Below are 288,358 nucleotides of genomic sequence, written 5' to 3'. Positions count from 1 at the left end.
TTATTAATTATGAAACCTCAAGCTGTAACTTAGGCTTGTTATTAACTGGCTCTTACAACTTAAATTAACCCATTTCTATTTAATCTACATTTTGCCATTTGGTTTTTTAACCTTTCTTTTAATCTGTATGCCTGACTCCCTCCATGTCTTGTTGGTGTCTCCTCTGTGCCTTGATTGTTTCCTCCTACTTCCTCTCTCTGCCTGGAAGTTCCGCCTATATTTTCTGCCTAGCTATTGGCTGTTCAGCTTTTTATTGAACACAGTCACAGCAATATATTTTCACACAGTATACAAATATTCCACAACAATTAATGAGTACTCCAATGACTCAATTATACTGAAGAAATTGTCAGTCTCCATCATGTACCAAGAATGACCAGCAGTCAACAAGCAAAGCATCTCGATCTAAAGACAGATATTTGAGCCTAACACCATGGTGCATACCTGAGATCCTATTACTAGGAAAGCTGAGGCAGAAGAGTCAAAAGTCTGAGGTGAGACTGGACAATGCACCAAGACCCTGCCTGAGAAAAAGGAGGCTATTTCTTAGCATAGAAACAACATAGGACCAATGAGCAAGAGAAAAAGGGGCTTAACTGTATACATACTCATGTATCTGTTGGCAATCAGGTACCATCAGAGAGGTGCCTTTTAAACCACCATATCAGCAAAAGCATTTAAAAGTATGATAGCACCAAGCATGACAAGGACTTGGGACAGTGGGAGCTCCTGCATGCTGCTGATGGAGTGTAAGCTGGTACAGCCTTCTGTCTTTACTTAGCATAGCTGAGTATCTCATACTAGTGACCCCCACAGAGAAACATCCATACCCAGATGTACCCTTCTATCGATTGCCAGGAAGACGTGAATAAGGGTGTGCTTAGTAGCATGGTAGCTAATGGCAAAAGTTAGAAACCACATGATGTCACGGTCAGACAAGAGCCAGTTGACTTTTGATGTATTCACACATGAACCACAATGCAACACTGAAAGCACATGACCTATAGCTGTGTCTATCAGCAGGCATGAGGGTAGACACATGTGAAGGAGAAAAATGCACATAGAAAAATAACGTGTCGAATTATTCCATTTATATGGTGTTCTAGCATGTATAAAACTTAACACCGAGGGTTAAAAGTGTTTTAAAGCATAGCATTCAAGTAAGTGGCTACCTCTTACCTGAAAACAGACTGCAAAAGGCCAAGGCCACTAGAGGTGTGACACAGCTCTGGGAGCAAAGACCTGTATTTTGGTCAAGCCATCTTAGTCATAAATCAAGTAAGCTATTCACCTCTCTAGGGCAAGTTCCGGGCCCAGGAATAACCCAGTAAATTCTTATCTCTCCCTGTGAGTTAAGAGTGCCTACAGGCCTGCAGACCTGTGGGCTCCAGAAGTAATTAGCATTTCCCCCTAAACATTTACAGACCCTTGTCATTTCCTTATCTCTTCCTATCAGCTCCAGACCTGACATTCCAGCATCCTACCCTGCCCCCCTTTTTGCTATATAAAGTTCCTGAGAAAAAAATAAAGTTGGCAGCTTGATCAGAATACAGACTTGCTGCCTGTTTCTTGTGTCTCTTGTCCCTTTTATTCCTCACCTTCAAGGTTCATGCTGTACTCTCGATTCATATCCCGCTGGTCAGGACAACACATACTGGCCACCTTTATTTATGACAGGGTTTCTCTGTGTAACCCTGGCTGTTCTGGGACTCACTCTGTAGACCAGGCTGGCCTCAAACTCACGGAGATCCTCCTGCCTCTGTCTCCCGAGTGCAGGATTGAAGGTGTGTGCCACCACTGCCTGGATATTAATCACCTTCTTAAGTTTGGACAGTCAGTAATTGAGTGTTCATTAGGATTTTCCTCTTATTGCTTTTTCTTCAAAAGTTCTTACACATTTTACTACTCTTTAAAGTATGATATAATTAATAGCAAAATACTTTTGAAAAGTTGGAGTCTATGGTCAAATCCCCACACTTGAATCCCAGCTCTGTCACCCCTGAATTCTGCAGCCTTGTGTGAATTGACTAACTTCGCTTTGGGTCCATTTCCTCATATGTGAAACAGGTAAAGTGAAACCATAGGGTAGTGAGTGCTGTGAGCTAACCCAGCAAGACTGTACTATGCCTGGTACTCAGTAAGTACTCAATAAATAGCAGCTATGTACGTGCCTGGTATTCAGTAAGGGCTCAATAAATAGCAGCTATAATGTTTGATGATTATATCCCCAAACCTCAGGGGCCTTAGGTCCTTCATGGGTGAGGACACTAAGGCCCAGAGACTATCAACTGACAGATCACAGCCCCATGAGTTGACAAATCCAGATCCTCTTGCTCTTCCTACTAACTCCATTTAGAGGTTGGTCACTGTGGTCAATGCACAGGTAAAGACCCCTGAGTATCACCGTGAGGGGTTTACTGTTTCATGTGACAATCACTAGTTATCTCTGCGATTCACAGTGGCCTTCTTAGCCCCAAACTGTGCAGCTAGCCAAAGTTCCTGATTTTGTAGCGTTCACATCCGGTTAGGAATGGGTCAGAGACAGTAGTTGTAGAAAGAAATAAGATCAAGGTAGGCGAGTGGTCAGTGCAAAGAATAAAGTGAACTGAGAAAAGGGACTTGGTAACTGGGTTGTGGAGTCCAGCATGACAGAATGTATCTGTGTTACCGTTTTAAAATAAACAGTCCCTCTGAAAAAGAAAGTCGACTGGAGAAGGATGCGCAGTGTTACACTAATCAATGTTTGACGTTGCAAAGTCTTACAGGAGTGATGACCTTTCCTGGGGCCTGCTGCCATCTGTCCACCTGCGTGGAAGCTCTGAGCCAGGCTGTTTGTGGTGTGGGTTAGCAAACAGCTGAGAACAGAACAGTCACAGTTCACAGAAGCAGAGCGCGGCAGAGAGCTCCACCAGCAAGTGGTTTCTAACGGATGCTGGACTAAAGGAAGGAAATAACTAGAACTCAGGATCGAGATAGGGCACGGAGTGGCCACCACGAAGTGATGCTGAGCACGGGCAGTTGGCAGCAGCGAGGCCACGGCTCTCCAGAGTTCACCCCTGAAAGCAGCTGGGTGTGCTCACCCTTGGGGCAGCGCTGTTAGAAACAGCAGGGCACCTCAAATTTCTGGAACTTTCACGAGGAATTGCGGAATGAAACAGAGAGTGGTTCAAGTGCACCACTGCCTTTAACTCTAGGGCAGCTGTTGCTCGGTAGATTTGGACTGACGGTTTTCAGAGAGCCTTGAATTTGTATCTGTACACCTGTACTTAGTTCTTCAGCTACATCCTGTATCTCACCTCTGTGCTTCCCTCCTCCTCTCATTGTTCCTCTTCACAACCAGGTACCCACCTCAGACATCTGAGACGGCAGATGCTGACCGCCCTTGTGTGTGTGTGTGCGTGCATGTGAGTGTTGTGTGTGCACACGCACACTACAGTATCTGTTTGTTTAGTTTCTGCATATATGCCCCCTGTGTGAAGGTCAGAGGACAACTTTTGGAAGCCATTTTTGCTTTCTCCCTTGCTTGAGGCGGGATCTCTGTGTACTCCAAGTTAGCTGACCCCGGGTTTCTAGGAGATTCTCCTACCTCTGTCTCCTATCTTGCTGTAGGAGCCCTGGGATTACATAAGCACACTATAGTATCTGACATTTTTGTTGTTGTTGTTTTGAGATAGGGTTTCTCTGTGTAACAGCCCCAATTGTCCTGGAACACGTTCCGTAGACCAGGCTCGCCTCGAACTCACAGAGATCCGTCTATCTCTGCCTTCCAAGTGCTGGGATTAAAGGCTGGCACCACCACCGCCCAGCTGCATCTGAATTTTTTAATGGAGTTCAAGGGATTCCATCTCAGGTTGTCAGGCTTTTATCCACTGAGCAATCTCCCCCGCCCTACAGCCTGTTTAAGAGAATAGGCCCTTGTTATCCTGGTCTCTCCACACTGACTCCTACGATGCTCTTGGATGTTTTTAGAATGCATCTCCATGTCTTATTTTAGTGACTGTGGGACTGGCCAACTCTCTAGGCACACCACTGTCTCATGTGACCTCACCATGGCACTGCTGTGAGTCTCCGTGTGTCATTTAGCAGCCAAAGCAGTCAAGGCTGAGGCGGTTTGGATGACTCATCTTTGTTGTAACTCAGATGGATAGAACCAGAGTTCGTGCTTATTCCTCTCGACTCCGACTCCCCTCCTCCACTTTCCTCCAGGGCACAAGGATTTTTGTCTCAGGATGCCCTGGAGATGAGGCATCACAACATGACCAAGTGGGACACGTCGTTCTTGACTGGACATGAGGAGTGCTAGCTAGTGTCAGGTGGGGGAGGGGACCCTCACTTGAGGAGTTCTTACAGCACATGGGCTTGTGGGAATATCTGTGGGACATTTTCTTGATTGTTGATTGATGTGGTAGGGTCTTGCCCGCTGTGGGAGGTGCCACCCCTGGCAGGCAGCCCTGGGCAGTATAGGAAGATGGCTGAACGGAAATCTCAGAGTAAGCCGGTAAGCAGCATTCTTCAGAGATCTCTGCTCTAGTTCCGGCCTCCAGGTTCCTGCCGTGAGCTTTCGCTGGCTTCCCTCAGTGATGGACTGTAACCCTTAAGCTGACACAAACCTCTTCTTCCCCCCGTTAGTGTTTTAGCACAGCAACAGAAAGCTATGACGTGAGGTCTCCCATTCCAACCTCGACTTTATCCTTATACTGGGAATTCACTTTTGAATTGGATCCACAACCCTTCTGCTAAGCACCTTTTGTGCTTTTGCACACCCTCCTGCCATCCCAGACCCCTTTTCACAGTTTAGATTATGATGGGGTCATCTAGCGGATGGAGCCTCTAGGAGGTGAACAGGACTAGGATTCTTATAAATTAGAGTAGTTGTTCACCATGTGAGGATATGCAGCAAGAAGACACATCCAGGCACTACCTAGGGGCAGAGTGCGGTCTGGCTTTGATTCCAACCACAGAAGGCTTAAAAAAAAGCCATCTCAGAGTTCACTAAATCTGTAGGTCCTTAGCCTTTTTCAGCCTTTAGTACAACAAGAAATACATTTTTATTGACTCTATATCACCGAGTCTGAAATATCTTGTTTCATCAGTCTGTCAGTTGATTTTGATAGCTCTTATTAGGTAAGTTAGATACAGGTCATATTTGTACCCAAAAATGTTAAAAAAAAATCCAAAGGTATAAAATTATCTTAAAGGTAGGACCCAAATAAACTTGGTCTTAATTCTCTGGATACTGCAGGCAAACCATTCTTGCTTTCTCACTCCTGTGGGCGTAGATACTTCTACCGAGGGTTTATGGTCCAAAGTAGCCTGGCCAGGGCATTCCATTCTGCTTCCCCATTATTTGCCAGACTGTCACTCTTGAAAAGGAAGGGACTTCAGACAGGATTTAGTCCTGGAGGTCTCTTACCCTTCTTGGATGCCTCTCTGCCTTTCTACCTTCCACTCTGGATCTTTGGACTCTGAACTGTTTTTGATTCAGTCTTGATATAAGGAATTTAGAGGTTTATCATTTGCTTAATGATTTTTTTCATGTGTCTGTGTGCTTGCATGTGGACACAAGTATACATGTTGCTGGGAAGTGTACACACGCTTATGCACGCATGCACAGGCTCAGGGATGATGTTGGGAGTTTTTCTTGACGGCTTTCCACCTTATTTATCAAGGCAGGGTCTTGTAGTTGTACTTTCCTGTCGGGGGCCATCGGTCCACAAATAATGATGTGGAGACGTCTTAGTAACTATACATGTTTGAAGTTATCTTAGGCTTGTTCCTAAATAGTTCTTATAACTTAAACTAATCCATTTGTATTAATCTACATTCTGCCATGAGGCTCAGTTACCTCATCTCAGTACTGCCCATCCTGCTCCCTCCGCATCTAGCTGGTGACTCCGCCTTTCTTCTTCCCAGAGTCCTCTCTGTTCCCGGAAGTCTCACCTAACCTCTTCCTGATTAGTTATTGGTCATTCTGCTCTTTATGACACCAATCACAGCAGCACATCTTCACACCAGGGTCTCTCAGTTGAACACAGAGCTTGGTGACCCAGCTAGACTGTCTTGCCAGCTTGCTGTACCTTCTGAGTGCTGGAATTGCAGGCCGGTCATTCATGTCCACCTGACATGCGAATGTCCTATTGGTGCCGGGATCCAGCCTCGGGTCCTGTGTTTTTCTTGCCCCACACTGCTCCCTGCTTCAGCTTCTCTGCCCTTTCAATGGGAGGGCACTCTAGCTGGAAAGCAGTTAGTCAGATTCCTTTGGTCTTCAGAGGAGACTTAAGCCCTCAAGCAAACAGCGAGGAACAAGCTCCCCTAAGCTTTGTTGACCTCAGAGTAAAACTGTGGCGGCTAGGTCAGAGCCCCTGACTCCATCTTGCCAGACTTCCTCCCAGGAAGGGTTGGGAGGGGGTCTGGGGAGGAAGGAAAGGAGGGGGCCTGGGGCAAAGAAAACCCCCATCCTGCCACAACACAGAGGCTCTGCTTTGATGCCGATGTCTTTGATTCTCGCTGGTTGTTTTCAAGTTGGGGTGGGGTAGGGAGAGCTTGTGAGTGCTTGTGAGGTGAGGAAACTTGGACCTACATACAAGAACTATTGTACGGACCGATCAGTTCCATATAGGAATATATATGTGTGCACACATATGCTTGGAATAACAACGAATGAAAAACAAGGTTGGCCATAACTTTGAAGGGGAGGAGGGCAGAATAATTGGGAGGGTTTGGAGAGAGGGAAGGCAAGGGAGAGATGCTATTGTGCCATAATCTCAAAAGAAAAAAAAAGACTCAGCTGCTCACGGACAGAGAAGTTTGTCTTTTCCAGTGGTCTGTGATCAGCTGGTTAGCCTGTAATGGTGAAGGACCATTCTTCTTTTTAAATTTCCAGCCATTGCAGATGATTGCTGTTGAAAAGCACATGGAATTCTAAAAGAAGAAATAGACAACAGCAACAACAAACATCCCCCAAAGAATTAATACAAAAATGTGAAATTGAAAAAACAAAAACAAGGATGAGGGAAAAAAAACCCAAATCCATTTTCAAAGACTATTGTTAGATTCAATAGACACTGTCCAGTTGGAATTAATCATTCCAAATGTGTTGGATTCTGCACACTCTTCTCCACAATCCCCGTTTGCAGGCGGTTGTCCAGGGCTATCATCCTTTGCCAAACTGGCACCGTCCTCAGGAGTCTAGTTAGACCTGTTCACCAAAGATTGTCACAGATGGGCTTGTTGACTATTGAGCTTCCTCTTGGAAGGAAGCATTCTCTCTCTCTCTCTCTCTCTCTCTCTCTCTCTCTCTGTGTGTGTGTGTTTGTGTGTGTGTGTGTGTGTGTATCCCAAGACCCTTACCTGAGTATCAAGCCATCCCTCCCAACTAGTTTGGGGGTACATACACAATGAAACCAACTGTGTCCTCAAAGAGAACGTCTAGGGAGAATTCCCTTATGCCTATAAATAACTGGGCATGCATAGAATTAAGATTGGATATGTATGGGAAGGGGCATTCACAGTAGAGAAATGGTTATAGAACTTAGCACATCAATCAAAACAGAATCCCCCAAACCACACCCCTAGTAACCAAACTCTTCCTTCCCTTTGACCCCTCAAAAGATGCCCCAGGCAAATAAACTGGAGCCCGAGTTCCTAATCTCTACTATAGCTTCTCTTTGCTTTCTCTGATGCTTTGCAACCTCTGTGTGCCTTTATTTCATGTCTGATAAGAGGCTGAGAACCTGGAAACACTGGCTGGGACTGCTGTGGGCAGGATGGTGCCGGAGCAGTGCTGGTTGGTCAAGGTAGGCCTTACCTGTAGTCGGCCCATCAATGATTCAGTGCCTACAAGGTTGTCAGGCTGTGTGAACTCTTTCCAAGAGACAACCAGGGCCTCAGCATGGAACTCTGGGGGGATTCCAACTCCTTGGGGTCCATTGCGTTCATCATCTGAGAGCGAAAAGGAGGGACACAGACATTGTCTTAGTAAATCTTTGCTCCGGCCACAGGCCTGATTTTCTCTGCCTTGAGGGATTGTTATGGCATTGTATTGTATGTTATGATGACATAATGAAATGGCAATTAATCAAATGAGATAGTCACTGTAATAACATTGATAAGAAAACTTGCCCCAGTATGAGTCTGGGAGATCCCCTGTTTTGAGTGTAATGTAATTAATAACCTCCTTCTGGGAAGAAAGCCTGTGCTGCTGATGGAAGGCCTAGCTGTTTCCAGACAAAGGGCAGCGGGAGGAAGCCTTGTTCTGGGAAGCCCATCACCTGAGAAGGTAAGACCACAGTCTGCTTGAAATTTGAACCCTTTCTGTGTGTTGCTTGCCTGACCTTCTCCTCTCTCATAATAGGCTCTTGCAAAGTACAAATCTTTGAACTGGGTTCCCAGAGGCCCTTCCCCTAGAGAATGACCGCAACACAGTGGTGGGCACTGATGGGCTGGGAGAGCGAGTGAGCCAGGGGCCCTTAGCTAGCTTTGTAATATCTGTGACTCAGTTTCCCCACCAATGCTATGGAGACAATAAAATCTTGAGAAGCATCAGGCATGGTGGCACATGCCTTTAATCGTAGCACTTGGGAGGCAGAAACAAGAAGATCTCTGTGAGTTTAAGACTAGCCTAGTCTATGTAGTGAGTTCCAGGTCAGTCAGGGCTACAAAGACTCCATCTAAAAATCAAATCAAATCAAATCAATAACAGCAACCCAAATCCAAAAACCACAGGAAGCTGCTGTGAATTAAATGTTGGATGAGAAGGACTTGGCACTGTGCTCAGTGACCATCTGTGCACCGTGGATGGTTGCCATGACAACAAGATGACTAAGGGCACCTGGACTCTGGAGGAGTCTCAGAATCTGCCGCTCTTGGTATCTTGACAGTTTAAGCAAAGGGTTCCTGGAAACAGCGGTTGTATGAGAACAGTTCTTCCCTGCGCTGCTGTTTCTAAAAGCAGCGGATAGGATAAAGATGGAAGATGCAAGATCCCAATCTAGAGATGGGAAGTCAGGACCAAAGGAGTGCTGTGTGGGTTTTGTTTTGTTGTTGTGATTTTTCCTTCTCCCATAATCAGTTTCTTCATGGCTTACTCTTATGATTTTTAGCCCAGTGCAGTGGATCCATGACTAAAGTGACCTGCTAACAGTAGCATCACGTGCTGATGATAAACCTGCATTTGCAGGCCTTTCTTCTAGAAACCTGCTTAGGTACTTAGTTCCAGGGCTCAGCTGGGACCCCAAGGGCATGGAATTGGAGGCACGCCACCCTGCATTTTCTTGCCGAGGAGAGTCTGGAAGTCCTAGGCTGGCAGTTCTCTTTCCCTCGAGCTCTGGGCCTGTCTACTGTCAGTCAGGCCCGCAGAAGGAACATCCTGTGGTGCGGGGGAGGGAAGGAAGGGGGAAGATATCTACAGCTTCAGGTACTCATTCATTCCTTGGGGTAACAATGGGGTTCCCTCCCCCCAGCTCCAGGCTTGATGAGGAGGTAGCATTCACATTTGTACAGCTTTCAAAGTTGCTCCTTAGGACTTACGTGGAGGGATAGCTGAGTTAAGAGACCAGGCTACAGCAGGTATGTGTTCTAGAGGCCGCTAAGCCTGCTCCCTCCCACACCCCCCCCTTCCATGCTATGGAGAAGGCAGAACCCACCAGTGGTCTTGACTCAGCAGCTGTGACTCAGGTCCATTTCTGGGCTAACCTTTGAGCTCGAGGCTAAGGTTGAAGGGGGAAGGAGGCGTGTAGCTGCCTGAAGCTGTCTCTTCTTTTTCCTTTGGGTAGAAGCACACTTGTCCTGCACACACTTATAGAGCAGGTAAGTGTGTTAGAGGCTCTCAGGAAGTCATGAAGGGAGGGGATGCAGGAGGTGGCACGTTTCTCAGCTGTGTCCTCCTGCGGTGAAAGGAATGAGAAGGGGGAAAGAGAAGAGGAGGAGGAGGAGGAGGAGGAGGAGGAGGAGGAGGAGGAGGAAAAGGCGGCAGCGGCATCAGGCCTAAAGTAGAGCATTGCTAGCCTGCAGTGTACCTTCGTAAGGATTAGAAAACCTCACCGGCTCTGGGTACCTTGGCCGGTGAAAGCCCCCAGAGCATGGCAAGCTCAGCACAGGCAAGGTTCAGTGAAGCGCCTGCATAGCTGTGGCTAGCGGTCCTGATGGCTGGTCCCCAAAGGCTGAGGAAGACAGAGGCATAGTCGAGGAACTAAGATAAGCGAAGGGGAACGTCTCCTCTTATTTATGGCTACAGTGCCCAGTGGATACAAAGGTGTAGGTAACTCCAGAAAGCTCTGTTGCTAGGCAACTGCTCTTGCACTGTGCCTTCTTCACTGAAGCTGCTGGACCTGAGTGACATTTGTCTTCCTCTGTCCTTTCTCACCCAAACTGTCATTTCCTGTTCTGGGTATTTCTGGAAGAGAACAAGGATTTCTAGATTCCAGAGCGAACTTCTGCCTTCATCCTTTCTGTTTCCTGGACCAGGCAAGCGCTGGTACCCAGTGATGCTGACATCACCTCTCCCATTCTTACAGATGACGTCTATTTCAGACAGAAGTAGATGGGGTAAGAGAACCAGAGTACAATTTCTTGCTTTAATTCACTTTTTTTCCCTATGGAGGAGAGTCTTATCTAAAGCTTTTATTGAATTCTTGAGAGTCCATGACCCCAGCATTTAAAAACTCTTCTTGAAAAAAGGTTCATGAAATCCCCTAAGAAAGGGCAAAGAAAGTTCAGGGAGGGTTTATCCAATTCATTGTATCCCAATGGCTCAATTTTAGCGGGCTGTCTAAGTTCTTATAAATCATGGGCATGATGATCATTGTTGCTTATTTTCTGCTGCTTCAGCGATTCTGCTGGAATCACACTACCCTAATGCCAATTAGCAGGCGTACCATTTTCCAGCTCTGTCCCTCCAAGGACCCTCACTGTGCCACCAGAGTCATCAGGGACTTCTGCATGACTCCACCCCCTCCAAGTGACTTTCTTGCTGGGACTAAATTCCCCATCTACTTCTGTCCGATGTTATGTTCTCTTACCAGCCACTCCTCCATGCTACCCTGCCCAATCCAGGCACTGCCCACCTTGTCTTAGTTAGATTTTTGTTGATGTGAAGATACACCATGACCACAGAAAAGTTATAAAGAAAACATTAATGGGGATAGCTTGTTTACGGTTTCAGGGGTTCAGTCCATTATCATCATGGTAGGGAGCATGGCGGCGTGTAGGTGGACGTGGTGCTGGAACTGAGAGTGCTACATCCTGACTCAAAGACAACAGGAAGTCAACTAACTATCACGCTGAAGGAAGCTTGAGCAGAAGAGAGCTGAAAGCCTACCCCTACAGTGACATACTTCCTCTAACAAGGCCACACCTTCTATATACTACTTCCTTAGGGGGCCATTTTCCTTCAAACCAGCACATACCTCTTGGATATAAGGACCATCTGCCTCCAGGCTGTCATTCATAATGTCCTCATCACCCTTTCTCCTTGACTTTCCAGATCCTTTTTATCATGGGAGGCTAGCTCTGATGAGCAAGGAACCCTTCCTCTGTGGCTAAGAGCACCCTACTCCCTCCACAGCAGACCGATCATTGTACACTCAAGTTCTTGCCCTCTTGGTCTATCTCTCCAACTGTTACTTGAGTTTCATCAGGACCAGGGTTCATCTCTCCCATTGGTATGTAAGTTTCATCAGGATCAGGACTGAGTCTTATTCCCTGGCATGTACCCAATATTTTCAGTGACGTCTAAAACAAACCTCAGAGAACCCTACAGTGGGGGATTCTGAATATTCAAAACTATTCAGAAAACAACATATTGTATCTATGCTGAATGTATACAGACTTTTTTTTATCATCCCCTAAACTATACAGTAGAACAATGGTTTACAAAGCATGTATATTATATGGGGCATTGTAAATTATCTTCAGAGGACTTAAAATATATGAGGGATACATATGCATACACATACACACATACAGCTATACTACACACACACATACACATATCATACACACACACACATATATACTCATATACTCATGCATATGCATAGGTTACATACAAATACCAAGCCATCTTCTATAAGGCGCTTGAGAGGTCTCATACTCTGGAAGTTAATCCTTCATGAATATCAAAGGACAACTGTGCACTTGAAACCTTCTCTGGCAACTGAAGTGCATTTTGATTCTCTATATCCCCCAAATCTCATTTGACTTACTGTTTCTACCTCTTTATAAACATGAATTCTCAGAGCTCTGTCCCAGCTCCAGAGCTACAATACTCTGCATTTCTGCTTCTGCTGAGATCCCCCCTGTGAGTCTGGTAACCTAGTTTACCATTCTTAAACTTTTTGGTATTGGGACTCCTTTATATTATTAAAAATTATTGTGGGCCTGGAAAGATGGCTCAGCAGTTAAGCACCCTGACTGCTTGTCCAGAGGACCCGGGTTCTATTCCTAGAACCCATATGGCAGCCCACAGCTGTCTGTAATCTCAGTTCTAGAGGATCGGCGACCTCTTCTGGGTTTTGTGGACACCTGGAAGGCACATGGTACATCGCTGTACCTCAGGCAAAATACCCATATGCCTGATAAGAATAATAAAACATTAAAAATCATTGTTGAGAAAAGCTGCTTCTTTCCTCTTGCATGAATGTGTGCATCTGTGCAAAGACTGGAGGGACAGCTTGTCTTCAGCTCTGTAGATGTCTTGGCTGCAGCCACCTTGAATGTGAGCAAAGGAACTTCTCTCTGCTGTGATGAGCCTAGAGCGTGGTTGGGCTGAGAATCTTCCTGCAGAGCTCAGCGAAGCAGGCAGCCCAGCAGGCAGACAGAACTTGTTAATAACCAACAGTGTGGTTACTGGAGACGTGGAGACAGGCAGAGGAAGAAAGGGACTGAGAGCTAGCTAGGCGAGGCCTGCAAAGTCAGGGAGGCACCAGCCCTCCACGAGGCCTCACCACCGCCTGTCTTCATTTACAGAAGAGGTGACTAGTCTCTAGGTCAGTGACAGTCCCTCCTGGTGCTGAGCCGGTGCTAATGACTGCTAGCCCCATGCACTTGGAGCAATTTAAAAATAACTTCATTGTTATTAGGAGAATGTTCACAAAGTGAGCTCATTTTGGAAGGCAGCTATGCTCACCACTATACCACCAACGCCACTAGTGAGCTCATTTTGGAACCAGGATAGCATGCAAAAGTTATAGTAGATAACAGTCCTTTCTTGCCATGACTGTCTGAGGAATCTCTAGCTTTCCTGCGTGGTTAGCAAGTGTCCTGATGCTATTTTACAGGATTGGATCAGGGCACGCGGAATGAAGAGAAACTCTAGACTTGACCTTCTCAGAAGGAGCAAAGGTTCAGTTCTCTCCTGGCTGGGCCTTAGTTCTGTGATTGAAGGCAAAGTCCATATTTTCTCAGCCACAAAATGGGAACAACTCCAATACTCTTCTTGATTGTATGGTGCTTAAGTGGGATAAATGAATATCAAGAGCTTAGGTGTGGGCCCAGGACAGCTTCTGTCGTCTGACCACCACCTGGCGAGAACGAGGAAAGAGCAAACCAAACCAACCGAAATAGGAGTTTTCTGGTTTTCCTTCTATTGCTTTGATAAACACCATGACCAAAGGCAGCTTGGGGGAGGAAAGGGTTTTTTGTCTGGCTTACAGGGTCTAGTCTATCACTAGACTGCCAACTCCCCAGTAGTGACACAGAGGCCTATTATTAACTATGAAAGCTTGGCCCTTAGCTTAGGCTTGTTCCCAACTAGCTCTTGTAGCTTAAAATTTTCCCATTTCTATTAATCTATGTTCTGCCACGTGGCTGTTCACCTCTCTTCTGTTCTGTTTGTCCTATTCTCTCCGTGTCTGGCTGGAGTCTCTCGCGTGCCTAGGTTCATCCCGACAGTTTTCCTCTCTCCCTGGAAGTCCCACCTATTCTTTCCTGCCCAGCTCTTGACTGTTCAACATTTTATAAACCAATCATAGTGATACAACTTCACACAGTGTAAACAGATGTCCTGCCACACCAAGGCAGGAAGCTGGAGGCAGGAGCTGACACAGAGGCCACGGAAAAACACTGCTCACTGGCTGCCTTCTCATGATTTGTTCAGCTTGCTTTCTTATACCACCAGGACCACCTGCTGGGGGTGGCACCACCACTAAGGGGCTCCCCCCCCCACCGCACATCAATCATTAATCAAGAAAACACCCTACAGACTCGCCTCTGGCAATCTGATGGAGGCGTTTTCTATTGAGGTTCCTCTCCCCAGCTACTCCACCTTGTGTCCTGTTGAGAAAACCTAACCAGGACACCTGGTAAGATACAAGTGGACAACACACCTAGCTCATCAATGAAGAGATCTCTGTATATTAATCATCTTTGTTGATATAAAAGTAATGCACATCTAAGTGCATCCTTGCCTCTCTTCTTTGGAGGAGTGATGGGTGAGGGAACTTCTCTACCCAGTGGTAGCATCTAGGTAGTCCTTTCCCAGAGCTGTGCTGCACACACACAGAGGTGTGATGTTCTCCTGGGCAATAGGAGCTGGGGTGCAGACCCAGAGAGAGCTCGAGTTGTACTGTTCCGGAAGGTTGGCTGAGCACAGTGTCCTCCCGTCACTGAAGGGCACTTGACCAGAACAGTCTGCTTATTTCCCCTGGCACACTCTGATCTGCAGCTGGAGAGGTTGAAATTTTATTCTGTCCTGTTTGGCTTTTAAGCAGAAGGAGGGATGAGTGTGGGTGTGGGGATAGAGGTGAGGGAGAATGAGTGTAAGCTTCCAAATTGCAGGCTTTAAAAGAACAGCCCGTTCTCATGCCTCCTACTAAAACATACCAATTTTCTAAATCAAATGTATTGATAAATGTCAGTGAAATAATATTTTACAATACACTTTAACCCTTCCCTGAAAATGCTTAAGATTTTAAGGTAATAATCTGTATTTTCCAAATTTTAAATCATAAAGTTTTATTAAAATCTTATAAACTTTTCATAATGATGGTCATTTATATTGTTATTTCTCTTCTGATTATTTAAATATATACATATCTTATGTATTATATATATCATTCCCATTAACATACTGTGTTGTATACATATTTCTTTCAACTTAGCATTACTTTTGAACATTTCAAATGTTTTCCCACGGTGATACTTATTTTATGGTTGAATATTTCATTGCTTTAATGGACACTATAAATGACATGCTTTGTTTCTCTGTTTCCGAGTGTCATCACAAAATGTCTTTACTTTGACCAGAAGGCATAAATGTTTTATAATTCTCAAAAAAGTTATTTTAAACTAAAAGATAATTGACTTTGTTTTGATTTTTAAGTATGGGTTCTTAACGTATTACTAAAATAAAAAGTCTTGTTTCTTCTGTTTGTTCTTTGAGACGGGATCTCCATATGTAGCCTTGGCTGATGCAGAACTTGGTACATAGCCCAGGCTGGCCTCAGACTCACACAGCTCCACCTGCCTCTGCCTCCTGAGTGCTGAAATTAAAAGCATGCTCCATGAGCAGTTGAAATAAGAATGTTGTTTAAATTAGCGTTGATTGTTGATCCCTTCCTGGAGAGGTACAAGGATGAAAAAGAATGCTTACAGGGGAAAAGGGCTGAGGAACAATTTTGATAAACATCTGTGTGTTAGGGCAGGTGTGGTGTAGAAGTTTAGCTAGCAGATGACAGCTCTGGGGTGTAAACACTGGTGCTCAGGCCTCTGAGTTACACCCTAAACCATTATGTCATTCTGTCAGACCTAACTTGGTTCTTAAAGACTCCTTCAACACGTGTGTATTTAACCCCATTCTACAGAGAAAACTGAGGCCGAGAGGGATTGAAACAAGAGCTAAATCTACGTGGAGCTAGGAGATCACTCTTGGAGTATGGCTTCCCCTTCCCATTTTTCTTAGATTATGCAGTTCTCTCCATCACTGTAGGCATGCAAGCCTTGACAGCATGCTTATTAGGTCATTTGAATTTACTCTTAATCCAATGATGAGAAACAAGAGTCCAAAAATGATAATTAGCAGCAACTGTCACTCCACTGCTGTGTCTGAAGGGCAATACAGAATGCAAGGATAGTGGGGGGCGGGGGTTGCCAACTTCAGGCCTCATCTCGAGTCTCAACCGAGTTAAGTGCTGCCTGATGTGGTCAGATGTGCCAGTGAGCTGTGGTTGTATAACAAATGACTCTGAAACGCTGTAGCTTAAAACAACTGTTTGATATTGTTCATAGTGTATGTGGATATGATGTTAATAACGTATGTGGATATGGTGGATGCTTCCCCAGTCTTGACAGGGTACTTTAGTGGCTGGATGCTCTTACACACACTTGGCCAGTGGGTACTTTAGTGGCTGGATGCTCTTACACACAGTTGGTCAGTGGGTTGACTCTGCTGAGATGAACTGGGCTCTTTTGTGTCATGGGGGTATCAGTTCTCCCTTTCTACCATGTGGGTTCCAGGAATCAATCTCAGGCGGCATGCCCTACATGGCAGCAAGCACCTTTGCCCACTGGACTTTCTTGCCAACTCCAGATCTCCAAATTTGTAAGGCGCCGTTTGATCAGTCCAGATTAGGCCTCAGTCAGGTGTGGTCTCTGGGGGCATCAGTTTACAGCTCGTAGGTAGAGGATTTGTGTGGTCTGGGGGCATTGGTTTACAGCACCTAGGTAGAAGATTTGTGTGGTCTGGGGGCATCGGTTTACAGCACCTAGGAAGAGGGCCATCTTAACAAGCCCAACAAGCAATTTCATCCGTCCTCAGTCTCCCGTAAGAATATAAAATGTTTCTACCTTCCACAGTGCTGCAGCCAGGATGAATAGAAACCGAATCAAACGTAAGGGACTTTATTTCTAACAGTTTGACAAGATAATCCTGAGAAGGAAGCCCGATCAAAAAGAGTGCCTGCTGTCACCCCTAGGTGACCACTGTGCACGGGTCAGCTCGAGTCAAGGCTGCCTTTCCACAGGAGAGCTTCCCACTCACAGAGGTACCTGTGGCCACACGTAAGGTGCATCAAGACACGGTACAATTGTAACGCCATCTCACGTAGACAAGGAAAACTTGCCTAACTGTCACTCAAAAGATCTAGACCCATTGAGTGACCAGAGCACAGAATCTAAGCAAATAAAAGCTGTAGGTCCAGAAGCCCTAAATATAAAACCTTGGTGATCTTTAGCGAGTTGTCAAACTTCTGTTTGGCTTTGTTTTGAGAAAGGGCCTTGTATGCAGCTGAGGCTAGCCTTGAGCTTCAAGTGATCCTCTTGCCTTGGTCTCCAGGCATGTGTCGGAGGTACAGGCATGTGTCATTTTGCCTGTTTTTAAGCATTCTGTGTTTTTATTTTATTGATTTATTTATGCCGGTGTCTTAACCCAGGCAAACACTCTACCGTGAGCGACAGCCCAACCTCTAGTTGTTAAATGTCACTTTTCTGTTCTGTAAAAATCACATTTCTTAATCAGGTGAGATAACGAAATAACTTGCCTCATATGGCTGTGAGGTTTAAGCGAGCAAATACCTGTAAGAAACAAGTCAGCAAAGGAAAATCAAAGAACAGCCTCATTTCAACCCCAAAAGGCGAGAGGAGACTTTCGTGGCCTGAGATGGTGGAGCTTCCAGATCCTGGGCTCTGTTTCCAGTGGACCTGGCAGAGTCTGAGAATCATTTGGCAGTTGAGAGTAGGGTATGGACCCGGTGCCAGGCTCAGAAATTGTTTTTCTGGATAAACTTTTGGTTGCTGTTTTGTTTTTTAAATGGAACTTCGAGGTGAGGAATAAATTAGATTACCTGCTTTACTGACCCCAAAGCAGACCCCAGGGACAACAGGCTGTTTTTGAAGCTTTGGGCCCATTTCATGGTGGGGGGTTTTCCTTTATCATGTGTGATGTACTTAGCTGGGCCAAAGGAGATCTTACTAAGTTCATCTGTCACTCCAGATGTCTTCAGTCAGGGGACAATGAGTCACTCTATCTAAAGTGAGAATTCCAGTCACAGAAACACCTGGTCCCCTAGGTGCTAGGTGTGTCTAACCCAGGGAGGTCTCTGTGAGTGGGAGAAGACCTTTGCTACAGCACTGGCTTCTCTTCTCACACCAGAGACAGCAGCAGGAGGTAGGGCTCCTAGTGTCCCAACACACCTGGCTGAAGCAGGAAGCAGGCATGGTTAGGATACCTGAGGCTAAAACACCCACCAGAAACAGATAATGATGTGTGTGGGGGGGGAGGCCTTGGTTTTTGTGTTCTGGAAGAAGTCGTTCAAGAGACACAGGCAGATCAAAAAGTTAATTAATAAAGAAAAAAAAAGTTGTCCAAAAAGAGATTTGGATGGGTGGTCCCAAGAAGGATAGTCACACAGTGGGTTCTGTGTTGTGGGTTTTAGAGAAATTTTTACAAATATGTATGAGGTAGTTACATATTCATGAAAGATTATTATTTTTCCCTCTCATGGTGGACCAGATTTCATTTTGTTTGTTTGTTTTGTTGGATTTTTTTTGGGGGGGGGGGTGGTTTCGAGACAGGGTTTTTCTGTGAAGCCTCACTCTGTAGACCAGGCTGGCCTCTAACTCAGAGATTCGCCTGCCTCTGCCTCCACAGTGCTGGGATTAAAGGCGTGTGACACCATGCCCGGCTGCCAGATTTCCTTTTTAAGGCCCTTCTTCTCATGGTCCAGAAGAGCCCACAAAGGGATGGGTGCATCAACTGAGGTATACACGTAGGAAAATGCCCGGGGGCTTTCAGGAAGAACCGACCTGCTCCTGACCTCCGACCACAAAGGGGCCTTCTGACTGTCTGCAGACACAACTCAGCTCTTTGGTTGTCTTGAGTTCAGTTGCCTGTTGAGAGTGTTCAAAGTCCCATGAGTGATTTCCTGACTGTTAAGATATTTTTGTTGTCTTAAAAAACGTACCTTTCAAACCAGGCACAGCGCTGCATGCTTTTAATACCAGCAAAGGCAGGTGGGTTTGAGTTTGAGACCAGAAAAAAGAAAAAAAAATCCTGAAGCTTCCTCAGGTGGCACAAACTGGAACAGGGCTCAGGCGGGGTGTAGGGCTCCTTTGCCCCACCTCCACTGCTCATGCCCATCTGACTCCTGGGGGGGGGGGAGGCGCCAAGGTCAAGTTGTCCGTGAATGTGTCACAGTGGACGGAAACTGAATGGATAGAAACATGGAAGAGGCCTGCCTTCACCCGCACCAGCCTTCACGCTCACCTGCTCTCACCCTCACCTGCCCTCACCCGCACCAGCCTTCACCCGCACCTGCCTTCACCCGCACCTGCCTTCACCCGCACCTGCCTTCACCCTCACCTGCCCTCACCCGCACCTGCCTTCACCCTCACCTGCCCTCACCCGCACCTGCCTTCACCCGCACCAGCCTTCACCCTCACCTGCCCTCACCCTCACCAGCCTTCACGCTCACCTGCCTCACCCGCACCTGCCTTCACCCGCACCAGCCTTCACCCTCACCTGCCCTCACCCGCACCAGCCTTCACCCTCACCTGCCCTCACCCGCACCAGCCTTCACCCTCACCTGCCTTCACCCGCACCTGCCTTCACCCGCACCTGCCTTCACCCGCACCTGCCTTCACCCGCACCAGCCTTCACCCGCACCTGCCTTCACCCGCACCTGCCTTCACCCACACCAGCCCTCACCCGCACCTGCCTTCACCCTCACCTGCCTTCACCCTCACCTGACTTCACCCGCACCTGCCCTCACCCTCACCTGCCCTCACCCTCACCTGCCCTCACCCACACCTGCCTTTACCCTCACCTCCTCTCTCCAGTCTCTTCCCTGAGGGAATCAGAGGCGGGACTGGTTAAGGCTGGAGAATATATCGAAAGTCTGATCCCCTAAGAAGCAACCCTCAGCCTGGGTGGTAGCGCACCCCTTTAATCCCAGCACTCAGGATTCAAGAATCCCTGAGTCTGAGGCCAGCCTGGTCTACAGAGTGAGTTTCAGGACAGCCAAGACTACACAGAGAAACCCTGGCTAGAAAAACCGAAAAAAAAAAAATCAGCCCTCATCTACCTCTGCCTCAAGAGGACAGGCCTCCAAGGGCGGGAAAGGGCTCTCTGAAGCACCTACTTCACAGGACTGAGCTCCAGCAGGTTGGCAGAAAGCCTGAGGGAGTGTGGGGGCTTTTAGCGCTGGGGGATGCAGGAGGATGCTGTCACAGCCTCTTGGAGAGAAAGAGCACCTCTCCTTCCCCGGTTGATTTAGGCTCATTTTCACAATTGGTCTCTTTAATATAAGCCCCGGGAATGGGTTGCCATGGTTACGCTGGTTTTAGCAGTGAGGGTAAGTGGCTTCCCTTAGGCCACGAAGCTTTTAGCTACTGATTTTGAATTTAACTTTTCCTCCGTGGAGATTGCCCTGCAGAGGGGAAAGAAACACGGATGGGTGAGGACTATGAGGGGGTGAATTTAATTAAAATAATTCATACTTTATCCACAGATAAAGGCAGGAAGAGGGTCCTGGGGAAGTGGAGAGGCTTAGAGGAGCCGCACTTTTACATACAGTTCCAGCATTCGGGAGATGGAGGCAGGGGCGTCCCGAGTCGATGTTGGAAAGGGAGGGTGGGCTTGGATCCATACCACTTAGTCTGAATCTTGGCTTTATTCATTCAGTTGTGTGACCTCAAGTAGATTCTTTGTTTCCTCACAGAAATGGAGACCCTAACAGTGTAGTCCAGAAGATGTCATGTGACGTGGGGTGTCAGCCAATGAGAGACAGCCACGTCCTCCCTCTGCTTGGAGGGGTGTCTACCTAGTTTTTTGCCGTCTCATCCTCACTCAAACTTGAGCCAGGCTTTTCCCTGTCCTATAGGCCACAAGGTACAGGCCCTGAGATAATTTGGCCCAACATTTTCTATCCTTGCTGTTGTCCAAGAGGCCGGGAACCAGAAAGGTCCCATCGCTCATGCTATCTCTCCTCTGAAATACACAATTGTAGAGGGAGAGGGAAGGCAGGCATATAGCCAAGCAGACCCTGGTTCCCCACTTTCCTGGCTGCTTTGGCCCCGGGGGCTACTTCAATTGTCCGGCCCTCTCAGACCCAGACTGAAGTGAATGGTCCCTCCATTCTGCATCCTGTACAAAGGCCAGGTGCTCATCAAGGTTTCTGCCAACCACCCTTGTCCCAGGTGGGCTGCTATTGTTATGGAGTTCCTGCCTCTGCGGGGCTAGCTGCCTCCTGGTTCTTCCTACACACACCCTCCTGTCCCCCTAGTATGTGTGGTTTCTTCCATTGATTTCCACAAGGCTTTCAGTGGTGCAGGCTTTACCTTTAAAACAGAGTTCACCGCAAGGTGGAAGATGGGGTTCACCATGCCGCTAAAGCAAAATTGAAAACCCTGTAGGACTTATCTTTATTTTCCAAAATGCCCACCAGAGTTCCTCCATCATGTCATTGAAGGGCTAAGATAAGCTGCTGAAACAACAGTGTTTTCATATTCAACATCCACACCCCCCAAACAGACACCATGGTGCTATCTCTCTTTCAGGCCAGAAGTGAGCAGGCCTGACTGTGTGGCAGCTCTATCCCAGAGTCGCCCAGACATGGCCCTGCCTCTCTGCTTTGCCATCTGGGGGTCATGGCTTTGTCATGGTCAAACCGTAGCACAAGGCACCCTTCAGGGAAAGGAGGCAGGGGAGGGCCCGCTTTCCTTCTCCACAGATAGATGGCTTCTGTTCTCATCCGTGGCTGAAATGGAGCCTGGGAAGTGTAGTCTCTAACCAGACAGCCATGTGCCAGGGTGGATGCTATTACCATGCAAGAGGCAGGGGTGAGACTTGGGGAGATGATAAATTGTTGCTTTAACCACCGGGAGCCGGCCTTTGCTTCATCTGTAGACTCTGTCCAGCTTCCTTTATCTCAGCTCCATACCTTGGCCCACCCTCACCCCCACTTCCACCCCCTCCCTGACCCCTACTCCTACCCCCATCGTTATTTCTAAGCAGAATAGTTGAGCCATTTTTCACGATCCTCATTCTTCCGTGTCCTGGGGTCTCACTTTCCATCTCAAATGACCCATAAAGCTATTGTCCTAATAAAGAAACTCCATCCTTAAATTGGAAGTCTGGTACCAGCTGTTGAAAAAAATTTTTTTTGTCTTGCTATATGATAAAAACAAAGCACCATGTCATTCTAAAACACTTTCCCTAAAAACCACCGAGCGGAGATTCAAAGAAATCCATTGATCTGTAACATAAACACCCTAACTCACAAGCACTATAGCAAACCCCCAAGCAGCCCAGGCTGCTCGCTGTCAGCAACAAACCAATTTCACAGTACAGGAGAGTGTAAAATCTGCATTTCCAAGAAGAATTCTTCTCAAGGGGCAGCTGCTACTCTCAGGTCTTGAATAGTAGAAAGGGCTCCGTGGGAGCGTTCTCCACACTTGCCAGGGGCCACCTGCTCTCAGCTCAGAGCCCCAGAAGCATTTAGAGTCCCAGCCAAGATAGATGAATGCCTGCTTGGTTCCGAGTTATTGGACAAAGCAAGTTATGTGGACTAGTCCCCAAATCAATGGAGCAGGCATCAATACTCCCTTCTTGGGGGTGCCATGCAAGTCACAGGCAGGATGTACACATATGATCTTATCATGGGGAGAGAGTAAAGGTTGTAGGAGAGTGATCCATTTGACAGAGGTCAGAAACAGAGCCTGAATGGAGGGCACACAGATCTCAAAAGGCCAGGCTATGTCATTGGGGAAGGAAACGTTGGAGCAGAATGGTGATGTCATCATCAGAGCTAGGCTTCAGGAACTCCAATTACAATCACCACCTACTCTGCTTCCTGATCCACCCAATACAGAGGAAGCCATTTTCACCGCCCCCCCTTCCTTATTCTTCCATCTATCCTTTCTCCTATCTATCCATGTGGGCAATGGAGCGAGCCTCCACATCAGTGTTCTCTAGGGTAGCAGAGCCAGTGGGCTAGTTCTGTGCCCATCCATCCATCCACCCACCCACATCCACCCACCCACTCATCCATCCATCGGTCCATACACCCATCCACCCTCCCACCCATCCACTCATACATCCATCCACCCAACACCCACCCACCCATCTATCAATGCATGCATCCATTTATCCACCAACCCATCCATTCATCCATCATCTATTCATCCACCAACCTACCTACCCATCCACCCACCCACCCATCCATCCATCCATCCATCTACCAACCTACCTACCCATCCACCCATCCATCCATCCATCTGCCCTTATGTAGCTACCTACTCATCTACCCACCTCTCTAGCCAGAGGGATTTATTCTGAGGAATTGGCCACATGGCTGGGGAAGTCAATATTTGCAGGGTGGACTGAAAGACTGGAGATCCCAGGAAGGACTGCTGTTGCAGAGTGAGGCAGAGGCATCTGCAGACAAAATTCCCCTCTTCCCCAGGGAGTTATTTTTAACTAGAGACTGCTGGTTCATTTTCTGGCTGCCCAGATCTGAATAATCACACAGAAACTATACTAATTATAGTACCATTTGGTCAATAGCTTAGGTGTATTCCTACCTAGGTCTTATTTCTTAAACTAACCCATTTCTATTAATCTGTGTATTGCCATGAGGCTGTGGCTTACTGGAAAGATTCTGGGGGCATCTTTCTTCTTTAGCAGCTACTCTGCCTACTCTCTCTCTTCCAGCCTGGCTATATTCTGCCCTGTCGTAGGCCAAAACACCTTTATTCCAATAAAGGCAACACATATACAGAAGGACATCCCACATCAGTTGTTCTTTTTCTCTAAGACCTTCTGCAGACTGAGGTCCAACCCATATGGTACAGGCTCATCCCTGTACTCAGAGAGCACTGATGTAAAAGCCAGTTGCATCATTTCTTTAAAAAATTGTCTTTCACAACTGGGCGGGTGAGTTGTGAGTTTGAGGCAGGAGGATTGTTCCTACATGCACCTATCATTTCTATCTCGGATCCTTGTTTTCTATCTCTGGGAATGCCTCCCTTTCTATCCTTGGGATTCACTCACGCTTTGCTGTGGACTGAATGTGTATTCCCCAAATCCATATATCAAATCTCTAATCCCCAGTGAGATGGTATTAGGAGCCAGGCTGCTGAGAGGCAGTTAGGTCGTGAGGGTGGAGCCCCATGATGGGATCCTTAGAAGGAGAGGAGGAAACCTTAGAGTTCTCTCCCCACCATCTCCACCCCGCACCTGTCGTGGGAATACAGGATGGTGGATGCTGGAGCTCCTGGCCGCTTCATCGTAGACCTCCAGCTTCCAGAACCATAAGGGAGGCGTGTCCACTGTTACCTGGCCCATGGCAAATTTGTTATAGGAGCAGGAGAGAAGTCATTTTCCAAGAACTTCTACTTCCTGCAAGCCAAGATGCTGTGCTCTCCATAGGGTACTGGAGCAGATGGAAGAGTACATGTTTAGATGGGGGCTTTTTCCATTAGATAATCACAGGGATAGTTTCTTATCCCTGTCATACATAGCTGGTGTAGTTGGAGCTTAAGGCTTTCCCTTGCTCAGTGTCTCTGTCTCTGTCTCTGTCTCTCTCTCTCTCTCTCTCCTCTCTCTCTGTCTCTCTCTCTCTCCTCTCTCTCTGTCTCTCTCTGTCTCTGTCTCTCTCTCTCTCTCTCTCTCTCTCTCTCTCTCTCTCTCTCTGTATGTATGTACATGGATGAATGATTGGAACCAGTCTTTGGAAAAAGACCACATCTCCCCATAACTACCTTCAGCACCAGCCCCTCCAGGAAGCCCACCATAACTGCCTTGTCCTCACCCACCTCCAGCTCTAGAGTTCATGGACCCCCAGGCATGTAGCACGTCACATGGCTGAACATTAATCTATTTTCCAAACTTCCTTGGAACTCAAATTACTACCACATTTAAAGTACTTAAAAAGTTATTCATAATCTTGTCTTTGCAGTGACCACTTAATCTGTTGAGTAGTTACAGAGCCCATTTTTTTTTTAATCAGTGAAAGAAATATAGGCTCATTATAGGGCTATTTGAAAGTGTACAATATAAATGGAAAAAATGAAAATCTATAACCCCACGACCCAGAGATACTACAGTAACTCTCTGGCATCATTTCTTTTTGTTGTTTTATGCCCGAGTATGTGTGTGTGAACTGTTGTGCTCACTAGCCTTCACTGAGTGAATATGCCCAGATGCCTAAACACCCTCACCACATCTTCATTCCCACAGTTCTTTAAGGAAACAGTTGCTATTATCTCCACTTTGGAGATGAGAAAATTGAGACACATTTTAAAAAATTATTTATTCAACACCATTTGCAGGCTAGGAGAGCCCCTTGCACGTGTGTGTTTATGTGTTTGTACGTATGTGAACGTGTCCACCACTCATTTGTGCAGTTGCTAAGGACCACGGCTCTCCACATCCACACCACAAACGTGAGGATGTGATCAGCTCCCACAGGAAGCACTTGGCAGCTGGCAGATGTTTCATAGACCTGAGTTTGTGCTTTGTTAATTTATAATCTGCGTGCTGGAACAGGCAGGGATCAAGGCTCTGTCTCTCTCTGAGCTCAGTCCTGCTTCCCAGAGATCTTTGAGGGTAGATAATGAATCATCCCCATAGGTGACGACTTAGAGGTCTGAATTACACTTCTCAGGCTTTGGGAAACTACGTGAAGAGACTTGTATTTCTAACACTAGTATGGTGTTATTTTTGAATAAATTAATAAAAAGTGATTATTCTGATTCCTAAAAATATCTGGTGAGATTTTGACAAAAATTATATCTCCTGAAAATAAGTGTCAGATTACTGGTTCTAAATAATCAGAAGTCAGCCAGACATAGTGGCACACACCTTTGATCATAGTGCTCAGGAGACAGAGGCAGATGGACCCCTGTGAGTTTGAGGCCAGCCTGGTCTACAGAGCGAGTTCCAGGAGAGCTAGGCCCACACAGAGAAACCCTGTCTCAAAGAAACAAAAACAAACAAGGGAACAAACCCGTAAACATACAGCTCATAGTAACCAACAATGTCCCTGAAGTGGGGTGGCGGTGAAATGTACCCCAGCGCTCTATTGTATAGTGTATTCAATGTCATAGTGATGCATTGTTGTGTACAACTCCTTACTGGAGGCAAAAACGCAGCCTTCAATTTTACTTGACTGGGCTCAGGGATCACTGGTGCCAGGTGTCTCTCACGATGTTAGTCAGTTGTGACTAAAGCTGGGGTCATTCTCAGACACTGGGCTTTTCCCACCGTCAGTGAGAACGGAAGAGCAGCCAACTCTCTTTTGTAATGTGCTTCGGGAGTCTAACAGTCTTATAAGTTTATCTCACAATGGCGGGTAAGGAAATTAGCCTCTTTTTCCTTTAGTTTAAATACTGTTTTAAACTAAAGAAAGAAAATGGGCTGGAAAGATGGCTCAGCGGTTGAGAGGAGTGGAGTTCAGATCCCAGAACCTGAATTGGGTAGCTAACAACCACCTATACACAACACACACACACACACACACAACACACACACACACACACACACACACACACCACACATAACACACACCATACACACACATACACGCCACACACACATACGCATACACATCCCACATGCACACCACACACAGCACACACATACATACACACCACACACACATATACACCACACACACCACACACACACATACACACCACACACACATGCGCACACACATCCCACATGCACACCACACACAGCACACACATACATACAGACCACACACACCACACACACACATACACACCATGCACACCACACTACACACTGCGCACACCACACACACACACATATCAGACACATCACACACACATACACACATCACACACACACACCCAACATTTACCCACAGTGACTGTGTGACTTGTCCAAAGTCACATACCCACCAGCAGTCAGAGGCTGGATTTGAACTCAGGTATGTCTGACCCCAAAGCTTGCATTTGTGGGTTTGAATGTGGGGCTCTGGTCACTTCCGTTAGGTGATCTTTGACCTTTTTCTCAGTCTCACGTATGCTAGGCAAGTGCTTGACCAGCAAACTATATCATCAGCCCTTCTTCTTCTTTTTTTTTTATTTCAAGGCAGGGCTTTGTTAAATTGTCCAAGCTGGGCCAGACCTTGTAATCCTCCTGCCCCAGCCTCCCAAACAGTAGGATTACAGGGCTGTGCCAGCCAGTAAGGCAGTTAGCATTCAGCCAGTGTTGATTGTTCCTCCTCTTCTGCTTGTGTGTGACGGAGATGCTGATTTACTCAGAAGAATAAATGGAGAGAAACTGCCAGAAACTCAGGTCCAAGGAGGTGTGGGTTGAGAAATCTGCTAGCTGCCCACGTTTGGCCACTTGGAGCTGCTGTCTGCAAAGAGGGGACAGGACTGGCACTCAGTGCCGATGAACGAGGCCCTGAAACACTTCACTTCTGTCCTTCCTCTTTGCCCGGGACCAGATACAGTTGGCGGTCTTTCACCAAACCAAATATAAACGATACAGCATGGAAACTGAGTCAGGAACCCTGAGGCAGTAGGGGGATGGTGACAACTGTGCTCCATCTTCTGCCCAGAGAAGGTCTGGTGAAGTGGCTCACTGGGTTCACTTGATCTACAAGCTTGATTACCAGAACCCATGTAAAGATTGAAAAGACACTCCGTAGAGTTGTTCTATGACCTACATACACATGTCATGGCATGTGCCTGCCTTGCCCTCTCACGCAAGTGTGAACACATACATGCATCCTAAAATAAGTAAATAAACAAACAAACAAATTTAAATACTGGTCAGCATAGAGGGGGGGCAGACTGGGATTGGTCTTGTCTTTGGGGTGATTTATTCCATGGATGGTAGAGGTACAGTTCACTTTCTGGTATGTATTTCTCTTGCATCTAAGCTACGTCATCAGCTGCAGCAAGATTTTAGAAAGTAGCCTGGCAGGAGGGTCGACATATGCTAATCCATCCCGGTCACTCAGCCCTGCCCAGTGCTAGCCTCTGCGCCAAAAGAGACTGGCGGGTTTTGAGAAAGGCCCTGCTGCACTGATGTGTGTGGTTGAGCCCCCCCCCCCCCCCAAGGGCTGGTTTGTGAATGTGCCGAGCCCTGCTCACTTAACCACAGAGCTGTGTTTTGTTTCTTCACCGGATACACCTGCCTGAAGGCAGGGTTCACTGGGGCTGCAGGCTTTGCTTGGTTTTACTTGTAAAAAGATCGTACCCTCCAGATAAACCAGCCCATGTTATGGTACATTGAGCCCTGCAAGACCGAAAAGGAGCAAAGCTAGTTTTCTTTAATTTTCTCTTGGGGGTGCAGGATGGTCACATACACCTTCCCCCATTTGAAAGGACGTTCTTCACTCTTGTGTAAGTTCCTGTTTTCTAAGGGGTCCCATTCAGGAGTAGCTTAGAGACATGTGGACACAGTGCGGAACATCCTTGAGGAAGTTTGAACCTCTTCTATGTTTTTCCATCTTGTTGGTTTTTGGTGCTAGTACATCTTTAATAGTGACTGCTTGCTAACATCCCTTTCTTTAATTTGAAACATACATTTATTTTATGTGTATGTGTGTCTATGTATCGTGTGCCCATGGAGGCCAGAAGTCATCAAGTCTTCGAGGACTGGGGTTATGGAAGGTATGAGCTACCTTGCATGTGCTGGGAGTTGAACCCCGGTCATCTGGAAGGGTAGCCAGTACTCACGGGCTCATAGCTGCTGAGCCCTCTCTCCAGCCCCTAATCTCCCTTTCTGTTAGAAAAACAAAACAAGGGGCCGTAGGTGAATCTCAGTGATAGAAGAGGTGCTTAGTTTCTGCACAGCTCTAAGTTTGGTCCCCGGTTGTCAAAGCATGTGGAAAAACCAGCATTTCTTCAGATCTGTCTACACGTATCATTGTGTAAATAAAATCAGGCTTCAGATTTGGACTCTTGTCAGATATGATCGTCTATTTAAATGTTACCCTACTGACTTGTACGTGATGGTACACACCTATAATCCCAATACTCAGGAGGAAGAAATGGGAAGATCAGGAATTCAAGGCTAGCCTTGGCTATGTAGTGAGTGTGAGGCTAGCCTAGGCCACAAAGGACTGTGCCTCAAAATAAAACAAAGCAAAAGTGGCAAAAGTTATAATATTCTTGTCAAATATCATAGTTATCAAATAAGCTTTGATACTAGTGTTTTTATTACAAGTACTTTTGCCTTTAATTCATGGTGAGGGATAAAAGCCCACCATTTATTTTTTAAGGATATCTTGCTTCTTTTTAAAATTAAACATATTTAAAAATTTAAATGTCAGTTTATTTGCCTCCTTTTTTCTCTCTCTGGTCCACTATATTAGCTAAGCTATAGTCCTGCTGCTGCTCCCCATCTTCACCACGGTGCCAAAGGATGACAAAAGGACCAGAGAGCTGGCCAAGAAAGACAAAGGCCTAAGACACAAGATGCTAGCAGGCCCCAGAGGAAGTGGTCCAAAGGCAAAGTTCGGGATAAGCTCCCCAGCCTTGTCCCGTTTGACAGACTTGGTTAGACATTCTGTAAGCATCTCACCCCAGCTGTGGTCTGCAAAGGGAGGCTGAAGATTCAGCGGAGGTCTAGCAAACCAGGTCACCCCAGAAAAACGAAGAGTGAAGTTGTCCCAGCTGCCGGAGAAGATGCATGGGCAGGTTCAAACCAACTGTGCTATGTAGATGTGGAGAGTTTAAAATGAAAATAAACCCCAAACAAAACAGTTCTTTTAAGTTGGGTGTGGTGACTCCTGTTCGCAATCCCAGGACTAGAAAAGCAGAGGCAGTAGGATCACTGTTAGTTCAAAGCCAGCCCGGGCCACAAAGTCAACCCTGTCCCAAGGAAGCAAACGGCAACAACAAACCCACAAGAATCAGCTGACTGAAGCGAATGACTGCCCCAGTGCTGTTCCCGAATGGAGTCAGGAAGACAGCATGTAGTGACATTTTAATATAGCAGAATTGGAAGGGAGTACACAAATATTTGGTGAAGAGCAGCTGAGCATTGGAGCTGAACACATTTGGATTTGAATCGTTGCCCACCACCTCTTGGATGATGGTTTTGGATAAACTTGTTCCATACACACAAAATCTGGAGGACTATGTGTTACCTGCCTTGAGGGCTGTACGGCTGTGACATGTGGTCCTTGGACATAGTATGTGATCAATAAAATTAGGCATTTGTTACTGTCACATGGGGGATCAATTTATACGCGTGCATGCTATGGGTATTTAGTGCCTACTCATCCTCATTATCGTTCCTGTTATGTTGGCTAAGGACTGCCAAGAAGTATACGTCAAGATGGCATTAGATGTGTGAAAGAAGGGGAGGAAGGACAGAGAGGAGGAAGAGGCAGGAGGATATGGTTTAAAAAGCTCTGACATCTGTGCCTGGAGTGGATCAGGAAGGAGGCTGAGGGAAGTCTCAGGTTTACAGGAAATGTTTGGCCCTGGCTGGAAGGAGGACATACGTGTTCTCTCTTTCGTCTCTTGTTGGCCAAGAAATGTGGCTGTGTCAGTGGGTTAGAAGGGCAGCATCGGGGGCAGTTAAGCCTCCAACAGCATGAGACAAAGGGATAGATACCTTTACGTGACTGACACAGGACCTTCTGTGTCTGTTTCCTTTATTTAATTCATGCATCCTTAGTGAGCTACTTGACCATTTTGATCCATTCACACCTGAAAGTGAGGTTTACTATCTGAAGGATAGAATCTTGCCTAACTTCTGGTTTTCTTTTGTTCCAGTGCCAGGCTCACGAGCCAGGCAAATGACCTGTTATGAAAGGGTCACAGGTCTTTGCTCACCGTGTATGCCTTGTAACTCTAATTTTGTAGTTCAGAAACTTTGCATTTCAGGCAGAGATTTAAGCATATTTGGCACATCCGTGCAAATCAGATCTAATATGGGGCCCCAAGGGGGAACCATTGGGCCGCATCCAGTCCACAGATACTAACTTTCACAGCGCTCTCAAAAAATATTTTTAAACCAATGTTTTAAAATTAGGGGATCTCATCTGGTAAAAGGCTGGGGTTTTTTGCTTTGTTTTTCTTTACTTATTTTGAACCTCAGCAGATGTAGACACTAAACCTCAACTTTTGCATCATAGTATTATGTAGGCTAAAAGAGAGATCCCTTAAAATGGGGTTTCTGGCTTAGTGGGTAAAGGAACTTACTGTCACGTGAGATGTCCTGAATTTGAGTCCCATGTCCCATACGGTGGAAGAAAAACACCAGCTCTCACAAGTTGTCCCCTGACCTACACATACGCCATGACATCTATATGCTCCCACAACACACATATGCAATAAATAAATAAGCATAATTCTAAAATAGGGGTCTCCCATCCTTTATGGCTTACCACTATCTAGGGCATACCTATGTCCTCATACTTGGTGGGATTCTCTGACTTACTGCTTTGTCTAGGCTTTTGGGCAGAGAATGTTACCTGCCCTCTAAAAGTACATTCTTTCCTTCTATTAATACAACACTATTCTAGATAGACTTGTGACTGTCCAACTAGGGCATTTCCCAGACTCTCTTGCAGCTAGGTGTGGTCATGTGACTAATTTTTGGCCAGTGGAGTCGATATGTGGAACTTGTAGATAATGTTTTTTTAAAGAAAGGTTTGATGGTATTTCCTGCTCCTTTTCTTCTCCTTGCCGCTGGGATATAGAAGCAATAGTGGGAGCTGGAGCAGACTATCACAAGATAAAAGCCGTATATTGAAACCCACAGAGCCAAACGATAAACAGAAACTGGATCTTTGTTATTCTGGATCACCATCTCCATCACCAGATCTATGATAAAATTTGCTAGATTCTGACATCAGAAAAATAAACTCTGGAGTTGGGGCGGTGTTTTAGTTGGCAGAGTGCTTGTCTAACGTGTATGAAGGCCTTGGGTTTGATCCCCAGGACCGTGAAAACCAAGCAGAGTGGCACACCTCTGGAGTTCCAGTATGGGGGAGGTGAGACAGGAAGTCATCCTCAGCCATGTAGTGAGTTTGAAGTCAGCCTCAGAAGCTTAAGACCCTGTCTCAAGAAAAAGAGAAAGACACCACTTATTAATTTATATTAAAATATTACCTCCATTACATCTATTTTGAAGATTCATTTTTATTTGCACATGTGTGTGTGTGTGTGTGTGTGTGTGTGTGTCTGCCACATGTATCCTGGTACCTGCAGAGGCCAGAAAAGGGCATCAGATCCCCTAAGTTGGAGACAGTTGGGAGTTGCTTGACATGGTTGTTGGAAACCAAACTTGAGTCATCTAGAAGAGCAGTAAACGGTCTCAAACACTGATCTGTCTCTTCACTTCTTTCCATTCTATCTTAACTAATACATTCCTGTTTGCTGTGGAATCGTGGTCCATGGGTTGGACCGAGAAACTTGAGAACTGGTTTACAAAGGAAAAGACACTTCCTGATACTTCAAACCATTTCTGCTCATAAATGAGGCCTGTGTGGGCAGCATCAAATCAAACCGCACTGGGAGCTGAGGTGAGCGCCATTTTCAGCATGGGAAATGCAAAATCAGAACACTCCGTCTCGAAGGCTCCGCTTGTTGCCAGCCCATGACAGCTGGCTGTAGATCGGTTTGTGCGGACGGCTCTCAGGGACTGCCGTTCCTCGCAGCCACTTGTTGAGGTTCACAGAGCGCTGGACCACATTTTCTCATTTATTTTTCTCCCCCGAGCTAGTCTTTAGAGGCCACACTTGACCAGGCAGCGCTCCTACTTCTCAGAAGTGGAAGTGAAGTAGAAAGTTCTTGCTTGGTACTTTTCTGATCCCCAAGGGACTGAAACACGAACCCCTGAAGACTCTGATGGCTTCAAGCTGAGAGGACCTTGTTGTGTTACGTGAGGACGAAGAGCCGGTTATAAAAATGGCCTGTGCAGAAGGGTGTTACTGTGTCCCCAGAGGCAAGTACTCAAAGTGATGTGTTCATGGTCCTTCTGAGTAATGAGCAGAAGTAACCAATGAAATTCAAGCTACCTTACTAACATCTGACTATTAAGTATAGTCCAAGGGCCTTCCAAGTCAGGACTATTTGGGGGAAAGTGCCATGGAATTTATGTACATTGTCCTACTGAGTCGTGTCAAAAACCCTATGGGGTAGGACATTGTAAATGTCCTTTAAATTACCTTTATTTGTGTTTTTATTTCTTTATTCACTCCTCTTCAGAAGGGTGGAAGTAGCTGGCTGAAGAGAGTTTGTAATGGGAGCGGGAGATGAAGGCAGAAAGTGAGACAGGGACCTTGAGAACCTCAGACACCTGCGCGAAGCCATCCTAAGCCCCACAGTGCCCAGAGGAAAGTCCGCGTGCAGCTGCGAGCTCTGAGGGGGAAGCGATGGTGCCCCGGCAGATGGGCACAGGCAGGCTCACCGACGGCAAGCTAAGCCAAAGCAGTACATTGGCCACACTCTCACGGAAGGCTTTGCTGAGTGACTGTAGATGCCACCCGGTGCAGAGAAGGGTTGCAATTTAAGAGTGAGGGAGAATAGTTAGCAGTCCTGCACATTTAGGCAAGTGTGTCTCACTGGTTCCTGGCAAAGTCATTTTGAATCACCCAGCTTTTTTTTTTTTCTATAAACAGATTCTACGTCCATCTCTGTCATGCCAAAAAAGGGGAGAAAACAATTTCCAATGCAGGGTTTAGAGACACTGAGTGCCACCAACTACCAAGAGGAACTCGGTCAATTTCTCTTTTTAATTAGTACTGCTGTTATTATCTCTTATCTTTTACCTCTTTATTTTTGTTTAGTGATAAAATAGTTCCTAAGTGAAGTCAGCACAATTCCATTCCAAACCAACGACCAGCTCTTCAGACGAGATAAACACCAGCTCCGTTAGCCCCAGGGTACCGTTAACCTAGCATTTGGCATCGTTTCTTCCTCTCTCTGCCACAGACGGGCATCTCTCGGCTCTAGACATCAGTACTCTAAGGAGCTAGGCCGATACGACTTTCATAAACGGAGCAGTAGTATGAGATGTGGCTGCTGACGAGGCAGCCTGGCTGGGGTGAGCCGGAGGACCCACGTGTCTGCATCTGGGTGGCAGCCCAGCAACACTCCACTCCAGTCTACAGAAGGAGTCTGGGAAGACTGGACTCTCTGGACAGGAGCCGGGAAGGTATCAGATGGGAACCAATGGAGCAAGTACTCCAGAGGCTCCTGGGACAATAAGGGAGCCTGACCTTCTGTTTGAGGTACAGAAGATAGCCCTGGAGACCAGGAGGGCATTACAGAAGATGGTAGTGGCTATGACGATATGTGATGTCTGGTTTTCTTTTTTCTTCCTTTCTTTAAAAAATTATTTATCTGAGTGTTTCGCCTGCATGTATATCTATGGACACGTGTGTGCCTGGTGCTCATGGAGGCCAGAAAAAGGCATCCGATCCCCTGGAGCTGGAGTTACAGATGGTTGGAAGCCTGCACATGGATGCTGGGAATTGAATCTGGAACCTCTGGAAACGCTGCCAGTGCTCCTAACCACGGAGCCATCTCTCCAGCTCAATACCCGGTATTCAGGTTTCTTCGAGCTGATTGCGTTGCACACAAGTTCCCGGAACTGGCCCTTGGCTCATGATGTTTTCTGTTGCTCCCCACTGCTTACTCCATAGCCAACCATCTTGTGGGGTCCTATGGTAGGCCTTCATGGCTGTGTCTCCGATTGGGACTTGGGAAAATGATGAGGTACTCTCACACGAGGCCAGGAAATGAAGTAGAAGATCCGAGGCTCCTTGAGTGTCTGACTGGAGTGGATGAAGGCAGAAGTGTAGCTCTCAGTGTCGTGGCCAACAGCTCTCTAGTGCTGTGACCCTGTGATGCTTGGGAGGAAAAAAAATTAATTTAAACCAAGAGCATCCTTCTCTCCTGCTTGCTTTTTCTGTGAGCCCTGGAACTCTTGTGGATATTAGGGAAAGAGAAGCAGAGAGAAGCAGGGTCTGAAGTTGGAGTTTGAGACAGGGATAAGTCAGTTCAGCATTTTTTTTTTTTTATTGCCTTTGGAATCAATCTTTGACCTTATCTCTTTTTTTCCCCTTTCAGGTAAAATCTGCGAGTAGAAAAGACAGTATTTGCCAACTATTGCAATTTACCTGAAGTTGACTGGATTCTTAACATGAAAGTCCTTTTGGCTTTTACAGTAGTTTATAAAATAGTGGTGCTGGGGGAGATGGCTCAGAGGTTAAGAGCACAGACTGCTTTTGCAGAGGACCTGAGTTCAGTTCCCAGCACCAACATTAGGTGGCTCAGAATTCCAGGTGATTCAATGGCTCTACCATTGTGACATCTACACACACACACACACACACACACACACACACACACACACCCCTGCTGTGGGAGAATGTTCTTGTACCCTGTAAAGATTTGTTACTCATATTGGCTTAATAAAACACTGATTGGCCAGTAGCCAGGCAGGAAGTATAGGCAGGGTGACCAGACTAGGAGAATTCTGGGAAGAGGAAAGGCTCAGTCTGCAGTTGTCGCCCAGACATAGAGGAAGCAAGATGAGAATGAATGCTGCACTCAGAAAAGGTACCCAGCCACGTGACTAAATATAGACCAGAATTTTGGGTTAATTTAAGCTGTAAGAGCTAGTTAATAATAAGTCTGAGCTAATAGACCAAATAGTTTATAATTAATATAGGCCTCTGTGTGTTTCTTTGGGACTGACGGCTGAGGGTGGGACAGAAACTTCCGTCTACATTCCCCCATCACATATTTTTTTTAAAGTACGTTTTACACTAGTTTTTGGCTTCTTTATTAATTGTCATGATAAACCTCTGCAACAAGAATTGCTATCCTCCCACAGATGAGGAAATTGGGACTGGAGAAATGGCTTGCCCAAGGTCACACAGCCAGCAAGTGGTAGAGTTTAGGGTTTCTCTTCCTGCTCCACCTGTCACCATTATTCTCGGGGATGAGAAGTCACCTCGACACATAGTGCAGGAACCAGTTTAGGTTGTGGGTCGTCCTCTGGCCTGTTTCAGACAGCTGCATTGTGACCCTCTGAGGAATATTCAGCTCCTTAACTTTGCCAGTGTGGCCAGGACAGACAGCAACCTCCTCCTCCTCACCTAAATGAAGATAACCTTTCCCCCAAATTGACTTTCATTTCTGTTAGAGAATTGGCACCCTTGACTCATAAGGAATGCATTCTGGAGTGTTCTGGTTTAGTGAGAAAGTCCGTCTTCTTTGGAGACAAAAGAGGAAGAAGAAAAAGGAGGAAGCAGAGAGAGCCTAGATGAGGAGAGAGAGCCCAGAGGAGGAAAGAGAGCCCAGCTGTAGGTGAGGGATGTTCCAGCAGGAGTGGGGGTCAGCCCCACTTTCCCCTGACCCTGACAAGCAGGTGGTTTCTCTGTCTCCTGTCTTGAGTCATAGGGGCCTCTTCAAGTCAAACAGTTGAAATATCAAGTTGCTTAAAATACCAGCTTTTGTGAAAATTCTCGTGAAATCTGTCTCACTTGTTTGCATCTCAGCTTCCTGTCTGGAAGATGGAGATTGTAATGTCACCTTCTGCATTGGATTGAGGGGGAAGTAATAGATTAGTTAACTGGTTGCAGCAATTTGACTTTCGGCTGAGAGGCGCTATCAATGTGATAATTTATATACATATTATATCAGTTATTATTTCAAAGCCTTTAATAGCACAAGGAAGAGGACTTGAAGAAAACATTGAACATGAAGTAGCAGTGGCAAGAATTGTACTGAAGAGAAAGAAAGGCCTTGGCCAGCACATAAAAACGGTGGACCCAGCCTTCTCTGCTCTGGCAAGAATTGGACTGAAGGGAAAGAATGACCTTGGCCAGCACATATAAACATGGACCCAGCTTTCTCTGCTCAGGAAGTGACTCTATCGGACAGTCTTGGCAAAATGACTTTGGCCATAGAAACGCAGGAGACACAAGTCTACACTAAGACTTGAAGCCATGTGCCTATGAAGAGCCCTAGACGGTCATCTCCTACTGCCCCCTGCTGGTCAAGTGCAGGTTCTTGCATCCCGAGAACAGATTAGAGAGTCTGGTATACATACTATGCTTCATGGCCCCCTCACCTCTCCTTCCCTGTCTCCAGTGGTCCCACTGAAGCTTGGCCTATAGCCTTCCTAGTGCCACTTCTTTCTGCAGCACATCCAAAGCCACCCACTCCCACTTCTCCCTAAGTTCTTGTAAGCCTGCAGAGGATGCTGGGATGCTTGGGAGTGTTTTCCAGGAAAGCACTAGTTTTAAAGAGTTTAAAGACTTTAACGAAGCAAATGAAGCTGGTTTTGGCAGTACATGCCCGTAATCCCTGTATATGGAAGACTGAGGCAGAAGGATCGCTCTGAGTTTAAGGCCATTGAGTTACATAAAGAGTTCTAGGCCAGCCTGAACTAAAGGGAGACCATGAGACTATGTTAATAAACAAAAACCACATGAACTCAAGTCAGTAGGAGGTGAAATGGATTCTGTGTGTGTGTGAGCGTATCACATGAAACTGGAAGCCAGCTTCTCTGTATTTTATATGTAGGGAATCTGGTTTTCAATTGTATCAATAGAATAAATCTCTCTCTCTCCTCTCATTGTCTCTCTCTCTCTCTCTCTCTTTCTCTCTCTCTCTCTCTCTCTCTCTCTCTCTCTCTCTGTGTGTGTGTGTATGTGTGTATATTTTGGTTTTTTTAAGACAGCTTCGGCTGTCCTAGAACTTTCTGTGTAGACTAGATTGGCCTTGAACTCACAGAGATCCACCCACCTCTGCCTTCTGAGTGCAGGGATTAAAAGCGTGTGCCGCCAAGCCCGGTGACCCTCTTCTTTAAGTTGGACTCAAGCTCTTGGGGATGGAATCTTCCTATTTCTTGCCAGGTAATTCTGAAAGAAAATTTCAAAAGAAAGCTTTATTTTTAGCATTAGATTGATTTTTACACCACTTGAAAATGAAAAGCTGGAATTACTGGGTTTCTAAAAAGAAGAAAAAAATTAGGTTTCTAACTTGCAGATCCAGGTGGTTGTACCAACTCTAGAGTTTGAGTCAGCATTCCAGTCCCCAGTCAGGAAGGAAGGTCCCAAGAAGTGTACTCTCTAGTCCTTTAAATGTGAAACCTCAGTAAGTTTTCTCTCACTGAGAAGGACTTGGGCAGGATTCACTGTAAGACATATTGAAATTTTATTCCCAGGCAGCTACGCGCACTTCTCACAGTTGACATTTATTGGTAAGAGTGAACGGGTAGATTTGGGGATGAGTGATATCTTGCAAGTCTGTTGCTGAGACTGTGAGAAACATTTAGCTTCATGTAGGACCAGACTGAAAGTGGGCTGCTGCTTTCTCCTCTGCCCTTGTGGAAGTACAGCTGGACCTGGTGGGGTGGTGGAGTCAAGGCTCCCAGAGGGACAACTCACTGCTAACGGGTCACTTCCTGCTCCCACTTCACAGTACAGTTGGCGTTGAAAAGTCTCCCAGTGCCTCTCGCAGGGAAGCATGTTCAGAGAGGAGTCTAACCAGACCATGTGGTGGAAAACTGATTAACACACATTGTGACTTTATATAGTACTGTCTTGCCATCGTGAATCAAGCAGTCAAACAGAAGACGAGTGTACCACAGTCCCTGATCTAGAGTTTGTTTTTTGTGGCTTGTGTTACCTGCAGTTGGCTGTAGCCCAGAGATATTAAATGGTGGTACAGGACAGAGAGTCAAATTGGACCTGTCCTGAAAGCTTCCTCCCAATGGCTGGCTTTCACCTGAGGCTGCTGGAGGAGAAAAGTCATCTGTGGTATTATCCAGCAACAAACTACGGATGCTGCAATACTGACCTGCCAGGCGAGATCTGCCCACTGGTACAATGGTGGCCTGCAGGTCAGAAGGGGTGAGCAATTACTTTCTGATGGGAATCAAGGCCTGCAGCACAGGAGGGAATCCATGTGTGATACTGCAAATCTGGCCCCAAGTCCATGACTGGTGATATTACAGATCCTATGGGGGAACCTGCTACTGCTGTTTTGCTAAATGGACATGTTGTCAAACCGCCTTCTAAATATGTATGCTTATATTCATAGGTCAGTGCTACTCCCGATCCTGGCTGGAGGAACTTCTGCAACAGGCAGCATTTACTTCTGCAGAGGCTCATGAAGAGCGAAAGTGCTGAGGATAAGTGACTTTGGGATGCTCAGCCTTAAATAGGACGTCTGTATCCATCCCTCTAAGGCTCTAACATCATAGAAGAGAGGGTGGAAAGAGTGTCAGAGCTGAAGGCCGGGAGGGGATGCTGCGAGGTGTCGTCTTCTGGGTACTACATAGTCATGGCCCTCATAAACTGACTGCGCTTACGGTTGTGTGCATAAAGTCAAGCCAGCAGTGTGCTGGCAGGCAGCACCAATCGGAATAGTGGGCTTGAAAAATTAGAAAAGAGAAAACATGAAGGGAGAGAGGAGGATATGCTGGGCTGCCTGGGGGTCGGAGTGGAAGGGGAGAGCTGGGGGTAGGGATGGGCGATGTATGTTTGGACATATGTAAAACTGTCAAGAATAAATGAAAGATGAAAAACATATCAAATTAAAAAATTAGAGATTAATTCATAAATTTCAAACAGACTTTGTTCTTAGTAGCATAGTAAAATCTTGTGCGGCCCTGCCACCCAGGAGGGGACTCACCCCTCTGTCCAGGGTATCCCTGCTGTGTATGCTCCCTGCCCATGTGTCAAACAGTAGCCAGCACAGTTGTCAGATCAGCTGTCCCAGTACCAAGGAGCATACATTTAAGTACCTCTTACACATTGATGCTAATCCCAGCACTTAGGCATTGCAGAATCTCACAGTGCTGGAAGAAGAGCAAATACAAAATATATTCAGGAATTTGGGCTTGGTATCTCACCTCTGTAATCGCAATACTCAGGAGGCTAAGGCAGGGGGATCCTTCTGAGTTGAGGCTGTAGGGTGAAACCTTGTCACAGAATGACAAGAACTGTTTGTTTTGCTTTGTTTCCAGAAAGAAACTTCATTTATATAACTTTTATTGTGGTGCATTGTTACAAAGTGTTCTATTTTATTAATGTTAATTTTGTCTGTGCTTAATTATAAATTAATTACTCTTTTATAAAAAAATGCTTATGTTTATCATTCTAATTATTTGGGCACACATGAGTATGTGCACGTGTGTGCAGGGACCGCAGAGTCCAGAAGAGGGCAGCAGTCTTACAGGCAGTTGTGAACCTGTATGTGGGTACTGGGAACCAGGTTCTGTGGAAGAACTACTCATGTTTCAGAGTTGCCCTGGAGGTCTTTCTGTCTCCTCCACAGGTAGGAGGGACTGATGTGTCTGTTCTCCTTCTCCCATGAGCGTTAGAGGCTGTAGATACTTAGGACAGATGAAGGCCTTTTAACTTAAGTGCCTTCCATAGCACGCATCACCTTCCTGCAGGAGCTGCCTAGACATGGGCTCCTTGGCCAGGACATCCTCTTTGTTTTACCATAGGCCTTTGCAAATGGACAGTGTAGAGCAACCGATGAAACCCTCCTGGTTGCAACGTCTCTGTTTATATCCGGTGGCAGCGTCTGTGGTCATCTATTTCAAACCACGGCGGGGCAGGAAGCTTCTGCAACCAGTTGATAAGGAGGGTACCTGCCACGATAATCTTGAGGAACTGGGGAGCCCAGAGCACCTGGATTAACCACACAGTGAGGCAACCTTTTAGAACTCTTTCAGTTGCTCAGTTACTCAGACTTGTTGTGTTTGGGAAAACATCTCCTGTCCCACCCAAGGAGAAAAACTTTATCTGCTGGAAGTTGTTTGACTTCCTGAAACACAACTGCTGGTCCCAGCAGCTAGACTTTTAAGAAATGGCTAGCCTGCACATAAAGCCTTGCTGATTGCTTCTTGAGGCCAGAGCATGCACCTGTGTGCTGGCTGGTTGCTGGGGCTACGAGATCCTGCCTTTGTGTTCTGTTCCTCCCTCTAGCTTCTTCTTTTCCTTGTACACCATCCCCCATGACATAGCAATACATGCATCTTTCAAACCTTACTTCGCCTTGGTCGGGACTGACCCACTGCCCATCTTGACCCCACCTCCTTAGACTCTAAACTCCACACCAAGCCTGTCCTGTTTCTTTCCAGGCACAAGCTTTGGGAAACTGGGCAGCCAGTCCAGGGCTTGTTGAATGAAGAGTCAGTATGGTGGACAGCATGGACTCGGGAACCCTAGGGCTACATATGTGACGTAGTGAACGAGCTGGGTGGTGATAGGACATCCTGTGACAAGAATGTCAGCCTCTTCTAGGTAGACAGAGCTGGATGACATTTTCCTTTCAGTAGGCTGTGCCTTGGGGTCAGGAAGATCAAACCTGGAAAGGGAAAGAGTCCAGAAAGTTCTGGAACAAGGCCGAATGTATCAGGAAGGCTGGTAAAAATCTGTCTGGCTTCAGTCAAGCAACAGGAGTTTCCATTCTAGGGCATTTGACCTCCTGTTTGACAGCTGGTTTGGATCCTCCATGTCAGTCAGTGTTAACAATTGCTCTCCCTTGGCCCGAACCATCTGACACACCTCTTCATTTTCAGATGGTCAATTTGACTGTTGGTGTGTGCTGGGGTTCACTAGGTGTCAGGCACTGTTCTCATAGGCTTTATCCTCTCTTATTATTTTATGTAATTGTGTCTTAGTTTGGGTTACTATTGCTATGATGAAACACCACGACCAAAATCCACTTGGGGAGGAAAGGGTTCATTTCACTCACAGTTCCATACAACAGCTCATCATCCAAAGCAGCGAGGGTCGGAACCCAAGCAGGGCAGGAACCCAGAGGCAGGAGCTGATGCCGAGGCCGTGGAGGGGTGCTGCTTACTGACTTGCTCTCCATGGCTCTCCATGGCTTACTCTGCTTGCTTCCTTATAGGCCAGGGATGACACCACCTACAATGATTGGACCCTCCTGATCAATTACTAATTAAGAAATGCTTTACACATGGCTCTTTTGAAGGCATTTCCTCAGTGGAGGATCCCTCCTTTCAGATAACTCTAACTTGTGTCAATTGACATAAAACTGGCCAGGACACATTGTGTGACAGGGATGTCACCACTGTACCACATCCCAGCTTTTCGCTTTTTGAGGCAGAGTGTTGTTATGTAGCCCAGGCTGTTCTCAAACTCATGATACTTCTATCTGATACTCAATGTGTTTTTAAAAAATTTAATCTCATGATTATGATTACTCCCACTTTACAGATCAGGCAACTGAGCCAGAATCTCAGTTGTAATAGGAGGCCGCTTGTTTGTTCTCAGCTGCTCAGCCCCAAAATAACCACACAGAAACTGTATTATTTAAATCACTGCTTGGCCAATCACTTAATCATATTGTTAGTTAGCTCTTATATCGAGAATTAACCCATTTTTATTCTTTTATATTTTACCTTGAGGCTTGTGGCCTACCAGCTGGTATATTGGTCTGTCTTCAGCGGAGGCTCCATGTCTTTCCTTCACTCCACCTTCTTTCTCCCAGCATTCAGTTTAGTTTTCCCCACCTAGCTCTACTCTACCCTATCACAGGCCAAGACAGATTCTTTATTCATTAACACATATACAGAAGGACTTCCCACCCCACATGGCCAGGTCATGGCACAGCCCATTGCTGCCTGAAGCCTGGTGCCCTATGGTTCCCGAGTCCATGCTGTCCACCATACTGACTCTTCATTCAACATGCCCTAGAAAGACTACCCAGTTTCCCAATGCTTGTGCCTAGAAAAAATCAGGACAGCAACTCCTCACCAAGCCTGTCCTGATTCTTTCTAGGCACAAGCCAGTGGGTCAGTCCCGACCAAGATGAAGTAAGGTTTGAAAGATGCATCTGTAGTGAAATGCTGTCGCTATGTCATGGGGGATGATGTACAAGGAAAAGAGGAAGCTAGAGGGGAGAACACAAAGGCAGAGCAGAAAGCAGAGCATCCAGAAGCATTCGTAAAATAAATGAAATGCTGCCTGCATGACCAGGGCCACTGGGCGGGCTCACTGAGTGTCTGGCAGTGGGGTAAATGCTCTCTCTACCTGTACGAACTCATTCAGTCATTCCATGCAGTCAGATGGCAGCACCGCCAGTATCCTCAGCATATAGACGAGGAAGTAAGACAAGCTACTTCAGGTAACACACCTGTGAGCCAGAAGAGCTGGGTTCTGATGCAGAGAGTGGGGCTGGGAGTCTGCGCTCTGGGTCACTGCTTTGTGTGGTGCTCATTCGCCTTTGACCCGGGGGCTCCGGCTCTCTCTTCCTCGGTACTGAGGCCCAGTGCACAGGCTGGCCCTCAAGCAGAGCCCAGAATTGAATCAGCACATACACAAGAGCCGTGTTCTCCACTTACAGCCTCCTCATGAGAGATTCCCAGCCTGCCCTTTCTCATCTCCAAAGTCAGCGTGCTAATGCTTCCAGAGAGTTCCCAGCAGCTATTGCTAAAAATGGGCCCTTCGTTTGGGTAGCGGGTGAGGATCGGAGCTTTAGAACAATTTAAAGCAAGTTTTCAAAAACCATTGTGAGAGGCTTACCAGCCAAACATAGCGCAGTTTGGGCACCCAAACACTCGAGGACAGCAGTGGATTAGGAACTGTTCCAACACAGAGCCCACGTGTGTGTACGGACTGCAATGGTGTAAGGGGATGGGAGGGCTCCTGATTGCAGTAGAATGTGGAGTGCTAATTGGCAAACGTGCTAGGATTGAGAAACCACCATCTGCAATCATCCGAATGAAAACCAGCTCAGGCAAGACTCAGTTATTACTGCGTCTGAGCAGACTTTTGTTCGTGGTGGTGATGGAACCTATGGCCTGAGCAAGTCGTACCACTGAGCTACAGCCCAGCCTTATGTGTTGTAAGGTCCAGAGAACGCTCTATGGTAGCCATACTTCAGGGTTTTGTTTTTCTTTTTTTAAAAAAAATATTTATTTATTATGTATACAATATTCTGTCTGTGTGTATGCCTGTAGGCCAGAAGAGGGCACCAGACCCTGTTACAGATGGCTATGAGCCACCATGTGGTTGCTGGGAATTGAACTCAGGACCTTTGGAAGAGCAGGCAATGCTCTTAACCTCTGAGCCATCTCTCCAGCCCTTTTTTTTTGTATGCTTTGTTTTTTTGTTTTTCTTATTTTAGTGTGTGTGTGTGTGTGTGTGTGTGTGTGTGTGATGTGTATGAGGTTCTCCAAGGAATCCCCAAGAGTGTGTTGGATCTCCTGGAACTGGAATTACAGGTGGTTGTAAGTTGTCTGATAAGAGTGTTAGGAAGTAAACTCAGGTCCTCTGGAAGAGCAGTAAGAGATCTGTCTCTCCAGCCCCATTGTTGCGAATGAATGAGTTTATTAATTTATACAACAAGCCAGTGTACAAGAATAAATAGCAAGTAGCACATGGATACAGAACAGCGCATTATCAAATAAGCATCCAGCGGGAGCCAACTGAGGAAGCCTTGTCAAGGCAGCTAGCGGGACTTCCCCGCTGAGGGTTCAGGGTCGAGCAGTATGTCCTCTCCCTCCAAAGAGGCTCTCAAGAACCAAGAGCCGCAGACAGACGACATCATCCAGCAGAAACCAACTGGGGAAGTTAGAGCAGTCATCTCGCGTTCCCGCTTTGCCATGGCAGGGGTTTTTGTATCATGAGGGGACAACAATCAGCTCTTTGGGGACTGGTTCACCTTCTAGCTGTTCCTCAGGAGAACATGTATTCACGTTTTAGCTTCTTTCTGTGCCCTCCCCAGCCCAGCAGAGGTAGAGGCCTATTCCATCCACAGGTAAGGGAGGACACAATGGGCCTGAAATGGGGGAACCAATCCCACTTTCAGAGCCTGCTTCTTAGTGAGTTCAGAAACCACGTGACAATTTACTAATATACATTGCACCTCACTAAGCGGGAAATTGTGTGCACATGTGTGCATGCATGTGCTCGGGAGTGTGCAGAAGCCATGGGTTAACCGTGGGGTGTCCTTCTCCACTTCTCTACTTTACATTTTGAGACAGGGTTTTTCACGGAAGCCAGAGCTCACCGGTACAGCCATGTTCAGTCGCTCCAGGCAGCTTATGCTGGGGAGCTGCTCCTAGGTCCACAAGCTTACCCAGCAAACATTTCACCCGTCAATCATCCCCCGGCCCCGTACTTTCGGGAGTGACGATGTATTTGTACAGCCTTAACGTGCCACCAACCAAAATGATTTTGCTTGCAAGGCAGAGATAACTATGCTGTGGGGAGTCAAAGGACATCTTGGCCAAGCGATCAAACTTGTGCTGCCACTAAGTGGGGGAAGGACCTTGTGTGTCTCCAGCCATGATAGGCCCTAAAGGGCATAGTGTTGCTTGTGTGACTTCCTGGCTAGGAATGTATAAGCCGAATCTAATAACATGGAAACACCGGGAAAAAACTCTTAAATGAGAAAAATTCTAATTAAAAACAGAGGAGGGGGTGGGTGGAGAGATAACTCCGAAAGAAAAGTTCTTGCTACTCAGCCATAAGGACTTGAGTTTGATCTCCAGACATCATGCAGGAATGGTGGTGTGCTCTTATAATCCCAGTGCTGGGGAGGTAGAGACAGGCCAGCCAGCCTAGCCTACTTGTGACTTAGTAAGGAACTGTTAGTTGGTGTTATATCACTGTGAAGAGACACTCTGACCATGGCGACTCTTATAAAAGAAAGCATTTAACTGTGGCTGGCTTATGGTTTCAGAGGTTTGTTCATTATCATTACAGTGGGAAGTATGGACACACACAGGCAGACATGATCCTGGAGACATAGTTGAAAGTTCCATGTCAGCAGGAAGAAGAGTGAGACACTGGGCCTGGCTTGAGCATCTGAGACTTCAAAGCCCAGCCCCAGTGACACACTTCTTCCATCAAGGCCACACCTCCTAGTCCCTTTCAAGCAGTGCCACTCCCTGATGACCAAATATTCAAATATATGTGCCCACGGGGGCCATTCTTATTGAAACCACCACAGAAACTCTGTCTCATAAAAAGACGCCAAGGCTGAGCTCTGGCCTCCACACACATGCACACATACATGCACATACACTTGCATACATGAACAAGCACACAGAGGAGAGAAGGAATTAGCGTTGTCCAAAAAGACTAGTATCCGAAAAAATAAATAACAATGGTATAGGATGTTTTAAATCAACAGACACCAAAGTTGTGGCAACTAAATCCCATATCAGGTTCTGATCCTAGACTTGCTTCTGTACTAAAAACAATCAAATGACACATAGGGCATTAATAGGACAACTGGAAATCCAGAAACAACAAGCGTTAGGCAGCTACTCTATCGGCATTCCATCTAGTAAGACTGGTGGCTATAGTAGGGGTATGCAAGAAAGTAAGGCTGTTCTTAGAAAAGACACACTGAGGGAGTTCTGAGAAAAGGCAGAGATGCAGACAGTAAGTGGGCAGACAGACAGACAGATAGACAGACGATAGATGTATGTGTAAATAGAGAGGTAGGTAGATAATAGAGGAGAGAAACATGAACTACTGTTGTTCCTTTAAATCTGAATTACACTTCTGTGCATTCGACAAACCACAAATCAAAATGCTGATGGGGAAACCTTTGTCTTTCCGATACTGATATTTTTGGAGAACACTAATTTTTCCCTGTTTTACACTGAACACACACAAGACCTTTCTCTTGTCACGACTTCCTAAACAACCCAGAATGATGGCTATTTGCATAGCATTTACATTTATTAGGTATTATAAGCAAAGCAGCGATGACACAGTACGCGGGAGGATTTGTGCACTGTGTAGTCTCTCTACCGTGTAATGCCAGAGACTTGTGCATCCTCAGATTTTGATACACATGGTGATATCATCTGGTCCCCCACAGATACCAGAGGACAACTGCCTAGGTGGATATGTGGTGCTGGGACAGGCGTTCTGTTACTGTTCTTACTCTTGCTGTTGTTCTAAACATTTGAATTTCTTCCAAACAAAAGTGCTTGAAGGTACAAATGCCTGAGAGCTCCCCCATGCTGCAGGGATGCCAAGGCTGTGGAGTGTAAATGTCAGGGAACACAGTCAGGCTGTCCCTAGAACAGTGTAGACCAAAGGCGATGATGGCTTAGACCAGGGGACAAGATTTCAGACAGGATGTCATGGGGGTCTGTGGATGTCCTGCAGGTAAGCTGATGGGACTTGTTCATGAATTCCATATGGAACCCAAGAAACAGTCAAGGAGACATGGGTGGGAGACACTCACAGAGTTGGTAAAGCCTAGATGGAGAGGTGGGAGCGACAGGTCGGGTGGACGACTGTGAGTCAGGATTTGCACATGGGAGTCAGGATTGGACTCACGGAACACAGTGTCTGATTTAATTAAGCTAAAGCCCATAATGTGTATAATTAGCTTTAAAAGATTCCTGCAGAGCACCAGAAGGTTGCCACTTTTATGGATGGGACTCTGAACGTGGTTTAGAACACTCTTCTCTGCTAATAGCTCCTTGGCTAGGTTTGGGGACTCAGTAGCAACTCTGTCATTTTAACTGGCTTGATCTTGTGTGTGTCTTGTGTGGGTGTCCAAGCTGCTACTCATGTGTGTTCAACAGCTTTTCCTGTCTAGGGGGACAGCGTCTCACCTCACCCCTCCTCTTCCTCCAGCTTCCTTTCTGCCTGCTTTTCTTTGCTGCTCCTGGAGTCTGGGCAGAGAGGGAGTCAGGTTTTGATAGAGATGCCTGTCATACAGCAAAGTCAATCAAGTGTTTGTCTTTAAAGAGCTAAAAATTACTATTGCTATTCTTAGTGTTGTGTTTTATATAATGTATTAGCATAGAAATAAATTATTTTAATGTCATTCATTTTATCTTTAATTCTGTTCATTAAGATGTCTTTTTGGGTTTTGTTGCTTTGAAACAAGATTTTCTTATGCAGCCCAGGGTGGTCTGGAACTCACAATTTTCTTGCTTCAGATTCTAAAGTGCTGGGGTTACAGGAATATTCTACCATGGCTGGTGATTGTGTCTATTTTTGTGCTTTTTCTGTCATGAAGATAATAATATATTTATAAAATTATATGTTGTAGGGAGCGGTGGGCTAAGCATGGCTAGCTTAGCCCTGGAAATAACAACACACAAATTGTATTCTTTTAAACACTGCCTGGCCCATTAGTTCCAGCCTCTTATTGGCTAACTCTCACATCTTGATTAACCCATTTCTAATAATATGTGTAGCACCAGGAGGTGGTAGCTTACCAGGAAAGATCCTAATCTGCATCCATCTCGGAGAGGAGAGCTATGACCACTGACTGATTCAGTTTCTTTCTCCCAGCATTCTGTTCTGTCTACTCCGCCTACCTAATTTTCTGTCCTATTAAAGGCCAAGGCAGTGTCTTTATTAACCAATAGACATATGACCCTCCTCCATCAATTATAGATGAATATAATTTACACATAAAAATACACATACCTGGAAGTACTTGATGAAAATTTTAATTGAGAACACAGAGAAAGACTCTCTTGAGAAGCCCACAACTTGTGTGTGTATGTGTACGTGTGTATGTATGTGTACATATGTGAGTGTATGTGTATTTGTGTGCATGTGTGTATGTCTGTATGTCTGTATATGTGTGTATATGTGTGTGTGTTTATGTGTATGTGTTAATCTTTCTCTGATAACTCATGTGCCTGAATCTATGTTTAAAAAAATCTCTCCTTAATAAACTCCAACTGTCAACTCTGTTATTACAAAAAAAAAAAAAAAGTACACCTAGTTCAGAAAAAACGCTGAAGACCGCTGGGTTAGGCCATAATACTAACTCCAACCAGGCTTTTGGTTTCCTTTGCCACACTCTGTGCCTCAGCAAGGAAGAAACAAAGTAAAACCATCTCTACAAGTGTAACCCTCCCACTGAAAGAGGATCCTGTGCCCATCTAGAGCAAACAAATGGCGGATGTCATCCGAAGGAATGTTCCAGCACTTCTCCTTGGGAAGATGTCTGAGACGTAGCAAGTAAAATAAAAACAAGATGGAAGCAGGTATATTGTCAAACAAAGGAAACCTGTGAGGGCAGTGGCCATCTCAAGGGAGCTGTGCTATCCTTGCTTTTTAATGTACTTGAGACGCCATGCGGCTGGAGAGCTGGCTCAGTGGGTAAAGCACTAGCTACGCAAATGGGAGCACCAGGGTTAGGTCTCCAGAAACCACAGAGCAGGAGTAGTATCCCATCATGCATCTGTGATCCCCGCGATTCTACTGTGAGACGGGAACTGGAGACCAAAGAATGTCTGGGAACTTGGCAGCCAACCAGCTGTTTGCAGGATGAGTCCTTTTCTCAAACAACACGAACTAGGTGGGCCGACTCCTGAGGGTCTCCTCTGATCTTCGCACACACGTTATAACACGTAAGTCCTTGTGCTCACGTATGTGAGGTCAGGCTCGTGAGAGCTCAGCAGGTAAAGGCCTTGCTGCAAGCCTGGCGTTCTGAGGTCGGTGCCCAGGACTACATGGTGAAGGGAGAGACTGACTCCCACCAGCTGACCTCTGCCCTCCACAGCTGTGCCATGACGACGCATATACAATAAATAAGCAAACGCAGGAGAACTCTCACTGTTACACATAAATAGGATATGAAGAAAAGCATCCGAAGGCCGGATATACAGCTTGGTGGTTTGAGTTTGAGGTGTGGTTTTTATCTCCAGTGCTCCTCCCTCTCAATACGTAGAGTCACAAACACATATTAGTTTAATATTTTAAAATGGCTATAAAATGTTCAGGATCTCTGAAACTCCTCTTGCTTTTTGCTAGTCAGGCATAGTAGCAAAACGTGAACTTCTAGTACTAGGGAGGTTGGGGCAGGAAGATGGCAAGTTCAAGACCAGCCTGGGCTACTACATAGAAAACTATCTCAAAAACAAAACAAAACAAAACAAAACCAATAGCAATGAAAATGTATTAAAATGACCCAGACATCACTTTAAATGGTAATACATTAGAAACAACCAAATGTTTAGCATTCAGAGATCAGTTAAGCAAATAAAGAAAAATGGTTTGCTTTATGATGTAGATTTTAAAAAACAGTTGGAAAATTTAATTTTAATGCAGATGCCAGAATTATTTTCAATGATGTTTAACATTTGGAGGCTGTCTCACCTGAGAGTGCCCAGAGGCTCTGGACAAAGACAGAAGGAGAAAAGCAACTCTTCGGATGTGTCGTCTCCCCTCCGTGTGATAGCTGCGGCACACTCCTCTCTCCCCGCCTCCACCACATCACACGCAATAGTAAGTAGGTAAAGACATGTTTAAAAGAAAGTAGCCCCAAAGGGCTGTGATGGCTCAGCAGCTCAGAGCACTGGCTGTTTTTGTGGAGTATCAGGGTTGGTTTCCAGCACCCACTGATGGCTCTCGTCTGTCTAGAACTTGCTCACAGGGGATCCAGAGTCCTCTTTTGGCCTCTGAGGGCACCAGGAGCACATGTGGTTTGTATACATGCATGCAGGCAAAACACAAGCAAATAAGAAAATTAAAAATAAAGAGAAAATATCCCCAAGAGACAACAGTGTTTGTCTCTGATAACGAGATTATACGAGACTCTTTTGGTTCGTGCCTTCTAGACCTTTCTTCTGTTTTCATATTCCTCTCATTTTTTTTTTCCTGGAATAGGTATGCATTATTTTGTGATGTGAAAGAAAATAAAAAGCAAAACGCTGAGGAAGCCATGCCATGCATGGCTGGCCTGAGTCACGGGCTGAATTCTCATGTTTAAATTAGTTTCAGAAACAAGGAGTGGTTCCTAGGCAACAGGCTTGGGAAATCATGGTCATTTCCATCGTTGCTACAGTGTGTGCGTGCCTGTCTGCGGGAGACTTCAGAGATAAAGGCTTGTGCAAGCAGACTCCTGCTAAGGAGAAATGAGTTTTGCCACCCAGTTTTGGTCACGGGGACTTGAGTTACTGTGACCCCAGAGGCAGACAGGAGCCAGAGAGTTCTTTTTTTATTTTTTTACTGATGGATGACTGAGTTAATGAGAATTACCATAGGTCAGAATAGTCTAAGTCGTTTCTGAAGGTGTGGGAAACTGAGGGGCCAGAAGGGAGCCAAAGCCAACGCCCCCACGCACACCGCAATGGTTTTGCTGTGAACTCAGACACTATGGGGCTGAGTGAGAGAGATTGCATCTGAAGATGTGAAAAGATTGCCACAGTCTCTGGAGCCATTTACTATCATTACAGACAATCCCGAGCAGCCAAAGGGCTTTTAATCAGGAGGAACATGGAAAACCGGAATCAGGGCAAAGAAAGCCTTGGCCCTGCCGACTGGCTTTGGAGGAGGGGCTGAGCCAAGGGAGCCTTCCAGCCTCCTGGGAGATGTGTTCTTCCCCAAGTGCCTGCAGAAGGCATTGCTCAGCCCAGGAGGCATATCTTCAACAAGAAAAGGCAATTTCTTGAAAAATACAGTGTCGGAGCATGGCCCTCTTATGGCTATTGTTTTGTTTTGTGACAGACTCTCACGAGGTTGGGTTGGCCTGGACTTCTCCGTGTAGCTGAGAATGATCTTGGATCAGTCTCTTGCTTCCATGGACATCTCTGATTCATATTCTTTCTCTCACTGTGTGATGCCATCTGTCGAGTTATGATGCAACACGAGCCTCTCATGAGATGCGGCTGCTTAAGAACTGTGAGATACACCAGCCTCCTGTCTTTGTCATTTATCCAGCCCTAAGTATTTGGCTGGAGTAGAGCAAAATAGATTTAGTCTCCACTGCTCTTCCTTAAGTGGGAATTCTGCAGACAGGTGTTTCCTCTCTCTACTCCAGAAGCCCTTATTAGAAGCAGGCCCTACATATGCTTGTGCTCATATATCCTCTCTCTCTCTCTCTCTCTCTTCTCTGACAGTGATGGGAATTGAGCCCAGATCTTTCTTATTCAGGGCAAATACTCTACCACTGAGCCACATCCCCAGGTTTCATGGTCTTGAGTGATATATGGAGCCTGTTACAGTGAATGTTCCCCAAAGGTTTATGTTGGAAGCTTGGCCCCCAGTGGGGCAGTAAAAGATGGCATAGAACCATTGAGAGTGGGTGAGTGGGTGGCTGAGCCGTTGAGTTATGTGGGTGCTTCACTTGGAAGAAATTAAGGTCACTCTTAAGGAACTCTTCAGTGGTTTGTGGTAAAAGCTGAGTCCTGGCTCCTAAGTCTCTTTCTGGATTCCTGTGTGCCAGAGTGATTGCTCTCTGTAGAATCCTTCCATGGGGTCTCTCTAGAACCCGACAGACACCGACACACGCCCTTGGATCTTCAGAACTGGAGAACTAGCTAGGTTTGGTGGTCACGCCTTTAATCCCAGCACTTGGGAGGCGGAGGCAGGTGGATCTCTGTGAGTACAAGAGCTTATTCCAGGACAGCTCCAAAGCTGCAGAGAAAACATGTCCTAAAAAAACAAACAAACAAAAAAATAAAATAAAAGAGAGAGAGAGAGAGAGAGAGAGAGAGAGAGAGAAGCAGAACTGGAGAACCCATTAGCTCTGCCACCTTGACAGCCCAGCCTGTTACCCTTTTCCTAACCTCCAGGTGAGACATACACACACACACACACACACACACACACACACACACCCCACATGCACACACACATATACCCACTACATGCACATACTCCCCATGCGCGCGCACATGCACACCACGTGCACACATGTACACACATACACACACCACATACACACACATGCACACACACACACCCACGCACACACAGACACACGGCATATTCGTTTAGCTCATCCGTGATTACTCAGGCCAGAAGTGAGTCTTGTTCTCCACTCAGTCCGTAAGCACCGTGACAAGGCAAGGATGCTCATGGGTTCTGTGTTCTGCTTTCAATAAATGTTTTCAGTATTAATTTTTGTTTTTGTTTCCATAGACAGTTTCTTACCATGTAGCCCAGGTGGGTCAAGGACTCACAATCTTCCTGCCTCAGTGTCTTAAATGCTGTGGTTACAGGCCTCTTCCACAAAGTCTGGGTTAGCTTCAGAACTTTCTTCCTAGTGTCTGCTAACACTTGTCAACAGCTCTAATCACCCCTCCTGTGCCAGACACTTATTCTATTAAAAAAGATCACCCCAATCCTTGATTCCCTGCAGTGCTGCAGCCCACGAGAAGGTAAATTTGGGGGTCTTCTGTCTCATAGCTTATAGTCTGCTGCTTTGGGTCAAGGGTGGAGTACAAATTTGCTTAGCTTCTTTCATTCTAACTGGACCTGTCAGCTCCAGAGCCAAACAGGGATCTGCTCTGACAAGCTATGACACTGTTGAGAACAAGTAGCTGATGTCTCTACCAGGGCCTTTACTTGTTGTGGGCCTGGTCTCTCAAGGCTGCCCTTTAGGGAGCCATGTTCACCACAGATACAAGTGCAATAAAGCTTAAGTCTCAAAAGGCAGCTACTGTGACCCCCATGGTAGACACAGGGCAGCCCCGCTGCTCAAGGGAGACCAACCAGGACTGCTTGAGGAGGTGTGTCATGGGAGAGGCTATGTCGGTACTCAGGAAGGCCCTGGCAATCCTGGCTCTAGAAATGACTGCCCTATATATCAGGAGCGTTTATTGGGTGCCTCTTGTATTCCGATCATGGAGCTAGGAAGACAAACAGCATTTGAAGTGGGTCAGCCTGGGTCGGGGGAGAGAAGTCAGACAACAAAAGGACGTAAAGTTGAATGTGTAGAGAAGAGAAGGTTGGATCTGGGAGGATTGGGAGAGAAGTAGTGAATACAATCAAAATCCACTGCACACACAGAATACATTCCTGAAGATGAGGGATGAAAGAGACAACACAGAAATAGAGGGTGATGTTAGAGAGCGAGGGAAGAGACCAGTGGAAGGGAACAGAAGAAAGTAACAACAGGGGTGGATGGGATCGAAAATATTCCATTCATGAATAAAATTGCTTCAATAGAAACTGTCACCCTATAGAGTTAGTATGAGTGTCTATGGTCTGGAGTGTCCCCCACAGGCTCATGTGTCTGAGTGCCTGGTCTTCAGCTGGTGATGTTGTTTGGGAGGTTGTGGTACCTTTGGGGACCAGGTTTTGCTGGTGTACGATATCTGATTCCTTTCTGTCTGGCTCTCTGCTTCCTAGTCCTGCTACTGTATTAAAAATGCCACACACAGCCAGTGCTCCAGGGCCTTAGTCTTCCTCGCCAGTGATGGACTTTATTCTCCAAAACCATAAACTAAAGTAAATCGTTCTCAATTGATTCAGGAAACTTTGTCATAGCAATGGGAAGGGTAATCAATAAATATGCTAACAACAACAACAGGAGATGGCCTTTGGAGATGTAGAAATCTACCTCACAGTTCCCAATAATGTCTCCTTGTGATAGAGCAGCTGGTCAAATAACATATTCACTTTCGTATAGTATTGGAAATGGGCAGCCTATCATATCAACCCCAGGATGGGTGTTCCAGATGGTGTCCTGGTGGAACTATAAGACTTCCCTTCCCCATCTGAAAGATGCCATTGCAACAGACAAAGAGGTCCCTTTCAAAGACCTGATGTGACTGTCCTTGTGGGCTCCATGCCAAGAAGAGAAGGCATAGAGAGGAAAAGCCTACTAAAAAGCAAATGTGAAAATCTTCAAAGTTCAGGGTGCAGTCTTGGAGAGCTATGCCCAGAAATCAGCTAAGGTCATTGTAGCGGGAAACCCATTCAACACCAATTGTCCAACAGCCTCCAAGTCAACCCCATCGATCTCCAAGGAGAGCTTCAGTTGCCTGAGTCGCTTGGACCACAACCTAGCAAAAATCTCAAATTGCTCTTAAATGTGGTGTAACTGGTGATGACACAAAGAAGGTCATTATCTGGGGAAGAGCATTCATCAACTCCGTATCCGAATGTCAACCATGCTAGGGTGAAATTGCGAGGAGAGGAAGCTGGTGGGTGTGACGCCCTAAGAGACGACACCTGGCTCAGGGGTGAGTTCATCACCACTGTAACAGCATGGTACTGCTCTCTGCAAGACTCAGAAACTGCCGTCCAGTGCAACGTCTGCCCTGAAAGCCATCTCTGGCCACATCAGAGGGAGAGCTTGTGTCCATGGGCACTGTCTCTATTGGCAACTTCAAGAATAGGTCCTGGAAGCTTGTTGAAGCCTCCCTATTAACGATTTCTCATGTGAGAAAATGGATCTTACTGCAAAGGACCTGGCAGAAGAAAAAGATACTGCTTTTGACTTTCTTTCCTATGCATGACCAGACAACCATGTTGATGTCAATAAGTATCCCAAAGCTGGGGACTCGAAATGATGTCTTTGAGCCTAGTACCAAACAGTAATAATGCTACACTCAAATTGTGAACAGCAACATACTGTACTTCGTGGTTCAGATTTGCGAGAGCCAATCAAGCTGTGAGTACTGCAATCTAAATAAAAATACAAGCCGGGCGGTCGTGGCGCACACCTTTAATCCCAGCACTCGGGAGGCAGAGAAAGGCGGATCTCTGTGAGTTTGAGACCAGCCTGGTCTACAAAGGGAGTTCCAGGACAGGCTCCAAAGCTACAGAGAAACCCTGTCTCGAAAAAAAAAAAAAATACAGTTGAGTGAGAAAAACAACAGCAGCAGCAGCAGCAGCAGAGAAATCTATGCCACGAGGCTGGGAAGTAGAGATTAGAAAAATAACATACAGAAAAGCTGTCAGTTCCATGGCAATGCCTCCAAGTCAGGGACACACCATCCTCATCATCACTGAAGATGAGGGCTTCGGTAGACGGTCAAGGAAGTCTGGTGACGCATTGATGGGAATGTGGTGGTAAGATGGGAGTGGGAATGAGGCGGCTCTCAGGTTCTGTCCTGGATAATGGTGACTCCGTTCATGAAAATCAGAAACACGGGGCAGGAGAAGATCGAGACTATGGTGAGCTAAATTTTGGCCATATCTAAGGTGGGACATCCAAGTACAGCTGTGTCGTCAGTGGTAGGTCTGTGGGTGTCGGAGTTTGGGAAGGACCCTGACTTCTGATAGAGAAAGGCTGGGTCGAGCTGCTCTCTTCACAGACATTCAACCAACCTTGTTTTGAGCCACTAATGAACGATTCCAGGGCACTGGGGAAAGAGAGGGGTGCCGCCTGCCAGTGCGGACGCTCTTAGAGTAATGGGCTGATGGCTGCAGAAAAACTCAAGCCAAATAACACTAATTTTTCAGCTATAAATAAACCTGCCTCTGCAGTCAGGGCTTTCAGTAACTCAGAGGAGAGGAAATGTAGCCATGGAAACGGGAAAGAGGGCTCTGTGGAGGCCACATCATGCCCGCAGGGTGAACATGTCAGCGAGTTCCAGCCAAGAGCAGCAGAGTGGTGGGTGGTCTGGCCGGTGGGAAAGAGGCTAGCCTGATGTCTTGGGTTCAAGTTCAAGCTGGGTGTCTGTAATAGGTTATCGGATACACGTGAATGAGCCTTTGTTCCTGTTTGGAGACATTGTCCCTGTTTGAGATCTTAATATGTATTCCTGAATTCAGTCCTCATAACTACCTCACAGTGTGGCTTTTGTCTTGAGTCCTTTAGAGACAAGTAAACTGATCCTGGCAGAACGTGACAGTTCCGAGATTTGAACCCAGGTAGTGTTCATCCAGATTCCTCTCAGGGTCTCTTCACCACTGTTACTGGGTTTACTTCCAGAGGCTTTTGCATTCTTAGCAGCCTACAGATTTCATGATGGGCAAGCAGCATTATTTATATTGAGGCCTCGATTATAGGTGTATATTTACCCCTCTCATTCCTCTCAAAATTGGTCCTCCAAGGAGACAGCGAGGAAATACGTGTCCCAACTCTTCTTAGTTCTGAGAGTCCCTGTCCCGCAGAGTGCAACAGAGGGCCCGAGCCAGCAGTGATGTCATCAACGTGGGAGATGACAGCTCATGGAACTCCGTGCTACTGCCCTTGTGGGCTCACAAAAAGAGATGCCTTTCTCCTGCTCTTGCCCTGTGGTGCGGACGGGTTACTTACAGGCTTTCCACGCCTGCTTCTTGCAACTGCCCAAACCTTGGAAACTCCACAGAGGTAAAATGATTATGGTGGACAATAGCCTTGCTGTCATGGAAGTCACCAAGTCAGAGCACATAGCTTGGAGTTGGCATCAGAGATTGGGGGAAGTGCATTCTAGGAAAAGAGAACTTAAATTTTGAAACGGCAGGAAATGATGTATCTGCCACAAGATCAACATGACTTTCTCATAAACTTATTAAGCAATTGCATTTTTCTAAGAAGTATTTTTCCACCTACATTGTACACATATAACTAGTAAAGTGAAATTAAGGATTTAAAAAATAATGACTTTTATGGTAAGCAGAAGATACTGCTTATCATAATTGTGAAAGTATGGTTTTGAACGTGCTACTCTCATGGGTTGAAGATCATGCCATTGGTCTGTCACCTTGGAGCCAGCTCTTACTCCCTTGCCTTACTGCATGTCCGTCAGAACTACTAAGAATTCCTATAGCACACACATAGAGAGGAGGGCCTGGGACCTAACCTGAGAAACTCAACATCGAAGGGATGTGTAGACAGGGGAGATTTGCCTGAGAAGTTAGGGTGAAAACCCAGAGAAATGGCCACACAAGGACAGTTTCTAGCATGTTCTCTTCATAGGCTTATGAAGCCATTGCAGGTACTCTGTACCAAGACCAGCCATTGTTTCTGTGGTTCCTTTGGAACAGAAATTCCTAAAGGAAGAAGGGCATTGGCTTGGGCAAGCTGGAGAAGCAGAAGGAATATGGTCACTGCCAAAGGTTCCCAAGAACCGTTGCAGGAAGGGTTGTCTTACTTACTCTTCTATTGCTATAAAGAGACACCACGACCGAGGTAACTAATACAAGAAAGAACTTGACTGGGGCTCTCAGCTCCAAAAGGGAGTTGAGTTCATGACCGTGCGGGGAGCACAGCAGCAGTCACAGCACCAGAGCAGTAGCTGAGAACTCACGTCTTGATCCACACATAAAAGGAAAAGAGAGAGATAGACACTGGGAATGACGGCATCTTTTGGAACCTCCAAGTCTCCTGCCATTCCCAGTGACAACATCTCCTCCACCAAAGCCACACCTCCTAATTTGCTGGAGGCTGCAGCACGCTCATCTGAGTCTATTCACCCCACAAATGGAATCCATGGCAGACTAACATACCGTCTAGCTTGGTGAACCAATGTTTTGGTGAACTATGAGTTTTTCCAGGGTTTGTTCACAGGCATGTGGGTGAGGGTTACCAGAAGTAACAGAGAAGACTCCAAAATGCAGCTGCCTCTCTGAAAAGCCCACCCTGACAGTTGATGACTCATAAAGCTGCAGGCTTGGACACTGCACAGCTCGCAGGCAGCTTGACAGGTCTGAGAAATCCCTCTGCAGCTTGGGTGGCTAGCATCTTCTCCCCAAGCCGTTGTTGGCTAGTCTGTAAAGCTGTGGAGGGGCCTTCCAGAATCTCCCAAGTTTCTACTTGACCTAATGTGTGACGTTTGTTTACCTCTGGAGTCTCACGAGCCTCCTCTCTCTTCCTAAGGGAATATTTCAATCTGCTAAACCTAAGAAGTATACACACACACACACACACACACACACACACACACACACAGAGAGAGAGAGAGAGAGAGAGAGAGAGAGAGAGAGAGAGAGAGAGAGAGAATTTAAATCCCACCCTTAAGAAGTGATTGAGATTCAGTCCTCCAAAGCAGGGGGAATAACTGCTCCTCTGAGACTGCTCTGGAATATTCTGTTCTCATCTAACAGAATTGTGTTTGGGTAAACATTAATCTGGCTGAGGATGAAGAAAGAGAAAGTGGGAATATTCTAGAAAAATAAATTGCTTAGGACAAATAGAGTCCAATCTATTTCTTGGCTTAAATCAGTTGATAGATTTTATTGTCATAAGCCTTTGACTATTAGCCAGAAATCCTAGATGAATGGGTGGATTGCTGTAGATGTGGTATTTCAAGTGATTGTTGGTCAGGCTGGTTTTTTGGAGCCATTTCTTAGGTGGGTTTAAAACAGCGGGTTTCCCTGCTGACAATGTGCCCTGTGCAGAGTTCTGCAGGGAGTGTACAGCGACACCTGGTGGCCAGCAAGGCAAAGTACCTTGGCTTTGTTAGACCATCATGAATTTGAAATTACTTCTCAAATTTGATTTGTTGGTTGAGAATTGCATCCTTTGTTCCAATTCTTATAGTAGGATTGTTGTTCTATATTTAAAACAAATAGACTTTGATTCTGGTAGATTATTTCTAGAGTGTCCCAACTTTTTAAAAAGATCATTCATTAGGTGAGTTAGCCAGGTCTGTATTGAATTAAATCTTACTGGGGTCAGGACCACGGGGAGACAAGAGAGGCATTTAGCATTTAGTGAAAAATCTAAAGGGTGCAAAAACAATCTTAGTAATGAATAGAGATGAGGATGATGGTGGTGGTGGTGATGATGGTGATAATGATGATGACTGGTCAGGGTTTTGCTAGTTAACCCTAGCTGGCCTGAAACTTACTATGTAGGACAGAGTGGCCTCCAATTCCCGGCAAACTTTCTGCCTCTGTCTCCCAAGTGCTGGGATTGCAGGTGTGCCACCATACATAGCTTTACATGGAATTTCTCCCTTCTTCCTCTTTCCTTTTCTACACTAGTGTTACTTGGTGGGGGGTCTGGAATTTGTGGCCTAAACCAATCCTCCTGCCTCAGTCTCCCAAGTAGCTGGAACTAACTGTGCCTGGCTTAAGGCACTATTTTTAAAAGCCAAATTCAATGCAACGTTTCAGTATAAGAACTATAGACATTTTTATGTGTATGAGTGTCTTAGTCACTCTTCTGTTGCCATGACAAAACCCCCTGGCCAAAGCAACTTACAGCAGAAAGAGTTTATAGGGGCTTACAGTTCCAGAGGGCTATAGTCTGTGACCGTCAGGGCAGAGAGCATCGCGGCAGGCAGCTTACATCTATTTATTTATTTATTGTGTATACAATATTCTGTCTGTGTGTATGTCTGCAGGCCAGAAGAGGGCACCAGACCTCATTACAGATGGTTGTGAGCCACCATGTGGTTGCTGGGAATTGAACTCAGGACCTTTGGAAGAACAGGCAATGCTCTTAACCTCTGAGCCATCTTTCCAGCCCCTGAGAGCTTACATCTTGAAGCAACAACCACAAGGCAGAAAGAGCCAACTGGGAATGGCATGGCCTTTTGAAACCTCAAAACCTACCCCCTGTGACACACCTACCCCAATAACACCACACCTCCTAATTCTTTCCAAATAGTTCCACCATTGAGGACCAAATGCTCAAATATATGGGCCTCTGGGGACCGTTCTCATTCAAATCCCCACAATGAGAGTCGACCGGTGCCCAGGGAGGTGAGAAGAGGTATCAGACCCCTTAGAACTGGAGTTACAGGTGGTTGGGTGCTGGGAACAGAACCATGGTCTTCTGCAAGGGCAGCCAGGGCTCTGAACTGCTGAGCCATCTCTCCAGCTCTGAGATACCAACGTTTTAATCACAGAATCAGTGTTGCTGATTTTCTCTTTCAGCTTAGGCATGAACAAGGCTCTGTTAGGCAGTGAGAAGAGTGAGCACACAGAGGGCCTGGCCTCCAGCCTGCTTCATCCTCATTCCCGTTGCCCCTGCCGTGCAGCTGCCCCTTCCTTGCTGTAGCCTTTCTGGTCTCCTCTCTCTCAGCTCAGGTGTGCACAGCCTGCATCAATGCAATGACAGGAGAGACTAAAGGGAGAACGGAATGTTACAAAGTGGCCAGAAGGGGGGAAAAATCCAGAATGAGGTCTCCCAGTTCTGCTTATTTTCAGGACGCCACCCCCACTTGCTTACCCAAGGGCACACCTTCTTCCTGCCCCTTCCTCCCTAGAAGCTTCTGCCTAAGTGCTTTTGGTTTTAATGTGTGCCAAAGCCTTGTGTGTTGGAAACCTAATTCTCTCTATGTTGAACTAAATTTTATTTATCCGTGTTGTCTGTATGGGTTGGGCGAGGGACACACACAAGCTGTAGGGCATTTGAGTAGGTTAGAGTGCTCCATGGGGTCAGTTCCCTCCTTCTGCTTTACATGGGTTCCAAGGATTGTACTGAGGTCATCGAGCTTGCCTAGAAAACGGCTTACCCACTGAGCCATCTCAATGGGCCTTAATGTTCGCGCGCGTGTGTATGTGTGTGTGTGTGTGTGTGTGTGAGAGAGAGAGAGAGAGAGAGAGAGTGAGAGAGAGAGAGAGAGAGAGAGAGAGAGGAAAGAGGGGAGAGAGAGGAGAGAGAGGAGAGAGAGAGAGAGAGAGTGAGAGAGAGAGAGAGAGAGGGAGAGGGAGAGAGAGAGAGAGAGAGAGAGAGAGAGTGTGTGTGTGTTTGTGTGTGAGAGAGAGAGAGAGAGAGAGAGGAAAGGGGAGAGAGAGGAGAGAGAGTGTGTGTGTGTGTGAGAGAGAGAGGAGGGGGGTTAGAAAGGAGAGAGAGAGAGTGTGTGTGTGTTTGAGAGAGAGAGGAGAGAGAGAGAGAGAGAGAGAGAGAGAGAGAGAACCACTTCAGGTGTTATTCCTTTCTCAGGCAGCCTCAGCCACTGCTTTTGAGAGTTACTCTCTGGCCTGGAGCTCTCTCTCAGACTAGACTGGCTGACCAAAAACTCCTATGAATCTGTCTCCTCAGGGCCAGGATTACAAGTGTACACCACAGCATCTGCTGTGTGTGTGTGTGTGTGTGTGTGTGTGTGTGTGTGTTTAAAAATGAGTTCTGGGGAATCTCAGGTTCTCACGCTTGTGAAGCAAACACTTTACCAACCAACCTGAAACATACCTCAAGAATTCACAGGCTAATGGTGTCAGGAGGAGGGCCTTTGTGGTTGGATGAGGTCTCTTAGTGGGGAGTGGTGGATTACTGTCTTTACAAGAGGAACTGAGAGGAGCTAACCAACAAACTTCTCCTTTCTTCTCAGAAGACACTCTGTGTCACGCTGTAGTGTAGTAACAGGCCCAGAAGCCAGCACCAGGCTTTTGGGATTCCTAGGCTCTTAAGTGTGAGAATTGGCTGGATTGGTCGTGAGTCATGCAGGCTGATCTACAGCAGCAGCACAGAACGTGTCACTTCTTGGGTGCCTTCGGGCTGTGTTGCTGTGAGAGACACCGTGACCATGGCAACTGTAAGAAAGAAAAGCATTTCACTGGGGCTTGATTACAGTTTCAGAGGCTTAGTTTGTCATCATGGCAGGGAGCATGGCAGCACGCGGGCAGACATGGTGCTGGAGAAGGAGCTGAGGGTTCCTCTGTAGGCAGCAGGAAGAGATCTCAAAGGCCACTCCCAGTGACCCACTTCCTCCAACAAGACCACACCTACCCCAACAAAATACACCTCGTAGTCCTTTTTCTTTTCCTTCCTTCCTTCTTTCTTTCTTTCTTTCTTTCTTTCTTTATTTCTTTCTTTCTTTTTTACAGGATTTTACTTTATTTTTCCTTTTTTCCTTTATTTTACATTCCAACCACAGTTCTCCTCCTGCCTCCCTCTCCCCTCCCCCCATCCACTCCTTCCAATGGATAAGGGCTCCCATGGGGAGTCAACAAATTCTGATGCATTTAGTTGGGGCAGGACCCAGCCCTTCCCCTCTGCATTAAGGCTGAGCAAGGCATCCCACCATAGGGAATGGGCTCCAACAAGCTGGCTCCTGCACCAGGGAGAGATCCTGGTCCTACTGTCAGGGGCCCCTCAGACAATCCAAGCTTCACCACTGTCTCCCACACATGGGGGGCCTAATTCGGTCCCCTGGAAGCGCCACAGCTGTGGGTCTAGAGTTCCTGAGTTTCCTTGAGCTTGGTTCAGCTGTCTCTGTAGATTTCTCTGTCATGATCGTGACCTTCCTCTCCTAGTCCGTCTAAGTTATGCTACTCCCTGATGACTAAGCATTCAAATATATGAGCCTCTGGGGGGGCCAATCTTATTCAAGCGGCCACAGCCACACTAGAGAACACACAGAGAGGGATTGGGAGCTAGTCACACAATATCCTGGGAGCAGGTCAGTTTGGTTTGCCTGGCACTGTCTTGAGTTTCCTTATTTTTCCTCCCTGGGATTAACAACTTTGCAGTAGACTGGTCCTGTGACAAGACAGGAGGATCTGTCTACCCCCAGACACGTCATCCTCCCAGCTGTCACCAGGAAGATGGTAATGGCAAACAATGGGGCCACACCGTGTAACTGTGACCACGCTGTCTGCTGTGAAAAGAGGAAGTAGAAGCCGTGGGCTAAGAAAGGATTGGATACTCAAGAACACCTAGAATGTTCCCGAGGAGAAGTGCTTCTCAGCCTGCAGTGAGGAGAGACCCCAGACTGTACAGGGAGCCACGGACACTCACCTTGCTCAGCTCTGTCCCCTGAGGGGACTTCCGGGTGAACAGTGAGTGTCTTGACAAAACACAGACATCAGAGCCTGGTGTGCTCCCTCAGCTCACTCACCTGGCCAGGGCAGGCACCCGGGGTCATGTTTCCATCATCCTCCTGACCCAGAAACGGCCCGGCCCTTAGCGCCAGCTCACATCGCTTCATGAACTTGGCTCTTTTGTTGGCGACTAAATGAAGTTTTTACTGACTCCTGGAGCCGCCTGTGTGGCTTAACGGGGGACATCTTTGTCAATAGCTTGCCACGTGTCAGGTATACGCTTGGCAGTTCATCTGTTTTCTCTTGAATCCTTACAATAACCCCTTTAAGTGAGTGTCATGGCTCACTCTCAGAAATGTGAAAATGAGTCTCGGGACTTATTACTCAACGATTAATAGATGATGGGCCTCCGCCTTGATCTTGGGCCACGGGACTCTGCTGTGTCCTTTCTGCTGCATCAGAGTCAGCAGAGAGAAGGGGGAGCTGCCTCTGGGCCCAGCTCTGCACCGAAGGCATTGACCTTGGCGGTGGCTCCCCCTGAGGAAGGACTGTCTACAATACATGGCTGCAGAAGAAGAGTAAAATCTATGTTCATGTTCTCAGGAAAATTTGCCTGCTACAGGCCAAAATATTACAAAGCTGAATGTAAGGCTAAATAAATACCTACCTCAGTGTAAGTGAGAAGCGGGGATGAGGAAGAGGAAGAGAAGGAGGACATGAAGAAGTTGGCGTCTTCTCGTAATCTTAGAGATCATAAGAAAGGTATCTGCTGTTTTCCATCTGTTCCCCCAGCTTTTTATTCCTTAGCTCCCCTTTCTTATTCCACGCATGACTCATTTGTATAATCCATAGATATCCTATCAGCATAGAACACGGCATGGTCACGTCTGTCCTGGAACCGAGTTTCCAGTAGGGAGGCAGACGATAAATAAGCAAGGGCATAGACATGGCACGCATCTTGGTTGCTCTTGGGTATGAGGGAAAGGAAAGCAGGAAAAAGGAGGAGGAGGGTTGGGGTGCTGTGTAGTACAGGGACCTCAGGAAGAGGCTTCCTACATGAAGGCATAGCCGCTGACCCAAGAAGGCAGAGAGGGAGCCAGCCAAGGTGATGTGGCTAAGGAAACCCCTGATAGCGGGGACAGAAAGAGCCAAAGACTGGAATAGGAGGGGCATAGTGTGTCTGTGGGGCATGAAGAAGGCCATCGAGATGAGTGGGATGCGTGAGGGAGAGTGTTGCAATGGAGGTGTTGTGAGGGCAGGGCTCCTCTCTCAGATGAAAACCCATTGAGCTAGCTCAGTGGATGGTGGTGGAAAAGACCACCCATGGCACCATGGTGGCTGTTAGAGGCAGGCATGGAGGTGATGGAGGAAGGTCATTGGTTAAATAAAAAGAAACTGCTTGGCCCTCATTGGTTAGAAGATAGGTGGGAGGAATAAACAGAACAGAACGCTGGGAGGAAGAGGAAGTGAGCTCAGACTCCACAGCTCTCCTCTCGGGAGCAGATGCCTCAGAGAGATGCCATGCTCCCAGCTCCCAGGCAGACGCAATGAAGCTCCGACCCAGGATGGACATAGGCTAGAATCTTCCCTGTAAGCACACTTAGGGGCGCTACACAGATGATTAGAAATGGGCTAAATTAATATGTGAGAATTAGCCTAGAAGAGGCTAGATAGAAATGCTCCAAGCAGTGATTAAATGAATACAGTTTGTGTGTTGTTATTTCGGGCATAAGCTAGCCAGGCAGCCGGGGTGCTGGGGACGCAGCCCCGCCGCCCTTATTACTACATGGAGGGGCTGGTGAGAATTAGTGGACAACGGCTTGGACCAGGATGAGCGGTGAAGAGCAGGAGAGGTGGCTAGATTCTAGACATGTTATAAAGGCAGGACCACTAGAATCTGTTGACGGTTGGATATGAGCATTAGGTGTTGAACTGTGTACTCCAAAATGCATGTTTGAGGTCCTAACAGTCCCCCAGAATATAACTTTATTGGAGACTGTCTTTAAAGAGAAAATTAAGGTTAATGAAGCCAGGTGTGGTTGCATGCAACTATGATCCCAACATTTGGGAGGTAGAGACGGAAGATCAAGAGTTTGAGGTATCCTCTGCGATAGGGGAGACCAGCCTAGGCTACTTGAGATTCAGTACAAGATTTAAAAAAATACTTTAAAGTGTGGGAGCAAGGAAGTCTGAACCAGGCAGGAGGGCACAGGCCAGGCATTTCGAATCTAATCCAAACTTCTTAGTGACCCAAAAGAAGCAGTTATGACCCCCGCACACAGGAGGAAGGCTGTGGGAACCCAGGGAGAAGACAGCCATCTATAAATCAAAGTGAGAGAGGGAGATTACAGAAGAAACCATCCATGCTGACATTTACAAAAAATTAGTGTGTGTGGACATTTTGCCTGCATATGTGTCTGTGCACAACGTGTGTGTCTGCTGCCCAAGGAGGACAGATATGAGGATTCTGTGGAACTGGAGTTACAGATGACTGTCAGCTGTCGTGTGGGTGCTGGGAGTCAAACCCAGGTCCCCTGTGAAAGCAGTAAGTGCTCTTAACCACTGAGCCGTCTCCCCAGCATCGCCCCCTTTCAACTTGACCACAAACCTCTAGCTCCATACATAAAGTTTGGCATAGTTGCTGTTTCTAGTGTTTTGTGGTGGTAGGCACAGCATGGAGCAGGAGAAAAAGAACAGAAGCCTGGCAGTTTCACCAAGGTTATTTTGGGCCATGAGGCTTTCCCTTCACGATGCTCAGAAGCCCCAGGCAAGCCAGGCTTGCTGGGTTTCAGAAGAATGGGGTGCCCAGTCCACTGGACACCTCCAACATCATCAGGCACTGTGGGAAGAGTATTATTTAGATACCTGGAGCTATAAAGGTGGACTCGACTCTACAGCCAGTGAGGATGCTTTCTGTCCAGTGCAATGCAATATGCACCCATGTTTCCGTGTTCCAGGCTACCCTCCTCATTCCCTTTGGTTCTGCTCTACCTGGAAGTCCCCCCAAGACAATGGATTGGGGTATAACTGGGGGACATCTGGAGGGGAATTACAATCCTGGGAACAAAAGAGCACCCTGGGACTCTTTATCTCTCAGTAAAGCTGTGCCCATTCCCTCCTCCCAGCTTTGGGCTCTGATTCCTGGGGTCCCAGAGAGACTCCCACTTCCGGAACACTTAAATTTTCTCAGCAGCTGCCTATGCTTGGACCAGTTGTACACAGTTCCTAACATCACTGGGTATATAACCAATATTGGAGTAATCTAGTTCCTTGCCTGGCTCTCTAATGACAAGGACACGTTTGTACAGCCTCTCACATCACAAGGGGCAGGGGCTACCGTGTGCTAGTTGGTCCCATGGATTTCTAACTCTTCAGTAGAAAGCTTACTATATTTGGAGCCTGTATGGAAGATGGTGTGAGGTGCTGTCTCCCCTGGCTCAGCCTTGCACCTTACCATGCCAGGGTGGGCACTGTAACTCTCTTCTACCTGCCGGCAATGCCCCTTCTTCACGGGGCACGGAACCCCAGCACATTGCCCAAGTATAGTTATGTGGATTTGTGAATTCAGTGACCTGTACCAGGGGTCATGAACCATGACCCACTGCCTGTTTTTGTAAATAAGATTTGTTTTCCTCCTTTCCTTCTTGTCTGTTTATCGGTTTGTTTTGAAACATGTCTGTCCTGGTACCTGCTGCAATGCAGAAATCCTCCTACCTCAGCTTCCCGAATGCTGAGATCGCAGGCCTATGAGCCCCTGTGCCTGGCTGCCAATACGATTTTCTCAGGCACGGGCACACTCGTTCATTTTGCCACTCATCTGCTTTCACAGTGTAACCTTCAGGAAGAGTGCTTGTTACAGAGACCAGATGGTGTGAAACTGAAAATATTTGCCTTTCGGTTTTTGTTTTTTTACAGTAAGGGTTTGCTCATCTCTGTGATAGGTTTAGACTGGGTAACCCACAATGTACAGGGGACTACCACTAGGCTTGCTGGCTCATACCTGTAATACTTTGTCTACAAAAGAGTTCAGGGTTGACCTGGAGCTACATAACACCCTGTCTCAACACCTCCTATACACTGTACATATTATTACAAAAACAAACAACTCTACTGTGGACTGATAATAATATTTACATCACTGTAAAATAAAGGACAACCAGGAACTGGAAAGATGGCTTCTTAGGTAAGAGCACTTGTTGCTCTTCAGGGACCAGTCTTTGATTTTAGCACCCCAGCCAGATGGGGTTCACAACTACCTGGAGCACCCTCTTCTGGCCTTGGGGGGAACTATACACACGCACGCACACACATACACACACACTCACATAAACAAAAAGCAGTCTTTAAAAAAGACAACAAGAAAACAGCAGGAAAGAAATTCTCCCACCTAAAGTACAAACTATTTGTCAAATAAAGCAATTGTTCTCTAACGTGGTCTGTTGAGACATTTAAGGTAGGAAAAAGACACACAGAGAGACCCAGAGAAGGAGAGGAGAGAAGGGGAAGTCTTATTGGAGAAGAAAGAATTATAAATAATTAACAAAATAAATTTTAGCTATAGCTTATATGTATGTATCTATCTAGATATAGATGATATAAATATAATGTGCTTTTCCCAGTAAAGTTTACTTATTTAACAGTTTTATAATAAGTATTATTTTCAGAGTTTACCATGAAGTCACTCATTTGCTTCTCAAAACAGCTCTAGGAGGTAGCCATTATTATAATCATTCCCATTTTATTAATGAAGCAACTGAGGCATGGAGACAAAGTAATCTGCTCCAGAGTGCTGAGATTAAAGGCATGCACCACCACCACCCGGGGAGAAAAGATCATTTTAAAAAATTAATTAATTAATTTTAAAAAGAGAAGAAACTTAAGAAAAATAAATATAGAAAAAAATAAAAAAAAAGTTTTCTTCGTATTCTTTTTTTTTTACTTAAAAATTTCCACCTCCTCCCATCCCCCTCCCCTTCCTTCTCCAGTCTAAAGAGCAGTCAGGGTTCCTTGCCCTGTGGGAAGTCCAAGGTCCTCCCCACTCCATCCAGGTCTAGGAAGGTGAGCATCCAAACAGACTAGGCTCCCACAAAGCCAGTACATGCAGTAGAATCAAAACCCAGTGCCATTGTCCTTGGTTTCTCATTCAGCCCTCATTGTCAGTCACATTCAGAGAGTCCGGTTTGATCATATGCTCCATCAGTCCCAGTCCATCTTGCTTTGGTGAGCTCCCATTAGATAAGCCCCACCGTCTCGGTGGACGCACCCCTCGCGGTCCTGACTTCCTTGCTCATGTTCTCCCTCCTTCTGCTCCTCATTTGGACCTTGGGAGCTCAGTCCAGTGCTCCAATGTGGGTCTCTGTCTCTAGCTTCATCCATTGCCAGATGAAGGTTCTATGGTGATATGCAAGATATTCATCAATATGGCTATAGGATAGGGCCATTTCAGGCTCCCAAGGATTTAGCCGGGGACATCTCCATGGTCATCTGGGGACACCTCTAGAGTCAATACTCTTGCCAATCCTAAAATGGCTCCCTTAATTAAGATATATACTTTCCTGCTCCCATATCCACCCTTCCTCCATCCCAACCGTCCCATTATCCCAAGCTCTCCCCATCCCCCTTCTCACTTTTTTCTCCCCATCTCTCCTTACCCCCACCCCACCCCCACCCTCAAGTTTTCAATTTTTGCCTGGCAATCTTGTCTCCTTCCAATATCTAGGAGGATAACACATCCAAAAAATTATACATTATGATCAAGTAGGCTTCATCCCAGAGAGGCAGGGCTGGTTTACTTCGTATTCTTTAGCAGCCTGGCCTCAAGGAACATCTCACTCCCACCAAAAAAACAATTAATTAACTAATTAGTTAAGTGTTGGCTTAATTGGCACATTGTTAGCATTAAGAGGTGACCATCAGCTTTCTTCATCATTATTATTAGTAGTAGTATTAATTCTAGGGGACCCACTGAATGAACAGAGTGGTGCATGAGTAACCAGAATCAGCTACTAGGGCAGCTGGTACCCAGTGTTCCCTGAGCATCAGTTCCCAGAGCCTTCTCAGAGGACTGTGGGGAGTAAAAAAAACAGGAGGTCAGGCAGAAAGAGTGTTAGCCCGCAAGCAAAATATCACTTCCTTGCATCCAAAGTCATACTGTTAAAAACCAGGGCAGGCACGTTCATGTTGTGAGCATAATAATTCAGGTAGGTGGCCTGGATCCCATCGCTGGCCAGTAGGTGCTAGAAGCAAGCCCACGTGCATCTTGGGATCTTGGCTTCCCCATAGGATAATTCAGGGTTAAACAAAACTGCCTTGGACACTGGAGAGCAGTGGTTTGTTGAAGGAAGCGTGGTCCCAGGGTCTAGGACTTGTGTCACTGGATGACTGAGACTGGGCTGAGGGGGAGATAATGTCTTCTCAAAGAGTAGAGGTGGGTGGACAATTAGAAAACCTCTCAGCTGGCGGCTTGGGTGTCTGTTCCATATGGGAGGTGTATTCCTGAACAGGGATGGGGTGACTCATCAGCTACCTGTAACCTGATCGAATAGAGCTATCTCATTTCCTTGCTTTGACCCTAGGCAGCCAAATTATTGTAATTTGGTTTCCAATACAGCTTCCTTAGACAAGAGAACAGCCGTGAGCTCCCAGACTACAGATGCAATTGGAAATTGGTGTGTGTGTGTGTGTGTGTACAAAATTAGTTATGTGAAAAGTGAATGAAATGATATAAAATAGCGTTTTAATGAATCATTTTCATTGAAAAGTGTGGTGCTAGCATATGGTTAGAAGCTAGTCTCGCGGGATCTGGTTAGCCTTTGAACCCTTTGTTGTAAGTGCTGGCAAAGCCTGATTGACTCCGTAAATGGAGACATTCTGAATCTGCGAAGCTGAGCTGAGCTGTAAATCATTAGCGCGTCCTCGATGCTGTCCTGGCTACATAGCTGGGGACTGGTAGCTTTGGGGACAGGGCTTGTTTTCCTTGTCAGTTTACTCAGGAACACTCCAGGAATGACCAGGAAACTTGTCCAGACTGGGGGTGGGGCCAGTAAAAGTTGGAGTTAGTCGCTACAGCCAGGTGTCCGACTCCAGCTCGAATTGGAAACCGTGCAGCTCTCCTAGGGTCAGGTGTCCTCTCCCATTCAGCAGACCGTCACACGTGTACTCTTGCCCATTTTCTCCGTAAGGTCTGTGCCCAGTGGGACAGTGGGAGAAGTGGCCAGAAACAGGGAGCGAAGGAACTCAAACATCTACTCGTTCTAGAGACCAGGCAGCTGCGTCTCCTTCAAAGGCTGCTGGTCTCTGGATGTCAGCTCTGTGTCTGTAGTCACTCAGCCTCCCTTAGACTCTGCACCCAAACTGAATCCGCTGTGGCAGGTGTAGCAAGCCCCCATTTTGCTAACATGGGGTCTCTAGGCATCAAGTGTGCCCTTAGTTCCTGCTTCTACCTTTTCTTCTTTGGTCTGGATGGAGGGTAGCTGTGTGCTAAGAGGGTTCTGTGCCCCAAGAGCAGCACTGCCTAAACCCCACCCCACCCCCAGCTCCTGCCATCACAGTTACCAGAGCTGCAGTCTCAGCTTACATGGCGGGGAGGGGGCAGGAGCAGGGGCAGGCAGTCTCCATCTCCATCTGTGGCAGTGAGGGCTCTTTGTGCCCTTCATAGATGGAAGTGAAAGTCCTCATTATCTCACTGGGGCGTTCTAGAGGGTGGAAAAAGATGAACTGGCCCCATTCCTACCTCTCCTTTTGCTGGATGTATTTCGCTGCTTCTGGACTCAGAGGTGAGAGTCTAGTACCGTGCTCCCCATGGGCTCCTCTAGAGCCTTTTCTTTGGTAGAAGATGGGGTAGGGTTGGAAAGACAGGAGCGCTGATGTGCGTACACGGGTATGTCCGTACCCCTTTCTGACTCACGATGATCAGAGTAGGCAGGACCAGCTAGAGAAAGAACTCATCCACCCGAATGAAGTTGTCCCTAGCTGATGTGGAGCCCTCCCCCCATTGCTATCCTAGCGATGTTCTTGTTTTGAAATGCTGATCCGGGTCCTTTCTTTGAGCAGCTGGAGAAGCAGCAGATGGAAAATATGCTCAGAAACTGTTTAATGATCTTTTTGAAGATTACTCCAATGCCCTGCGTCCAGTAGAAGATACGGACACGGTTCTGAATGTCACCCTGCAGATCACGCTTTCTCAGATCAAGGACATGGTGAGCGGCATGGGAGGGTGACATTCTGGAAGGAGCGTTTGCTTCTAAAGGGGAGGGACCACGGGAGAGACATGGGTAGTGCTGGGTACGGCTTGCGGGAGGAGAGAGAGCCAGGAAAAGGAAGCTTTCTACTAAATGAATCATTTCGCCAAATGCTTTCCAATGTCACGAATGCCGCTGTCCCCTACAGCTCTGGCCAGGAGCACTAGCAGTCTAGAGCCATCAAGAGAAACAGCGTTGCATGTGGTATGATTCTATTCATGAAGTGTTCAACATAGGTCTGTCCATTCAGACAGAAAACAGTGTTGGTTGCCAGGGACTGGTGGAGGGACCAACGATTGCTTAATGGCTATGTTGTTTCTCTTAGGTGTGATGAAAATGTCCCTGAGTTAGATAATTGAGATGATTATACAGTATGGTAAATTACCGGGAGCCACTGACAATTATAAAATGGCTAAAATGGAGCTTTTTAATATCTTATTTTAACTACTTGTATATGGGTGCCTGTGTGTTCTCTTGTGTATATTATTGCAGTGACTGCAGAGGCCAGAAGACGGCATTAGATCCCTTGGTGCTAGAATTATAGGCAGTTGGGAGCTTCCTAGCATGGGTTCTGGGCACTGCACTTAGGTCCCCTGTATACACATTGAACTCCAGTTTCCTAACATAGTACTTAGATGTTATGTGGATTTAATCACAATTATAAAAAACATGACATGGCTGATTTCCTGCATATAAATATTTAATTACACACTGTTATGAGATTTGAATGATGTTTCTTTTGCATGCAGTAGATATTTCCCAACTCCTGGCTTAAATGTATTGGTAGTTGATCCATTTTCAGAGAAAATTGAGCAGTTGATTCATAGAAAGATATAAAGTCTTAAATACCTGTCTCTTTTACCTTCTGCACACCCATCAAGGAGGCATTAGGTGTAGCCTTGGTAATCCATCAACCAGATAGAATTTTGAAAGGTCTCATTTGTGGGTGGAAAGAGATGGGCTTCCTTGAGATTCCTGCTATCAAGAATAAGTGTCCCGCAGCTGAAAATCTATACAGGATAAAGTAACATCTGGCTTCATTGCTTAGGATGAGAGAAATCAGATTCTGACGGCCTATCTGTGGATCCGCCGAACATGGCATGACGCATACCTCACATGGGATCGAGACCAGTATGATGGGCTAGACTCCATCAGGATCCCCAGCGACCTCGTGTGGAGACCCGACATTGTCTTGTACAACAAGTAAGTACACCTTGGACCAGATGATTCCCTGCCACGAACCTACAGATTTAGTAGAAACTTCAACATGACATCAAGGGGACATCTAAATTACACATGGAATATGAATCTGTGTTCCTAGTCCAACTCTCAGATGATAAGAGTATCAGCTCTGGAAAGCCTAGAGTTGGAAGGAGACTATCAAATTCTATACTCCCCCTTTCAGGTGCAAAATCGGAGGCCGTGCCGGGCGGTGGTGGCGCATGCCTTTAATCCCAGCACTCGGGAGGCAGAGGCAGGCAGATCTCTGTGAGTTCGAGACCAGCCTGGTCTACAAGAGCTAGTTCCAGGACAGGCTCCAAAACCACAGAGAAACCCTGTCTCGAAAAAAAAAAATAAAACAAAAAAAAAATCGGAGGCCGTGTTAGTTTCCTAAGAAACAAGCTCTAAGCACAGACTGGGGACTTGAAGGAGAGACACTTGTCAGCTCACGCTTTTGGAGCCAGAGAAGAAAGTGTTAGTGGACTCCCTACAGGAGCCTATTCCGTGCCTCTGCCCCAGCTTCTAGCATTTGCTATTCGCTTGAGGTGTAGAAGCAGCACTTTGATCTTTGCCTTCATCTTCACAGGGTGGGCCAGGGAGCATCTCCCTCTGTGTGTCCCATGCCTGAATCCCCTCTCTTGGACACCCTGTTCCAGCCTGATCTGCATCTTAACTGGGCACCTGCCGTAACCATTCCTCCTCCCCTCTCCTTCTTCTCTTCCTCTTAGGAGGTTTGTATGTTGATGGTCCTTTGTTTTTAAAGACAGGATCTTGCTGTTTTGCTTGAGCTATCCTGGATCTGGCAATCCTTCTGCCTCAACCTCCCAAGTTTACCACCATTCCAACTGAGCTCTGTTCTTCCACAAGCTCGCATTCTGAGGTGCTGAAAAGCTAGGACTTCAACATAAGGATTTCTGGAGAAACGATTTAACCTGCTCATGGTCCAAAGATTATGTGGCAGAAATGCTACCAAGATTCAACAGGATGGGCCACCTAGAATTGTCCAGTGGGTTTCAGATTATAGAGTCAGGGGAGGATGGAATCTTGGGACTGTTTTGACTCTTTTCTCAGAGCAAGGGCCTGCGTACATAGGTATGGTTCGTGTTTCTCAGACTGTAAAGTATACTTGAAATTACCCACAGTTCCTGATAAAACCCAAACATGAATTCAGTAGCTGCAGAGTGGACCTGTGGTCCATTCCTCATTTTAAGGGAGCAGGAAAATGTCTCACATGCCTTCCAAACAAGCTAACATTTAAGAACTGAGACTTTATTACCCTGCTCTACCCTCTCTCCTCCTTCTCCCTCATTCCCTACCCTCTTTCCATGATGAGTCACGGGATCCATCACCGCTTTCATCCACAAAGTAAGATCTGAGAATTCCGTTGATATAAATGATCTTTCAGTGTTTTCTGGAGGTTCTACCAGTTCTCCCCGGGGAACAAGCAGAACAAACAGGGCTCTCCCTACCCTCTTGGCTCTACTGGGCGCCGCAGTGCACAACTTTGTTGAAATTCTTCTTTGCACGCATACACAGCCGCTAAGTTAAACCTGCGCTAGCGACTCTGTACTAGAGCAGCAAGCTATGCGCTCACGAGCTCATACCAACAGTACCTCTGCCTTATAGTGACAGTGGAGGAAGACCAACTCCCTAAAGGAAGTAGAGTTCTCATACCTAGAAGCAGTAGGGGCCGATGTTGACAGAGTAAGAGAAAATACCCTGGGAAATAGTGAACATCTGTAATATTACAGATGAGTTACTTTTTCTTCTGTGTTTTCAAATGAACACACTCACCTCTGAGGACAGAGAATCAGATCTTAGCCCTGAGAGACTGCCTTCTTTTCTGGAGGTTTAGATCATGGGCAGCAATGACATGGGATGGAAGGAACCTAGCAGAGATGCTTTATGGAAGATGGTAAGGGAAGTAGTCCAGATTGGTTGCAGGAGGTGGAGGAGAAGGTGCCTTGGAAGTGACTCCAAACTCAGTTGCTAGAGGGACAGAGAAAGGGGACCCACTGCCAAAGATGCTGAAGTCATAGACACGGGGTGATGAACTGTTCAGAGGTAAGTCGGTAAGGCTCCTTAGCAAGCACCTGTCATTGTTTCCCCATCTGCTCTCCAGGGCTGACGATGAGTCTTCAGAACCCGTGAACACCAATGTGGTCCTGCGGTACGACGGCCTCATCACCTGGGATTCACCAGCCATCACCAAAAGCTCCTGCGTGGTCGATGTCACCTACTTCCCCTTCGACAGCCAGCAGTGTAACCTGACCTTTGGTTCCTGGACCTACAACGGCAACCAGGTGGACATATTCACTGCCCTGGACAGCGGTGACCTCTCTGACTTCATTGAGGATGTGGAATGGGAGGTCCATGGCATGCCAGCTGTGAAGAACGTCATTTCCTATGGCTGCTGCTCGGAGCCGTACCCAGACGTGACCTTCACCCTGCTCCTGAAGAGGAGGTCCTCCTTCTACATCGTCAACCTCCTCATCCCCTGTGTCCTCATATCATTCCTCGCACCCTTGAGCTTTTATCTCCCAGCAGCCTCTGGGGAGAAGGTCTCCCTGGGAGTGACCATCCTCTTGGCTATGACTGTGTTTCAGCTAATGGTGGCAGAGATCATGCCAGCCTCAGAAAACGTGCCTCTGATAGGTGAGTGTATATGTTTAGCTTTGTAGTGGCTGGGAAGGTGTGCATGCTTCAAATCGAAGCAGTTGGTCGAAAGTTTCCACAAAGTCCACTCTGCGCCTGCAGATGGCATCTTTGCCTATAGGTATGGCTGTTGGCATCAAATGGTTCTTGTGATCTCCGGGTTTACAAAGGAACAATTGTTTATTTTAGGGTTATCTAACTTTGGATTTTGAGACAGAGTTTTATAGTGTAGCCCAGGCTGGCCTCAAACTTGTTATTTACCCAGGAAGAAACTGAATCTTTTGATCCTCACTCCCTCCACCTCTTGAGTGTTGGGATTGCAGATCTGTTCCACCAAACCCAGTTTACTTGGTACCTTGATGTGGAGATTAAATCCTGGGCTTCATACATGCTGTTCATAGTTCATAGTTCAGGAGGCATGGCAGCTGTAACAGGAAGACGAGCCGGAGACTAAAGTCAGACATCCACCCTGCATAACAGAGACCACCCCGCCTCACACACTTATTAGAACAGAGGTTCTAATAAGGATTTGCTTTGTCGATCTTTTTAAATATTAAATGTTTTATTTTTAAAATATAAAAAAATGTATTAGCAACAATGGCCAGGATTTGGGAATCTGGTCATCCTGAAGCAGAATACATTTTCTTATATTTTGGTTGTGACAGCCTTTGATAGCTGAGCCTTCTCTCCAGCCTGCAGAACACGTTGACAGTCTGCAGTAATGTAACCTTCAGCCAAGGGTTAAAGTGGAGGCTGAGGCTGCCATGCCTGCTACTCCATCTACTTTGTTCTGAGACCCCTCCATCATCTTTGACACCTCCTGCCACTGCCACCAAGGAGGCCCCTCCAAGCTAATGCCTCAACTGGCTGCTATAATAGATGCTTACTGGAACCCAAATTAAACCTCATTTCAGTTTCTTAAGATAAGACACAGGAGAAGTACAGGACTCAGGGACATAGAGAACACTAGTCACTGGGTGCTGTGTGACCCTTTGTTCACTACAGAATCCACTTATCCAACATTCAGACAGTGATGTATATCAGTCTCTATGAAAACATCTTCCCTTTTTATTTTTGTTTTTTGGGGAACAAGGTCTCATATGGCTCAGGATGACTTGGAATTGGTTCTGTAGCCAAGGTTGTCCTTGAATTTCTGATCCTTCTGCCTCCACCTCCCAAGTGCTGGGATTACAGATGGCGTTGCCACTGTAAAAGGCTTTTCCCTTTTATGTCTCTTTGAGAAAACACAGACACACATAGACACACAGACACACACAGAGACAGACACATACAGACAGATACATACACAGGCACACACAGACACAGATACACACAAGACACAGACACACACAGAGATACACAAAAACACAGATACACAGAGACATAGACACACACAGATATACACAAACACAGATACACAGAGACATAGACACACACAGACACACACAGATACACACAGAGACATACATAGATACACACAAGACACAGGAGACACGCACAGGCACAAGATACACACACAATTTTTCCCCTAAAATAAACACAGGTTTTCTTCTCCACTAGTAAAGGAAAGGTATAGGTATCTGGTACCTTAATTACTTCTCTGAAGACAGAAATGAGTGTCATGGTGACAGACACCTGTCACCTGGCACTCAGGGGTAGAAGAGAGACTGGGAGCTCAAGGCCTGCCTTAACTACACAATGCAACAGTGACACGCGCCCCTGGCAATGCTGAAGCATGCATGGGCTACACGTTTATGTTGGGTGTCATGGTCTGAGTCGACGAGGATGACTGACCAGGTCTCTTCCTCAAGGAAGAGGTTCCAGCAAGATGTGAACTCGGTTCGCTGGATTCGGGCTCCAGAGTGTTAACCATTACACCACGGGAGCTGGTGCCAACTACGCAATACCCTTACTCAAAAAAAAAAAAAAAAAAAACCAAACCAAGCCAGAAATGATAACTCTATCTGCAGTGAGATCACTGACAGGTCCCTCTCTTTCTTAGCCGTGACATTCAATCCCAATTGACGCATTTCTAAAGAGAGATGACTCACAAGCATTTGGGGAGCATTAACCCGTTTCTATGGTAATGTGGGACTTGTCCTTCTAGAAGGTGTATACACGGATCTTGAGAACATTTGTTAAAAATGCCAGCATTCTATTTGTAGCACCTGTGAAATGGGCTCCCTGCCTTTGGTTGTCATTGTTATTGGGGACAGCATCCCCCATGCAACCAGGCTGGCCTTGCACTTGGATTTTCATTTCTCAGCTTCGCGAGTGCTGCAACTTTGAACTCCCAATCTCTCCCTCCCCGGCTCTGTATCTCCTCCACCTCACCCTGTGCTTGCAGATTGAACCCAGGACCTTGTGCGTGTTAGGTAAGAGCTACAGTCCCAGCCTTTTTGCTCTCACAGTACACACACGTGTTTACACTTTCTGAATGACAAGTAGCATTTCTTGCATGTTCCTGGCCCGTGTTAATCTGGAATTTTTAATAAATAATAAGTGGATGGTAAACATTATTATGAATGCCGTTCTGGGATGGCTAGCTGTGCTGAGCTATCCTAGCCTTAGAACAAGACTGTGTTTGCTTCAGATCAGGCTGGACCGAGATCAAGGCCGCTGATGCCTCAGAACACCAGCAAGAATTAATCATAGCGAGTCAAGACTGTAAATTCTGAGCCTGGTTTAGCGTTTAGAATAGGAGGTCACAAGGAGCCATTCCTGACTTGTGGCAAGGCCAGAACTGCCTCCAGGCCAGGCTATTGCTAACCACAATAAACCTGGAACTCCATGACACTAAAACATGCCTGCCTGTCCCCGCAACTCCCCACCACACAGAAGCTGCCCCTGGCCAACGTCTGTGAACCTTCTCTCTCTGTCTGGTCAGCTGCAGCTGCAGATCCGTATCATCTAACAAGCTCTACTCTGCCTTCTGTCATTAGCAAACTTATTCACAGGCCTGCCAATGCTGTCTGAGGCAAGGCCTTATCAAGCCTCCTGTCAGCATTTATAAGACAGCTGTGTGAGTTTTCTCTTTTACCCATTAACACAGTGAATTACACCAATAGGCTTTCCCGTATCGAATTTTGGATTCCTCAACCAGAACCTCTTTATCATGATTATTTCAAGACACTCTGGGGAGTGGGAATATGTGTCAATGGAGGAGCACTTGTCCAACACACAGAAAGCCCTAAATTCAATCCTAAATACTGAAAAATTAATAATTAAAAAGACACCACGGCCGGGCAGTGGTGGCGCACGCCTTTAATCCCAGCACTCAGGAGGCAGAGGCAGGGGGATCTCTGTGAGTTCGAGGCCAGCCTGGTTCCAGGACAGGAACCAAAAGCTACAGAGAAACCCTGTCTCAAAAATCCAAAATAATAATAATAATAATAATAAAATAAAATAAAAAGACACCACGGCGATGAGGGTATAGCTTGGTTGGTAGGGTACTTACCTAACATGAATGAGCACCTCATGGATCCAGGCAGGGTGATGCCTGCCCATGATAATCCAGGCAGGGCAATGCCTGCCCATGATAATCCAAGCAGGGTGATGCATGCGCGTGTTAATCTAGCCTAGGTGATGCATGCCCATGATAATCCATGCAGGGTGATGCATGCCCATGATAATCCAGGCAGGGTGATGCATGGCCATGATAATCCAGGCAGGGTGATGCATGCCCATGATAATCTAGGTCAGATGATGCATGCCCATGATAATCTAGGTCAGATGATGCATGCCGGTGATCCTCAGCACTTAGGAGGTGGAGGCTTGAGAATTCGAAGCTCATGATCAACCTAGGCTGCCTGACAAATCCAAAGTCAATCTGGGCTAACGTGAGACTCTAGCTGAAAATAAATAAATAAATAAAAAGATATTTAAAAAATTCTATTAAAAAGAACTTTTCCAAATTCGTCTGAAAAAAGGATGAGCTGCTATTTCTTTTCCTACTATTTTTTCTAATGAAAGCTCCTGCTCTCTTCCTCTCCTCTCCCCATGAGTGCCTTATTTTACTCTGTTCCTTTTTGGAGAAGGCCTCTTTCTACGTTGCGCAGGCTGACCTTTGCCTCCTGGGCACAAGCATCCACCTCCACCTCCCGAAGCTGGGATTACAGGTGCGATCACTGTGCTCATCTTATTCCTCACTTCAAAAAGCTTCCCTTGGTTTTATTTGTGGAGGATGAGGGTGAGGGTGGGCCTGGGGGTGGGGTGGGGCTCGTGTCCATACACTCACACTCTAGGTCATGCTGAGGCAAGAGCAGGCCCTCCCCGCCATTCTGCTCTCTATCCTTCTGCACTGAGGCAGGGGGTCTCCCTTAAATGAAGCTGTCCATTTCAGCTAGACTGGCTGGACAGTGAGGTTTGGGGCTCTACCTGCCCCTGCCCACCAATGCTGGGATTATAGGCAAAAAGAGCCTTAGGCGCCTTTTTACAAGGATACTGAGGACTCAAATCAGGTCCCCATGCTTGTAGAGCAGGTTATCCTACCGCTGAGTCGTCGCCCACCCTTGGGCTCTCCTTTGTTTGTTTGTTTCTGCTCTTCATGAATCTGTGCCCTTCCCGTGCCTTTCCATCACCTCCCCTTTTCATGAACATTTAAATGCCTTATGGAATCAGATCTCATCTAAAGCCAGTGGCACAGCGTCCCCTTTCTTAGACAATCTTAATTGTGTCTCATAACAATGAGGTCTGGAGGTGTTCTAAGAACAGGTCAAAGGCTACACTTGCTGATTTGCTGAGATTGAGTGTGTTTTCACATCCTGGTAAACATCTGTAAACCTTTTATATTAGAGTCAAGGATGGTACTGAATACTTTACAAGGACATTTATGCTCTACCTCACCAAACTGTAAGTTGGACGCTATTATTACACTTGTTTTATAGAGTAGGAAACTGGAGTTCATCACAGTTTCATGTTTAGTTCTGAGTTTAGTGGGTGACAATGCTGGACTTCAGATTTAAAAGGCACCACTAGCGTGGACCAACTTCTTAGGAAAGGTGTCTGTTTCTTTTTCAATCAGAATGAAGAGAGTATGAAAATGAACTTAGCCAATGCCACTGTCATTCCAGGTAAATACTACATTGCCACCATGGCCCTGATCACGGCCTCCACGGCCCTTACCATCATGGTGATGAACATCCACTTCTGCGGGGCTGAGGCCCGGCCAGTGCCACGTTGGGCCAAGGTGGTCATCCTGAAATACATGTCCAGGATCTTGTTTGTCTACGATGTGGGTGAGAGCTGCCTTGGCCCCCACAACAGCCAGGAGGCTGAATCACTCACGAAGGTTTACAGCACACTCCCAGGGGCCAACCTGAAAACATCCAGAAACAAAGACCTTTCCAGAAAGAAGGAAATGAACCAACTCTTAAAGAACGACCTGGGGTGCCAGGGCGGGAGCCCCCAGAATACTGACGGTTCCTGTGCACGCTATGAAGTGCTGACTAGAAACATCGAGTACATTGCCAAGTGCCTCAGAGACCACAAAGCCACCAACTCCAAGGGCAGCGAGTGGAAGAAAGTCGCCAAAGTCATAGACCGGTTTTTCATGTGGATTTTTTTTGTTATGGTGTTTGTCATGACCATTTTGATCATAGCAAGGGCAGATTAGGAGAAAAGACAAGGAGTGGGCTGGTTGGCATTGGATATTTTGGGAAAACCATCAATAAAATGCCCCTGTGACCTGTTTTAATGTTTGAGTCCAGTTGCTGTTCACATACAACTTAGGAAATATGTTGTGTGTGCTTTTATTTTTAACGTCAATCAATAGCATAGCTTTGTGTCAGGTTAAATTAGGCAGGAGATCTAAACTGTCAAGGGGAAGGGGATGAAGGAAGTGAAGATGGACCCTTTTCATAGCCTCCCATAATGGTCAGTGGCAGGCCTCAAATTTACACAAATCTCTATCTCTTTATCAAGAAAACAGTGCATTTATGCATAAAATTTAAAGCAAGAAAAGGCAAAAACATGTTTTCTCCTAGTCTTTAAAAAAATATTTTTTTGCAAAAAAAAAAGATTCCTGTAAATTCAGTCTCATAGATGCCTTGGGGTACCTTATTCAGATGGGGTGCATTATAACCTGGGTCTCAAATGGCAAATTAAAGATTTTGTCCTGGCTAGCTTATAGTGGCTATACCACACCCGTAATTCTAGCACTGGAGAGGCTGAGGCAGGGGGACCACCACAAGTGTAAGGCCAGCCTAGTCTATGAAGCTATATTATAAGATCCTATCTAAAATAGATAAATAAAACAAACACAGCAATAACAACAGCAAGGTTTTTGTCTCACCAAAAGTCTAGTCTCAGATATTAAAGGGAAAGAGTTTTATTCATAAATAGTGATGCCATGAGTGTTTGCTATTTTGTACTCTAAAGATAAGGCCTTTGCTATATCAAGTCTTTAATTAAAATAAGATAGATGAGGTTGTGCTTGTATTAAGTCTTTGATCAAACTAAGGAATCAGCAGTCTGAGCTCCCTCATTAAGTCACTTCCTTAAGCACTGTCTGACCATCACCTACCCGCATCCCTCCCATCCCCCACCCCACCTCCTGCACATAATAGGTATGACTTACATTTGCATGGGTGTCAAAGCAAAGATGTGCAGATCCCTGGCCAGTTCTGATGGTGACAATCTTATGACCTAGGCAGGCAGGCATCGGTTCTTCCTTCTCAGGGGAAGAAGCTGGGGGATGGGGGTTAGGAAGGCTGTTAGTGTTTGCCCATTTGAATGACACCCGAGCTAAAGTTCTACTCTCAATACTATGGGTTCAAGTTGGACCATGCCTGCTAAGGTTGTGACAGATTGTAGAAGAATAAGAGACTGAAAGATTCTTATTCTTTGATTTTTTTATTTGTTTAGCTGTTGTTTAATGTTTCTGGGACAGGGTCCTGTGTAGTCCAAGCTAGTCTCAAACTTACTTTGTAGCCAGTGTTGACAATGAACACTGCCTCCACCTCATAAGTGCTAAGATTGGAGGTGTGTGCCACCAGGCCTAGTTTCTCATTCTTACTTCTAGACTTTCTGCTTTATTTCACTTTCCTTAAAAACAAAAAACAAAACAAAACTACTTTTAAAACTTCTGCTTTAAAAACAAAGACCAAAAAGTCCACAAAAAAACCCAACCAACCAACCAAACAAACAAACAAACAAACAACAAACACCTCATCAGTCTTGGCAGCAAGCATCTTAAGCTACTGAGCCATCACACTGGCCCCCCAATTTACTTTCTATGGATCTCAACTGCTTCTCTATTTTTAATCAAATGTGTCTTCAAAGATGGCCATGCCCTAATCCTCAGAATCTGCCAGCGTATTAAGTTACCTGGCAATAGGGAATCACGACCACTAACTGAACATCCCCAGAACAGACTTTTCTTGGGCTATCCAGATGGGCCCAGTATAATCAAAGGATTCTTGTAAATGGAAGAGGAGGCAAAAGAGGAAGAACCAAGGAGGTGGCGTCTAAGAAGGGCTCAGGCAAGGCCACACATCTTGAGAACTGGGAACTCTGGGCCTACAATGTCCAGCATCTAGTAGCTTGAAAAGCCATAGGCACAGGTTGTCTGACCTGTTGAGTGTTGACGTGAGCACACCAAGGCCACTTCACTCTTCAGCCCCTCCACAGCTCTAAGGTGAGCAGACATATATGTTTGTGGCAATTTAGTACGGTAGATGCAGAAAACCGATGCCCTAGCCAGCATGAGCTACCCGTGTTCTGTGCTTTAGAAACGTTCACATGGGTTTTCTCAAGGTTCGTTTGTTAGTGTCTCGGCTTCCAGGGTGGTGGTATTGGGAGTTAATGGGACCTTTAAAAAGGGGGACCTGGTGGGAGGTCCTTAAGTCAGTTGAGGGCAATACCGTGAAAGGAATTGTGGGGCCCCAGTCTCTTCAGCCTCCTGTTTGGAGATGTGTTTTCTTGGTGGCCCACATGCTCTTGCCACTACATCTGCCATCAGTTGATGTAGCCAGAGGGACCCTCACCAGAACCTGGGCTGTGAGGATCATATTACAAGCTTTTAAACCCCTGAGCTAAATAAACCTTTTCTTTATAAAAATTGCCTGCTTCAGGTGTTTCACTGTACCTCACAAAACTACCTTTTGTTCTTTTTCCATAATTTACATTGTTTAGTTGGGATAGATTTGTCTGTAATCAGATTGAGGGGATCTTGTTGAGTCTTGCTTTTTTTTTTTTCTTTAAATAAGTTTACCTAAGACGGGCGGTGGTGGCACACGCCTTTAATCCCAGCACTCGGGAGGCACAGGCAGGTGGATCTCTGTGAGTTCGAGGCCAGCCTGGTCTAGAAGAGCTAGTTCCAGGACAGGAACCAAAAAAGCTACAGAGAAACCATGTCTCAAAAATAAAAGAAGAGGAAGAAGAAGAGGAAGAGGAAGAGGAGGAGGAGGAGGAGGAGGAGGAAGAAGAAGAAGAAGAAGAAGAAAAAGAAGAAGAAGAAGAAGAAGAAGAAGAAGTTGTTTACCTAAGAAGTACTGGGGACCACAAAAAAAAATCTTAAGCAAGAAAGTTAGGCCATCGGGTCCATGGTCCAGGAATAACGCTGCCCTCATAACTAAAAGACTGTAGAGAGAGAAGAGGCAGAAAGAACTGTCAGGGCTGTCCTTAATAAGGCAGAGAAGTTGTGATGATGGCTTTGACACCGGAGAGAAGAGACGAGAAAATAGAAGATCACAGATCGCAAAATAATGTGACCAAGTGTACATAAACTTAGTGACTGGTTGGCTCCGTACCATGTTGTGGTGATGTGGGAGTCCCCTCTGTGTGCTGTGATTACCATTAATGAATAAAGAAACTGCCTTGGCCTGTTGATAGGGCAGAACTTAGGTAGGCGGGGAGGACTGGACTGAATGCTGGGAGAAAAAAGGGTGGAGTCAGACATGCTGAATCTTTGCCAGTAAGCCACTGCTATGTGGCGATATACAGATTAATAGAAATAGGTTAAATTAATGTAAGAGTTAGTCAATAAGAAACTAGAGCTAATTGGCCAAGCAGTGATTTAATTAATACAGTTGCTGTGTGGTTATTTTGGTTCTGGGCGGCTGGGACAAACAAGTGGCACCTCTCAGCAACATTGTGGAATAATCTTTTTGTATGCTGTGAAGATGTGTCACTTGGATTGGTTTAATAAAAAGCTGAATGGCCAATAGCTAGGCAGGATTTTCAGAGCAGAGAGGATGCTGGGAAGAAGAAGGGTGGAGCTGTGTGGAGATGCAGAGGAAGCAGGACAGACTGTATGTAGATGAGGTAAACAAGCCTGGGCAGCACATAAATAAACAAAAATGGGTTAATTTAAGTTATAAGAGCTAGCTAGAAACAAGCCTAAGCCATCAGCCAAGCTTTCATAATTAATAAGTCTCCATGTCGTGATTTGGGAACTGGCTGGTGGGACAGAGAAAAATCCACTTGCAGGACTGCCTAGGAAGCAGAGTTTGAAAAGATCTGAGGGTGTGAAGAAATGAGCTCAAGTTGAGTGTTGAGGAAACTGCTCAGCTGTAGGCTGGAACTCAGGCTCCAAGGGAGAACGGGGTTCAATACATTTGTGAAAGGGTAGGCTTGCAGGATGGAGCAGTGCCATCAAAGCGGTCAAGCTGGCATACACAGCCTGCTCATACACAACCTGGCAAGACTTAAAATGCCACCAGCCACATTGCTTATTGCTCAACTGCCTTGGTGAGGTGCCCTGGGGCCTCCCGAGGTCCTGGTCTTTGTTTGTTCTCCTCTGCTACCCCTGTGTCTGCTTTTCCATCTACCGAGGGCTCAAACCAACCCTTGCCAACACAGCCCTGGGCAAACCTGTCTTAGGCAAACTGGAAACACAAGTTCTAGGATCCCTGAAGCAATGGGAGTGAGGCCACACTTATAATGTCACAGGGTACAGGACCAGCAAGGAGTTGTATTCCTTCCTCTCAAGTTACACCTTTGAAACAGGACCCAGGCGCTAGATGTTCATGAGCTTGTCAATAGAGCTAATCCTTCCTAGCCCTTCGAAAATAAACCTGGGATGGAGCTTTCCTGGCTTTCCCTCTCTTCCTCTTAGCCAAAGTTCCCCTGAGCACGTAGGACTGCACCAGACAAATGCCATATTCCAAACAGGATAAGCCAACCAGGGTTGAACAAAGGACTGTCTGCGGAGGTAGAGACACTAGAGTAGATAGAAGCGAATCACCAGCCTGGCAAAGCAGAGCGATTGCCACCAGGGCAGAGAGGAGGCAGGAGGCCATGGTCACCCGGAGCCAGGACTCAGAGCAGTGAGTTCTGCTTAAGCGCAAATCCTATCCCACATGAAAGGACTTGAGAAACATGTACCCCTGCCCCCTCGCCGCGACCTCCTCTCACGACTCTCCAGAGTCAAATACAACAGTTCAAGAAGTCTGTGGATGTCGCCAGCATGTCCTTGGAACAGAGACCTGAGCAAGGACAGGCAGAGAGTGAGGGACCCTTGGAAGCACCTGGGCCAGCTCCTCACTCTCTGCCTTCACTGTACAGCACTGTACTTCACTGGGACTTGACTCTTCTCTCTGCTTGAGTTTGCAGTGGGCTTGGAAGTCGCTGAGTGCCCCGGAGACCTCTGAGGCCTGTCTGCAGCCTGTGTCACAGCCCACAGCTTCCTTCTTGAAACACTTCCCTCTTAACTCTCTGTGTGGATGGTTTCTTAAGTGGCTGTGTTCCCCAAGCTGTCCCCGGGTCCTCTCCTGCTGCTGCAACTGTGTAGTGCCTTTCAGTGCTCGGTCCTCGGCTCTCCTCCCCTTGGTTTTGACCATTACATCTGTCCTGAGGATTCTAAATCTCCCTTTCCAGTCTCGGTCTTCTACTACTGTCCACCCCCAGACAATCGCTGTGTCATCTGGGGCACCCTGCCCCCCGACTTAAACATCTCATGGTCTTCAAGTTCAACAGATCCCAAATGAGGCTCCTAGTCCACACCACAACCCAAGTCTGTTCCTTCTCTTCCGTTCTCTGTGTTTAGCTCTAGAAGAGGTGGGAGGCCGTGACCATTCGAAACCAGGACAGAGAGCCCAAGTTCCTGACCCCATATGAAAAGACCCCCCTCACCCTCCCTGCATCAACTCCATTATTCAGGCTAAAAGTCAGGCAGGCAGTCTCTCTGGACTCTCATCCAACCAACATCGAACCAATGGCCACTGGTCCTTTGGTTCTCTGGATGCCTCTGACAATGGCCTCGTGTCAGGCCTCAGGCATCTTTGAAAGGGCTTTCACCCCTCTTTCTGCTCCATCTTCCTCCCTACTGCCAAACTCGTCTTGGGACTCTTCCACTCAAAACTTTTAAATGGCAAACCGAATGCTTACAGGATAAAGGCCAACTTCCTTAAAGGGAGAGAGGGTGAAAATATGGGTTTTGTTTTCCGACGCTCCAAGACGTGTCCCTATGTTCACCCCACAGGTGTTAATTGTCTTCTTGGCAGAGAGAGCGCCCGCCGTCCTGGTGCCTCTCTTGCCCTTTGAGGTTCTGAGACACCTGGGAAAGCAGTCAGGGTCTTTATCACTCTTGCTGTTTGCTGGTGAAAGCGAAACAAGAAGACTGGTTTTCCAATCTGGGTTTGAAACTCAGGTTGAGCTAGACATTTATACTCATCGACTCCGAATCTTGACCTACGTGTGGACAAAGGCATAGCAAAGACCCAAAGGCCAGAAAAGGGTGAAAAGGGTGACAGCAAAGCCTCTCGCTTGACAAGAAACTGGAGGTGATGGCAGGAAAACCAAAGTGAAATCCGGGCCCGGCCTGGTGGCTCACATCTGTATTCTAGCACTGGGGAAACTGAGGCAGAAGGAAATTGTGAGTTGGAGACCAGCCTGGGCTACACATTGAGACCTTGTCTCAAAAAAGCATACAAAAAAAAAAAAAAAAAAAAACCACACACAAAAAACCCGGAATTGGGCTACAAATCTCCCCCCTCCGATTTAAAAGAAATGAATAGAGAAAACAGAAATGGATCCAGTCTATGTAAGCATTTAATTATAAAAATGGGAGCAATTTAACTCAGTAAGGAAGGCTACCTATTGGGAAATAAAATTAAAAGGTCTTTGTTTTTATAATACACAAAAATTGACTTAGGATTCTCTAAGTCAAGGCTTCTCAGCCTTCCTAACACTGCAACCCTTTAATACAAGCAGCTCATGTTGTGATTACCCCAACCATAAAATTATTTTTGTTACCTCAAACTGTAATTGTGCTACCATTATGAATTGTAATGTAAATATCTGATATGCTGCTCCTGTGATAGGGTTGTTCACGCCCCCAAAGGGGTCACGACCCACAGGTTAAGAACCACTGTTCTAAAGTTTCAACTGTAAAAATCAAAACGTTGAGGGTCACAGAGAAACCCTGTCTCGAAAAAACCAAAAAAAAAAAAAAAACAAAAAAAAACAAAAAAAAACAAAAAAAAACCCAAAACGTTGAGGGCTGGGGAGATGGCTCCATCTGTAAAGTCCCTGTCATGCAAGCATGAAGAGGTGCCTTCCGGTCCCCAGCCACCAGGTACAAGAGGAGAGTGGCGGTGTCCATCTGTCCTGGCACGGCTGGAAGGGGCGAGGGTTGCAGATATCCACGCGGTCCTGAGAGTCGCCAGCCAGCCAAACTCAGCTAATGAGTGAGGGACTCTTTTATTAGAGACAGTATCAAGTGAGAAATACACGACCAAGATTGTCTACCAAAACAAAGCTTTTAACATTGATGGACAGGAAGTAGCTTGGTGAAATACGTTGGAATCACAGGATGGAATATCATCTAGTCACCAAGAAAGAGTGATGAAGTTGACAAAAGAGAGACACGGAAAATATTTTTAATATGACAGGATTTTTGTAAAGTGAATATGTCATCACATACACACACACATGAATATAACTGATTACAAGGAAAATATGGAGAAAGCAAGGCCCAGGCTATTAATGTTAACCAGGGTGGAGGGGATATTGACAGCTACAGACTGAGAGGGGAGAAAATACAGAAACCAAGCAAAAAGGGGAGAAAGAAATCATTCAACAAGAAAAAAATATATAAGGAACTTAAAGTTGTTTTTTTATCCAACAGAGCTTCTACATGCTACGTCCAAGTGCTTGTCTGTGGCATGTGTGGATCTCAATATTCATACTTAGGACATACTACTTGCTATTTTAAAGTGTCATAGCTGTGTCTTCTCTTAGACTGTGGCCACCTCGCTGATAGGGATTGTGTGGGGTTGTTATGTTTTCACGTCGCGTCGTCACGCTAGCCTTTGCCTGATGGTTACCTAGACCAGGTACCACCAGCCAATGGCTTAGAGCAACTGCAGTTTATTTCCTCACAGTTCTGGGGTCTAAAGTCAGAAGCTGCTGGCCCAGAGTATGCACAGCCACAGGAGAAACGAGAGCAAGCCTGCCTCAGTGAGGTGGAAGGTGAGAACTGAGTCCTGAAATCCGTAAATAAATAAGTTCTAAGCACACAGACAATTAAATAAAGTTTTAAAAGGTTTTTCAAGTCAGGGATAATACACACCTGTAATTGCAGCACACTGGAAGCTGAGGCATGAGATTTGTAAATTTGAGGTTAGTCTGAACTACGTAGTGAGACCCTGTCTTAAAAGAAAAAAAAAGTTATACAAAGGATTATATAAATTCTTACTACTTTGATCAAGAAACAAACTCTGTCCCAGAGACTCCGTCGGTCATTTTATGTCTCATCAGCTAGAGTTAGTCACACATGCACTCCTAAGTCCAATCCCTGACAGAGATGCGGATTCCACTTAGCTCTGTGAGGTTCATTTGTTGGGGCTGAGGGAGAGCGCCTTTCCCTACCTCATTGCTGCTCTCCCTGGACAATCATGGGCATGGGAGATAGACATGGCTGTCCGCAGTGCAGAAGAATCAAACAGCAGAGGCAACTGCTTTAAGTAGCAACCCTGGCTCTTCATGCAACAGTGCAAAGAACATTTCCCCCTATCTTACCAAGTAGATACAACCTTGAATGAGAAGCAAAAGTCTTCTCTGGGTTCCTGTTTGTTGCAAGAAGCACAACCATTGGTCTGACCATCAACTCTGAGATCAATATAAATAAATAGATAAATAAATAGATAAATAAATAAATAAATAAGTCAGTAGTAACAGAAAGCTGGTTCCTGGGGCAGGCTGAAAGCCACAAACTTAAATTCTTTATTATTTTTCCCCCAGAAAATCCCAGGTTTGAAAATTGTAAAAGAGCACAAAAGAGGGAACAGGAACTTTTAAATTCCAAGAACACAAACAATAGAAAGAACAAAGCAAACGTAATAAAGGTTGCAGAGGGCTCTGAAGCGGCAGGCACGATCACAGCTGCATTATCACGGCTAAGGACTGTGAACCATCAAATTCTCTCTGGTTGAGAGAGGCAGAAATGAAGGCAGAAGGCACCCCTGTGGGGCTTGAAGTGGTGGTTTGTGTGTAATGCTGGGATTCATTCTCATTTGAACAGAAATAGGTATGTGTATGGTGTGTCATCTTAATAAGAGAAAATCCATTAAACTAGGCATGGTGGTCTGTGCTTATAATCCCAACTCTGGGGAAGTAGAGGCAGGAGGACCACTTTAAGATTGAGGCTAACCAGCACTACACAGAAACTGTCTCAAAAAAATAACTTTGGGGTTAGAGAGATGACTCTCTAAGAGCAGTGGCTGCTCTTCCAGGGTTCAGTTCCCGGCACCCACATGGCAATGTAGCACAAATTCTAATTGGTCTTAATAAATAAAAACTGGAGTCAGATATTAGGGGGTGAAAGGCGAAAGATCAGAGAAACAGTGCAGCCAGCCGCTAAAGAGACCTTTTACCTCTACCAATGCTCAGACTGAAGGGGCGATCCTGTCTCTACTAATCCTCAAACTGCATCTGAGCTCTTGTCTCCATCTGCCTTATATTCCTCTCTCTGTCCCTTCCTGTCTCCACCTCCCTAGAGCTGGGATTAAAGGTGTGAGCCACCACTGCCTGGCTCTGTTTTTCTTTTAGGCTGGGTCACTTTCTTGTAGCCCTGTGTAGCCTTGAACTCCCAGAGATCCACCTGCCCTGTCTCCCAAATGCTGGGATGAAAGCGCTGCCCGGCCTCTATGGCTAATTAGTGGTTTAGCTCTGCACTCTGATCTGCAGGCCAGCTTTATTTGTTAGATTACAAACAAAATATCACTACATGGCAGTTCACAACTGTAACTCCAGTTCCAAGAGATCCCACATCCTGAAGCCACACCCCCACACAGACACATATGCAAATAAATTGTTTTTTTTAAAAATTCATTTCTCTGTCTTTCACCAAATAAACAAAATCTACTGAACATGGTTTTGAAAAGACGTCCAGCTTCAGCTTGAGGAGAGCCCTTAGTTTTGAACTGCCAGAGAGGCAGTGGTGCAAACAACAGAGGTGTTGGTGTTCAAGCCCAGTCCTTGCCACTCCCCTGTGAACTTCACTGACTTCTCCCTATTCTCAGTTCTCCAGTGCTTGGTTATAAATAGAAACCACCTCTCCTAGCTTGTTGTCTGTGTTTAGTTTGTCACAGATACACGGTACCACAGACACAGAGTACCACTGATACAGGGTACCACTGATACAGGCTACCACTGATACAGGGTACCACTGATACAAATTATTAGCTACTGATGCAGGGTACTATTGATACAGGATACCACTGATACAGGGTACTAGCCTGAAGTTTGTTTTAAAAGTTTTGTCCCCAAACTAGCGGTAACATACAAATTCTAGGACTCTAACCCAGATATGATTCATCAGAGACCCAAAGGGGATCAGCATTTAGAGTTTTAACAGATCCTCCTGGGATTCTCATGTCTCCTCTTGCCTGGGAATCACTGAGGAAGAGCAAGGGCTGGATCTGGTGGCCCCGGTGTGAAACTGGTTTGATGGAGGAAGGTCATTGGCTAATAAAGGAACTGCCTTGGCCCATTTTATTGGTTAGAGGATAGGTGGGAGGAGTAGACAGAACAGAACACTGGGAGGAAGAGGAAGTGAGATCAGACTCTCGACAGCTCTCCTCTCGGGAGCAGATGCCTGAGAGAGACGCCATGCCCCGCTCCCGGGATGAAGCTCCGACCCAGGATGGACATAGGCTAGAATCTTCCCGGTAAGCACACCTTGGGGTGCTACACACAGATGTTTAGAAATGGGCTAAATTAATATGTGAGAATTAGCCTAGAAGATAAAGGGCCAAGCAGTGTTTAAATGAATACAGTTTGTGTGTTGTTATTTCGGGCATAAGCTAGCCGTGCAGGCGGCCGGGGTGCTGGGAACGCGGCCCCTCTGCCCTTATTACTTCACTGGTTCATTATTTCCTGTATGTGTGATCTTGAATAATTTAAGAACCTTCCTTGTGCCTCAGTTTCCTCACCTTCACAAGGATATCAGTCCCATCCACCTTTGAGGGCTGTTGAAGGATCAAATTAACTGTTACTTGTCAGGGGCTTCACAAAATCAAGCCCTAAGCCATCTGATGATGGCTTTTCACTTCCTGCTTTCTGTTTTGGGGGGTTGTTTGTTTGTTTCTTCTGTTTTTGTTTTTCGAGACAGGATTTCTCTGTCCTGAAGCTAGCTCTGTAGACCAGGCTGTCCTTGAACTCAGAGATCCTCCTGCCTCTGCCTCCTGAATTCTGGGCTTAAAAGGTGTGCACCACCCACCTCCCAGTTCCTGGACTAGGCTAAAGGCACCACCCTCCTCCTGGCCACATCCTGGTTCCTGGACTAGGCTAAAGGGGGTGGGGGACAGACAGGCTTCTGCTCCATTCCCACCCAAGCTGGCTTGAGAAAGCTTGGGGACAGTAGGGACATATAAACTAACAATCAAACAAATTTTTACAAAGAAGTGTCTTCCTTCGTCTCATCAGGAGGGTCACCTGAAGATCGGCTTCAATCATGTTGGAATTGTTCGCTGCTGTGCACTATGGGTATTAATGCAGGCCAAACTTGTCCTTATGCCGGGCAATGACGGTGCACGGCTTTCCTCCCTCAGGAGGCAGAGGTGGGCAGAGCTCTGTGAGTCTGAGGCCAGCCCGGTCTACAGATCTAGTTCCAGGACAGCCAGAGCTACACAGAGGAACCCTGTCTCCACTCACCCCCTCCAAACAAACAGACTGTGAATAAGTTGTTCGTAGTGACAAGCTCTGTGTGACCAGGCCGTGCTTGAGGAGACAGAAGAGAGAAGAAAAAGAAGAACTTACATTTTCTATCAGTGAGCTCCAGGGATCTCCCTATCTCCACACCCCCAACCTGATCTGGGGTGACAAGCCCAGTTCTCCACACCCTACTTTTATGTGCTGGGATTCAGGTCCTCACACTACATAGCAACTATCGTACCTTCATGCCACACCTCCAGCCCCAACTCTACAACTCTTGATTTCAGGACAATGCTTCATTATCTAAGTCTCTGCCTAAAGACTTGTCCTGGAGGCCTCGGCTTTTTACTTCCTGATTTAAGGAACTTGTTTTTCACTGAAGACCAGATTTCTAACCAGTCTGACTTTGAATGCTTTACGTAGCCAAAGACGGTCTTGAACTTCTGACCCTCAAGCCTCTGCCTCTGGAGTGCTAGGATCACAGGTCTGTGCTAGCACACCTGGCTTACAATATCTGAGGATTTGAACCCAGGATCTCGTGTAGGCTAGGTAAGTACTCTACCAAGTGAGATGAATTCCAACCAGAGAAACTTCTCATGTATTTGCATTTGTATTTTCTCATATATAATGGCTGCGTTCCCTTGAGAAGCCATCGCAAAGCTCTAGTGATGTTCAAAGCCTTTGTATCTAGTTTTTCTAGTTTTTTCTTTATTTGTCTGCAAATGCATTGCATCTTTATCAGGAAAAGTAAAACTCATGACCCTGGGCTGGCGATGTGGAGCACCCCCTGTTTAAGAAAACAAAAAGGTGGTGTTTTGTCCTCTGTGAAGGAACAGCTGCCTGGGGAGGGAGCTGGGCGAGTGCTACGAGGCTATAGGTGGTGTGTCTTCCTTCCAATAAGCCACCTGATAGCATGTGGGCATTAATACACCCACAGCAAATTAGACCTGAGATGTGGGGCCCCCAAAAGCAGACCAGCTTGTTAAGGCTCTATGACCTAAGGTCCATCTACTCCACCCATGGCTCCTAGAGCCTTCTGAGGCCATTTAGATTGTTCGCATGGGGTCCCTATTCCCTATGGGGTTAGAGAAGTCAGTGACCTGGGGCCAGGCCCACCCAGAGGATCTTCAAAGTCCTGTTTTGTTTGTGACTTGCGCCATTACTCCCTTCCCTCTTCTCCCTTCAGCCTCTCCTATACCCCTCATGACTCCCTTTCAAACTGGTGGCCTCTTCTTTTTTCAGTATATTTTTTTATTATTTTATGTGTTTGAGTGTTTTGCCCGCATGTGTGTCTGTATACCTCATTCATGCTTGGTGCCTGAGGAGGTGGTGAGCCTCCATGTGGGTGCTTTAGAAACAACAGGCGCTCTTAACCACTGCAGCCTCTCTTTTTCCTTATTATTGATACATATACACACATACATACTTACAAACACACATGCACACACACACACACACACACACCCTGCTGAGTTTGTTCGGTATTTCTTTTTCTTTTTTTTTTTTGTTTTTGTTTTTGTTCAGTATTTCTCGTATGTATATATTTTCAGGGCGGACCACTGGGTAGTATTGGAGAACCAATTTGCAAACCCATCCCTGGGGAGACAGATTCTCCCTCTCTTGGCAGTTGTTAATTGCGTGCAGCTCTTCTTTGGGCTGTGGATCCCTCTAAAATTCCCCCTTCCGCATTAGCACGCCTATTGGTGCTCCCAGCATGGTTCAGGTCTTGTTTAGAGCTGTATTGTCAAGAATGCATGGGTCATTTCATCCCTGTCATTTCTAGGATACTTCCTGTTCCTGCTCCTCATACAGGTTCTCATTAGTTCTGAAACTCACTCTGTAGACCTTGCTGGCCTCAAACTTGTAACAGTCTTCCTATCTCTGTCTCCTGAATTCTAAGATACAGGCATAAATCACCGTGTCCGGTTAAAGCATGGTGGGCAGACATTTCCCCCAGTGCTCACGCATGGGAAGTGAATGCTCTTCCATTCTTCCATTGACCTGTATTCTCAGCAGTGCGAGAGTCAACCCACAATTCTGGACATGCTAATCAAGTGTTCTACTGCTGAGCTATACTCCTAGCACCTCCGCGAGTTTGTTTTCAATGACTAAAAAGACATTCACCTGGGCTGGAGAGATGGCTCAGCAGTTAAGAGCACTGGCTGCTCTTCCCCAGAGGTTCTGAGTTCAATTCCCAGCAACCATAGACTGCTCACAACCATTTGTAGTGAGATCTGGTGCCCTCTTCTGGCCTGTAGGCAGACATACAGGCAGGCATACACTATACATAAAAAAATAAATAAATTTTTATTTTATTTTTTTAAAAAAGACACTCACTTTCTAGTTTCTTCTTGAGCTCTAGAGATGCTCTTTCTGTCCAACTAAATTCCTTTAACAATAGCAACTACAGAACAACATTTATATTGAATTCGTGGCTATTAGTAATCTGGAGATGATTTTACATACACATGAGACTGGGCGCAGCCATGCACATCTGGACTCCCAGCCTTTGGGAGGTAGAAACAGGACATAGAAACAATCAGGCTTCAAGGCCACACTTGGCTACAAGAGATTGTATCTTCATATAGAAAGAAACCTTGACCTGCTTTGAAACATGATCTTTAAACCAAACATTCTGACAAATGTTTATGTAGTCCTTCACTTGGGAGCCGAGACAGAAGGATCTCAGATTTGAGGCCAGCCTGGGCTACACAGTGAGTTCCAGGTGATGCTGGGCTACATAGCAAGACTATCTCCACAAAGCAAGACAACAGAGGCCCAGAAAATCAAACAGCCAGGACCCTTTCTCACGAATCTCTTAGGAGCTTCAGTAGTTTTACAGTCATTAGCAGAGGTGTGGCTGAGTCCCCACGAACATGAGGCGCCAAGAGTCCATCTTATGTACCACTACTCTGATGAGTGTGGTTTCAGTCAAGGTACATGCTAGCCTTCTAAAAGACCTTGGTTTCTCCTGCTGCTGGTAAGATTGCGCCTGTATCAGCCAGGTAGCTGTCGTTGGCCAGTCATTATAGAAGGGGAATTTATTTAAAGATTGCTCTCAGAACCAGTAAAAAACATAGAAACCAGGCAGGGCCGTGGTGGCGCACTCCTTTAGTCCCAGAACTCAGGGGGCAGAGGCAGATGAATCTCTGTGAGTTCAAGGCCAGCTGTTCTACAAGAGTTAGTTCCAAGATAGGCCCTGTCTTGTACCCCCCCCCAAAAAAAAGAAAGATAGAAACCAAAGAAGGGTGGCAGACAAAATGTGTCCACCATCACCAACCATAACCACAATTTTTGTTCACTGTTTACTTTTTATTTATTTATTTTTATTTTTTATGGTTTTTTTGTTTTGTTTTGTTTTGTTTTTTGAGACAGGGTTTCTCTGTAGCTTTGGAGCCTGTCCTGGAGCTAGCTCTTGTAGACAAGGCTGGTCTTGAACTCACAGAGATCTGCCTGCCTCTGCTCCCCGAGTGCTGGGACTAAAGGCATGCACCACCATCGCCCAGCCTTATTTTTTATTTTTGACAGAGGATCTTGCTGTGTAGCCCAGGCCAGTGATAGAACACTCCAGACTCACATGATTTCTGTCATTTTAAATGGCTCAGAATCATGGGAGGTGATGTCCTAAAAACCTACGTGGTCTCCTTATCAGCCAAAGAGAAGATGAAGGATGAAGCTTTTTACCTTTTAGCTTCTGAATTGTTTATATGTTGGAAGATAAATGGGAGATATGCGTGTAAGAGCAGGGTCTCTAACTCAATCTTGAGATTCTAATGCAGAAAGAGTGACCATACTCAAGTTAGGAAGGGATTTAGCTCACGGCCAACTTCTCCAGTCAGGGCCTTTGCTTTGCCCTCCTCCCATTTCTCTCGGGTTGGGGTCAGACCTGCCCGAGTCCCGGCATGCTTCAGTGCCTAGGCAGGTGCATCTGGTCCCTTCTGGTGCCTGGAGTGCTGCCATCCATTGCTCAACTTCAACCTCTTGTTTGTACGCTTGGCCTCCATCCTCAAGGTTTCTCCTGGCGGAAGTTATTGGAGTCAAATTCCCTTTCATTTCACAAATCACCCCAGGACTAGCTAAGCCAATCGGAGCTCTTGAGGCTTGGATAGAAATGACTTTTGCTTTTTCTCCCTGCTGGACTGGTCTCTCTGAAGGTCCCCTTCCTAGTCCTTTGGTGTAGGAAGGGATTTGATAGAAGGAACTGGGGGTTTCAGATTCATCATCTGGGAGCACAGGCAAAAATCTACCTTCATGATCTCCTGGGCCTTTATCTGGAAGGAGGAAGGGTATATCAGCTGAGATTTCCTCAGCTGCTGAACCCCAGTGATTAAGATTTTAATTCCATTCTGATTCTTGGTCCCATGACAGTCCAGTTCCTGGTTCTGGTCTGCCTTACTCTACCCCTTTTGTTCATTCAAACATTCAAACACCAAACATACTAGTGAGGGAGCTAAAGGAAGAATGGAATTTTCCACTCAACACACACACGGCCTTAAATCACCCTGTCCAAAGTCAGACTTTCCAGGCTCCAGAAGAACCCAATAGAGGGACTGGACACCCAGCACTGGATCCCCACCTTACGGGGGGAGTCAAGGGTTCTTGCCATTTTGGTAGAAACCCAGATGGTCCTGTCACCCACAAGCCTTTCTGACCGCGTGGGCAGCAGTGCCTTTGTTCCTGCGCTTACCCAGAAGGAGGAAAAGGGCCACACAAAGCCATCTTTTGTTCATCTTATACACCAAAGGTGCCTCTCACGGGTTTTTCAGCTTCGCTTTCCGTAGGTTGTTTTGTTTCTTTGGGGCTTTTGTTTTTAAGATGGGGCTCATAAAAATGGGCACAATTTATCCCTAACTTGCCAAGTGGAAGCCTCTATGCTAGGCTTGTGCCATCTCCCATCTCACCTGACCCAGGAGGGAGGAGCTGATGCTCTCTTTCCACAGAGAAGGAAATGGAGGCTTGAAATTTTGGCCTTTTCCTTTCCTTTCCTCTTCTTTTCTTTTCTTTTTTGGTTTTTCGAGATAGAGTTTCTCTGTATAACAGCCCTGGTTGTCCTGGAACTAGCTCTGTAGACCAGGCTGGCCTCAAACTCACAGAGATCCGCCTGCCTCTGCCTCCCAAGTGCTGGGATTAAAGGCGTGTGCCACCATTGCCTGGCCTATTGGCTTTTTTCTTAAGCAATCTTTCTGACAGGCTCTAGAAATGACAAGCAGCCCCCCGAAGGCCCAGCCCCCTCTTCCCGGGGTCCCTTCGACTTCCACAGCTTTTATATATATTATACTGGAGGTGGAAGAATGTTCATAGGCGTTGAAACGGCTTCTCCCTAGAAGTGAACAGAGTTGCAAACTGTCGGCAGCCTTGCCAAGAAGGGTTGGAGACACGGAGAAGCCAGGGACTCCTCGATACCGTACTGTTGGCCGCAGAGACCACAAACCAAGTGTGGCCTCGAGGAATGCAGGCTCATGAGCTGTTGACCACAGGCGCACACCAGACTCCAGAGAAAAGGCTCTGTCGTCATCTCTGCCCTTCTTGGGGGAAGACTAGGAGTAGGAAATAGAAGAGATTTGCAGAGTCCCTGGACTTCATCCCTTTGCTTTGGTATGGCTTCTGTCCCCCGTCTGCTTCCTGTGTATGATGGATTGCGCCCATGCTCACTCTCAGAGTTCTCAAAATGCTCTGCATTTCTTCCTTCTTTTCCTCTTCTTGTGTTGAGATGGGCCGGGGGCGTGTCTCACCACGTAGGTCTGTAACTCATCATGGAAAAGAACACACGGCTTTAAATGTGAAGCAGTCCTTACACTTCAGCCTCCCAAGTGCTGGGATTACAGGCCAGAGTTACCATACCCAGCTCGGCTTCCGGTGAACCAAGTTTCCTTTTTCTCCCCCCGTGTTGAAGAATAGGGAGTGATTAGTTTTTATCCTTATGAAGTTAAGTTCCTTCTTTTCTCTTCTCTTACAAATAAAGAAGTGACCTTCATCATTGTTGAGCATACAAACTGCATACGGGGTGATAAGTGGGGGAGTAGTGTGTGCGAGAGTGTGCACGTGTGTGTGAGAGTGTGCACGTGTATGAGAGAGTGTGCATGTGTGTGAGAGAGTGTGCACGTGTGTGTGAGAGTGTGCACGTGTGTGAGAGAGTGTGCACGTGTGGGTGAGAGTGTGCACGTGTGTGAGAGAGTGTGCACGTGTGAGAGAGTGTGCACGTGTGTGAGAGAGTGTGCACGTGTGGGCGATAAGTGGGGGAGTAGTGTGTGTGTGAGAGTGTGCACGTGTGGGTGATAAGTGGGGGAGTAGTGTGTGTGAGTGTGCATGTGTGGGTGATAAGTGGGGGAGTAGTGTGTGTGAGTGTGCACGTGTGGGTGATAAGTGGGGGAGTAGTGTGTGTGAGAGTGTGCACGTGTGGGTGATAAGTGGGGGAGTAGTGTGTGTGAGTGTGCAGGTGTGTGTGATAAGTGGGGGAGTAGTGTGTGTGAGTGTGTACGTGTGTGTGATAAGTGGGGGAGTAGTGTGTGCGAGAGTGTGCACGTGTGTGTGATAAGTGGGGGAGTAGTGTGTGTGAGTGTGCACGTGTGGGTGATAAGTGGGGGAGTAGTGTGTGTGAGTGTGCACGTGTGTGTGATAAGTGGGGGAGTAGTGTGTGTGTGAGAGTGTGCACGTGTGTGAGAGAGTGTGCATGTGTGTGAGAGAGTGTGCACGTGTGGGTGATAAGTGGGGGAGTAGTGTGTGTGTGTGAGAGTGTGCACGTGTGTGTGATAAGTGGGGGAGTAGTGTGTGTGAGTGTGCACGTGTGTGTGATAAGTGGGGGAGTAGTGTGTGTGAGTGTGCACGTGTGTGTGATAAGTGGGGGAGTAGTGTGTGTGAGTGTGCACGTGTGTGTGATAAGTGGGGGAGTAGTGTGTGTGAGTGTGCACGTGTGTGTGATAAGTGGGGGAGTAGTGTGTGTGAGTGTGCACGTGTGTGTGTGATAAGTGGGGGAGTAGTGTGTGTGAGTGTGTGCACGTGTGTTTCTTTTCTCTGTATTGGCCAGGTGACCAATCTTTTGAAGGGAAGAGGTGAACAGAACGGCTGATGAAGAGCACCAAGAGAAAGTTAATATTCAGTTTTGGGCATCAAAGACAAGGTTTCAGAGTAAGACGCCAACCTGAACCCTAGATTTGAAACAGGAGGTAAGATGTTTATGAATCTCTTTGGCTCCTCCTTGGTTCAGACCATAGACCAGCTCCCATAGATAGGATAATTGTGTTTAGGGTTTAGGTGGAGAGTGTAGGGTCAGGAATAAGGAAGCTACGAATCCCAGGAAGTAACTAGGTCTGCTGCCTCTTCTGGAGATTGTGCAGGTTGGGGGTGAGGAGGGGAAGGCTGTACAGCAGGGAGGGAGGCTGAGTTAGCAAGTGAGGCGAAGGCCCTGAAGTCCCTTTGAAAACATGTCCCCACAAAGCCAGTTTCTTCCCCACTCCCCGTGTGGGACTCTGGGGGGAACCCTGGTAGTAGATTGTGGTCTGGAACAGGAGGAGAGAGCAGTCTAGCAGGTAACAGGCAAATCCCTTGTCAGGCATAGGCCTACACTATTGCCCCATTTGAGGGCCAACCAGCCGGCCCTGGGGCCCACGGCACTGGATGGCAGAAGAACGGAGGAGCCCTGCTAGGTTCATCGCTCCAGGAAGAGCTGAGGGTGAGGAAGTAGGGTTTAATCCTTAAAAAAAAAGGGGGGGGGAACAGGTCCAGGAGTACGCTGGGAGCAAACTGAAGTAGGTGACAACCATTCCAAACTGTAGGGGCGAGTGCTCATCTTAGGATTCGCATGTGAGCTCAGACCCCTTCTTATGTGGCATAGGGTGGAGCACGCAGTACCAACAACCCTGAGAAGAACAAATGGACCAATAAAACTGCTGTATAGGGCTAGGGTGCTGAGAAGAACCAATGGACCAATAAAACTGCTGTATAGGGCTAGGGTGCTGAGCGCTGAACTGCATTTCTCCCTGCGCATGTCAGCTGTGCAGAGAGAATAGTTAAGCCTGTTGCTTTTTTCAAATGTTTCTGTTTATTGGTGGGAGTCGGGGTCATGACACAGCACGCATGCAGAGGTCAGAGGGCGACCTGCAGGATTCAGATCTCTCCTTCTATCATGTGGGTGCCAGGGATCAAACTCTGATCACCAGCTATGTTGCAAGGTGCCTTTGCCTGCTGAGTCATTAGCTGGCCCCGTCATCCCACATTTCAGTGAAAGAAAATCAGCTCCCCCTTTTTTGATTTTTGTCTTCTCCTTGTGTGTGTATGTGTGTGCACGCACCCGTGTGTGCAGGTGCACGTGGAGGCCATAGGTCATCTTTGAGTGTTGTTCTTCAGGAACTGTCTACCCTGGTTCTCTTGTTGTTCGTGGTGGTGACTGTGGTTTTGAGATGGGGTCTGGAACTTGCTATGTCGACCAGGCTGGCCTCAATGAACAGAGATCTACCTGCCTCTGCCTCCAGGGTGCTGGGATTCCATCTGCCCTGTTTTTAAAGAAAGGGTCTCTTAGTGACTTGGTGTAGGCTGCTGGCCGGCATAACTCAAGGATCCATACGCCTCTACCTGCCAATACTTGTCCTCCCAATCGCTGTCACTCCTGTTTTATGCAGGTTCTGGGGATTGAACAGGGTCCTCATGCTTGCCCAGGAGGCATTTTACCAACTGAACTACCTCCCCAGACCCAACCAGCCTTTCCTACATCCGGCCCGTGATTTCTATTCTCTTAATTTTTCTTCTTTTTATATTCCTGGTTCTAACTGCCAGCCTAGGTAGCTCCTGGGGTTCTATGCCCCTTTGGAACTTGAGAGTTTCTCTTCTTTCTCCTCTCCCAGCAACAACAAACACAGAAAGGCGGGAAAGCTCGATGCCTTTGTGCTGAAGGTGAGGAGTGGAATTTATTGCACACGTGAATAAAGAAATGTAATCTTGAGCATTTATTACAGGACAAGCTATATGGAGAAAATGCTGGGAAGCTGGTCATTTAGTAGAGACATTCCAGCTGGGAAGGGGACCCAATCCCCAGGAATTACCATCTGAAAGCCTGGGGTCTTAGGCCTTTCCTGATGAGCAATAGTTCTCCTAGGTGCAAAGCAGTTTCTTGATTGTCATTAAAAAAAATTACTATGGGAAATTGGGGTGTAGCCAAATAAATCAAGCTCCAAAAAATTCTCACATCATGGAAAATTAGCCCTATATATAATTCTAACTTTTCCATTAAAAATATGTTTTGCAGTCAGGTGGTGGTAGTGCACACCTTTAATCCCAGTACTCGGGAGGCAGAGGCAGGTGGATCTGTGTGCGCTCAAGGCCAGCCTGGTCTACAGAGAGAGTTCCGGGACAGCCAAGGCTACATAGTAAGACCCTGTCTCGGAAACATAAGAAAAGAAAGGAGAAGTTCTTCCCAGCTGCCCCAGGACCCAGGTCAGACAGAGTCTCCTCAGGCTTTTGACTAAGGTCTAGCATACTGTCTGCATGGTATTCGGTCCATGTGTCGTTACTGGGTTAGGGACATCGGGACATGCGGAGAATTATTCTCACCAGCTTTCAATCTCGCCTCATCTCCTCCAGCGAGGATACCTAGTGCCATTCTTAATCTCTTGCTTTAGAACAACCGTTTACAGGGCCCCTCCCTTTTTAAAAAGAGGCCTTTGTCTCATGCAGCCAGAGTTCAGGAAAAAAAAAAAATCTTCTGAGAGTGGGGAATCTGCCTCATCTCCCCAGTCCTGTCTGCTTGGGGCTCGGATCCCAGGCACTGCTGCTGGGACCTTCTGTAAACCCTCACCTCAATTCCCTTTACCACACCCAGGCTTGCCGCCCAGTACCCAACCTTCTTTTCTAATCCTGTGCCCCTTGTCCCACAGCTTTGGAACTCAGTTCAAGGGGAGGGAGCGAATGAGCTGTCTCAACTGTCAAAGGTCTTCGTTATCTGAGCATTGCAAAAGCAAACGGCCTAATCTCTGTGTAGATAGGCAAGGCCAGAGGGAGGCAGAGAATCTTGTTCGCCAGAGAAAAACAGAATGGGAGGACCAGATGCCTCCAAGATCATCTGACCCAAGGTACACAGAGGAGGAAGCTTAGACCCAGAGAGATGAAACAGCTTGTCCAAGGTCACAAAGACCCGTGTAATACCTGCACTTAGTTACTCAACTATTAAATAATTAAGCTACCCTGCTACCTAGTGTTAGGCAACACTTTTGCTCTATGATTCTCCTCACAACAATCTTGCAGGATAGCTACCATAATCTTTGATTCACAGATAAGAAATAGAAGCCGGGTGAGTTGTCCAGGTACCCCCTGGGTGAGCAGGAAGCCAGGTTTCCAACACACTCTTAGCTACCCCTTCTGTAACTATGAGCTGTGAGCATACTGCACTGTTTGTGTCTCAAACATGATTGGCCGGTGGTAATTGGTGTTTCATAAGTGACCAGTACCCTGGGGGTGAGGGGGTGGAGATAGGAGAACGACACCTGGGCTCCCCAGGGCAAGAGGATTATGTTGCTAGACTCATCTTTCCACAAACCTCTCCAAGGGGCCTGGGAAATGTTGACAGACCAGTTGAGGTTGGATCGGGTGCCAGGCACACCAGTGCGTTTACTTCCTGCTTCACCATATCGCTGGCATTTTGCGATTGAGGACACGGAAGACTCAAGAGGATGTGAGCATTCTCACAAAATGGTGTGAGCTCTGAGGAGTGAGGGACAGGGGTCACTTTTCTCGGCTCCTTCCCTCTCCCCAATGTCTGCCCTTTCCTTCCTTCTCCTCCCGGTGTCCGTCAACCTGGCCCTTCACCGCAGAGCCTTTGCCAGACCCTCCTTCCCTCTGTCCCATTAAATGTTCTTTTCAGCAGACAGCGCCCTGCCCCAGAGGCTGCCTGAGAAGGTGACTCATGTGTGGCGCTCACAGGTTGAAACCTTTACTCCCTTTAGGTAACATGGTTGACATTTAAAGGTCAAACCGTCACGTTTCCAAGCGAGGAAGGGGGTTACACTAAACTAGGCTCGTGTCCCTGTTTCTAGGGTTGTAGGGAGACTCTGCTCCTCCTTGCACGGCCCCTGAGGAGTGAGGCTTCCAGAGTTCTGCCCATGCAAAGTATATAAGTGAAACTTATTTGCATCTGGTCCTCAAACAAATGCCATACCTGCCGGACATTGGATAACTCCCAATCACCCCTCCTGTCCCAACACGGAAAGACTGAAGTCATGATTAAAGCAATAGAGCTTTAAAGCTGAGTGCCGATGGGGTGAGGACACATGACTTGAAAGTTTCCAGGTTCTTCTGTTCCATTACAAAAGTTGTACCAGACTCACAGGAAAGGTACTTAGAAACCGTTGATAAAGCAAAGCGGTCCGAGAATGGGAGTGGGCTAGCGCTAGTGAGCTCTAAACCAACTGCGCTTGGAGAGACCCCCCTCCCCAGGAGGCTTCTGGTCCTTGCTAGGTCATTTGCATAGCACCAGCCTCTCCCTCCTTTGTGTATTGGGGCTTTTCTCAGGCACACTCTGCTTGTTATGTGCCAACTGGCTTCTTCTATATGTTGATTTTTTTCTTTCCTTTATAAAAAAAAAACACTGGGGTGTGTGTGTGTGTGTGTGTGTGTGTGTAGGAGTTGGTTCTTTTCACCAACCCCATGGATTCTAGGGATTGAATCAAGTACTTTTACCTACTGAGACATCTTGCTAGCAGCTGAAGTTAATGGTGATCCCCAGTCCCTATGCTCCGACCACTATGGCAAAGGAATAACCATGAACTAGCATTTTTGAGCACCCGCCCTGCATGAGATTCTATGCCCTTCTCTCCAGTCTTTATAAATCCCTGGAGAGATGACGATCACTGCTCCATTCATTCTGCCGGTGAAGAAACCAAGTCAGTGACATGCCTGAGTTCTCACCCCAGGACATCTGAGGGAGGTCCATCTGCCCCATTGCCCAGTCTCTCCCTTTGTCACAAGCCCAGCTTCCGGTCTGCCACTGGCCCACGCCGCTTGGTGAAAAATGGCTGTTGAACTTCCAGAAATCATCAGATTAGTTCATAAACATATCAGTGATTAAAATTCAAGCTATAAGGGACAGGAGCTGGATGGCTCAGTGGGTAAGAGTGTTTGTTGCTATTGCAGAAGACGGGAGCTGTGTTCTCATCCCCCATGTTGATAAACCCCAGTTCCAGTGGATCTGACACCCTCTTCCGGCCTCTGAGACCATATGTCCACACACATAGACAACACACACATAAATCAAAATAAATCTTTAAAAAGTTATATACTTTAATATTAAGTAACATTTAATTTTCATTAATATTTTTATTAATTTTATTATTGTTTAATAAAAATTTCCAATGTTCTATTCTTGCCCTACTTGGGAGGCAGAGACTGGTGGGAGAGTTCAAGATCAGCCTGGTCCAGGACAGTCAGGACTGTTCTTTCAGAAAACCAAAAAAAAAAAAAAAGAAAAGAAAAAGAAAGAAAGAAAGAAAGAAAGAAAGAACAAATGCTAAAGGACCAGGATCAGGGCTCACCTCTGGGAAGGCTATTTAGAGCTATTGCTCTAAGCCATTGTTTCCATTCACAGACACCTGACTTTTGACCTTGAGTCATTTTCTAGACATTTTATATATGTAGCAGATCCTCAGGATTGGGCAATGGGCAGGGACGGGGCTGTATAGTGCAGTGAGTGATTGCTCCCTTGCTTAGCACGCACAAGGCTCTGGGCTCTACCCCTAAACCCAAGATAAGCAAAGAAAACCCACAGAGGAAGACTAATTTGATGGTCTCCAGACTTTTTTTTCCCCCAAAAAGTAAGCTATTCTTGTCAAATGTCAGGCGGCAGCATATATGTGAAATGGTGGAGGGCAAAACTGGCCACATCTTCCTCTCTGGGGTGCTGAGGCTAGAACTCACCGCCTCACGCCTGCCAGACAAGAGCTGTACACTCACCTCAAGCAAAATAAACAAAACCAACGAAGAGCAATCTCCCAGGACAATGGACCAGTAAATAGTTAAACACAATTGCTTTCTGGCTACTCTGACTCGCTCAGTCTGTCACCTTTACTTCTAACCACTGGTGTCCTCCAGCGTTCTGTCCTCGTCCACACCCTCCACTACTGTGCACACGCTTCCTGCCCAGTCCCTTTCATACCACACCCTCACCCGCTGAATATATATGTGCAGATAAGTGCAGGGGGGGGGACTTTCTCTCTGTATATATATACATACACACACACACACACACACACACACGCACACACACAGATATATATATATATATATATATATATATAGAGAGAGAGAGAGAGAGAGAGAGAGAGAGAGGTGGTTTCTCTAAGAGGCCTACAAACAGCACCCCATTTCCCTTTCAGGTAAGCTGAAAAATGAAAAGAGAGCTGGAAATGGACACAAAAACCTACAGAAACCAGATTCATTCCTCGACTTTAAGAGCAGACAATTCAAAACTCAAGCCTACGACTGCATTTATAACCACACCAGGAAGAGCACAGTGCTCAGGACCGGACCTAATAAACAGTGCTGACCCGAAGACCTGAGTCTCAATGGCACTTAGTGCTGGCGGGGCGCTGGCAGGGTGGAAGACTTGACTTTGCTAAGCAGAGTAGCAAGCCCCACCCATGTGGTCTACAGATAGAGCGCACGCAGGACCACCTTAACAACCTTCCTTTCCTTCAGCCATGGGAAAGCTGATCCTAAAATCCATACAGACCTGCAGTGCACGCTACACAGAAGCGTTCTGTAGAAGAACGGTCTTAGAGAACTCAGTCTTCCTGATTTCACGGTTTTGAGCTAAGCCGTGGTGATCAAGATGGTGCTAAAAGCAAAGGCCGGTGAACAGAAAGAAGCCCGGTTCTGAGGTCACTCCCTTGGAGGAAAGGGTGTTGGACCATTCCGGAAGGAAAGACTCATCTTCAATAAATGTGTTGAGGCAACTCTCTACGAGAAGGAAGCTGAGCCCTACTAGGGTCTGAGCTTGGTTTGCTGTCACTGCAGCTCAGGCTGGAGTTTAATCCCCGCTGTTAGGTGTTATGAGGGTGGAAACCTAACCTCACTACATTGTAACGAAATGGAGCATTTGGGGATATGATTAGGATTAGATAAGACATTTAGGGTGAGCCCTCCACCCCATGACTGAATCCTGGTGGCTTTGTAAGAAAGACCAGAGGACAGACCTAGACATGTGGACTTCCTGTCATGTGTTGCTCTGAGCTATGTCAGGACTCTGCCAGCAAGAAGGCTGTGGGGAGACTTGGCCTCTTCATCACGGGCCAGAACTGTGAACCAAAATAAACCCCTTTATACTTCACCTGGTCTGTGATATTGTGTCATTAGCAACAAAAAAACCAGGCTAAGACAGGCACCAGTCTCACACCAGATGCAAAAGTCGGTTCAAATAGTGGCCCAGGGGTTGTCTTAGCCATTAGAGAAATGTAAACCAAACCCACAGTGAGATGCCACTATCTAGCCACTCAGAAGGCTGAATTCAGGGGAAGAATGAAAAAGAAAAGAAGAAAGGCTGCCGCTTAGAAAAACACATTGCCAGTTCCCTAGAAGCCAAACAGAATTTTCAGGACACCCTGCAAAATGCCCTCCAACAGAAATCAAAGTATGTGTTTCAGCTGGGCTGGGCTGGAGCACGCCTTTAATCCCAGCACTCCAGGAGGCAGAGGCAGGTGGATCTCTGAGCTCTTGGCCAGCCTGCTCTCTACAGAGTGAGTTCCAGAACAGCCAGAGACAGACAGAGAAACCTTGTCTTGAAAACCAACCAACCAACCAACCAACAAACAAACAAACAACGTGTTTAGACAAAAATTTGTACAGGAATATTGATAGCAACAATATTTACAAGAGTGGAAGCAATATAGATTTCTATCAACCATTGACTTGATAAACAAAAACTGCATATTACTCAGAGATAAAAATAAATGAAGTTACTGACCTATGCAGCAGTACTGATGGATGGGAGCCTCTAGTAGGTGAAAGAATCTAGCCGTACCTGCCGTGTAAATACGTCTATCTCTGTGACTGTCCTGATAGGCAAGTCTACAGAGACAAAGCACAGGGAAGCAGGCACCGGCAGCCACGGGTAGAGGATTTGGGAGTGAATGCTTAACGTGTGTCTTAGTTAGGGTTTCTTTTGCTGCGAAGAGACACCGTGACCACCTCACCTCTTATAAAGGAAAAGCATGTTGCTGGGGTGGCTTCCAGTTTCAGTGGTTTAGTCCATTGTCACCATGGTAGGATATGGTGGTGTGCAGGCAGATACGAGTTCTGTATCTTGATCTGAAGGCAACAGCAAGTGAACTGTATATCACACTGAACATAGCTTGAGCAAAAGAGACCTCAAAGCCCACCCCCACAGTCACACACTTCCTCCTATAAGGCCACAAATATTCTGACAAAGTCACATCTCCTAATAGTACCACTCCTTTAAGGGTCATTTTTTTTCCCCCAAACCACCACAATGGATGTGTTTTTTTTTTTTTTTTGAGAAAAAAGACGGTGATGTTCTGGAAGTATATGGTGATGATTGTTATACACAAAAATAAATAAAAATGACTGAAAGCTGTGCTTTCAACAAAACAAAGCAGTATTATTTATGTTAATTTTATTTCAATAAAAATAAAGGTTAAAGAATGCTGTTTATCAGTTAAGGAGATTGGAAGGGGTTGGAGGACAGTGATTGGTGTAACAGGAAAGAGAGCCCCAAGGTTGGGCAAAGGCACTTCACTTTGTCACAGAAAACACAGGCCCTGGGGAGACCTAGCAGGCAGAACAGAGGACAACCAACCCATTGTGAGGCTTCCTCTCAAGGGAACAGGGACATACATGATCAGCCAAGGATGCCCCGTGACAGGTTAATCTTCGTTGTCAATTTGACTACATTTATAGCCGTGTGGACGTCCATGACTAGGTACGTCAATAATGGCATTTCCAGAAAGGATTAACTGAAGAGGGAAGATCTGCCCTAAGTGTGGACAATGTTACTATCAATAGGCAAATACAAAGGAAACAGCGAGCCAGGAACTAGCATTTGTCTCCCTGCTTCTTGACCGTAGACACGATGTGACACCACACCTTCAAGATCATGAGGAACTGTGACCCAAAATAAGTCCTCCTTTCCTTAAGTGGTTTTGCTAGGACATTTTTGTCACAGCGATGGGAAAGGTAACCAATACATTTGGGTATCCTCAGGTTCACCAATCAGACATGAACCATTGGGAGTGAAAGGGAAAAGTAGCAGAGAGATGTGTATGTTAGGTACCTAAGGAGGCCAAAGGGCACCAGCTCCTTTGTAACTGAAGTTACTGTTGGTCATGATCTGCTACATGGGTGCTGGGAATCGAACCCAGGTCCTCTGGAAGAGCAGTCAATGCCCTTCATCACTGAACCATCTCTCCAACTTCTGGGTTTGTTGTTTCTTAATAAAAACAATTTAAGAAGCAAGGCCAGTGAGATTTCTTAGTCAGCAAGGTGCCTTGCCACCGTGTCTTGACTTGGGTTTGACCCACACGATGGAAAGAGTTGTCTTCTGACATATGCATGTGTAGATAGACAGATACAGGCAGACAGACACACAAACACACACACACACACACAAAAGAAATACATTTTTAAAGTTTAAAAATCGTTCCTATAAAATACTGTTGGATTTTGTGTGTAAGTATTAGTGAGCAATAAGCGTTCTGCTGGGATAGAAGTCACTGTGAACCAGGGATGATTGCTGGTGAGTGGTTACCTTAAGATTTTTAACATTATTTCTAAACATATGGGGGAAAAGGAGCAAGAAAAAGCAATGTTTCCAAGGGAGGCCTTGACTAAACCTCCTAATCCTGGGGCTAATCCTACTGAAAGGCTGGGAAATTATGCTAAATAGGTTATTTTTGTCCTTTTTTCTTATTTTCAGAAAAATTTCCTCTGTTGTAAAAGCTGGACTATGTTTAGAATCAGGTTTCATCTCTAAAATGTCTATCTATGAGTGTGAGTGTGTGTGTGTGTGTGTGTGTGTGTGTGTGTGTGTGTGTGCTTGCACACTGAGTCAGCATAGCACTTCATATATAATTGAGGAAGTGTCAAACAGTCAGATTTGAACTGGGGTAGAGACGAGGTTGGTGAGGTGAGAATGAGAGCTTTGTCCCATGATAAGGAGTTTGGAACAGAAGTTCCAGAAAGGAGAGGAAAAATCCCAGCCAAAGCAGACTGGCACGACCTTGTGTTATAATCCCAGAGCTCAACACCTCTCGACCCCTGCACGTCCAGTTCAGTCCTTTCAGGAACAATCAGGCTTCAGAGACACGTCCTTCCTGCCTCAGAATGACTAAGGCCTATTTAAGCCTCATGGTTGGTTAATCAGTAATGGAGATTTTTTTTGACAAACAAAGCAGGGCAAGCCAAGAAATAAGGGTGGCTAAAAATTAGCTCGGGAAGGTTGTATTTCTTGCAAATACAGGATCTGGTACTGCTTTCAAATATGGGCATCTGTGTGTGCTGGAGAACTCAGAATAGGCCTACTGAGGAAGCCTGTGCGTCTTGTGATTTGTCTTGGGACTCTCCTCCTCTTTCTGCCATGTTGAGGGACAGAGGCCAGCAACACCTCTGCAAAGGCCTGTGTTCCTGTGCCATGGTCGGGGTGGGAGGCATGTGTGTCTAAGTGTGGTGGGGATGTCCTGGCAGATGCAAGCAGCTGCCATAGACCTCAGAGAGGAGAGGTTGGGAGATCCTAGAGGCTGGGATCTGGACCAGGTAGAGGATTCTCCGAGCCTTGACCATGCTTGAAGACTGTGGAGCAAGGCTGGGGTTGGCTGATGTTCTCCCGGGGCCAGGAAGCATCAAACAGGGAGCAGTTAAAGACACACCTGCAGGTTGATTGACGTGGGTAAATCCTGTTTGCTTGTAGTTTGGGTGGGAGGGGTGCACAGAGTGAGATGGGGATTTCACTACATTCCAGGCTGACTTCCAACTCACTGCTGACTGACCTTGGATTCTTAGCTATCCCTCTGCCTCATCCTCCTGAGTACTGGGATTACAGACCTGCACCACCACGCCTGGCCCAAGGACCATCAGTTTTTGTTTTGTTGTTTTGCTTTTTAAACCCCGAAGCAGAAGGAATGTCAGTGGACCCCAGCCTCCTTGCTACAGCTGCCAAATCACTTCCTCTGGCAGTGACTCCAGGACAAGGCTGGCCAATGGTTAGGGAAGGGGGGCGGGTCTTACTACCTCTTCCTCCTCAGAAGCAATGCCCCTGAAGCCTCCAAGAACACAATTCTCGAGGTGCTTCCTCAGCCCCTGCTCATCCTGCATATTGCCACCACACTTGGCTTCCTGTCCAAGCCTGGGGGTGCAGATGCCCCTGCCTCAGAACACCGTCCCCTGCAGTGTTGGGAGCAGGCAGAGGGTCAGTTTTGTTGGCTCCTGCCTTTCCTTCTGCACTAACAGAGTTGGCACTCAATAAATATTTACTGCATAAATGATGAATAAAAGAATTCAAAGGTTTGGGTTGGGGATGTAACTCAACAATAGAGTATTTTCGCAGCATGTGTGAAGCCCCAGCCAAAAAGAAAAAAGAAAGAAAAATTCCCAAAACACAACTCAGGCTTCAAATGGAAAGGTTTAAGGTGTTGCATGCAGAGGAATACATATTCATACTAGGGCTCAGACCTGTAAGGGGGTCTGTAACTCTAGCTACTGGGGAGGCCGAGGCAAGGGGGTTGAGAATGCAAGACCTGTCTGGACTACCAAACAAGTTCAAGGCCAGTCTGTGCAGACCAGAGACACAGTGAGAGTTGGGGCTGTAATTCAGTGGTGGAGCCCTTGCTTAGTGTGTGAGGCCCTGGGTTCAATGTCCAGGGCTGGGGGTAGGGTATGTGTACGGGGTAGGAGTAGATGGGGTCAAGGATGGACATAGTCATATGAAAACACGCCTACAACATATCAGGCTTTTAAGATTTGTGAACTCATTATAACCTTATGTGGTCAGGTGACCATTTTTTTTTTCCCAAGATCAAGTGACTGGAAGATTTTGTTTTCTTCAAGGTCATATGACTGGTGAGAAGCAAAGCTGGGAGTTCCCCAGACACTGTGATTAGAAACCCAAGCTGTTCAGAGGGACACTCAGCCTGCTTGTGGAGGGAAGTGTCTGAATGATCATTTTCTATGCCTAGTGACATGAGGACTTACAAAACAGAGTAGTGCCGGGCCCTTCACAAGGGGAGGGCGCAGGAGAAAGGAAGACAGCCATCCATTGGTTTTCAACCTTCCGAACGCTGAGACCCTTTAATACAACTCCTCACATTGGGGTGACCAACCATAAAATTGTTCTTATTGCTACTTCATCACTGTAACTTGGCTACTGTTATGAGTCGTGATATAAATATTTTTGGAGACAGAGGGTTGCCAAAGACAGGGTCAAATGCTACAGAGAAACCCTGTCTCAAAAAAAAAGAAAGAAAGAAAGAAAGAAAAAGAAAAAAAGAAAGAAAAGAAAAAAGGAAAAGGAAAAAAAGACCTTGGAATGAAAACAGGGAGAGCATTCTGTAGATAATTGGGAAGTTTTTTCCTTATTAAACCCAAACTTCCCTTTTACTGTGGGCTCAGAAATGGGATCTATATCAAAGAGTAGGGTGGGAGGGGGTATGTTTGTGTCCTCTTATCTGGTGATTCTTGAAAATATGTTTTAAAAGGGGGCTGACAATGTCAAAGTCATTTCAGGGAGGCTGGGGAGATGGTTCAGCAGGTAAGAGCACTTGCTGCTTTTCCAGAGGACCCAGGTTCGGTTCCCAGCACTCCTATGTCAATTTACAGCCATCTACAACTCCAGTTCCAGGGAATCCAATGGCCTCTTTTGGTCTCCTGCAGCATCAGGCAAGCATGCTGTATATATATGTATACACACACACACATACACACACACACAAATACTGCACACATATAATAAAAGTAAGTTTTTTAAAAAATATCATTTCAGGCTACAGAGGTGGCTCAGCAGTTTACAGGACTAGCTAGCTGCTTTTCCAGAGGATCCGGGTTCAATTCCCAGCACCAGCATGGCAGCTCACATTGCCTGTAACTTCCATCCCAAGGGATCTGACATCCTCTTCTGTACTCCACAGGCAACAGGCCTGATCATATACATAAATAGATATACATGCAGGCAAAACATCCATACACAGAAAAAAATAATATAAATCAGTAAAAAAAATTAAAGAGGTCATTTCACTGGACCAACTGTGCCAAATGTCACCATTCCCACCATCATGAGAAAAATCAAATTAAGGCAGGTGGTAATGACACTTGCCTTAACCCCAGCACTAGGGAGGCAGAGGCAGGTAGATATTTGAGTTCAAGGCCAGCCTGGTCTACAGGGCAATTTCCAGGACAGTCAGGGCTATACAGAGAAACCCTATCTCAAACTACCCAGCCTCCTCCCCAAATTAATTAAAACAGAAATAATTTTGATAGAAAAACTGAGTGTCCAGAAAACTTTACAATAAAAATACTACACAGCAGTTGAGGTTATATACAAGAAAATCAAGACAATGCTAATTATCCAGACTTTTAACTAAATAAGTATTTGCATATATTTTTGACAGATATTTATGGAATACCTATTCTTTTTTAAAAGATTTATTTATATTTCTAACCACTGAACTGTCACCCCAGATCTCTATTTTTTTAAAAAATATTTTATTTATGTGCCTGTGTGAATGTATGTCACCTGTGTAAGGGTGCCATCAGAGGCCAGAGGACCAGATCACAGCGGAGGACACCAGGTCCCCGAGAGCCAGAGTTATAGGCAGTTGTGAGTCACCAACCATGGGTGCTGGGAATTGAACTTACGCCCTCTGGAAGAAGAACAAGAGTTCTTAACTGCTGAGCCATCTCCCCAGCCCAGAGAGTACTTATTCTATTGAAGAATCAGAGAACAGCTAGGCATGTGGTCTTCGCCTCACCTCACCTGAGAGCAGGTGGTGGAAGCAGGAGGATAAGAAGTCTGAGGCCAGCTAAGCTTCGGCAGGTCAGCTTGCTCTATCCCTTGAGACTCTGACTCAGACAACAACAACAATGCTTCCACCCCGAAACCCCAAATACTAAGAAACTGAAATAAGCCCAAACCACCACCAATCAGGACATAGCTGAAGACCGGCTTACAGAACTGGAGTGTGTGCTTAGGGTTGGTGTGGCCCTGGGTTTGATCCCTGGTATCAAATAATCAGACAAACATGGAAGAGTGGAGCTGGTTTCCTGACACCGTGGTCTCTGTCATATCTTTGGGGCGGCTAGTGGGTAGGAGGCTTTTCTTCTTTTTCTTCTCTCTCTCTCTCTGTTTTGTTTTTTGTATCTTTAACTTGCTCTTATAGACCAGGCTAGCCTCGAACTCATAGAGGTCCGCCTGCCTCTGCCTCTCAAGTGCTGGGATTAAAGGTGTGCCCCACCACCACACAGCTATCCTTGAATCTTGTAAACAACTTGACCAGCCAGCCCTACACTGTTCTCTCTTCCAGGGACAGCAGGAACTTCCAAACATCCCGTCTTCGAGCCCCACTCCCCACACTGCACAGGGAAGCACAGAGCTAGGCAAGAACAGACAAGCATTTCTTTTCCCTATGGACTAGGTGGGCTCATTTCCGGTATGCCATCAGGGAGAACCTGGGCCTGGAATGGAGTCTGGGCTGCTCACCAGCTCTGTGGCCTCAGCTAGTCGCCATCTGTGGCACTCACCTCACTGCTTATCATGTGCTCAATCAAGGACAATGGAAGCTGGAGTTGGGGGGTTCACAATCATATCTATCCTCATCCGGTGTGCCCCCCTTTCAGTGTTCTCCACCTCGGCAGAGCAGCTCCTCCAGAATAAGGGAACAAGGCTGCAGCTGCTACAGTCAAGCCTGTTAACAGCCAGGAGAGAAGCAAGGCTGCTCTACACGGGTCTGAACTGTCCCTAGCATACTGTCAGAGTATGAGGACTTTTTTCCTTGAAGAAGGACAATAGGTTTTGTTTTTGATAACACCACCTAAACCACAAGTGATGTTAATCCCAGCTCTGAGGAAGCAGAGGGCAGAGCATCAGAGGTTCAAGGCTAACTTTGGTTACAGAAGAGCCTGTCTTGAACAAGCAAAGGAGTTAAACAATTTCTTTTAATAGCAATGGGGCTGGAGAGATGACTTGAGAGATATTTCAGAGGACCTGAGTTCAGTTCCCAGCACCTACATTGGGAGGCTCACAACTGCCTATCACTCCAGGTCCAGGGGATACAATGCTTTCTTCTGGCTTCTGTGGGCACCCGCATTCACGTGACATGCATGTGACACACACGCACGCACACACACATAGATACAAAGCAAAACAAGGAGGGTGGAGAGATGGCTCAACAGTAAAGAGCATTGATTGCTCTTGCAGAGAACCCACCCAGGTTCAGTTCACAGCGCCTATATGGCAGCTCACAACTGTCTGTAACTCCGGGATTCAACACTCTCACACAGACATACATGCAGACAAAATTCAATGCACACAAAAGAAAAGTAAACAGATAAATAACAAAACAAGCCAGGTGGTGATGGCACGTGCCTTAGATCCCAGCGCTTGGGAGGCCGAGGCAGGTGGTTCTCTGAGCTCAAGGCCAGTGCCTTATTCCCTGGAGGTGGCGTGGCAGGCAGCTGTGAGCCTCTCCAACTGGAAATACTGAATTTGTCAATCCTTTCATTGTTGTAAAAAAGAATAAATAAATAAATAAAGGAAAGAAAGTCTGGAGACTGCTTTAAAGAAAGCTTTATTTACCACATCCATCTTAAGAACGTACTCTGTAAATGCAGCGAGGTCTAAAAAGCTTTTACAAATACGAAGCTACAAACTAAACTAGTGGAACATCTACAACTTTAAAACTCTTAAAAACATTTATATTAGTTTGTTCTTAATCCTAAAAAAAAAAAGTTCACATTTCAAGTTATAAACTTACCTCAGTAGTGTACATGAAATGGTTGTGAAAACGGTAGGAGTAGGTGAGACCACAGACAGCAGGGCCGCTGAAGCCTAACTGGCACCACCGCCGCGTGTTCTTAGGGTAGTTGCCACGTTAAGATAGTGCATTGTTTCCTTTTATTATTACTATGATCGTAGCTTTCCCGGCACTTGTAAAATACAGCAAGAGCGTGGGGACAGTGTTTCACCTGAGGACCTCCGTGGCTGTCCTTGGCACTTCTCTCACACAGTCGAGGGAGGAGGGGCCTGATACGAGTTGCCATTAATGGAGGCACTCATCCCACCCCGTCCCTGCGGGTGCAACTCAGAACATTGCAGAGCTAGTTTAGGCCGTTCAACCAGGATGGAGAGGAATGCTTAAAGGCCTCAGCAGGCACTGGACATTGAATAGAACAGTTAAATAAATATTCCTTATATATAAAAATTCATCTCTTCAAGAGAAGGGGAAAAAGGCATTCAGGGATCTCTTAATTTAAAAGAAGAGAAAACAATTAAACAGCTATCTAGGAGCATTGGCTAGGGGCATGATCCTAGGACCAAGCCACAAATAAGAGTTAAGCCCATTAGCCAACGCTGGTGGGAAGCTTTGATGGACTCTGTTGTGACATAAAATACAACTGTACCTTATGGTGCACCTTACTGCACGCCTCACGGTCCTCACTGAGCCTTTTTTTTTATAAAAAAAATGCACATTGATGTAATTCATGAAACAGATGACGATATTAGCATTTTCCTGTATTTTACATTCACTCTGTGAAAGAGAAGCCTTTAAACAGGCACAAAACACTGCATCTGTGTTTTTACTCCCTAAAAAAAAAAAATAACAAACACTTTTAATAATATTGAGATAAAACAACTGCGTTTGCATCATACTACACACCATGAGCTTTGGCAACACAAAATGACTACAAGCAAGCGTCAGACGTTATCACAAACGCCCCTTTAACTCCTACAGGTCGCTCCCCCTCCCGGATGCGTATGCCCCCTGTTCATCTGCCAGACACAGAGTGCCCGAGGGAAGCCTTGCTCAACAAATGCTTCCAACCTTCCTGATGATGACAGACACTCTGCAAGAGACACAAGAAGCACAACTTGCTGTTGGCAAATCTTGAAGGTCTTGTCTATAATCATATACATTCTTGGCCTCCAAAAACTCAGACTCCAAAAATCAAAGCATTAGGAAGTTAAAAGTCCCATACTGAACAATTTAAACAGCTATGCCTTACGAAAAACATGGCAAAATCGTGCCCTTCCCTGCATTCTGCTACTGAAAACGCATAAAGAAGGCGATACCCTCCCAAACAAACTAAAAATAATAATAATAAAAGACCCCGACAAAAATCCCAGGAAGAAGTATAAAAGGCATCAGTTCTATCAGAATTATCCATTTTTCTTAGCTATGCCAAACTTCAAAGAGATAGGAAGGAGGGGGGGGGGGGAAGAGACACAGTTAATGAAGACCCAGGGACAGAGCCCAAGGGCAGGGGAGAGCTTTCCAGTGTTGAGACCCTGGGTGTGACGAGTCTTTTCCATGTTGACTTAAAGACAGATTGTTAATAAAACAGAACAAAACAAAACAACCCCCAAAACAGAAACCATGGTGAGAAACCATGGCAATATCATCAACCCTTAATGCCAGCGGAAATACAGCAGAGATTTCCACTCCTTTGGAAACTGCACTTTCCAGCATCACCTTTAAAAATAAGGTTTTATGTAGCATTTCAAAGCACTACAGTTTGTATCTTTAAATATTGAATATAGTTTTTAAAATAGTTCCCTAGATGCTCGGATGTGCTTCTTTATTTTAATATATATATATAGCTGATATATTTTGAAAGGTTCTACAAAATAGAAATCTCTGGAGTGCAGAAGTTAAGAAAATAACCTTCATACTGAAAATATATCCTTAAAAAACAAAACCAAACCTCTGTACAAATGCAGTAGGGCGTACAAATCTTAAAAGATGGTATTAAGGCGTGAGGCGTTGCAAGTCTCTTAGAAATGTATGAACGAACACGGGCCTGCTAAGTTGAAAAGTCTTTTTAAAAAAAAAAAGAGTGAAAACTTCATGGATATAAAATATTTCAGTGTGATAATCGCTAACATTCTTCACTTGCAGGTTTCGCACGTGTGCCAATTCGACACGTTCTTTCTTCATAAATAATAAAGTGTTCCTTCAGCGGTGTCTGGTGGCTTGCTTGCCTTGGCTCTGGTCCCTGGTCTCAGTAAGTCTGGTAGACGTCGTGGATGGGCACCTGGAGAGCAGCGGGGAAGGCCTGAGGTATGTAGCCGGCGTAGCCCCCGTACACGGCGGCCGCAGCGTTCTTCTGTAGTGTGGCGATGGTGGCAGTGGCAGGAGCAGCGAAGGGAACGTAGCTGGCCCCGTAGATGCCGGCGGTGGGAATTCTCTGAACATTTGGTGCCACGGTGTACACAGGAGTTATTGGGCGGCCCTGAGAGAGAGGGAGAGAAAAAAAATTCTTCCTGAGCGCATGTGCAGGTTTATCAAATCCTCGAACAATGAGCATTCGGTGCGGGGGACGGGGGACGAGGGGGGGGGGTTGAGCACCCCAGGGAGTGAGGGAGAAGATGAACCCCCCAGCGGGGAGGGACAGAGGAGGTCTATGTATGGAGGCAGAAAAGGAGGGTAACATTTGTTGAAGGAGAATGAGATTAAACAGAACAAAATGTCATCTTCGAGGGGCTTGACATGTTCAAACCTGTGTCACAGGGGGAGGCTGTAGGAAGATCCCAGAGTTGTCTTACGCTGGGATCTTTTACTGGACCTTGCATTCTGCCAGTTCATAAAGACAGGTAATGGCGAGGATGGGAATCTACCTTAAGATCACTAATTCTAACCCGTCTAGGGCTGTCCCTCCTATTTAAAAGTGCAATACACCAGGCTGGGCGGTGGTGACGCACACCTTTAATTCCAGCACTAGGCAGAGGCAGGTGGATCTCTGTGAATTCCAGGAAACCCAGGGCTAAATACAGAAAAATCCTGCCTTGAAAAACCAAAATAAACATAAACAAACACCACCATGAATTAGATAGATGTTCATATAGATATATTTTGTGCATAATATGTGCATGGAGGGGTAAGTTGTGCACCAAAAGGCACTGGTCGAGGAGGTCTCCCTCCTTCCATCATGTGGGTCCTGGGATCAGGCCATCGGGTTTGGAAAAAAGCACCTTTATCTGCTGATAAATATATGGCTCACACACATGCACACATATATGTACACTGTATATATGTACATATCTATATAGAGAGATATACATATCTATATATGTTCGTTTTTAAACAATAAACTTTAAAAAATCTTTATAGAGATAAACAATTTCTTTCCTGTTATTTCACATTAACTTTTTAAAAAATATCATTGCATAGAGTATATTCTCAGTGTTGAATACTAATGAGTCTATGATTGAGAGAGGCTCCATATATAAATGACAGTGGCCATGGCAAGAACTCTACCTGGAAAGGTGGCGGTGTGGATACTGCAGGAATGACAGCAGCATGGGCAGCGGCAGCGGCGGCAGCGGCGGCGGCAGCGGCGGGGTCAGGTTGCACGGCAATGGGGCTGATCATGTGTTCCATTGTATGGATCTTGCCATCTTCAATTATCTTAGGGGCTGGGGCTGCCTGGAACATGGAGTACTGGGCACCAATGGCAGGGATGGCCACTACAAGAGAAGCAGAAAGAAGACAGGCTTATTACTCACGATCACAGAGGAAGAGCCTTCGCTTGCTCATAGTTTTTGAAGGCCCAGGTTCACAGTCGTGAACCTCTGCACATCCATGCTGCTCGGCCTGGCTCAGCACCATGTCAGGACGGGGTTTCTCGGCAGATCATCGTGGAGGGAGCGTTCAGAGCGAGGCCTCTACACTGCTGTTTCCTAACACTTGTGAGCGTGCAGCCTGCTTGCTCTCTCTTACGCTACTCACTACCACACAAGCCCTTTGCCCTTTCACAGTGTTTCAAGAAGCAGGTTGAGTGAAGATCCCATTCTGACAGCTTGAAGATGGGAGTACGTTCTCCCCACCTTTTATCTCACATTAGTTACATGGATCCAGTTGGAGGGGCTTTGAGTCGAAAATGGAAAAACCTCCAATGTGCTAATAATCCATTTATAGTGGTGAAACAGTGGGTAATTGGCTTTTCGCTGGAACCTGCCAACTCAAATAATTTCTGTGAGTAGAGTCCAAAGGAACGGCTTCCAGCAGAGATTCAAACAGATAGAGTTACTGAATGTCAATGTGCAGTATCAAGAGATCAAAAGGAAGAGATGCTAGCCCTGATTTGGGAGAGCTTGTGTATGTGCATGCTGTGTGTCCTGAAAGAGTAAGCAGGACCATGAAATGTACACAAAGAATCCTTTCATTTCTGTTTTCTCTCCAAGTGTAAGCTCGTTCATTCTACTAAGATGGATATGATCAAAGGTAAGGAGACAAAATGGCCATACGATAAACAATGGCTTGGCCATTCAATAAAAAAAAAAAATCTAAAATCTTAACCAAATATCTTTACCTGCCTTCCCAACCAAATCTTCCACCAGTCCTGGGCGCAAATATGTTAGCCTGCCCTGGTATCTGTCGGAAGGACAAAGACATACCTTCAAATGATGTAAAGGGTCGTGTCGGAAGGACAAAGACGTGCCGTACCTTCAAATGATGTAAAGGGTCTTGGTGCAGCTAGGACTACTGTTTGAAGCCACGTGGGGGCTGTACAGAGTAACTGCGTTGTTCTGGCTACCAGCCTGCAGAACTCACATGGCTAAAGACTGGTGCCAATGACATTTCTAAGGCATCCCAATGCCGGAAGCCACTATATTGTAGAGGTGGCAGGGCTATTTCCCCAGTTACCACCAAATTCCTTCAACACATTAAACCTATGTTCCAAACACACCAATTCCTTGCCTCTCAGCTCGGAAAGAAGTGAGCAATTAGGAAAGGAGCAGGCGACCCTCAAAAGCTCTCCATCCTACCCCAGTGAGGCCAAGAGGCCAGGGAGAACATTACTCTGCTTATCCACCGAAGAAACTCTCCACAGATTCAGAGGTTAGTGTGTGGAAATTCTGCGTACCGTGCGTCTGCCAAACTCACTAAACATAGTTAAAGCTTATCCGTCCTTGCAGTGGGTAACCAAGGGGCTACCAAATGCTGGTAAAATAACTTTGTGGGGCCTGGTAGTAAAAACAAAGGTCAAGGTCCTTGGCTCAATGGATTGAGCATCTCTACTCTAAATCTACGGTTCCAGTTGTAAAACCCTTCACCTCTGCCTTGTCTGAGAATGCTGGCACCTGTCAGACCATCCAGGAAACCCGGCACTGTTTGCTCTGGAAAAGAGTTCCTATTTTCTCTGAGAACTGGTAATACCCATGCCCTCTGCTTTTTGGTGGCTGAAGCACAGATGGGATGCAGCTCAGTGATGGAGTGCGCATGTTCTCACGAGGAAAAGATGGGTTCTAGGTGACAGAAGAAGCGGGAGCTCCATTCCCTTCCACCCTTTCCTCACCTCTGCCCATGTGGTCACAGAGAAATAGCCAGACAACTGGCAGCTAACACCTGTGTGCAAACTCCCCGGCAGCCTAACGTGAATGCGGCCCAAACTAGACCAGTCCCCTAAATTCTAGGGGGTCAGGGTGTGGAAGGCGGGGGCATGACACGCGGACCTTTCTTTGCAGATGGATTCAAGAGCCAAGAAGATCGGACTCACTTGAAAGAGAAGGTGGGGTTTTAGGGACAAATGATGCGTTTGCACTGTTTATACTGACCTGCGCCGGGTTTAATGGCAACTGGGTTGACAGTAGAGATTTCCAAATTTGGCACAAGTTCATATCCTTTTTCTTGCTGTTTGCCTTTGCCTTCGTGATATCGGCTATATATACCACGGCCAGCAGAATATCCTCCGAGGTAGGAACCCCTGGGCCCTGGGGCTCTGTTTCCAGCCGCACCTCGGCCTCGGCCTCTTATGCTGCCTGCTTATAATACAACACAAAGAAGGATGAGCCAGCAGCAGCGACGATCAGGGCCTCTGGCCTGCCCTCGGTCTAAGCGGCAGGTGGCCACATCTCTGGCCTAAACGGACTAATAAAACGCTCCTGACATTTTTGTCTACTTCGCCATTCTAATCTGCCTGCTTAGGGCAAGGTGAGTTCCCAGGATTACAACTTCAACTTCAGTGATAGAGGGGAAAACAGATTTGGAAGGTGCCTGCCTCTCTTCCTTGTTTCATGCTTAAGGAAAAAGGCAAGGGATATTAATTCAGAGCCAGTGAACCGACAGTGGGTCCCTGGGCCTGTTATGTTTTCTAGTGTCATGCTTGGTCTTCTATACTGAGCGATCTTAAGGAACTACGGCTCTGCCAACCAATACCCTAAGATTTAACTTCAGAAGCAGTAACCTAGGAAGCCTCCCCCTTTAGAAGGCTGGCATCACCACCTGCCACCACCATGCCGGGGCTCAGAAGCAGAGTTTACTTAAACCCCAAGGGATAGGCAGACCTGCTGCTCCACATGGGTTAAGCCATACATAGCAAGGGGCAAGGTGTCCCAAGGATTTGACTGCCCAACCAGAGGGATGTTTCTCTCAATACAATAGTGACTGCGAGTCAGCACTTAGAACCTCAGCCTTAATGGGTAGGGCCTAGTATTTGCAGCCTTGCTCAACCTGACACCGTGCCTATGGGGGCTGGACACCCGGGGGCCCTCAAGAAAAGAGTCTCCACTAACTTTTCACGAAGTAGTCCCTGTTGGGCCCGATGAGCGCGTTGTAGGGGTAGCCATAGTAGGCCAATGTGTAGGGGTCACAGGAATACACGTAGCTGGGCTGCTGGGCCACCACCTCGGCTGTGCCTCCACCGCCCTTGGCTGCCTTCTGGTAGCGGGAATACTGCTCCTTGTCCACAGGCTTGGCCAGCGTGACCTCCAAGCAGGAGCCCTCCAGCTCTGTACCGTTGAGGTTGTTCATGGCATGCACAGCGTCCTCACGGCTAGTGAAGTGCACGAAGGCATAGTCGCGGATCTTCTTGACCCGTTCCACGCAGCCTGGGTTGAACTGGCCGAAGCTCCTCTTGATGGTCTCCTCGGTGGTCTCGATCATGAGGTTGCGCACGTAGAGGATCTTCACTGTCTGCATCACGTCCTCGTCCACATCGATCTCGGGCTCGGCCCAATCCACGGCAATCTGGTGGCCCCATAGTTGGATACGACCTGGCATGAGCTTGCGGCGAGCCATTGCTGCAGCGCGATGGCTCTCGTACTCCACGAAGGCAAAGCCTCGGTTTTTCATCTTGTCTGCCGCACTGGCATAGACGATCACGTTGAGCACGCCTTCAGTGACCTTGGCAATCTCTTCTAGGATCTCCCCACGCTTCTTCATCTTGGGGATGCCACCGATGAAGAGGCGGCAGTTGTCTACGCTGCAACACACGCCCAGCAGGCGGCCCGGGCGGATCTCGTAGTTGTTGAGCTCACGAACAGCTCGCTTGGCCTCATTCTTGTGGCAATACATGACGAAGGCATAACCGCGGTTCTTGCCGTCGAAATCCATCATGAGGCGCAATTCGTAGATGCGGCCTACGGTCTCAAACACAGGTACCAGCTCATCTTCATACACATCACGCGGGATCTTCCCCACGAAGACCTCGCAGCCTCGCTGGGGATGCGGACCATCCCAGCCGGGTGGAGGGCCACCATACTTGCGCTGCCCATTCTCCTGTACCATGCTGTAGCCGGTGCGCTCCATCAGGGCCAACAGTGCAGCCTCATTGGGCGCGCCCGCCACGCCCTCTGGCACCTTGGCGGAGGACCCAACTGTGGGATCGCTGTTCATGGCTGTTGTGGAATCCTCTGCGGTCATACTGTCAAAGGCATCCACGGCTGGCGGTAACCTGCGGAAAGAGAAAGGGAGGAGTGTGAGTGGTAAACCCGGCAAAGACTTGGTCCTGAGCTCGCCTCCGTTTCTGCATGCGTGTGTATAGGCAGGTCCTGGCGTGCTGAATTGAGATTATTAGATGGAAGAGGCCTCTGTGGAAATGCAGGTGGTCTTAAAATAGTCAAGCTGTGAGCGCCCGCTGTTGTCTTAGGGAGAAAATCTTAGCTCTCGCAGCAAGCAATGACTTTCGTCTAACCCCTGCACAGTCAACTCGGATTCCATTTCTCTAGGTCACTCTGCAAATTTCACTTATTTCTTTGGTGGACACAGACTTTTTATTCATTTTCTCAAAGGCAGACCTTTTCACTGCACCAATAGAAACTGGATGACATAATTGTCCCCCCCGCCCCCATGGTGGCCGGGGAGTTGTTGGGGAGGCGACCTGGGGCTTGGTGCATGCTAGGCAAGCATTCTACCACCGAGCTATGTCTCCAGAGCTAGAACAATGTAATTTTTAGAGTAAACTTCAAGGAGATGTTTTCCTACACGGTGGTTACGGGGAGCTGTGTACTGGAGTTTTTAACAGGAAATGAAATGTTTCCACTGCTGAGGAGCCGGCCTAGTAACGAGTCCGATTTTTACAATATTCTGGCAAAATCTTGGTATGAACCATTCGCAGATTGGGACTCAGTTCATAGAGAGTCAGGTTCACTCAGGAAGCTGCGAGGCAATGTTTCTAAGGGGAAAGACAGCCCTGGCTAAGAACTGTCATCTCGCTCTTTCTTAGCTGGCCTTCCCAGCCTTCGGCCACAGTCGCTGACTTCATCTCGACTTGCTTGGGGGAAAGAGAGGCTGAAGTTGTGTGAACTGCCCCAGTTCACACAGGAACCTGGGCATTTGGCTCCAGATTCCAGCTTTCTTCAGAACTGTGCTGTGAAAAACAAAATTTATTTCTTTAGGCAGGGTCTTGCTCACACTAGCCCTAGGTGACCTGGAACTCATTCTCTAGCCGAGGCTGGTTAATATCTCATGGCAATTCTAGCCCAATCTCCTGAATGCTGGGGTTACATATGTGGGCCATCACATCAACCAAGCTCAACTTTTGGTTTTATTTTGTTCTGTTTAAAGACCGAGACTTCATAAGTAGCTTAGTGGTCTTGAACTCACAACCTTCCTGCCTCAGCCTCCCAAGGTCTGGGAATATAGGTAAAAGTTACCACGCCTGACTCAGTTTGGAGGAGATGGTGTCACCTGAGACTAATAGAGCTTAAATAGGGCATAAGAAACTAAATTAAAGTTTTTCTTTAAATTAAGTAGCCATGGGTCTGAATGGTGTCTGTCTTCATTCAGAGAGCACAGAGTAAGATGCCATTAAAAGTTGCACGCAATGCTTGTGTAATGAAAAGGTTATGTAGCCCTGGCTGTCCTGGAACTCACTTTGTAGACGAGGCTGGCCTCGAACTCCAGGAGGTCAGCTGGCCTCTGCCTCCCAAGGGCTGGGATTAAAGATTAAAGGCATGTGTCACCACCACCGACTCAGAATAAACTTATCAAACAGAAAAATTTATTTCATTATTGGACAAATGAATTCTATGGAAAAATCAAGAACTGGTTGGAGGGATGACTTAGCCGTTAAAAGCATTGACAACTCTTCGAAAGGATCCAGATTTGATTCTCAACACCCACATGGTGGCTCACAGCTGTCTGCAGCTCCTGTTCTAGGAGATGTAAAACCCTCCTCTGACCTCCGTGGGCATCAGGCATGCACATGGTACACAGACATACATGCAGCAAAATACCCATACACAAAAAATAACAACAAAAAAGAGACAAGAGTCATGGCTGAGTGTCCCCCTAATGACAGTCACCATAGAACTTTCTCCACCGTTTTCCTCTCTTGCGGGCTAGTGTCTGAGACATGGCTTCCTCCTCTTCGCCGCTTCCTGTTTAGAAACACTCTCAACATTCTCATGCTTTGTAAAAATGTCACTTTAGTGATAGCCTAAGGTTTCGTCATACAACTAGAACCAAGAACACTGTTTATTTTTAAAATGTTGAACTATGACCTGTGCACGAGACTATTCAGGGAAAATTCAAGAATGAGCAAAGTGGCCGAGGATGTACAGGACATTGGACAGCCTGCTTGGCTGGCAGGCATGAGGGGCCCCACACGATACCCAGCAACACAAATTAAAAAAAAAGAAGAAAGAAAGCTAAGTATGACATCATACATCTGTAATTCCAGTACACACATGGCAACAGGATTGTAGGTTTGAGGTCAATATAAACTGTAAGCCCAAATACTTTTTTTTTCCAAGTTGCTTTGGTAATGTTATCTTATCACAGAAACAGTAAAGTAACTAGTGTAGACACTCCCACCTGCTGCCCGGCGTGGCTTTGAACTCATAATCCTCCTGCCTCAGCCTCCTCAGTGCTGAGATTACACAAGAATGCACCATACCATACTCATCTTGAATAAGGAACTTTGCTCTATGCCCAGAACAATGTAATAGCTCAAGAAATGCGATATTACCTTTGATTCAAATCTTGGTGAACACTCCTCAGATGAATATTTATTTGAATTTTAGTAATTTTCAAGATGCATTTTTCTCATATTTTAAAAATATTTTTAAAATGAAAAATTCACATATTTCAAAAAATACCTTTGAGGGCCTGGTGAGATGGTTCAGTGGGTAAGGGCACTTGCCACCAGGCATGACCTGAGTTTGAGCCCTGGGACTTATAGGGTGGAGAAGACCAAACCCTGCAAGTTGTCCCCTAACCTCTACACACATGCCCACTCCCCTACCTACACAAATAAATGTCATAAAGAATCTTAAATATATCTTTGGATAGGGTTCCCTTCGATTTGTTTATCTTGTTTCCTTTGTGCTTCAATGCTCATAAGTTAGCTTGACAAAAGCTCCTTATCGTAAAGATTTTTTTTAGTGTACATTTCGAATGATACATTGGTTCCTCTAATCTCAATGTGAAGATCTCTCTCCTTCCAAATGGAAGATGAGCACATGTAGTTTAGGGGACCATTTAAAATCTGAGACCTGCAATGGAGGATGCCAAATACACATACAAGCGTAGGTATGATCAAGAGGGAGATTCTATGTGCTACAATACAGAAAACATGGAACTGGTGGATGGTCACAGGAGTGGAACTTGTGCCTTAGTACACACACACCCTTTAAAAAAAAAGGCAAAAATTTCAGAGGCAAAAAAAGAAAAACAAAAGATAACAAAATTTTGATAAAGGCCCTTAAAAAATGATAGGCCTTTAAAATGTATTTCTTCTTTATTTTTGTGTGTATGTATGTACCTGTGTGTATGTACATGTGTGTGTGCATGCGGGTGCCTATAGAGGCCAGAACAGGGAGGGTATCAGATCCCCTGGAGCTGGAGTTACAGGTGGTTGTGAGATACCTGATGTGTGTGCTATGAACTGAGCTCGGATCCTTACAATAGCAATAAGCCCTCCTAAGCACTGAGCCATTTCTCCAGCCTTCCCAAACATCAGACCTTTCAAAAAGGCATACTTACTTAGCACGTACGAGGTCTTGGGTTTCATCCTCAGCATTGTAAACAATAAATCAATGAGATACTGGGTCAGTTTAGCACATTTAGGAAAATCTTATAGTCTACTGGGCTCTGCTCTCCCTAGCTTCATGCCACAGGTAAATAAGTTATAAGCAATATTTTGTAATTTTGTAAATTTGAGGCCAAAAGTTTAGACATAATAAAAGGTAATCACTTACTTATTGCCTTTAAAATGACTTTTTCTCTCCAAACCCAATAGATTGGACTTAAGAAAACTGTAAATGCTTTAGATGAGCTCAGCAAATTCCAGCTGCGGACCAAATACTGTCTGCCATTTGTTTAGGACAAAACCCTATTTATAAAACCATATCCTTAACATGGGGTGGGGGGAGAAAGAACCATGGATGACGGCCATGGTGGCGTTATGGAGCTGAATAGTTGGGGTACAGGCAGCATGGCCCACAAAGTCCATCATGCTCGCTCTCTAGCCCAGTCCCTGGTTTGGGTGCAGGGCCCATCACTACACATAGATGTGAAAGTATCAGCGTGTGGTGATGTTGCCAAGCTAAATCACGAAGATTTGACTGGCTAAGTCCATTAACTTTCGCTCTCTTCTCCTTCCCAGGTTGATAACGGATTAATTTCAGGACCTCTGTGAGGATTCTAACACATCGACTTTCTGTATCTTTGTGTTCGTGTTTGTGTGTATGTGCGTGGGCAGGTGAAACTCTTACATAGTGACTTTCTGTATCTGTGTGTATGTGTGTGTGTGTGTGTGAGGTGTGTATGTGTGTGGGGGGGGGGGGGCGTGTAGAAGCCAGAGCTTAAAGTTGGATATGTGCCTCAGTTGCTTGGCACTTTATTTTTTGAGGCAGGATTGCTTACTGATTTCATTAGACCAGCTGGCCAGTAAATTTTAGGGAGCCACCATTCTCTGCCCTGTAAGTCCCAACCCCTAGCATTGAGATTGCAGCCAGTGCATTGCCATGCCCAGCTTTTTATGTGGGTGCTGGTGTCCAAATCCAGGTCCTCATGCTCTTACAGTAAGCACTTGGCTGAGTGCGCCATCTCCCTAGCCGTAGCACATTCTATATACAGTGGTTTGTTGTTGTTGCTTTGTTTTTTTCCGAACAGGTTGGCCTGCCCCAGCTTAGCTTCCAACTCACGGCAGTCACCTTGCTCAGCCTTTTGAGTGCTGGTATTTCAAACAGCATCAGCCCTCTCTCTGACAGTTTCATACACATATATACATTCCCATAGTCCCACTCCCATCTCTCTCTCACCCCCTCGGTCTCTCATCATATTCTAAGTTGCTTTTCTATTTATAGGGATAGTATTTATGGGGATAGTATTTATGAAATCTGGAAGAAGAAATATCTTTATTGTGAATGAGGATGGCACAGCTCCTGACACTCACATGTGAATGATGGTTTCAGGATAGAGGTTGTTTTCACTCTTCATCCATCACCCACCCAACCATCCATGCACCCATCTATCCATCCATCCACCCATCCATCCATCCACCCATCCATCCACCCATCCATCCACCCATCCATCCATCCATCCACCCACCCATCCATATCCATCCACCCACCCATCCATATCCATCCACCCACCCATCCATATCCATCCATCCATCCATCCATCCACCCACCCATCCATATCCATCCACCCACCCATCCATATCCATCCACCCACCCATCCATATCCATCCATCCATCCATCCATCCACCCACCCATCCATATCCATCCACCCACCCATCCATATCCATCCATCCATCCATCCATCCATCCATCCATGCCTTGTATTTTGGGCAACCTCTACTGGTTCATCCTGTGCTAGCTGCAGGTGGGCCTTGTCCTGGAGGAGCTCACCTCCCAGCTAGCTGATTACACTTAGCCACAAGGAAGCTGAAGTCTAAAGTACTTTGCACTCATGCTTACTGACCAGGAACTGCTTCAAAGGGTCAGACTTTAATATTCTTAACAAATTGCTTCTAATAAGGTTACAGTCCTCAAGGTCAATGCCCAGACACCTTCGAATTTTGCTTTTAAAAATTAGTCATGAATCTGAGGGTGAACAAGGAGGGCTGGTACATGAGGGGGATTAGAAGAAGAAAAGGGAAGGGGGAGATAGTGAGATGGTATAATTATATTTTAATTAAAATTATATTTTTAAAAAGGGAAAATAGCCATGGTGGCGGGGTGAGGGAGAAATAGAAAAATTAGCCCTGGGGAGCTGGAGAGATGGCTTTAATGGTTAATGGTGCCTGTGGCACAGCCGTGTGAGTTGGCTGTCCTGTAAGCATCTGTAACTCCAGCTCCGCGGAGCCCACACCGCCTCCTGGCCTGTGCACATGTATGTGCACACCTGCTCCCACAGACACAAACACACACAAACAAATAAGCAAGCAAACAAATATAGGCCATTTAAAAAAGAGAGAAATTAAAAATTAGCATTGGGCTGGGTGGTGGTGGTGCATGCCTTTAATTCCAGTGCTCAGGAGGCTGAGGGAGAGGGTCACTCCTTCTAGACTAGCCTGGCTACAAACAAAATGACAAAAATAGCCTAGAATATTCTCTTTAGAAAGGAAGAGCAGGAGTACATGACAGCACATGCTGAGACAAATACTGAATATTCAATGATGGCAAGATCCCTGCTTACAGCAGAGGTATGGACGCAATAACAGACTGCAGAAGCTGACTCTCGGCTATGAGTAAACCAAGCATCTAGAATCCAGATTTGAGATAAATAGCATAGACTTTCTCAGCTTCATTTACATGGCAGGAAACCGTTTTTCAGGGCCAGGCAAAACAACTCAGGCTTCAGAGCACACTAAATAAAAGGAGTCAGAGTGAGCAAGGCCATTCTGGCTCCTCCGGTGGTGCGCTGTGGGGGAAACCCTGTAGACTCTGAGAGCTCACAGACTCATCTTCACACCCTACCGTGCAGCAGGCAGAGTGCTGTGCTCTGTGGATGCGGATGTAGACTAGCTCACTCCAGCCCTCCTGTCTACAGGGGATATTATTAGGGTCCCTACCTTATGGACAAAGAAACGAAGGCACAGAGCAAGTAAGTAGAGTCTCAGGTAACGGACATCAGTAACGGTGTCAGCCTGGTTCAGAGCTCACACTACAGGTGCCCCAAATGATTGCCATGATAGGGCAAGGATTCAATGAAATGGTTTGTGAGGGGCTCCTAGGGCGGAGACTCAAAAAGAGAGGCAGGGGTTAGGGAATCAACGAATGTCACCATAAGAAAATTGAACTTGAACGTGAGACAAGAATGCTGGCCCTGTGTAAGATTCTGGTGTTTACAGGAAAGCAAGCAACAGAGTCCTAGAACCAGTTTTAAACCGGTCAACGTGAAAAGCCTAGCCTGGGAGTTTCTGGTGGAGACTGGTGTGTCGGCCTCCCAGGTGCCATTCGTCACAGGTAAGCTGGCCGGCTGTGGCATTCTCCACTGATGACGTGGCCCAGGCATCTGAGTGTAAATCTGTTTCTCACCTAACCCATGGCTGGTGCACTTTGCCGAGGCTGTTCCAGAAAGAACCTGAAGAGACTTGCCACCCTGGACTCAAACGGTCCAGGCATCCCCAGATTCCTGGGGAGGCAGAACCCTCCCAACACATGCTCCCTTTGCTCATGTTGAAGACACATTACGTCTCTCTGGGGGCTGCCAGCATCTAGTGTGCGTGGCAAGATATCCGAAGGAATCCATTCGCTCAGCTTGGCGTCTGCAACCGCGTGACAATATACTTTCCAATTAAGCTATCACAATTCTGGATTCCGTTAGAATTTTTGTCCTAGGTCACAATTGTACTTACAAGGGAAACTCACAGCGGAAATCTTTAAAGATTTGAATTATATTTTTAGTGCAGTTCAGAATATCTTTCATTCAGATTTTAGCTTTTAACTGATCCAGCAAAGGTTGCTAATAATACTTAGAAATATTTCTAGGGTTCAAAACCTAGTCTTTACGGTCAACTATGATTTTGTTCTAGAATTACTTGGACTAACAGTTAACTTTGGTTCAAAGCTCTGTGAGCTGTGTGTGAATGTGTGTGTTGGGGGGAGTTAAACTATGAATGTGTCCCTTCTGTGAGGTCTGTGTGTGTAGTTGTACTTTCTCTGAGGGGTGTGTGTGTGTGTGTGTGTAGTTGTACTTTCTCTGAGGGGTGTGTGTGTGTGTGTAGTTGTACTTTCTCTGAGGGGTGTGTGTGTGTGTGTGTGTAGTTGTACTTTCTCTGAGGGGTGTGTGTGTGTGTGTGTGTAGTTGTACTTTCTCTGAGGGGTGTGTGTGTGTGTGTGTAGTTGTACTTTCTCTGAGGGGTGTGTGTGTGTGTGTGTAGTTGTACTTTCTCTGAGGGGTGTGTGTGTGTGTGTGTGTGTGTAGTTGTACTTTCTCTGAGGGGTGTGTGTGTGTAGTTGTACTTTTTCTGAGGGGTGTGTGTGTGTGTGTGTGTAGTTGTACTTTCTCTGAGGGGTGTGTGTGTGTGTAGTTGTACTTTTTCTGAGGGGTGTGTGTGTGTGTGTGTGTGTGTGTGTGTAGTTGTACTTTCTCTGAGGGGTGTGTGTGTGTAGTTGTACTTTCTCTGAGGGGTGTGTGTGTCTGTGTGTGTAGTTGTACTTTCTCTGAGGGGTGTGTGTGTGTGTGTGTAGTTGTACTTTCTCTGAGGGGTGTGTGTGTGTGTGTGTAGTTGTACTTTCTCTGAGGGGTGTGTGTGTGTGTGTAGTTGTACTTTCTCTGAGGGGTGTGTGTGTGTGTGTGTGTGTGTGTGTGTGTGTGTGTTGGGGAGAAGTTTAATGTGTACTCTCTGTGAGTTTGAATCACGTGTGTCACTTTCCAGGCCTCTCCCATGAGTTGTGACTGCCAGTCTCCCACTCACCACTGAGGTGACTTACACAGAAGCTACCTGAGAGGATTCGGTGACATTTGAAGACACCTGACGCACAACACATTAGAAAGGTTAGCAACTGCTATTGTTGTTTTAAAGACTGTCACTGAAACCACTATTGAGTGGTTCATACCTACAAGGCCAGCACCAAGAGGCTGCAGGAAGGGTAAGAGTTGAGAGTCGACTTGGATGACAGAGATGGTGTGTTTGGGGGGGGGGGCAGACACCGTATGGGCTGTGAGGGAAAGAGAGACAAGAGAAAAGGTGGGGGAGTCGCTTTAAGCCAGAATTCAAATTTTAGGAAGAGCTTTGTCACTAACGCTGTAAATAACCCCACAGCTTACAGAGACACTCTGGGTGAAGAAAGAGGGAGGAAACCAGGAAAGGAAGATTAGCTTCTGCAGAAGGCTTCTAACATGTGGCATCCAGGCTTTCGCTCAGTGCCAAGTCACTACCACCCACTCAAGTAAACAGCGGGGAGGCCACTCCCACTCTCAGGGCTCTGGGGTCAGGACACTTCTGTCAATCCTACGACTTAAAAACCAAGAGGAGTTCCACTCAAAACGTGGCCACGGTCAAGGAATTTACCCAGGGGCCCAAACAATAAGTGGGGGACAGGCTCATCTTGCACCCCCCACACCTGCCTATAGTAATTGCCCTCTGCACACGGAAAAAAAAAAAAACAACCTTCTTTCTGAGCCTCCTTGCTACAAGGATCCTAAAGGATGAAGAGACAGGAGACCACGACATGCTGACATGCTGGGCCTCTATCTTCGGTTGCCCCTGACTGAGGGAGAGCCCGCATCCCAGGGCTCGGCCAAGTTGATGCTGGTGCAGGCTTTGTTATGGCAAAAGACATCATTCAGTGAAAAGCTGTGTTTGATAAAGAGAAGCAGAGCCAAGAGGCGCTTCTATCAACACGGTCCTGAAAAGGAGGCATTTGCTGTGGGTTCCCAGGGGTGAAGCCACTTGCCAGAAGGAGCAAAGTAGGGGGACTTTGACAGCACACTCGTATCTGCTAGGAATCTATCATCCGGGCCTCTTTACAGGCATCACACACTTGACACTTATTCTTAGCAAGTTCATTGGGCGATGCTGAAAACACGAACAGTCGCAGTGCACATGCGCCTCCTGGGCTACAGACCACACCAGCGAACAATAGGAGGGGCTTATCATTTCCTCCTTATTTCAGCTCTACAGATCCGAGCCATTGAGAGATTTGGCAAGCACAACAAGTCTGACTGGCAGGCAGGCGCCAGAATAGAGAAAGCTGCTGCCACGGTTTCTATCAGATGGTGTCCCTTGCAGAGACGTGGGGTTGTCGCTTTTTTTTTTTTTCTTTCCACTCATGTGGTCTCATTTCACAGAGTCCCAGACTCGGCTGCAAAGGGACCTGAGGTATCATTTAATGCAGGAATTTGAACCTTCTGTAGCTCTGTCGACATTTTAACTGTTGTGAGGGTACACCCTTGGCATTGTAGGGCGCTTGGAAACATTCTGCCCTCTACCCATGAGATGCGCAAACGCATGCCCCTACAATGTTGTGACAACCTGAAGTGTCTTCAGACAGTGAAAATTTGTGGGGTAGGGAATGTGTGGAGCTGCTCTCTGTGGAGAAGTGCCGTCGAATCTACCTTGGAGCAGCTGCAGCTGTGTGGCTGTAACTAGCAGAAGCTGGATCTACCCCGGAGCTGCTGCGTCTGTATGGATGTAACCAGCAGAAGTTGTTATTTCATGCTGTCTACCCTCAAGTTAAGTCTGGTGTCTTTTTTTCTTTCTTTTGAACTCTTCCTCACTCACCCACCTCTAAATCCCCCTTGAGACTACAGAGGGTCCTTGTCCAAGCTGGCCTAGAACTCACTGACCTCCCTGCCTCTACCTCTTGAGTAGCTAGGATTACAGGTATGTACCACCCAACCAGGCCAACCATGGTACCCTTGATATGGCTCTTACTTTTTTTTTAAATATTTATTTATTTATTTATTATGTATACAATGTTCTGTCTGTGTGTATGCTGGCAGGCCAGAAGAGGGCACCAGACCTCATTACAGATGGTTGTGAGCCACCATGTGGTTGCTGGGAATTGAACTCAGGACCTTTGGAAGAGCAGGCAATGTGCTTAACCTCTGAGCCATCTCTCCAGCCCTGGCTCTTACTTTTGGGGCTGCTAAGCCCGAGACATGTGCAGTGTTATTCAAGGGGACAGGTCAATGTCTTGTGATAGTGCATTACTTATTTAATAATGTGGCTGAAATGCTATCAATTTTATTTTTCCAGTGCAACAAGTACCATCAAACACTACTGTCACATGTTGTGGTCTGGCTAATTTGTCACCACAGGCCGACTGACGGGCCACAAATGAGACTTCTGAAATCACGTGAATGACCTGCCAAGCTAGGGCCGTGCCTCATTTAAATTGAGAACAAACTTTCAGCACACCTGAGAACAGCCGACAGCATAGTTTCCAAGACTTGGGGCGTTCTCAAAATTCCCCACTGGCTTCTTTAGTGACATAACTAACAATTCTCACGGAAGAGTCACGTCTTTTAAGGCAAACTATGAACATTCACTGAAAATGTGGTCTTGGACCACAGTCAGCTCGTCGGTACTAAAGTCAACCTTTCCTCTCCAGTGGCAATGACCTGATGGAGCAGACGAGGAAACAACATGCAGACTTCTCTCGCTAATGAGGTACACGCTGTGTACTGGCTGTGATAGGTGCTTGGGCATGCAACGGTGGTCACTGCATAGCCCTTGTGGTCATAAGTCCAGCGAGAAAGACTGGAGAGCAGAGGGAACACCATAGGCAAAGATGCTGGAGTTGTCTAGAGTGTCTGAGTTGAAGAGATAGGATGGGCTCGGGAAAGACATGGCCGAAACATGGCCCTTATTTTGTGAGGCGGCAACGGGAAACCAATAAGGCTTGGGCATGGCCAGAAGGCCTCAGCTGGATCCTCCAATGTAAAGAAGATTGGTTCTTGCACAGTGGTTTTGCTCAGGATTTGGTCAATGCTTTCAGGGAGTACTTGATGGAGGAAGGTCTTTCTGTCTTGCCAGCCACAGTCATCATCTTCCTGTCAGACAAGGTACAACTACCAACATTTTCCCCTCAGTCTTTCTCCCTTAACTGTCAACTCCAAGAGGGCAGAACTTTGCCTGTCTCTGATCCTCAAAGTTTGGCACTTAAAAGACAATACATATTTGTTAAAGGAACGGGCTGTAATTTCCATCTTAGCAAGCTAGCCACTATCGATACCTGTTTTCCTACAAAGCACTGTACTGGGATCAGTGCAAGCGTGAGGTGGAAGCTCACACAGGCACTTGGGGACTCAGTACTAGGAGGTCACATGTATCCACCGAGCCAACTTTATTGTGTTAGCAGTTAAGGCTGGCTTAATAATGTAGAGAACCAACAGTGGTCCACAGTCAAACTCAAGGAATGATCCAGCTATGACATGCAGGAAGAACTAGAATTCTCCATACCTCTGGCTGATTGCAGACGCTTTCCTTATCCTCTTAGCCTTAGAACTAACTATGTCATCACATATTATATCACTATTAATGTATTTGTAAGGACTTTATAGAACTCATTAAGGCCATTTATGACCAAATCATTTAGCCCCGTGAGACACCCGAGGGGACCATGCTTCCTTCTGTACACCTAGCACTTCTGGAAAAGTGGCTGTAGAATAGCCTTAGTCTACAGGTAGAGGACAGGACAATGCGAGAGAACAGACGGTTTACAGGTAATCCTCCTTGCAAGAGAGGAGATGGACTGGAAATAATCTCTTGGAGAATTATCTTAACAGCAGCCCAACCCAGCGCTCTGGTTAGTGAGCTTACAGCTCTTGAATTCATGAGTATGCGACATCTAAAGAAGTTCTTGTGACATTGCTGTGAGCAGAAGTTTAACATGTGTGCTCTGGCAAAAGCGACATAGCTGTGAACAAAGGCATTAGCACTGCCTATGGCCACTTTTACACAACAAAGGCAGAGTTAAATCGTGGTAGCAGAGACTGTAAGGCTTGCAACCCAAAATGCTTGACTGCCTCGCCCTGCAAAAATCTACCAAATGCTAGAAACCCCGATTCCCTGAGTTTGAGACCAATCCCCCACATTCTCCCCCCATCCCCCCCCCCCCCCCGCGCAACAACATTGCCGTATGATGTCATTAACTTCTCCAGATTCTGGGCTCCTCATTCCTCCAGCCTACAAAGTGAGCAGTGCCAACGGTGATCGACATCTCAAGGGGTGACGAAGGAGACACCATGTGCCAAGTACCTACGCCCAAACCAGTTCTGATTTTCGCAGGACGGAAGATTGAGGCTGAGACAGGAGGATTGAACCTGACTAAGGACACAGACAGACATGAGGCATAGAGCTCGTGGTAAAACCCACGCTCGCTCTACCAGGCTGTTTTCTCTTTGCTTCTTCCTCATGTATGGTAGTTCCGGCCAGTGTAATAAAGTCACGACCAGTGGGGAACGGGCCTAGATCAACACAGATGACAGAGGTAAAGCCACTGCTCTGCAATAGTAGTTGGAAAATTATCCCTCACAACCGTAGCCCTACTTTGCCTCCCAGCAGCTACTTCTAGCACTGTCTATAGTAGCTAACATATCCAAACTGTATTCTAAAATGAACAACCCATGGAGTTAATTTTTCTTTTAAATTGCAGGGTCTCACATAGCCAGGTTGGACTTGAATTCATTATGTAACTGTGTGGCATCTCCAGCTCCGACTGTCTGGACCTCGCCCTCGGGGTGCCAAGCAACAGGACCCTCCCCTGGAGTTGCCTCAGTCCAGACTCTGCCCCTGAAAAAAAGCCCACCATCAGCGGCTCACTCCTGGTGGGCACTAAAAAAGCCCCCACTTCGTGAGTTCCCCTTGTGATCTCAACTTACCCGGGGGCCACACAGAAATACTTTGCACAGAATAAACCTGGATTTATTAATCCGGTTTGATTGGCTTACATCAGCAGCAGCGGATTTCCAATAACCAGGGATCCAATTTAACAGTAACCAAGGGTGGTTTTGACCTCCCGATCTGCTTTCTTCTGCTTCCTGAGTACTGTGACACAGATGCCACCGACCATCTGACTTAAATGGAACCCATACAACCTAACCTCCATAATGGGGTACAGGCTGCATACCTAGTAGTGTGGGGTACACTAGACCCTGAGTTATATGCCTTCCCAACCTTCCTTGGGAAACAAACACAAAGTCGCTCAGTACTCCCCCAACCCAGGTGGCAGTTTCACCATAAAATGCTGATAATATTAACTAAAGAAGTTATGAAATATAAGGGATGAAATATAAGGGTCATCATAAGCTTAGCGAAAAGTCATGTTGTCGGGGGTAGAACCCAGGTTCTTAAACATGGCAGGCAAACACCTTACCATGGAGAGACACAACTAAATTGGGGATTATAATTTAGTAAAGATACTTAACTTTTGACAGTAATGTCAATTTATATTTATGATAAAACTAGACAGTCTGAAAGCAATAGACTTGGATGTCTTTTTAAAAAATCAAAAAAATTAAAAACTGGTGTATAAAACATATTAAAAGAAATACCACACACAAAAGAAAAAAATGAATATTTTTATGTTTTTAAAATTAATCTTTCAAGAGATGTGGGAAAAGCACTTCCCCAAATATAAAGTGAAGTTGCTCTGAGGGTGTGTGTCAACAGCACTCTGACCTCCCACTCTGAACTATATTACCCATAGCTACACAGTGAAAACATGGAAAACTGTTACAGTTCTATGGTCTATGAGCACATGCTCCCTGAAGCACGTCCTAGTATGACCTTGACCTTGTGATGGTCTATGTGACTGGTCTCTTGGTAAGAAGCATGGCCAACTGAAAGGAAAGCTCTGGAGGGGATCGACACCGTCAAACATTAGCCCAGTGCTGGGTGTGTCCTGGCTGTTTGGTTAACATTAGTCACTGCCGTTCCAACTGTGAAATAAGAGCTGCCCCCATTGGAGGAGGGGTGACATAGACCCTGCTGAAGGTGGATGCCCTAACATTTCAGTGACTTTAAGGCAAGAGTCCCAGTGAAAGAATTTCCAAGAACTCTCCACAAGAAGGGGAATAAACCAAGGATTATTTTTTTTGTGTGTAAATGAAGCTTTGCTTTTTTTTTTTTTTAAATTGCAGCAGATGGAGATGCATACAGAGATCTATCACTGGCCAAAACACAGAGAATAACTGATGGTGGGGCTAGACCCAGGATGCCACGACACAATCCTTACACGTAATGCTCAGAGAATTGCAAGACGGGGAAGAAAGATACTGAAGGCCACAGGGCAAGGATGCTTGCCGCTGGACAGCATCTTCTCGGCACACCAGGGAAGCTTCACTTGTGAAATCTCAACCATATGGCTGCCTAAGCAAGACCTACGTGATGAAAACACCAGTTGACCTGCCAGCGTGGGTGGGGGACGTTTCACGAGGCCCTGCCCCTGAAGAAGAGCTCTAGGCAACCAATGGCACAATTAGCTTTTTTTCAGGGACAAAATAACCCCATTAGCTTATCCAATCCCAGGTGGTCAGACCTAAAACACATGTACATTGAACAACAATACATGGATTCAATAGGTCTCGTATATGTGTAATAAGAATGAATAAAGAAGAGGAGGTCATAAATTTGAGAGGAAGTAGGAGGGGTCATGGAAGGAGTTTGAGGCGAGGAGGGATGGGTAGAGATAATGTAATTACAGTAGGTATACGTGAAATTCTCAAAAAAATGTGTTTAAGCTGAGTGTGAGGTATTTTTGAAGTTAAAAAGATTCCATTGAGCTGGAGACATGGTTCAGAGGTTAAGGGAAGTTGCTCTTATAGAGGACCCAGGTTCAACTCCCCAGTACCCACAACTCTGTAACTACAGTTCCAAAAGTTTCGATGTCCTCTTCTGACCTCCATGGGTACTAGGCATGCATACGTACACATAAATACATTAAGGTAAAACACTCCCAAATATTAAATAATAAAATAAATGCATTCAAGGCATTAAAACATTTTTGAGAGACGGCGCAGAGAATAAGAACACTTGCTGCTCTTACAGAGGACCCAGGTTTGCTTCCCAGCACCCACATGGTGTCTCAAAGCCATTCACATCTCCAGTTCTAGGAGACCCAACAACTCATGACCTCCACGAGCACCAGACACACATGCTGCCCATACATACATGCAGGCAAAACATTCACGCACAGAAAATAAATCTAAAAACATCCATTTTCAAATGCCATCACTGTATCATAGGACACCACAACTAGAGTCTCCGCAGAAAGGAAAACGGGGAAGTAAATGTTCTCATGAAAGACAAACAGCTGGAATGTTCCGGAATGGAGTCTGAGCGACCTTTCCTTGGAATATTGCTGCTGCTAGGGAGTTCTCTAGCACGTAGTGGGGGACTTCACTTAAAGTAGCTCACAGGTTGACCTGATAGCAACCGTATAATGCAGAAGCTCACAAATGCCCCTGTATATGAGACCACAAAACCCCTGACCATCAGCTTACGTCACTCGCACAGCCCTCTTTCCATACAGGGGCAAACACGCGGGGCCACGCTGAGGGAAGTGGGCGGGACGACCACTTTCTCATGCATCCCATCGCTGGCCGTCCATCCTTATTCGCCCCTGCTTCCCTTTTCTCGTTCATGCGTTCCTGTGTCTTGTCCCGTCCTTCCCCCACGCCCATCTTAGGCTCCCATTTACTATCTCTGATTTCCAACTGTAATGGCCTTGGTTAATCAGTACCCAGAGGAACAAGTGGGAATCGAGCTATGTGGCTGTCTGAGGGCTACTTGCTTTTAGTGCTTGTTGAAACAATTTCTTCCCGTATGGTCATACATGGTTCATGATCAGTAAAGGGAGGAGAGGTCGGCTATGAGAACCTGAAATGTCTGCTATGAGAACCTGAAATGTCCGTTTATCTACAAACCAGTTCTGAAGGTCAAATGAGCATGCTGTTTGGAACAAACAACTTGCTTTGCTTACTTCTGCGGCTACAAAAGTCACAGACAGGAGGAAGGGAAGAGAGGGGCAGGGAGAAGCATTTCCCAGTCTATACAACTTACGTAGGCAGTAAAAGTTGAGACAACTGGCTGTATCAACAGTTCTAGAAAGTAAAGAAATAAGGAAGACCACCACGAAATATCCACTTAGTAGATGGGTGGAAGGAAGCAGAAAACATGGTTCACTGCGTGGTAAGAAGTGAGTGGTTTGTCAGGGCTCTAGAAACAGGTGTTGGGGTTGAAAGCCAGCATGACTCATGAGTTCTCTGCTTTCACAGTGCGCTCCTGGAGTTAATATTTCAGTCAAAAACCTACCGCACAGATAAAAAAAAAAAAAAAACCTGATTTGAGCTAATCATTTATTTCCAAGCTCACATGGACATGTTGGGTGCTCTGAGTCACATGTGAATAGACTTTCAAGGGACAAGCACTATGCTAGTCTCGGAAGTTATTTTTAGAAAGCACAGGCTAGCTCATGCTATCCAGGGTCAGAAAAGGCAATTTGCTCACTGATTTCTTCTTTTTCCAAATCCCCATTTTATGGCAAACTGAGAATGAGAACCCACAATGGCCCAAACAGTTTATCCCTTGTAAATCAATCCTAGTGAAAACCAGAAGAGGGGTGGGCCTGGTAAACCCTGTCCCAAAGACAACCTTAACAGATTTAACACTAACTGATTTGGAATTTGGACATGGACTCCCCGTGCCAAGTGTACCGATGATGTTGAAAGTCTAACTGAATCTTGCTCTAACAGAGGAGCCTGAAACTGGGTTGCATAAACGCAGCTCTGCTGTTATCTCAAGCCCCACAGAGAGCAGGCAGCTCACAGCGGACCTTTGATACTAGGAGGGGCAGTGTACACAGCCACGAGTTTCTTCCTCCTCAAAATTCTGCCCAGGAAGGTGCCAGGTGGACTTCACATTTTATAACGGAAGCACACATAGGTTCTGTCCACAGGAAAACGGGACCAGGGAAACTTCTGGAAACACAGCTTGCCCACAGTTTTGTTGGTAGACTAGTTTATAGTTTCTCTGATGCGGCCTGAAGAACAATTGATTTCTGTGCAAATGGTGCAGCCATCCGCCGACAGCTCTCTGCCCCTGGCCACACTGAGTATGTCCTCTCTCGTTCCTTCCGCTGTCAAATGTATATCCTCATGCCACTCACACACAGCTGTGCACAAAACATGCTTCACATACTACCAGCTTCTGCTGTGATTTTCCTGGGAATTTCATCAGACAAAAACGCTGCTAGTTACATGCGTGAGCTGTTTCCCCAACAACTCTTCTCTCATCGAGCTGTGGGGCGAGGAGCCTAATAGAAAAGTAACGCAGACGAATGTTGAATGCGAACGTCAAAGCCATCAGAGTAACTTACTTCTGGCCGGCACGTGCCGTCACCCAAGATTTGGCGGAATTAAAAAGTCCTTATTTACAAAGAATCCTGGCCCTAATTTTACACTATATACAAAAACTAATTTAACAGAGGCCAAAGGTCTAAATCTAAGGCACCAAACTAAAAAAGAAAATGGAAGGAAAAGTTATGGACTTGACATAGAACCATAGGTAGCAAAAGAAAAAAAGAGATAAACTTCAACAAAGTTTAAAAAATTTGAGCCAGGCATGGTGGTGTGTTGGGAGATTCCTGTAATCCCAGCCTGGGAGGCCGAGGTAGGAGGATCAGGTGTCAAGGCCAGCCTGGGCTACTAGATACTGTCTCCACATAAATTAATAAAATAAAAGCTTTAAAACTTTAGCTGTGCTGTGGTAGCACATGCCTGCGGTGGCCTCTGAGTTCGAGGCCAGTTTGGTCAACAGTTCGAGCTCCAGGACAGCCAAGGCTACACAGAGAAACGTGTCTCGAAAAACAAAAAAACAAACAAACAAAAAAAAAAACCAAAAAACTCCGACCAATAAATAAAGAAAAGAAGGAAGAAAATAACCACCAAAACAACAAAAACAAAAACAAAAAACAAAACAAAATAAAAACCCAACAGAAACAAAAAAAAAAAATCAAAAACCATTAAAACTCTATTGGGCTATAACTCAGTGTCAGATCACCTGCCTGGCATTGCAAAGGCCCTGGGTTCCATTCCTAGTACTGACTGCAAAAAAAAAAAAAACCCCAAAAAACCATCAAATCTTGTTAATCAAGTAACACCATAAACAGAAACAAAAGGTGCCCCACGGTGCAGGAAAAAATATGTGCAAATCATCTTCTGGTAAAGAACTAGTGCCCAGAATCCACAAAGAACCACAAACTTAGCCAAAGCCAGCAGGCAATGGATGGGGGACTTGAACACACATTTCTTCAGATACAACAGATGCATGAAAAGACTGAGCATCATTGTTAGGGATGAGAGAATCAAAGCCGTCTGGCACACCATTTTATACTCATTATAATGGCAGTCAAACAAACCCTCACACTATATCCAGGTAAGAGGACAAACTGAACCTCTCTGCACAATGTTGGTGACAATGTAAAATCATGGTGGAAAATACGTTGGTGCTTCAGGAAAAACAAAACCTTAAGAACTTCGAATCCACCAATCCCATTGATAGATGTCAGTCCCAAATAAAGGCAGGACTGAGAGATGTTCACGGGAGTCCCATTTACAGCATCCCCAAACCAGAAGCAACCCAGATGTCTGCTGATGAATGAAAGATGAACAAAAACTTGGTCTGTGTCTTACAATAGAATAATAGTCAGTCTTACAAAGAAATGAACATTCTATGAACCTTGAAGACATGCTTTGTGAAGTAAGATGGTACAAAAGAACAAAATGTCATGAACTGGAAAGTCTGAAAAAAGCCACTTTTTTTTGTTGTTTGTTTTTGTTTTTGAGACAGGGTTTCTCTGTGGTTTTGGAGCCTGTCCTGGAACTAGCTCTTGTAGACCAGGCTGGTCTCGAACTCACAGAGATCCACCTGCCTCTGCCTCCCGAGTGCTGGGATTAAAGGCGTGAGCCACCAGTGCCCAGCTGTTGTTTTTTTGAGACAGGGTTTCTCTATGTTACAGTCCTAGCTGTCCCGGAACTAGCTCTTGTAGACCAGGTTGGGCTCGAACTCATAGAGATTCGCCTACCTCTGTCTCCCAAGTGCTGGGATTAAAGGAGTGTGCCACCACTGCCCAGCGCAAGAAGGCCAATTTACAGAGGGTATGAGGATGGCTCCAAAATCACAAATACTGTCACACTGAATTTTCTGTCTGCCTTGTACAGAGAGTCTTCCTAGTGTACCAGGCATTGAACGATGTCAAAAACTGACGGCTGCAGGCTATGGTGGTGCCTACCAGTAACCCCAGTACTTGCCTGGTGGAGGCAGGAGGATCAAGGGTTCAAAGTTATCTTAAGCAACAAGAGACTGTCTCAAAAACATACAAACAAAGAAGCAAAGCAAGAAGAAAAGAAAGGGGAGAGAAGAGAGGGGGGAGGGAGGGAGGGAGGGAGGGAGGGAGGGAAGAAAGGAAGGAAGGTAAAGAAGGGAGGGAGGGAAGATGGAAAGAGGAAGGGAGGGAGGAAGGAAGGAAGGAAGAAAATGTTAATGCCCTCTGAGAAGTCAGAAGCAGACAGTAAACAGCCTGAATGACCCTCTGTCTCTTCCAACAGGCAGACAGAAGATGTGTCCTCTCAAGCCACAAAGATGTGACATGTACAAAGAAATAAGAATCTGTAGCATAGCCTCAGAGTGACCCACCGTCACGTGTAATGCATCACTAATTCACCATGTAAACACACATCAGGCCTATGGTGACTAACAGCAGAAGTCCCGTTTGACAGGAAGGGAAACTGTGTTCTTACTTAAGAAGGAAAGGATTCCAGGAAGTGCACTCACTAAATGTCACCAATTCAACCGCTCCTGGAATGCAGGCCGATATGGGCAGCTTGCTTGGAGTTTCTCTATTCAGTTCTTGAAGAGTCCTTTGAGACAAATCCTAAAGGGTTGAAGGAAAAAAGATGTTAGAAAATGTTTTGTTTTGCTCTATTTCAATGTCAGTTTCACACGTGCCTGGAAATCAAGGAGGCTTTCTTCAGAAAATAAACCGTCACTGCTCCAGTTACTCAAGAAACCATTATTCTTATATTCTCGAGAAACCAAGAAATATAACTCATCATCTGACCCTGGAAGAAGTGGGGAATTGCGACAGGAGCGTTACCAATTTCTTTTAGGTGGTGTGTTTTGACCTTTGGAGTAGCTATGACATAGAGACATGCATACTGCTTAGGAAGAGTACAGAGGCAGCCCGAGACTCAAAGAGACAAGCCTCCTGATAGAAACGCCTCCTGATAGACACACACCAAGCTGGTGCCTTGCCCCTGCTCTGTTGCGCAATACTGTCCCCATTAACAAACTATCACTTCTGCCCGACTGCATCCCATAGCGGGTCCACACAACCACGGAAACAAGGCGCTCGTGATCCACCTCCAAAGAGAGTGGTGCTTACTCTGTCCTGAAGTCAGCCAAGACTTTCGAGGATGTTTCCTTTCAAGGTGAGGGTTGTGAGAAATGAGAAGTACTAGTTCTGGTTTTAGGTTAATCGTGGAAGCCAAAAGTACAAAAATATTCAAGTGAAGGGAACATAAAGTTCCAGTTAAATTGTTCAAGACACACAGATACATCAGATAAAAGTATCACAGTATATCTTTCCTTTACTCCATACCTGGAGATACACCCTACCCAGCCTTTACAACTACCGACAGACCACTCAAGCTACCGGAAGATCCAAACAGCTTATGGCCACATTTCTAAGGGCATTATGGCGCCACAGCTGTAACAGTAGCTGGAAGCTAGGTGAGACTTTTAACTCCATTATGAGCATATCCTGGTGTATGTGTGTTCTGAGACAGACTGAGGCATGCTATCTATCCCAGAATGGCCTGAAATGTGCAATCCTCCTGCCTCTGCATCTAAAGCACAGGGATTGCAGGCACAAGTCACCACTGCCTTGACTCGCCATTGTCTTCACCTCCATGCAAAGCCCTTCACTTGTGTGCAGTGCAAAATACAGCTGAATTGCTAGGTTTAAAGAGCTGGTTTTGCCACTGTTGTTTGTTTTGGGTTGCAATGTGCGTTCTTCCACCAAAAATTTAGCTAAATAAAGAAACAAAACCTAGAAAACAAGAGCCAGGGGATTCATGGGGACATTGAAGAACCTTCACAGCTCTGCAGGGCACAGTTTGGACTCTTCTGGATTGACTGGCCACTAAAGTCAGCTAAAACGCAAATTTGTTTAGCCACATCTCTATTGGAATGGCTGGTCTTCTGTAGGAACCGTGGCTTTATGAGAACAAAAGCGACAACCTCAGCCGGACCCCAAGTCAAATCTGCATCAACAAGGGTTTTCTCAAAGAGGAAAAGGCCACGCTGAAAATGGAGGATAGCTGATGTGTAACATGCAACCTCTCGATGCAGTCTTTACCCTCCTGAAAAACATAGCCCCGGGTGTTGCACGATGGATAACAACCAATTCAACATCCCAGTTTGATAAAACCTTGGAAATTAAAGTGCAAATTACAAGCCCTGTCTTAAATTAGCTGCGGTGTCAAGACAACAGAATAAAATGTGGACTCCAACGCCAAGCTCTCCTGAGATCTTTTACCGGTAATATTTATGAAGCCCAGATATCTGCACAGAACTTTGAGGGTTCCCATTTCCATAATAGTAAAAGGTCCCCCTTAGCAAGGCAATATCTCAGAAGTGGACACATAAACTCTGTAATCTGAAGGCAAACTATTAATGTATACTGAAACTTGCGGTTCACAGTTTTATGCTGTGCTGTAGGGAAAGAAGGCTCACTGAGGGGTGGTCATAGCTGTCATAAGTCAGAAAACCCCTTAAAGTATAACATGTAGCCTCAATTGTATACTTCCAGAAAATTCACACTTTCTACAATGAATCTAAATAGAATTTATTTCATAAAAACTTCAGTATTTGCTATTCTGATTGCTCACAAAGATCTTCAAATAAAACCCACAAGCTTGGCTTTATACATCCATCCTTCCTTCCTTCCTTCCTTCCTTCCTTCCTTCCTTCCTTCCTTTCTCTTTCTGGAGTGAGAATCAGAGCTGCTTGGGGCTCCCAGCAAACGAGGTGGGATCGTCGGCTGATGCCGATGTCACCATTTTTGCTGTCTACCCTGACTTCATTTCAGCTCATATTCTTTCTGTATTTGGTCAGAGTACACATAGCTTGTTGGTTTTGGTGGCAGTGGTTAGTTGGATTTTGTTTTGGAGACAGGTTATTACACCATATGCCGGGCCTGGCATCAATAATAAACCCTCTGCCTTGTACTCATGAATGTGAAAAAATACATAGATATAAAATATAATTATAGATATGAACCACTGTGCCTGGATGCCACACTGGGTTTCTTTCTTTAAGTATTGTTATTATTATTAATTATTGTTACTATTGCTACTATCATCTGGGCGTGTGTGTATATGATGTACATATGTGTGGTTCTTTGTAGAGTTCTCTCATTCCACTTCCATGTAAGGTCTATGATTTGAACTCCAGCAGGCAGGCTTGCAGCAGTCAGCAAGAACAGTTATCTGCGGAGCTACAGCAAAGTCCCATACAGTAAAGCAAAAGCGACAAAAAAAAAAAAACAAAAGAAAAAACCCAACCAACCAACCAAACAAAAGCTTTACAACTGTTCTTTTCCTTTAAAATTAAAACTTCTCTTTAAGAGAGTTCATTCTTATATTTTCATTTTATGAGTTTGTTGCAGTAAATAGTGGCAAAATGCTCATGCAGTACTCAAAGAGGCAGAAGAAGGTGCGGAACTTTGAGAGCTCCAGTCAGAGATGGTCATGGGTGGTCACATGGTGCTGGGACCTGACTCCATGTCCTCTACAAAAGCATTAGATGATGAGCCGTCTCTCCAACCCTGTGCATGTGGTCTTTAAAGTCGTTTCAAATTCACTGTTTGGAATGAGGCACGATACACTAATATTCAAACAAACCAACCAATCTTACAAACTAATACACTTTTTAAAAACAACTTAGTCTAAAGTCAAGACCTGCACTGTGCTGCTTCAACCCTCAGCCATAAGCTGAGGCTAAAACTAAATTCCTCACCCCTACTCTCCACCAGCTTCTAGAGACATGTAAGTGTGAGCAGAGGCCAAGAAACGACTAAGGAGCTCCTGAGCATAGAGGGAGAAATGAGATTTTTCAGGGAGATGGGGGGGGGGAGATAAGAGAACATTGTAGAGAAAAGGGTGGGAGAAACAGAGTGGGGAGAGACAGCAGAGAGCAGTGTGTGTGTGTGTAGTGGGGGGGGGGGGTAAGAATCAAGCCAAACCAGGTGTGGATTATGTCATAAAGAAATATGCTACTTTATCTAGTAATTAAAATGAATTAGTAGCAATCACTTATGTCTTTCATTTTGTAAGACTGGGGTAGCTTATGTACCCCACGTTAGTCTCAAACTCAGGACAAAGCTCAAGACGACCTGGAAGGCCTGACACTCTAGCCTTAGCTCCCAGTACTGTGTTTATAGGTGTGTGCTACTGCTGGGCAGGAATACTTTTTATTGGAAACAGATTCCGTCTTAAGATAAATCACTTGCCCACTCTCGAGGAGGAAGTACATGGATTTAAAGCTACCAGGAAACGGTGCAGGTCAGCCATCAGATTTCTGCCGGCCACTGGGCTTCTTGCACTGCTGGACCTCAGGAATGGTCACAATGGTCCAGGTCTCTGTCTTCTTGGGTGTTTCCTGAACTTGAGTATCATTACATGAATTAAAGCTATTACATTTGGAAGCATACTGCAAACGGCCAGCCCTTAGCTTCCATAGCCTCCTGGACGGCCTTTATCCTGCTCGCTGCTGCCCACTATGAATCCAGCTCTCACAGCAGATGGTGGCCTTTAAACCCACACCACTCAGTCCCATCAGCCTCTTGGTGCTATCTTTAGAATAAAGTCGATATCCTCCCAAGATGCGAAGAGCCTCACTCCTCACCCAGCTTCATGTCATGCCTCAGTTTCCCTTACAGGTCATTCCTGGTGCTTCAGGTCCCCTCAGACCCTCTCTGCCTGGCCAGGCTGAACTTCAACTTCCCTCATCCAGTGGAGCAGACTGGGGAGGCTCCTGAGACTTGCGCCCACAGTGTTGTTATCTAACACTCTTCCTGACACATAGGAAATTGCCACATTGAAGGACAAACATGGCAGAATTTTGGCATATGGTTTAAGCTTACAGTAATTGTTAGAACCGTGCTCATCTTCAGCTAAGTTAAAACTTTACCAGGGCAGAGTCTGGTCTGACTCACATCCAGGTCCAGCAGGTGTTCAATTACCGGGAGATGTCATTGTGACTTTTTTAAATGCTAAGTACTTAACATTGTTACTGGCAATGAAAAATCATGTTTTAATCCAAAAGCCACTATATTTGATAATAATAAAGAAACAGAATGAATAAGTTCAAGGAAACATTTTACATCTGGCATTTTTGCAAAATTTGAAATCAGTAAATATAACAATTTTGTAATGCATATCCCGCAAGGATAAAATTCAACCTATCCGTATGGCGTTATTTAAGTCTCAAATGTTTCTCACTGCTTGGAAGCATGAAAAGAGCTTGCTAGGGAAACTAGAGGTTTGGATTTAGCAATTAGCTAAGAAAACACAGCCTCCGAAGAGTGGTAGAGCTGGACCGGGCATTTTAAAGCGCCCTTCTGCCTGATAGTTAGAAGAACACCTCCTGAGACTTCCCACATCACCTTATCCAATATACACATCTGTGTCTACCCTTCCTAAAATGAAGAAACCCAGGGGAAGGCAAGCTGGGATGGGATGGAGGGTGGGCAAGGCTAAGTCAGCAGCTAGGAACCAATGCCACAGCAGCTAGGAGCCAATGCCACAGCAGCTAGGAGCCAATGCCACAGCAGCTAGGAGCCAATGCCACAGCAGCTAGGAGCCAATGCCACAGCAGCTAGGAGCCAATGCCACAGCAGCTAGGAGCCAATGCCACAGCAGCAGCTTAGTCCTTGAATCCTCATTGTACATCAGGCATTGTGTTAAGCATCCCTTGTGTGACATCATCTTACTTGCTGCTACAATAAGGAAGCAAGAACTATGCTCCTACTCTTTGGGGAGACAGAGAATCAGCACAGAGAGGCTGACCAAAGACTATGGCAACACTGAGATTCAAACACGGAGGGATCATCAGTGTTTCCCCAAAGGCTCACATGTGAGAGGATTGGGGGGTGGTTAGTAAGAGGTAGGACCTCATGGGGAATCTTTGGCCACTGCTTGAGAGTGCCCTGACAGAGATGGTGGGGTCCTAGGCCCTATCTTTATACTTCCTGGTTATGAGGGAAGCAGCTTGGATCCACCATGCCATGCGTCCTCATCACAGGCCCAAATCAACAGGGCCTGTCAATCATGAACTCTAACCTCTAAAAGACCAAGGCAAGATAATCCATTCCTCTTTTTGTAAAGGTGGGCCTCACCCTGTAGCCCAGGTTGACCCAAATCTTGGCAATCTTGCCTCAGTTTTCGGAGTGCTGGAATTACACCTCTTGTTCCCTAAATTCTTTTTTTTTTTTCCTGAGACAGGGTTTTTCTGCGTAACAGTCGTAGCTGTCCTGGAACTAGCTCTTGTAGACCAGACTGGCCTTGAACTCACAGAAATCTCCCTGCCTCTGCCTCCCAAGTGCTGGGATTAAAGACATGCACCAACATCACCTGGCTTATTCCCTAAATTTTTAAAATGCCATCACATTTTGGAAATATGTTGAGAAAAAGATCCCATGAAATAATTAAGTGGTTGGTGTCTACAACTTCACTTTTTACTTCTTGGCTAATAGTCCCTAATCAGACCTCTCTTACTTGTTAACGTTTTACAAAAGGACCCATCTTTTGAAGACCAAGAAAATGAACATGTTAAATTTACAGCACAGAAATAAAAATTAAACAGACTAGCGGATCTCTATGTACAGCTCATAGGTGGTGAGAGTGTCACCTCCCACCTCCTTCATCTTTGCACGTTGACATCTGACCCTTTTTATAACATGCACCTTGTACCAGTGAAACCTAAGGTACAAGCTAGTTACTTATTAAACGTGGGGGCCAAAGGCTGACTTGTACAGATTACACTGTTAACCGCCCAGACCGGCCCGTGTGCAGGACTGGAAGCGAGCAATCCATAGCTGTGAAATTCTGTCATATTGGCAGAATTCAGCTCCAAACTGCAGCAATCTGTGTCTGACCTCTGATCTGAGAGGTTCATCTGAACCTTCAGACCTCAGCTTGCGGTTGAGAAACAGCGAGAGGATGGTTACCGAGTATTAGCAAAGCCAGGTAAATAGTTAACACTGTAACTGTTGCTGGCCCTGCCCCCAAGCCTGATCCCTGAAAGATCAGTGAGAACACAGCCGAGTCACTGAAGGCAACATCGAGAGCGAGCTTCAAAAAAACATAGCATTTCCAGCGAACCTTGTAAAAAGTAGGATATTTTATAATGAAAACCTCTTTAAATAAATACATTGAACCAAGAAAAGGGGAATCTGGGGCCAGAAAGAAGGCTCCTTTCGTAGAGCACCTGCTTCACAACCCTGACATCTGGCTGATCTCCAGAGCCCTGGAGGCAGGAGAGAACCAACGCCATTGAAGTTGTCCTCTGATGTATACAGGGCACCATGGCATGAACACACACACACACACACACACACACACACACACACACACACACCTTTAATATCCAGTGATAAGCACACTAGTATTCTCTTTACAAATTAGACAAAATAACACATACTAAATGCTTTGTAATGTAATATTCTTTTGAACGGCACAATGCCTCAGCCTATTTTGGATTAATGCACTATCAGGTTACAAAATACAAACCCATTTTGAGCCACTTTCCGAACAAAGTAGTCGTGGAAAACCAGTTACAAATATTACAGACAAGTTTACCTTTGACACTGACAATATAGTAGCCATGAAAAAGGCTGACACTAAGGGCTGATGAGTGGACTCGCGGGCACTCTGTGCCCCTACTGACTGATCGCAGTGAAGAGCTTCTTCCCATGACAGTGGAGGAGGGCTCATTATGACCAGAAAGATGTTCTTCTTGATGGTTAGCTTTCACTTTAAGTGCTATCCAAATGGCTTCATTTTTAGGTAGAAAGGTGAAAAAGAATTCCGCCTTTCTAGTTGTGATTAATATTAGAAAGGACCACATAAAGTATTAGAAAAAATTAAAGTAAAAAAAGCATAGCGTCTACAGTTAAATAATTTCATTTCTTAAACTTAAGTGACAGTTTGAAAAAAGTGACTCCATCAAGAGGAAATATCACTGGTACAGTTTTATATATTATCATAATGCTGATTCCTAATTTATGTTTAGTTATCGTATTTTCTTCTCTAATGACTGAGACAAATTATTGCTTATACTATATGGTTTAAATTGCCAAATATAAATATATATTTGTGAAGACCTAGATTTTTATATGAAGTAAAAAAACCTGTAAAACTAAAGAATGTTTTTCAAATCCCACCCATAACTAGAAAGCTGGAGTCTTACCAACAGTAAGGCAAATGAGGTAGTGTTTAAGATTCTTAAGAACTTAAGATGTATATACCTCGTTAATTAAAACAAAGCCCAAACAGATTGTTTGGTAAACCTAATAATAAATCGCCTTACGTGACCACAACCACCTTCTTCATACCTCAGTGAAAATAAATAAGGTTTCCCTACCTTTCCAGTCTTGAAATCTGGACGCACAGGCTCATTGTAGCCACAGCCAGGCTTCAGTAACCTTTGTCCCTAACTCCAGGAGCAACGTGACTCTGCTCTACCTGGTTCCTGGTTCCTCACTGGCCAATGGGTTTGGGCTTTGGGAGTCATTTGCTAAGGACACTTGGAATGAGTTTGAAGGCGGGGCTCAGAAGGCGGGGAGGGGTCACAGCTGTCACGTGGAAATGCTTAATAACCATATGGATATTAGTGCAAAACCTACTCCGACCAAGAGGAAATTGGGGAAAGTCCAAGGCGACAGAAACACTGGCATTTCATAGAAAAGAAATTTAACTGAAAGATTTCACCCAAGCTCCAATCACGACTAAATGGAAACCAATGATTTTCTTTCCAGTCGCCCTTCGGAGAATCGAGTGTGTGTGTGTGTGTGTGTGTGTGTGTGTGTGTGTGTGTGTGTGCCCTTGCTCCACTTCATATAAATAAGAGACATAGTAATTTCTACCTCACACGGGGCGCTGTGCGAATTAAATAAATAAATACGTTTAAGTGAGCAGACACTATCTCAGGGACACTGGACAAGGTATACACAGTTCGAATCCCAGAACTTGGGAGGCTGATGTAAGAGGCTGATGTAAAGGCCAGTCAGCTTTATCTAGCAAGGCTGCATCAAAGTCTTAGTGAAAGAGGCTTCTGGGAAATGCTGTATTTTTAGCAAACATTGCTTTCCCTCTACCCCGCCTTTATCTTATCTCAGGTAGATAACCTGGGATACTGGGCATTTTATCTCAGCCAATCACTACCAAAAAATCATATTTATAAATGTGATAGAAAAGAAGCAAAAATCCCACGTGAACTAAACCCTCATTTTATTTTGTTATTAATTTGAAGCTGAAATAGAGTGACCGCTGAGACAAGTAGTGGGGACACAGAAAGACAAAGAGCTGTTAAAATGAGCCCCTCCGTCTAGAGGGGCCAAGAGAGGGAACTACAAAAATCCAAACTCCCTCTGCAAGAGGAGTTAGGACGTCATAGGAGGAGGGAGAGGAGAAACTGAGAGGGCTCCTGGCACCCATGTGACACCCAGCACTCTCCAAACGTGTTTGAAGATGAGCTCCAATAAAGAAATGAAAACCCGTCTCTCTTCCTAATGCAGACTTTGGGCACAGAGCAGTGGCCCTTATATGAGCACAGCACCCTCAGGGCCCTGGGTTGAGTCTCCAGATGTGAGCGGGGAAGCTGGGTGCTGGGCAGTGCTCTCAGCAAGGCCAGCACTGGGAAGGTGGTGGAGTCAGGAGTTCAAGGCCAGCCTGAGGTCAGGAGGCTACCAACTAAGCTCTGACTGCAGGTTTTCCCTTAGAGGTTACTGTGTCTTTGTCCAGTTTACTGCATTTACGACAGTTTTGAAGTGGACAGTGTCAGAGATCAAAAGTCCAAGGGGACAAGTCTGCGTTCAGTTTATTCTTCTATCCCTATTTTATAAAGGAAATTTTATTGCTCCTATATAAGGTGATCAATACTGAGAAAGATTAGTGACTTAATAAAAGGTCAAAATCCTCATGCTCAGGTGAGTACACAGGCACACAAAGTGGACTCACGGCTTTTTCTTTTGTTTGTTTTTTCATTTTTGTTTAGCGGGGAGAGGTCACAAGGGTGGGAGGCAGGCCTGGGAAGACTGAGAAGTGAGAACGATTGGAGTACATAGTGTGAAATTCCCAAATAGTCAACGAAAATATTACAAAAAAATAAATAAAGTCAAAATTCAAGGGCTGGAGAGATGGCTCAGCGGTTAAGAGTATTGCCTGCTCTTCCAAAGGTCCTGAGTTCAATTCCCAGCAACCACATGGTGGCTCACAACCATCTGTAATGAGGTCTGGTGCCCTCTTCTGGCCTTCGGGCATTACACACAGAAAGAATATTCTATACATAATAAATAAATAAATATTTAAAAAAAATTCAAAACAAATCTAAGATTACAAAATGTCAACTATTACATGAAACCAAATTTCTAGGCTAATCAAAATGGAAAACCAAAGGTTCCTTAGTTAGTAAATCAGTATTTTAAAAAATATATATTTTAAACAAAATTTTTAACAACAAATAGGACTGAGAAATTTGACTTTTATTTTCTTAACACTTATTTACTTGGGGTGTCTCATGTGCCTCAGTGGGCATGTGGAGGTCGGAGGGCAACTCATAGGAGCCAACTATTTCCTTCTACCATGTGGGTCCCAGGATTTAAACTCAGGTTAGCAGGCTTCGTGACAGGCACGTTTACTCACTGAGACTTAGACTCAGAATTTGCTTTTATGTAAGAGCACCTTGGGGTCAGACAGATGGCTTAGCAGTTAAGGGCACTTGTCCGTGTAGAAGACCAGGGCTAAATTCTCAGCTTCCACAAGAAGGCTCACAACCCTACTTCCAGCTCCAGAGGATCTGATGCTCCCTTCTGGCTGCTGTGAGCATTGCATGCACGTGCTATGAAATACGTACACTGCAAAACACATTTAAACATAAATGAAAATAAATACATCTTTAAAAAATAGTATACCATGTAAGAAAAAGTCCTGTGCTTACAGGGTGTTTGGAACATTAGATTGTATTTCATGTTTGGAGAGGTTTTTAAAAAAGCGAGAATGCGCATATTTATGAGTAAGCACGTTAAAATAAACACTAACTCTAATAAAATACAAAACTTTGGGAAAAATATTTAAGGATGGCAAGTTTGAAGGTAGGGCGGGGCCTGAGTCAACCTGGAGCGCTTTCTCAGCATGTGCAGGGCGCTGGCTTTCAGAAATAAAAGAGCTAGTTAGGCGGTGGGACCAAGTGGTTCTCACAGAATACTTAAAAGCAGCAATTATGACGCCAATTATAGTCTGCCTTCAACACGAAAATAAGCCAAATCCTCGTGCTCTGACTCTGAACAAAGTGGCTTTAATAAACTCAAACAATATAGGGGGAAAAGAACAGAAAAAGGCAGAAGTTAGCCCTCTCATTCTTTTTTTTTTAATTTTTCTTTTAATATTTATTTATTTATTATGTATACAATCTTCTGTCTGTGTGTATGCCTGCAGGCCAGAAGAGGGCACCAGACCCCATTACAGATGGTTGTAAGCCACCATGTGGTTGCTGGGAATTGAACTCAGGACCTTTGGAAGAGCAGGCAATGTTCTTAACCTCTGAGCCATCTCTCCAGCTCCTAGCCCTCTCATTCTTGTGAGCATTGTTCTCCTGCTCCACGCAGCCCTCCAGGTGAGAAAATACATTAAAAACATGCAAGGGTCTCTCAGAGGCCATGGTATTGCGAGCCAGTCCGGATCCAATTGGCTTGCAGCAAGCAGTTAGGCCCTGTCTGAAGAAGTGGACTTCAGTGCCACAAAGCACTTCGGCTTTAGAGTCTAAATAGGAGGGAACCATACAAACGTGAGCCAAAGCCCTAGGGTGGATGGACCTGGTTGTGGAGAGGAAAGAAACAAAACTGAGCCTAGACTGGGGAGGGGAGGCAGAGACATGCTATAAAGTTACAAGGGTTATTTTTATTTGTTTCAGGCTTTTTAACATTTATTATGGGGTGTACATGTATGATACATGTGTGTGTCGTGTGGCGGGGGATTGTGAGGGGACAAATTTATTGAACTTATTCTTTCTGTGACATTTATGTGGATCCTGGGACTTGAACTTGGGCCGGCAGGCTTGGTGGCAAGCGCTTTAGCCTTTGTTGTTTCTCTGAGACTGGGTTTAATATATCTAAAGCTGTCTCCAGACTGTCTGTGTGGCTGAAGATGAACTCCTGATGCCTCTCTCTCTGTTTTCCAAGCTCTAGGACATAGGTGTGTGCTCTCTCTCTCTGTCTTCCAAGCGCTAGGACATAGATGTGCTCTCTCTCTCTCTCTCTCTCCCTCCCTCCCTCCCTCCCCCCCTCCCCTCCCTCCCTCCCTCCCTCCCTCTCTCTCTCTCTCTCTCTTCCAAGCTCTAGGACATAGGTGTGTGTTCTCTCTCGGTCCTCCAAGCGCTAGGACATAGGTGTGTGCCACCACATCCAGTTGCTGAGGACTGAACACGGGGCTTTCTGCAATTCCCAGCCCTTCAAGGACTGTTTGAAATACAGGGGGTATCTGATCAGGCCAAATCAAACCCTACAAAGATAGAATGATTTTTAAATTTTAATCCATCTATGGGTTAAAAGAGGACCAATGTAAAGACCTTGCCAGTAGGTATTTGCTTTTACATATAATGCTAATATACTGTTTCTAGAAAGACATTTGGCAATATTTAATTACTTTTGGTAGGGTGGCATGAATGTGTGGAGATCAAGGGATAACTTGCAGAAGTAAGTTCTCGTCTTCCACCCTGAGGTTTCCAGGGGTCTCAGGACATCAAGCTTGGTGGCCTGCGCCTTTAGCCATTAGGCCACCTACCTCATCAGTCCATTTGGTACTACTTTGATTTCCAAAAACTTTGCTGAAATTCCTACCTATATCAACGCATGACTAAAGTATAAGAGGAAGAAATTGTTCACATGCACGCTCGCATGCACACACTGGTGTAACACACAGCCTTGACGTAGTACCCTGCACCAAACACTGGCACTGAAGCCACAAAGCTGTGTTAGTAGTGCTAGCAGCAGTTGGTCACGAAGCTAATTATAACCCGTAGGAAAGGAGAAGGAATATCCAGAAGTTCCCACAGACGGGAATGAACAATGGCCCCATAGTATTCTTCCCGAAGTTAAACACTGAACTAAAGTACAACTCAGCACAGAATGCGGTATATGCCGGAGTAAAGCCCTGAGGTATTTCAGCTTCAAATTTAAAAATGGGGGTCAGGAGGTTAGCTCAGTGACATGGTGCTGGCCTAGCACGGTCAACGCCCTGGTTTAGAACCTCAGCACACCAAGGTTAAAAACCGACTGACCTACTAACCAACCAACCAACCAAACAAACAAACAAAAGCACAGAGGTGAGCTTTAGTCCCAAAGACGATTCTCTAAACTATTTCATTGCACTGCGTGGATTTACGAAAACTTAAACCCAAGCCGGGCATGGTAGCTGATCTAGTTCGCTCTCTGGTGCTGTGATAAACACCACAGCCAAAACTAACTTGGGGAGGGAAGGGTTTGTTTGGCTTACACTTCTGCATCACAGTCCATTACTGAGGGAAGTCTGAGGGTGGGGGTGGAGGCAAGAACTCAAGTAGAATCCGGAAGTGGGATCTGAAGAAGGGACCACGGAGGGGTGCTACTTACTGGGATGCTTTCCGTGCTTACTTGCTCAGCCTACTTTCTTATACAAGCCAGGACCACCAGCCCAGAAGTGGCACCAGCCACGCTGGGTTGGATTTTCCACATCATTGGGGTGATGTGAATGAGACTGGCCCCCACAGGCTCGTAGATTTGAATAATGTTCAATCCCCAGTTGGTGGAACTGTTTAGGGAGGATTAGGTGTGGTCTTGGGAGACCGTGTGGCCTCGGGAAAATAGTTGGTCATTTCAGGGTGGATTTTGAGGTTTCAAAAGCCCGCACCATTCCCAGTTAGCTCTCTCTCCTCTCTTCTCCGCTCTCCTCATACTGTGGATTAGATGCCAACTCTCAGCCACTGTTCTGGCACCATGCTTGCCCACGTGGCTCCCGCCACACTCCCTGCCATGATCGTGAAAATGAACTGACAGCCCTCAGAAACTGTAAGCCCCCAATTAAATGCTTTCTTTTTTGTAAGTTGCCTTGGCCATGGTGTCTCCTCACAGCAAGAGAAAATAATAACTTAAGATAGTCATTAATTAAGAAAAGGCCCCCAGAGACATGTATGTCCACAGGCCAATCTGATGGAGGCGATTCCTACATTGAGGTTCCCTCTACTCAGGTAACTCGAGTTTGTGTCGAATGGACAAAAATCTAACCAACACAGTAGCACATCCCTGGAGTCTAAATTCTTGTAGGGTGAGGACAGGAGCATCAGGAGTTCAAAGCCATCCTGGGCTACTAAGAGAGTCAAAGTCAGCCTGGGCTACAGAGACTCGATCTCAAAATCTGACCAAAACAAACCAAGCGAAAAATGTCCAAACTTAAGATTGATTTTAAAATTAAAAAAAAAAGATATTGACTTCTTTAAAGGGTAAAACAGTGATTGATAACAACTCCATCCACAGAGTTCTTTCAGTCTGACTGGAAGAAATAATTCTAGGTACTGGGGCTATCGCAGTGAGCAAAACACCAAAATCCCACTCTTATGAACCTTATAATGTCATGGGGAAACAGCGAATGAGGTCATCAGTAGCGTGATAGGCAGTTAAGTTGGGCTGTGCAAGGCCAGGAGAAGACACAGCAGGGTAGGAGAGCAGGAGTGGAGACCAGAGTGTGTCACCAAGTCCTCAGACATATGTGGGAAAGAATATGGACGAGTTACTACAAATTAAGAATGTGTGCCAGGCCTAGTGACCCTGCCTGTAATCCCAGCACTTGGGGAGGAAGGAGGATTGCTACAAGTTTGAAGCAAGCCTGGGTTATACAGTGAACATCAAAATTAAAGTGTGGGGTCCTGTCTCAAAAACAGGAACAATAACACCGAGCACATAACGTGAAACTATCACAGCATGCATTAATCCTCTCATGGGATGTGCTGTTCATCCAAGCAGATGTCATTTAGTTAGCGCACACTCAGTTACTCGCGGTTTACATGGACACGTGAGGCCGCAGCCACTGTGAATATGGTAGCTGTACCTGTTACTAGGAGCTGTACCTGTTACTAGGAGCTGTACCTGTTACTAGGAGAGAGAATCCAGGCAGCTGGAGTGGTGGGCCAGAGTGCAGTACACTCACTTTTGATTTTTTTATTCTGAATTTAGTCTTTCAGAAAGGAAATCCCACCCTCCAAATTGAAACCCATCTTTATCCATGTATCAGGCTTCATGAAACTGGTGGGTTTCACCTTGAAAATAATGGATTCTTTGGCTTGTGACTGGGCTTTTGAAACGGGGCATGCTCTGTGTGACCCAGGCTGGCCTCCACTCACCAATCCCCTGTTGCATCACTCCGAGTGGCTGGATCACATGTGTATTCACCAAACCCGGGTACATTTTAATTTTACCTGAAGGTTTCAGAATAAGGAACAATCCAGATACCTTCGCTGTTTTTCTTGTGGTAACAGCATGGTCATTGTTTGGCTGCGGCATGAGAATGAAACTGCATGCATTTTAAAGCCATTCCCCCGAAAGCACAGAGCAGCTCCGGCTGCGGACTCTCAGACAACAGAGCTTCAACGTCAGCTGGTGAGTTCAGAGGGGCATGGCCAGCCTTATACAGAGAAGGCCAAGTACTGGAGACCTAAATTAGACTTTCTTTTTCACTGAGTACCATTTTCATAATTTATGGACCCTGCCCCTCAGCTTGTTTCAGATTTGTTTAGGAAAATCCATTTCCTGCTGCTGTTCATCGCTGTTTCACCCTGGATGGGTGCTTGGATAAGCAAGAGCGGTGGAGCGGCTTAGCGTCTCAGCCAGGCAGTAAAGGAACAACGTGGGTGGTGACCGAGATGAAGCAGCCAATGGAATCACAACTCCAGACTCGGTAGCTACCTGTGGTGTCAGCTCCTCATTGGCTTGTGTTAGTGCAGTGCCATTAAGTTAGGGACAGCTAGGCAACAGTAGACCTTTAGCCGCTGCCAACTTTGGGTTTAATGTCTAACCCCCACAATGGTAGTGACTGTCCTATTCTATAAATAGAACACACGAAAGGAGTTAGAAGCATTGCTCAACGTCTCCCAGTTGTAGGTGGCAGACAGAGAACTCTCACGCAGTCAACAAGACCCCAGAACCTAGGCTTTGGTCCTAGAACCACTAAGCCGCATGGACTCCATCACAGCGGAGTGAGAGGGCAATGGGGCCAAGTCCTCTGTGTGCCGCTTGCTCTCTGACGCAGTCTGTACAGGGAAGTCTGCAGGCCCACTCGGCGTTAGCAACGGTCGTTCAGACCCAGACTCCTGCCATGGGGAGTGGAGACAGCAATGGGGTTGGTAACGATCTAACCTGCTGCTTTCAGAAAACAGAAAGAGAAGGGCAAGCAGATCATGAGCTTCACATGGAAGAAAACAGTAAAGATCAAAGTGGAAGTAAAGGTGGTTAGAAAAGCAAAAAAAGCTGGGCTCTGAGGCACATGCCTGTAATCCCAGCACTCTGGAGGTGAAGGCAAGGACTTTTGGGAGTTAAAGGGCACCCTGGGCATAACAGCAAGTACCAGGCCAACCAAGGGTACCCAGTAAGACCTTATCAACCCCAACGTCAAGCTCCAGGTGAAGGCCACGTGTCCAGGAATATAGCACAGCAGAGACAGAACTTGATGGGTAGGAAACAAGAAAAAAAGGAGGCACGAGGTGGGGTGGGTAGCGAAGGAGGGGAGGATCTGGGAGGAGTGGGGAGGGGGACGAGTCCTGAGTCCGGTCAAGACTCACACAAAATTGTCAAACAACTAAAAAACACAAAGATGGAAAAACTATGAAATTAACAAAATTCAAAAGTTAGTGGGTTTTTCTTTTTTTAAGTTTTTGTTTTGTTTTGAAATAACAACATTGACAGACCTGTAGCCAAAATGACAAGAGAGAAAACTCAGCCTACTAGTGTATGCCAGTAAATTCAATAACCTGAAATTAAGAACCTAGAACATCTGGAGATGTTCTGAGAGACGGCTCAGCAGGTGGGATCGCTTGACGCTCTTCTGGAAGACTCAAGTTCGGCTCCCAGAACCCATAACAAGCAGCTCACAAGCCCCCTGCAATTTCAGCTCCAGGAGATCTCTACCCTCATCTGGCATCTCCAGACACCTGAGATTAGCCAGGGTCCCGCTCTCCCTCTAGAACCATAAATCAAAATAAACTCTTCCTTAAGTTGCCTTTGGTTTCAATACCATCACAGTGAAAAGTAACTCTTAAGGCAGGCGGATCTAGAGTTCAAGGCCAGCTTAAGCAACGTGAGACCATCAACCCAACAAAGAGGGCTGGCATGGTGGCTGAATGGGCAAAAGGCCTGGCACCCTGTGTTTGTTCCCAGAACCCATCTTTAGCTCTTTAGCTTGTCCTCTGACTTACACGCGTGCACGCGTGCACATACACACACACACACACACACACACACACACACACACACCACACACAAAAAAAAATTAAAAAATATCAAAGTCAAACCAATTTTTAAAAAGTATTATGCACCATGACCAAGCATGATTTATCCCATGGGTTTACCAGATGAAAAACATCAACCAATGAAAAAAAAACACAATAGCAAAGATAGAACTACAGTATTATCTAACCAGACATGGAGAAGCATGATACAATCAACAAACTTTCATAACTCAAACAATCAGTAAACTACAACAGAAGAAACTTCTGCCATCTGATTAAAAACAAAATAAAATCTTACAACCCACAGTTTCATTATAAAAGACTCACCCCCACCTCCCCAAGATCAGGAACAAGATGAGAAAAATGCATTTTATTCCACACTGTACTGGATGCCCCAACCAAGGCAATTAGGCAAAGAAAAGAAACACAGGTTCTAGCCAGAGGAAACGCAGAAGTAAAACTACAAATAGATGATGTGCCCGACACAGGGAGAAACCCAGTGTGCTCAGGCTCTGTGCAGGACACAAAACCAACCCTACACCACCCCACTGCATGTGCACACGCTCAATAAACAGTCTAAAGTAAGAAACTGCAATAGCATGATGACTTAAGGGGAGAATCAGCTCCTGAAAGTTGTCCTCCGACCTCCAAACAAGTGAGGTGACATGTACCCCGCATCCCCATAAATATATATACATATAAAAACTGTGGGCTAAGCCCGGCGGTGGTGGCGCACGCCTTTAATCCCAGCACTCGGGAGGCAGAGGCAGGCGGATCTCTGTGAGTTTGAGACCAGCCTGGTCTACAAGAGCTAGTTCCAGGACAGGCTCCAAAGCCACAGAGAAACCCTGTCTCGAAAAAACAAAAAAACCAAAAAACAAAAGAAAAACAAAAAACTGTGGGCTGCGGTTGTAGCTCAGTAGTACAGCACTAATCTAAGGCCTTGTGTTGAAGGCAAAAAACAAAACAGGTGAAACAAAAAACCCCAAGTAACTAATTAAAAAGACAGGCTATAAAATAGGAGAAAACATTTGCAAAGCATATTTCTGATAATAGCTTATCTGCAATATGTAAAGAGCTACTATAAATTAATAACAAGAAGACAAACTAATTTAAATGTAGGTAAAGAACCTACATAGACTTTTCTCCAAAGATCCATCCATAGCCAAGAAGCACACAAGGTTGGTTAAGTCCTTCAGGGAAATGCAAATTAAGATCACAATGAGATTTACTCTATATCCACCAGAATGGCTATCATTAAAAGATAAAAACAACCTATGTTGACCAAGACAAGAAATCAAAACCTTCATACACTGCCACTGTAACTGTCAGATGCACAGCCATGCACACACTGCAGTTGGAGCTGTCAGGTGCACAGCTGTGCACACAATGCAGTTGGAGCTGTCAGGTGCACAGCTGTGCACACGCTGCAGCTGGAGCTGTCAGATGCACAGCCATGCACACACTGCAGTTGGAGCTGTCAGATGCACAGCCGTGCACACACTGCAGCTGGAGCTGTCAGATGCACAGCCGTGCACACACTGCAGCTGGAGCTGTCAGATGCACAGTCATGCAAATTGCTGATGGCTCCTTCAAATGCTGAAAAGACATTTACCACACTATCTAGAAATCCCATTATAGATGTGTGCCCAGCAGAGAAAAAGAGCCATAGTGTCACAAAAATCTAAAACCAGGGCTTGGAGAGACAGTCCAGTGAATAAAGGGCTTGTGTAAGCGTGAGTTTGGATCCTTTGCACCCTAACAAAAGACAGACACAGTGCCTACACCAGCAATCCCAGCAGCAGGGGAGAGGGGAGGCTGAGGCAGTCTGATTGTGAGGGTGGGGTTTTCCCTTTCTAGCCAGTCAAGCAGAAATGGGAAATTCCAAGTTCACTGATAGACTCGCCAAATAATGTAGAGAGTGAGAGGAGAAAGAGGAAGACACCAATGTTGCCTTTGCCTATTCATGCATCCACACTCACACACACGAACCCACACACAGTGTGAGAACACACACACAAGCAATCACAAAACCTGCAAAGTCATAGCAGCATTACAATAGCTAAAAAGCAGGGGGGGAGGGAGACAAAAAAAAAACCTCAAATGTACCCAAACAAATTATAGAATACTCCTTTGCAATAAAAAGTAATGAAGTAATGACACATGCTATAATATAGATGGATCTTGAAAATTCTGTTCCAGAGTCAGGCAGTGGTGGCTCACGCCTTTAATCCCAGCACTCAGGAGGCAGAAGCAAGTGGATCTCTGTGAGTTCAAGGCCAGCCTGGTCTACAAGGTGAGTTCCAGGACAGCCAGTGCTGTTAAACAGAGAAACCCTGTCTTCAAAAACAAAAAGAAGGAGGAGAAGAAGGAGGAGGAGGAGGAGGAGGAGGAAGGAGGAGGAGGAGGAGGAGGAGGAGGAGGAAGAAGAAGAAGGGAAAGAAGGAAAGGAAGGAAGGAAGGAAGAAAATACTGTTCTAGGGACTGGAAGGACGACTCAGTGTTTAGGAACAGTTGTTGCTTTCCCAAAGGATCTGCGCTCAGTTACCAACACCCACATCCCGTGGCTCGCAGCAGCCATCCAGATCCGGGGGACTCAGCATTCTCTCTGGGCCCCATGCTCCTACCCCCCCCTGCAATGTACATGTAAATAGAAAACTAAAACTAAACATTTTGGGGTGGATAGGGAGGTAGGGAGAGCCGGAGCGGGTGTTGAGGGAAATATGATCAATATATTGTAGTTAAGAAAAATATTAATAAAATTAAAAAACAATATTTTTAAAAGAAAGAAAATAGTATACCAAGTGACAGAAGACCTCATGATACAACTTCTTATTGTAAAGCATCCATATTTATGAAAGACGTTGATGAGACAGAAGGTAGGTTGTCAAGAGAGCCGAAGTGGCTAGTAACGGACATGGGATTTTCAGGGTGAAGACCAGGTCCTGAAAGACCTGCACTGGTGATGTCACAGCTGTGAGAGCACGCGAAAGCCCCCTGGGCTGCCGCGTTAAATAGGTCCATTGCCCGAAAGCCCCCCACCCCCCAGCAGTCACGCTAAATAGGCGGGTAGCCGCGTTAAATAGGTGCATTGCGTCCTGAGAAAGTTGTTACTTTAGAAAGCTGTACAATCAAGTTGTTCAAGTGCAAGAAAACTGGCCGAGTAGCCACTGACCACCCGCCCTCAAAAGAGAGGCTCTCAAAAGTGTGCCCACTGACCACCAGCCCTCAAAAGGAGGCTCTCAAAGGTGTGCACATGACGGCTTTGCTCTACCATTCTTCCAAGGAATGAAATTCAGGCACACTGCTTCGTAAGCTGTGAGGCTCAGGTTAGATATTCTCCCCCAGTCTCATTTCAGACTTATAAGTAAACACCACGCAGAAGAAAATCGGAGAAGCCTCTACTTTGATTCTATTTTTGGCTGGGTGAATGGCTAAGGGTCCCAGCTCAGTCATTCTCACAGGGAATAGAAGTACAACCAAAGGCTTTTTCTGGTCTGTGTTTGCTCAGCAGCCCAGTGTGACCTGTCCCTCCAACCCCTATGGTGTCCCTGTGCATTCGCTGACGGTGGGGACCAGTGGGGACGGGAGACCAGAGTCAGGGCACTTCTGTGGTAACTGGCCTCTAATTTGCGCCTCAGTCAGAAGTCCCCTTCCTCATCTTTCCTTCCTGTCCTTCTCCAGCCTCCTAATCTCCCATCAACGCTGCTCTCCAATATTCCTAAGAGACCGACCACACACAGCAAACACATGACCAAGACATAGAAAGAAAACAGGCTTTGGAGATTGGTAGGCACTTAGTCCAAAACCATGGTACTCGGTTATCTTAGGCAAACCTCAGACGTCAGAGCTGCCCAACAAAGACCACAGAAGACCCCCAAACAATGCTAGAGTTGCCACTCTGAGCTGGAGGCTGAGGGCACATAACGGAGTCCCACATAGTGCCGGCTGATCAGCTGCCTGGAGACAGCAAACGTGATCGGTGATGAGGAGAGATAGAAGCCATGATAGATGGCACCCTAGAGGAAGCGTAGGCTGAGGAGATGCGAGACCTCACTAGGACAATGTGCCACCTCATCACCGACCCTCCTTCATGGGTCACCAGGTTATAGCCATACCGAGTGACACTCAGCACAAACTTAATTTGAGTAGGAAATGCAAAGTCTCCTCAGTAATTATGTTGCCGGGCAGAACGGAATGGTAGCTGCTGAAGGTTTGGGTATTTTGCCGTTTGGTTTAGTTCTTGAGACAAGCTCTCAGGAAGCTCTGGCTGGCCTTGGATTCTTGATTCTCTTCCTAAGTCCACCTACCAAGGACGGGGATTACAGTCGCGTGCCGCCACCTCCCCCAGCTACAAGGACTTCTCCAATGAGGCCATCTTGTTGACATTGGTTTTTTTCTGGGTGAATTTCTCCAGTATTCTTCTCATTGCAGGAATGAGATAGTCATAAACGGGCTCCCCCCACCCTCCAGGTGAGAATAAGAAATGATAATTTCTCAGGAGAGACAAGGCTCCTCTGTGTACACTTGCAGAGTCAGCAACGCCAGGACAGGACAAGGACCAAGGTGGAGCCTGTGGCACGGGATGAGAAGATTACTAAACCGGAGATCAATAGCATCCGCACAGAGAGGACCCTTGAGAGGCAGCTTACATTTGCCACCTCCCCACCTCCGGGTCCCCAGCCCTCTTCCCATGCCTGGAAAACACAGACACCACCAACGTGTACAGTGTCACGCAAGCAAGGAAGCATGTTCTGGGAACAGACAAGATGAAGGAACAAAACTGTTTGGCATGGTGGCACTGTAACCCTGCTTACCCACAAACCAAGGCAGGGCTAGCAGCCGGAGACAGAGCTTTGAGTTCTCATTTGGTCTACGTGAGCATGTAACAAGCCCAGTTGGTGTACTGGTTTATTTTTCTGGTCACTGTGATCAAATAACATGTGACAAGAAGCCAACTTAAGGGAAGAAAGGTTATTGCTGGCTCACAGTTTGAGAGCACACACACGTGCATGCATACACACACATACACGCATTAAACAAATAAAATGTAATAAAATTAGTTAAAAAAAGAAAAATAAGGCTCCACTTTGCATAAGAAATGTAAGTATTTACTAATTTATACAAGAAATTCTAGAATGTACAAATCAAAGTCAAGAGCTTTCCCCTCCAAACTTGAAACTAGCTTTGTTTAGTCTGCTAATGTATAATGGGTTGGGGCCACAAAATTGAAAAGTGAGCACTCTTTTAAATCACATCCCAGGATACAAGTTCCTAAAATTGTTTTTTGTTTTGTTTTTTGAGACAGGGTTTCTCTGTGGCTTTTTTGGTTCCTGACCTGGAACTAGCTCTTGTAGACCAGGCTGGTCTCGAACTCACAGAGATCCGCCTGCCTTTGCCTCCAGGGTGCTGGGATTAAAGGCGTGCGCCACCACCGCCCGGCTAAATTCCTAAAATTGATGACGATTCTGGGACCACCAAAAATCCTGGGCTTCCTTTTAGTGATGCAAGCCAGCAAGCCTGGGTACAGTAAACACTCAGTGTGATGCTGGGCTTGTGATAAGACTTTGTTCTCTAGCTCCTTGGGAGGCTGACACAGGAAAACTGGAGTTCAGAGCCTGCCTAGGTAATACAACTAAACTCCATTTCAAAAGCAAGCAAATAGCCAGGCATGGTGGTGCACACCTTTAATCCCAGCAGAAGCAGGTGGATCTCTGGGAGTGAGGCCAGCCTGGTCTATGTAGTGGGTTCCAATACAGTCAGAGCTACAGAGCACCACTGTTTCAAGGCCTGGTAATGGAGACGAGAGGGGTCAATTGCCTAGCATTCACGAGACCCTAGGTTCACCCATCTGTACCACATTGTACTAAAAAAAAAAAAAAAAAAAAAAAAAAAAAAAAAAAAAAAAAAAACACAGATTTTCATTATAGTACAGGGTGTAAATTTATTATAACTTCAATCTCAGATTAAGTCCTCTTCCACTCTGTGGTACTATATCACTCTGTGGTATTAACACTTCATACTTCAATACATTCAATAATACCAAATAATAAATACATTAAAAGTGGGGACTGTAACACCAAGATTAAGGGAGTAACGACTTCAAACCACCACCACTACAAAAATAAAAAACAAATTGACTAAAAAAAAGTGTGGGGGGGGAAGCACACAGGAAAGTTAAGCTGATATCGGAGCATGGGAATCCGGCATATTGACAAGACGACACCGTTTGCTCGAGTTGTCAGGTCTGTATGAAGACAGCAAGGAGAAGCTTCCCTACAGACCCGGGAGGGACCTAAGAATGCCACCCTGCTAGATTGCTTCACCCAGTTGTTCCCGTTACAGCCGATTGCAGACGTGTCCGGCGCTGTGGTAGAATTACAATTACAATTACCCAGGGCTTTGTTCTTTCTCAGCCTTCATTCACTCATTCCTTCAACTTCTCTGTCTGCTAGCACCCAATAAGAGGCTGATTTGAGCCGGGCAGTGGTGGCGCACGCCTTTAATCCCAGCACTCGGGAGGCAGAGACAGGTGGATCTCCGTGAGTTCGAAGCCAGACTGGTCTGCAGCGCAAGTTCCAGGGCAGGCTCCAAAACTACAGAGAAACACAGTCTCGAAAATTAAAAATTAAAAAAGAGGTTGATATGAATCAGAATATGAAACCTATATCTGGGGACCACCTAGCACCCCATACTGGCTCTACCCTACAGGCCAAAAGTCGTGGCTCATCCCTGCTGGGGCCCCAGAGCTTGGGTAAACTTGAGAAATTTTGATGAACTAAATAACACATTTGAGACTTCCTAGTTCAAGCCTCATTTCCTGTTGGCGACCTACCCAGTACCTGGCAGTACCAGGGGAAATATAAACTATTTGGTAGCTCATGCTATCTATACTGTGGCAATAGGACTAGTGGCCAGCACATCAGACATTTTTCCGACAGAAGATTCTGGGTGGTTAGACTCAGAATCCTTGAAATAGTACACCTGTCCTGGTGGAGGAGCTGGACTCATCCACGCCTTCCATGAACGTAGGAAGAACACATCTCCAGTGCCATTTAGCACACTATTAAATACTTGGCTTTTCTTAAGACTCAGTGGAAACTAGACAGGTGACTCCAGTGTTAAGAGCACAGCGCCTTCTGCTCCTACAGAGAATCCTAGTTCTATTCCCAGCACCCATATTAGACAGACAGCTCACAACCATCTGTAACTCCAGCTCCGGGGGGATCTAGCGCCCTCTTCTGGCCTCTCGGGGCACCCCACGCACAGGCTCAAGCACACATGTACATGCAATTAAAAATTAAAAAAAAGTATTCAAAAGATGTTTTAAAAGATTCAATTCATGGTCACATAAGAATCAAATGAAACTCTAGCTACGGTGACCCGTTTTTTTTCCTGTCGTTTAGTGCTTCCTCTCCAGGGGCAGTGTGCGCTTTCCCATCTGCTCCTTACTCAACCACAGTCACCCCACATGCTACACACATGCATACGTGAGGACTTAGAGGGCGCAAGAGCGGGCGCACGCATTTTCTCTCCCTCTCCCCATCTCTCCACCGCCGCCCTCCTGCTTCCCCCAGTGTGGTTTTCATCTGTACAATCTTGAACAGGAAAATGGTCCGTAACAAACACCCTGACGCCGTCCAATCAGCACACCACAGTGAGTCTCCACCAAGGTCAAATGCGTTTTATAAGAGTTCCTGATACCCTGGGAGGCGCCGCTGCCTGACTTGTTTCTTGGGTTACAGGGGTGAACGGGCCATGTTGGACACGCCACCTGTTGTACTGTAATCACGCTGACACTTTTCCCACGGCAAATGATATGTCCTTGCTGCTTTGTCCACAGAAAGGAGGACAGAACCTCACTGGACGAATTGAGCCTGCTCGGAATTGAGGGGAAGTCAAGCATGAGGAGGAAGTGAACTGAACCCCACCCCCTACCACCCCCAGCGTTGCTAAGAAATGTTTGACCCAGCTAAGACCATGCCTTTCCAAGTGGTTGGCTAGGAGGGTGGAGTGAGCAGAGAGAGGCCAATTACTGCACCTGAAACAGAAACCCTTTGATGGCACGGAACTTGACAATGTTAGCATTGGTTAAGCCTGGAAACCGGGTGGGGTTTTTACCTTGGATTTGGAGCCAGTGGTTAAAGACTGGTATTTTTTTATCTCCCCCGTCCCTTTTTCTACTCTCTCCAGTTTTGAAATATGCACTTTAAATAATTGAAAATCAGAGTGGGAAGAAAAAAAGTAATAGAGTAATGTGTGTGTCTTTCAGGGCAGGGGACCTCTCCCCAAGGGTGCTCACAAGGCAGAAGATGGTCACAGAGAGAGATTCTGCTGGTGTTTAGGGTAAGGGGCGCTGTGAAGAGAAAACAGTCTCCAGATGGTGGGTGAGAGGAGGCTTATTGATGAGCAGTGGCGAGGTTTGCCTTTGAAGGAGGGTCCAGGCCAGTGGTGAGTACCAGCAGTCCAGAAAAGATACAGACAATTCGAGGGTTTGAAAAGTCCTAGCGGTGAACCACAACCAGGTGGTTAGAAGTCTTCCCACAGGGTGGGAGAGCTGGCTCAGCAGGTAAGAGCACTGGCAGTTCTCCCAGAGGACCCAAGTTCTAGTCCCAGCATCCACTGGGCACCTCACTACAGCCGTAACTCAGTTCTAGGGGATCTGATGCCCTCTTCTGCCTTCCAAGAACACCAGACACACAAGCAGATAAAACATATATGCATGTAAAATAAATTAATGACAATAATAAAATTCTACTCAGAGTCACTGCTCTCTCCTGTCCCTCAGCTTGGTGCTTAGTGACTGTCTTACAGATTTACAAACAGGCGCATGTTAATAATGCTGGAAATTTTACCTACAGAATACATTATACGTTGCTTCTGAATATTCTGGAAATCTGTGTAAGCCATAGAACTCAAGAAAAGCCAAAGTAGAATGGTAGGCTATCATACACACACACACACACACACACACACACACACACACACACACACGACGGCTAGGGCTTCCTTATAAACTATTGAAAGAGGTGGAAAGAGGGATATTGAAAACCTCACGCCTGTGACCATCATCTTGTGATGGGTGGAACCAAGCTGTCCAGATTCTGTGAAGATATCCTGTGATTTTGCATTCCATTTTCAGAGCTCAGTCCCATTAGTGGGATTCTCAGGTCAAGCACTGAAGTTTCTCATGTGTAAGGGTGTTGACCTCCACATAGAGACTTCAGCCTGGGTTCCCAAGTCTTTACTAAAAGGGTCTTCTTGGTTTTACGTGTGTATGTGTTTTTAAAATGTATTATTATTATTATTATTAATGAAAAATGTTTGGAATAGGAGTAGAATTGGAGAAGGGGAGATTTTTGCCTTGTTTGGGGTTAGAAACAAGAGTACAGAGAACCATAAATGCTTATACTTTTGCCTAGAATCTCAAGGTTGTCATTTTTTTTTTAAGATCAGAAATAAAACAATTCCAGTACTAAGTTGCCTTTTTCATCCACGAACCAAGTTCAAAGAGTGTAGAGGAGGCTGACCATCCAAGCCCCCTGCCTGCCTCTCCCTTGCTGGGATTACAAACCGGCGCCATCTCCCAGTCAAACACTGTCTGGGCACCACCACATTCCTGTCTGCTGTCTGCAGGTCAAAAGTGGGTATCAGATACCTGAGACCTGGAGTTATAGGTGGCTGTGAGCTGTCATGTGGGTGCTGGGATTGAACTGGGGTCCCCTGGAAGGGCACAGAGTTCTTAACCGCTGAGCCGTCTCTCCAGCCCCCCAAGACATACACTGCCTCATGTGTCCTTTCCATAGAGTACAAGGCAGAGGAAACAATTGGGCTCATCTGCAGGAGGAAGCCGAGCTTCGGTCTGAACTTATGGTTATCTGCAGCAGTTTTCTCACTTAAGCTGCAAGCCACGAATTTTATTTAGTGAATTAGACTGTTTGTACTTCCTCCTCTGCCTCCCCACCTCCAATTTTGTGATAAGGTCTTGGCAGAAGTCAAAATGGGCAGGGCATGGTGGTACAAGCCTTTGATCCCAGCACTTGGGCAGCAGAGGGAGGCAGATCTCTGTGAGGTGGAGGCTAACCTGGTCTCCAAAGAGAGTCCCAGGGCCGTCCAGGACTACACAGTGAGACAAACAAAACAAACATACAAACAAAACCCATATCAAATTAATAAGATTTGATTACTAAATGAATCGCTCTGAACCTCTCCCCCACCCAAAATACTGTCATTCATCTAACTGGTACACATTTCGCTCAAATTCCTCATTTCTGCCACAATTATTTAACTTCATCTTCATCACAGTTTTTTTTCTAAAAACTGATTTATTTTTATTTTAGGTGCATGTGTGAGTGCCTGCATGTGTGCAAGCATATCCCATGTGTGCCGATTACCCACGGATGCTAGGATATCATCGGATCCCCTGAAACAAGGGAGAGTTGTGAGCCACCATTCGGGTGGTGGGAATCGAACCTGGCTCCTCCGAATACAGCAGTGTTCTTTCCCACTGATCTTTCTCTCACTGAGAACAATAGGTCAGCTCCGGGATGAGCAGGAGGGCTTATTTCTAAATGAGAACTGTGAAAACTGAAACAGCCCTCTAAAAATTCCTTGTATCTTTGGGTTTCAGAATAAAACCAAAAACTCCCCCCCCCTTTTTCCCTTGTTTTCTTGGGGTCTCACTTTTTAGCCCAGGCTGGCCTCCATCTTACAATGAGTAATCCCTACTGCTTCAGCCTCCTAAATGTTAGGATTACAGGCGTGAGCACCAAGCCTGGCTAAGACTCTTATTTTTAAACAACACTGGACTGCCAGGTGTGGTGGCACACACCTTAAATTCCAGTACCCAGGAGGAAGAGGCAGGTGGGTCTCTGGGAGTTCAAGGCCAGCCTGGTCTACAGAGCGAGACCCTGTCTAAAGGGGTGCTGGAAAAAAAGATGCTCCATCATCATATAAGCGAGCACCTCCGAATAGTTAATTTCTCCATTAGAAATACACTCTCCAAATCACTATTTTTCCGAATCTATTTTTCCTACAGTATAAACATTAGAGTGCTCCAGAGAAGCTTAACCCTCACAACAGCTGAGGGAGTAGGCAAGAATAGAGGGAAGTTTCTCTAAATCCCCGGCCTACAGCGAGGAAGGCCCAGAGGTGAATCGGGTCCTCACCTGGCTATGTGTTCCCTCAATAGAAACCACTTCCTGCCATTTCTTTATTCAAATTCTTACATAGCACAAAAATCGCATAAAAAGTGGATTCTTGCTGGGCGGTGGTGGCGCACGCCTTTAATCCCAGCACTCGGGAGGTAGAGGCAGGTGGATCTCTGTGAGTTCGAGATCAGCCTGGGCTACAAGAGCTAGTTCCAGGACAGGAACCAAAAACTACGGAGAAACCCTGTCTCGAAAATTCAAAAAAAAAAAAAAAAGTGGATTCTCGTCGAGGGTGGGTATCCTTCCGTCTGCCATCTTCATGCAGAGCTCTTGCTTTCTTAGGCATCAAAACAACCACAGAAAGGGCACTCAAATGGCTTGAATTTTCTTGTTAAACAAGGAAAGATAACCAGTTCTCTAAGCCCAACACTTGGGGGGCTATGGCAGGAGGACCATGAGTTTGAAGCCACCCTGAGTTCCAGGGTGAGTGAGATTCTGTCTTGAACAGCTAAAGCATGGGCAAGCAGGTGTTTCCTGTGCTCTTACTGAAAGAAGCATTATTGGAAAAGCAGAATGAAATTCTTGTTTGGTCTCTTCCCAGAGTTTGCATGTGCAGCTGACATAGAGAAGGTACTCATTTAACAGTGGTTAATTTAAATGTTGGGGTTTCACATTGTTAATGGAGGGAGAGGCCACACGGACCAATATTCAGTCGACTGAATTCACCATTTAGGAGTCCAGGTTCATTCATGGTCACAAACTTCCTTCTAGGAACCCTGTTGGAAAGGAAGGCCAGCAAACATCACTGGACTCCATCGGGGTGCCAGAATATGACACAGCAAACACTACCTCAGCAATGCCCCCTAAACCTACCCCATGTTAATATATTTATGGAAAAAGTTAAGTGTCAAACAGAAAAGGCCACTGTAACTAGGGCAAAAGTCCCGGCTGCTAACTGGCTTTTTACTATAAAAACCAGACTAGAAAGGCAGGAGGTCAACCTTGGGGTCGATGACTTTTAGATCCCACCAACATCCAAGGTACCTCGCTGGCTGCCTGACAACTTGGAGATCATTCTGGTCACCAACCGCCTCTTTTATTACTTGGCGACCACTTGATTTCAGTTCTGCTATTATCCCAAACACAGAGATGAACAAGAAACAATTTAGAGGCACCTCTGCCATTTCCTTCTCAAGAATCCTAAAATTAAAAGAGTTCCTGGGGGCCAGGTATGGTATATACCTGCAATCCCAGTTTCCGGGAGGCAGAAGAGGATTGCCAAAAGTTCAACGCCAGCCTCAATTACATAGCAGGGAGCAGGCCAGCCAGAGCAACACAGCAAGAACTCAAAATATCAAAACAAGGGATCTGGAGAGATCCCTCAACAATTAAGTGTGTTGGGCACTGCTCTTACAGAGTGTTGTGAACCTCCATATTGCATACCACAACTGTCTGTAAGTCCAGTTTCAGAGAATCTGATAGCCTCTTCTGGGCCCGCTGGTACCAACTATACACATGGTGTACAGACATTTATGCAGGCAAAACACTCATACATAGAAAATAAAAATAAATCTTAACAAAACGAGGGATGGGCAGAGGGCTCAGTAAAACGCTGCTTACTGTGCTGCATGAGCACAGATGTTCACCCTAGAACCACGTTAAAAGGCAATGGTAGAGGACTTCTGTGATCGCAGTGCTGAAGAAGACAGGAGGATTCCTGGGGCTCACAGGTCCACCAGTCTAGCATTTTCAGCAAGACTCGGGTCCCAGTGAGAAACCCTGCGTGGTGGCTTGAATTAGAAATATCACCTATAGGTTCGTGTATTTGAACACTCAGTTCCTGGTTGGTGGCCCTTGTCTCCAGAAAGTTGTGAGACTTTAAAGAGGAAGCATGTCCCTGGGGGGTGGGGCTTTGAGGGTTGTTGTGCCCTCCAATTTGTTCATATTTTGTATATATATGAGTATTTTGCTTGAATAACAAACGTGTTCTATGAGGGTACGATACATGTTCTATAGAGGCAGCAAAGGCTGCTGGATCCCCTGGAAGAGAGTTACAGATACTTGTGAGTTACCATAGGGTAGAAAGTCCTCTGCAAGAACAGCAAGTGTTCTTAACTCCTGGATTTGAGGTTTTTTGTTTTTGTTTTTTTTTTTAGCCTGGCCCTACTTCCTGCTCCTCGTTCCGCTTCCTGTGTGATGATAAAATGTAAGCAGGCAGCTTCCTGCTTCTGCTACCATACCTGCCTGTTACCATGCCTTCTCCGCCTGACCTTTGGTCTCTATGTGTAAACACACACACACACACACACACACACACTCTTGGGGGTCATCTGACCCATCTCCTACCCACACACACACTCTTGGGGGTCATCCGACCCATCTCCTACCCAAGGAGCTGCCTTTTCCAGGGTCCCCCCAAAGAGGTCACCGGTCCTGTTGATGAACAGGCCCTCTGGTCTCATAGCCACTGACCCTGGTTTTCCTATAACCCTGCAAGTTAAAGGTTAATTTTAAAGCTGGATCTAACCCAGTATCACATCTACGTCTGGTTACAAAGAAGACATCTCTTCATCAGGAGGGTGTGGTTGGGTACATCAAGACTTATAAGAAAAGTGTCCCAGGCCTCCTGCATTGACCTCAAATGGAATGATGAAGACAATGGAAAAACACTGCTTTCAGACCTGTGCCAGGTGACATGGTGGGCATGGGAGCACTTGTGGGAAAGCAGGGAACCAATCACCTGCCGGCTCGGGGCCTTGGATTCCCCTGTGATGGGAAGGGGTGAATGATCCCAAGCTAGCAAAGTTGTATGCGAATTGGGGATGGAACACACAGAGCACTTGGTGCAGTGTCTCATATACAGTCAGTGCGTGCACAGTGAGTTGTGTGATCTGGTAAATGCTGACACAGCTCACCACACACTGTGTGGGTGGCAGTGGGGGGCCATCGAGAAGAGCTGGGCTCCGAGGAGATGGAAAGTCTGCAAATCAACCCTTTTCCTAGTTAGAAATATGATCTGGATTTCTCTACTTCAACCTTCTAGAGCTAAAGATGACATTTTTAAATATTGCAAGACTAAAACAAAGGGTAAACATGGAAATTGAGAAATTGATTTTTAAAAAGATGTGCTTTATTTTAAAATTGAATTTACATGTGTATCTGTGTGTGGGTATATGGTGAAGTTGCCTACCGAGGCCAGAAGAGGGTGCTGGGGTTACAGAGTGCCGTGAGTCCCTTGATGAGAGCGCTGGGAACTGAACTTGGGTCCTTTAAAGGAACCACTGAGCCACCTCTCCAGGCCAAGAAAAAAAAACTGTACAACTACAAGATGTAATTCCTAGGGTTGTTCATAAAGTTAAAGATGATTTATTCAAAGCAAATTAATGATTTTTAAGTGGTGCCCATGAAAGGTTCTTTACCTATAGAGAAAAGAACAAAGCCCTTGTTGAGAGAATGTGGGCAGCCTTGCCCTTTCTAGAAGTGACCTGAAATATCCAACGGAGGCACTAACAGAGGAGTTTCAGGGATTCCACCCACGAAGCCTACCTGGCCTCACTGAAAAGGTCACTCCAACACATAGGCTAGGTTAATGCAACATTGAAAACATGATCTATCATTTGTAGTTAAGAAAAAAATACTAGAGATGGCTGTTCTTACAGAGGTCCTGAGTTCAATTCCCAGCAACCACATGGTGGCTCACAGCCATCTGTAATGAGATCTCGTGCCCTCTTCTGGCCTTCAGGCAAACAGGTGGGCAGAACACTGTATATGTAATAAATAAGTAAAATCTTAAAAAAAAAAAGAAGAAATAATAATTTGAGGATAACCGACAAAAAAGAAAAAAGAAAAAGGAAAAGAAAAAAGTCTGAGAAAGCAATGCTGTCTTTTGTTATTCTAAGCAAAAGGCCCCTGGACAAGAGTCTGGTATCTCTCTCCCTAGAATGCACACTGCTCTCAACTCTACTCACTACCACGGACCCTTGGGACCCTTGAGATCGAGCCCAGCGAGCAAGCCTTTTGTGAGTTCGCCTTGGAAGCATTTCCTCCGGTTCCACTTTAAAACGCGGGACTTTGGCCTCGCAGGAAAGTCATCAGCAACCTGCACTTAGCTCGCTTACCTTTCTTCCTGGGGTTATTCTTTGTCTGTGCATACCAAACTTGACCTTACAGTTGCTGAATATGGGGTTTAGAATACATAGCGTGCATATGGAAAAGTCCTGAGCAAGGGCTGGTGAGATGGCTCAGCACAAGGTACTTCAGTCAAGCCCGTCGACCTGAGACCGGTTCCCCAGACCCCAGCGGTGGAAGGCGTGAACTGACTCAAGCTGCCCTCCGTCCTCCACACGTGTGCTATGGCGTGTGCCCCCGCCCCATGCACACACAAATAAATGAATGCAGTAAGAAAAATTCATAAGCAAAACAAACAAGTTAGAACCCAGAAAGACTTATCTTTAAAACAAATGAATTACTGAAGCGAGGGAAAGCTCAGGCCAGTGGCTGGCTTTCTATCAGAGGACCTGTGCATTTGTACAACTATGTAAAGGTCTAGCTTGCACGTGGTTGTACAAGTTGGGTATGCCTACGTGGCAGAATAGTTTTCAAACCTGTTTTGAAAAGAAAAAAATCTCCCCAAAACAGAGTTCCTCTGTGTACCTGGCTGTCCTGGAACTTGTTAGGTAGACGACTAGGCTGGCCTTGAACTCAGAGATCACTTGCCTTTGCTGGCCTCAAAGGCATTTGCCACCACATCCAGCTGGTTTTGAAATCTTAAAGGGGAGGGGGGGGTATAAGAAAAGGTTAATCTGCTTTTCGAAGGTTACATCAGAGCAGTTGAATGACTGGCTTTTCCACAGAGGTAGCGGTGATCCATCGCTCCCTGGAACTAGGTCATTTGACCTCCATGGTTGTTAGACCAGAGCCCTATCTGCCTGCCCAAGCACACAAAGCTAACCCAGAAGCTTTAGCAGAGGGGGAAGCTTCCTCTACACTGGAAACCGTCATCTCTCTCAGATCTTTTACAGTGGCTAGAAACTGTTCAAAGAGCCCTTGGTTTCATTCTGCCAGCAGCAAAGGCAAAAACTGACTCGGATCACCTTCCGGCAGAACGGATGAAATTCTCACCCATTAATCCCGACCTCACACTGCCACCCCGGAAGGGCCCTTTGGCTCCATATGCCTGCTGTACTTCATATATTAATTATATCGTGACACCATTCTCCAAGAATCGACACCCACTTTTTCGGTGCTGTACTTTTTCAGGATTTCCTCTTTCCTGTTTGGATTTTATCCACAACCGTAAGTATCCATGTCCAGCATAATCGCAATGACAATTGATCAAAAGTATACAGTTCAGCGTCCCTCTTGATCACATTTTTCTACCCCTGCCCCCTAATCTTTACAGTAAAAAGACTCAGTATTCCCAAGGCATATTAACTCAGGAATCTCCCAAGTCCATTGCCGGCAATAAAGAGACTCTGAAATCACTGTGCCTAAAGTCTAGATCACAAGATAAAGCCTGTTTCCACGCTGACCTTTAATTTGTACTTATCTTGTCTAAACTTAACACAAGAGGGACGGGGGCGGGGAGAAGGAAATTTTCAAGTATTTTCATGAAATCAGAACCACCATTTAGCAAAAGCTTTTCAATAGGTACAAGGCACAAGGTGACACCTGGTTGGTCTCTCAAGAGTCCCTGGGCCTGACTCCCTGCTAAAGTCCACACAAAGACTCAGGCCACAGGGAGCTCTCAACCCTCTCCCCCGCGACAGGCTCAGCCCTCTAGTAAAACCGAAAACAGCAGTGGAGGGGACTCCCAGCCCCCAGCAAACTAGAATTTACCAAGAAATTCTTTCGGCCGGCCCACCCCAGGTACTTCCCACTCACCGTTCCCACCCTTACAGGAGGAGGGGGTCTGAGGCCAACGCAATCCATGATTTTAAATATTAATAAATACCAAAGTATGAAAACAGTACCTGCCAAACACCTGGCGCTCTCTTTCCCCTGCTCGCCCTCGCCTCCCACGCTCTGGCAACGGAATGCCCTTCAGAACCATGGCTCAGTGCTTTTGGTAAATGTTTTACGAGACACTAAACAGCCTTTCGTCCCACCCTCAGAGCAAACACCATTGAGAGAACACAATATAATGGTAGCAAAGCTATCTTGCAATGTACAATAATGTCAATGAACAAGCAAATTTCCACACTTCCCTTTAAGAAGGGGAAATAAACCCAAATTTGAAGTGTGTGTGTGTGTGGGGGGGGATTAGCAAGCAGAGCTTCTAGAGACTCTAGGGACCTGAGAGGTTTCCTTCTGTTTTGTTTTGAAGGTGGCATTACGATCACCTTGTTCTAATACGCAAGCAAGTCTTGGCTTGTCAAACTGAAAAGGTGTCTAAATTAAGAGTTAATAAAGGGAGACAAAGGACAGAACTCCCGGGCACACCTGCAGACTCGGCAGCAGCCACGCATTTATGGGGAAGTATTTCTATTTACTGGGGAGGCGGCACCTGGAAAAGGCATCCTCCCCAATGACAAACTCGCTCCCTATTTTCCATAGCCCCAAAGCCAGTCACAGTTAAACAGCAACTTCGCTCCGAACCAGAAGTTTGGCATTCCATTCTGTTTAACAATTAGAACTGAGGGACAATAGAAACTGGCACCAAGCGATCAGCACCCACCGCGTGTCAGGAGCCTCCTAGAACCTGGGTTAACCAAATAGAGAAGGAACCGGGAGCTCCCTGGGCCGCCTGGTCCAGAGAACCTCTGTCCTGAGCCCATGTGGGAGACACACACGCACGTACCACGTACCTGCTCTTGGCGCTCTGAGGTGGACAGTGAGTGAGGAGAGATGATTATTTCGCTACCTATGGGCCTAAAAGGAGAGCAAATCCGCCTCGAGAAGCAAGTTTGCTTTGGCAGACAGGTTAGGCAAATAATAAAAAAAAAAAAAAGTTTTTTAATCCCCACCTCCGCGTCAGCCGTCAGTCCCCAAGAGTATTCAGAATTTAGTACTTCTTACTTTTAAGTAGAGATATGGAAAATTGACTGAATGTAGGCCTGGGAGCCGGGCTTTCTATACTCTGTGACTTTCTTAGACTCTGTGACCTTGGGCTACTATCTCCACCTCCCAGCATTTCAAACAAACAAACAACCTTCTAGAGCCAAGGAAGAGATCTCAAGGAGCTGACAGTTCTCCAACTGGGATCTTCAAAACACGGTTCGAAGGGCTGTGATGTGAAAAGTGCCCCTTCACACCCATGTGTATGAACCCCGGCTTAGTTTCCTTTCCTTCTGGTTACGGAGGCTTCAGCTCAGCAGCGAGTTTCTCTTCTCTGGGGCTGGGGCTGTCTTGGGTGGGTTTCACAAATGACCCTTTATCTGCCTGCTCAGGGGCGTGGCAGCAGGCCCTGCCAGCCCAGGGCAGTCTTCTCTTGCAAGCTTACACAACAGATCTGTGCACACTGCCCTCTAACACAATCAGTTAACCAGTCCTGAACCCACCCACCCACACACACACACAGCCACGACTTTCCTACCTCCTAAGCGTGCTGTGTTGTGTTGGAGACTGTGGATTCTTCAGCTCAGGCAGGCCTTGAACTTGTGATCTTTCTGCCACAGCCTCTTGCTGTGGTGTTCTTTTGTTTTTCTTTTTCTCCCTCCTGATTGGTCTTTTCATCTCTCTATTCTCACTTGGGGCTCCCAGGCTCAGTTTCCCAGTTTCTCTTGACCTATAAGACCTTTCTCCTGGACACTCTTCAGGTACCCCAATGAAATCACACCCTCAAAGGCCAAACCTCACAGTGGAGGGATGGCTCTCCCTTCCCATTCCCAGGGATCTTTCTGACATACACCTCTTTGAGGTACCCCCTTCCACTCCGGCGTTCATAGATTCCAGAGGAACGTGTCCCCGCTGCACCCCTGGCGTGGAGCCAGTGATGTGTCTGACTGGCGGGAATTCACTTGAGTATTTCGTTGTCTGTTTGTTTTCATGTTTTTGATTATTTAACTTTATGTGCATTGGTGTAAAGGAAACAGATTCCCTGGAACTGGAGCTACAGACAGCTGTGAGCTGCCATGTGGGTGCTGGAAATTGAACCCGGGTCTTCTGGAAGAGCCCTCAGTGCTCTTAACCGCTGAGCCATTTCTCCAGTCCCTGTATTTATTTTTTATATAGGGTCTCAATCTGTAGCCCACACTAGCCTAGAACTCAGTTCAATAGCCAGCCTAGACTAACTCAAATTCTCACCAATTCTCCCATTTCAGGCTCCCAAGTGCCATGATTCTACCTCATCATGTTTGGATTCTGAGGAGTAAAATGTAGAAATGTCTAATTACAAAGGAATACTCTGTTGGCTAAATCCCAGTAGAAGAAAAGGCCACACTTGGTAAGAAGAATGTAGTTTCTTTTCATATGCTATATTATAGATATATTAATGTACAAAGTAAACTGTCAATGATAGCAAATGAAAGAGCCATTAAAACCAAGCATCGAGCCAGGCTCAGGAGGGTGAGGTAGGAGGATCATTGCCAAGTCTGAGTCTAGAGTGGGCTTTGAGACCTTGTCTCAAAAAACCAAAAAGCAAACATCCAAAGCGAGGTATAAGTGGTTTATGTCTGGAATCCCAGCACTCAAAAAGCAGAAGCAGGAGGATTGCCAGGAGTGAAACTAGATTGAGTTACATAGAGTAGACTCTATTTTAAAGTAACAGAAACTAAAACCAAACTTTATTTTATGTGTGTTTTTCCCCATGTGTTAAGTGCAGTGTGTGTGTGTGTGTGTGTGTGTGTGTGTGTGTGTGTGTGTGGAAAGGGGGTATCAGATCCCTGGAACTGAATTACAGATGGTTGTGAACAGCCGTATAGGCGACAGGTATCAAATCCAGGCTCTCTAGGAAAGCAACTACTCTTAAACACTGGGCCATTTTTCCAGTCTCTAAACATTAGTTTTTGAAGACACAGTTTTAGACTGGAGAGATGGCTCAGGAGGAAAAGGCACTTGCCATAGCCCAATCAGTGTTTAGTCCCACGACTCAGTGAAAAGTTAGCTGACTCCCAGATTGTTCTCTAATCTCCCCACGATTCTGTGGCATGCACAGGTGCGTGCCCACACGAGCCCCCACACACACACAATCAACAATTAAATGCACAACAATAATTAACATGCTATTTTAAAAAGACATAATATTGCTGTGTAGCACTTGCCTTCCTTCTGACACAGCATCTCGTGTGCTGGACCCAAGTGTGGTTTACTTTTTTATGTTTATTTATTTTTGTTTCTTTGCTTTCTTGAAACAGGATTTCTCTGTAGCTTTGGAGCCTGTCCTGGAACTAGCTCTTGTAGACCAGGCTGGCCTCAAACTCACAGAGATCCGCCTGCCTCTGCCTCCTGAGTGCTGGGATTAAAGGTGTGCGCCACCAGTGCCTGGCCCAAGTGTCATTTATTAATTGTCTACAACTCCAGGCACTTGATTATGTGAGGTCTCCCTTAGCTCAGACTTATGGGAGGACAGGCTGAGAGGCAGCATAGGGGCACAGTGCTGCTGTGCTGATCGCAGAACTGATAATGACCAGTCTCCAGGCTGAGTCCAAAGCACCTGCCATGCACACTGTAGCCTCCCTAAGCAAGCATGCCTATTGCTAGTGGAGACCCACCTCCTCTAGTTTTGGCCCCTCCATGTTCAGAACCCACTGGAGCCCGTTCTTCATTCTATTCTGCGTGCTCCCACCCCGATACCTTTCCTACTCCTCCGAAAACCTACTGAAAATCTATGATAGGGGAGGGGCCCTCATTTGACCACAAAATCCAGCCAAATAGTATAGACTCCCCCTCTTCGGTTTGCTCCCCGTGTTACAAATGTGACTGTAGGCTGGCTGCAGAGAGATCTGCCTATCATTGGGCCTGCTGTGACTTACTTACGCTGTCTCACGCTGGTCACAGATTGATCTGTGTCCCTGAGAGAAGCCGATGTCCTCCACATAGCACATGTTTTTCTTATTTGGTTGGCTTTTTGCTTTGATTTGTTGAGGTAGGACCCCACTTTGTATTCCTAGCTAGCCTCATACTTCCCATCTCCCCATTCAAACCCCCAATCCTAACACTTCCAGGGCAAGGATTTACCCTGTGGTCCTCAGGGCACCCATATGCAAGGGGTCACTTGGGTCTGTTTTGCTTTGTGTTTTTGTGACATGGCCTTGATGTTTCAGATACCAGACTGGCCTTGACATTTCACAGGCCCTCATTCCGCTGCCTCTGGATATTTCAGCTCCAGAGTTCTGAAAAGGCAGAATATTTCATGGAGGGGTTGCTGCTCACTTCCAAGACACCTGTATGCTTTGGCAGCCCAGCTCTGCCCCGGACACTGGTGATCCCTGTGTATATTTAACCTGTAGAATGGCTTCAGATCTTTGAAAGGAGTTTTGAGTTGGGGAACATGAGGGGACAGATAAGAAAGAGAGGTAGGGGGCTGGAGAGATGGCTCAGAGGTTAAGAGCACTGCCTGCTCTTCCAAAGGTCCTGAGTTCAATTCCCAGCAACCACATGGTGGCTCACAACCATCTGTATGGGGTCTGGTGCCCTCTTCTGGCCGGCAGGCATACACACAGACAGAATATTGTATACATAATAAATAAATAAATATTTAAAAAAAAAAAGAAAGAGAGGTAGGGGTTTAATCTAGAAAGAAAGCTAAAGTTCCTATCATTCCAGCTCCTTCAAATATCAGAGAAAGGCTTCAAGCAGTAGCGTGCAGATGGCCTTGAAGGTGCCTGTCGCAAGTGCCGGCCTCAACCTAAACCCTAAAGAAGGCCTCAGTGACTTTTGGTGTTTTCCCAAATTATCCAAGAAGCACAAGGCTGCGATGGGAGAGAGTACACCATGAAGCTACACCGTCTGGTCCTGGCTTCCACGGCCACTTCTGTCACTCAAAGTGAGACTCCAGGGACCCAACCCGGGGAAGCTCACCCAGAAAAGTGCTTATTTGGTCACGACAGTTGTCTCAGGGGGGATCACCTATGTGATTGAGATGTACCACAGTCTTGCCACTTCCCTCCCAGAAAGCCATTTGTAAGAGAGAGAATCAGCTACAGCTCCGTAACTTCGGGCTCTTGGCAGATGCTTTCTAGCAAATGAGAACAGTAAGCAAGCCTGCCCTGGTGCTTCACAGACTGCAGCTGCTTCTAATTCTCGCTGTCAAGGGAGAGTTAAAATTGGGGGCGGGGGACTGGCACTGCTACCATGGGCTTGCCAGCTTGCCAGTAATTACAGACTGCTTTTTAGGAAGATCAGTTGTGACAGTAACAAATTTCAATGCCTATTATACAATAAAAGTGTCAGTGTTTTACAAATAAGTAATCCAATATTTTCCAAATGACCATGACGGTTTAGCATCATCCTATGGGAGTTCAAGCTAGACCAAGAACTTCAATGGAACAAAGCATGAAACATTTCACTGATGTGTTTAGAGATTCTACAATGCAACTCAGCTTTTAGGAAACTGCCTCTTATTAGGCTGGGGATGACGTAGGTCAATGGGAGAGCAGTTGCTTAGCGTGCTCAAATCTCTGGGTTTGATTCCTAGGAACACATATGCACACACAAAAACTGGTAACTTATAGAGTTTGAATTTAGTATCAAATAAGAATGTTTGGCCGGGCGGTGGTGGCGCACGCCTTTAATCCCAGCCCTTGGGAGGCAGAGGCAGGCGGATCTCTGTGAGATCGAGACCAGCCTGGTCTACAAGAGCTAGTTCCAGGACAGGCTCCAAAAAACCCTGTCTCGAAAAGCCAAAAAAAAAAAAAAAAAAAAATGTTTGGAGACAAGATGAGGAGTGGTAGTGTGTTTGTGTGTTGTGTCCGTGTGTATGTTTGTGTGTATTTGTCTGGGTATGTGTGTGTGTCTGTGTCCCTGCACATGTCTATGTCTCTGCGTGTGGGTGCCTGCAACCCCAGCTCTAGGGAGCGGACACAGTCAGATCCCAGGGGATCCCTGACCAGCTCCTTCATCAGAATTACTGAGTCCCAGGATTTGTGAGACCCTGCCTCAAAATATAAAGCAAAAAGTGATTATGATCTCCAAATGTGTATGAACAGGTGAATGCACCCACAAACACGCACATACGATACATACACACTCATACATACACACTCACATACAGGCACATACAGATACACACACATACACAGACAAACACACACACACACACACACACACACACACACACGCATATGCCCCTCACAAAGGAGTCTCCTAAGTTAGGTCTACAATTCTAACTACTCAAGAAAAGTCAGGGCCAGCCTGAGCTACAGGCACTTCAAAGCCAGCAACTTAGTGAGACAGATTCGATTTTTTTTTTCTTCTTTTAAGATAAAAGAAGGGGCTGGAGAAATGGATCAGTACTTAAGAGCACACATTGCTCTTCCAGATAACCAGAGTTTGGTCCCAAGACCCTGTAACTCCACCTCCAGGTAATCCGCTGCCCTCTTCCGGCCTCTACAGGCACCTGCACCTGTGGGTGCACTTGGCCAGCCCCCAGAGACACACAGAAACACATATTCCTAAATATATAAATACAACATGTATAAGGGTTTTCAGAGCTGATTACTTGGCACAGTTCTTTTTCATTTTTATTATTTATTTGGATTTGAGTTGGGTTAGATTTTGCTGTTTGCTTTTGGGCTCAGCTTCACTCTGTAGCCCAGGCTAGGCCGGAACTCCTGGCGATTGCCATGCCTCAGCCTCCTGCGTGCAGTGCTGGGATTACAGGGACGATCCACCTGCCTAGCAGTAAATTCTAGACAAAGGCCGTCAACTCTTCTGTGGCAAGTCTACTTGTAACTCCGATTTCCGCATCCAAATGAGAAAACTAAACCCCCAAAGAAACCAAAAAAAGCTACTGACTGGGAAAGGAAGGCCTGGAGCTGCGGGCTCGGCTCAGACGCCAAAATCTCAGCGTGGAGCCCTTAGGCTTCCTTTCACTGTCTTTTGAATAATGCAGGTTCCCCAAAATGGTTGGCTTTCCCGAGTTATTTGCATCTCAAATTTCAGTGAGCCAACCTCTGTTGCTCATCTGCCATCTCACAGCTGTGCTTTCTGCTATGAGTAACAGGGAAACCCAAGAGGTGGGTGTGTGCGCGTAACTAGCTACCCAGAGCTGGCACAAGGGTTTGGACTCAGGGTGGACTTTCCTAACCAGTGCTACCCTGTGCTACCCTGTACCTTGTTCTGGGTTGGGAGTCCCACCATGGAGAGTGTTCAAGGATGCCACTCCTCACTGCTGATGGGAAGCCACTAGGAACCTAAGCTGAACCTAGATCAGCCTTGGGAGTGCACTGGAAATTTTTCCAGATTAGTTGGTGTGGGCCAACCAAAGCAAACACAAGCATTGTTATAAACCAAAGTCCTGCTTTTACATCATCATGGCCCTGGCTGCCAGGTAGACTTGATAAGCTTGGGCTCCATAACAAAAAAAAAAAAGTAAGGCTTGCTGTTTTTTGTTTTTGTTTTTTTTTTCCTGCTTTTTAATGATTCAGTAAGAAGGGAAGGAAGAATATGCATGCCACTATTACATGATCATCAAAGTAATAAAAAAAAATAGAAATGGATTTGCCAGAAGTTAAGAAAAGGGGGTTGCTTTCAGCGACCAACCAGAGAGGCACCCCCTCTTTCTCTTGGGAAAGATTTTCACTACCAAAGGCAAATCGACTGTCTTCTCAGGTTTGGCTTTATGTGTGTGAGATTTTGCCTGCATTTGTCTATGTGCACCATATGGGTGCTTGAGGAGGTCAGAGGAGGATGTGAAGTTACAGATGGTTGTGAGCCACCATGTGGGTGCTGGGAACCAAACCTGGGTCCTCTGTTAAGTGGTTGTTCCTCTTAACAACTGAGTTGCCTCTCCAGTCTCAAACCCTTCCTTCCTTCTTTCTCTTTCTTCCTTCCTTCTTCATTTCTTTCTTCTTTGTGTGTGTTTGGTTTGATTTTTTTTTTTTATCATTAACTATGAGGTTCTATCAGAGGGAAAGCAAATTGGATTGTGCTAACAGCAGTTTTGTACCCAGAAGCCACGTTAGGTGGAACAAGGACGGGAGAAAGAAGCTCATGGGGAGCAGAGGCCCAAACTGGAGTCTTAATGAAGAGGAGCAGGATTAGCATCCTTGGCTAAGAGGAGCATTTTAGAAGGAAACACTTAGTACCGCAGGAGAAAGCAGGTTTGGGGAGGGGAGGATGACAGCCAAGGGCTCTGGACACAAGGCCAATGGGTACCAGAGAGAAAAGTACAAGTCATTAAGAGAAGCCCTCTGGCCCAGGCTGGCAGTGTTGCTACCTGAGTGCAGACCCTGGCTCAGCACTGCCCTGTGCCTCCCGATAGAGGCCCCTTATCTGCTCACTCAATCTAGATCCTCCAGTGTTAACAACGGAATGGGGCAGGCTGAGCTCCCTCTTTGGTGACTTTATACAACCAGGTCTTATTTCTCGTCTTTCTCCTTCAAGATGCCTTCAGATTTGATTCTTGGGGCTGCTGACTACCAAGGACACAGCCAGAAACTGTGATTCATCGAATCCCCAAGCCAAGAGCAGAACCATAGTTTCTGGGCTTACTGATCCAGTCCCAGCACCCTGCCTGTTCTCTAGACTTCACATACAGTGGTGATGGGTCCCAGTGCCCCTACACTCACCAGCCGGGCAGGGTGCCTTCACCTGCTGTCAGTGTTGTCTAAAACAGAGACGAGAATTTAAACTGTTGTTCAGGAGTCGCTGATCTATCCTGGAGAGTGGCCAGTATCGGTTTAGGGTGGTAGTTCATTCCTGTGAGCCCAGGAAGCAGTGGCAAGAGGACCTGCCACAAGTTTGAGGCCAGTCTGGGCTATATGACAGGTTCCAAGCTAGCCTGAGCTTCACAATGAGACCTTGTCTCAGAAGGTGAAAGACAATGATAAGAAAAAGAGTAGTGAGGTAGGCCAATTCATAGGGAAGGTATTGAGGCAAGCCAATTTGTAGGGAAGGGTAACTAGTCTGGCCACTTCCTAGGGAAGGTAACGAGGCAGGCCACTTTGTAGCGAGTGTTTCCTCTGCTCAAAGTCAGATGGTAAATAGTTTACATGATGGCAGGCCACACAGTTTCTCTTACGTAATTTTCTTCCTTTTCTCCCAATTCAGCAAAAATGTAAAACAGGCTGGGGAGATAGCTCAGTAGGTGAAGGACTTGCTACACAAATGTTAGGACCTGAGTTCAAATCCCCAGAACCCAGACAAAGCTGGGCACAGTAACATCCTCTAGAGCCCTATAACTTCCACAGTCATGGGGGCAGCCAGGGAGAAGAGTCCCTAGAAGTCTGAGGGACAGGAAGCTACACACAACAAAACAGAACCAACACAGAATCCGACCTCCATCTGCACACCGCGGCACACACGTGCCGGTTTTCACACACGAACATTCACACGTGTACGTATACAGAAAATGATCCTTTAAATAAAACGAACAAACAAGCAAGCAAACCAGGGGGCTAGAAAGATGGCTCAGTGGTTGGCACAGTTTACTGTACCACCGTGAGGACCTGGGTGACAACTGTGGGGCAGGGACAGAAGGATCACTGGGACTGCTGACTGCCAGCCTAGCTAAAGACCCAGAGCTCCTGTCTCAAAGGAATAAGGCAGAACAACCATGCACAGCCATGTGTGCAAACACACAATAAGGATAAATCAAATCCAATTATATATATATATATATATATATGCATATATATATATGCACATAGATATCTAAGGATGACAACCATCTAAAATCCACTAGAATGTTGATATTTAGATGCATGGTCTTTCGGTTTTTCATCTTTATTGGCTACTGCAGTAATGAGACACTAAAACTATAACTTCAGCTGCAAAGGCAATTACCGAATCAAGAGACCTAAGTTCAAAGCTTGGCTAGTACACTGGGCTTTGGCCTTAATTTCTTGATTTTAGAATCAATTAGTGAGTCTACACAAAAGTCTTAATCTTTTCTCCTGATATTTAATCAAAGGTAAGATGGACTCTGTGGTGGTCTGAATGTAACTGGTCCCCATAATTTCATAGGGAGTGGCTCTATTGGGAGATGTGACTTTGTTGGAGTGGGCATGGCCTTGTTGGAGGAAGTGGGTCACTTTGGGGGCCAGGTTTTGAGGTTTCCTACACTCAGGATACTGCCTAGTGTCTCAGCTGACTTCCTGTTGCCTTCAAGATGTAGGACTCTCAGATCTTTTTCCAGTACCATCTGCCTGCATCCAGCCACGCTCTCCGCCATGATGACAATGGACTAAACCTCTGAACTGTAAGCCGCCACCCCAATGAAATGCTTTCCTTTGTAAGAGTTACTGTGATCATTGTGCCTCTTCACAGCACAGCAATAGAAACCCTAACTAAGAATCTAAGAGCTATTTTTCCCCAAAATTTGACCTATTTGTCTGCATCTTCTTGAATTTTTTTTTTTTGTTTTGTTTTTTTCGAGATAGGGTTTCTCTGTGGCTTTGGAGCCTGTCCTGGAACTAGCTCTGTAGACCAGGCTGGTCTCGAACTCACAGAGATCCGCCTGCCTCTGCCTCCCGAGTGTTGGGATTAAAGGCGTGCGCCACCATCGCCCGGCTTGATAATTCTTTTTTTTTTTTTTTTTTTTTGGTTTTTTGAGACAGGGTTTCTTTGTGGTTTTGGAGCCTGTCCTGGAACTAGCTCTTGTAGACCAGGCTGGTCTCGAACTCACAGAGATCCGCCTGCCTCTGCCTCCCGAGTGCTGGGATTAAAGGCGTGCACCACCACCGCCTGGCTTGAATTTTTTTTGGAAGGAATATTGTGTGTGTGTGTGTGTGTGTGTGTGTGAGAGAGAGAGAGAGAGAGAGAGAGAGAGAGAGAGAGAGAGAGACTGTCATATATTTACCCCAGGCTACCCTCAACTCACTGTGTGAACTCCTGGTCTTCCTGGCCCCATCTCCCTCCTGAATCTTGTTATGGTAAGCATGTGCCACCCACCGGAACCTTACTGTATTTCCTACTCTCCAAACCATTAAATGCACTTCCACGTGCATGGAACCACCAACCTGCTACTCTGCCAAGGGACACACATTTCGTGGGTGTCCAGTTTTCCTTTTCCTGGACAGAGTGGAATGAACCTCTTCCTTGTGGAAGACAGACTTCCACTGTAAGTCAACATCCCCTTGTCTGCCACATGACTGGGTAAGCTGTGGCTCTCCTATCTGCCTTTCTGTCATTTTCATTTTGAAAATTGGTTATCTTACTTGGTGACAAGCAAGTTGTCAGAGAGGAGATGTAAAGGAATTATAGGAGCTATGAAACTTTTGGGGGTGATTTAAAAAAAATTGGGTCTCTAGGATTTGTCCGTAGTGCTTGAACTGGATTTTTGGAGTCTATTCCTTGTGGAGGGATACCTTGCTCAGCCTAGACATTGGAAGGACGGTCTTGGACCTGCCTCAAAGTGATGTTCTAGACTTTGTTGACTCCCCATGGGAAGCCTTAACCCCTATGAGGAGTGGATGAGGGAGGAACGGAAGGTGGAGGGAGCAGGAGGAGAAAAGGGAGAGGGAACTGGAATTGGTACGTAAAATGAGAAAAGACTTTTAAAACTTAAAGAAAAAATAGGGTCTCTATATCCCAGGCTAGTCTCAAGTGCCATATGGAGCCGAGGATGCCACTGTTCTGGTTGGCTTGCTTCCACCTTCCAAGTGCTGGGATTGCCAACCATGGACCACCACAGGCATCTTTGTGAGATGCTGGGGCTGGGGCTGGGGCTGGGGCTGGGGCTAGGGCTTCATAGTGCAATGCACTCTACAGTGGAGCTGTATCCTCATCTAAGAAATACACTATGAAGGCTCTGAATATTTACTTTGGGGTGCTGTTAACACTTAATGTTAGTACTTCCTATTAACTTGTGGCTTTTCTTGGATTCTGCTGCAGAGACCTCATTTGCTGGGATAATCCCCTGCACAGTCCTCAGAATCTTGCCTACAGTGGCCCTGGGCAAGTTTCAAGTTAAACTGAGTCTTTCCCTCCCCCTTTCTTTGTATTAACGTTACACTGTATATAGTAAATACCACTGTTGTGTGCTAAGCAAACAGCTATTCTGTTAAAAACAGAGCAGCCGAAAATTTGCTTCTAGAACCTCTCTTCTGGGAGTGTTTGGAGCAACCCAGGGACATTCTGTGACAGGACCCTCCTGGTGCACAGCTAAACAAAAGACAGTCTGCTCAGTTCTGTCTGACCTTTGGGGATGTTTGCTCTTACCAAGTTTCCCTCGTTATAGGCCACATGGATTGTGCAACGTGAGGGCCCTCACCTCCAGATGCCTTCTGGAAATGAAAAGAGAGGGTTGTTTTCTGAAGAATCGTTCTCCGAGTTTAGGGGCCGTATGGAAAGCTGTTCCTGAGAGCTTTGTCATTTCACTGGCTGAGCTTCAGTTCAGGACCACGACCAGCCAGCCACTTAACCACAACCACCACCACAGCAACAAAAATCCTGGTGACACAGAGTGAGCCACCAAGCCGGAGGACCTGAGTTTGATCCTGGGACCAAAATGATAGGAGAGAGCCACCCCTGAAAGTGGTTGTCTGACCTTCATACATGACAGGGCATGCATGCACCCGCCCCTACAAATGCACACACACAAAATTAAAAAATAGAACTGTCCTATGTGCTCACTTTTTCTCCATTTCAAACACAACTCACATTTTCAACTAGTAGATTACCTATCTCCTAATCCATGAATTTCCTTGGAACGGCGGCATCTAAAAGACAATTGTTTGGAAAGGGTCAGGACTCAAGATGTTCAACTATGTAATCTGAAGTTCCCATCAGGAACTCTTACTCCCCTGCATATCTCTCTCTCTCTCTCTCTCTCTCTCTCTCTCTCTCTCTCTCTCTCACACACACACACACACACACACACACACACATACACACACACACACACACACACAGTATTGTTGTTTAAGTTATAGCCAAAGAAGAAACAAATAGTTGATACTAAAAGTTCAGGTTTTCTTCTGCTTGGAAACTAATGGCTCTGATCCCAGACTAAGGTAAAATTCTCAGAGGCAGGTGCTGGAGAGAGATTATAAACATGCTGAAAAGATCTGAAAGATCTGGCTTTGATCAGTGCCTAAGAGCAAAGGAACCCCCAGATTCATTGCTGACTTAGAAACTGTCAGGCTCGAGAGGGTCAATTCAGAGCTAGAGTCCCCCATCCCCCTTCTCTCTCTCATATTCATGTTTTAAGCATATATATATATATATATATATATATATATATATATATATATATGGGGATAGATAGAATAGAATAGAATAGATAGATAGATAGATAGATAGAGTTCCTTTTTTGGAACAGGGTTTCACACAGTTCATACTGGTTCTATAACCGAGGATGGCCTTGAACTCCTGCCTTTATCTCTGAAGTTCTGGGATTACAAACCCGTGCCACAACGTTGACTTGAACAGTGCTTCTGATGGATGATATCAGCATAGAGCACTGAGGTGGAAAACAGGCCCAAGAGGCAGAGTCAAGGAGTTGAGGGCGGGTGCTCCACTCAACACCATTGACTTTTTCCCATGCAGCCTTTGGTGGGGATAACTGGACTAAGCTAATGAACACCTTTGCTGGATTCCATTAAAATAGAGTAAATCAGAAAAAAGAGCCCATGGTTGGCGAGGCAGACCTCTCACTAGAAGCTGGTTACTGTCGTGAGAAATACAGGTGGGGGGAATTGAGAGGACTCACAGGAAAACCAGACCCAGCGCCAGGAGTAATGGTGACCGATATGGAAAGCAGGAAAGAGTTTTGTTGAACTCCAAACATAGCAGTGACAATATCTGAACCACGACTTGAAATCTGTCTTTTGAAGGATGTCAAAGATTCTTCCAGAAATTTAACCCTTGTTCTACACCTGAAGCCACTCTGCTCCACCTGGTTTGTGTTACTCCTTGCTACTGGTACTTGTGGATTATGCTGTAATCCTCACGTGACTGCCCCAGTCAGTGCCACCTGTCCCCAGCCCTCCTCTCCCTATTAAACCATTCTTTTACCGCTGAGTCTGCTGAAATGTCACTTAAGTTCCGGACTGTCCCTGATGGTCAACCTCTGGCTCCGGACAACATCAGAACCTCATTTGTTTTCTTTCTCCCTTGTGTGTGTGTAGTCTGCAGGCATGTATGTGCATGCTTTCGTGGGCTCCTGTGTGTGGGTGCATGGGTAGGTACCTGTGTGTGCATGCATGTCAGGCCATGTGATCTGGAAGGGCCTGCTTATTCTACAGCACAACTCAGCTGTCATTTTCCACACCGCTAGCACCGGTTTCGCTTCTCGTGCTAAAATTTCCACTTGGTAAGCACATGGCTCCCATTAATTCAGTCAGCGTGCTAATGTCTCCTCTTGAAATTTCAGTACCCCCCCCCCAAAAAGGTGCACTGCACCCTATGAACACTTCACTTCATGTGGGTTATTTAAGGATTCCCAGAATCTAAGTCTCCATGAGGTACACCCCAATTGCAGACTTCTTAGGCCACTGTTGATAGGTGGGGGTGTCCTAAGGGTGGCATTGCCGAGCTAAGGATAATCCAATGAAAGTCAAAGTATAAACTCACCCATTAAATGTGCCCATTAAAACAGTACTTACGCAAAACAGACAAATCATTCCTTTTCCACTCTTATTGGGACATTGGTGCTTACAAACATACAGGGGACTCTGCCCGGTTTGTTTAGTAAAAACAAAACAAGGTGGTATTGGTGTCGCGGGACATCTGATCACACCGTGAACCCTGAGATTGCGTTATTTATATAAAACCAACCATGGGTCAAGAGGCAGAGTAAGCAACGAGTTGGCTGGAAGTAACCATATACAGCAAGGGGAGGTTGGGAGGTGGGGGAGGCACAGGAAGTAGAAGGGAGGGACATCAGGTTGAAGGAGTTTTGTTTCAAACAGCATAGGAAAGAGTCCTCTTTCTGGGACACTGGCAGAGGAGGAAGGTCAGCTGGGTACTTTCTCTGCCTCTCTGAGCTAGCAGGTTTTCACCCCAGCATCTGACTCCCAAGACTTTATTGATAAAAGCAAACGATAGAGACTTAGTTGAAAAACTGGGGAGGCGGCTGAGGCAGCGGCAGAGGCAACAGCGGCAGGACACTTGTACTATGTTCATCCGAGCAGTGGTCAAGGCGAAGCCACTTTAACTTACCAAACTTCAGTGAGCTGGGAACTGCCGAGGGAGGCTGGGTGGCCCAGAGCAAGGTGTCCTTCTAATTTCCTTGTTATCTGAGCTGTGGAATGGAGAAGATGCCATTAGTAACCCAAACATGTTAACGAGGAGTCTATCAAGAACCCCTGATAGGGGCCATCAAGAGGGAGCAGCCAGTAAGCTCAGAGAGTAATGGAGCTTGCGGTTAATCCCGACAGCCTGCATTCAGTCCTAAGGACTGACCGGATGGAAGCAGAGAGCTGACCCCTCCTCTTCTGGGACACGCTCCCCACCCTCACCCACCCCACACATTATACATGGAAAAGAAAGAAACGTAATAGAAAGCTCTTTCGTTTGTTTGCTTTTTTTTAAAGAACTGCTGAAAAGAATTGCAGAGAAGAGAAGCAAAACATGGTGTTTTCATTCATACCAGGAATACAACCAAACATTATGAGACATTTCTCCCAAGAAAAGAAATGACATCCTTTTTGACGGGTTTACAATGCTACTCATATTAGCTGTACGACATTCAAGGGGAAAACGTCTCACTCTGACAAGGAGAGGAAGAATCGAGAGGAGAACCCTACAGATTCAACAAGGTGACAAACTCAGCTCTACTGCCTGCAAGCTGGGTAGTCTTGGGCATTTGTCTTAACTTGCTTTGCATTGTGACCAGGTCTCATATAGCCCAGGCTGACTTCTAACCTACTGTGTGGTGAGGCTGGCCTTGAACTCCCGATCTTCCTGCCTCCAGCTCCCAAGTGCTGTGATGTATGTGAGAGACATCAAGATGGGTAAGGGGTCTACATAGTCCTCCAACTTCTCAAGCGCTTTACAGCGGGCTTTTCTGCTCACACAGAGAGGCCTCCCTAATGTTCAGCATTTTATGGCCACTAAAACCCTTTTGAGTAGCCAGGCTCTGCACAGCAGGTTTTATTTTATAATACCACTCCACGGAGAATGTATCGATGTGGCAAGAGCCTCTCTCCTGCAGCCAGCCTCTGAGGAAGGAATTATGAAGTGTGATAACTCCCGCTCCAACTCAGTAATCATTTATTCCAAAGTTTTCCCCATGCAGGGGCCAGGCTAACTAAGCTTGAACTTTTGATTAGCATACTGTTCTTGAAAGAACTTTGACCCACAGACACTTGGCAAGGCCTCACTTCTCTGAGTCCAACCTGTGTCACGAGTGCCCATTTCAAGGGTAATAAAGAACTCAACTGTTTGCTTACAGCAAACGGAGGTGGTGCCATGTCATTACCTGGCTTTTATCTCCCGGTCCACCAAACCCTCGACAAAGGAAGTGCGCAGCCCACAGGTCAGCTTCCCAAAAGATCAAAACAAGGGGACAGATTTCCAGACAGAAAAACACCGAAGTTCTACCCGGCATTTTGAAACATTAGTTTCTTAAGATGGTCCCAAGACCAAAGCACTTGGAGTAGAGATAATTTGACTGGAAGACACTGGGCTCTCCCAGAAGGTTCCTGGGTCCTCTTTATTGACATGTTATAAAACAGGAATCGGATACAAGGAAGCAACCACAGGTGCCGAGAGTCCGTGCCCCTGCCTTATACAAGATACATAGTCCTGCTGCCAAACTGGCTGAAGCCCTGCCCCTGCCTCCTACAGGATACACAGTACTGCTGTCTCATTGGTGGAAGCTGAAGCCCTGCCTCGCACAGGATACGGTCCTGCTGCATCATTGGCTCAGAAGGGGGCTGTATAGAGATCAGATCCTAGTTAAATAAGATCCTGGGATGAGTCCTGACGTAACGTCTGGAGTCCTTAGAAGAAAAAGTTACAAGGACACGGGCCACCAGATGACACAGCAAGAAGACAGCCATCTTGGGTCCTTGTGATGGTTCATCAAGTAAAGCCCCTTGCTACCAGAACTGAGTTTGATCCCTAGGCCCCACACAGTGGAAAGAACTGACCTCCATGCATGCCCTGCCACCCAACAACAAATAAATGTGTTTAAAAAATATTAAAGAAGGGGGCTGGAGAGATGGCTCAGTGGTTAAGAGCATTGCCTGTTCTCCCAAAGGTCCTGAGTTCAATTCCCAGCAACCACATGGTGGCTCACAACCATCTGTAAAGAGGTCTGGTGCCCTCTTCTGGCCTGCAGACATGCACACAGACAGAATATTGTATGCATAATAAATAAATAAATATTTTTTAAAAAAGAAAAAATATTAAAGAAGGTAGCCATCCACAAGTCAAAGAGAGGACACTGGAAACCCCAATTTGTGAATGCTCTGATCTTGAATTCCAGCTTCGACAACTATGGGCATCAACTCCTGCTGTCGAAGCTGCTCGTCTAGATATTTTTTTCCTATACCCCAAAAGAACCAATCAGTGCCAACTTCCCACACTCCCACAACATGTCTCAGGACCAGCAGGCCAACAAAGATGAGCAGAGGGGGCTAAGTTTGCAATTAAATGACTGGGGTGGAAAGCAGGCAAAGGAAGGGGACACATTCTATCTGCGACTATAAAATTTAGAAACTCTGTGGTACCATAAGGTCACATAGAATATAACCTTGACTTGATTACGGTGATGGCTCTTCAAACCACAATTCTTGGACTAAACCATTTCAGGACATTAAAAAACATCCATCACTCACACTTTCAACACATATTAAATGAACTCCAATCATACACCAGGCCTTTTTGCCAAACCCAGGGAACAGCAACTGTGGATAAAATGCATATATTTTCAGGTCCTAGGCTAGACATGTTGAGTCAGAAAGACAAAGTCACTGTTCTCTAGGTGGGAGTAGATTACTAGGACAAAGAATTGCAGGGAGACCATTATAAAACCAGGAGGCCAGCTACCATGCGCAAGAAGCGTAGGAAGGAAACCAGGAAGGCAGGACTTCTCTAGCTGGACTAATCAAGGGAGGCAAGAGTCAAGTCCTAAAGGATGAGCCAATGTGTCCAAGAGACAAGGATGAAGGGTAGAGAGAGAACGTTTTCCAGAGCGCACGGGGGAGGGCAGGACAGAAGAGAATGGTACTCAGTTAGGCAAGTGGGATGGACGGAGGAACCGGAGTTCCTATCTGACGGCACAGGAAGCTGCTGAAGACTTCTAACTGAGAAGGGAGACTGGCTTCTTGGAACCGCATGGAGGAGCATGCTGGCCACAATGCGGAGGAGGGCTGAGGGACACGGGCACAGGGGAGCTTGAGGTTGAAGAGTTGTGGAACTCAAGAGGTCAGTGTGTTCGACCATAGCAGTGCAGACACTGCCCAAGGCATCATAGGCAGACGTGGGAGCATTGCCTTTTAGAGTAAGGGAGAAAGAGAAGAGGAGAAAAGAGAAGAGGAAGAAAGGGAAGGAGAAATAGATGGAAGGAAACAAACGTGGGAACGGTTTTGATTATTAGCCCAGGCTAGGATAGAACTACCTCTGATCATTAGCCCAGGCTAGGATAGAACTACGTCGCTGAGGCTGACCTTGAACTCCTGTTCTCTCTGTCCCTCCTCCTAAGCGCTGGGATTTTACCCATGTGGGAAAATGTATTTCTTTAAAAACTACCTTACCATCAGAAATAAATGTCCTTTCTCTGCCGCCACTTAAGTGTGACTGCAGCCTCTTTCCTCGCGTATCTGTCAGTTTGCAGGGCAGAAAGCAGACTTCCCTCATAGGAAGGATTCCTAGAGTTAATTAGTCTAAATATGTAAGTGCAACAAATACTAATTAAAGCACAGATAAACATTAAACAGCAAATGAGAAACGAATTATTGTGTAACTAAAGATTGTTCTCCCGCTCAGTGAACACGAGCCAGATTAAAACAACAAACAAGGTAACAAAGGGTTAAAAACCTAAATATTGTCTGGGGATATGCTGGGTTTAATTTCCTTGGCTCTCTCCCAGGTTCTCAGCATTTGGGCTAAGATCGCGTGTTGAAAAGTAAGATTTGTGAATGAACATAGAATTTTCAGACTTAAGAGAAGCCAGGCAAGGAAGCTGGCGCCTGCCAGTCAAGCACGGAAGGCTGAGTCAGGAAGGAGACAGTAAATTTGAGGCCAGCCTGGGCTACGCAGAGCTCCAAGCAAAGCCAAAGCTACAAGGGGACACTCAGCTCCCAGCACCTATATACATATAAAGCCACAAACACTAGCTACCTTAAAACTTGGGGGAGGGGTAGAGGGGAAGCGGAAGAGTGGGCAGAGAAAGGCAGATCCCTGGCGTCTACTGGTCAGCCAGTCTAGCCAACAGAGTGCTGTGCTGTTTGCAGTGAGAGACCCCCAAAATGTGCTGTCTGCAGTGATAGCTTCCAAAAATGAGTAAGACACCTGCCTTCCAGGTACAAACGCTCAGAGAATACACGCACGCACACACGCATGCACTCACGCACACAGTGTATGAACTATAAACGATGCCGCAATAAAGACTGAAGGTAAGGAAGATGGGGGTGGGGGAGAACACCACGTGAGGAGGTGGATATTTATATCCAAAGAAAGGGGGAAGTATATGCAGGAAAGAGCTCTTCTTAACCTTATCCTGAGCACATCCTCTCTCTGTGTGCACAAGAGTGACGTGGACGTAAAAAGGCTTCTTTATGCAAGAACCGTTTAGAAAAAGTCCAAAGTCTCCTCCACCCTCGGAAAAACAGTACTTTCTTACCTGGTTTCTCTGGGCAAGCCGCCCTCTTGTGGTTCCTGAACACAAAAGCAGGCAGCAAGCTCAGCTTGTGTACCGACGCCCACCAGGAGGCCTGAGGGTGGGGAGGCCACCTGCGTCTCTGTGATGGACACACCCTATTGTGGGCTAGGGGCATTTGAAAACTGGGTTATCCCAAAATAATACGGGTTAAGGCTGACAGATTGAATAGATGACTTAATCTCAGTGTTCACTGCTATTGAATTGGAATATTTGGATAGCTACTTTCACTTTGGCAAGGTGGAGCCAGACAGCCTATCAGAAGCAAGCACGGAGCCCACGTAAGTCAGTGCCCAGAAAGCAGGATTGCACGTTCCGGTTCTGCCTTTTGCGGGTCTGACTCAGGAGTGCCGGGATACCTCTGCACCCAGGAAACAAAAGTAACCAAGTGTACTCGACTTTGTTTTTAAAGTAACATGGGGAATCCAGGTGTCGGGGGCAATGCTTGACATTTGTTTAGGAAGAGAAAGATGGAAGCCTTGTTGGTGTCCTAGGCCTCTAACCCCAGCATTTAGAAGGTGGAAATAGACCAAGAGTTTAAGTTTATTCTTAGCTACAGAGTTTGAGACCAGCCTTGGCTATAAGAGACTCCAGTCTCAGCTGGGCAATGGTGGCGCACGCCCTTAATCTCAGCACTTGTGAGGCAGAGGCAGGTGAATCTTTGTGAGTTCGAGACCAGTCTGGTCTACAAGAGCTAGTTCCAGGACAGGCTCCAAAGCTACAGAGAAACCCTGTCTCAAAAAAAAAAAAAAAAAAAGACTCCAGTCTCCTAAAACAAAACAAAATAAATATACACACAAATGGGGGATGGGTGGGAAGGAAGAAAGGAGGGCCAAATTGCTCATCTTTCTGAAAAATGCACCCTAAACAAACTCCACAAAATAAATAAATAAATAAATACCCAAAATAAAAGGTCTCATGCATGTAGCTTAGGCTGGCCTTGAATTGGCTATGTGGCTGAAGCTTGAACCCCTGATCCTCGTGCCTCTACCTCCCAAGTATCAAGATAACAAGCGTGCCCCACCATGCCCAGCTGAACACTCTTCAAAAAGATTTTTGTTAATTTTTATTTTATGTGTATAGGTGATTTGTCTGCATATATGTATGTGCACCATACATGTGTCTGTGCTCAGGGAAGCCAGAGAGGAGGTCAGATTCCCGACACTGGAGTTATGGATGGTCGTAAGCCCACGTGTGGGTGTGGGGAATCGAACCCAGATCCTCTGGAAGAGCAGCCGGAGTTCTTCATCTCTCCCGGTCTTTAACAACTGTTTTATACGGAAAATGTTACTGAGGGCAATAGCACAGACTGCATGTAATCCCAACAATGAGGGGAGAGTGGGAAGGGCTGAATCAGAGGGCCCTGAGTGGGAGGCCAGTTTCACAAGGGAAGAACTGGCAAGATGGCTCAAAACCCTTACTGTGCAAGACTGAAGACCTCGTTTGGATTCCCAGAGACCATGATGGAAGGAGAGCTCCTGAGAGCCATCCACTGACTGTCACAAGCCTGTTGGCACCCACACATGGAGGTGTGAGTCACCATGCTGGCTTCTCACTACTCTTTTTAGAGAGTCTGTCCTCAGTGGTTAAGAGCACTGGCTACTCTTCCAGAGGTTCCGAGTTCAATTCTCAGCAACCACATGGTGGCTCACGACCATCCTTAATGAGATCTGGTGCCCTCTTCCGGTGAGCAGGCATAGTTGCCTGCAGAATACTGTATTCATAATAAATAAACCTTTTCAAAAAATTAAAAGAGCCTGTCAATACGCCCTATGGCCCTATGCTCCATTCCTTCCCACACTTCTTACATTGAAATTACCATAAGCATGCATATTCATGTTAGTATCTACCTGCCCCACCCCAGAAGCAGGGTCTACCCCTTGTCAACACTTAACATTTGAAAAGTGGAAGGCTCTCACTTGATCTGAGGTCAATCCTTTAATCAAATTAATTTCAACAACACCCTCAAGTCCTTCCTTAGGTCTGCCTCAAGTCCTTCTTCTAATAACAAAAGCTCATGTATTTGTCAAATCCCAGAGTGATCGTGGTAGGTGAGCAACCTCTGCAAGCCAGTCTCTGAGATCAGAGGCCTGTGGGGGCCTTTGTTCTGCCGCTGAGAAAGCAGGTGTATGAGGGATCTGGTGTCTGTGAGTTCACACAGAAACAATGGACTCCAGAGAGCTGTTCCAACAGCTTAGGGGTCCATCTCTGAGCAGGCGCAGTGGCACACAATACAGTCCATGGAAGACTCAGTTGGGAGAAGCGCAGAGTTGGAGGCTGGGCTACCCATCACCAGATCTTATGTCCAAAAAAAAAAAAAAAAGTGTCTCTCTGAACCTAAGGACCAAAAATGTTTATGGTACAAAAAAATTTATCTCAGAAATGTGATAAGGGACCTCAGTCCCACCTTGAGTGTCCCGTGATCCATTTTATCTTATCACCATCCCAGAGGTGACAGCTGACGATCTAGCAGCCACACCCAGACATCCCTTCCAGTCTCCTTCCCTCTGATACATGTTTTATTCTTCTGAGACAACTGTTGTTCATGTGGCCAAGACCGCCTTCTAACTTGATGTGTATGTAGCAAGATGATCTTTAATTCCTGATCCTTCTGCCTCAATTGCCCAAGAGCTGGGGTTGCAGGCACCAGCTGTCAAATCCAGCTTGAGACCTCTTTCTTTTAAAGAGCAACTTGGCAATGTATCGGGCACAATAGTGTATGTGGATGCTGGTTGGATTCTGGCATGATTCAAATAGCCCCACATTGAAACGACTTGGGGAAATGCCAAGTGTTGTGATATATGCCTGTAATCCTAGCACTTAGGAGGTGGAGACAGGAGGATGGAGTGTCTAAAGAAGAGTTAGAAAGCCTTTGGTCAAAAGAAAGGGAGGGAGAGGGGAATAGGAGAGAAGGGAGAGAAGAGGCCAAAGGGGAGAATGGCCTACACAGGCAGATCTTCCTTCCTGCTTCCAGTCTGAGTCTCTTCCCTTCCCCTCTCTCTCTTGAAAAGCAGCTACTGCCTCCCCTCTCCCCAGTTCTCCCCTTCCCCCTCTCTGCCTCTCTCTGCTCTTCTCCCTTCTCCCCTTCCCTCCTTCCCCCTCACTTCTTAACTGAGAGCCAGGTCAGGTGACCAAGTTCCGCCAGTTTACTGAGGTATTCCCTACCTGGTTCCCCCAGTCCTGACTCTGTTACATGTGTGTTTTACATAGTGGCATGCCTTTGTTAGGGCCACAAAGAGTATCCACTTCGCCCAGTTCCTGTTCACTGTGTCTTTGTATACATGTGTACATAAATACACCTATGTTTGCTGTTAAATATTATAATTGTCTGTCCATTGTATCTCATTCCAGACTACAAAGCTATAAGTCTCATGTTTTAAATTGGTTTGTACTTTTAAGTCTCTAAGTCTCTTACAAAAAAACACTATATATGGAATTCAACCCTGATTTAAAATGGATTAAGTGTTCTCTACTATTGTCAGTTCTGCCATTAACCTTCTATTGCAAGCAGGTTTTCTTCTGTCTTTTTACAAGTGTAAATCTTACCCATTAATTGGAGAGCCAATGCGGTCAAGCTCAGACCCAGCTCTCCAGGCAGATTCTATACTGTATACTATATATATATATATATATATATATATATATATATATATATATTTCATCTATACCTGGCAAACAGCCTTCAACTGCTCAGAGATCTGGGGAATATGGCATTTAAGTATTTAATTATTAAAACTTTTCATAACAAAAAGAGACAGGTTGGCTCCTAGCAGCAGCACTCTAGTTCCTCCAAAGAAGACAGAAGACAAATGGGCATAAAACAACGTCCATCTACAATTTTTTTTCAACTGCCAAGCGCTGACCACTGGGAAAAACTGCCTTTCATCTAAACTGAAGATCTCCAGACAGCGGACAGAATTGCTGGAATCAACAGCCTAGCTGCTCAGATCAAGGTAGGTTTGTCTTCCTACAGATTTCTTAGCTCACAGGATATTCTGGAGCCTGGCAGGCCCTACGCTAAACAGCAAAAGGCAAATTCAACCCTCAGTGACCATGGAGTACCCTGAGGAGTAGCTCTAGGTGCCAACCAAGTAAGTTCTCTGTTGTTTTTTAATCAATAACCCCTCAGGTAAAATTTTATCCTTCTCAAAGATCTTTGATGCAGTTTGACAGTTGAGAGGTTTTGTCAGTTTAAAAGGACAACCTCAACAAACAAATTTCGGTAAAACACAAATACAAGTTATTAAGGTGTGTACCTGCAAGTTATAAAGGTGTGAGGACAAATACAAGTTATCAAATTTCTCTCTCACGCTGCCTTCCATAGTCTTAAAAATACTTTTTATTGTGCAAAAACATCTGCCACAGTCATTCTGACATAAATATGCTACTGTTTATATAATGCATATGTTTAAAACCTATGTTTTCACAAATCCAAAAATTCTTGTGAGTTCCAGGGAGCCAAATTAAAGGATCCACCTTAAACAGGTCAGATACAGCCCTCTCAATTCCCTGGTCCTAAAAAAAATTTTTCCCTAAACTTAACTTTGTCCTCTGTTCTGCCAGTACCTTAAACAGGTGTAAGAGGCACCAGACATTTCCATACCACAAACACCAAACAGGCGCAAACCAGGATGTGACCAGCACCCACTTTCTCAGGTTCTCCCTTCAAGACGACACCCACAAATAAGCAGGAAGCAGTATTGAGAATCTGCTGTTCCAATTCCTTTAACCTGTTGTTCCTAACCTAACCTCCCGCATTTTTATTATAAAAAAGAGATGGGAATGTAATGGTCTGTCCTGTCCCTTTAAGAGACAAGCCACGCCCACTCCCTCCTGTGTCCACCACCAAGGCAGGCAGATCTTCCTACTTCCAGTCTGAGTCTCTTCCTTTCTGTTTACACTCTTTTGAGCTGCCTCTCTCCCTTCTCCCTACTTCTCCCCATCCCCCCTCTTTATTTCTCTCTGCTTCTCTCTCTGCTCTTCTCCCTTCCCCCTTTCCCTTTCCCCTCCATAACCTGATAAATAAATATCCAACCTCACTCTGCATGGCATGCCTATCTGTCTCTCACCTGCCACGTTCCCTGCCTGGAATCTGGTGCCCTTCATGGCCCGTGGGCCACTTGGGGAACAGCTGCATTTTACCACCACAGCTCCTCGTGGCCCGCTGCTCACTGCAGCCACTTGGGGACCTTTTACCATAACACAGTCAGCAGCATTTTATTTCACCAGTAGCTAGAGCTAACTCAACTCCTCCAGTCTCACTCAGTCAAATGCCAATTGCTCAAAGAAGCCCTTTCCTCCCAGCCAAATTTGGGTACTCTTAAATACTGGCCAAGTTCAGTTAGTGCTCAGCTGTCCACAGCAGTGGCCTCCACGGAATCAGGGTTATTGTCTCTGTTCACCTTAGCATCCCTGGTGGGATGGCACTGGACACAACCTAGTAGCTCAATAAAATCACAAGAGAGAGTCAGCCGAGAATGAAAAGTCATGGCCACTGTGGAAAGCAGGATGACCACCTGACCCGGGTGGCCTCTAAGTCAGCACGCCAGAGTCTAACCCATCTGTGTTAGTTGTGTCTCCACACTCAACAGCCCCAAGCAAATCGATGAAGAAAAGGACCCACATAGATGCAATGGAGAAAGAACAGACAAATGTCATTTGCAGAAGAGTGAATGAAACTCGAGATAATGATGTTAATTAAAAATAAGCCAGATACAAAGACAAGTACTTTGTTTTTTATGATATTTACGTGACATGCAAGCAAAAACAGGACTATTTCAGGAAAGAGAGGGTGTAGTGATATTTATTTGTATTTTAATAAATAAAGTTCATCTGAAGATCAGAGTGCAATGCTAAGCCACTAGAGGCCAGGAAGTGGTGGCACACATCTTTAATCCCAGGATTTAGGAGACAGAGGCAAAGAAATCTCTGTGAGTTCAAGGCCACCTGAGCTATACTTGATTCAGAAAGAGATCCAGGTGGTGGTGGCTCACACCTTTAATCCCAGAATTTAGGCGTCACACACCTTTAATCCCAGCACAAGTGATATGACTGGTCAGAGAAAGGAATATAAAGGGGAGGAGACAGGAACTCACTGGAGTGTGGAGTCTGAGGTTTGGTGGAGACACAGTGCAGTCTAAGCAGTCTGAGGATTTCCCCTTCAGTCTGAGCAATGTCGATGTAAAAGGTCTCTCTAGTGGCTGACTGCTCTGCTTCTTTGGTCTTGAGCTTTAACCTCTATATCTGGCTTTGGGTTTTGCATAGTCATGCTACAAAAACGGGCTGTGGGCAGAATATGAGCAAAATACAATGGCACGTATGTATGAACATGATGCCAGGCATGGTGATGCATCCCTCTAACCCTGGCATTCGAGAGGTAGAGGCAAGAAGGATGAGATTCTACCTACAGAAAGAAAAAGCAACACTGTTTTGGACACTAAAGAAAAAAGAAAACTAAAAAGGAAAATGAAAACAGAAGTTGTACCATAAAATTTAATTGCAAAAATCTAAAAAGAGCAAAAAGAAGAAGGAAAGCCAGGTGTTGAGCCAGTGCTTACAAACATCTCCCACTTCAGAACTGTAGAGGCTGTGCCCAAACAATCATATTTGGCAGTTCACCACGGGCAACCAGCACCAAGGCAAAGTCCTGACTCAGCAAAATCCGTCCAAGGTTCATTGGCTATCACCCCATCATCTTGCAAGGCCCCACCCAAATCGGGAAGACAAGTTAGCATGAAGCAGGGGTTGTGGCCTTTGAAGTCAGCATTTACTGTGGAAGAAAGAACGCTTGCCTGTGATTCCTCAGTTCCCAGTTCTGTCTGACGGCACAAAATAGGCCCCAAGCTGATGCCCGTGCACAACAAACCAAAACTAAGTAATCTTAAAATTAAAACAAAAAACACATGGTTAAGACTATCTTAATATTTACCTTTCTTTTCCCTTCCAAATTACTTCTAACTGGGCAGCCATGAGAATCAGGTCTCTGAAATCACTCCCAGCCACTTTGGGAACATTATCCACCCAGTAGCTCCCAACCACACGCTCACTTTGGGAACGTTGCCTTCGCTCTGATTTTCCTCGGACTCTCAGAGAGGCACACAGTTGAGAGCCCAATGAGTCAGCCAAAATGCTGTTGGCCAAACACCCGGAGCCCTTGTAGTTTGCACAATCCCCAGGAATTTCCTAACAGGGTCGGAATCTGACAGAAATTTCAGCAGCATAAGACAATCTGGAAGACGCAGGACCAGGCTCAGGACGTAGCTCCGTCCACAGAGTGCTGGAAGTCCTGGGTTCTAACTCCAGCACTACACAGCACCTCACAAGGGCACACAGTAGTGAGCTCAAGGGTAGCAAAAGAAAAAGGAAGAGGAGGAGGGAGGGAGAAGGAAGAAGAAGAGGAAGGAAGGGGAAGTGCAGAACCCTAAGCTCCCTCTAAAAAGCATTCAGAGCTTCCTAAGATCAACATTTAAAATACAAGAGCAACACAGCAGCCAGGTATGGTAGCTCAGGCCTAGTTCTAGCACGAAGCAGCCCGAGGAAGGATGAACTTCAGTTGAAGTCAGCCTGGGCTACACAAAAACGTAGGGGTTCTGAGTTGCAGTTGCCTCCCACTTTCCCCAAGCACAGATGTTTCTGGAGAGTGAAGACACACACTGCCTGGAACTTCTATCTCCTCACAGATACCAGTAGAACTCCACCCACCCTCAACCTGCTCCTCGTAGAAAATGAGCTAACCGAACGCAGAACGCAACACGTTTCTGGACAGTGAGCGGCTGGCTTTCCCTGTTCTCCTGGAGTCAATCTGATGGCACAGTACGGTAGTCCAGTGTGTGTGTTATATTCATTTGCAACGTGTGTGTCTGTGTGCACGTGTGTCTGCGTGTGTGCCTAGCTGGAGGCCAATGCTAAGTACCATTCCTCCTGCCCTCCAGTGAGACAGGGTCTCTCACTGAAGTTCACTGGTTCAGGTAGATAGACTGGTTGGCACATGGGTCAGAGGCACACGCCATCATGCTTGGCTCTTATTTATATGGGCTCAAGGGACACTTTATGGACAAAGCCATCTCCCAAGCCAGCACTGAGCATGTCTATTAGCTGTTCCGTGAGGAAAAGGGGTCTAGAAGTAGGATCCTTTCTATTTTATTTTATTTATTTTTTGGTTTTTCGAAGGAGGGTTTCTCTGTGTATAAGCCCTGGATGCCCTGGAACTCACTTTGTAGACCAGGCTAGCCTCAAACTCAGAGATCCACCTGCCTCTGCCTCCTGAGTGCTAGGATTAAAGGCATGCACCACCACTGGTCTGGCAGGATTCCTTATTTTAAGAGAATGGCATAATGTCAGAAATGTCCAAATGCAGCCTACGTCTAGGAATCCCTTTCTATCACAGCAACAAATAAACAAAAAACAAATAAATCCATTTCTTCTACTCCACACACCCAATCACACATTTTACTATTTCTCAAATAACCCATGTGTTTATTTATTCATTTTAAAAGTTATCATTAAATCACCAGTGTGTTTGACACTCTGTAATCAAGCCCCTTGAAATATAATCTATGAAATGTACTATATTTAAAGATAGGCCTAATCAGTAGGAAGATCACCTTGCCTACCTGGCCCAAGGACCAGAGGTAAAGGAGAGCAATCAAACTGGGATTAAGGTGACGAAAGAAAAAAAATGGGAAGACCCAACCTGAGAAGCAGAATAGGGGAAAGGAGGGTGGCCTATGGGAGCAAGGACAGGAGAAGCCTTCAGAAGGCTCCATGACCAAAACAAGATCCCTCTACTGTGAACTAGGGGGTTAGCTCAGGCTACTGAAGCAGGAGCATTACAGGTCCCCTCTCCTTCCTAGGATTAATTCTGTTTTCACCCAGTAGGATTCTTGGCTCATCCCATAAATCTTACTTAGTCAGTGTTATTATTGCTGTAATAAGACACCATGACCAAAAACAACTTGGGGATGAACGGGTTTATTTGACTTACATATCTGGAAAACAGTCCATTGGGGGAAGTCAGTGCAGAACTCTAACTGGGCAGGAACCTGAAGAAAGAAGCTGAGGCCATGGAGGGGTGCTGCTTACTGGTTTGTACCTTAAGACTTGCTCAACCTGCTTTATTTATTTATTGTTTTTTTGAGACAGGGTTTCTCTGTGTAACTAACAGCCCTGGCTGTCCTGGAACTAGCTCTTATAGACCAGCCTGGCCTCGAACTCACAGAGGTCCGCCTGCCTCTGCCTCCCTAGTGCTGGGATTAAAGCCATGCACCACCATCGCAAAGTGAGATCTGGTTATCAAAACAATAAAAACAAAACACAACCCACCAACTAAAGTCACAGAATCTCAAATCCTGCCTCACTGATACCTCACATGACACAGGATTTTGGAAGTTCAATTAACATCAGGGAGCCATGTCGAATACCGATAACTACTAAGCCATCCTCAGTGCAATGGGTACCTTAGTGAAGTGATGTGCAGTTTTTCCCAGCGGCTCAGCTCCGGTCTTCCCAATAGGAGTCTGCAGATTAGCTTATACACAACAGCACTGTTTTCTAGGTAATAGGCACAGATGTACACACCTTGTCCATAAACGGTGTCCTTCCTCTGCATGACTACGAAACACAGGTTTGTCTATAGCCATCTGGGGAGATTCATTCTACTGACGGTGCTTTTTTTTTTGTTTTGTTTTGGTTTTTTTGTTAACCTGAATTCCTCTGTTTAACTTTTCTGTTTGTCTCCTTAGTTCCCCTCTAATCAAATGTGCTTCTTTCTTAGAAAAACTGTAATTAAACTTGATCTTCTTATTAGAAATTTCACTTAGTTAGTTTTGCTCAGGCTATTTCTGAAATAATGAATTTATCTTTTAAGTAAAAAAAAAATTATGTTAGTTTCTTCTACTCTTGAAGAATATCCTAAGTCCCCCACACCTAATAGCCTATGGTCCCCACAAAACCTGAAGAACAGCCTAGGTTTGTCTACCTTGTGTGGTCACTACCGTCTTTCTCACTTATGTGACAAACATTCTAAGCCCTGCTCTTCAGTTGCTCTCAGCTTGTGGTGAGTCATCCAACCTCCCATTTAGCTCTGAACAAATGAGCATTTTAAGCCCAAAATGTCCAATAATATTTTGATATATTACAGAAACAAGAAATCAATATTTCTGTAAACTTTTCCATTTTTTTTTTGCAAAAAATATTTTGCTTAGGGCTGGAGAGATGGCTCAGAGGTTAAGACCACTGGCTGTTCTTCCAGAGGTCCTGAGTTCAATTCCCAGCAACCACATGGTGACTCACAACCATCTGTAATGAGATCTGGTGCCCTCTTCTGGTGTGCGAGCAGAACACTGTATACATAGTAAATAAATAAATCTTTAAAAAAAAAGATTTTCTTATTTATTGAGTTACTTTTTTGTGTGTGTGAATGTTTGGTCTGTATGTACGTGTGCTATGTGCGTGAGAGGCCAGAGGAGAGTGTCAGATCCTTTTGGATATGGAGTCATAGACAATTGAGACCTGCCATGCGGGTGCCAGCAATTGAAGCCTGGCCTTATGGAAGGAAGAGCAGCCAGTGCTTTTAATGTCTGAGCCATCTCTCCAGCCCTCTTTTCCAATTTTTAATATTCTTAAATATTCTTCCCTTTCTTAAGCACTGAAGATAATTTCTCTTTACAACATTTACATCTCTGTTATAATAAACTCTAATCATAAGAATCATGGGACAGAAAGGAGAAAGCAGAACTCATCTCATCTGTAGCTGTTTGGAGGAATTCTTTATTTAGTTAGTTTTTCTTTTGCCCACTAGAAATTTCTTCATTCTTCTATCAAATAATAAGTCACTAAGGGACGCTAACTCCGAAGTACCGTGATGGCTCACCGAAGAAAATCAAGTACGGAGTGGAGCATGGTGACTTACACTTCAACCCCAGCACTGGGGAGGAAGAGGCAGGTGGACGTCTGAGTTCAAGGCCAGCCTGGCTTATATAGAGTGAGATCCAGAACAGCCAGGAAAACATAGGGAAACTCTGTGTCAACAATAAAAAAGTAAAAAAAAGAAAAGAAGGTGTAGTGCCCATTTTACAGAAGGAGAAACTAAGGCAAGCCGCCATGAAACGAGCTCTCCCAGGGTCAGAGAAGTGATGGCTATTAGGTTCAGACAGTCTACCCTAGGCTTCTTCTACCCAGGAGGAAAACAGGAGTTGCTCAAGTGAGTGCCCCTGGAAAGGCCGTGAACTGCTGACTCCCAGCCCAGCGAGCGCACTCTTGGTGGCCTGAGGGTCACGTGATGGGAAGTAGTCTGGAGTGAGCCGCTCAGGAACACATGACTGCTCAGTTCCTTATGGGCTTCCTAGAGCAGAGCTGAGCCAGGGACCCACCGCGGCTCCAGTTCTGGGAAAGAGAGGAGGCCCGTCTCCCTGGTTTCTGAGCCCACACGCAGCTCCCTGCAAGCTCTGAGCAAAGCCAAGCCGCTGCTACTTCCTCTATAACTGCAGCTCACGAGGGTTCTCCTCAACAGCTGTGAGCACACTCAGCACCCCGTGGTTCTGGAGTTAATCACGGTGAGACCAGGCTCCAGAGAACAGCCTGGGGACAGCGCAAAGTCAGAGAATGGCTTTACTTATTTATTTACTCAACTACCAACCATCCATTTATTTATGTATTTTTGAGCCAGGTTATCACTATAATCCCTGGTTTACAGAGGAACAGGTTGGCCTCAGACTCAGAGATCTGCCTGCCTCTGCCTCCAGGACATTAAAGGTGTGCACCACCACACAGGGCTGGTCTCGATTATTGGAAGTCTTGTTTTCTAGAGCTGGGTGGGGTTGTGCATGCCTTTAATTCCATCTTGGTTTACGCAGGGAGTTCTAAGAAAGCCACAGCTGGGCAGCAAAATCCTGACTCAAATATTTTAAAAGTCTATTTTCTCTTTCCTGGTCGTCATTTCTTTTTTTCTTTTCTTCCTTTTTATTTTGTTTTATTTTTTTGCATTTCAGACTCTTTAAAAAAAAGTTATTAAACCCAAGCTTAAAAAACTGCTGTCAGATTTTTTTAAAAAAGTCTTCCCATCAAGTTTCAAACTCAGCATCTGCCTCCTCCGTAGCCCCATGGGCACCAAATGAAGATGAGACAGAGTGAGGCGCTGTGTGAAGAGACGACAGGCTTGTGGGAGTGTCCATCCCGGAGTTTAGGAGATTTCTGTAGCCAGCAAGGCCTCCTGCCTGCATGTCTACTTCATTCACTTCAATCGCCTCGAGATTTTCTTCCCACATCCTTAGCTGGTTTAGTAATTTCAATTACTCTGCCGTTACACCTGTAAACTTACCTTCTGGGAGCCTGTTCTGTCTCTCACCCTCACATCATCAGGATTCTCCGTGCCTCAGTTCCTCATCAGGCTTTGACAGGATACAAAGTGCTTAACAAGGAACCCGGTGGTGGCGCACACCTTTAATCCCAGCACTTGGGAAGCGGAGGCAGGCATAACCCTGTGAGCCAAAGCCGCCTTGATCTACACAGTAAGTTCTGGATCAACCAAAGCTACTAATAAGACCCTGCCTCAGAATTTAAAAAGCGCTTAGCAAAACGTCTGGCTCACAGTAGATGCTCAAAACATCATAGCTGGAGTCAATTCTAAATCAAATAGACAGGGTAGTGGTGTATGCCGTAACCCCAGCACTTAAGAGCGGCTTAAAGCAGGAGGATTGCTGTGAGTGGGAGACTAGCCTGGGCTACACAGATCCTGATTCAAAATAAAAGGGGGGATGGGGTGGAATCACACCCTACATTAGATGTAGAAGCCACTAGTTCAGATTTTCTTTTTTTTTTTTAAACTTACATGTGAACTTTTTTTTTAATATTTTTATGGTTTATTTAACTTTATTTTATGTGCATTGGTGTAAAGTGTCAGATCCCCTGGGACTGATCTTCAGACAGTTGTGAGCTGCCATGAGGGTGCTGGGAATTGAACCCGGGTCCTCTGGAAGAGCAGTCAGTGCTCTTAACCACTGAGCCATCTCTCCAGCCCCCCTAGTTCAGATTTTCTATGTAGGTAAAATTCTGCGTATAAGTTGTTAAAATCGTGTGCCTTAAGGGAGACCTGGCTTCTCTAATTTAAGACGCCTGAGGAGAATTCACACACACACACACACACACACACACACACACACCCCTTCCCAAACCAGAGCAACCCCACTCCTATGCATAGACCCACATTTCCAAGGAGCTCTGGCAGGAACCTGTAACACATTCTGCCCTGGTGGTCTTTCTCTGCGGCCATCTTCCCAGCCATCTTGGGCTCTGTTGGGAAGAGGACTTTAGGGGAATTATTGGCCAACAGAGCTCGGAACACTTTCTCCCGAACTGATCATTCTATATAAAAAAAAATCATACTCAAAGTCCAATATATATCATTTTTTGAACCCAGAAATGCTTTTTTTTGTTTGTTTTTTGTTTTTCGAGACAGGGTTTCTCTGTGGTTTTGGAGCCTGTCCTGGAACTAGCTCTTGTAGACCAGGCTGGTCTCGAACTCACAGAGATCCGCCTGCCTCTGCCTCCTAAGTGCTGGGATTAAAGGCGTGCGCCACCACCACCGGGCAAGATTCCAAAATTCTAATTCACTCCAACTTCCAATATAGCGATGTCCCTGAATTCTGACAAAGTCATCTTCCTACTGAACTTAGTTTAAAGAACAAAGCCACAGGATGCCACTCCGTACGGATTTGCTAAACGCATTTCCTCGTACTTTACAAAACAAGCAAAGGAACAGTGACTGTTAGGACTGGCACCCACACTGTTAGTAACCAGGCACACTGTGGCCCTGTCCCTTGGGAACCTGGCACAGTGTGTCATGCCCTGTGCCCTGTGTCACGCCTGCATGCATGGCAGACAGTACCCTGTCCCTTTAAGAGACAAGCCCACCTACTCCCGCTCTCTCCCACTTCTGCCATTTTCTCTAAGGACACAGCTTTCTGTCTGTCTTTCTCTCTCTCCCTCTTCCCTTCTTTCTCCCTCTTCTTTACCCTTCTCTCAATAAACTCCACACTCAAGCTCTGCCTGAGTGCCCTTTCTGTCTCCTGCCCACAGTCCTCTCCCGCCATGGGACCCACCAAGGTTCCACTCACACTGTAATCGTAACATGGTGTAGAGAACTGACCGCCCCAAATCGCCCTGATTCCCACATGTGTGTCATGATGTCACCACACATGTCTATGTAGGTGTACACACAAGCTACCTACATACAAACATGTTAATAGTTTAATGTAGAATCCACGTGACTTTCTCTGCCCATGTTCCCGATCCAAGTTACTATAGTAACCGTCCTTTTGCTGTAAAGGACAATCATATCAGAGTATATACAGGCAAAAACTCCAGTGCACATTATATAAACAAATACAGATTTAAAAAGAAAGATAATCATGTCAAACAAGTGACATTTGTTTCTCCATTTGGAACCTACACTCTACTTTTCTCCTGGCTTCAAGGCTCTGAGAATTCCTCGGAACACAAGGATAACCTTGTAGACACCAGATAGGACTCCTGTGCACAAGGGTTGGCTTAGGTAATCAGATGGATGCCGCAGAGGAGACTCACCGACCGTCATCAGTGGCAACAACAGGCCTACAAGCTCTGGGAGAAGAGGCAATACAACTGTAACTGCTTCACTGGCATCCTCTGGCAGGGACATTGTCCTCTCCTGCTCCATCTATATCCCCCACAGCATGGCAAAATAAATGACTCATCGGGACAGCCTTCAGTTCTGTGTTCCCAACAAAGCAGTCCCACAGCCCTGTGTTCAACCCACGTTAGGCTGCTGAAGATGGTTCCAGCCTGGGCAATCCTAGACATTGTCTCAAAAAGAGTCAGGATGGTGGAGCACGCCTTTAATCCCAGCATTCAGGAGACAGAGGTAGGTTGATCTCGTGAGTTCTAGGCCAGCAGGGTCTAGATAGGAGTTCCGGACTAGCCCAGGCTACATAGTGAGAACTTGTCTTTAAAACACACAGCAAGAAAGTAGACCAGGACTGTTAGGAATACTGATGGGAAGATAAGACAAGGTAAAAGAGGGAGATGAATATGATCGATGCTATAAACTATGTGTGGAAGTGACATGATACCTCTCTATACAATTCATATATGCAAATAATTTTTAAAGGTCAAAGCAACACACCAAAGGACCATTTATTGTAGCGCATCCCGGACATCTGGGTAGTCCAGGGATGTTCTTATGGAAGGTTAAATTGCTAAGGTTTACACAAAACACTGGCTTACCTAACAAGTTTCCACACACCATCCAGTTAGGTTTAGAACGGGACACACAGAATGGATCCCTCCCAGGGCATTCTAGTCAGGGGTGCAGACACAAAGACACTGTCAGGATGGCTCCTGCTGTTTACCGCTCTCCTGTTTACTTCAGGTGAGCAGATAAATGGTAGCAGCCAGGGAGGCTAGGCCTCCCCACTCTGTGTCCTTCTTTGTAACCTGCAGGCCAATTCCTGCAGAGTCAGCTCTCCTGACCTGGAGCACAAAATGTTGAGTCAGTGGAGACCCAAACAGAAGAGGTTGGAAGTTTATTCCCAGGTTCCCGCCCTTCTAGCTCACAGCAGGGTGGCTGTAGCTATTTTTGTTAGGGTCTTTTATTTTTGGCTTTGTTTCTAACGGTTTTTTATGCAAATAGGAGCTTGAGGTGTGTGCACGTGTGTTCTGGTGCCCTTGGAGAAGACCAGCAACAGATTCTCTGGAGCTGGAGTTACAGCCATTGTGAGTCACTTGATGTGGGTACTGGGAACCAGACCCAGGTCCTCTGTTAGAGCAGCAAGTGTTCTTGATCGCAGAGCAATCTCTACAGCCCCTTTGCTGGGTTCTTAGCAGTACTTTTCATCCCTTCTTTGGAGTACCTGGCCTGAGAACTATTTTATTTAGTTCCCACCAATTACCCTGCTTGTGCGTGCACTTGTTTCTTTCTGAGAGTCTGGCACTGGGAACATATAGCTCAGGAGTACAGTGTGTGGTGTGTGTTGAGGCTCTGGGTTTCCTCCCTAGCACCACAGAGAATGAGGCAGAGAAAGCGAGACAGGGAAGGTGTGGGAGGAGAGAAAATGGATATTCTCTCTCACATCCAACTTTCCAAAGTAACTAAGCAACCATCGCTTGGAATTGTGGAATGCCGCCTTAGTTGAAGGCTGTTTCCCCGAAGCTTTATGCAAGAAATCTAGTGAGCATCAAACACGTGAGCACACTTGCAAGTACTAGGTACGAGGTGCTGAGCACACAGGAATCCACACTCTGTTGGAGAGCTCTGAGAGCGTGCAGTGGGTGCACGTATAAATAGAGCACTGGCCGCGGGACATCAGACCCAAGGGGAGGAAAAGAAGCAACCATGGATGCCGAAACCCTGGTGCCTCGGCTCCCTTCCCTCATTCTCTCTCCACCATGAAGACACAGTCGCTCTCGTCCCCAGCTAGAGTCCTTGCTGCCAGAGAGATCCTTCCCAAACTGAGATTCTGGTGTACCTATTAGTAAAGCACGGGGGGAGACCTGTCCTCTCTGACCTCCCCAGTCTGTCTCCAGTCAACTTGGCCCTAATTCCTACTTTCATGCCATGACCCCACTCTTCTTAAACATGTTCAGGCTCTTTCAGGGCTTATCTTTTTCCACCTGTGCCCTACTCACAGCTGGGTCCCGACTCATTCATCAGAACGGTTCGGTGCCAACTCATTCATCAGAATGGTGCGGTTGTCACATCCTCTGCAGCCTTCTCCCTTGCCAGGGAGAGGCCACTGCTGTCCCTGTCCCTGTCCACACTGTCCTGCACTCTCTCTCACCACCACTATCTGGGCAGCTGGGACATGTGAGCGCCTCAGTTTAGACTCCCTTCAGGTTAGCCAGCCCCTGGAAATAGGGGATTTTATTGTTCATATTTGCATTCCTAGCACCAGTCAGAGATCCTGGCCTATGACAGGGGCTTTATACACACCAACAAATAAAAATTTGCAAATTACATGGACTATGCCAAGTTCGGAGGGGGGGGGGAATAAAAAGAAGCAAATTCAGGACTGTAGGCTAACGGTGGAATGGGGGCAAAGAACGACAAAGGAGATTAAAGCAAGGTACGATCAGGTCATTAGGCCTGGCCACAAGAACGTACACTAGTAATTTTTAAAAGACTGTTTTTTTCTTAAAATGTATGAGTATGTTGAGGGTATGACTTGTGAGTATGGTTGCACCTGGAGGCCAGAGGTGCCCAATCCACTGGGGCTGGGGTGCCAAGCAGCTGATAGCTACCTGATGTGGGTGCTAGACTCAGACCTCCCGGCCTCTGCACATTCTTAACCCTGAGCCATCTCTCTAGCCCCAGCTTATAAGTACTTTTAACATCAAACACAAAATTCAAATTCAAATGAACAACTCCAACAAAGCCCTTCAAGGACCAATGGAAAAAGGACAGAGTGATTCTGAGAACATGGCTGAATACTTAGAATACTAATAATAATACTAAGGTGGTGGTGGCGCACGCCTTTAATCCCAGCACTTGGGAGGCAGAGGCAGGCGGATCTCTGCGAGTTCGAGGCCGCCTGGTCTACAAGAGCTAGTTCCAGAACAGGCTCCAAAGCTACAGAGAAACTCTGCCAAGAAGAAAAAATAATTAGAATGCTAATAGCATCAACATTGGGGGTAGGGCAGTACCTCAGCAGATGCTCTGCCTAAGAGGTGTGAGGCCCTCAAATCAACCCCCAGGACCATACAAACTACAAAGACAAAACCTACATCATCTGGAACAGAACAGCAATCACGAGAAAACAAAGGTTTCTTGTGTGCTTGGTATTTTACATGCTATATCCTTTAGTCTTCATTCAGACATTATAAACTAGAGCCTATTTATTCATTTTTCTCATGTGTATGGGTGTTTCATCTATGTGCATGTAATTTCGTGCCTAGTGCCCAAAGAAGTTAGTAGAAGAAGACATCAAAGTCCCTGCAACTGGAGTTAGGAGTTATGGTTGTGCCCTGTCATGAGAGTGCTGAGAATCAAGAGCAGCCACCTCTCCAGTCTCTACTGTGCCCTTTCACTGGCAAGAAACCCAAAGACTAAGGAATCTGAAACACTGGCCCAAGGGCAAATACAGAAAACAGAAGGTTTGATAATTAGGCACAACCGTTCTGGATTCTAATCCTAGCTACTACACGTTAGTATGGTGTACATACTACACGTACACCATACTAACGTGTACACCCTACACGTTAGTAGGGTGCTGATAGCGTAAACACACCACGAATTTTGTTTGTTTGTTTTGTTTTTTAAGATAAAGCCTTGCTAGGTAGGTAGCACTAGCTGTGCAGGATCTCCCTATGTAGACCAGGCTGGCCCACCACTCACAGAGACCCACCTGCCTCTGCCTCCAGATGTGTGCTACCGTAGCCAGCGCATGACTTGTCTTTAAATGGAAATTAATATAGATTTGAGCAGACCCAGCCACTCTGACCATACCGCACCCTGACATGCGGCTACAGAACTGGACAGTACAGCGACAGCCCACGGCTTTGGGCTTTACTTTCTCTCACAGGCTAAAAATAGAGGGATCTGAAAGCTGAGCGGGGCGTTAGGTAATAACGTGAAGTGCCTGTTCCTTCTGGACTAAGATCAATTGTTCACATTCACTGTTTCCACTGAAGCTGCTCAACCTGTGGTTGAAAATTAGCCGAGCAAACGAGGGTGGGGGACAGCCTTAAGACACTGGTTCGCTGTTCCCGCAGCTTTCACTTGAGGGTCACTACGTGAACACCTAGTGCACGTGACTGACTACTTAAAGATTCTTAGCCCAACAAATCTTGGCTTGCAAAATCAAGAGAACTAAGAGGATTAGGCGTTTCCATGTTAGTTAAACTGGGAAAAAAATGGGGTTTCTTGTGTTTACTTTAAAACGTAGCTGCCTACAGCAGGGGTGCTTGGTATGGAATGGAATTCATGTGCCAGATGAAAAAGAAAGGGGGGGGGGGGCGGGAATCAGGACCACACTCCTCTGTGAGAACCAGAGAACCAGAACTGGGCTGCGATTATCAGGGACTACAAGTTTAATTGCACAAGTCAGAAGGCAACTGACTCCATATTCATCTCTATTGTTTCATTAGACTCTAATAAACTGACCTTTAAAGACCCGTAAAGCAAAGGTCTGTACATCCCCCTGCCTGGGATCACCTCGCCTCACGTGGCAGTCATTCTCCCCCAGAGTAACCACAGTGGTGTTGATTCTCAAGTCCCAACTCATCTCAGCACCCACATTCCTTATCGAAAGTCAAAGCAAACTCAGGCACCCCCACAGACGGCCATTTCAGCACACGACCACACAAAACCGTTAACTCCCTCTGAAAAAGATCCTGACAGGTCGTCCTCCAAGCAAGACACCGGGAGGGCAGATGCTTGTTGGTTGTCCATGTCCAAACCCAAACAGAATGCCAGGCAAACAGCGGGTACTCTAGAAACAAGTTTTGAATGAGAAATGGATACATTTTAGGGGGAAGCAGAGTGGGTGTCTTCGGTGGGGTGGAAGGCGACAGGCAAGGTGGCATTCTTCTCTTCTCACAGCGCTAGAGAGTCCCGTACTAAATGCCCAAGAGAGGTGATTTTCTTAAAAACGTGGCATGTTTAAGGGAGGAGAGGGGTTGGCACATCTCTGGCGCAATGCCCCTCCTCCAAAGTGTGTGCACAATGGCACACAGCTGCACAGCATCCTGGACGGCTTTGCCTTTGGAGGCGATGTGTAAAGGATGCCGCAGAATCAGCAGCAAGCAAAGATGAGAGGAGCTCATCCCAGTAACAGATCTCTATCTCGCATCCCGTTCAGTGCTGGCTCCATCTCCCCAGGCACCCTGCAGCATCATTCCAAAGACAGGCAAGTGGAGATCAGGGACACCTGGGAGAGTCATCCTGGGAGAACGGGACTTTTAAAAACAAGAGTAGCTGTTAGGCAGACCGGGCCACCCACCGGTGACTCTCTCTCTCCACTCCCAACATTTTAAGGCAGATGCCAGAATGATGAGCTAAACAGAGGGGATTTAAATGGCTGTGTGCAAACAAGAGACATTTATTCTAGATAGCATCATGCATAATTCTGTACTGATCACATGACTTTCTTGGAGCTTGAATTTTTTTTTTTATTATGTACTCCATGTACTCAAAGCCCCACTGCCTATCTCCAGGTGAGCTAGAGCCCTAAGATCAGATTTGGAATGGGTAGTAACAAGAATTTCTGCCTTGCCAGCAGCTAGCAACCTAAATATTCAATATGTCATACGGACTAACACTCAGAGGATGAGTCTACCTGCAGAGGCAGCTGGGATGGGCTTCCCAGAGAGGAGAAAGAAGACTTAGAACAAAGACAGAGCTAGGATTGGCAAGTCCGCATGGTGTGTTTGGGAGACCTTCACTGATGACTGTAAGGGTGCAGGTAGGGTGGCAGGGACTAAGGCTGAAGCTGAGACCAGGGTCACAGGCAGTACCTCAAAGAGGAACTATGTGGGCAGGGACGATGCGGAACATCAAGAAGGCGATCACAACCAGGTGGTGATGTACTAACCTGACTTACCACGGATGAACTTGAAGAGACCTGATGCTAGGTCCAAAACAACAGGTATAAGGCTAGTGGGAAGGTTCCAAGCCCGACAATCTGGGTTTGGTCCCTCAGGACCCACATGGTAGAAGCAAAAGTCCCACAGTCTGTCCTCTGACCCCCACGCATGCACCATTGCCCATACCGCAAACCCAATAAGTAAATGTAATCCCAAAGGTCAGACATACAGGTCATAAATGGCATGATTCTACTAATATGAAATATCCAGGATAGGCAGAGAGCTTCTTTGTGGTTTCCTGAAGCCAGAGGAAGATGAGAAAGAAGTGATTGTCTTTTTAAAAACGGTGTAGAGGTTTCCTCTAATAGAGATAAAAATATGTTGACACTACGTCCTTCAAGATGGCGAGGAGGGTAAAGGCACCTGCAGCCAAGGCTCATGACCTGAGGTCAGTCCTTGTGGTCCACATGGTAGGAGGAGAAAATCAACTCCCATGAGTGTCCTTTGACATCCGCAGAAGATCATGGCGGCACACAACCAACCCCCCCACAAGCCACCCCACACACAGAGAAATACATTAGATGTCGTTTTTACACTATTAAAATCATGTTAGAACTAAATAGAAGTGACAGTTGCACAACTTGCTGACGTTCTAAGTGCTACTGAGTTGTACACTTCAAAATGCTAATTTGGGGCCCTGATGACTTAGTAGATAAAGGCACTCACACCAACCTGATACCTAAATCTAATCTCCGGGATCTACATGGTAGAAGAAGAGAATAGATTCCTACACATTCACATGTTGTCCTGGGACCTCGAGGTGTGCACACACCTTCACAGAATAAAGAAACCGAAATAAATAAACTTAAAATTTTAAATAAAAACCAAGTTTTAAAATAAACTTGAATAAACTTGAAAATTTTTTAGCTGGGCGGTGCTGGCATACACCTTTAATCCCAGCACTCGGGAGGCAGAGGCAGGCAGATCTCTATGAGTTCGAGGCCAGCCTGGTCTACAAGAGCTAGTTCCAGGACAGGCTCCAAAGCTACAGAGAAACCCTGTCTCAAAAAACAAACAAACAACAACAACAAAAAAACCCAAAAAAAACAAATTTTATATTGTATCAATTTTACTTGAACTTCCTCATTTTCTCTTTCCTTCCTCTCTCTCACTCCTTCCTTCCCCCCCTTTCTTCCTTCCAAATACCAGGTCTCGATAGGCAGACCAGGCTAGCATCAACCCAGAGATCCGCCTACCTCTGCCACCAGAGTGCTGAGATTAAGTCACCGCAAGGGGTAATATGAAGTGGTACAATCACTGCAGAAAAAGACATGGACACTTCTTTAAAAAATGAAAAAGAATTACCCGTAGAGTCAGCACACGCAGAAGCAGAACCTCAGGGAGGCAATCAGTACCAAGATTCACAGGCCTAGGACAACAGTTCTGGTTTTTTGTTTGGTTGGTTTGTTTTGGTTTTTCGAGACACGATTTCTATGTGTAAAAGCCTGGTTGTCGTGGAACTCACTTTGTAGACCAGGCTGGCCTCAAATTCCCAGAGAGTGTCAACAGTTCAAAGGTAGAAACAACCACCATTCATGTGTAGATAGAAGGAGCCACAAACAAAATGTCTACATACACACAGTATATTACTGTTCTGCTTTAAGACGAATGAATTTAGGACACAGGCTGTCTGAAAGAATGTCGAGGGCATTACGTTAAGTGAAATACACCAGTCACAAAAAGATTAAATATTAAACTGAGTTTGGTAACTCAAACCTGTAATCCCAGCACCATATTTTGGGCAAGAGAATCTTAAAGCCAGCCTGAGCTGGACAACCAGACAAGAAAAAAGAATTAAAAAAAGAAAAAGATAAATAAATATAACTGCTTATGAGGTAGCAGGGTTGTCAAACTCCTCAAGACAAGAAGTGGCATGGCTTGCCAGGGGTGGCGGAATGGCTTTGATGAGCATCAGTCTGGGAGAAGACAACGCTCTGGGGATGGATGGCGGTTATGATTAGACAACACTGTGAACAGGTTTGCTACTCTTGAACTTTGTTCTTAGTAAAGGGTTGGTAGAAGGGAAGCAAGACGGCTCCGGTGGAAAAGCATCAGCTACCAATGCTGATGTCCTGAGTTTGATCCTGGAACACACATGGTAGAAGCAGATTATTAATTCCTGTAAGTTATCTTTCACACTTGTCTACAGACAAATAAAAATATAGAAGTACGGATCCTTTTTTCTATTTTTAGAAGACTTATTTATTTTTATGTGCATTGGTGTTTTGCCTGCATGTATGTTGTCTGTGTACACGGAGTGTTGGGTCCCCTGGAGTTGGAGTTACAGACAGCTGAGGTAGGCTCTGGGAATTGAACCCAGGTCCTCTGAAGAGCAGCCAGTGCTCTTAATTACTGAGCTATCTCTCCAGCACTAGAAATATGTATAATTAATATATGCAGATAAAAACATTAAAAATGTCTAGAGAGCTGGTAATATATCTCAGTGGCCAAGCACTTGCCTGGCGTGGTGGAGACCCCGGGTTCTGTCCTACAAACCCAAAGGGAAGCAAACCAAAAGATTAAGTGATAGATTTTCTGTTGTATATATTTTTCTACATAGAAAAACTTTTTCAAAAGAACTGTTTTCCCTTGAAGTGGCAGTCACAATAGAGATCGCCCTACCCATATCTAGAGGCCGGCAGCACACACCTATAATCTCAACTACTCCGAAAGCTGAGGCAGGAGGATCACAGGATCACCACCTGAGTGTAGTGGTTTGAAGGAAACTGTCCCCCTATAGGGTCAGGTATTCCAACACTGGGTTCTGGTTGGTGGCACTGTTTGGGAGATGGGATGACTTTGCTGGACTTGCTGGAGAAGGGATATCACTGGGGGATGGACTGTGGGAGCTCATAGCCTGCTCCAACTTTCAGTTCACTCTCTCTACATCACATTTGAGGCTGAAGAACATCTTTCAGCTTCCTGATCAGGCTGTCAGCTGCCACGTCTCTCCCACCGTTATGGATTCTCCCTGTGAAACTGGAAGCAAAAAAAAAAAAAAAAAGCCTTCCTTCTAAAAGTTGCCTTGGCTGTGGTCATCCATCACAGTATCACAGCAGCAGAAAAGTAAACAATGCTCTGGGTTACAGAAGTTCAAGGACAACCTGGGCAACTTAGTAGTAAGACCCTGCCTCAAAATATAAGAAGAGATTTGGAGGTATAGCTTGGTGGCAGATCATTTACCCAGAATAAACAAGACCCTAGGTTCAATCTCTAGTGTCTCTCTCTCTCTCTCTCTCTCTCTCTCTCTCTCTCTCCTTCTCTCTCTCTCTCTCTCTCTCTCTCCTTCTCTCTCTCTCTCTCTCTCTCTCTCACACACACACACACACACACACACACACACACTTCTGAGACTTTGCAACCATATCCCTATTTTGCAGGTCTGGGATTCTGGGATGGGAACTTGAAAGTTCAGGACTAGTCTGGTATCACTTTGATGCAGGGGTTCCCAGAGAGACCTTCCTGTTCCTTCATGTAGGTTCCCAAACAGCATTCTCAACCCTAGTTGCTACCCAACTTAATGTCAATGAAAACGACCCGGGGCACACTTTATAACACACACATTAAGTAACTTTACACTCTATGATCGACCTGTACAAAAGTATCAAACAGTACCTGAGTGAGGAAAGGCCCCACAGAAGCCACGCCACAGGTGCCTGCACAGCTATCAAAGCTTGACACTAACGGGCCAAGGGAAGGGCTTGGGAAAGAAACTGTTCTCCTCTCCTCCATGCCCACTCGCTTCAAATGTGACCTCTTCCACCGTGACCTCTTTCACCAGGATACTTCTCTGATTTGGAAGTGACAGAAGCAGAAGCACAATGCGGTTCTTTCTGCCTGTTTTGTAAGATATATTTTGTAAGGAGATAGCAAATCTGCCTGGAGGGACACTGGACCAGGACACCGAAAGTCAAGGCCTCTGTCACCCAGCAGCCCTGCAGAACTGAGGTCAGAGCTCAGCAGGGAAGACTCTTGGTATGTGGGTACACGAAGCAGCCTTGTCAAGACAGACCTCAACCCCACTCTATTCCTTCTCCCCTTTGAGGGTGTCAACCAGCACTTTCCGCTCCCTGCTTCCCATGTACAGCCTGATGGATCTCTGCTTTGGTGTCTCGGCTCAGACTGGCCAGAGCCCAGAACATTCTCATTGTACATTTCATATTGTTCTACATTCCTGAGGTTTTCTTGCCACCTCCTTCAGGTGGCCCCCTCCTTCACCTCCATCCTAGTACCCTTCCTATATGACCTTCATTGCTCTGGACCTTGAGTGCCCATCTGGGAGCCTCATCATTTTCTGTGTTCACAGTCTTACGTCACTTAGCAACGCTTCGAGGTTGCTGCCTGAGAATTATCGTATGACTCATCTTTGCAGGCTCTCTGTTTTTGGCCGGCACCTTGAGGGTCCCTATGAGAGCCATTCCTCTTTCCTTTGCTAACCAAACACCAAGGTCTCACCGCTCACAGATGTGCAGCGTGGCCCCAGAGCCCCGTGAACCTCATGGGCGGATTATCACTGGGGCTTATCGCTACACATTCCTCAGCTAGCCTTGGAAGATGAAATCGCCACAACCGCAGCTGCAGAATCTCGGTAGGAAAGGCAGAAAACTCTCAACTACGAAATAAGGATGGGCTATTACTCAGAATCTGCATTCTGATTTACTCGCAAAAGGAACTGAAATCACCTCATCCCCGCAGATTCTTTGGTTTGTTGTTTGATTGTGCTGTTTTTTATTTATTTATTTTTTGTTTTGATTTTTTGGTTTTGTTCAAGACAGGTTCTCACTATGTAGCTCTGGTTGTTCTAGAACCAGGTTGGTCTTGAACTCACAGAGACTCTCTTGCCGCTGTCCACCCAAGCGCTGGGATTAAAGGCTTGCACTACGAGGCCTGGCTCCTGCAGTCTATCTTTAAAAGTTTATGTGCTCAGTTACGCCATGCTGCTCTTTCTGCAGCTAGTGTGAACACAATCTCTGCCAGCAAGAAGCCATAAAGACAAAAGCCAAGGCAAATGGATGGGAACACGGTGTGCCCGATGAGAGTCAACAGGAGACACGGGCAAAGCCCACAGAGCACTCTCAAGAGGGGCAGGCAACTGTCCTGGGAGCCAGCCTTTCTGTCCCAAACAGGTGGAATTTGCTGGCTTGTAGATGAGAGGGTGGGAAGACGGAGAGCAAGAGGCAAGAGGCATAGAGTGGCAAGAGGCGGTGCTCTGGGGACGGATGCCGGGAAGGAACAAGTCAGTGAGTCCTCATCTCCGGAGAATAAAAGGACAGGAGAATTCCTGGTTTTTAAAAATACTTTGTTCATTTCGGCCTCCCCCTGGCCCAGACTTCCCAGCACTCATCCCCTAACCGGATTACTAGTGTGTGTGTGTGTGTGTCTCCATATGCCAACAAGAGATGGTCATAGACAGTTTAGGCTTTCTTAAGCCATACAGCTTCTATCAGAACTACTCAGATATGCTGAATATGTAAGACTTTTATTCCTCACAAGAAAAATTACTTATGGACACAGAAATGTGAATTTCAGATGGTTTTTAAGTGAAAAAAGATTGTTCTTTTCATCTACTTTTCCATCTATTAAGAATGAAAAGTGGTTTGGGTATATATCCAAAGGATGCTCAATCATGCTACAAGGACATGTGCTCAACTATGTTCATAGCCGCACTGATTGTCATAGCCAGAACCTGGAAACAATCTAAGTTCCCCTCGACCAAAGAATGGATAAGGAAAATGTGGTACATTTACACAATGGAGTACTACACAGCAAGAAAAAATAACAACATCTTGAAATTTGCAAGCAAATGGATGGAGCTAGAAAACATCATATTGAGTGAGGTAACCCAGACCCAGAGAGGCAATTATCATATGTATTTACTCATAAGTGTTTTTTAAACATAAAGCAAAGAAAACCAACCTACAAATTATAATCCCAGAGAATTTAGACAACAATGAGGACCCTAAAATAAATAAATAAATAAATAAATAAATAAGAAAAAGCCAGGCGGTGGTGGCGCACGCCTGTAATCCCAGCACTTGGGAGGCAGAGACAGGCAGATCTCTGTGAGTTCGAGGCCAGCCTGGTCTACCAAGGGAGTTCCAGGACAGGCTCCAAAGCTACAGAGAAACCCTGTCTCGAAAAACCAAAAAAACCAAAAAAACAAAAAAAACAATGAGGACCCTAAGAAAGACTTACATAGATCTAATCTACATGGGAAGTTAAAAAAGACAAGATCTCCTGAGTAAATTGGGAACATGGGGACCATGGGAGAGGGTTAAAGGGGAGGGGAGAGGGAAGCAGAGAAAAATGTAGCGCTCAATAAAATCAATTAAAAAAAAAGAGAAAGAATGAAAAGTGAGTGGTGATAGTGGCACACACCTTTAATTCTAGCACTTGGGAGGCAAAGATGGTGGACCTCTGAGTTCAAGGCCAGCCTGGTCTACACAGTAAATTCCAGGACAACTAAGGCTACACAGAGAAACCCTGTCTTGAAAAACCAGAAAAAGAAAAGAATGAAAAGATTGGGCCTAGTCGTATAGGCCTGGAATCCCCGGCTCCTCCAGAGACTAAGACCAGAGGAGTGCCAAGTTCAAGGCTAGCCTGGGCTATAGAGTGAGTTCAAGGCCCACTGGGAAACTTAGTAAGACCCTGCCTCCAAATAAAAAGTAAAAAGTAGGGCTGTGGTTGTGGCTCAGTGGTCGAGCTCACCTAGCCTGTGCGCAGCCCTAGGGTTGATCCCCAGAACCACAAAAATTGAAAGACAAGAAAAATAAAAAAAAAGAATAAAGAGGCCTACAAGTTGTGTGAGGGTGCAAATAATATGTAGTTCAAGCAAAAAGACAAGCGTGGGGAACACAGTCCTCATGGGTAGGAGTAGCCACTCCAGAGACAGTTCCAGAGGTCTGCTCTCTAGTGCTTCATTCTTGTGCTGGCTGGGGAACAGAACAGTTTGGGGTTCTAGTCCTAGAAACAGGAAGTCCAAAATAGCTCAAAGGATGCCGGGTGGTGGCGGCACATGCCTTTAATCCCAGCACTCGGGAGGCAGAGGCAGGCGGATCTCTGTGAGTTCGAGGCCAGCCTGGTCTACAAGAGCTAGTTCCAGGACAGGCTCCAAAGCCACAGAGAAACCCTGTCTCGAAAAACCAAAAAAAAAAAAAAAAAAAAGCCAAAGCTAGCCTTGGCTAAACAGCAAAATCCATCTTAGAAAGCAAAATCAGGTTGAAGGGTGAGCTCGGTGGTTTAGAGTGCTTCTGCAGACCACTCCTCTAGAGGACCCAGGCTCAGATCCCAGCACCCAGTCAGGCAGCGCAGAATTTATCTCACTCCAAGGGACACGACAACACCCTTGTGGACCACACTTTTGCATACATAATTCACCCCCCCACACACATAAATAAAAATATTTTCAAACCAAAAACAGAAAAAAATAAATGTTAAAATTTTGGTTTTTAAAAGGTAGCTAAAATGAACTTACCAAGTTTAGAACTTTTTTTTTTTTGGCAAAAATGGCTTTTTAGTAAAAAATCAAATAAACAAAGCCACCATGCCTGCTCAGACTTTGAATCAGCACACTATCACAAAATTTTTTTCCTCAGTGTCTCCAGCAGTAGGGAGCAAGGCGTCCAGCAAAACACAGATTGCCATCTCCTGTGCAAAGACATCCCTTTCTCCTGAACGTACAGCAACTCCTGTTTTCTACACAGCCCTCTGGGGCCAGAGTACACACCAGCGCCCAGCTGAACTCCGCACAATGGACTTCAAGGCGGAGAGCTACATGGAGTCCCGGGCACCTTCTGAAAATTCTTGAGTGTATTATTGCATAGCCAAATAGTGTGACAAGGATCAACAGATTAGAAACAAATGGACTCCTTCAGCTGACACAGCTAGAGACTGCCCCTGAATTCGGCCGCTGCTTCTAAGGAGAAACAAAGCATGCCTACAGGAGATTTATGACTGACCGAAATCGTACTTGAAAACGCAACATTGAAGAGTCAAGGCTGGGTGCATGCCTCAAGCCTGAAATCCCAGCAATAGGGAAGGAGAGGTACAAATTCAAGGTTATGCTGCTCTACATAGCAAGTTCCAAGTTAGCCAGGGCTAGAAGGTGGGATCCTATCTCGGAGAGACAAGGAACCAACGAGAGGGCTCCGAGGGTGAAAGTGCTTGCTACCAAGCCTGATGGCCTGGGTTCAGTCCCACATGGGAGGAGAAGAGAGCCAGCTCCTGAAAGTCGTGACCTCCACACACAGGCTGTGGCATGAGCAGGCACACAAACACATTAAACAAATAAATACAATTGATAAGATCTTTTTAAAAAGAAGAAGGGAAGATGAAAAGATCTCAAATGCTTTACAATAATGAATAATTTAAATTATATAATAAACTTTGAAAGATACATTAGTGATATGGGTATTTACATTCTATATTTCATGGCATCCAATCATTCGTCCTCTCTATGTAGTCTGGATGACCTGGGGCTCACTAGGTAGACCAAGACTCACAAAGATCTCCTGCCTCTGTCTCAGGAATGCTGAGATTAAAGCTATATGCCGCCACACCCCACATGTCTTATATGGTCTAGCTACAAAGCATTAACACAAGGTCTGCCATGGTAGTGAGCACCTATAATCCCAGCTACTTGGGGCTGGAGAGATGGCTCAGTGGTTAAGAGCATTGCCTGTTCTTCCAAAGGTCCTGAGTTCAATTCCCAGCAACCACATGGTGGCTCACAACCATCTGTAAAGAGGTCTGGTGCCCTATTCTGGCCTGCAGACATGCACACAGACAGAATATTGTATGCATAATAAATAAATAAATATTTTTAAAAAATTCCAGCTACTTGAAGACTGAGGCAAGAGGATACCCAGTGAGCTTAAGGACACCCAGAAAAATTTATCCAGACCCTATCTCAATCAACTTTTAAAAGCCTGGAGATGTTTGCCCAGCGGTAGAGCACTTGCCCAATTCAAGATACCCTAGGTCCTAAAAGGTGGAAAACCTATGCTTGGAGAGTGGGATACATTACCCTTCCACAAATAATTCACAATGATAAAAATTGTGATATTGGGCTGGGGAGATGGCTCAGGGGTTGAGAGCACTGGCTGTTCTTCCAGAGGACCCAGGTTCAATTCCCAGCAGCCATATGGCCGCTCACAACTGTCTGTAACTCCAACTCCAGAGGACATGAGGACACCTTCACACAGACACACATAGAGGCAATACACCTATATATATATATATATATATATATATATATATATATATATATATAAATAACTCTTAAAAGAAAAAAAAGTGATATATAACTAAATAGATTATTTAAGAAGAATTCTCAAAAGTCCAAATGCTCCAAAATAGTTCACTAAGAGGACTTTCAGACAAAAAAAAAAAAAATTACTGCCCACAACCAGGAAAGCGGGATGAGGAAAGACTTGTTTGGTGTATGGCAAATTCTGCTGTTTCTCCCACAGATGCTCCAATGAACCTAGGTAGATGCTGCGGCTGCTGTGACCTGGAACTGACACTGATCTACTCCTTGTTTTCTTTCTGTTCTTTTCTTTTTCTCTTTTTCCCAGTTTTTTGAGACAGGGTTTCTCTAGCCCTAGCTGTACTAGAACTCACTCTGTAGAGCAGGCTGGCCCGGAACTCACAGAGATCTGCCACCCACTACCTCCTAAGTGATGGAATTAAAGGGGTATCCTACATGACCAGCCTTAAAAGGGAAAAAAAAAAACAACAACTTTTTTCAAAGTTCATCAACCTTGCAGGGACAATGTTACGTAGAGGCCACATCAAGAGACAACAAGTTGTTGCTGCTTGTCGTACCTAATAGGTGGTTTGGTAACACTGGGGATCACTGGAGGCCCAGAAACATTCTGGAAACTAAACCAATATAACCAACCATTCACCTTCGTGGAAGGGTGGCTTTCATCCCAAAAGACAGCTTCCGTGATATTATTCTTACAGGCAGAACTAGGCAGAACGGATCAAAGTTATATGAGAGAAAATTCTAGCCAAGCATGATGGTGGCATGTCTATAATCCAAACATTTGGGAAACAGAGCAGAAAGATCATGAGGTCAAGGCCAGGCTAGACTACAAAGCAAGACACTATTTTTTAAAGGGGGGAGAGAGGAACAAGCCTTTAATCCCAGCACTTGAGAGACAGAGGCAGATCCTTGTGTACATAAGGAGTTGTAGGCCAATGAGGGCTACGATTCTGTTTCTACATAAATGAGTAAGATGCCCCCCGAGACTGGGTCTGTTTGGGTCTAATTGGGTGCTCGTTTTAGGGGGAAACTATTTAGTTTCTCTGAGTCTATCTGCTTTTCTGTAAAATAAAGTCACTAGACTTTACAACAGCCGTGTCAGGGAACTGTGCACACAGGTACCAGATCTGAGTATCACCAATGCTAGAGAAGCTTCTCTACCCAAAATAAAATGTCAAATCAGAAATCCCCTGTGGGCCTGTCCAACTGAAAAACATGCCCTCTGACTCCACAGCCATTCTGGAAAGCTGGGGTTTACCCAAGGCCTTCCAACCACATCTTAATCAAGTCAATGACATTCTCTTTCTGTTAACTTAATTTGGTCACTTAATTTGTACTTGAGACTCTTAACTATATCTAAGGAAAAAAGAAGGAAGGAAGGAAGGAAGGAAGAAAAGAGGAAGGAGGAAGGAAGGAAGGAGCGAGGGAGGGAAGGGGAGAAGAAGGGAAAGGAAAGGGGAGAAAGGAAAGGGGAGGGAAGAGAAGGGAAGGAACAAAGGGTTGAACTCATATACAAAGAAAGCTTCCCTTGCTTACATATCAGTGGTGGGCGTAGTGAGTTACAAAGCTTCCTCTGAAGTTCTGCACACACTTACCATTGTTCTACACCTTAAACAACACCCTCTTTCTACTACTCTAAGTTCCCAAGATCAACAATAGCCTAATGCAACTGTCCACCCAATGTAACCCCGAGTTACCACAAAAAAAAAAAAAAAAAAAAAAAAAACAAGACTTAAGAGGAAATTGTTCTTATTCCAGTATCACCTAAACTAGAGAAAATAACGTTCTGTAGGCTTTGGTTTTCCTGTCTAAGGAGTGAGGATAAGAATGAGTCCTCTGCTAGCTTCATGGCACCTTCTGGTACTATGGTACCCTGCTTCCAAGGGAAGGAAGCTGCCAATAATCCTACCCATCTGGAACACCTATGTATCATGACAATCAGCATAGTATGGTAACTCTATGGGTGCAATAGCAGGACTCATATTTTGGTGGCAGCCAACAGCTCTCTGATTGGACTTACGATCTACCCAACAGGAGGAAAATCAAGCCTGGTATTGGAAACCTAGCCAACCACGGACTATAGAGACCATGGATCTTAGAGAACCTACTGCTTCACTTAACTGTGCACCCAGGTATAGAACTCTCAGCTACCTCTCCAGCACCATGTCTGCCTGCATGCCACCATGCTTCCTGCCATGATGATAATGGACTAAACCTCTGAACTGTAAGCCAGCCCCAATTAAATGCTTTCTTTACTAAGAGTTGCTGTGGTCATGGTGTTTCTTTACAGTAATAGAACACTGACTAACACAAACCACTGTCTCAAAAATCCAAAAATGGTACTGAAGAGATGGCTCAGTGGTTATGAGCACTTGCTGCTCTCCCAGAGAACCCAGGATAGCTCTAACAGGCACATGAGGCAGCTCACTATTGCCTACAACTATGGATCTGAATCTGTCCTTGAGAACCCACACAAATGGTACACACAGAGAGACAGACCCAGAGAAAAATTTTAAAAAGCTAAAAAAAAAAACCCTCCAAAGAATGAGCCCTCATCTAAAGATGGGATATAACAAAGTCAATATGACCTAATGTTTCCATAAGGTAGTAATTACATTTATAGTTGGTATGTGGCAGATAAGAAATCCCAATCAAGCCAGGTGGTGGTGGTGCACGCCTTTAATCCCAGCATTCAGGAACCAAAGACTGGTAGATTTCTGTGAGTTCAAGGCCAGCCTGGTTCACTAGAGCTAGTTCGGGGACAGGCTCCAAAGCTACAGAGAAATCCTGTCTTGAAAAACAAACAAAAAACAGATAGAAAGACAGAAAGAAGAAAGAAAGAAAGAAAGAAAGAAAGAAAGAAAGAAAAAAGAAATTCCAAACACGGTGCCTCCTAATAAACCCAGTTTGGGTTATGCCTTGGTTCATAACACTTACAATCACATTTAAGGTCTTCCCCCTTTGGCCCTAATTAATTGTTTATCTGTTCAACAAATAATATCCTCATCCCCAACGGACTTCATGAAACAAAAAGCCATGCACCTTAGGATATCAGAGTCAGTGTACCAGAGCATCTGAGACGCCATAGAGGACTTCTTGAGACTTATTCTGTGAAAGAATGGATAGGGAAAGGACAAAGAGGGAAGATAAAGGAATGACATGCTACATCAAAAAAAAAAAAAAAAGCAAAGAGCCCAAGAAAAAGGGACACACACCTACGGTAGCTGTCACATGGGGCACAGAAACGTAGGAGCCATTTGTGCATAGACTAAAGATCTAATCTATCAATGGAAAAAAGAGAGACACCCCCCAAATCTCTCTACCTACCTATTTAATTTTTTTTTTCTTTTTGGTTTTTCGAGACAGGGTTTCTCTGTGGTTTTGGAGCCTGTCCTGGAACTAGCTCCTGTAGACCAGGCTGGTCTCGAACTCCCAAAGATCCGCCTGCCTCTGCCTCCTGAGTGCTGGGATTAAAGGCCTGCGCCACCACCGCCTGGCTTTGAAATGTTTTTTAAACACATCTCTGAATCTGTTTCAAGACTCACTAGAGAATCATCTCTCATTCTGGTGCAAAACTGTCTGGATTAGGAAGAATCCTGACTCTGCCCTTTCTAGTTCTGTAACACAGAGCAACTTAACTTCTCGGGTCTATCTTCCCATCTGTAAATAAAGATAACAACTAGGTGAACTTCATAACAGATTAAATGAGACCATCTTTGCAAAAGTGTTTGGGACAAAACCAGGCACCTAGCAAAGGCTCTGCAAGTGTATATTAAATAGGCTCATCTGGACGTCTCTTCAGGTGAAACGGGTGCTACTGATTCCTATCACAGCATCTACAATAGTCCATAGTAGTCAGCCTCTCTGTAGTAGAACACAGCAACATTAAAACAGGGGGCTTTTCTTATTCCAGGAGGTCAACGTAGTCCCAAAATATAAACCAACAGAAGAAGGAATGAGAACTCTACCACAGAAAGCATGAAGAACTTTTAACCTCGTTTGCTGCATGTCTCAGCGCCTTTGCTACCCAGAGCATCCTCCACACATTTTATATCTAATGCCGGATGCAGGATGCCTGATGTAGAACCTGTATCCACCCAATGAACAAGTGTCAGGAGTGATTACTATCAAAAAGAGAGGGGAAAAAAAAGAAAAAGGAATGGGGGCTGGAGAGATGGCTCAGCGGTTAAGAGCATTGCCTGCTCTTCCAAAGGTCCTGAGTTCAATTCCCAGCAACCACCTGGTGGCTCATAACCATCTGTAATGAGGTCTGGTGCCCTCTTCTGGCCTGCAGACATACATGCAGACAGAATATTGCATACATAATAAATAAATAAATAAATAAATATTTTTTTAAAAAAGGAAGGGAGGAGGAAAGAAAGAGGGATGGGTGATAGATAAACAAATGCCACACAGAATCTTGCAGAAGAGTTTTGGTGACAAACTTGGATCAGTATTTAAGACCTGGGCAAAAACACAGAGCATCCCAGATTAATTGAGACAAAAAATGTCACATTTTATGAACGATAGTAATGCTGTCTGTGGGGGGCCCACATCTTTATCCCAGCATCCAGGAAGAAAGGTTTCTTCAACAAGGCATATGAGAGAAACGACTCAGATAATAAGGTGTGAATGTGAATGTTCCACACAGGACTCGGGCCTCCTCAGAACCGAGAGATGAAAACTGAGAGGGAATGAGATCCAAATGTAAAAGTATAAGAAGTCAGCACTGAGATACAGCGCAGCAACAGAACACTTGACCAGCCAGATGCGGTGCTAGGTTCAATACCTGGTAGTAGGAAAAAAAAAAAAAAACCGGGCGGTGGTGGCGCACGCCTTTAATCCCAGCACTCGGGAGGCAGAGGCAGGCGGATCTCTGTGAGTTCGAGGCCAGCCTGGTCTACAGAGCAAATTCCAGAACAGCCAGGGCTGCAGAGAAACCCTGCCCCCCCCAAAAAAAATACCAAAAATCTCTGCACAGCTAAAACCTCAATGAATGACAGCATCCACATATGTATACATTAAACCCTGCTGGAGGCGCACACCAGGACGAGACATTTTCTAATCGGATCCAGTAAGGAATCTGTCACAATTGCTCTGAACTTAACTGACTCGGCACAACACCAAAAGTCACGAAAGAATTTCTCAGAATCTCAGTACACACTGCTTTCCCATCTATTCAGTCTAAAGGGACATAAAGGGACACGGGGAAAACGACTCAGTCTGTTAGTACCTGCCACACAAGTGTAAGGACCTCAGTTCAAATCCCCAGCACCGGAACACAGAGTACATCTATAACCCCAGTGCTGGTGGGAGCAGAGACGGGCAGATCTCAGGAGCTCATTGGCTGGCCAGACGAGCCAAATCTGTTAGCTCCAGGTCTTCCATCTTTGATTATAATTAATTTTTTGTTGGTGCTTTATCATCCTTATTTGCTATGTACACACACGTCCCCTGCTACCGTGTGGGTTCCATTTAGGTTTGGGGACGGTGGCCTTTACCTGTTCAGTCATTTCACTAGTCCCATTTTGGTTTTTGAGATAGGGTCTAGCCAGTCTAGAATTCCACGAGTAGAAACACTTGTTTCACATTTGCCTCAATCCTCCTGCCTCTGCTTCTCAAGGGCTGGGAATATGGTAGGGCTAGTTATAATTACTTCTTTATGGAAACCAGGTAAACAGCCAAGAACAAATGTGTTCATCTCTCTGTTCCAAATCTACAGGACATCAAATATTGACCAGAACTGTTTCTTCAAAGGAAAATCACCTGCTTAGTCCACAGAGATTGTTTCTAGCTATCCTTGGATGTTTGATGTTTTCATAAAGATGTTGACCATCCAGGCATCTACTCATCTCCTGGAGCGCTTCTCCTGGACTTGACAGTGCTATACAAATAGCTTTCATGTTACATGATATCAACATCAGTTTTGATAGGACAACTTCATTCTGCCTTACACAAATCTTTAAGCTTGAAGTGTCCTTAATTCTGAAAGGATGCTAATACTTTTTTGGAGCCTGACTCCATTTGGGATTTGAAAAAACAAAAAAAAAGTCAGTCATGGTGGCATGTACCTTTAGTTCCAACACCCAGAAGGCAAAGTCAGGTGGGTCTCTGAGTTACAGGACAGCCAGGGCTACACAGAGAAATCCTGTCTTGAAAAATAAAACAAACAAGCAAAAAACATTTTGGTAAACCCAAAATGAAGCCGAAATTGTTGGGCAGGAAGCAGAAGCTCAGAGCCACAGTGAGCTACCCAGTGAGTTAAAAGGATTGCAGTGGAGGAAATAAGTGAAGGGGGAGAGGGAGGACGAGGTGGGCACAACCAAGGTGGGGCTTGGGGCAGGAGTGATGCTCTGGGCTTATCCTCAGCAATAAATAAATAAACATAAAACAGGCTGGAGAGACGCTCAGTAGTCAACAGTACAGACTGTTCTTGTGCAGGTTTGATCTGCTCACAAATTCCTTTCATTCCAGCTCCAGGGAATCTGACGCCCTCTTCTGGCCTCCACAGGCACTTGCACTCATGTGCACATACATATTTTTTTTTTCAATTTCTAACCTCCCCATTTAAAAATATTTTTTAAAAATGAACGAACAGTCCTGGGAGCATGCGTGCAACTGTGACCCTAGTGAAGACTCACTGGGAAAGCAGACTCTCACTCTCCACAGTGCTGAAAGAGAGAATTCTGGGCTGGAAGTGGCTCTGGGGTACACTGTAGTACTGATATTTAAGCACATGCCCCGCCTCTATTAACTCTCTATGAGGAGGAAAGCTCGGTCCTCATTTACCGTAAGAACACGCCAACCAAACTGTCTCCCCACTTTGTCAAAGGTCCTCTGGAAGACAAAACATCCCGTGGAAAACCAGTGACTGGTGTTACCCCGCTCCATACACCAGCAATGCCAAGTCTCACATAGGATTCAAGTTTCAGCTCTGAAAGAATCCTGTGAGATTTAGAACCAGCCAGCTAGCTTAGCAATTCCCTTGCCCCCATCCTCTCCTCTTCTGATCTTCCCCTCGGAGACACATGAACGACTCGTACTTGAACCATGGAAACAAGACGACTTTGAGAGCAAAGTTTTAGAGCTGTGTGATTAGCAGATCTAGGTGAGAAGACCTGGTCTTGTTCCAAGGATCAAGTTTTCCCAAACCTGACCTGGTTTAGGAGGCCTTATAAGTAGCCTGGGTTCTGGCCAACATTTACAGTGGGCAAGTTACTCAACACATCCTTGCTTTGTCCCAACACCTGACACATGGTGTAAAGCGTGTAAGCAACTCATTAGGGGTGATTTTGTTAATCAGGTTAGGTAATACCTGGTATACAATAGGCACTTAATAAATGCTAGACATTACTATTTGTTCTTAGCTTTCTTGTAAAGCTTCCTTCCTACCTTCCCTATTTCCTTCCTTCCTTCCTTTTTTGAGGATATCTTACTATGCAACCCAAGCTGGCTTCAAACTCATATCTTCCTGCCTCAGACTCTTGACCAAGTGTTGGCACAAAGTTATGCCAGCCTGTCTCATTACCCTCATCAATCACTGCCCCTCAGATCCGCAGTTACAACCTCCTCACCGTGCATATGGTTGCTGTAGGTGCTCGCTAACCCACCTTTCTTACCCTCAAACTGCTAAAACAAACTTGAAATAACTCCAGGGAAAACTCCAGGCACTATCAACCCCTTTGGAAATGGACCCATCTCGGACAAAAGCAAAACCCACACCACTTGACCCAATTAGGCAATAACGAACTCAATCGCTACCCAGGCCGCTCTGGCGTTGACGTAGAGCTTGCTGCAACTACCCAGGGTTTCTGTAGCTGTGATTGCAAAACCACATCCATCCCTAACCTCTCTCCCACTCCCAGCCAGCTCGAACAGCTGGGAACATCTTAAACTCTTTATCCCAATGGATCTGGAAGCATAAGTGTTTTGTCTTAGAATGACTGTTGTCTGGTATGGCAGTAGGTACCTGTGAGCTGAGAACTTGGTAGGTAAATCAGGAACTCAGGGTCACCTTCAGTCACATAATGAATTCAAGGCCAGCCTGGACTTCATGAAACCTCACCTTTGAAGACCAATGATAAAACCTGATTTTGTCGGAGCCACACACCAGCCTCCCATAACTGAACACGTTGGACGGGTCTCAGTTTTTACCCAGCACATGCACATGGGTGGAGACCTTCTACGAAGTTAGGAAAGAAAAGGCAACACAGGTGTTTAGATGTCCCAAATGTATCTCCTATAAGATATCCATATTTACAGCATAAATCTGCATCCTTTTGATTAACTGGAACTAACAAGGGAACTCACCACTCTGTCCTACAATATCTCCTTGCATCTTTTGTAAAGTTAGATAGATGGTTTTTGTTTATGTAACTGTTCATACTTAGTTTTCCCTGCTGTTTAAGTGTTATTTAATATTGTAAATTATGTAAATATATACTAAACAATATAAAACAATGCATATAGTGAAATAATATCCAGTATTAACTATATGTGGAAAATATAATATTTGATATAAAAGTGAATAGGTTTATACTACTATGAATTATGCATTAAGTTTAATAGTTGCTGTCATAAAATACCCTGACAACAGGCAATTCAGGGGAGAAAGGGGTTTTTGACTTGAAATTCCTGGTGAGTCTATCACTAAGGGGAAATCAAGGCAGGAACCTGAAGCAGGTCACATCACATCCACAGGTAAGAGCAGCAAGCAACAAATGTATGTAGCCTTGCTTTCTGCTTGCTAGTCCTCAATACACACTGTTCAGGGCTTCTACATAAGAATAGCGTGGGTGATGCATGCCTGTAATCCCAGCACTCAGGAGGCAGAAGCAGGTGAATCTCTCTAAGTTTGAGGCCAGTCTAGTCTATAGAGAGAATTCCAGGACAGCCAGGATTATACAGAGAAACTCTGTTTCGAAAAACAAAACAAAAAAATGAAAATAAAATAAACAAAAAACCAGAAAGAGAGAGAGAAAGAACAGCATGGTCCATGATGGACTGGGTTGTCCCATCAGTTAGCAAACAGGACAGTTCCTCGCTGCCGAGCCCACAGGCTGACCTGATGTAGAAAGTTCCTCAGTAAGACACTATTTCTAGATGACTACTGGTTGCGGTTGCATCTACCTGGCATTTAAAACTAATCAGCATGTTAAGTATATAATACAAATATTAAATGTTTAATAAATCCATGTGATTATCTCATATATCCCAGGCTGGTCTGGAACTCATTTTATAGCCAAGGACAACCTTGAACTTCTGGTCTTCCTATTTGTACCTCACTACAAGTGTGAGCCACCACTTCTAGTTTACACAGTGCTGAGATCTAACACGGACTTTTGTGCATGCTAAGTCAGCGCACTAGCAAATAAGCTACCCTGCCGTGTGTGTGTGTGTGTGTGTGTGTGTGTGTGTGCGCGCGCGCGTGCACACTCACTCGCGTATATGCAGGCATATGCATGCACATCCCTGTGGCACACCACTCCCGTCTGGGCTCTATGCACCACCAAACCATTCTTGAGCAGGGCAAGGGGCTGGAGACTGAAACACACAAAGACTCACAGACAGAGAGACAGGGACACAGGTCATCCTTGAAGCCAGAATGCCCCCTTTATTGTGTCCAGGGGCAGCTTATATAGGGTTAGCCACACCCCAGCCAAATGCACCAGAAACCACTCCCTGCCAACAGGATCTCCTGAGGGTCTTGTGCTCAGAGCAGCTGTAGGCACTCAGATCAGGGGGAAACAAGTTGTTTACAAGAAATTCAGGATCTGGGGGCTCACTGTTCCCAACATATCCCCTGAAAATTGCAGACAATTATGAATGCCTGCCATGGGTGCTGGAAACTCAACTCGGGTTTTCTAAAACGGCAGCAAGTACTCTGAACTGCTGGCCAAGCCCTCTCTCCTGCACTCCTTTTCATTTTTGTTCTTCTCTTTGAGACAAGACTCCCTCAAACTCACGCTCCTCCTGCCTCAGCCAACCAAGCCCTGCTATTCCAGATGTGTGTCACCAGGCCCAGCTGGAACACCTTTTCGAGTGCTCTATTTTCAGGGGCTGGTTGATTCCACCAGGCACCATCTCCACCACGGAAAACAGATTCTTCGCAGCGGACAATCTTCATGCACCACTTCCTAACTAGTGACTACAGTCGGGCACTTAGTTCCAAACAGTGAGTCTTGCATCCAAAGCGGAATGTCGTGGCACATGGTAGCAATCCCAGGATTTGGGAAGTGGAAGCAGGAGCATCAGGAGTTCAAGACTAGCCTGGGCTACATGGGGCTGTGCCTCAAGAAAGACAAAGTTGAGGTTCTCTTTACCCAAGAAAAACAGGCACCTACAGTGTATCGAGATTAAACTAAAAGTTTGATATCTATTCTATTTGTTGTAAACCATTACTACAGGTTCCCTTTACATATTTAGCTTTGTGTTTGTTTCGTAAGACAGTCTTTACATAGTATTTTATTAAAGAAAAATTTAATTTCATATTTATATGTAATATAAATTACCCCTATCATCCCATTCAATATACATGATAAGAAATAAAATAACTGGGAGAAAAAACGAAAATATTAGGTAGGTATGAAGATTTATGCCCATAATCCCAGCACTGGAGAGCCGAGGCAAGGAGAGTGCCAGGCTAGGTGACGTAGCAAAACCCTGTCTCAAAACAATAACAACGACAAAACCATAAGTATTAGCTAATAACCACAGGCATTAGCTAGCAACCACAGGCTTCTACCAGGCACTGGGAAGCCCATTTCAGTGAAAACAAGGAAGGGCAAGCAAAGGGGAGCGGAGCCTCAGAAAGCAGAGAAAGTATCTGGGGATGGGGGTGAACACCTTTAATCCCACACTGGCAGGTGGATCTCTGTGAGTTCAAGTCCAGCCTGGTCTACAGAGTGAGTTCCAGGACAGCCAGGGCTACACAGGGAAACTGCCTCGAAAAACTAAAAAGCAGAGAAAGTGACCAAAGTAATTCTATAAGGGAAGGAGGAACAGAGCTAACAAGCTAACAGGACAGTGGGACAGACCAGAAAGATGTTTGCCACCCATCAGTAAAAGACAGGCCCAAGGTCTCATGCAAAGGTTCTCCAGCAATAGTACAGATACCAGCATTTCTGTCGCACGACAGGTCAAGGCGAAATACCTAACTGAAGGGCTGCGGGGGTGAGGGGCTGAGGGGATGGGGAGGGTAGTTGTGGTAGAGTGTGTGCCTGGCATACACGGGTTCAGTCTCCAGCGCCACACACACGCACGCACACACACGCACCATAATGGAGAAAATCCATCAGCAGCAGTTGGCACTTGGCAACACCTCAGAAGCCAGAAAAGATAATGAAGAACACTGTCAACAGTTACTTTCAGAACCCATTCATTCCAATTAAACAACAGGAAGACGTGCTAATCAACAGAGCAACAAGAGCTAGTCGTCCAGCGCAATTATCCGCGGGACACGCAATTCACAAGACCAGCTCCACGCGGGGGACTGGGACTTAAGTGGAAATCACAGGGAGACTGCCAAAGGGGCGGCTTTGATTTGGAAATGGGGAAGCGCTGACAGGATTGAGACATCCCGGCTCTTGGCTCTGCCCCGGATGTTATCTAGTCGTCAGGCTCTAGCAAGAGCTGGTGGACACAGGAAACATGGCAGCTTAAGAGAGGTCGAGTAGAAAACACACGTTCATTGAGAAGGTGTACCGTGGTTGTGTTTTGATGATTACAAACAAGGTATAATACATTTGGGGTCATGCTTTGTGCTAAGTAAAAGCCTGACTGTTTTACTCATTCAAACAACAAGTATTTATGGAGCCCCTCACTTTGTGGCAGAGGACACCCCTAAGGTGCTTAGGATACAGCAATAAATGAAGTAGGCATTCCAGTCAGGGAGAGAGAGACAGAGAGAGGGAGAAAGAGAGAGAGAGAGACAGACAGAGAGACAGAGAGACTATAAGCTGCACAACTGTACAGCATGCTGGAAAGTGATAAATAGAGTCTGGATAAATTGCTCAGTGGTTAAGACTGCATACTGCGCTTGCAAAAGGCCCAAGTTTGGTCCCCCGCACACATATCAGGCAGCTCCTAACCACTTGGGGATGCAATACCTTTAGACTCTACAGGCACCTGCATTCAACTGCGCAGACAACCACACGATACAGACACACATAATTAAACCAAATCTTTTTAAGTGGAATCGGGGGGAGTACAGGGGTCAGAAGAGTGAGGAGAGAACCAACATGAAAGACAGAACTGCTATTTTAAACAGGAGGCTGTGACCGGAGCAGGTAATCTGCACCTACGGTGCCAGCAACTTAGGAGACTCAGGCAGAGGAATCGCTGGAACCCCAGAACTGGAGCCAAGCCAAGCCTGAGCAACACGGTGAGAACCCATCTCAGAAACAGATAGACAGACAGACAGCACCTCTGCAGCAGAGCATGCACAACCCTGAGCTCAATCCCCAGCACCACATAAAACATGGACTTGGTGGCACATACCTGTAATCCCAGCACTCAGAAGGCTGAGGTGTAATTGACGGACCAGGGCCTACACGGGGAGGGGAGAAGGCATGGGAGGAGTTCGGTCAAAGTGGAAAGAGCCTGTCTGTGGGATGTTTGAGAACACAGGTCACAGGCACTTCATTTCAGGGCCCAGGTGCTATGAAGGGTCCAACTGGCTCATTTCCTACGAGGTTCACTACTACCAGCTGAGCTGGTGGTTTCTGTTGCTCACTGAAAAATCTCCATACACCTCGAGGTAGATTCTGGAACCCACAATATGAAGCAAAAAGCAAACGAAGATCCCTGGGCAGAACTCCTGCTTACCCGAGGCGGCAGGAACTGGCTCTCACTGGTTTCTCTGTGTTCCGCCAACTCACTAGAGGTAGCTCCCCTGACTTCCCACAACCACCGTCCTTCCCCGTACCTCTTCAGCTGACAGTCACACCTCCAGCCACCAGAAAAGCCACACTGGTACTCAGGCTCCTGGGCTGGGACAGTCACCCAAGACTGACCTTCCTCTTTGGGATTTTCTCAAAGTTAAGTTGAGTCTACCTTTTTCCTAATAATTATCTAAGAAGTGTTTCATAATTATGAGGAAACGTCTTTTTTCTCCTTTTCTTAACTGTGCATCAGCAAGTAGAGGGGCTGAATGTGTGGAGGTTTAGCTGCTGGGCACTGAGTGCTAAAAAAACAAAACAACAAAACAGAACAAAAGCCCAGAAGTTCAATGTTTTAAAGACTGCTCCTTCAGAACAGGGTAATGAGCACGGGGGCTGAGCTCCTGACAGTCCCACCACACCCCGTCGGCCATGGCTTCATTGGTTCTGGCTCCTTCCCGCCTCGGCTCATTGTAGCAACCTATCTCATCTTTGACAAATTTTGGGCAAATGCTTTTGGAAGAAAACAGAGGATGCTATCTGGGTAAGTGTGTCTATTTACATAGAGCACATGCCTATGAAATGCAAAAACGTTTCTTTAGATGATAACATGCTTGGAGGAGAAGTCTGCTTTTTGCGTCAGGACACTCACAAACCTGAGGGATGTGACTATTACTCAGACACAAACGCTGCCGGCTTCCCAGGAACTTACTCTACGTTCCGGAGAAAGTGCATATGTAAAAGTGCATGGTGGTCTACACCTTAACCCCAGAACTTGGAGGGAAAGGCAAGCAGATCTCTGTGAGTTCAAGGCCAGCCTAATCTACATAGTGAGTTCCAGGCCATTCAGGGCTACACAAAAGGTCCCACATAATGATTATGGCTAGTTAATGCTAGGCAATAAGGCCCAATAATAACTGTACAAGTTTGAAGTGTTATAATTTTATATACACACAAGGTCTAATTCATATTAGACACCTTCAGAACGGAGTCCACTTTCAATACTACGCTAACAGTTAACCGGCATCATTCCTGTGCCCCTTGGTGATTCCTAAACAGTGTTTTCTTCATAAGTAGCACAACTACAATACCAAAAAAACTAATGGGAAAAATGTTGTGTAACAATTTCCTCTGAGATTGAAACATGAAGCTACTTAAACAACTCAAAACAGCTTCAGGAAGTCCCGGAAACTGACCAGATTCTGCTAGAACAAGCAATTAAAGCTAAGAGTCCCCCTCAGACTGAAGCTAGGTTGTGATGTCTCTAAGACCAGACAATCTGCCCGGAAGAGAAAAAGCCAGCTGAGTCATTTTGAAGAGGTTTAGACCAACTGAGGCAGCTGGAGAGGATACTCTCCAACCTGTGATCTGCCTGCAGGCTCTCCGCACTATGAGCTGTCACCCATGCAAGGGGTGGACTTTGGTGACGCAGCTGCCTTCGAGTCATTTCTGCTCCTGTGAGTAACCCCTCACCCATATTCCTGTAAGTAACCCCAATGAAACTCAGTGGTTCACCAAGTTGGACTTCGGGGGGGTTCAAACTTTGGTGTGTTGTGGGCTCCCTATGTGGGGTGAGTAAGTGCTGGATTTCCCCAGGAAATTTAGTCACACAGCAACAGGGTCTGAATACACTGGCAATGGTCTTTCAGCAAAAGCTGCATGTGACACTGGTGACACTGGGAAGGGAATTATGGATCCAGCTAGGAGAGACCCCAGAAACAAGGGCTTTCTCAGAGGAGGATGTGAGATAAAAACCCAAGAGCTAGGTGCCAGGCCTGGGGGTATGTGCCTATGCTCTCAGCACGTGGATCTCAAGTTCAAGGCTGGATAGCTGTTTGTCATCTAGACAACCCCATGGTGAATCAACAACCAAGGACTTCTTCCCTGGGCAAGTCTAAAGCAGCAGGATTGTCTATGTAGAGAAACACCTTGCGGGTCTTCGCTGGTAAGATGTCAAACAAAGAGACAACGTTAGGCATGGGATCCTGTCAATACAGTTGCGGTGCCCCATTGAGTTCTCCGTGGCACCAAATCCTCCTAGTTGTGGTTACATAAAGGCAACTTTGTCTTGAGAAGGTGGGCCTACCCTTGGCAAGGGCTTGCTGTCCTGAGAACCGTGTCATTATTTTTGGAAATAAAGAACAAAAAGAAATATTATTTTAGCAGGAATCCAGTTGACCCGAGGGAAGTATATTAAAAAATAAACAACAACAACAAAAAGCCTCGCTGGTGTGGTGGCACACACCTGTAATCCCTGCACTTGGCAGGTGGATCCCTGCCCATTCCAGGCCAGTCTGATATCCACCATAAGTTCAGGATGGCCAACATTGCAAGTCTCTGTCTCAAACACTAAAATTCTGTTCCATTACTTAAGGTTGATTTTGGGTGGGGAGGGAGAAGTATTTTGTTTGAGGCAGGGTCTTGCTATATACCCCTGGCTATCCCAAAATTAACTATATAAACCAGACTGGTTTCTGATGGCGATCCCTGTGCCTTTGCATCCCGAGTGCTGAGATTTACAGCCCTGCACAACTACGCCTGGCAATATTTTTCCTTTCTTTTGACCTGTGAAATGCTTTTTGAAATGAGAGCTAGAGGTAGAGGAAATAGCTCAGTTGGTGCAGTGCAAGCTACGGAGCCATGGATCCCTGAGTTTGGATCCCTGGTATCCACATAACAACCCAGGAACACATGCACTAGGAGGATGGACACAGGAAGGTCCCTAGAGCTGACTGGTCAGCGAGGCCAGCTGAATCAATCGGCCCCAGGTTCAGTGAGAGACCCTGTCTCAAAATGTAAGGTGGAGACTGTAGATATCTGACATCGAACTCAGGCCTCCATATGCATGTGCACACAAACACATACACATATACAGAAACACACATCACCACACATGCAACACACACTGCACATATACACACACATATACACGGACACACACATATACAGATACACACACACAGGACTAAGCCAGATCACAGTGCTAAGAAACAAAGACATGTAGACACCATCTGTGAGCGTGTGTGCGTGTCTATATTCATGTACAGAGGATAGAACCCAGAGCTCCCCACGTGTGAAGTACCTGTTCTACCACCCAGCTATGGCCCTACCCCCAAGGTAAATAATATTTCTGTGATAATTTTTACAGTCTGGCATTTCCTTGTCAGGTATAAGCGCCCTGTCCCCATTTCATTGCACAATGTGCACTATTCATTGGGCACAAGCGCACATGCCCACGTCATCACGGAATGCATAGATAACCCTTGCTCACCCATGCGAGGCTCACCCATCCTTTCCAGGAGCGGGCTGTCTTCTATCCGTTCTCAAGGAGTATGACCAAAACTGGCCAGGAGATAAAGTGAGGCTCTATTAGGAATCTAGGGACCCCTGTCATCCAGACATTCACCATACCTAGTACTTCATTCATGAAAACTATCCCCAAAGACAAATATTGTGAGCTGGGGAGACTAGATGGATACTGTTTTCTTGATTAATGGACCTGACTATAAAATGAAGTACAGATTTTTAAAATAGGGAACCAAAGGACTGCTACATTCCCAGTACACACAGGGTTTCAGGACACTTTGTCTTCTAATGGTCTTGATGGCCTTCAGCATGATCGTGACTGTGCTTCTGGTCCCCACTACCCCTCTCAGAGAGGGTTTCTCTGTGTATGTAGACCAGGCTAGCCTTGAACTCAGAAATCCGCCTGCCTCTGCCTTCCTAGTTCTGGGATTAAAGATGCGCCACCACCGCCTGGCTGTGCTTCTGCCCCTTCTCTCCTACCTGCATGCTTACCTTATACTGTTTGATAAACGTATGTCACATACATGTAAACACACCCACAAATCATGTTTATACAGTCTAAGTTCCTATGATGGCAAATGCTGTGGGAGGACTTATGCCCTTTGCAAACAGGTCTCTGGTTGAATCTTGAACTCATCCAAACCGGTGTCTATGGCAGCCTACTAGGAACATTCACACAGTAGGAGAGAGGGGCAGGAGCCAGGTACAGTGGCCCACATCTGTAATCCCAGTACACTGAGGTTGACACAGGAGCTCGGCAGAGATCTTAAGGTAAGTCTGGGCTCCAGAGTGAGACTCTTGTCTCAAAAATCAAAACAAAAAAAGGAAAAAAGAAAGCCACAGAAACAGACAAGGACAAGGAAATGAACGGACACAGACAAACGGAGAGGCAGAAAGGAGACAGTCCAGTCCCGATTTCCCACAGTGGCCAGTTTGCCTGCAGTAGTTGACAGCATTGGTAATCTCCAGGTGAGCTCCTGGTAAATGCCACAAGACTGGCACACTCAGCAATCACCTGTTTCTCGGTCGCGTGTTTCTCCAGAGACTTTCCTTTCTACTCTCAGTGGAAAATTCCACCCCTTCATGGGTTTTTTTTTTTTTAAGACTATAAATTCTGCAGCTTTATAACCTCAACTTTTCAAGGGGCTAAGGCAGAGCTCTAACTAAGTTCAAGGCCAGCCTGGGAAATTCACCAGGACTCCCTTTTCAAATAAAAGGAGAACAAGCTGAGAACTGTGGCAGAGTGTTTGCCTGGCATATGCAAGGCCCGGGGTTTAATACGGTGTACTGAGGGAGAACCAAGGGGCATCTATCTCCTGCCCCCTCCCCTCCGGTACATGGATACTGACACACAGGAGAAGCAACTATCAGAGAAACAGAACCAATGAGGAGTCAAGCTCAGACCTTTTCTGGAGTGTTTTACTAACCTGGGGATTCGGGGCCACACAGAGAAGGTGACAGGGTACTAGTTCCACCTAGATCTCTCAGTCAGGGGTGTTTCCAATAATTTGAGGCGACAACTGAATAATCAAGCTCCTTTCTACACCAATTTCTGTGGAGGGGTCCTCCCCACCCCCCAGGCCTCCTAGCTTGGAAGCCAAGTCATGTATACGCTGCTGCTGCTGTGGGAAATCCATAACTAGTTGTTCTCTGGAGGACTCAGTCTCGGCAAGTGGTTGTCTTGACTAACACACACCTTGTATATTAGACCAGAAAATCCACATCATCACAAGACACAGACACTGCTCCCAAGAGGAAACCTCTCTCTCTCTCTCTCTCTCTCTCTCTCTCTCTCACTCAGGCCAGAAATCCAAGGGCTCCAATGTGACCTTTACTTTGGAATCATTCTGACAAGCCCTTCGAGCTGTGTTTAATGTCTCCATTGTAGATTCATAGAAGTCTGCTATGTGCATTCTCTACTCATGCAATATATATACACACATATATTTTTCAAAGTCCTATGAATTACCCTCAGAGCAAGACTTTTTTCTTTTTCCCCTTACGGTTATATCCTACCATAGAAACATGAGCCTAGGTCCAATTTTAAGGAAAGTTCCATTCCCTCACTAACATGCAAATATTAACCTTTGACAATCCAGAAAAGCGGGAAGAAGTCTTGAGTAAGCACTATCTCACAAGCAGATCTTTTTCTATGCCAGTCAAAGCTCAATCACTTGGAATGTAATTTGCTTTTGATCTTGAGCTTAGGAGTATTAATTCTGAACTGGGCAGAGGTGGCACAGGCCTTTAATCCCAACACTCGGGAGGCAGAGACAGGTGGATCTCTGTGAGTGCGAGGCCAGCCTGGTCTACAAAGAGCGTTTTCCAGGATGGCCAGGGCTGTTACACAGAGAAACCCTGTCTTAAAAAACCAAAAAAAAGGTCATTCTGGGAAACTGGGCTAGCCTTGACTAAGGAGGGAGATTAACAAAAATTGGAGGCCTACCTCAGCTACATAGTGAGAACTCACTTCTAAAGAAAAAGAAACACAAAAATCAACAGTTTTAAGGATGGAGAGAGGGGGTGGTTCTGTGGTAGAGTGACTTGTCTACTATCTCTAAGGCCCTGGGTTGCCCAGCACCTGGGAGTAAAGAGCATAGAAGCTGAAAAGTGAATCCAATCATTATGTAAGAAAAATGTTATTTACATTAACCTTTCAAAAAATCGTTACTTAAAACATTGTACTAGGCCGGGCGGTGGTGGCGCACGCCTTTAATCCCAGCACTCGGGAGGCAGAGGCAGGCGGATCTCTGTGAGTTCGAGACCAGCCTGGTCTACAAGAGCTAGTTCCAGGACAGGCTCCAAAGCCACAGAGAAACCCTGTCTCGAAAAACCAAAAACAAAACAAAACAAAACAAAACATTGTACTAGTAAATGAAAAAGTTTAATCATCATATTCTTGTCATGTGAAAAAAATGAACGTAATCTTTTAATTTGTTTTGTTTTGTGACTACCATGTAGCCCAGTCTAAAACTTCCAGTCCTAAGTACTCAGTGAGTATAGAGAAAAAAAAAAACTAAAAATACAAAACATGGGTAGAAACTAAATTCTAAGTACTGAATAGGTGAAGAGACTAAGCCCTAAGTACTCAATAAGTATAGAGAACATGGATCCAAGAACATTGTTGCCTTGATTTTTTTTAAATCCTCAGTACCACCAACTGCCTTAGCCACAAGGTAGAACTCTGTCTCCTAAATAGAGTGTCTCCTAGCACTTGAGCAGCTGAGGCAGAACCAGGTGTTGTAAGCCAGCATGGGCTAGACTGTGAGACCCTGTCTCAAAAAAGTCAGTCTGCTGATTACTTAAACTACAGAGGGCAGGAGAGATGGCTTGGCAGGTAAAGGCGCTGTCAACATAGGTTCAGTTTCAGAACTCACAAAAAGGTGCAAGAGAGAATTAACTCCACAAAGTTGTCACTTGGCCCCTACATATACACCAGGGCTTATTCATGCACACACATATGTGCTCACACAAAAATTAAATTACTTTAAAGAAAACTGTTGAGTGCTGTGGAGAGGTGGCTAAAGGGTTAAGAGCATATCAGGACCCCAAGTTCAGTTCCCAACACTCACACTGAGTTGGTCCCAACTGCCTGTAACTTCCACTCAAGAGAATCTGCCTCACTCTCCTCTTTCCTCGGGTACCTGCACACTTGTGCACATACATACACAAACAAAACAAAACACTGCACAAGCTGAAGAGGAGGCCCAGAGGTCAAGAGCTCTGGCCGCTCTTCCTAAGAACTTTCAGAGTTTAGATCCCGGCCCCCACAGTGAGCTCACAAGTGACTCCTTCTGATCTCCTTAGACGCACATGCAGCATACACACACACACACACACACACACACACAAATAATGTACATCTTTGGGCTGGAGAGATGACTCACTGATTAAGAGCACTGGCTGCTCTTCCAGAGGACCTAGGTTCAATTCCCAGGACCCACATGGAGATTCACAACCCTCTGGAATTCCAGTTCCAGAGGACTCACTCCCTCTTCTGGCTTTTGAAGGCACCAGATACACATCTGGTGCACAGACACTCGTAGGCAAAAAACTCATACACATAAAATAATAATAATAATAAATCTAAAAAGTCTTTAAAAACTGAAGACTGTCATAAAATAACACCGCTAAATTCTGAATCCTACACATTTCTGACAAGGCAATAATGGACAGAAAGATAATTCTATTTATATTAAGAATTTGGATTTTAAAAAAGTACACTTGCTGGCACAAGTGTTTTTTTTTGTTGTTGTTGTTGTTTGCTTGTTTTTTCGAGTTATAGACATTTATAACTCCACTTATTCAAGAGCCTAAGACAGGAAGTTCACAAGTTTTGGCCAGCCTGGACAATGCAAAGAACCCTACCTCAATAAATATACAATGAAGCCGGGCGATGGTGGCGCACGCCTTTAATCCCAGCACTTGGGAGGCAGAGGCAGGCGGATCTCTGTGAGTTCGAGACCAACCTGGTCTACAGAGCTAGTTCCAGGACAGGCTCCAACGTCACAGAGAAACCCTGTCTTGAAAAACCAAAAAAAAAAAAAAAAAAAAAAAAAAAAAAATTAAAATAAATAAATAAATAAAATAATAAAATAAAATAAATATACAATGAAATTAAGATAGCTGGGAATGTAGTTGGGGGTAACACACTGGCCTGGTGCACTAGACACCCGAGTTCAGTCCTCAGATGGGGGACAACATCTCCTGTGTGGCACTGGAGCTCGGACTGCAAACGCTCTAGAAGAAATGAGTGCATTCTCTCTAGTCAGGCGAAGGTGGGCCAGAGGCCTCCAGTGTCCCCAGCAGAGCAAGGGGAAGGTCAAGGAAAACATAGAAAATACAAGAACCCAAATTCTCCTTCCTTTCTTCTGTCAGTTGCCCCCGACAGCTGTGTTTTCAGCAGCACCCCCAAAGCCATCACGTATGGCTCTGAGAGACTACCGTATAAACGAGTGGCTGCCTGAACCCCACAAAATGCTACCTTCTCCCCTTGGCTGGGGGCTCTGGTCCAGCTAGAGCAATGGTTCTCAACCTGTGGTTCATGACCCCTATGGGGGTCGAATGACCCTTTCACGGCAGCCCCCCATCACATACTTACATTACGATTCATAACAGTAGCAAAATTACAGTTGTGAAGCAGTAACGAAATAATCATATGGCGGTCATTACATCTGCAATTCTCAAACACTTCTGTGCTGACGACCAACCACCCTTTGGTGATCAAACCCCTACCCTCCAAGTTGTGTGGTCCGCCCTTTGCTTTCCTTAGGCTGACTTAGGCAGTAAGACTCTTTCTTACTGTTTGTTTGGTTGGTCTTTTATTCTATTTTAAATAAAACCTATTTAAAATAGAGTCTCCCTGTGCAGTCCCAGCTGGCCAGGAACTTGCTTGTATTCCAGGCTGACTTTGAACTCAGACAGAGCCTCCTGCCCTTGACTTTCAAGTGCTGGGGTTCAAGGCGTGAGCCACCAGGCCTTGCTTCCCAGCGGCCCTAAACCTTCCAAATCCCAGCCTCGGCCTCCTTAGTGCTAGAATAAAAGGCATAAGCCACCATGCCTGACCTAAGAGTACATCTGTATTATTTATTTAATTAAATTTATTAATTAATTGGTTGATTGGAGGGGTGCCACTACCGTGAGTGGGCGTCAGTAGACAACTTGAACACCATGGGGTAGGGGACCTCAGACCTCACGGGAATAAAGAACACAGCTTTCATTGGTAACCCTCCCAAGAAAAACTCCTAAGGGAGTCACTAACGTGCTAACTGGAAGGGAAAGAAGTTTGGCTTTTAATTCAAATAAGCAATGGAAAAAACAAAAACAAATCAAAAGTGGCCCTTAAGTGCCTAGAAGACACCGTTTCTTTTTTCATCGCTTTGATAAGACTTAATATTAGGAAGCCACATCCCAAAGTGCTTAGGACGGTACTAGCTTGCCAGTCAACTTTTACCTAATTAGAGAGTCATTTATCGGAAAAATTCTACTTCCATTCATTTGCATGGATTTCTTAAACACCCCTGAATGGCAGACCTTGTCAGCTGTCACACTCGTTTCTCCAGATTGAATTTTCCACTGAAAACAACAGCAAAGCGGAGGCCTTCAGAGGTGAAGGTCTACAGGAAGACCCCCCTCTGCTTTGGTTAGCACTTAAATCAGAAGCCCCAGTCACCTGAAATTCCGAAATCTCACGCTAATAATCCCGGCTAGTCACCTGTGCCTCAAAGCACTTTTTTTTTTTTTACAGGAAACATGAAGCGGCTGACTGTGTGATTATCTGCTTTTCCAAAAGCTGACGCTTTAAAAATCTTTTTAGAAACCCTTTAACTTCCCACTCAAGAAGGAAGGCGGTCAAATGAGAGTTAGTACTAAAGAGGAAAGAAAAAGAGAAAGACAAAAATTTCTGCAAAAATCAGGACCCTATGGAAGATTCGGGGACAGTTGTCAGGACTGCCAAAAGTCCACCTTACCTTCAGTAAGTACTCGGCGTCGCCCACTTCAGAAATTAACACCTTTCACGGCCGGGCTAGGCAACCATCTACAACATCTTCTCTGGCTGCCCTCTTTTAAACAGAAAACCAACTTTAAGGAGACTCCAAGCTCCTTCCCACCGTGTAGCTTAAAGCAACAGATCGCTCGCTCTAGGCTTTAACTCTCTCGGGCACTGGGAATTCCAGATTGTCACAATTTCTTAACCTGGGCGACCTGAGGAGAGAAACTCCCCAACCCAGAGCCTGGCTTCTCGGGGTCCCGGCGCTCGGCGACCTGCGGGACTGGGTTGTACGAGCGGGCTGCGGGGCGGCTGTGGCCCGGACAGAGCGGCGCGGGGTCGGATCCCGCGGAGCGCGCGGCGGAGTCCGGCAGCAATCTGTGCCTCTGCAATCCCGGCTCTTCCCGGTTCCCTCCCTCCGCCTCCTGCCCTCCCCCAGCCGAGGCCATTCGCCTCACAGTAGCAAGGTTGTCTAGTATACTCCCTTCCCTTAAACTCACCAAACCAGATTTTTACTCCCAACACCGGCAACTTCCCGTAAATCTGTACTGAAATTTTATCCAGCTCGCTGAGCCTCCGCTGGCCGAAGGCCAGTGCAACATTCCTGTTGTTTTAGGAGCGCAGATACCTTAGCTGAAGGTTTTTTTTAAAAGAAAAAAATCATGACGAACTGGCCCCGATGAAAAGATTTAGGAACTTTGGCCGCTTAAAAAAGTCGCATCCATTTCAGACATCCAGAAGGGACCCCAGAAGTGGCACCTGCCCCACACGGGGACATCTGGGAGAGTGGTTTCCGGCCGCCTGGGGCTGTACAGAGTAAGCCACCCGAGGACTAAGGACCCTACGCCGCCTGGATCCCAGGCGAGCAGTACTACCCCACCCCACCGGCCTCGCGGGGCAGGAAGGCGCTGAGCAGGTAGGGCAGCAGCGAGCCCCGCCGCGGGCCTGCAGGAAGCCGGGACCTCCCGAGCTGTCCTTACCTGGGGCTGAGCTTGGCTCGCAGAGCACCAGCAGGCACGTCACAGGGCCCAAACCCTGACCTTTGCCGGGGCCTTCACAGCAGGGCCTGGGGCCTGGGCGCCACTCGTTCAAAGTGGCTCATTCTTAATGCGCTCTGACCTAGTGTTACAGCTGGTTTCTAGAAAGGGAACAAAAACAGTGCCTGGAGAAGCTACAGCCAAGCCCTCTTTTAGCCTGGCCTCCGACCACTGGGAAGCTGGCTCCAGATCCGACCCCATCCCCACTCCCAAGAAACCCACCCAAGGGCCGCGGTCCCCGCCCCACCCCTCGGGTTACCTGTTTATACAAGAATTAAGGAGCCCCACGCATTTCAATAGAGCGCTAAGCCTGTTTGCAGGCGCGGAATCGGCCAACAGGAATCGAATTCTGTGACTAAACAAACTAGAAGAGGAAGCGGGCACCACCAGGAACCTCAAGTTGTGATTTCGGGTTGCAGTGTCATGCAACTGAGAAAGAGACAGAAAAAAAACATTGTTTCGCAGGGGGCTACTTTAATTAAAAGAATGCTGTACCATGTTTCCCCCTCTAGTTAAATGGATTAACATGAAGCTTAGAAGACTAACTTCTAATAATAATATACAGTATTAGCCGCCATTGTTAGTGATATTATTGTGTATTATGGCTCTTTTTTTTCTTCAGTAGAGAAGGTGCAGTGAGGTTAGGAGACTCCCGCCCAACGCTGTGCCTCACTATCTGTGAGAATACGAGCCGTCAACCCTGAATTTCTGGAAGACTCTACGGGTGGGAGTTTTGCCTTCATTGTGGACAGTCTCAGGTAGAAGGGAAAATCAAGTCTTTGTAGAGGGGTGTATAATTTTCCCTGCAGTCCATGACGTGCAGAAGTGGACTCTGGGAACAAGTGCCTGTGTCACGGTGCATAGTGACCCTGCGATTTACTCTGTTGGTTAAAAGTCAGTGCTAGGTAACAATGGACCTCAGAAAATGCTTTGAGAACTCATAAATAGCAATACTAAGGAATACTGGAGTCTAAAAAGGAATCCATGCCTCTGCCCTTTGGCTTCCCAATCTCCTTATGCTGAGGCCTGTGTTACTCCGGAGCACTTTCACCCAGTTCACATCAGGTCTGTCCCAATTCTGGAGGTGAGACACTGTCCGTACAGAGGTTAGGTGATCAGTCCAATTTTCCCTGAGCGCGCTGACCTTCCTGTCTAATGGAAAAGCAACGTCTTAACCCCATTAGCAAAAGTAATTCTGAGGCCAGCCAAGAATTCTGAAGCTTTAGCTCCCTTTTGCGCTTTTATCTTTTTAGGCAGCAAATGCAAGTTTAACTGTGTTCTGGATTCTAACTCCAGAACTTTGCCTATGTCAATTGGTTGCACGTGTGTGCAGGGAATCACTGATTGTAGGACCCCCAGTTCCTGCACTGTTCGTTCCTAGGGGTTGATACAGCCAGGCAGGAACCAGCACGCAGCTGAGATGGCTTGGAAACCCAGCTCTGCACTAGGCTGAGTGTCCTTGCCTTTCCGTCAGGACCTCAGCCTGAAGAGACTCGTTAGTGTCAGGGACATTCTGAACTGGAGGAGTCAGAATAGGTTTAAACCTTGAGGAGCAAGGACCATGAATAATAGACTAAATTAATAGTTCTCAGCCTGGGCATTGAGGCCCCTTTGGGGGGTCACCTATCAGATATCCTGCATACCAGATATTTACATTACGGTTCATAACAGTACCAAACTTACAGTTTGCTGGTGGGTGTGGTCACCACAACATGAGGAACTGTATTAAAGGGATACAGCATTAGGAAGGTGGAGAACCACTGGAATGAAGTCCAGCAAGGTGTCTTTTAAGGTCAGGAATATACACAGCAAGACCCTGTGTCCACAAGAAAGGAAGGGAGAGGAAGGGAAGAAGATGGAGGTGCCATAGCTCAGAGGTTGAGCACTTGGCTAGGAGGGAGGTGAATGTGTGGAAGCCCGTGGAAGCTAGGTGGAAGCCCGTGGAAGCTAGGTGGAAGCCCGTGGAAGCTAGGTGGAAGCCCGTGGAAGCTAGGTGGAAGCCCGTGGAAGCTAGGTGGAAGCCCGTGGAAGCTAGGTGGAAGCCTAGCTGCACCTGGGAGCAGAGCCCAAGGTTCCCAGAAGCCAGATAGCAAGCCGAGTCTTACTTGTCCCCAAATGCTCGAAGGCGACCTGACCGTCCATGCCTGTTGTTCTGTTCTGCCCGCTGGCTGGCACAGTGAACTGGGTAGGCCACAGTTTGGCTCATCTGTGAAACACAGTGTGGCGCTGTAGTCCAGGCTGGCCTGGAAGGTGCTATCTTCCTGCTTCAGTTCCCAAGGGCTGGAATTGCATGCACGCACTTCCAAGTGGGTGCAATTCCTTTGTGAGTTGTTTTTGACTGGGGAGGGAGGGAATTGAGGAGAGGGTGGAGACAAGATTTCATGTAGCCCTGGCTAGCCAAGCAAAACATGGAGAATTCTTTATCCTACTCTCCATTCCTCTCCCTGGGAACTTGGCAAAGATAACACAGACTCTGTTTGTTGTTTGTTGTTTCTCTGTGTGACGGTGCTGATTGTCCTGGAACTAGCTCTTGTAGACCAGGCTGGCCTTGAATTCACAGAGATCTGCCTGCCTCTGCCTTCCGAGTGCTGGGATTAAAGGCGTGTGCCACCACTGCCTGGCCAGATTTTTTTTTTAAATTAAAAAAAAACTATTTTTTACTATATTGCCCAGGCTGACCTTGAACTTATATACTTAAGTCACCTTCCTATGCCAGTGCAACGATGCCTGGCTAAAATAAACTTTTTTAAATGACAGACTATGGAAAACTAAATATAAGCTTTTGTTATTTCTGTTTTGTGGCTGACCTTCCTGCCACCTAAGTCCCACTCTCCGAATCATTTAAGGCTTGAGACTCCTGACTTGGGCCTTCTACTTCTGTCCCATTCCGCCTCAGAGGCAATTTTCTAGAATGAGCACCAAGAACATGAAGATTTGAATCCTGGGCTGGGGAGTTGGCTCAGTGGGTAAACACTTGTTGCACAAGTGTGGCAACCTGAGTTAGAACCCACAAAACCCACATAAGCCAATGCTGCTATGCTGAGACAGGAGGCAGGAATAGGAGACTCCCCCCCAGAAGCCTGCAGGCCAGCTGGCCTGTCCCTCACCATGGCAAACAACAAAGAGATTCTGTCTCACGCAAGTTGGAAGGCAAGGCCCAACACCCAAGGTTGTCCTCTGACCTCCACGCATGCTTATGAACATACACACATACAAGCTTGATCATACATACACAATTCATGTATGTATGTCAGACGCACATATACACAGAGAGATTCGATCTCAGTTTAACCTCTTTGCTGAATGGTGCTGCACAGACTGCTGAGCTACTCTGAGCTCCAGTTCCCTCGTCTGTGAAACAACATCTACCCTCTGGGTCTTTAGGAGTTAAGTGAGAGGTGAGTTCTCAACATGGTTCCTGGCACTTAGAAAATACACAGGAAATGGTATTTCCCTTGGTACCTGGAAAACACCTACTCCATGGCTCTCAAAAGAATTGTCTTCCCTATATTTAAATTTTAGCCCAGTGCTATGCCAAGACATTCTCATTAAAAGAGGCAAGCCTCGGACCTTTGTAAAGAACCACAATGTAATAAGAACTACTCATGCATGCAACGCTTCCAAAGACGCATTAATTATCAGTTCTGATCACCACAGCTGTGTGTAGTAAGATGGGTAAGGCACAAGTCGTGCACGTGCTCAGATAAGAAGACCGAGGCTGGCGGCGATTTCTCCAAGCCTCTACCATGTGACTGAGGCCGAGCTGTGGTTTCTCACTAGTCCACGCTATGGAAGCTGTGGCTGCTTTTCCTGCACCCAGTTGAGGAACAGATGAAGGGAGCTGAAAATGGTGGCTTTTGACCAGATGTGGGGACCAATGCCTTTAATTCTAGCACTCGGGAGGCAGAGAGAGGCGGGAGGATATTTAGGAGTTCAAGGCCAGCCTCAGCTACCTAGTCTAAACAGCAAACTTCAGGACAGCCAAGGCTACGTAGTGAGTCCCTGTCTACTGTGTCTTAAGTTATTTCTTTTCCAAACTTCACCTTATGGATGATGGCAGAATCTGTCTGTTCACTTTGACGATTGAATGGCTACACACATACACAGAGGTTTTGCTCACCAATCATTTTGTTTTCTTTTCTCTTACTACTGGGGAATGAAAACCCAGAACTCCCTACATGCTAGACAGACATTCTACCACAGAGCTACATCCCTTAGCCCGACTTAACTTTTCAATATGTAATAGTTATTTCTCTTAACTGTTCCGTGTGATGTCTAAGGGACCGTGTGCAAAGAGCTTAAGTCGGTGCCTGGAACAGGGTATCAGTGGCCCTTGTTTCTCTACATAGCAATATTTTGCCATAATCACAATGAAGTCATGATAAATGACTGAGTTTCTTGGTTGGGCTAGGGTAGGGACACTTATTTCTCATGGGAGTTGATTATATTATCAAGATATAATAAAAGTAATTTTATTTCCTTCTTCTCACTTTCATTTCTTTCAATTTTATCTGTACCAAGCAAGTTTTGGTAGATGAGAGATAAAACCACCCACCTGGGCCCCGAACTCTATGGAGACTGGTAATATTTTCCTCATCATTTAAAAACTGAATCCAACATTAATGTAGAACATGCAACCAAACTCAAAGTCCTCTCTTCCCCATCATAAAAAAAAAAAAAACACTTAATATCCAACTTTAATACTAAATCCCCCACTGGATCTAATATGTGCAAATACAAGACATATTATCCCCTCCCCAAACACTCTAAACCAGTGGCCAGACCCTGACCATAGTCACTGCCCACAGAGTGCAGAGGGCCATTCAGAAATCTATTAGAAGGAGTCTGGCTTGGCAGTTTTCATGGCACACTGTAGGAGGGCCTCTAACTGAATTTTAAAAATGTACTGAGTTCACAAAAAAGAGAATTAAGTGTAGCAGGGGTTCCCTCTGAACATTAATCAGAAGCCCAATCCTTCATTTTGCAAAAGGACTTCGACAGGAGTCCCTTGACCTTCGTCCCTCTCGCACAAATGGCTCTGCCAAAGACGGCCCCGCTGAGAGGAGGGAGCACTAATGTAAATTATAGGCCCTTAAAGACCCACTCAAGACCAAAACAAGTGCCTCAGTTCCTTTGTATCTCTTTAATACTTATTCCCCCACCAGATCTCCCGATTTCTGCTTATTTTATAAAGGAAACAGCCACACACAAGAATTCAATAAACCTGCAGAACTTACCAGAAGAGACTGCCAACCTAAATTTGCTAATATTTATCAACAGTTTCTTAAAGTGTTTGCCAGACAGTATCGTGTGCTTCACATATACTAACTATGTAAACCTTACAGGAATGCCATGAGGTAGAGACCACTGTGATGTCAGTATCGTGTGTGCCACATATACTAACTATGTAAACCTTACAGGAATACCATGAGATAGAGACCACTGTGATGTTCCTGTTAATAATGAGGACATCAGCACACAGAGCAGGGAGGTGACACAGCCAAGGACCCACAGCTGGAACGCGGCAGAGCCAGGCAGTCTGGCCTTATGGTCCTAACCGTGCCAGCCCATGGCCTCTCACAGGATGCCATTTTTGTCTAGGACTGCACCATATGAATCTGGGTGGCTATCCTCCCGGCTGTATCCAATGGGGCCAAGCAGAGTGCTCAAGTGAGGTGCGGTGGCATCTGCTTGTAATCCTAATTCTTAGGAGGCTAAGGCCAGAGATTGCTTCAAGATTGAGGCTAGCCTAGGCTACATTGCAAATTCAAGGCCAGGAACATGGCAAGACCCTTGGGAATGGGGGAGGGTATTGTGGAATATTACTTTGACTATGTAAAGGTGTGTTATGTTTGTTTATGCTGCATTTGTTTAACGATAGAAAGATGTATTGCTTTGCCTGCCTAAGGCACCTGATTGGTCTAAGAAAAAGCTGAACCAACCATAAACTAGATAGTAGAGGGATAGGCAGGGCTGGTGGGCAGAAAGAATAAGTAGGAGGAAGAAATCTAGGCTGGCCGGGCGATGGTGGCACACGCCTTTAATCCCAGCACTCGGGAGGCAGAGGCAGGCGGATCTCTGTGAGTTCGAGACCAGCCTGGTCTACAGAGCTCGTTCCAGGACAGGCTCCACAGAGAAACCCTGTCTCGAAAAAAAAAGAAAAAAGAAAAAAAAAAAGAAATCTAGGCTGATGGAGAACAAGGGAAGAGGAAGAAAGAGAGGGAGACATTTGGGGCCAGCTAGGCAGCCACCAGCCAGCGAGACATGGAGTAGGACATACAGAATGAAAGAAAGGTAAAAAACCCTGAAGCAAAACTTAGATGAAAAGAAACAGGTTAATTTAAATTATAAGAGCTAGCAAGAAATGCGCCTAAGCTGAGGCTGAGCATTTATAACTAGCAATAAGTCTCCGTGTTGTGATTTGGGAACTGCTAGGTGGCCCAAAAGAAAACCTGTTTGGCGGGGGTGGGGGAAGGGGCTGCTGCTGGGGAGGCAGGACAGGACACAACAAAGATAGTGCCTAGCACTGAGTAGAAAGTGTGGCTCCACATCTAAACACTAGGGTTCCAAATGCTCCAGCAGGGTATCAGGGAAGTGGAGTCTAGGGTTCCAAATGCTCCAGCAGGGTATCAGGGAAGTGCAGTCTAGGGTTCCAAATGTTCCAGCAGGGTATCAGGGAAGTGCAGTCTAGGGTTCCAAATGCTCCAGCAGGGTATCAGGGAAGTGGAGTCTAGGGTTCCAAATGCTCCAGCAGGGTATCAGGGAAGTGGAGTCTAGGGTTCCAAATGCTCCAGCAGGGTATCAGGGAAGTGGAGTCTAGGGTTCCAAATGTTCCAGCAGGGTATCAGGGAAGTGCAGTCTAGTCCAGCTCAGCTCTGGTTTAGGTCGTGTGTGAGAATGACTGAAGGGTGATTAAAGGCTCTGACTGTAACTTACAAATAAAACTCTTGACTAGTAGTGTTGCTTCAAACCCTTGGTTCAGTTTTCCTAACAACTAAAAACGAACAAACAGAAAACGTTCAAGGTTGAGGAGTGTGTTCTCAAAGGTTTTAATCTGACTTGTACCATAGGGAATGATCATTTTACAGAAAAGAATTAGGCCGGGCGGTGGTGGTGCACGCCTTTAATCCCAGCACTCGGGAGGCACAGGCAGGTGGATCTCTGGGTCTATAAGAGCTAGTTCTAGGACAGGCTCCAAAGCTACAGAGAAACCCTGTCTCGAAAAACCAAAAAAAAAAAAAAAAAAAAAAAAAGAATTAGCTGCACATAAGGCCATAAAAACCACATTAAAATGATGTGAACAATGTAAACACTACCAGGTATGATGACCCATCCCTATAATTCTAGGGTTCACATGCTGAGGCAGGAAGAGCTTGTTTGAGGTCAACCTTGTCTGTGAAGCAGAGATTCTGCTTCAGAGTTTTGTAAAAAATGGAGCTACAGAGATAGCTGGGTGCTAAAGAGTGCCTGTTCTTCCAGAGGACCCAAGTTCAGTTCCTAACACCCACATAATGTGACTCACAACCGCCTTCAGCTTTAGTTCTAAGGAATCCAACATCCTCTTCTGGTTTAAGTGAGCACCCATAATGCATTCCTGCATACACACACGCGCACACACACACACACACACACACACACACACATACACACACACATACATAATAAAATAAAAGTTTGAAAAAGTACATTTTTAAATTTTTTATTTATTTTTATTTACTTATTTAGTGTGTATGTGCATTGTGGGGGCACTTGTGAAAGTTGGGGGCATCATGTGGGAGTTAGCTTTCTCCTTTCTCTATGTGAGTCCCAGGGATCAAACTCAGGTCATGTGCTTAATACATGTGCCTTTACCCAGGGAGCCATCTCACCAGCCCCCAAAGTGAACATTCTTATCTTTGCTTCTATTGTTTCACTGCTTGGAATACCTTTGGTTTCATATTCTCCATCCATTCATCAGCCTAATTCACTCCATCCGTCCATCAGCAGGGTATACTCCATCTGTCCATCAGCAGGGTACACTCTATCCGTCCATCCGCAGGGTACACTCTATCCGTCCATCAGCAGGATACACTCCATCCGTCCATCAGCAGGATACACTCCATCTGTCCATCAGCAGGGTACACTCCATCTGTCCATCAGCATGGTACACTCCATCCACTCATCAGCAGGGTACACTCTATCCGTCCATCTGCAGGATATACTCCATCCGTCCATCAGCAGGGTACTCTCCATCCGTCCATCAGCAGGGTACACTCCATCCGTCCATCAGCAGGGTACACTCCATCTGTCCATCAGTAGGGTACACTCCATCTGTCCATCTGCAGGGTACACTCCATCGGTCCATCTGCAGGATACACTCCATCCATCCATCTGCAGGGTACACTCCATCCGTCCATCACAAGGTACACTCCTTCCATCCATCCATCTGCAGGGTAGCCTCCATCCCATCCACAGTGTAAGCACAATAGTTAAGAATACAGTTGGCCAAGTGTGGGGTCACACGCCTATAATTCCAGTTTAGGAGGATCAAGAATTCAAGTTTGCCCTGGTTCTCTGAGACCCTACCACTTGACCTTCCCTCCAAAAGAACACAGTCTAGAGCCAAATACCAAACCTGTTCCCTGTCCCGATGCCCTATGATCAAGTCTCCTGACGACTGGGGTCTTTAGACTCCTCGTTGCTACCCATCTCATTAGAGAGGTTCCATGAATGGCATACAGGGTGCTGGGAACAGAACCAGCTAAACTCCATCTTGGCATTTTGTGTTATGATTGTTTACATGACCTTAAATCCTTTGTTTTGTTTTTGTATTGAGGGAATCTTTTGCTCTTGTTTTGAGATAGAGTCTCAGCTAGCCTAGACGAGCTAGCTTCAGAGAATGAGGGATGAGCTTGAATCCATGGACTCTTAATTTTCCTGCCTCCACTTACGTCAAATGCTGAGATTGCAGAAGTACACCACCATGCCTGGCTCTGTCTATTCTTTTATCCCCCAATTAGGTAATACTATGTGTCAGACTCTGTACATCATGCTAGAGATAAAAAAGAGAAATGAGACTTAGCTCTTATCCTCAAGGAACGCATATATTTAGAGAGAAGTCAACAACCAGCCAATGGCCATACAGCCTGGAAGCCCAGGAGGCTGTGAGAGGACTCACACATTCTAAAGAGCCAATTTGGAGAGATGAAAGCAGAGCTGAGAAGCGTGAGGGTAGCTTGAGTTAGCCAGGTTTAAAAAAAAAAAAAAAGAGGAAAAGTACCCTCAGCAAGCCACCAAGAAACCAAAGAGATGCAGGACGTGAGTGCGCGGTGGAGTTCTCTGGGGCTAGAGGATGAGGTGACGGAGGAAAGGAAACTGAGAGGGTGGTGAGCTGGTGGCCATAGGGAATCCTGTCTGCCATAATGAGAGTGCTTGCTTGTTTTAGGGCAGGGTCTCATTATTGTAGCCCAGGGCGCCCCTCAGATATGTTATGCTTCTAACCTCTGCCCAGGTTCCGGGACTACAGGCAGACAGCAACACACCCGTCTACAGAAAGGTTTTCTTTTATGTGGATGTATGTGTGTATGGTGTATGTTTTATTGTATATGTGCATACATGTGTAGGGTAGATGCGTGTGAGTGCACACACGGAAGTCGATTCATTGCCACCCCCTTCAACCCCACTGCTCACATGTTAGCGTTAGAGATACACAGATCACATCTGACTTGTTTGTTGTTTTGTGGTATAGATATTTTATTAACACTCACGTATATGCACTATGTGTGCCTGTTGCATCCCCTGTACTGGGAGAACTGGGGTTACCCATGGTTGTGAGCCACTCTGTGGGCACTGAGAATTGAACGCAGGTCCTTTGCCAAGAGCCACAGTGCTCATAACCACTGAGCCATCTCTCCAGCTCCCCCTTTAACATCGGTGCTGGGGATCTATAATTGAGTCCTCCTATGCAGCCCCAAGGTTTTCATGTCCTGCTGGGTTGAGAGCATGGTATCAATCCCAGGACTCAGAAAAAGCCAAGTCAAGAGGATGTGGGCTTTGAGTCCAGCTGGGGCTACATAGTGAGACCCTGTCTCCAAAACAAAACAAAATAAATGGAACATATCGGTGTGGGCCCACGGTCATGTCAAACTAGAGGAAGAAGATAGGATTCAAGATGTACTTGAGGGTAAAAGTTACAAAGCGTAGTGACCAATCAGGTCATGGAGGAGAGAAGAGATCGAAGATTAGTAGAAATACTGAATCAGTTACAGTTCATGTTTCTGAGTCACAACACTATCGTTTCTCCTTGCCCAGTGTTTCCACTTTCTCTTCCTCTGTAGTAATAAGGGCGGCGGGGCTGCGTCCCCAGCACCCCGGCTGCCTGGCTAGCTTATGCCCGAAATAACAACACACAAACTGAATTCATTTAATCACTGCTTGGTCCATTTCTATCTAGCCTCTTCTAGGATAATTCTCACATATTAATTTAGCCCATTTCTAATCATCTGTGTAGCGCCCCTAGGTGCGCTTACCGGGAAGATTCTAGCCTATGTCCATCCTGGGTCGGAGCTTCATCGCGTGCATCTGCCTGGGAGCTGAGAGCATGGTGTCTCTCTGAGGCGTCTGCTCCCGAGAGGAGAGCTGTGGAGTCTGAGCTCACTTCCTCTTCCTCCCAGAATTCTGTTCTGTTTACTCCTCCCACCTATCTTCTAACCAATGAGGGCCAAGCAGTTTCTTTTTATTTAACCAATGACCTTCCTCCATCATTCCTCTTCTTTTTCTTCTTTGTCTTTTTCCTCACACAGGCTTGTCTGATGGGCAGTACAGGATTACTTAAACTCCTGCCCCTTCTGTCTCTACTTCTTATGTATGAGGATTACAGGCATAATCCAGAACTCCCAGTCTACAGGGTACTTTTTGAAGTAAGAACTTAAGAACACTGATAAACAAGGAAAAAAGCCGGTCCAGCCAGGCACAGTAGACCGCACAAGTAATCCTGGCACCTGGGAGGTGGAAGAAGGAGGGTTAAGAGTTCAAAGCAACTTTATTGACATAGTGAGGCCAGGCTGGGCTATGTAAAATCTTTTCTCAAAACAAAATAAGACTTGAGGTCCCTAGCTGGGCAGTGGTAGCACACACCTTTAATCCCAGCATTTGGGAGGCTGAGGCAGGCCGGTCTCTGAGTTTGAGGTCAGCCTGGTCTACAGAATGAGTTCTAGGACAGTCAGGGCTACACAGAGAAACCCTGTCTCAAAAAAACAAACAAAAAAAAAAAGAAAAAGAAAGGAAGGAAGGAAGGAAGAAAGGAAGGAAGAAAGATAGTGTTGAAATAGGGGCGGCGGGGCTGCGTTCCCAGAACCCCGGCCGCCTGCCCGGCTAGCTTATGCCCGAAATAACAACACACAAACTGTATTCATTTAAACACTGCTTGGCCCTTTAGCTCTAGCCCTTACTGGCTAATTCTGATATCCCGATCAACCCATCTCTAATAATCTGTGGGCACCGGTCTTACCGGGAAGATTCTAGCCTATGTCCATCCTGGGTTGGAGCTTCATGGCGTGTGTCTGCCCGGGAGCGGGGCATGGCGTCTCTCTCAGGCGTCTGCTCCCGAGAGGAGAGCTGTCGAGTCTGAGCTCACTTCCTCTTTCTCCCAGCCTTCTGTTCTGTTTACTCCACCTACCTATGTTCTAACCAATAAAATGGGCCAAGGCAGTTCCTTTATTAGCCAATGACCTTCCTCCATCATTTCCCCTTTTTCTGTTTAATCAAAAGAAAAGGAAGGCTTTAACTTTAACATAGCAAAATTACATATAACAAAACAGTTATCAAGTAAAAGTTACAGTTACAATATTTATATCTATTTTATCTTTTATCATAACAATGGAAAACTATAACTATAACTATCTATTCCTCAACTCCAAAGACTCCAGAAGAATACAGTATTACCTAAGCAAACAAAAAGTAAGCAATTTTCAAAACTCTAGAAGTGACAGAGACATCTCGCTGCCTGTACAAGTCACCCAAAGTTCCTCTGTACGGTTGGGGCATCCATCTTCGGCCTACAGTCCCATAGTTTCCAGCAGACATTTCCACAAAGCAGGAAATTTCAAAGGCAATCACTATCTGCTTGTCCTGAAGAATGTCTTGCAGACTCTTTCATGAATCAGGAACCCTGAAAGACCATCTCACCTTTAGGCAAATTTAGTAGTCCTCTCTCTGTGGGTTCTCTGTGTCCAGTTTTTGCAATAGTCCAGGTAAGAACATTTTCTCGCCCAAATGGCTATCAAACTCCATAAGGATCCTCTTCGATGCCCATCTTTCCTCTTGAAGTAGATTGGTGCTGCCAGGAGCAGAGTGTCTCATTGTCATGAAAAGTCCTCAGTTATTAAAACATTAAATGTCCTATTCTGTAATCTTTGAAAGACATGAAGAATGTCTATCTAAAATATATCTCTATATATCTAGAAAATATTAACTAACATGACTACAAACTTGACTATTATGATTATCTATTAACTACCTATATACATTACATTTTTAAATGAACTACACAATCACAATACCTTAATAAAGATCAGAAATACATATACATATAACAAAATTGACCTTAAATCTCTATCAATAAAGCAAAATCTATACTAATGCAAATTATCCATATCTATATCATATCCCCCTTTAAATGTAAAAGAACATTTATAAACATTTTTTGGAATATGGCACAGTTATTTCTCTCCAAACTGCTTGCTGCTGAATGGGGGTGTCATTAATTAGGTCTTTCATGGTATAACCTATGTGCGAGTTTCATCTCAGTTGGCAGTTGAGCAAAGCAATTTTCTGAAGATGTTCACAACAACCCTTCAGGAGGGCGTGGTCCATCATACCATATCAGGATAAATGCAATCCACAAGGTCTGATCCTCTGTGAAAACAAAAGAAGAATCTCTTTTCCAAAGTATCATATCCGTAGATCCAAATTCAAAATATCTATGTTGGATTAGTTCAGCAGCATTTATAAACAAATATCTTTTAGTAGCTTTTGCTCTTTCCTCAGCATTCAAACAATTCAAAGAGAGCATAATAGCATACAGTATCAAAATTCTCTGTCTATTTTCCATCTTTGTGCAGCTTTGTTTTAACCTCTATTTTGTTTATTTTTACTTTTAACTCTTTGCTTTTTGAGACAGGTTCTCTGTATCTTTGACCTGAAGTAACTCTGTAGACCAGGCTGTCTTTGAACTCTCAGAGATCCGCCTGTTTCTGACTCCCAGGCATTCGGGATTAAAGGTGTACACTACTACACCTTGAACTCACAGAGATCTGTTTGTCTCTGCCTTCTAGGCACTGGGATTAAAGGCGTGTGCTACCACACCTTGAAGTCACAGAGGTCAATCTCCCTCTGCCTTCCAAGCGTTGGGATTAAAGGTGTGTACTATCACACACAACAACTCTCTTCCTTTTTTTTTTGTTTTTTACTTTAAGAACTTCAACTTTTAGTCTGCATATATTTTTAACACACTGTAAACCATTTAAAATTTTTCTTTGTGTTTGAATCTCTCTTTACTGTATATCTCTCTTTTTCTGACCACATGAGTCTTTAATTTACCAAGCAATATCAGTAGGATTAAAGGCGTGGCTTTGCCAGCTAGATGTAGCCCATTCCTTAGCTTTCCAGCCTCATGGCTGAGGTACTGGCTGTAGCCATGTTTACTGCCACAACTCTATGGCATTTCAAGGTCCCTGCCAGCAAGGGAGCTTCAGCAGCCTGTGCGCACAAACCGCACAAACCGCCTGCGTAAAAGAGTCAGAGTTTGCTGGGCGATGGTGGCACACGCCTTTAATCCCAGCACTCGGGAGGCAGAGGCAGGCGGATCTCTGTGAGTTCGAGACCAGCCTGGTCTACAGAGCTAGTTCCAGGGTAGGCTCCAAAGCCACAGAGAAACCCTGTCTCGAAAAAGAAAAAAAAAAAGAGTCAGAGTTTGCCCTGGCAGGACAGCCCAGAAAGCTGGTATTTTTAAACGGCGCAGCTTTTTTCCTGCTACGGCTGAAAACCGAAAAGCATGTGTTCAGCTTTTCGTCAACACTGTTTAAGTGTTTCGTGGCAGGACCTCTTAAAAGAGCTGCAGGGTTTTGCAGCTAAAGCTGAGTCAGGAAGCCTCTATTAAATTGCAGCTACCAACAAAACATGCTCTTCTCTTTCCCAAGCTTTCTCAGGCTTTCAGTGGATTCAGTTGTCCACGTGGGTGCCATTTGTTGAAATAGGGGTGGCAGGGCTGCGTTCCCAGCACCCTGGCCGCCTGCCCGGCTAGCTTATGCCCGAAATAACAACACACAAACTGTATTCATTTAAACACTGCTTGGCCCTTTAGCTCTAGCCCTTACTGGCTAATTCTGATATCCCGATCAACCCATCTCTAATAATCTGTGGGCACCGGTCTTACCGGGAAGATTCTAGCCTATGTCCATCCTGGGTTGGAGCTTCATGGCGTGTGTCTGCCCGGGAGTGGGGCATGGCGTCTCTCTCAGGCGTCTGCTCCCGAGAGGAGAACTGTGGAGTCTGAGCTCACTTCTTCTTCCTCCCAGCGTTCTGTTCTGTTTACTCCACCTACCTATGTTCTAACCAATAAAATGGGCCAAGGCAGTTCCTTTATTAGCCAATGACCTTCCTCCATCAAGATAGAAAGAAAGAAAGAAAGAAAGAAAGAAAGAAAGAAAGAGAGACAGACAGAGTTGAGGTCCCTAAGACACAGGAGAATTCATTTACCCGCCCATCTGTTTATTTAGTATACATTTATTGTCTACTAAGAATCAAACACTGAGGATACATAGATGAAAAAAGCAGCAAGATCCATTATCTTCATCATGGAAGACAGACATACATAACCGCCCATCATACAAAGTGAGGAGACTATAGCAGTGGATACAAAATGCCAGGTGGAATTCACTGAATTCTGCCGGTGGGAGAAGGGGAAGCGAGTTGAATTTCTTAGAAGGGTAACACATGCTTTTGTTTTTTGAGACAAGATCTATACATATAGCCCAAACTAGCCTCAAACTCTCAAGTCTCCTGCCTCGGCTTTTTTTTTTTTTTTTTTTTATTTTCGAGACAGGGTTTCTCTGTAGCTTTTTAGTTCCTGTCCTAGAACTAGCTCTGTAGACCAGGCTGGTCTCGAACTCACAGAGATCCGTCTGCCTTTGCCTCCCGAGTGCTGGGATTAAAGATGTGTGCCACCATCGCCCGGCAGCCTCAGCTTTTTAAACGCAGCAACTCCAAGTCTGCATCGCACCTCCCAGCTGAGTTGGAAACATTTGGACTGGGAATTCAAAGTGAGAAAGCAAAAGAACCACAAGACATTCTAGCCAGGATACTCGTGAACAAGAAGAGGGTAGGGTGGAGTTAAAGGGCAGAGGCTATCTTCTGTGACAGAAGCTTGACCCTGTGATGAAGTAGCAGGGTTGCCAACTGGAGGGGAGTAGGGACCAGACTGGAAGATTTGAAAGGATGGTGATCCTTGTTCTTATGAGTTGAAAAGATTTTTTGAGTATTAAGTCACATGATCAATGGTGTGTTTTTCAAAAGAAAATGCAAACACAACTTCTGGGTAACAAAGCTTTTCCTAGTGAGATTAAAGACACACATCTACTCACCCAGATAGGGAGCCCACGACAGACTGAAGTGTGGATACCACCAAAGCAAACCAATAAGCTTTATTGAGGATACCTACAGAAGTATGGATGAGGGGTTACTTACAGGAACAGAAATGACCCAAAGACAGCTGCATCTTCAAGGCCCACCCCAGCATGGGTGACAGCTCACAAAAGCTGTCACTTTCTTGTGGGTCCTGCATGTTCAGTTTATATAGCATACCATCAAGCAATCCAGGCAAGAGCAGTTTCTTTCCCAAATGGCTACCCTTGTCACATTGAAGGCAATTTCCATGAGTTTCTTCAGTGCGCATTAACCTCTCTAGAGTAATTGGTGAAAAGCCTAAGTTCTTTTTTTTTTTCATTTTTATTTTCTGTATTTATTTTTATTTATTGGTTTTTCAAGACAGGGTTTCTCTGTAGCTTTGGTGCTTATCTTGAAACTAGCTCTTGTTGGCCTCAAACTTACAAAGATCCACCTGCCTTTGCCTCCCAAGTGCTGGGATTAAAAGTGTGCACCAGGGGCTGAAGAGATGGCTCAGCGGTTAAGAGCATTGCCTGCTCTTCCAAAGGTCCTGAGTTCAATTCCCAGCAACCGCATGGTGGCTCACAACCATCTGTAATAAGGTCTGGCGCCCTCTTCGGGCCTGCAGGCATACGCGGAGATAGACTATTGTATACATAACAAATAAATAAATATTTTAAAAGTGTGCACCACCACTGCCAGGCTAAAGTTGTTTGTTCTCTCTCTCTCTCTCTCTCTCTCTCTCTCTCTCTCTCTCTCAGATTCTTATTTATTTGATATGTATGAAGTGTTCTGCCTGCATGTATGCCTGCAAGCCAGAGAGGGCACCAGATCTCATTATAGATGGTCGTGAACCACCATGTGGTTGCTGGGAATTGAACTCATGACCTTTGGAAGAGCAGCCAATGCTCTTACTTCTGAGCCATCTCCAGTTTTTTCTTTCTTCTTTCTTTCTTTTTGTTTTTTTTTTTTTCAAGACAGGGTTTCTCTGTGTAGCCTGGCTATTCTGGAACTATATCTGTAGACCAGGCTGACCTTGAACCCGCAGAGATCTGCCGGCCCCTGCCTTCAAAGTGCTCAGATTAAAGGTGTGTGCTACCAAGCCTGGCTTTCTCCAACTATTAAAACCTTTTAAATGGTCTTTGAAGTGGTGAAGGATATCTATCTAATTGAAATAATTTCTATATATCTAGAAAATCTCAACTATCATAATTAAAAGTTTGATTATTACAGATGACTATATTAATCTGTTTTTAAAATACATTATATTTTAAATGAGCTTCACAAACACCCTAAAAACCAGCTGAAATACATATACACAAAATTGTATATGTGTAACAAAATTGACCTTAAATATATATCAATAGATCAAGATCCATACCAGTGCAAATATTCATCTCTATATCATATTCCCCTTATTTTTTTAGAAATTGATTTTGACCATTAATCATTTATAACCAACCTTTATAAAGTGAAAATAAACATTTTTTCCCATGATATTTATTGAGCTCTACATTTTTCTCTGCTCCCCTCCTTACCTCTCCCCTCCCCACTTCAATCCTCCCCCAAGGTCCCCATGCTCACAATTTACTCAGGAGATCTTGTCTTTTTCTACTTTCTACTTCTCATGTAGATTAGATCTATGTAAGTCTCTCTTAGTTCTCTATGTTGTCTAAGTTCTCTGGGATTGTGGTTTGTAGGCTGGCTTTCTTTGCTTTATGTTTAAAAAACCACCTATGAGTGAGTACATGTGTTAATTGTCTTTCTGTGTCTGGGTTACCTCACTCTTGTTTTCTAGTTCCATCCATTTTCCTGAAAAATTCAAGATGTCATTAATTTTTTTCTGCTGTGTAGTACTCCATTGTATAAATGTATCACATTTTTCTTCTCCATTCTTCGATTGAGGAGCATTTAGGTTGTTTCCAGGTTCTGGCTATGACAAACAAAGCTGCTATGAACATAGTTGAGCACATGTCCTTGTGGCACGATTGAGCATCCTTTGGATATATACCCAAAAGTGGTATTACTGGGTCTTGAGGAAGGTTGTTTCCTAATTTTCTGAGAAATCACCACACTGACATCCAAAGGGGCTGTACCAGCTTGCATTCCCACCAGCAATGCAGAAGTGTTCCCTTTTCCCCACAACCTCTCCAACATAAGTTGTCATCAGTGTTTTTGATCTTGGCCATTCTTACAGGTGTTAGATGGAATCTCAGAGTTGTTTTGATTTGCATTTCTCTGATGACTAAGGATGTTGAACATTTCCTTAAGTGTCTTTCAGCCGTTTTAGATTCCTCTGTTGAGAGTTCTCTGTTTAGGTCTGTACTCCATTTTTTTTTATTGGATTATGTGGTCTTTTGGTGTCCAATTTCTTGAGTTCTTTGTATATTTTGGAGATCGGACCTCTGTCTGATGTGGGGTTAGTGAAAACCTTTTCCCATTCTGTAGGCTGTCGTTTTGTCTTGTTGACTGTGCCCATTGCTTTACAGAAGCTTTTCAGTTTCAGGGGGTCCCATTTATTGTTTCTCTCAGTACCTGTGTTGCTGGGGTTCTATTTAGGAAGTGGTTCCCTGTGCCAATGCATTCAAGTGTATTTCCCACTTTCTTTTCTATAAGGTTCAGTGTGGCTGGCTTTATATTGAGGTCTTTGATCCATTTGGACTTGAGTTTTGTGCATGGTGATAGATACGGGTCTATTTTCATTTTTCTACATGTTGATATCCAGTTATGTCAGCACTACTTGTTAAATATGCTTTCTTTTTTCCATTTGATATTTTTTGCTTTTTTTTTTTTCAAATATCAGGTGTTTGAAGATGTGTGGATTGATATCCGGGTCTTTTATTTGGTTCCATTGGTCCTCCTGTCTGTTCTTATGCCAATACCAGACTGTTTTCAGTACTGTAGTTCTGTAGTAGAGTTTGAAGTCAGAGATTGTGATGCTTCCAGAAGTTCTTTTATTGCCCAAGATTGTTTTGGCTATCCTGGGATTTTTTGCTTTTCCAAATGAAGTTGAGTACCATTCTTTCAAGGTCTTCGAAGAATTTTGCTGGGATTTTGATGGGCAACATTCTGTTATTTCTAAGAAAGATTTCTTACCTGAAGACATTTTTGATCCTTCATGAGATGAGATGAATCTCTTCCTAACATCACTGTAGTAAAGCTCTCTCAATGAAGCAGGGCAGTGGTGGTATACACCCTTAATCCCAATCCCAGTACTGGGAAAGCAGAGGCAGAAGGATCTCTGTGAGTTCAAGGTCAGCCTGGTATGTGGGGTGAGTTCCAGGACAGCAAGGGCTGAGAAACCCTGTCTCTAAAAACAAAACAAAACCAAACAAACAAAAACAAAAAAAAAGTCAGGCAATGATTTAAGTTTGATTGTGCCTACAGTAACAGAGTGGAGTGAATTACACTGCCCCCCCCCCCCAACATTCATGGACTCTTTGACAGAAAAATCCTGTTAACTGGATCCCCGTGACCTTGAGGTCTGTGTTAGTAGCTCCCTTCAAGGAAGGATTTGTGCACTCTGGATGCTTCTGTTTTCCCTTGTTTACCATTAGGATATTTCCTTTTCCATGGGGATTTTCTGGAAAAGCCACACAACCACTTCAGAAAACCATCCTGTTGTTGAATGACAGGGATAACTTCTGCTTGTTGGCAGTCAGAGCAACTGTTATCCATCTGTGAAGAGAGGGCGCTAGGCCACTCAGTTGGCCAAGGCCAAAGGGAAAGTCCAGGCACCTCTGATAATGCCAGAGCTACAGCACAAGGCCTTGCAGAGAGCTGCCGATCAGGCAGAGCTCCATGGAGGGCTTGCTGGAGCTACACAGGGGAAAGAAAGGTGCTCTGTGGGGTGAGGGACAGAGGAAGCTATAAAATTCTGCATCCTGCCAGCCCTGCCTTTCCAGGTCGCTTCCAAAAGACACATATACTAGGCAATCTAGTGATCTTTGGCATCTGATAATCTTTCAAGGTGCACAGGGAGGGACTCCAGGTAGAATATGGACCTAGCTCTCAGCAATCTCCCTAGTACCTTCAAGGCGGGCTGGGCTCATGAAAATGAAATCAAAATACAAGCTAGGAGTGATCATTCCTATCTGTGATGCCAACACTCCGGAGTGAAGGCACGAGGACAATGGTGAGGTCAAGACCAGCAGGGCCTGTCTCAAAAAGAAAAATGTTAAAATTCATAACAAGAAAAGGCAGAGTTTGGTGGTGGCTCATGCCTTTAATGCCAGCACTTGGGAGGCAGAGGCAGGCAGATCTCTGTGAGTTCAAGGGCAGTCTGGTCTACCTAGAGAGTTTCTGGGTAGTTGAAATTCCACAGCGAGACTCTACCTCAAAACAAACACTATAAATAAATAATAAAGGCAAGGAAAAAAAAATAAAGCAACAACAACCCAGAAATCACAGCTATAAGCCATTGTTCTGATCGGATAAACACAGGCAGGTAAGAGTACCTGAGGTTTCTGAACTTCTAATGCATTCACACCTTATAAATGCTGCCAATAGATCCATCCTGTGTGTTGGTGGGGCTAATGCCTGTGTGCCATTCTGTATTCCGAGACACAGCCTATGTGTTTCTGAACTTGGCACTCTGCTCTATAGATTCCTTAGTGAAAACTGTTTGCTATGAGCTGAAGGCCAGCCTGGTCTACAAAGAGAATTCCAGGACAGCCAGGACCATTATACAGAGAAATCCTGTCTTGAAACCACACCCCCCTCCCCTCAAAAAAAGATCCAGCTCCTTAGCAAGTCCAGTAGCTTGGAAAGTTTGATCTGTTGCTTCACTGCTTCAATGGCCTACCCCTAAATATGGTGTCCCCTCCTGTCTCCAGGTCATTTGTTCTCCTTAGGAGCAGTCAGGACGGCAGCCGCTCTGACATCTGGCTGCATTTACTCTACACTTTAAACGTTGCTTTAGTGGGGGTGGTGGCTAGGAAATGGCTCACTCGGGCAAAGTACTTGCTGTGCAAGCATGAGGTCCTGAGTTCGGATCCTCAGCGCCCACATAAAAGCGGGCAATTACTTGGGGGGCGGCGGTGGCACACACCTATAATCCCAGCACTCAGGGGGCAGAGGCAGGTGGATCTCTGTGAGTTCAAGGCCAACCTGGTCTACAAGAGCTAGTTACAGAACAACCAGGACCCTTTACCTCAAAAAGCAAGAAAGCAAGCAAGAAAGAAAGGACAAAGAAAGAAAAGACAAAGGAAGAAAAGACAAAGAAAGAAAAGACAAAGAAAGAAACAATGAAAAGAAAAGGCTGGAGATTTCCATATGTGATTGTTACTCTAATGCTGGGGCCTAGGAAGAGACAGGAGGATCCCAGAGACTTCCTGACAGTCAATCTAACCAAAAGGAAACCCTGCCGCAAAAAGAGAAAGAGCAGAGGGAAGACAGGAGCGATGGTACTGAAGGGCTGGAGCAATGGCTTCTTGGTTCACATCACCAACTCTTCTTGCAAAGAATCTGCAGTCAGTTCCCAGCTGCCACAACCACCTTCAGGTCCAGGTCTAGGGGATCCAGGGCTCTCTAGTTTCCACAGGCACACACGTGGTGTGTGCACATAAACTCACATAGGCATCCAGACATATACATAAAAAATAAATAAATCTTTAAAAATAGATAAGGTGGACGTGCCTAGAGAAAGACACGTGGTGTCCTCTGGCATCCGTTCACACACGCACGCGCACGTACACTCCACACCCAGAAAGATGAAATGAAAATAAATGCCACCAGCACCCACATGCTCTTCCTGCGGCTTTTCTTTGCCCTAGGTAAAGCGGAGGCGCCCTTGGGAGCAATTCTCCACCCAGCTTTGCCCTCCTGGTGACCTTTAGGTGTGCTCTACAAGGACTCCTGTCACCTCCCCAGTGGCAACTCTGGGCTGCTGCTTCCTGGGACCGTCTAAATGAGCCACGGCACTGCAGTCCTTGTTCCCAGGCCTTCTTCCAGGGATTCCAAACCAGCAGCCCCTTTCTCCCTGGCTTGGCCCTTACGTCATTTATTTCCTGAGCTTCTCCTTCTGGAAGGTTCTGTGACGTCATATCCCACCCATCGAGTACCACCATCCTTGGCTTGAGGGCTTCCTCCCCCTAAGGTCCTGGGCCTTCTTCACACAGCCTTCGACCTGCAATCGTATGTGGGCTTGTTTGACTTTGCTCTCACTAGAAACTATGACTTACTCGTCTTTGTAAACCAAAGCCTCAGCAGGATGCTTTATACAGAGTAGAAGCCCAATAAATATTTGACGAATGAATGAGTCCTCAAGCGTCGCCGATTTCCTGCGTAACTCTGCTCACAGAACGCAGTCAGAAGCCGTCTTCCCGGACCCACAGTCCTGGCCCGGGGCATTCTTCTCAAACCTGGAGAAGAGGTTAGGAGAACTCTGATGCTCCGCCCACAGGGCCTGCCCCTAAGATCTGAGAGGACCTGGACCCTCCCATTCCTTGCCGGGTTGGTCTCCTGGCTGCCTTGCCCAGGAATCCAGGGAGTAAATTGCAAGGGTGTGAAAGAAGCTACGCCTGAGGGCTAGCACAAACAGTGGGCCCACGTTATGAAAATGACTGTAGATAAAGACTCAGGCACCTAAAGGCCTTCAGTCCTCAAAGGGAGCTGCTGTGTTTGCAGTTTCTATCACTGGGTGGTGGTAAAACCCAAACTTGGTATCAGCTGAGGCTGGGTAAATAGCCCCAAGGGGGATGTGATCCTGTGGAGGCGTCCAAAGCAGTTGGTGGAGCCGCAGCTGCAGCTGGTTCACACACCCGGGTCCGCTGACTTTCTGGACCCAGCCTTGGGGATGTTTTAAATGTTTGCTGCCAAGGGAGACCTGATGCCCTCTGAAGACTTCCAGCAGTAGGAACCGATGGCATAGGCCCATCCCTGCAACAGGAGACTTCAAACAAACAAACCGAACCATGCCTCTGAGCCTGGAGAAGGAAAGTGGACCTTCCCTGCTGGGCAGAAAGGGAGAAGAACAAACAGCCTGAGGCATAGGAAATGGGGAGCCAGCAGGGCAAAGTGACCAGAGTTCAGCCATGCTGGCTGTGGGGGCAATAATGCAGAGCATAGCAAGGCAAATAATTAGGTAAGGGGGCAGGGGTTTGGCATTAGGGGCTGTCATGTGACAAGCAGGTGGCACTCATTTATCCCACAAACCAACCCTTTGAGCTCTTGTAGTTATCCTACAAATGAAAGAAAGAAAGAGACCCAGAGAGGTTAAATGACCCATCCCAGGCCTCCCTGCTAATAAGGAATGAAACCTAGGTCAAAATAATTCATATGCAATTCAATACAAAGCACATGATAGCTCTCACGGTTTGATTTAGGTCACGTGTCCAAAGTCCTACCTCAACACTGGGCACATGTTTTTTTCTCCTTTTGCTTTTGTAAGCGCCCTGCCCTTGAGTGCATTGGAAGGTAGACACTACAACTGCAGGGGAGGGAGTTGTCAGAACCAAGTCTAGAGCAGGGTCTAGTTCGGTGGGACAGCGCCCACCTTGCTTGCTTGGGGCCTTGGCTTCCTGTCCCAGAATCACGCATGCACGCAAGAACAGACTTTTGACTCAACTTTTGGGAAATCTCCAAAAAGAAGAGAGGAAGTGGGGGCAGGGTAAGGATGGCTTGCACTTCTACACTTGGTTAGGACCAGAAAGGCCCAGTGAGAGGCAGGGAGGGTGACGTACTACCCTACTTTCGGTTCTGAAGTCTGAAGCAGGAAAGCTGAGCTAGGTCACGAGAAAGCCTCTTACTGCTGTCCTAAGAGCCAAACACCAACGTGGGAGGAGAGTCCTGTCTGGAAAGCAGCGATTTCCCAAAGAGGCCTTGTTACTCGGTCGTAGGACTGTGCAGTTTCAAGGGTCGCGTTACGTGGCCTGCTGATGTTAATACCGATTAGTGAGACCCTGTCTCAAACAAACAAAAAGAAAGGGCTTGGAGGTATAGCACAGTTGGCAAAATGCTTGTCCTGGGTTCAATCCCTGCATAAACCGGACATGGCGTCCCATGGCTGTCATCTTAGCACTTCAGAAGGAGAGGCAGGAGGATCAGGAATTCACATTTGCAGCTAACCTGGGATGTAGAAGGAAAAACTAAAGTGAAAACGTAATCCTTGTATTTATCCCATTGGATAAATGACACTGGGCTTCCCAGAGAACTTTGTGTGCCAGGCACTGGGTTGGGCTCTTAGCATACTATCTGTAGATTCATCCCCAACATTATGAACCACGCTTGGCAATTCTCTTCTTACAGATGGGGACATTGAAACTGAGCAACTTGAAGGTCCACCGGGAAGACCAGAGCGGCAGCTTCACGCAACTTGGTATATATTCCCTCCACCACTACCACCGCGATGGGATCTCGTACAGCGCAGGCTGGCCTCAAACCTGGTAAATAACTGAGGCTGGATTGGAACTCTGCCCCCATCTCACCATAAAACCACTGGGATTACAGATGTGTGCTGCTACACGGGCTTTATCACTGTGTAGGCCAGCTTGGTCTACACAGTGAGGTCTAGTCAGCCAGGGCTATGTAGTGAGACCCTTTCTCACCCTCTTAGCTGCAAAATGTGAGCGTGACTAAGGAAAATATGTATAATTTTCTTTGACTGCTTAAACAGGGTCTACGTGATGGTTCGAGGCTACTCTGGTGCTGTCAGTGACCCACACCAGTTTCCATCATAGACGGTCTGTGTTTTAGGATTTATAAAGTGTTTATTGCCATGTGGTGGTGGCGTACACCTTTAATCCCAGCACTTGGGAGGCAGAGGCAAGCCGATCTCTGTGAGTTTGAGGCCAGCCTGGTCTACAAGAGCTAGTTCCAGGACAGCCAGGGTTGTTACACAGAGAAACTCTGTCTATGAGCAGAGATGCATATATATGAGGAAGAGTAGAGAGAAAATAGAGAAATTCCTTTGAACAATTTTGTCACTAAGAGTGCCATCTGGCTAAAGTCATCAGAACGCCGGAACATTCCCAGAGATTAGCAGCTGGCAGGTTTAACTTCAGAAAATGGACCAATTCACTGGCTTACCCATCAGTGGGATCTGGGCTGGGCTGTAGTCAGAAACACATACACTGTCCTGGTGAGCCATCAAGGCTGGAAAAGAATCCTTCTGCCCTCACCCCCTTTTAGTTAGTTTTTGAGGCACAGCCCTTGCTGGCCTGGAACTCACAAAGATCCTCCTGCCTCTATGAGTGCTGGGATTCAAAGTGTGACATCATGCTTGGCTTTTTTCTGGCCTTTTGGAAACTGACCTTGTTAATTAGACATTGACTGTCAGGGCAGAGGGACCAGGGTGGTTCCTTTAAAGAAGATGAGAAGGGACAGCAAGATGGTTGTGTAAATAAGGCCACTAACAGCTTGAGTTTCGTCACCAGACTCCACGTGGTAGGAGGAAAGAACTGACTCCCAGAGCTGTCCTTTGACCTCCATGGGTGGATACATACACAAAGTAAAAATAAATTTTAAAACGTATTTTTTTAATCACACACACACACACACACACACACACGTAAAGAAGCAGTACTCAGTGGGTACTGGCCTCCTTATTTGCCTGCTGCCAAACCTGATGACCTGAGCTCATTCCCTGGTTTCCACATGGTGAAGGAAATACAGTGAGTTTGAAGCCAGCCTGGGTTACAGAGGACCCTGTCTGAAAACAAACAAAAAGGTGTGGGAAACCTAGCTCAAGCAGGTGGTCCAGACAGCCTGGGAGGTGTGGTCTCGCCAAGTTAGCAATGCAAGGCTGCTGAGCCGCCCCATTCCCATTGATTACTCCAATTTTTATTTGCTTATGGTTTGGGGATGAACTGACTCCAGGGCCTTGGGTTGATTTTTTACTCTCAACCTACTTACTCCAATTTCTTAAGATTCCTTTTTAAAAAAATCTGGCTCTAGGCTAGCGAACTGTGCCAGAGAGTTTTATATCAACCTGACACAAGCTAAAGCCATCTGAGAGAAGGGATCCTCAATGAAAAAATGCCTCCATAAAATCAGGTTGTGGGCAAGTCTGTAAGCATTTTCTTAATTAGTGAATAATGGGGGAGGGCCCAGCCTATTATGGGTGGTGCCACTTCTGGGCTCTTGGTCCTGGGTTCTATAGGAACCAGGCTGAGCAAGACTTGGGGAGCAAGCAGTAAGCAGCACCCCTCCATACCAGGCTGAGCAAGACTTGGGGAGCAAGCAGTAAGCAGCACCCCTCCATACCAGGCTGAGCAAGACTTGGGGAGCAAGCAAGCCAGTAAGCACCACCCCTCCATGCCATGTTTGAATTCCTGCCCTGATGTCCTTCAGTGATGGATATGGAAGGATAAGCAGGATTCAGTCTTTCCTTCCCATCTTGCCCTTTGATCACGGATTTTCATCAAAGCAGCAGAAGCCCTAACTAAGACAGGAATAGAGCCTAGTGGTAGAGCTCTTGCCTGGCTTTCACAGGGCCCTAGATTCCATCTTGGGACACACAAATGTCATGTGATATCTACATGCTAAGGCAAAACTGATTGCAGACACACTGAGTGATGGAGGAAGGTCATTGGCTAATAAAGGAACTGCCTTGGCCCATTTTATTGGTTAGAGGATAGGTGGGAGGAGTAAACAGAACAGAACGCTGGGAGGAAGAGGAAGTGAGCTCAGACTCGACAGCTCTCCTCGTGGGGGCAGACAGCTCTCCTCGTGGGGGCAGACACCTCAGAGAGACGCCATGCCCCGCTCCTGGGCAGACACACGCCATGAAGCTCCGACCTAGGATGGACTAGGCTAGAATCTTCCCAGTAAGACTGGTTCTCACAGATTATTAGAGATGGGTTGATTGGTATATCAGAATTAGCCAGTAAGGGCTAAAGCTAAAGGACCAAGCAGTGTTTAAATGAATACAGTTTGTGTGTTGTTATTTCGGGGCATAAGCTAGCTGTGCGGGCGGCTGGGGTGCTGGGGACGCAGCCCCACCGCCCTTATTACTACAACTGAGGGAGGAAGGCTTTCAGGGCAGTTAGAGGTAGGGAGATCCTTAACCATTCTTAACCCCTTCTTTCTTCACGGGTTGGGGATGCAGCTCCGTAAAGTGTGTCCTTGCTGGCCACGGGCACAGCTCTGGGTTCAAGAAGTGGACACTGTTATTCTTTTTTAAAAAATGCTGCAAGATCCCCGGTGGCAGTAGGCAGCAGAAATGCTGTAGGTCCCAAATGGTGGCGGCGGGCCATGTGGCGGCAGACAGCGGGCCCTGGGAGCAGCCAGTCCCAGGCAGAGACGGCTGCTGGTCTCAGAGCAGTGGTGGCAGGCCATGTGGCAGCAGGCAGTGGGCCCCAGGCAGAGACGGCTGCTGGTCCCCGAGCAATGGCTGGTTCCAAGCAGGAAGACACATGGTAGGCGGGCAGAAGGCAGAAACATGGATAGACACGACATGCAGGGTGAGGTTGAATGTTTATTCAGGGGTTATGGAGGAGGAAGGGTGAAGGGGGGACAGAGAGAGAGGGGGAGAGAGAGAGAGAGAGAGAGAGAGAGAGAGAGAAGAGGAGAAAGAGACAGAGAAGGGGGGAAGCAGAGAAGTGGGGAGAGAGGCAGAAGCGAAGCTGCCTCTCTGAGAGTAAGATGGAAAAGAGAGAACGAGCTCAGGCCGGAAGCTGAAGATCAGCCTGCTTCAGCAGATGGGGAGGGGAATGAGTTTGGCTTGTCTCTTAAAGGGACCAAAACCATAACATTCCCAGGTCTTCCTTATGATAAAAAGGAGGCACGTCAAGGAAGCAGATCTCCTGGAACTACAGTTGCAGGCTGTTGTGAGTCACCCTGTGGGGGCTGGGGACTGAAGATGAGTCCTCTGAAGGGGCAGCAAGTGCTCTCAATTGTTGAGTGACCCCTCCAGCACTAAGCAAATTTTTGTTTGTTTTTCACAAGGCAGAGTTTCTCTGTGTAGCCCTGGCTGTCCTGGTACTCACACTGTAGACCAGGCTGGCCTCGAACTTAGAGATCTGTCTGCCTCTGCCTCCCCAGTGCTGGGATTAAAGGCTTGTAACACCACCTCCCAGCAGTAATTTTTAGTATGTATATTTCACTACCAAAAGGGGTCAGAGAAAGAGTCCTAAAAGCCTACTGCAGTTGACAGAGAATATTGGTCCAATGTTTTCCAACACCTCAGTGTGTTTGGGTCTAGAGTAAACATTTGACGCTAGTTTAAAGAAACATTTTTTGTGTACCTATTGGATATAATGCAGGATACAGTGGATTACATCAAAGATCTTGGCTGGGGCCATAGCTTGTGGCATGTGAAAGTTGGGGTTCAGGGGCTGGAGAGATGGCTCAGAGGTTAAGAGCATTGCCTGTTCTTCCAAAGGTCCTGAGTTCAATTCCCAGCAACCACATGGTGGCTCACAACCATCTGTAATGGGGGCTGGTGCCCTCTTCTGGCCTGTAGGCATACACACAGACAGAATATTATATACATAATAAATAAATAAATAAATAAAGAAAGTTGGGGTTCAATGCCCATCAGTGGAGGAAAAAAAGAAACCCAAGTAGAGCAATACCTCAGGTTTGTCTTTAGCGGATATGGTGGTCTACATCCTACAGCAGGAATTTCTTTTCTTTTCCTTTTCTCTTTCCCGCTCTTTCCCTTCTTTCTTTTTTTTCCTTTCTCTTCTTTTGTTTTATGTCTGTTTATTTGGGTTTTTTTTGTTTTTTTTTTTTGTTTTTTTTTTGTTTTTTTTTTGAAACAGTCTCTCTGTATAGCCAAGTCTGGCCCTGAACATAGTGATCCTCCTGCCTCATCCCTCTAGAGCTAGGATTACAGGCACAAGCCACCGTGTCTGGTCTATCCCTGTGGTTTTACATCTGAGCAACCTGAACCACAGTGAGGTTAGGTTAGCCTGATTCACAGCAAGGCTCCCAGATTCCAGAGTTTCTGCTTGTGATGGCCTTGGGGCAGATTTAGATAAGTTCCCTGTTTATTAAACAATGATCAAACCTCACTGAGAGAAAGTCACAAGAGGTTAGGGTCGGAATCCTCTAGAATGCAGCCCCACCCACTTTCACCAGCTCCAGGCAGTTTCCACGTGCTCCTAGACGGTTGTTCACTAGGCCCAACTATTTTTTTTTCTGACTTTCTATTTCCTCCTTCTTAAGCAGAAACTGCCGGATCTACCCAATTTGTAGCAAATGAAGATATTAGAGATAGTAGTCCGTGGACCTTCTTCTTTCCTCCTCCTCCTTCTCCTTCTGGTTTCTCCTACCTGGAACTTTCTAAGTAGACCAGACTGATCTTGAACTCATGAAGATCTGCCTCACAAATTATGGGATAAAAGGCATGCTTTTTTTTTTAATTTAAGCTTTTAAAATGTTTTATCTTGGGTTGGAGAAATGGCTCAGAGGTTAAAAGTATTGACTGTTCCTCCAGAAGTCCTGAGTTCAATTCCCAGCAACCCCATGCTGACTCCCAGCCATCTGTAATGAAATCTGATGCCCTCTTCTGACTGCAGGAAAGCATGCAGACAGAGCACTGTATACATAACAAATAAAATAAGTCTTAAAAAATTTTTTATCTTATATGTATGAGTATTTGCCTGCATGCATGCCTGGTGTCTGTGACAGCCAAAATAGGGTGTCAGACCCCTGGAATTTAGACCAACTGTGAGTTGTCACATGGGTGGTAGGAACCAAACCCAGGTCTGCAAAATTAAGGGCTCCTAACCCCTGGCCCATATCACTAAGCCTAGTCTGAGCTGCATAAGATCCTGTCTGGAAAAATAAGATAAAACAAAACAGACAGGGTTGGAGAGAGGGCTCAGAAGTGAAGAGCACTTGCTGCTCTTCCTGAGGACCAGACGTCAGTTCCAGCGCCATCTTCATCACTTGCTGTTTTCTATTCCTCATTTATAAAATCAGACACTTGGAGGAGATAACCTACAGAGTAGTGGGCGTGGCCTTCTCTTTTCGGCAAGAGAAGAATAGACGGCTAGAATCAGCACTGTCACACAAGAAGCGACACTTGATGACAACTCTGAGCTCTATATGAAAGCACATTCCTGCTGTGCTTCTTGCCCCGGACCACGCAGTGGTCATGTGCCAGAACTCCTTGTGCTGGATCTTTTTTGGGAGTGGTGGTGGTGGTGAATTTCATTGTCTCTTGACTGGATTGAGACCTCATGTCCTGGCTAGCCTTAATTGTCATCTACACAGAGCCTAGAGTCACTGGAGAGGAAAGGCCTGATTGAGAATTGCAGAGTTCAGGTTAAGCCTATGTGCATGTCTTTAGGGAACTGTTTCACCAATTGATGCAGGAGGACACAGTCCACTCCGGGTGACATTGCTCCCTGATCAGGTGGTTGTAGGCTATAAAAGGAAGGTAATTGAGATTGAGCATGAGCAAGCCAGAGATTGAGCTGGCAATCAGTGTTCCTCTGTGGTTTCTGCTATGCTTCCTTGACTATGAATTCCCTGATCTGAAGTGATGATACTGAATAAGATCACAAGCAGCTGTGCCTTCCGATTCCTGCCCTGACTTCCTTCAGTGGCGGACTGTGACCTGGAAGTGTAAGTCAAATAAACCTATTCTTCCCTTCCGCTACTTTTTGGCCTGGGTGTTTTACCGCAGCAACAGAGGGAAGCCAGAGCACCATGGAAACATCCCTGTAGGCATGTCTATGAAGGCATTTCCAGGAGGTTTAACTGAGCATGGAGGTCACAGCCTTAATGTAGGTGACACCATCCTATGGTTTGGAGATCTGGGACAGAGCGAAAAGGAGAAAGAAAGCTGCATACCAGCATTCATCTGCCTCCGCTTCCCAGCTTCAGAAACAATGCAACCAATGCCTTGTGTCCCTGCCACCATGCCCGTCCCACTGTGATGGGCTGGCTCTGCCGGAGAGGTGTGAGCAGAACTAAACCTTCCTCCTTCAGTTCTTCTTGTCTGATGTTTTATCACAAGAGTTAGAAGAGCACCTAACAGGCTGGGTCTCACTGCTTTTTTTTCCAAGTGACCTGAAGCTTGCTATGCAGCCCAGGAGGATCCCAAACTTATCATTCTGTTTTTTTGGAATTATACACTTATTTAGTGGCATACCTGGCTGGTATTAGCTCGGACAGACTATGAATAGCTGGTTCTTACACTTTCCAAGAATTTGATGAACCGGTAATCAAACACAGTAATTACGAAAATACAATTATGTAAACTTGAATTCGATAAATTATATTTAAAATGAAGTGGAAAATAGTTCATTGTTTTCACCCCCAATTATTATACCACAGTCATCTGTTTTCCACTGTATTCTAGTGGTGGGAATAGCGTGACATGGTGTGCCAGGGTGAGGAGCCTAGAATCGGCCATGCACGAGAGCAGAGTAATAGTTTCACTACAGAAGTCCACAAACAATACAAAAACCAGCTTCTCCATCCTCTCCAAGCTGTTGGTTAAATGTTCACCAGCACACTACCAGCTAAGACGGCATGCGCCAGCCCCACGGGGCTCTTGAATGAAATCCCCTTTGCCCTCCAACAGAAAAACACACAATTATCATCTCATTGCACTGCCATCGCAGCAAATGACCCACGAAGTAGACCCCTCCTTCTCTATTTCCTTAGCCCAAATAAAATAAATAACTCCGAGTGCTTGGCCGGTAGCCAAAGACCTCTCAGGTTCAATTCTTCATCTTCTGCTTGCGAGAGTTAATTACAGTGAGGGGCATGCAAAGCAAGAGCTCTTTGTGCTCGGGATGAAATAATGGCTTAGTCACCCCTGAGACGACAAAGGCTCCGGACTTCAGCTCAGCACAGCGAGCACAAATCCCAATCTCGTAGCATGTGACTTTCCTTTTCAAATGAACCAGACTTTATGAATCGACTTCTCGTCTCCCTCCCTTCCCCCTCTAGCCCAGTCGCGCTGGTTAACGTATTTGCTGCCTCTCTCGTTGAGTTGAGTCACCAATACTTTTTGTTTGCGTGTTTCCTCCGGACAGGAAGCTGGGGTCCCTGCTCTGCGCACTAGCTGATTGTATAGCACACATTTGCCTCTATTTTTGTTTAGAGAAAAAAAAGAAACCACTCCTGAAACAGAGAACTGAGCCCTGGCTTGGAAAAGGAGTCTTTTCTCCCCAGGTTTCTGGGACAAAGGCAGTGAGCCCAGCAAGCCAAAGTCTCACGTGCCAAGGGACTGGGGGGACTTTAACTGCTCAGCAGACCACCACAGTTACCTAGGGCAGAAGGAGTCCATGCTCGGCTTGATTCGATCTGGAGACACACATCTGACGTAACAGTGCTTGGGTCACAGGTCAAGACCTTGTGTCAAACTAAAAGCAGGGCCTGGCTGCTGTTACTTGGGAGGCTGAGGTAGGATGACTGAAATCTCAAGGTCTGTCTGGGCTACAGAGCAAGATGTGTTTCAAAACAATAACAACAACGACAGCAGCGGTAATAATAGCCTTCATCATGACATTGTCATGCAGGTATAGAATTGTTTAGATCATATTCAGCCTATCACCCTCGCTCATCTCCTTTAAGCAACTGGAGAAGCAAATATTCAGTAAAACCTGATCAAAGAGTTCAAAGAGTCCTCTCTAGCCGTCCTTCCCTAATGCTGACATTTTATATAACTAGAGTTTGATGATGAAAGCCAGGAAGTCAACACAGATGCAAGTTTATTAGGTGGACTATAAACTTTACTTGATTCTCATCAGTTTCTGCTACTGCTAGTGATCCCACACTGGTTCTTACACTGTATCTAGCTATTGTCTTCATAACCATGACACTCAACAGCCCATTGTGGGGTTTTTGGTTTTTCGAGACAGGGTTTCTATGTAGCTTTGGAGCCTGTCCTGGTACTAGCTCTTGTAGACCAGGCTGGTCTTGAACTCACAGAGATCCGCCTGCCTCTGCCTCTTGAGTGCTGGGATTAAAGGTGTGCGCCACCACCGCCCGGCTCTTGTTTTTTGTTTTGTTTTGTTTTGTCGTTTCAAGACAGGGTTTCTCTGTAGCTCTGAATTCTGTTCTGGAACTTGCTCTTATAAACCAGGCTGACCTCAAACTCACAGAGATCCTCCTGCTTCTGCCTCCTAAATGCTGGGATTAAAGATGTGATCACTAAGCCCAGAACTCCTATACATGTTTTTTATTTTTTTTAATTTTGCTTTTTCTGTTTTGTTTTGGTTTGCTTTGGTTTTTTGAGACAGGGTTTCTCTGTGTAACAACTCTGACTGTCCTGGAACTCGCTTAATAGGCCAGGCTGGCCTCGAACTCACAGAGATCCACCTCGCTCTGCCTCCTGAGTGCTGGGATTAAAGGCGTGTGCTGCCACCACCTGGCTTTTTGTTTTACTTTTTTGAGATATGGTCTCATTGTGTAGATGTGGCTGGCTTGTAATATGATATGTAGGTCTGCCTGATCTTGAAGTCATGGAGATCTGCCTGCTTCTGCTTCCTGAGTGTTGAAATAAAGGAATTAAAGATATGCAACTCTGCTCCTGGCCTTTTTTTTTAAAAAAAAAATTATTTATTTATTTATTTATTTATTATATATACAATATTCTGTCTGTATGCCTGAAGGCCAGAAGAGGGCGCCAGACCTCTTTACAGATGGTTGTAAGCCACCATGTGGTTGCTGGGAATTGAACTCAGGACCTTTGGAAAAGCAGGCAATGCTATTAACCACTGAGCCATCTCTCCAGCCCTGTTCCTGGCCTTTTTATATAGTTATTTAAACAAATATACAAGCATATACATATATAATAAAAATAAATATTTATTTAAAATAAAAATTTATATTTCAAATTTTTATGCTTTAGTATTGTGTGTGTGTGTGAGAGAGAGAATATAGGTGTGCACACATCAGCATTTATGTAGAAGTCACGGAGACAACTTTGGAATCATTTCTCTCCTTCCACTTTTACATGCATTTGGGGGTCAAAATCAAGGATAGCGACCCACAAAATCCACAAACAAATAAAAAGAAGAGTATTTCGTAAACAAGCAAGCAAACCGAGGTTCCGGAGTATGCCCTCTTTTTGGTGCTGAAACCATATGTAGGGCCGGGTACTTGCTAGCGGGCGCTGTGCCACTGAGCCTCACTCCAAGTCTTAGGAATGTTTTGTTATGTATGCGCCCGTGTCTCATACGTAGCAAGAGGCAATGTCAAAACACGACGCCAGGTCTATAAAAATCCATGCCCTCCTCTCACCAGAAATGCTATTTAGTTTCCCCTTCCTAACCAAAAGGGTTTCTGAAGAGGATCAGACCTGGATGTGGTGCTGTGTGCCTGTAATTTCAGCCCTCGGGAGTTGAGGCAGGAAGATGGTGAGTTCAGAGATAGCCTGAGCTACAAAGAGACCCTATCTCGTTTAAAAATCACCACCACCATTACAACCACCACCACTAAAAAACCCAGTGTGCTAGCACACACCTCTATTCCCAGTATTAAGGAGTCAGATATCCATGAGTTCCAGCTAGCCAGGACTCCATAACAAGACTTTTTTTTGTCTCAAAAAAAGTGCAGACGGGGGTGGGTGGGATGAGCTAGAGAGGTGGCTCAGTGGTTAAGAGCACCGACTGCCCTTGCAGAGGACTTAGGCTCAGTTCCCAGCACTCACATCATACAGCTCACAACAACCCATGAGCCCAGTTCCAGGGGAGCTAACACCCTCTGCCCTCCAAGAGCAGCTGCACATGCGTGGTGCACACCAACACATACATAAACATGATAAGTAAATGCTCCTTTAAAGACTGGCAGAGCGCGAGACTCCAGGAATTAATTGGTGCTGCTGTCAGTTCGACAATTTACTACGGCTTTAGGCAAATTACGGGCACCTGCTCTTCCCCAGGGCCTGTAAAATGTGATGCAGGCAATTAACAACGGAGAACAATCATTATGAAAACTAATTAGTTGCTTCGAAGTGCTCTGAGCACCAGCGTTAGGCTTTGGATGGGGACCGTTCTCCAGGGCTCTCACGCAGAAGCCTTAGTCCGGTATGGCAGGTTCAGAGGTCGATCTGAGGTTGGGCAGATCCAAGGCTCTGCAGCAAGGTTTGATGGGCTACTAGGAAGAACTGAAAATTTAGAAGGTGGAGCCGAATTGATAGAATGGGTCCTGGAGGGCATGCCCTTAGGGATTATCTGTTGCTTCCTGATACGACCACGACTACTTCTTTGTCATCTTCTTTGGTTTTTCAAGACAGGGTTTTTCTAGATCAGGCCAGCCCCAGACTCACAGAGATCTTCCTGCCTCTGCCTCCTGAGTGCTGGGATTAAAGGTGTGCGCCACCACCACCCAAGTTGCTTGTTTGTTTTTGTCTTTTTCCTATTTATTTTGTGTGTGTGCTCACCTGTCTCCTCAGTTGCTAACCCCAGCTCACCTTGCTGGGAGCTGCAGTAGGCTGGCCTTTCCTACCCAGAGATCTTAATAGCCATCCCTGCTCACCCTCCCCTTTGCCGGGATTGGTGGCTTTGTCTCGTCGTCTAAGGAAATGCTTCAGGAAGGTCTTCTCTGGTAATGTTCACTCTGCATTTCCTACCGTCTGTGCTTTCACGGTCTTCTATTTCCTCCTTTAGTGTTTATCACTAGTTGAAAGAAAAGCATCTTTTCGTGTCTCACAGAAAGAACACTTCTGACCCCTGAGGTGTGGGGATCCCCTTTGGCTTACTTTTGTTGGCCTGTCTGTTCTTGTTGTAGCTTGATTTTTTTTTTTTTTTTTTTTTTTTGTCTTGCTAAGACAGGGTCTCATCATAAAGCCCAGACCATTCTGAAATGCCCTGTGGTGGCCCCCATAGGCTCCTAGGGAGAGGTACTATTAGGAGGTGTGGCCTTGTTGTAGGAAGTGCATCACTGGGGGTGGGCTTTGAGGTTTCAGAAGTTCAAACCAGGACCAAAGGTTCTCTCTCCCTTCCTACTGCCTGCCCCACCCAGATGTAGAACTTTTGTTTCCTTCTTCAGCACCACATCTGCCTGCATGCAGCTGTGTTTCCTGCCGTAACAGTGGAGTAAAGCTTTGAACTGTAAGCCAGTCCCAATTACATGCTTCCCTTTATAACAGATGCATGGTCATGGTGTCTCTTCACAGCAATAGAAACCCTAAGGTATGCATTATGAGCACAGGTTACCCTCCAATTTATGATCCTTCTACTTCCCCCTCCTGAGTGCCAGTACTGCAGGAGTGTTCCAGCACATCTGGCTGCAGGGTTCCTTCCTTCTTTTGATTCTTGCAGCATTGGAGGTCAAACCTGGGGAGTCTTGAGCACCTATGCAAGCAGTCTACCGTGGACCTATGAGTCCCACCCATCTCCCCTCCCCCCAGCCCCCGGCTTGGTCTCCCTTCTTCATTTTGTTTAGACAGAGTTTTGTTAGATAGCCCAAAGTGACCTTAAACTCACAGTTCTCACGCTTCTACCTCCTCCACACTAGGATTACAAATCTCCTTCCCGGCGCTGGAGAGATGGCTCAGCGGTGAAGAACACTGACTGCTCTTCCAGAGATCCTGAGTTCAATCCCCAGCACCCACAGAGCAGCCCACAACTGTCTGACACCCCAAGTCTGAAATACAAGCAGGCAAACACCAACGCACATAAAAAATAAATCGATAAATTTTAAAACAACAACAAAAACAAGTCTCCTTCTGTCCTAACTGATAATGCACATATGTATCTGTAGTAATATGGGGCGGCAGGGCTGCGTCCCCCACACCCGGCCGCCCACATGGCTAGCTTATGCCCCAAAATAATTACACAGACACTGTATTCTTTTAAGCACTGCTTGGCCCTTTAGCTCTAGCACTTACAGGCTAATTCTCACATCCCGATCAACCCATCTCTAATAATCTGTGAGAACCGGTCTTACCGGGAAGATTCTAGCCTAGTCCATCCTGGGTCGGAGCTTCATGCCGGGAGCGGGGCATGGTGTCTCTCTCTGAGGCGTCTGCTCCCGAGAGAGCAGAGCTGTGGAGTCTCTGACCTCACTTCCTCTTCCTCCCAGCGTTCTGTTCTGTTTACTCCTCCCACCTATCCTCTAACCAATAAAATGGGCCAGGGCAGTGCCTTTATTAGCCAATGACCTTCCTCCATCATGTATCTTTTGGTGCTGGGGATGGAGCCTGTGGGTCTTACACATGCTGCAAGCTAGGCTCTGCCTCTAAGCTATAGCCCTAGCCTCTGTACATTTTTGCATGTAAGTGTATCAGGCTGTCAAATACTAGGGAAGGAAAATTAAGCAGGGAGCTGGGAATGTAGTTCAGCAGCAGAGCACTTGTCTGCAGGCATCCAGCCCTAGGCGCAACCCTTAGTATTGGAATTAAAAAAAAAAATAAGACCCACCCATCTACAAAGCACCTGCAATTCCAGTGCTAGAATGGGGAGACCCTAGGATCTGGGGCTCACAGGCCAGCCAGTCTAGCCAAAGTGGTGAGCTCTAGGTTCAGTGAGAGCTGTCTCACAAACTCCGGTGGAGGATAGAGGGGGATGCCAGCATCCGGACACCCACAGGTGGGTGGACACATTTGCACCACCCTTCCCAACCCCACACATGTGAAAAATAGGGCAAGGTGATAAAGACAG

At 45.9% G+C, this 288,358-nt stretch overlaps 2 protein-coding genes, 1 long non-coding RNA gene and 1 pseudogene across 10 annotated transcripts; 3 read left to right on the top strand and 1 right to left on the bottom strand.

Annotated features, from left to right (window-relative positions):
• The first annotated feature begins 54,327 nt into the window (after positions 1-54,327).
• LOC121460906 lies at positions 54,328-55,123 on the top strand (annotated as a pseudogene).
• Positions 55,124-55,696: 573 nt separating this feature from the next.
• On the top strand, positions 55,697-81,059 carry Chrna9 (cholinergic receptor nicotinic alpha 9 subunit). The gene is made up of 5 exons (XM_041671134.1): positions 55,697-55,784; positions 71,301-71,446; positions 72,537-72,691; positions 74,832-75,364; positions 80,437-81,059. The coding sequence occupies exons 1-5, from the start codon at positions 55,697-55,699 to the stop codon at positions 80,976-80,978; spliced, it is 1,464 nt and encodes a 487-aa protein (XP_041527068.1). The 3' UTR covers positions 80,979-81,059.
• A 34,149-nt stretch (positions 81,060-115,208) lies between these two features.
• On the bottom strand, positions 115,209-250,533 carry Rbm47 (RNA binding motif protein 47). Of its 8 annotated transcripts, XM_041671409.1 has the most exons (7): positions 250,148-250,533; positions 192,947-193,028; positions 143,616-143,715; positions 122,172-123,331; positions 121,215-121,421; positions 118,915-119,123; positions 115,209-117,889 (listed from the first exon to the last, which is right to left on the bottom strand). In XM_041671409.1, exons 4-7 carry the CDS (start codon positions 123,298-123,300, stop codon positions 117,659-117,661), a joined length of 1,776 nt encoding a protein of 591 aa, XP_041527343.1. In that variant the 5' UTR covers positions 123,301-123,331; positions 143,616-143,715; positions 192,947-193,028; positions 250,148-250,533; the 3' UTR covers positions 115,209-117,658. The 8 variants fall into 8 exon arrangements, with proteins under 8 accessions (XP_041527343.1, XP_041527348.1, XP_041527345.1 ...); XM_041671414.1 differs by lacking the exons at positions 192,947-193,028; positions 250,148-250,533 and adding an exon at positions 178,549-178,661 and having other exon boundaries at positions 143,582-143,715; XM_041671411.1 differs by lacking the exons at positions 192,947-193,028; positions 250,148-250,533 and adding an exon at positions 178,549-178,660.
• Positions 250,534-250,752: 219 nt separating this feature from the next.
• LOC121460793 lies at positions 250,753-287,328 on the top strand. Its single transcript, XR_005976104.1, has 3 exons — positions 250,753-251,083; positions 275,094-275,230; positions 287,214-287,328. It is a non-coding gene; the product is annotated as an uncharacterized LOC121460793 (long non-coding RNA).
• Positions 287,329-288,358: the final 1,030 nt, after the last annotated feature.

Source organism: Microtus oregoni, unplaced genomic scaffold (genome assembly GCF_018167655.1).
Source record: "Microtus oregoni isolate MIOR12 unplaced genomic scaffold, Mior012 000021F_ref0000039, whole genome shotgun sequence".
NCBI lineage: Eukaryota > Metazoa > Chordata > Mammalia > Rodentia > Cricetidae > Microtus > Microtus oregoni.
This window is presented reverse-complemented; position numbering and strand designations above follow the sequence as displayed.

Excerpts from the sequence above, each read along its gene's own strand:
- Chrna9 (XM_041671134.1), top strand. The coding sequence starts at position 55,697 with ATGAGGCGGCTCTCAGGTTCTGTCCTGGATAATGGTGACTCCGTTCAT. Across the intron at positions 55,785-71,300 it reads AGGAGAAGATCGAGACTATG|CTGGAGAAGCAGCAGATGGA; the intron begins GTGAGCTAAATT and ends TTCTTTGAGCAG. Across the intron at positions 71,447-72,536 it reads TTTCTCAGATCAAGGACATG|GATGAGAGAAATCAGATTCT; the intron begins GTGAGCGGCATG and ends TTCATTGCTTAG.
- Rbm47 (XM_041671409.1), bottom strand. The coding sequence starts at position 123,300 with ATGACCGCAGAGGATTCCACAACAGCCATGAACAGCGATCCCACAGTT. Across the intron at positions 121,422-122,171 it reads CAGGGACTACTTCGTGAAAA|CAGGCAGCATAAGAGGCCGA; the intron begins GTTAGTGGAGAC and ends TTGTATTATAAG. Across the intron at positions 117,890-118,914 it reads CCACACCGCCACCTTTCCAG|GGCCGCCCAATAACTCCTGT; the intron begins GTAGAGTTCTTG and ends CCTCTCTCTCAG.